Here is a 202,030-nt window from a genome sequence, read left to right as displayed (position 1 = left end):
GAATATAAAAAGATAAACTCTATTCCATGAATTGATAGGGGATTCAAACTGCATGCATTCAGATGTTTCAATGCAACATATTTGTGCTTTCTAAATTTCAAGTTATAAGTAAGATTTCACAATTGGGTATTTACTAGCCTATTCAATTCCAATAAGTCATACTTGACTCCATATACATGCAGCATTTTTGCTTTCTGTTTAATTGACTTTATTTCATGCTATTCTGTTATGCATTGTTTTCTTACTGTAGAGTCCAAAAGTTTTTTTCCAAAAATAAATGTCCTATTGATTTGAAGGAATGGTATTGTGCTCTAATATCCATGTCTTAGGGTTCAGTGTGATCCCAGTCCTTTGACTCTAAACAAATGGTCACATGGCTTTTAAATCCATTTTAAGCTGGTGGTGTTAAGTGCAACAGAAGATGAAACCAGAGAAGGGGGGTGGTTCAGACTGGCCTGACCCCTTGTACTGATGACAGTAATTCTCTAATGAGGATATTTTGGTCAGAACCAACCATATGAACGTTGCTATTAACATTAGCATTAATGTTCAGGGATTTGTTGCATTAACTTTGCATATTCTTTTTTTAACTCTTTAGTTCGCTTGCCTACTCAAATTGTCTTCTGTTTAAGACAACAGATAGTAAAACATAGAATTTACTCAATTTAAAAAACATTGCCTTTGTGCATGTACAATTTATGTTTTTCACTCTATTGTATTTTAAACAGAAAAACATTAAAACGATCTTGTCACAGGGGAGATGAAAACAAGAGAACAGCTAGAATTACAGAGAGAGAGAGAGAGAGAGAGAGAGAGAGAGAGAGAGAGAGAGAGAGAGAGAGAGAGAGAGACTAAATGGATTATCATGTTCAAGAGAATATCTCTGTTATCCCATTGCCGGCCGTCGTCAAAGAAGGCTCAATGTTTCTCCACAGGGTAACACGATTATTTGCTCTTAGTTGTGACTGTTACTGTATCCAACCAAGACAACTGCCTTTTTTTTACTTACCAGTGGACTACTTGAATTTTAACTAAAGACTGCAAGAATACAGGCTGCCTGACTGGGTACTGAAGCCATGATTAAAAGATTTGACGTACAGGGCTTTTGGTTCAAGGCGAAGTGTCACAAGGAAATGGAGACTAACTTTTCAACAACTTGTAACTTGTCGAAATTCTCTGGCTTGTTATTTGGAAATGCCAATCCTTATTGGAAATGCACCTCTTGATTTTTATTAACTCACTTTCACTTTTCAGACTGAAGACAGATTGAGCACATGAACAAACCTTCTCCAATGACATTGTCTTGTGGAGTTCTAGATCTCCTTTAACTGGATGGTATCCTGAGAAGTTTTATCTGAAAATGTTGGAGGATTAGCATGAGTGATGATGCTATGCCTCCCCTGTGATCTCCAGTGAACCGTTTGTCTTGGAAAACCTGACTGAGACGAAAACAGTTGTCGGTCTATAACCTTGCAGCAATCAATATTCTATCGGGTAGGTGAAGACAACTTTTTCATCAGGCCAATGGACATGAACTCTAGGTTGTCAGCCCTAGAATTAAAGGTGTGTTGGGGCCGAGTAGGTTTTAAATGGTGTTAATAACCGAGGAAATTAGTGAAGGTTCAAAGATTCGGGAGAATGGAGTTTCCAGAGGCATCGGACTTGGGGAGATTCCGTTCAGGACTGCTAAAGTGGCTATGGATATACCGTCAATGTCCATCACCACTATTGACAAAAACGAGGAAGAGAGTGATGTGTCAGAGGAGGACTATAACGAGGAGCCTGTAGCGGATTATACGCGAAACTATTGGGAGGATGACGATGATGTCTACCAGGAGTTTGAGGAGTTGGACTTTGATTCCCTTCCGGATCACTCAGACACACACAGCGTTGCCTCAGACGATTCTTTCTATCCTCCAGACAATCCATTTGTGACTGACTTTTGCCGCCCCCCGAGCCCTGACAGTCCCGAGCCCATTTCATTCTTTAAGGCATGTTGCAACAGCAACTCCATCATTGTCAAGATTATGATCAGACAAGGAGTGACCGAAGAGGAAGTTAAAGAGACGGATCAGAACAAAAGAGTAGGTCCTTGGGTATCAATGTATTTTAATGAAAAGCTTGGTTTTCAGGCCTTTCTGGTTTTCTATTGTTTCAATGAATTATACATCCTAACAGACAGACATTGGTTTCCATTCACTTTCTAATATTATAGGGGTTAGGGGAATACTATGCTTTGAAACTATAATACAAGTTTTGGCAGACTTCACTAAAATAGATAACATGTATCAGCCAGATCATTTTCATACCAAAATAATGGTCAAATCCTGAAGAAGGCTTCATAGCAGTTGGTTAAGCTTCAGGTGACAGATGGGGAGTGCGAAGTTCAAAAAGCAACGACAATGTAGAGGAGCTGCTTGCCATGAGGGCTCAGCTTTTAAAGGGCTTGAGAAATTGACCTGAGCTACTGCATGCTTACAGGGCTGGAGATAGAAGCATTGCCCTGGAGAACTGCCACAGTAATGTCTTTCAGAAAACCTTGACGTTTTTCAACACAGCATTATGCTGACATAGAAATCATTATCAAGGTTAGACCTCATTTTACCAACCAACTGCCCTGTTGAGTTACTTGCTGTCACTGTTGGGAAACTTTCAATTGATTCAGATCCCTGTTGACTCAATCCACTCACTGTTTGTAGTGTGATTCAACAAAAAAACATTAACAGTAGATAACTGCAAAACCAGGTGTTATCTCTAATATTTGTTAGGCTACATCAGAACCAGGCTGACTACGCTTTGTATCAGTCTTGGCATTCATCTACAAACTTATTTGTCACCCTAAGGACAAAGCTTGAAAGATATTTCTTGAATTACGCCTGGAAATTATGTTCTTGTCATATCCTACAAAGGTATAATTTGTCAAACAACTCTTTAGCTGTATCTAATGAGACTCTTTATTAACACCCAGAAGGCATCATTTGTTATAACTTTTTTGTTTGCAATTCAGAGATGCCACAGTGAAGCTCCCTACAAAAGGATATTTTGGTTTGGCACAGACAACGCTGTTGTATCCGAGCCAACATACCCATTTTACAATAAAACATTTTAAAAAGTACCTTGCAAAAGATAGGAGATGCTGGTCTACCACAGCCTGGACAAGTTAATTTGATTGTTATTCAGATAAAGAATGAAGGCCTAAAAATAGCAGAGCCTGGTTGCTCATTACTCCACTATCAAGATTCTCACATTTCTGTCAAGGAGCGAACTCTGTGGCATGAACCCAAATGCACAACTCGGACACAGGAGGTTTTCAAAAATAAAGTATTTTACTGAAAACAACACAGTAAAACTTATCAACACACAATCACTCAATAGAGGAAAACTAAACTAGATAACAAAAACAAAATCAGTCTTACGAGGATAACTAGGAACAGATCAAGGCGCTGGAAAAGGCTATAACGCCATGTGGATACGCCATGGTGTCTGCATCAAACAGATAGGACGAACTGACACAGGACAGTGGAAGACAAGGACAATATATACACACGAAAGTAAGGGGACACAGGTGGAAACAATCAGGGTGGGGCAGACAATCACAAACGCAGGAGACACACAGGGGCAGGGAGCACAGCGACCTGAAACGAAAGGGCAAATTACTTTTCAAAATGAGACAAGGCACAAGACAACAAAAAGGACGGGACAAAAGCTCAATTAAATAATACAATTTAAATCATCTTTCGGGACATGACAATTTTATAGATTTGACCCTTTTACACAAGAGCCAACCGGATAGTAGACATTTTCGACAATTCTTGGCTTGACAAGTGACCACTCCATTTGGAAACCCATGTTTACCCAGAACTAACAGTCTTTTATAGACTCACTATTTGTCTTTTTCACACTGAAAAAACTGCCTTTGGTTTAAGGCAGCTCGACTGCTGATCTTATTTATTTTTATGAAAATCACTACAATGATTTTGTCTTGTAAGGAACATGGCTATGAATGCATATATAAGCTAGTCCGTAGCCCCAGGAAACCAATTTGAAGTTAAACAAATCATAGACAAAGAGAGAAGAAGAGACTCAAGCTTTTTTTTGTGTTTCAGTCTGGTCTGATTGTTGCGTGCTACCATGGCTACTTGGATATTGTCATCGCCCTCTCGCAGTGTCCATATCTGGACGTTAACTGGCAGGACAACGAGGGCAACACTGCTCTCATTACTGCAGCACAAGCAGGTAAACACTATCGAGGATATTATCATCCTCCCTATGTTCAGATGCGTTCTGTGATCTATTCCCCGACTACTTTAGAGTGGAACATTTTTTACTTAAGCAAATTTACTATAGATTGGGGACATAATGGTCCAAATTAAGGCACAGATCATGTTATGAGGTCCGTTGCTTTCAACTGCCATAATCTCATTTTTTTGTGATGCAGCCATATGTATCAGACACAGCGGCCCAGGGTCTCAGCTGCTAACGATGATGAATGGCTCTTTCTGTCCTGTGATGAATAGCTGCAAAATCCTCTTCATTTTCTGCTTCATTAAAAGAAGTATCGATCTTCCTTCATGATAGAGTACTCTGCAACACCTCAGGGGAACAGGTGAACAAGACTGTGAGCCCAGGCTGCACTGGAGTGGTCAATGAGGAGCAGAGCTTTCTTTTGCCAAAAGCCTTCAAAAACAGTAGAAAGTGTACAGACGTGTAATGGTAATAAATGTAGTTCCTCAGATGTTATCTCCAAGTATCAAGAGTACTTGAATTTCATCATTTTAGGGGCAAGGCCTTAGGGGTTTTTGTAAGGGAAGATTCACAAATCAATCAAATAAAACAATTATATTTAGTGCATTGATATAATTGATTTTACTTTAGACTTAAGGATGGTTTTAGGGGCATGCGCTCAACTGTGCTCTATCAAACACACACTAGAAGTGTATCTTAGGTTAAGGGGAGAGACACTTCTCGGTCTGATTAAAAGTTATACAAGGTTATATAGTATGCCATAAAAAAGTCATAAATAATGGCAAAGTTATAAAGAAAATGTTTTATAGTATATTATGTCATAGAACAATTTGTTTCAAGGCAACTTTCCATAAAACATACATTGTAGCTTCACATGTGAATCAACAATATTCTTGAGGGGACAAGTCTAATGAATGTGATGATGTCAGAACGAATAAGTACAGTATACTGAAACATGACTGCTGGCCTACCACTAGGTGCTCCCCAACACTTGAATGTGGGCCCCCTGGTGGCCAGGGGGCAGCCGCTTAGTTTGCTTATTTATGCCTTAGGCCGGCCCTGAATAGTTTCTTCACGTCTTAAAGCTGCTGAGTCATGTGTTGCAGCTCAAAGAACAAATTATGGTTCCTTTACTTATTCTACAGAAAAAAGGACAGTAAAAAAAACAATGTAATTCAGAAGTCACAGTTTCAGTGTAAGCCTGCTGCCTGCCACTCGTCCACCAGCAGACCCACCGGACATCCATCCCCTATTTATTCGGAACTCTGTGAAATGAAAGCAGTCTATGCTGTCTAATGGTCTATATGACACGTTTTGTTGACCAGCAATATTGTTTTCTGGAATCAAATTTCACTGGGAAAATCTGCATTTTGGTATGAGGGCGCACGGCGAAAGTAAGAGGGCACAGCGCTCCTGTTACCCGGTTCAGACACAACACTGATGACTGAAAAAAAAAGTAGAAGTGTCAAAATTCGTACACTATATGGATGATACATCAGAAAAATCTTTGCCATTGCCAAGCTGTTTAACACAAGTCTGTGTTTCTCTCCGGTCTGCAGGTTACTGGTACATCACAAAATACCTACTCAATTACTTTCCAGGGATGGACATTGAGAGGAGGAACTGTCACGGTTTCACAGCGCTGATGAAGGCTGCCATGCAGGGCCGGGCCGAGTGTGTCAGGGCTCTCATGCTGTCTGGTAAAGCACACACTATGATCTATTATCATAGTCAATGGAATGCCACACCATTTATAGCACAGCTCTACTGCCAGATTCTCCCTTGGGCTGAGCACTTGTATATCTCCTTATGTTTCCAGGAGGCGATATTCAGGCTCGGGACAATGGCCGCCACTTGACACCCAGGGAGTGGGCTCTCTTCACCGGTCGATATGAGACGGCCTATCTGATGCAGCGACTGATGGCAAGGCCCTGTGCTGAGCAGTTCTGTGACTCCTTCTCCCTGGAGTGGCCCATGTTGGAGGTCAATAAATCCATCATGACTACACTCATACTATTGAATGCACCTTGTAATGCTTTAAGCTGATGATTTCTGTAACGTTTGATCTTGTTCAGGAGCTGGTGGCCAAGGCCGAGGAGCCGAAGTCCTGCATGAGGCGTTTAGTGGACTTCTTTTCGTGCTGCCCTTATAGGTTTTACATAACTAATAAGGTAGACCCTGTCGATGATGGAGTTCTTGAGCACATGGTCCAGGTCACCACCTGTATTTGCTCTCCGATCATGGCCACAGCTTGCCGCACGGTGTGTCCAGGCAGCCCCCCGTGTCTCGGGAAGCGCCGTCAGGCCGTGCAGGAGATCCTGCGGAGGCAACGGGTTTCTGAGCTGAAGCGCATGGGCCCGGAACGACTGAACAACTACAAGAGATTTTTCCAGAACTCGCGGGTCCTTCTTATTCCCAAAGTGATGGATCGGAGGGCCAGCCTGCAGCCTCTGCTAACTGAAGTGGCCACGGTGGCCATGAGACGAGCGAGTCTCCTACCTCTGCATCTGCTGAGGAGGAACAGTGTGCGGCCAGGCATGGTTGTGCCAAAAGTGAGGCTCTGCAAAGCCCCGTCTGCAAGCTACTTACCAGAAAAACTCAAACGGAGAAGTAACATCAACCAGCTCCAGATCCCCAAGTGGAACTACAAGATGAAGAAAATAGAGAGGAGGCAGGAGGAGGAGAGGCAAACACTGTTACCTCAGATAAGGAGGAGATGAGGGGATATGGGAGTTCTGGCGTCTTGTTCGAAAGCCCTGACAAAACTTTACGCAGTTATAGAAGACTTGAATGAAGAAATGACTCCATTGATGTGAATATAACTGCAAATGTTCTATAATGTTTGCCATTATGGGATTTGTTGCCTTGTTTCTTATTTAGTTCCAACTATGTATTACATTTTGGTGCTATGTGGGAGATACAGGATTTCAGGGGGAGAATAATCCACATGCAGTATAGTATTTGTTATTTTTGACAGCGTGTTAGGGCCATTATAGGCACTATACAGAGCTGGGGAAGGGGGGTCAAGTGAAAATGTGGTTGCTTGACAAGAATCCCAACAAATTAAGATTTCTTTTTTTTTATGTCTGAGTTTTTCTTCCCTCATCACTGGCTCTGTAGTTTTTTGTAGCTACAATGTCCCTAATACGTCGTTATTGTAGATGCTGCTAGGGTTCTAACTAGCTAATACATCTGGTAAATTGAGCAAGACGTGACAAAATTACAAAAGGTTAAGTTTGCTTTAAAGGAAGAGAAGTAAGGATACAACAAGAAAGAGTAATGGCAGATATTACTAATGGCATGTCACTGCATGGCAGGGCTCTCATGGACCTCACTCACTTTTGGTAAAAGGTGCTTTCTCTATTTGGTTTTCCGCTGCCGATACTACTCCCTCAGTGTAGGCTGGTTGATTAGCTGTTTTCCTCGGCAACACGCCTTTAGGAAGGAAAGGAAAACCTTCCGAAGATGTGCATCTTTCCTGAACCTCCAATATTAAAAAGTTAAATGGGAGTGCTGTCCTAGTATTCCTTCCTAGGATTTAGCACCCAGTCTTCATGGTCTAATCTATAGTTGATCATGTTGTATCTTTATTACTAAAGCCAACTTTTGCTAATGGAAAATCAAAATTAAGCGAGTCCAGTTTAGTAAATCTGAGCTGTATCATGCAGTGAAAAACACGGCTTAAGAGAAGCAAAGGGGTTTTAAGTAGAGAAAGACAAGAAACAGCAACAGGACAAGATGTCATGATAGCTAAATTAAGGATAAACAACTCTAGGATATAAGTTGTTGAACAAAGTGAACTTTGACGACAAAACATTTCCCGGAGAGAAGGGGGGAAATGGGGCTAGAAAAGGCAGGAAGGTGACAACCAGTAGTGGGATTTTACAGGATGGAGAGAAGAGCTCCGACACGGCAGAATGAAGATTATTGGCTGGGTGTCACAGCAGATTGCCACAGGAAGGGATCACTGAGCCTACGGGAGGAAGCCAAGAAGCCATTTTGCACTGATACATATACAACAGGTGAGCGGCATTTGACAGCTGAGCTAAGGAGCCAGCTCACACAGGCTTTGTTACGGCTTTGTGGAGAAGTACGGAGGCACAGCCAAAAATAAAAAGCTTAGTGCTAGACTATGACTTATTGACTTCCAAAATAATCACAAGAAAGTCGACTGCTACACTGGTACCGTAGGTATCTCCTGCTCTGTGAGAAGTGGAGGTCCACTATTAGTTATTCATTATTGAATCCATGTGTATTTGAAGTCTACATTCCAATGTTTTTTACAAAAGTATAATAATGCAAAACAATGTCAGTAAGTGAAATATATTACATTTTTGTATGTTAATATCTGTACTTTTTGTTTGGGACTATTTGCAGAATAATCAACTAGGTGTCTATAGTGACATTTCGGGGAAAGGTGTCAATGCAAGAATTTGTGGCCAATTTGCCATTACTGCTGCATTCAACAAAGATGACCAAAATTAAGAATTCAAATATGGCATACTAGGGAACGTGAGAAAATATATCTCAGAGCCATAAACCAATGCAGTAAGTCAGAAAATTGAGGTGACATCAGGTATTAAGGCTGGAGCTAGACAATGAGGGGGAGATAGATTTTGTTTAGGAACAGAATGTATATCCATTCCTCTGGTGCTCGCAGTTGCATCCATAGCATTTTTCCTAATTCATTGTCCATGGAGACATAATAATGGATAATATGGCAACTTTCGGTTTCGAATTGAAACTGTTGAATGGTCGCTGATTTTCATTTAAACACCATAGTATGATTTTGTATGAAGTGCAAAACTGTAGCTTTTTATGAGCTGTTGAGCCCTTGGAGGCTAATAAAATGGAATTTAGGAGAGCCCTACTTTCCATTTTCAACTTAAAAAGACCCTCTCAATATCTACAATCCGTAATAAAAACCTTTTTAATGTTTTGAGGTTACCCAAGTGAAAATGACCTTTCTGCCTTTACTTTCCAAACTGCAATGGTGAAATGCAGATCAACACCCATTAAAACTCACCATCCTCTTTCTGTTTCAGCTAATGAATTTGGTTCCAGCTCCATATTATTTCGTTGATCAATAGCACCTGTTTGATGACTTGCCCTGATAAGGTAGTGTAACGTTGTTACTGTCTGTCTTTAACTGCATACAAGACAGGAATATTTCACAATTTGAAAAACCTATTTCAAACAAGAAACATTTTTTATTGACACACCTGCTTAAGATATAAAATGACTGTAAGACAATTTAGCCACTACAAAGAAGCATTGACAGTGGAAGAAACGGCAATGTTGAATGTTAAATGCATAATTGAAACACAGTCACAGTTAATCTGAAATGTGAGTTTTGGTAGGAAAACTGTACAGAAAGTTCAAAGTGAACTGACAAAGGATTAAAATAATGAAATTCTTGAGGGAGTTATGTGTAGTACTGAATCTAAGTAGGAAGTCAAACGTGTTATTTTGGGTGATGCCAACACTTTTAGAATTAACTGTCCTGGGAACCATTAAATACATTTGGTGGATGGAACACTGCAGATCAAAATCATTTGCTTCCTTACCTCAGCAGGGATGATATGCCCTGCAAGGAAAAAGTGATTTACCTTAGATGTGAAAAAATAGATGCACACCAGCCTTCCCTCTTTTCTGGAGCTGTGACTTGACGCCTCGTCCGTGATTTGTTCTGCACTCCAACAGTGCATGTGTAATGAAAAATATGTGCGCTATCTTTTGGCTTTCAAAGATAAAGTCTGTGCCTGTGGTGTGGTGATCTATCTACAGAGAGCAATGCAGAAGAGGCCTCAGAGACTAAAATGGCTGCCACCCTGACATGTGGTGCAGCTTCTCTAATGACCACTAGAGAGCACTCATGAGCCTTTATATAGATGTTCTCTTTTGCCCAAAAAATAATTGCTTATGGTCTTCTCATGAAATACTGGAAAGCTTTCTGTGTCTGAGGAAGCACTTAATCTCCAGACCATGTTCATACAGTGTCAATTATTTTCCCTTAAGTATAATAATGGAGTATAAAGAGCAATTTACTAAGTTTCAAAAGCGCTTCTATTAACTTGGTATTCAAGAATTTGTCCTGGTTTTTGTCCCCTACAAATCTAGTTTGATTTGTTTTTGTTTTCCTTTCCTTCCAAGCATCTCTAGCTGGTCTCGTAGCACAATGGTATGATTTTCCGCTGTGCAACAGTACGCATTCTTTCATTCAGTAATTTACAAGGTAAGTTTATCCGAAGGAAACTTCTTAATTTGTGTAGTTTTATGCAGGAATGTAACTTGTAACATTAGCCAAGATTACCATTTTGGAAATGTTTAAGAATTCTATTGTTCCTGCCCCTGTCTCATTTCCTGTTTCACATTTTGTTCTCTCTGGCCCATTTTAATCTTTTTTCTCACATATAGCCAAACATTGGTTCCTCCCTAGAACTACAGAGACTACTTCAAGTCTTGGTTAATGTGCATATTGTACTAAGAAGAGGAATTCAAAGGCTGCAAAAATAACTAGGAACTCATAGTTGCTGCTATGCTTTAGGAAAACTGCATACTCTACATCCGTACATTATGCATAGTTAATGATGAAACATAGAGGACCACACACAACATTACTGTATAGACTCTTCTTGGCAACAGAACAAACAACTCCCAGAATCAGAGGTTCTTCGATGGTCCGTTTATATTTTTTGGAGCAGTTGCAATCTGTTTGAGGCAATAGAAAGATTCACAATTCTCTTTTTAAAACACGTTTGGTCTAGCAACAAAAAGGTTACCGACGTTATATCTCCATACAGGTCTTATAGTAAGGTTCTTCTGCCTAAGGATCACAAGGACATACATAACATTGTCAGTTTCCAGATGCTCACTCACAAGTACAATACATCTGTTGTTCATCCAGTGTTTTTGTGGGGGACTGTTGCATTGAGTCCCTTTTCAAGCATCAGAAGACGACCTATATGATCTCTAAAACGCAGTGGGTAGGGAGAACCAGGGTCTGTTGTCACGTATAACAATTGAGCCTTTCTCACTTTAAAAAAAAATCCCCATTTAGTTTCAGATTTACCAACAACAAATACTCATGCACTCATGGGTGAACTTTAAGCTATTTAGCATAATTAGACTAATTAATCAGAACTTAGTGTATTCATGCATGGGAAATACAAGAATCAGACTTGTGATTGTTTTCCTTTTTGTGGCCGATAATCAATGGTTTTCAATGGGGAACATACATTTTGTGCACATTAAAATACAGACATGTTGGAAATACTCGGACGTAGCACCTTTTTGGACTGCTTCAGTGACAACGTGGATCCCTGGGCCCTGGTCTACTCTACTCCACATAGCAACAACATTACTACACAAAGTCGACAATTTAGTGTGTTGACCAGGAAATAAAAAATGTGAACAAAATTCCTACATGTAGCTGTTTTTTTTTTCTTTTTACAAGTCTTTTTTCCATAATGTTGCTGCTATAAGTGACATCCACATCTGCACATAAAAAGTATATATTTATATTTATATAATATATATCCGTACTCTATTAACAGTTTCGTCTACCATGAAGTGAGAATTGCCGCCCATCTCTCAGAAAAGTTTTTTTTGTACTTCAAACATTGATTATTTTCCAACACAGAACTCAACTAATTTTTTACAACTTTGGAGGAAGCATTGCTCCAACCCCGTCACAGTCCCTCCGTGATGTTCTTTTTTTTGTCGTTTTTTTTTTCCTTTTTATGTTTTCTTTCCAGTCCTGGTGCAGTTAGGCAGGTTTCATCCCAGTAAAACACAGTTTAGAAAAACCAAAGCATTTACAAACTGGCATTGTTAGAACCGCAAGGATGTTCAGCTGAACTTGGACCCTTTAACACGCCCCTAACCTTCCCCCTTCTACAGATGAGGGGAAGCAACCTTTGTTTGGCACGGTTATATACACAATGAGCACAGTTCACTCAAAGGAGGGGCTCATGGGAACAAAACGAGGATTTAAGGGGTTTAAATGTGAAGAGATAGCCGCCGATAAACGAAAGCTAGCCTGTTGTCACGGAAAAAGCTGCTTACATCTTAAAGGTCAACAATTATGTGAAATCCATCCATAGGGCAGTTAAAAGAGCACCATGACCCATCAGAATTGATGCCTTTATACCCAATTCATATCTAATATTTTACATGTTGTCATCCATCTGTTGCTGTGATATGAATTTTGAGAGTGCAGATATTGTGTGTGTATTTTTCTTTGTGTTTAAGGGGGAGAGTTAGTGAGGAAGTGAAGGTTGACCAAATAGCGAAAAGGCCTGACATGACACAGAAAAAAGTGCAATGTACAGTACACAATGCATCTCCATAAATGTACAGTGTACGTCAAATACTATACAACCAGAATTAAAAAAGTAGAAACACAACAAAAGAAAATTAAAAACCTGTTACAAATGACAAAGTCCAGAGGCGTTCTTTGCCCAGAGGAGGATACATCACGCCGAAGCCATAGAAACAAAGGTGTGTGTGACAGACTTCCTACATGTCCTACAGCTCTGCTTCTTGTGCTTCACATTACTAAAAGCCATGATGCTATACCACATATATACAGCTTTCTCCTGGGTTATCTTTCACACGTTCCATTCGCAATCCAAAAACGTCCATTCTTGAGTCCTCTGATTCATTTTTTTCTTCCATTGTCCTTCTTCATCTCCACATATTCCCCCCGTCTTCCTTCTCTCTCTCTTTCCTCAAATTCTTCCCTCTTACATTCTGTATCCAGAGGCCTACAGGTGCAGGAGGTCTTTCTGTCTGCTGAACCGTCTAGCAGTAGTTAATCGCAAACTAAACACAGAAAGAAAATGTGTCCGTCAGTTTGTTGGTGGTGTACATGCACATGCATGGCCGCTCCTCCGTTTTGCTTCTGGTCCTCCTTTGTCCCCTTCCCCTCTTCCCTCTGAAAGGAATCTCTCAGTTTTTCACTTTTCCTGCACTCCATCCTCCCCTTCCGTTGTCCTGCTATCTATGATGCTACTCAGGAACTAATGGGGAGGATGGGAATGGAGGGAAACTGTCCTGTCATTTTCTCCTCTATTTAAACTCCCCCCCTTCACCATACATCCATCCTCTCCTCTCCTCCTAACCCTCCACCCTCATCTCCCCTTAGACCCAGGAGTCTGGTGAGGCCGGATAGTGGCTGGTCTCATAGTTGAGCTCGCTGTAGGGCCGCGAGGCGGAGTAGAAGTCTACATAGTTGCCGGTGGACTTGAGGCCCTGCAGGTGCATGTTGAGGTCACCCTGTGGGGGGCGCCCTCCAGCGAGAACCTGGTTCTCGTAGAAGGCCTGGTCCTCGTAGTTGACGCTGTCGGGTGGGGGAGGGTTTTGGAATGGAGGGTAGGGCTCTGAAGGCAAGCCTTGAGAAGAGATCTGTCAAAAGAAAAAGGCAAAGATCATCAGTGACAGAAAGCTATGATGCAGATTAGGGTTGGGAGACATCTTAACATGATTCCTAATCAACGCTACATTCAACAATTAAGATGTGAAAATATCCCTGAGCACAGTTTTTACTAGCGTAAAATACTCAAAGGCAAATGGCGATGAACCAAGTAAGACCTCCTATAGCCGATTAATTGATTCAATCGACCAACACTAAAGGCTTGGTCCAAACCATCATGACATGAGGATATGTACAAGACTTCTAAACTTACCCTGCTTTCTGAAAATTTGGATCAGTTGAAAATAATGCATCCAAGTAATTAACATTTTTAAATCCCACCACATGTTGATATGTATCCGTTAGCTATAGCTAGCTAGTATGACACAGGAAATTCCAGTGATTAATGGCAACTAATGACAGACAAAAGGCGCAACCAGACTAGAGGTGCTTGGACCCATGTCTTTTGAACTAGCCCCTACTAAAGCCTACTGGTTTCGCTAAATTTGAGACGCAGACTTGACCCAAACCTGATAATACACACGTCCCAGACCAAACTTTTATCTCAAGTTGGATAAGCGCTGCTGTGAGAATGCCCAGTCATACATACATAGATAAAAGCAAATCAGATATGTCTGCTCAGGGGAGTGATTAGCAATATAAAAGGCTTTAACAACAATTGGAAACATTTTAGAATCAAATGTCACACCTTGGGAGCAATTTTCTATAGTATTCCTAAAATCTATATATGAGACATTAATAGTTTATATTCATGACTCTTCTCATCCTCTTAAATTCCCATAGGTGGAGTACCTGATTATACTTCAGGTCATCAGTAGGTGACACATATGCTCCTCTGTGCAGCGTGGACGACCCACCGGGGATTTGACCTGCAGGGACAGAGAAGATGAAGACTTCAGAGGGATGCTTGCTCTGAACCAATTCAGTATGTAATTAAGAATAAGAAGTCAAATGACAATGAATGATGAATATTTGGGACAACTAAGCATAACTGCTGTCAGGCTGAAAAATATTCCATTATTGCACAATGAAATGACAAACCTTCTCAGAAAACCATGACAAAAACAGCATTGAATGAGTGTTTTAATCATCAATATCCCACTTTTACAGTTTTCAGAATAACGAGAAACACAATGCATATTCAGTCGATGTTTTTCAGATAGTAAAATCTGACCTTTAGCGAGCTGTAACTGGCTGTCTCAACAGCGTATTTCTTTCCGATTTACACTGATAATTTGTAGAACTTGTTATTGCTGCTTGTACAGACAGTCGATAAGTGTGGTATTGATTTTTCCATTCAACACTTTGCAAGAAATAACAACCAAAATGTGTTCCTCAAATATTATAGAATTTCACAGTAACATGTGATGGTTTTTTTGTGTCAGACATGCATTATGGCGTTCCTACCCATCATGGCGTCTTTCCGGGATGTGTGCTCGCCCTTGTTGCCATGGTAACTAGCATTGCCAGTCGACTCGTAGTCTGCCTTCCTCTCCTTCAATGCCATCATCTCTCTTGGGGAAGTAGGGGCGCTCGCTACACAAAACACCACACACAAACACACGGGGGATATCTTTAACCTTCAATCCATCATGAACACATTATCAACACACTTGAGGCCACAGTCTCTCCACAGCAGGAATGCCAGAGTGATTTGTACTCTACAAAGCATCTCAGGGTTTTGTATTTACCTCCACAAAGGCACAGCACTCTTTGTGTATTCCTCTAACCATCACCCTGATATGAGTCATAAACGGGGGCCCTGGTTGCGGCTAGTGTTGCGACTCTGTGGTTACCGAAGCAGTCTTCACAAGTCTGGCTTCTTGACCGGGGTGTGATTTTCTAAGAGGTAAATATTGAGTCATCCCTCCTCCTTGAATCTGATTTACTCGTGCTTCTCTTGGTTGTTTTGTTTTTTTCAGTCTGTGTGACTGCAGGCCACTCTTTCTCCACCAGTATTTACAACAAGTACATATTTCCATCTCCTACTGACCTATGAATCTCTGTCTTGGCACAATTTAGCTAAAAATCCACAAATTGAAAAAGTATAGCCAGAAGAAAAAAGAGAATAATAGATGTCGACTGACAGGGGGTACAGTGTGAAATACAATTAGTAAGATCTGGTTAGCCATGTTGGAGGAAACCTGGCTATGATTCAGCACCATATGTTTCAGTAGCATTCCCTATGATACTCAAATCATTATCAACAGCCTTTCACAAAGAAGCTGCTGGCTATGATGGAGCCTGCTGGCCTGTTTTGTGTGGATGCCTCTTTTCTTTTACCATTGATCCATATCCTCTGCTAATATCACCAGTCTATTGTAATATCCGCAACTAGATGGCCAATCACCTTTGATGCTGCTGCGGTAAACGACTGCTGTATGAACGTAACCATTTCAAAAGCGTATTTTTGTATGTTTGTCTAATCTACGCAGGCCGACAGATGCAAACAGGCCGAAAACACTTTTCAAAACAAGATAAACACTGTTAATGTTTTCTTAATGCCGTGCATGTGTTGACAAGTTGGTGATAATGGCATAATTCTGAACTTAGAAACAATACATTTTTTTGAAGTAGGCTTCCAATGAAAGTATTAACTAAGTACCACTATCAGTTGACGGTGTAATAGTTCAGATGAAGTGTGGTCCAATGGAAAGTGTGGTATCACGTTTGAATTATATTTCACACATGAGCATGCATGTAGAATGGATTATTGATTGTAGTTTACTGGACATTGTTATTGTCCCACAGTCTGTTTTAGAACCTTTTAGATCAAGCACAGAATTAAGATCATGGGGTAAACACTTATTACATTTTATATTCCAATTTTTTAAGATCAGAAGATGTTGTCATGAGTCCAACAATACAGAAGCCAGGAAAGCTCGTATTAGTCAAACCCTAATTTTGACAACTCAAGGGCAGAACGTTTTTTTAGGAGATACCGCACAAGGATTTTATTTGACAGCAGAATAATTGGTCAATGCCCGTCGTAGTGTGAAGGTGAATGCAGATTTAAGCCAGTTTGAAGGAGTTTATTTAACTTGACTGTTGGAAAGATTGATAGAGGACAAAAGGGAAGACAAGAGAGTGAAGAGTGGGTGGACTCACCTGATCGATTGTTTGGTGAAGTCCGTACAGGAGAGATGGACGGAGTACGAGAGGAAGAATAAGGTCGCTGTCTGTCTCTCTCTATCGTGGAAGAAGAGCCGACAAAATGATACTGGGCATAGCCATCCTGAAGAGGGAAGGAGAGGTTGCAAGAGGATAAGAAAGATATGAGGCCAATTAAAATAAATAATGCATCTTCACAACTTTCAATTGTATCATCATAACTCTGTTTTCAGTCTAAATACAGCCACAGCACGCTCAAACTTTACCTTTTTGTAGAGGCTGCGGAGGTCTCTGTATTGCCACATGCTGTTCAGGACTTGGGATGCTGCTTTTACCACTTTAGGACTATGTCTGGGAATTCAGCAGAGGAAAAAACACATACAGTATAAAGCTTGACTGTCTTTCATTTTGTTTTGTGCTACCAGGAGCTATAAAAACATTACCATGCAGAATAACAAAAACATAAAGCAGGGATACTAAACCAGTAAAGCATATCTCACTGCTATGCACTTAATAAGAAAGGTATAAAGGTGCAAAATGAAAATGCATTTTTCATCTCCTAAAATATGGCACATAAATTGTACTGAGGCCAAGTTGCATTGCTTGATTGAATGATTGGCCAATATTTCATTTTGTGTCCTCCAGGGTTTCACTCAGCTGACTAATGGCTGTGGGTTTAATTGGCTCATATGGCCTTATCAGCGCCTAACAAATTGAATTTATTTCTTCAAGTCATTTTGGGAAATGTTATTATTTTATTTTTGGGTTTGATTCTTCGAATATTAACAGAAATTGGTTTTATCCTATGATTATTCACAGAGTGCAAATAAATTTGCCGCCCACTATACTGCATCACAATGGCAACACACGTCATACTTAGTCAAAATTCATTCCTCAACCTCAACCAATTACAAAAATGTATATGTTTTACTTCATAGAGCGTGCCATAGAAATGTGTGTCAATTTCTGTCAAAGCAGATTTAAAAATGTGCAAACTACACAAGGAAGCTATAGCAAATAGCAAAGAAGCTATCAAATGAAGATAGCTGGTGAGAAAGCAAGATATAACTAATAATTTTTTGATAGTTATCTGTAGATTAAAAATGTCACAGCACATTAGTAAGTATCCAAAATGAGGCGTTAATATATCCTACAATGCCAGAGAAAACACCCTTACTAAACTGCTGCTAAAACTAACTAGCTTGAAAGGCTAGATGTCAGTAGCTTAAAGCTAGCTTTAAATCAGCATGTTTAATAAATAAAGGCAGGTATGTGGGTATGAAGGTAAGCAGATAGATACTAGCCATCTTTCTTTTGGACCTTATTTTCTGCTGAGTGTTTTGTTGACTCATAGCTCTAAAACAAGTACACATCCTCTCTTAACCTTTACTGTCAACCACCTCCTACCTCACCTCTTTCTTTGCTGCATGATATCTCTTTCTACCACAGTCACGCTACCTTCAAAACCTCTTCTGTTACTCTGATAGTCCAGTGGGCTGATATTCATTTTATTTACATACATTATTTTCTTTACATTTATGTATTTTGGGGGCTTTTGGCGATGGAGTAATTCCCTTTGTGTTGTTTCTAATATCAGATTTAAACTATTTTTAATGCTGTTGCATCTTCTATCAAACTTTAAGAATATTGCCCCATGATGGTATTTCTTGTACTTCTTTAGGCTACTCCCTTTTTCTTTCTTTATATGTGTCCCATTCCACCTGACATCTTCTTTCCATTCGGCTTACTTGTCTCCTTTGCTCCTGGCGACGGCGATAAGCTTCTCTATGCCGCCAGCGTCCCTCAGGGCCTTGGTATTCTCCATGTTTTTGGTGATAACCTCGTGCAGTGCGCAGCAGATAGCGGTTATGGTGTCATCGGACATGGTCTTCCCTGCCAGGACACTGCTGTTGCTGCTTCCTCCACCTCCACCTCCACTGCCGCTAGTGTTGTTGTTGTTGCTGCCTCCGGGCAAACGGTGCACCAGGTCCCTCATGGCATATTTACCTGTGGGCACGATGGGTAAGAGTGAAAGGGTGAGTGGGGTTGAGGTAGAATCATTTTGATTGAAGGATTTGGAGCTGAAGAGGAGTCGACAGGGTGGAAATGGGGATGAAAATACACATTTTTGAGCATTTGTGATGCAATCTTTGACCAATATTGTAGTGTGTTTGACAATACATTGTATTACAGAATATAACAGATAGCAAGAATAGAAAGTTAATGGACATTTCTCTGTTCCCCACCAGAAAGTTAGGCAATCCTCCCTCGCTAAATCAACATTGTCAGCTCTCTGCTTTCATTTTTACCTTAAAGAACTATGGTAGTTTATCCAGCTAAGACTAAGGAAATGCTGCCTGACTGTGGGGCTGTCAGACCATACGACTTGACCACATGATCTAACACCGAATGACTACATTTCCCATGACATCTCAGTAGTGCTGTCAGCCAATCTTGTCCACTCTGACCTCTGCCCCTCACTCTGATTGGTTGATCCCCATGGGTGGTGGGGGTGGGGGCACATCATGACCAACTGACAGTTCACATCCACAGTATACGTATGTCTAGAAATCCTGCTGGTGTCTGTAGCATATATACTGCAGATTATTTTAATTTGTAGGCCTATAAAACAAAAACTCAAATCAAATATGATGATGTACAGAATATATATCTGTAACTTATACTACGTATTTCTTTATCTGTTGCACGTGCGCCCTGCTGAAGAGAAGTTTTGTAGCACAGGTTGCAAGAAAGTAATATATATAGTGTGCAATGCAAAAGGGACATTTCTGAACAAAAGACAGGACTTATTAGTACCTTAACACAGTACACCAAAGATGTTTCACAGTGTGGTTTGTAGCATTCTGCAAAGGGGTCGGTAAAACCTTTTCAGATTCATTATTTCAAATTATCATGATATAAAATCAGATTATTTTTTATATTTTTTCTTATTTCTCAGATAATATTTTAACTTTTTTAATCTTAAATAGTACTGAGTTACGTTTTAAACTTAGTTACTTAATTTTGAAATACATTCCAAATTAGTGCTGGGACTAGAGAATAATTCTAAGGAATGTATGGGCAATATAAAAAATGTCCAAGTGACAAACATGAGGTGGTCCCGCTATGTTCTCTATCTTGTTAGGAGTCCTTTACTGAAAAACAATTAAGAACCTCTAGAGTAATCTACAAAGCTAAAACAAGACCATTCGTCCTAAACACACAATTTTAACGATTAAAAAACAAACAATTTGAAAAATAACATATTCATATAAAGTGGGTTCTGGTGCGATATATTATTTGTGACATTGCAGCAATAAATAAACTGTTGGCTCACAGCGGACACATTTTTGGTGGCCCTATTGATAAACTGATGAAAGCTCTGAGGATGCAACTACACAATATGTTAAGTAGCTCGGTAATTTCATCATGTCAACAAAATGAATGAGGGCAGGAACATGTGTCCCATCAAAATATACATGCATGCCTTGTGTCATTACAACCTGCATACACAGTACACATGAATAGCGGTCACAAACTACACCACACACACAGACAAGCTCAGCTCAGAGCCTCAAGCATCAGACAGAGCAAGAAGAAGGAGGCAGTTGTTGCTATGGGGACCAGCAGAAAGACAAGAGTTCATTACAGACATCAGTTGGTCTCCATAGGAAAATTAAGCTTCAAACAATCAGTCAAAAGAAAACTACCACCGTCTAGAATAAAGGTAATATGGGAACAACTCCAGAGAAATACAATAAAATGTGTCTTTATTATTAAATATGAGATCAGTCAAACATTCCTAACAGCAATAACCCTCTACAACATTGACATTTAACAGCGTCTTAAAATATAACAGACACTCAAACATGTCTACTTACATAAACAACCACATATGCATTATTTAAATAAGTGACTAGTTCTGTAAGTGGGTCAAGATAACTGCACTTGTTTTCACTGCCAGTATATTCAATTAAGGCACTCAACTCTTGAATAAAGATGGCTTGCTTTGGAAGTTTTGCATTTACCCAATGACTACTACTTTCCGTGTCACGTGTGTTACTTCACTCTTTCTATGCTGTAAATGGGCAACTCACCGATGAGCTCCTTGTTCCTGACATCCAGAGCCATGTTTCTCAGCGCAGTGGCCACGGCACACACCACCCGGTCGTTGTCTATCCTCAGTAACTCCACCAGGATAGGGAGGCCCTTCTCCTTACGCACCGCAGCCCGGATATACACCGACCACTGGGTAGGACAGAGGGAAGGAAGGGTTGGAGGTAGATGGAGAGAGGTTTATTTCAAGTGTCCTTTGATTTGATTTAAAATGTTGTTTATAAGGTAGTTATAAATACTTCAACCATTGAGGCAAGAAAACAACATTTGAAATTTAGTAGTAATCAAACACATCATCTGGATATTACGTTTTAAGGTCATAAATGTGTTGATTACAGAGGGTGGTGTACCAAATGGTTGGTACTCATGCATGAGGAGTTTTTTAGAGTCCAGTAAATAAGGCTGACTATCCCAAAGCACAAAATGGCTAGAATATGTGGGCAGTTGAAGAGATTTCTAATTATTCAGAACACTTTGGCACCCATGGAATGTCACTAGACTTCTGCAGATGCCCTTTAGGATCACAGTGGTGAAGGCACAGTCCCTACCTTCCAGCTGCCAGCAGCCAGGTTCTGCAGAGCCCCAGCTGCTCCCTCCAGGGTGTCTGGGTTTGAGCACTCAGACAGCAGCGTGAGGTAGGGCTTCACGATGGTGGGGTGCCATAACATCTGGATGCCTTTCGGGGGCTCCGCCAAGTCTGGGAATGGGCCGACGCCATCCCACTATAGGAAGACGAGAATTCAGAATAGAAAACGGAAAAAAGCACTTTGAATTCTCTGTGAGGCGCAGGGTTTGACAGTGGTTGGGTGCCAGCATGGACCCTCTGGCAAGAACAGGGGATGAGAACGGGAGAGGGAAGATTTGCTAATTATAAACAATGATATGAATCTTGTGGCTTTCATCTAATGGCAATGTGTTTTTCTTTCTCCTCTCTTATTGAAATCTGTTATTGAAATTTCCTCTGTTTTCCACAGCACATAAAACAAATAACTGCCTGAGGTGTTAATGAAAGGTGCAAGGACAAAATAATTTGCAGCAAAAACTTAGTGTGTGTGAGCTTCATCAGCAAAATGCACTTAAATTATTAATTGTGCAGTAAAACAAACAGTGTCTGACAGTGTTTAACAAATATATAATATGTTTTGGGAATGATATTACTGCTGCTTTTTTCGGGTTTTCACTTTCAGTTTCTGTGCATGTAAATGGTCTGTAAAGGCTGAAATCCCTGCCTGAAATGCCACAACTGGACTCCTTTGTTTACTTCCATAACATAGTGAGGTAACTATGTTACACTCACGATACTATAGTGCTCCAACACATTGTACTTGATAGGCTAAGCAGGGTATCTAAGCAGTTAACCAATCACAACAGAGCTGAACAGTTAACCAATCAGATCAGACTGGTTTTAGACAGAGGGTGAAAAGAGGTGCTGCAGCACAGGCAGTATGAGAAAAATAAAGACCTTTTGAACATTCAAGCATGGAAACATGTCACAGTAGGCCCTAAATACAAATATGAATCCTAACAATGAGCATCATAGGGCACCTCTAAGTTCCTGCTTATTTGAACTCCTTTATATACTAGGGTATTAAATCCATAGCCATCAGATAATCATAAACTGTCCCATAAGAACCAAGTGCTTTTTCCTCAAAACAAAAAGGAACTCTTCTGTTAAAAAAAACCCTTCAAAACCAACACACAGTTAGCTTGACAAGGAGGGCATAAAAAATCTGTTATTTCTTTCTTTTTTACTAAATATATTTCAGAAAAGAGGGAACAATATCTTTCACAGATTTTTTATAATTATACATTTGCAGAAAATAAGTAAAGCAAAGTCAACTCCTACTTGAGTGAGGTAGTTCCACCATGGGTTATACCGACTGTTGTTATTTATTATTTACGTGAATCGGAATTGTAGATGTACTATAGTGAAAAATACGATGTCCTGTATGTTTCCTACTGTCATATTGTAACATCAGTCGACACATTTTATTTGTAGAAAATAAAATCTTCCTCCTTCCATCTGCAATGACGTAATCCCACACGACATCTGATAAGGCTCACTGCCAACAGACTGCACTGCTGTCTGCCTTCACTTCCTTTTCTGTCTTTGACCTTATTATTCTACTACTTCCTCTTCCCCCCTCTCTCCTCTCTCCTCCTTTTGTATCGCCTAGCCCCCCTGTTAACCCTAGCTTCCTTTACTCTCCCCTCCCTACCGTCGTATCCTCTCCTCCTCTCCTCACCCCTCATCTCTCCTGTAATTACTCTACAGTTGATAGAGTTTCGCCCTCTCCAACAAGCTCCCCGATCGCTACTTCATGGTAATCACCCACAGCTGCACTGGAGTGGAGACAGACAGATAGAGGGAAAGGATTGGGGGGGGGTTATTATCATTATGGAGAGGTTATGATTTGTCCCTTTACAATCTGATCCCTGGTTGGAATCTGATCCCTGGTTGGTTACAAGTTCTCCCTGGTTCTGCCTTGATGTGAACAAATGTGTCGAGGGTTCACTCGGTAAATGGTAGTTGAAGGTCTAACATATTAAGTAAATAAAAAATCTCCTTTTTCTGTATTTTCTCGAAATGAAAGCAGAGGGAAAAACATGCAGGGCTAATGAGCAATTCACCCACTCTGATCCACCGGAAGTGTTGGTTTTTCAATCCCAGCAGCTTCAGTAGAAGTTTTAAAAAGATGTCTTCCACTCAACCAGAATGTGATGTTGATTGCTTATTAGCATGACAAGAGGGTTCGAGCCTGCTCCAAGGCAGCAGTTTGGTTTCTGCCAACTACACATCTGAAAGAGCAATATTTTTTATCTAACTGGAGGATTAAACTCTTCCTGCTGGCAGCAGATGGACAGCCCAAGGAAATCCAGAGCGAACAAGTAAAAAAATAAATACTAGTTTTTTTATACTAAATATTGGTAGTCGATGCATGTAAGCTAAAATAGCTAATTTCCCAATCTGGCTGTTGGAAAACCTTAGAGCATGTGTTGATATTGCATAAATACAGGGGGAGGAAACAGTCTCTACTAACGTGTAAACATACTCTTACAAATTAAAATCCTGTGTTCAATAATTTAATGTTTGCAAAGGTGGACTTCATTCAACAACTAAAAAAACTAAATAATTATTCTTAATTATACTTCGTTTATAGATGGATTTATATGTTGAATTATAAGTAATTGTGGAAGATATTCAAGAATAATACACATATTTTAAATATGTCTTTAAGCTTGTGAAAATGTACTTAGTTATATTCCACCACAACTTACGACAATACAAAATGTTAAGACTATAAGATGCCTATTAGTATCACATCATCAAACTCTTCTGTTAATATGAGTCACATTATATTCGTGACCGTAAATAATTCAGGTGGTAGGGGAAGATCACGTGGAAAAACAAACTCAAACATCATGAATATCAAAGAAATCTGTGGTGCATTCATAAATATTCATCTGTACGCAAGATAGTGTGAGCCAAGGGTGAACTGAGCAAATGTTACTGAACCAGAAACAGCATCGAGCTGCATCACAAAAGGAGATACTGAATAGTGAAACGTATAACGGTAGGGTTATTGTCTTATAAAATACACACAAGATGACAACATCTCTCTTTACAGCTGTTGTTTCGTCTTTTTGTTTAACTTTAATTATCCCGGTGTTGACACCTGACAGGGAATACCAAGCAATTAAGTCACGGCTTTAAATAAACAAGAGAAAATTCCTCATGCATTATGTACTCCGTATGTAAATGTAGATTTTTATGTGGGCATTAAAATTCCATAAGAGAATATATTACCATGATGTAAGAGGGAAAGTGAAGGGAAGCAGCAGGACAGTAGAGAGCCAAGAACTACAAAGACTTATAAAATACATACCGTTACATCCCATAAGAGCGGCAATAACTTTATATCACGTTTATTTAGCCACAAAAGCATAGTTAATTTCACTCCAGTTAGGAGTTTTCGCTATGGTTCTTTAATGTAAATAATGAGGGAATGAAGAGACTTCATTAAACACCAACTGTGATGCTGTCACTGAAGGCAAAATATGAGACTAAAATGTAGTTTAAACTATAAAAACATTTATAATAATAATAATAATCTCTCTTTATTATTGTTCCCTCCACATACTCTCATTCATTTACTCTTTAACTTGTATTTTTCATCAAATAATGATAATCTTATGTGAATACAATTGGACTAAAATTACAAAATGATTGGTTTTTGGTCGAGAATAACTGAAGTGTTCAATACAAACTGAGTATGTGTGTGTGTGTGTGTGTGTGTGTGTGTGTGTGTGTGTGTGTGTGTGTGTGTGTGTGTGTGTGTGTGTGTGTGTGTCTCCAAAGATAACACTTGAATGACCCTACATATTTCAGAGAAACCGGGCTATGCTATGCACAAGTAAGTAGAGTGCAACATCATTTAACTAAGACCCGACACAGTCCATTAGTTTGCCTGGATACTCATTAAAGGACTTTTTAGACTTGTAATAGGCATTAAAACACTATGAATAATAATAATAATAATAATAATAATAATAAATAAAAACATATCAATATTAGTATTTACCCCCATAATCTATTATATTATTAACTGCATGGATTTGCACCCTGCCCCCCCAAAACGCAACCTGGGGCAACTCACCATGCTACATGATATGAAGCAAAGCTAATAAGCAGTTTTCCAGAAATAAAGTACTCAGAATTTCCATTTTCCCCACCTGGTCATGTCCCTTCTTTTTCTTCTTTTTCTTGCCCCAGCATCCAGAGCTCTCTGCGTCCTTTCCACCAGTGTCACATAGCAGACCGTCAAGCTCCTCCGACCCCCCCTGCTGGCTGTGGGAGGTCTCTGCAGCAAGACGATACGACAAGTTCCTCAGGATGCACACACAGTTCTCCACGGTCTGTTGGTGGAGGGAGTGTGGAGAGAGAAGAAGAGACAGACATGAAGGAAGACAGATGGCAATCAGGCGAAACCAAGACTGTAGAGTCATATTTACACAGGCACACACTCTTATATGAACATAATGTGCAGTGCTAGCTGTGTAAAATAGACATGCAACACAGACACATGCTGTGTGGATAATGTAGACACACACACACACACACACACACACACACACACACACACACACACACACACACACACACACACACACACACACACACACACACACACTAATCCCATTGTTGTGAGTGGCTGTGCAGTCAACAGTCACAGACTTTGATCTTGTGAAGGATTTCTAAGGATTAAAAACTTCATATCTCCTTGTGAGCCATCACACACACACACACACACACACACACACACACACACACACACACACACACACACACACACACACACACACACACACACACACACACACCACACACACACACACACACACACACACACACACACACACACACACACACCGCTGTATGTGGCACGTATGCAAGGCCATACATATATACAGATACACATGGTTGCTCAAAGGCTCACATGAAAAATCACACACACACACAAACACACACACACACACTCACAGTGATGTTTCTGTGTCACTGACCATCTGGGTTGGGTAATATATGGTGCACTGAAAAAAATCAGAAACCCTCTAAGTGTGGGTACTCTATACTGGATAGTTGTGTATTGGCTTCTTTGCTTTAAGAATATATCCCCCCCTTCAAAAAAAAAGAAAAAGAAATTGGATGATTATGGCTTGTGGTTTCAACATATCATTAATTGATAACCAATAGGTTCTTGATGCAAGTCTTGGGGATTTCTATTAATCAACAGACTCATATCTGTCACAGCAGACAGACATTTTTTACAGTGTGTATGTTGTGGCCTGCTAGCTTGGGACACTAACATACAACCCATATATTTATATATTCATAAATAACCCAGGGAGACAAACATGTTAGAATGAATATGCATATACAGTGTATGGCTATGGTCTGCATATACAGATTAAACACATTTGCATATAACTTGTGTTAGTTCATGTAAATAATTGACAATCTGTACAGTAATCAGCAGGAAACACATGTTTACAAAGCATACTTGTATCTGAATCCTTGGACAGTGTGTACACATGCATACACATTTCAGCAACATCATTTTCTACCATGCCTCCATTTTTTATTCACGTCTGATTTAGTTGGTTGGTTGTATGCGTGTGAGGGAGAGGGGTACCTTGCTGTCAATCTCACTGCTCCCAAGAGCAGTCTGGATGACGTAAAGCAGAGCGTCTGTTAGGCCCTCACACTCCCTCATCCTTCTCCGGGCCTCCTCGCCTGCAGAACTCACATTCCTGTAAAGCAAACACACACCTTATCAATGAACAACTGAAGTCTGACTATGAAGTGAATCTTCAGAATATCCTGCAAAGTAACACCCACAACTTGAATATTCAAGTAATTTCACACAGGTTTAATCTTTGCATGGTGAAGCATCTGTGTATGAGTTTCTGCATACATATGCCTGTGTGGGATGAAGGAGAGAGATTCTATAAGAGTGTAATGCCCTTTAAATGTCAGACTGTTAAAGCTATCGAGGAGATGTGTATGCCCCTCAGTGTCAGTGAGAAATGGCACCAACTTTTAAAACTCCATTAGCCACACTAGTTTTCCCAGGTCCTTAAAAAAAACACACGATTGTAGCCCCCAAAAATATATGTTATAAAGACACACGGTGCATTACATATACAGCGATTGAATGTGACACCTTCATGACCAAATATTGCTTTATTAAATAATTCATATTAATTTGAACCATTGAGAACTAAACTACATTTGGCCCTCTGTGTTCATTCAAGTGCATTATGTCAAGGATAATAATGTGAGCAGTTCTTATTCATGTACTTGTTACCATAGCATACTCCCCCTCGCTTATTCACTGAAGCATTTATTATATTACGCCAGCTCTGAATGGCCTGGCAGTGATTATGCATGCATCAGGACCCTCCATCTTTAAATGTGGCTGACCCGGGGTTGCTCACCATTCAATAACCTCTTACCTCACTTCAGTGGACAAGGCCGACTAGCTACACTGTGAACATATCGGAGCAGAAATCTTAGCCTTGAGGCGCTAGTTCCTGGAAATGCTATGTGCTCGAGTAAAGATTCAGACAGAGCCTACATCTTGTTTGTTCTGCGTGTGTTGAACTTTAACCTTTAGAAGGGAAATGGCACTTTTCCCTTCTTTTAGTGAGAGCATAGATTGCTGCTAAGGCCAATGGTGCATTTGTATGCTCCTTGGATGCTCCCGTCATCAAAGTTGGGAAGTTGTTCTAACAACTTTGATGTGCCCATGATCTTAACCAATATGGACACCGCAACTAAGATGTGTATTTCTTGTTACGTTGATAGGTGGTTGACTATCCTCTATCTCGATTCCTAGCCGAGAACACGTTTTTCTGATTATTCCGACATCGCAGCACAATATCGCAATGTTAAGGGAAAGTTAATATGTGTATCTATCTACACCAGGATTGAAATCCAAATTCGAATGAGTTCTTCCTTGGCCCATGCCACAACCTTCCACAAAGTTTCATAAAGAACCAGAACGTTTTTTCCCTAATCGTGCTGACAGTCAGACAGACAAACCTAGCCAAAAACATAACCTAATGGTGAGTTCATACAAAATGTAAGTATTAACAAGAAGAAGACATACAAATCAAGCAAAATAAAGACTAATAAAGAATCAATCCGAATTAAGGCCATTATTATGCCATTTTCACACATTTTCATTTAATTGGTGTAAACTAAGTGACTGGATTGCTGCGCTCTCTCACCCACGCAGATCACTCAAACATTTTTACTGAGGATGGATCTGATAAATAAAAATCAGTTGTCACATAATACGACAACAGGTGCCTTATTATGTGACAGATAGAGTTGACATAGCAGGTGCTGCTTTCTTACAGATTTTAGTGAGATGGGGAGAAAAAAATGCCTGAATTGAATGTAATTTGAGCTTTCACTAAAACAGGTTGTATCCTTGTAGGTAGAATTCATACTGATGTCGCTTAATGGAATAAAAATGACTTACGGTTTTGGAGAGAGAGATGCATTTACTTCTTTTTAATGTTTTGTTTTATTAGTTTGTGAGTACAGTTAGTAATACACCTTTATTAGTAGCTGTCATATGTGTGCTACATCTGCAAGAGATTCTTATTCAGCTTTCTGGCAGTACAAGTATCAGTACTTCCTGATGGTTGGCACAGCAGCATATGTACACTCGGGCAGTGGAATCAGCCGTGAGTAAGCAAAGAAAAAATGTGTGTGTGAAAGTGAGAGACAGCATGGCAGAGACTCTGCGATACAGAAGAAGAAAAGGAAAAAAATGAGGGATAATATGATGGAGAGAGAAGAAATGGAGTAATAAAATGAGATGGTAACAGAGCAAGAAAGGGGGAATGAGAAAACAAGGAGGATAATGAGTGAAAGACAGACAGAGCAGGTGGCCGGCGATATACCAAACCCGGCATGAAATATTCAATCTTTAATCAGACTCCCAGCATTTCTTAACGAGGCGTGAGAAAGATGAATTAGCCCTTCGAGTTTAGAGAGCTGATCTACACAAAGCTATCTCATGCAACACACACACACACACACACACACACACACACAACCAGACCCTAAAATACACACAGTAACCAGATGTGTGCTTTTTCACTCATGTACAGTATTACAGGCGACCCGAGCAACCAAATGTGTAGCTTATTTTCACTGATCGCAGTTCATTAGATACATTATGGATGATATTGATGGACCACCCATGAAGAAAACGTACATAAATCAGTCTAGGTTGTCATTATTATGTCTGAAATATATATATTTTCTTTTATTGCTGGAGTGTTTAATGGAGGGGAACCAGTAGCACATAAAATAAACGTCAGCCGGCATGTCTCTGTTTGAAATATCTATGAGCAGAAATTTCATCATGCAGTCCTGAAAGGTTTGGAAAGCATCTCACCAATACAAATTCCATGTGTATAAATATCTTATGGAACTCTATATCTACTATTAAGCTACTAAAAAGTGGGTTTCTCTTTTAATTATTATTATTATTTTATGATTGAGTGAAAAGCCATTTGGTTTAACTTATTTCAATTAGCTGGAGTGTTTTAATGGACACATTGTTGTTGTTGTTATTAACTAACCAATCAGTCGTAACTTTTAGCTTCTCCGACATATCCATCCCGCAGACACCATTTTCAATCCAACAAAGCTTGTTTAAGGTTTCATACTCTAATGAAATATTCCCATGTGACTTTTATTGCATTTAGCAGGAGGGCGATCACAGGAGGTCTGAAATGAAGACAAGTTGTTCCTTTACACAACTTGTGTCTTTATATGTTTCAGTTGAGATACAATGAATCCAAACAATATTATGATGGTTTCGGTAAAATGAAATGCTATAAAGCATATAGAAAATATAACATTTTTTGTGCTGCCCCTACATGCAATCATGTCACCAATTGTTTGAACTCATGTCATTTCTAGTCTCACCTTTTTCAACTTCCCCAAATAACATTTCAAAAACTAAATCAAATCATAACATTAACACCTTCCGTTTTATAGTCACGGTTTTGCTTTTTAAATATCCAACGTGCTGGAGTATGGCGTCATAACAACAACAACAACAAATACAGTATGTGTCATAGTCCTACTACTTCCAGACTGCGCTGTATGTCTAGCATCATGTCTCAAGAGAAAACAAAAAGCCACACTAGCTCTAAAGCCAAGAGCTGAGTCATATTTACAGCTAAGTCCATCAGTTCTCTATGTGTTATAAAAACATCACGTAATACTGACTAAAAATAGACTTATTTCACTGTTTGAATGGGGTTAATAATACCAGCTTGTAGACAATAAAACATCACAGTAAAAGATTGAATATGTCCTGACAACAAATAAATAAATCAAGGTACAGACACCGGTGAGTGGCACAGTAAACACAAAGATGGCTTGGCAGGCGACCTTTATCACAATCCCAAACACCCGCCTCTGGCAAGAAACCACGTTCAGAGGAAAAAAAAAGAGGTGATATAAAAATAACAAGAGTAGACATTGGTGTGGCTTTCAGATGCTGCATACAGCTGTTGGTGACTAAAAATCATTCCAAATTGCATAAACTTTTTTGATGGAGCTGATTTCTTGCTTATAATATTTTGGTCTTGCAAAAACGTGAAGAATATCGTATAACATTTTTATGCGTGTGATCTTGTCCTGCTGTTTCCTAGTAGTTGACTTTTATCAGATTGTAGATCAACTAAAAAAACAACAACGATATGTTCGCACATTCTATCCACTTGTTTTTACTATTTTAAGATGAGGCAAGATTGGAAGCAACACAATTTTCAAAAGTATCATTGTCGCAAGCACGAGGCAAGGCATTACAAATTGACCTTATACCTTGAATGTATTTGCCATATGATAAGAAAAAACAATTCTCTCTTCCTAAAGTTTGGTTATAAATAAAGACATTAGAGAAAGAGATAGTGACACTGACCGGAGGCAGCCGGTGGCGTTGCGGAGGACCTGGGAGGAGTGGAGGTGCAACTTGCGGTCCTCCTGTGTGTGGGGGGAGGTGTCCCAGCCCGAGTGGGGGATGATCACAGCGTTGGTCAGCACGGCGAGGGCATCCTGGATAATGGGCATCTTTAGGGCGTCACATGATGACAGGTTCCACAAAACACCTGAGGAGGACAGCAGGGAGACAGGCGGTGAAAAACGGTCAAAAAAAAAAAGAAAAACAGAGGAAAGCATAGACCACTGCAGGACAGAACGCCTTGAAATATTTAGTAGGTTTTGGTGAGCAGTTTGATAGAACACACTAAACAGCACAGAGAGTTAGTGCAGTCTGGACTTACTTTCTTTATAACAGTCTAACAAGCCTGCTTTCAAACACATGTGTCAAAACCAGTACAATGGCCCTTTCTCATGGAGGACATTTTGACATGTCAGAGTAGGAAAATAACTTCTTAGGATTATACAATTAATGATAACTCAATTTAATTTGGCTGCTTGGGTTTTAGACTGCTTGTATTGTGCATGTGGCTCACTGTCATTGCTTACTGGGCTAACTTAAATAGAATGAAGGCATTGTGTAATTAGAAAAATATAGACTGAATTATTAACCCAGCAAAGTGGGCCACCACTACAGGGCCCTGAAAACCCTGGGTGTCAACTAAATGTGGGATGGGATAAGTGGAAAAAGGAAAAGAGGAGAGAAATCAGGATGTTTTAGGTATACAAAAAATATTTTTTTAAAACAGGTGAAGAATATGTTCCAAAGAAATTCAAGTTTTTCTTTTTTTGTGCTCAGTCCAATTGTTCATAGTTGACCACAGTGGCTCAGTCAGTAGGGGCTTGACTGGGAATCGTAGGTTGCCAGTTCAAGTCCCCGAACCGACCTGAAACATGGAAGTGGACTGCTACTTGGAGAGGTCCCAGTTCACCTCCTAGGCCCTGCTGTGGTGCCCTTGAGCAAGGCACCGGACACCTCCAATCCCCCCTCCCCATTGCTTCCCGGGCGCTGCACAATAGCTGCCCACTGCTCCTAGTACTAGGATGGGTTAAATGCAGAGGACCATTTTCACTGTGTGTGCTCTGCTGTGTGCATGTATGTGACAATAAAGAGGGTTTCATCCTCCGATTCTATCTATCTACAGTGCCATCTTACTTGAGGAATGGTAAAGGGTCTGCACTTATAGGGTTAGATCTTTCCTAGTTGTTGCAATCCCTCAGTGCTTTTAAATATATATCACCATTGACCCATTCACAGATACTCATACAGAGTGCATAACTAAGGCACCACCAACTCTGGGAAACTAACATTCACAAACCCTTGGCTATACCATCGGGAGTCAATTGAAGTATCTTGCCCAAGGATACTTAGACATGTTAACTACAGGGCTGGGGATAGAGCCACAGACCTTCTGATTGTTGGAAAACCACACTTTGTGCATATGAACCTAAAAAATATAATATACCTAAATGACGAGAGGACCGACCTCCTGGTTCCTATTGGCAGGCTCCTCGAAAGACTGATCTCTGAGCATCTTGTTAACAACCCTCAATTGACAAACTGTACCTTAATCTACACATTAGTGATGCAATTCAAAATTTAAATAATATTCCAAAACATGACCTTTGAATGAACTGCAATTAATTGAGAATGTAAAAGAATTGAGGAGTTCGGAAGGCGGGAAATCACTTATTCACTTTTCCACTGCACCTCTCTGCTGCTCTTAATCCTCACCTGAATTCAACAAGCAGTGACCAGTCAACCAAGAAAGTGGAGTGAGTTTTCTCCTTCCTACCAATTACTGTTCACTGTTTTTGACACACACACACACACACACGCACACACACGCACACACACACACACACACACACACACACACACACACACACACACACACACACACACACACACACACACACACACACACACACACACACACACACACACATGTATTTATGTGATATACCAGGACATATGAAAAACACACACACACACACGCACGCACGCACGCACACACACACACACACAAACACACACACACACACACACACACACACACACACACACACACACACACACACACACACACACACACACACACACACACACACACACACACACACACACACACACACACACACACACACACATCTGTTCGAGCCTTTTAAGAAAACGACAGAGGGCAAGAGGCAAATCATCACATTTATCTGGAAAACCCTTATTTCTTCAGTGGTTTTAGACATACATAAACACAAAATTGGGATAACCTTGAGGATCAATGCAACGCATAATTGTGGTCGACCTTCGTCTCGCAAAGCGTCTATGTCCTAATCTATGTAGCTACTTAATTATATGTGTGCATTTGAGAGTGTCCACCTCTAGTCATATCTGCACTTATCTACCCTTCTCCTTTATGCTTGTAATTATAGCTGTAATGGTGGTAAAACATCCTATCCTTGGATCTGTGTTTGGAATGAGGCGTCCTCTCCTAAGTGCCGTGTTGTTCACCCTCGCCTGAACAGCGACTGTGTAATTACAGCTTCTGTTATCTGTCTTTGTGGGTTTGTATGAATGTGTTCTTCTCTGTGTGTGTATGGTATTGTGTGCGTGTGCATCTAAGCCCCCTCGACAAATCAGTCTTGATGCTGTCAACCATTCGGACTCGGTGCGTTTATGCGGGGTGTTAAGTCTGTTTGTGGTCAGGAGGAGTTTCTAAATGACTAGCTTCTGGCTTCATGGCGCTAATTAGCTGTCACGTTAGCAAAGTGTCTCCTCTCTGTCTCATCTTATCTGCTGCTCAAGAGGGCAAAGAAGGCGGCACTGAGTCTGTGATAACCTTGACATTCAATGTGATGCATTATAATTCTAGCTGACCTTGATTTACACATCTGTGAGTCAGCGGATGTGTCTGTGAAAGACTTCTCATACTGTTTCCCCCCACTCTGTCTCTTCAATATGCCGTTAACTTACTTTGGCCAGTGTTGTGCATAAACGACTGTTTTTCAATTAGCGTTCAAATTAACATATCTGTATGTAACATTACGGTGGAAATTCCATACTTTAATCACCTTCTGGTAAGAAATTAACAAATCTACACGCTTCAAACCAAAGTTGTGGTATTTAAAAAAGAGTTTAAAGCATTTAACAGAATCAATTTTATTACCAGCTGGAAGGCGAGATAACCCTGCACCAATGTGTGCTAAAGAACAAATGACAAGACTCTCAAAGGGAAGAAAAAACAAAGATAGGAAGGGGAACAGTCAATCAAATTATACACTACAGTTTTGATATGTTAAGTACAACCGATGATAATTTGCCTGACAATGGTCACAGTGACCCCTTTCTGTCTGTCGAATGCCAGAGAACAGAAGGTTGCAGTTATTCTATTATTATATTGCGATTGTCACAATAAATGTGTGTATTAATTGAAAACATTTATATATATAAATGGTTTATTCTTGATAGGTACACCATGGCAGCTACCTTGGGAAAAACAGGAATTTCATTCAGCAAAATCAAAATAAATCAACTGAATATAAACCATTTGGGCAAATTATGCAGCATAGTATCTGAAAAGCCATTGTTATGAATCTCTTGTTTATATATTAGCTATACCCTGTGAATATGCATGCTAACGTAACCCTTTCCAAATCATCACAATCTGATTAATTAAATTGATGAAACATTCATGGGTTTTGCAGACAAATAACCTAATTATCCTTTTTACTCCACTGTAACGTGTGAAGTGTAAAGTGGCATCTAAAAAAAACACATTTTGTTGTTGTTTATTCTGTGGTACTCCCCAGAGTGAACTTGCTCTAAGGAAAGTAAAATATGTACGTAATTAACCAGCATAATTCTTATAATAATAACAAGAAATCTCCCACTAAGAGGATGTGCATTTTGTGAGTTGGGTGCATTTATTTTATGACTAAAAGCACAGAGAGTTGTGATTACAAAACAGAACGTGTGGAGGGAAGACCCAGAAACAGAAGTAAAATGTGTGATAACTCGAAAAAAAGATTGTTTCATTTAAGTAAAGAAATCTCAGTTAAACTAAATCAATATGAAAGCAATATCCAAAAATTCCACACTGAACTGAAGGGTGAACTATCTCAAAAGGTGTGGCAGGTAAAAAGAGCTATATAAAAGATGGGGAAGTGCTATGAGTGTATGTAAGAAGGAAAACAAGATATGTTTGAAAAAGTTCTCAGAATCATTTACTTGTATACCAGTTTGAGATGCTGAAGAGAAGGAATTTACTACCTGATGGGAAGTGTTGATTTATCTTTCTTTTTTGTTCCAGTTTGTGCTTTGTTCGTAATAGTAATTACCATATATTATTCTAATAATTACGTAATCATAATTTATAACATGATGCTGATAAATGGAATAAATGCAATGATGTCATGCTGCAGCTGCAAGAAAAGGATGTCTTTTTGTTTTTCTATCATTGTGAGCAAAGTCAGCTGTTTGCCACAGTCACTTCCTGCTGTGCAAATAATGACATCATCTCCCTGAGGTGACAGATTTATCTTTTTAACTTTGATCAGAAACACACACACACACACACACACACACACGAGTGTATGACAGATGAAGGAGGTTAATTGCCTCAGCATTACATCATGAGTGGCAGCATGAGGTTATGAATGCACGGTTATGGAGGGAGGGGAAATGAATATGTTGGCCATCTCTCTTTGTCTCTGAAGCAATTTCCCATCTCTCATTTGCACCGTATCACTGTGTCGTATTTCTCTCTCCTTCAATATTGCAACACATTTCTTATTCACCTCTTGATATAGTTTTCTCTTTGTTTTCCAATTCTCCTGATGTATTCTTGCACATGTTTTGTGGACTGACTCTTGTGCTTGAGTATTTTAGACCAATAGTATATTTCTACAGCTTGAGTGTTCTTTTACTAATATGCCCATTCAAACGTGTGAGATTTAGGTGTGGTTGGGGGTGAATGATCAATGGAGTCACCAGAGGGTTTTTGAAAACTAAAACTAACAGTATGTTAGAAAAGGGATGGAATAGCAGTTCTCTGGTAATGCATTTCTACAAGTGCAAACACAAACACACCAATGTGACCATTTTACCGTTTTAATATTTACATGTAAAAAAGTAGGGAGTTGCTTAGCTGTACCAAACCATGACATGGAAACACTTTTAATTTGCATCTTTTTTGTTGTTGCCTATTGAATTGAAATACTGCCGATGAAAGTTGGACCTTGAAGACATCAGGGAGCTTTAGTCATAAGAGAGAGAAAGGCAGCGTGTACAAAACCTGACACTTGAATGGGTCTGTAGAAGGCTGATGATTCATTTGAAAAACTCAAAGAATGAGTCACACTTCACCTTTTTTTATATGCTGTCAGCTTTATTCTTTTTGGTCTTAGACGTTATGGAAGTAGCGTTCAAAATCAGATTCAAAGGCATGCATCATACACATTTTTATAAAAGGATTTCATATTTTTTCAAACCTATGTTTTGGTTTAGTATTTGTAAAAAACTTGAACAAATTCAGTATTAGATGCCTGTGTATATAATATTATTTCCTTCTTTCTTTCCAGTGTCTTTAATGTATTTTTAATGTATAAATGATAAGTAATTATGACCATGTATCAGTGTAATGTAGTCTAGCACATTTAATAAGTTTGCAGTCTTCTGAGAGGAAAAGCATTATTTAGCAACTATCAATTTTTGCACACATTTATTGTACTCTAACAAGAAGCCTGGCCTCTTTGTTTTCATAATGAGGTGAACATCGATCATTGTTAATCACTTTGTCCACACAGGCCTACAGCTTTGTGTTAATGAGCCTCAGCCATGGACTGGAATCATGTTGACTCAGTTTGGGTCCTTTAATGACATTGTCATTACAAACAGGAAACAGTGTAGCTAAGCACTATACTGCAGATCACATCAAAGTCAACCTGGGTTGGTATGCAAAGACAAAAAAGCTCTTTACCTCTGCTAAGTTTGGCTTTTTTGTTAATTTATGTGACAGAAGCTGAATTATGTGACACGCACTGTTACCATTTAGCTTTGAAGCCTGCTACTGGTGTGGTAAGTGGACATTTATTCACTATTCTTATCTTATCTTGTTGCAAGTATTTTGCATAAGCAGAAAAAGGGAAAGCAGACAAAAAGGCAGACACAATAATGAAGGTAATATCACATGTTTCAATGAGTTTCAGTCTGGTGTTAATGGATACAAATTGTATTTATCTCTTAATATAAAACAGGTCCATCCATCCATCCATCCATCCATCTTCTCCCGCTTTTCCGTCAGGGTCGCGGAGGTAACAGCTCCAGCAGAGAGCCCCAAACTTTCCTTTCCCTGGCCACATCAACCAGCTCTGACTGGGGGATTCCAAGGCGCTCCCAGGCCAGCGAAGAGATATAATCCCTCCACCTGGTCCTAGGTCTACCCCTTGGTCTCTTCCCAGCTGGACGTGCCTGGAACACCTCCCTAGGGAGGCGCCCAGGTGGGATCCTCACTAGGTGCCCGAACCACCTCAACTGGCTCCTTTCAACGCGAAGGAGCAGCGGTTCTACTCCGAGTCCCTCCCGGATGACTGAACTTCTCACCTTATCCCTAAGGGAGATGCCAGCCACCCTGCGGAGAAATCCCATTTCGGCCGCTTGTATCCGCGATCTCGTTCTTTCGGTCATGACCAATCCTTCATGACCATAGGTGAGGGTAGGAACGAAGATGGCCCGGTAGACAGAGAGCTTTGCCTTCTGGCTCAGCTCTCTTTTTGTCACAACGGTGCGGTAAAGCAACTGCAGTACCGCAGCTCCGATTCTCCGGCCCATCTCACTCTCCATTGTTCCCTCACTCGAGAACAAGACCCCGAGATACTTGAACTCCTTCACTTGGGGCAAGGCTTCATTCCCTACCTGGAGTGGACAGTCCATCGGTTTCCTGCTGAGAACCATGGCCTCAGATTTGGAGGTGCTGATCCTCATCCCAGCCGCTTCACACTCGGCCGGGAACCGATCCAGTGAGTGCTGAAGGTCACAGACCGATGAAGCCATTAGGACCACATCATCTGCAAAAAGCAGTGGTGCAATCCTTAGCCCACCGAACTGCAAACCCCCTCCCCCACGACTACGCCTCGAAATCCTGTCCATGAATATCACAAACAGGATTGGTGACAAAGCGCAGGCCCTGGCGGAGGCCAACCCTCACCGGAAATCGGTCCGACGTGCTGCCGAGGACCCGGACACAGCTCTCGCTTTGAGAGTACAGAGATTGGATGGCCCTGAGCAGAGACCCCCTCACCCCATACTCCCGCAGCACCTCCCACAGTATCTCCTTGGGAACCCGGTCATATGCCTTCTCCAAATCCACAAAGCACATGTAGACCGGATGAGTGTACTCCCAGGCCCCCTCCAGGATCCTTGCGAGAGTGAAAAGCTGGTCCGTCGCTCTACGACCAGGACGAAAACCGCATTGTTCCTCTTCAATCTGAGGTTCGACAATCGGCCGGACCCTCCTTTCCAGCACCTTAAGAGTAAACTTTCCCGGGGAGGCTGAGTAATGTGATGCCTCTGTAATTGGCACACACCCTCTGATCCCCCTTTTTAAAGAGAGGAACCACAACCCCGGTCTGCCACTCCTTCGGTACTGTTTCCGACTTCCATGCAATGTTGATGAGCTTCAGCATTTCTGGGCGGATCTCATCCACCCCCGGGGCTTTGCCACTGTGGAGTTGTTTGACTACCTCAGTGACTTCCCCCCGTGAGATTGGAATTGATCCCCCTTCATACTCCAGCTCCGCCTCTAACATAGAGGGCAGAGTTGTCGGATTCAGGAGTTCCTCAAAGTGTTCCTTCCACCGCCCTAACACACTATCAGTTGAGGTCAACAGCGCCCCATCCTTACTGTACACAGCTTGGATGGTACCCTGCTTCCCCCTCCTGAGGTGTCGGACGGTTTTCCAGAACAACTTTGGTGCCGACCGAAAGTCCTTCTCCATGGCTTCTCCGAACTTCTCCTCGGCCACGGCTGAGGCTGCTGCCCTTCGGGCCTGTCGTTACCTTGCAACTGCGTCAGGAGTACCCAGGGATAACATATCCCGGAAGGCCTCCTTCTTCAGTCGGACGGCTTCCCTGACCACCGGTGTCCACCACGAGGTTCGAGGGTTACCGCCCCTTGAGGCACCTAAGACCTTGAGACCACAGCTCCCTGCCGCAGCTTCGGCAATAGAGGCTTTGAACACCGCCCACTCTGGTTCAATGTCCCCAGCCTCCACAGGGATGCCTGAAAAGCTCCGCCAGAGGTGTGAGTTGAAGGCCTCCTGGACATGGGACTCCTCCAGACGTTCCCAGTTCACCCGCACTACACGTTTGGGCTTACCAGGTCTGTCCAGAGGCTTATGTAAAACAGGTGAGCCTTAAATCTTTGTTTACAATTTTAGGGGGTTTTCCGTTTACTGTAGTATGTTATATATTTTTGCGTGCATGTAAATGGTCTGCAAAGGCTAAAATCCCAAAGTTCCCTCCAAAGGGGATTTCTCTCTCTCACACTCCCTACCCCTTTCTGAAACGCCTCAATTGTAGTCCTTTGTTTAATTCTGTAACATAGTGACATCACTACGAAACACTTTATAGCTTGAATCCTTCACTGTATTAATTACAGTTATATTACAGTTTCCTCTGTAACTCTGCGTTTCCCTAACTTACTAACAATGTCGTTCTCCGTCTCTTCGCCCAGCCTAAACTGGATAAGCACTACGACTGGTTTGCCTACAGACTGCAGAGAGTTCCCATCACAGTTTGAGCCTGACAACTTCAATATCTGCTTCTAAAGTGCTGACACCAACGTGAGCAATCCAAACCTGTCACTGAAGATGATGGGTGCTGCTGTGAGTGGATGAAAATAGTTGCATTGTAATGACATGCTGAGCTGCGGCTTCTGATGACATGCAGATTTTAGAGAGGGAATAAAGAGGTTTAAGAGGATGCAGCGCTTTCTGAGTCAGAGAGGGAGTTGGGTTTTCTTGAGGATAAACTCATTTATCAACAGTTCATATATCAGTTCCTAGCCAGCCAGGCTGATACTGTAGGTTAAAGCTCAGACACACAAAGACAGGTCTGCTGTGAGTAAACCCCCTGCCTGCTGACATCAATGATTACTCTTTAAGTAATTGTTTTTTAAATTAATTTTTCCTGCTTAATAAAGCAATGGTGATGAAGCCTATACTCAAGTCCTGAAAAGCTTTTACATTTTCTCAGAGATGTGGTTTTTAAGTTGTTTGGGTTTTCTTTTCAGGAATACATGTCACACTGCTGCTTGCACAGTCACTGTCACATTTTTGGCATTTTAATACAACAAATGTAATGCTGAAGTGTAACTGGGAGCCAACAGGTCTGAACCGTGGTCTCAAATGCCTTCACAGACTGTACAAGAGCATAAAGGCTGGTAACATTGATTTAATTAAATTACGTATAGGAGATGTTGGATGAGCAGTGCTCTCCATCACTATCATCACTAGTTCTCTGAGCAATGTTTTTCAGATTGATATATGACAACCCACCTGCTTTATCAATCAGGCTTGACAGGACTACTCAAAAAGTACATGCTCACAAATTCACATGAATAAATCAGGCTGTTCTAATTCACAGATAATACTTGTACCTCAGACAAATGCATGGAAATGTGTAAATAACCCATGTTGTCCATCCGTATGTAACCAATCCTTGGAGGTGGTTCACCAAAGGACCCGCAGTACGAAATGATCGCAATATTTAAATCACAATACAATATAACATGTTGCGATTGCAGACGAGCCAGTATGTCAACATCTCTTCCTCTGTCCCCATTTTTGTTTTGAGCCATGTGCTGTCAATCCTGCTGATCTCACCGGAAAAAGGATGAGTTGGAAAAAAGCGAACACAAGCACACTGCATCTGCTGAGATAACATCTCTTCAAAAGCAGCTTTATTCTCTCCAAATAATCATCTTTGGGGAATGAAAAAAAGAACATTTTGAACCCCCCAAAAATATGGAGAAAGACTGAAGAGCAGCGGGCAGCAGCATTGTTTTTGTCAGATTTTGTGCCATCAATGAAACTGCAGCATGCAGGAGAAATAGTGTGTGTGGGTTTGTGTATGTAGCTGAATCTGTATCTAGCAATGCAGGCAGCTTGACTTCCCGCTGTGATCCTGATTCAAAATGCTCACCAGAGAGGAAAAAGGAGGGGAAGGCAGAGAGGGTATGAGATGTAGAAAGAGAGTGAAAAAGAGGAGACGGAGAAAGGCAAAGAGGACAGGAGAGACAGGAAGAGAAGGGGAGACCAATTACGAAAAACCCAACCACAGAGGGATAAGAGGGCGGGCGAGCGAGGCTGAGAAACAGGTGGAGAGAGAGAGAGCTATTTCCTCCGGGGTCTTTGAGAGAGAGAAAGAGAGCAGAGCACGGTCTGTCTGCGTCCGGTCGGTCGTTCAGCTGATTAATTTGTGACAGGAGGGATTTCTGTGCTCCGTGCTTTGAATTGCTGCTCTAATTTATATGGTAATCTTCTTTAAGACTCCGGCAGCCTACAAAAAACCTTTTATTTCCATCCCTACTAAGCCTAAACCCCTTTTCTACACTCACTACACATTCATAAATACATATATACATGTGAAGGCGTGGGTCATACTCGGCTCCAAACGTGATTGAATCTGGGAAAGGAGAGGACACCTACCAATTTCAAATCCCTGATAAGATCGCCCTGTGCAACTGTTCATATTTATAACTGTCTCTTACTGTATGCCCAGGAATAATGCTTAAAATGTTTGTCCCCCACAAGAGCCTCATGTCACCCCGATGTGAAGAACTGCTGTAGATAATTAGGAGAGTGGATAAAGGCTCAAGGGCAGCCTGTGGGACACTGTGACATTGTGGTTTAGGAGAGAGATGGTCACAAGAAATAAACTCTGCCCCTACTTTGATCCCTTAAAAAGCAGATCATATGACTGTTTAAATTCAGTTTCCATGCATGTGCTGGTGCAAACAGGAAGCTGATAGCCTATTCTGAGGTTGGTTGCTTAGTTGCTTAATATACTACAAAAACCACAGCAACAACATCTTCATTAATACATCAGCCTCACTTAAAACTGGCTCTCCATTTAAGGCTGATAAAGGCGCTCGAATAACAGCTCCCTCCTGCACGTTTAAGCAGGAGTAGCATTATAAAATGCAGATTTAACTGCAGCTGCTAGCATAAACAACAAGGCCAGAAAAGCCTGAAATCAATTATCCATGTTGACTTAACAACTTGCAGTCGAGGCAGTTTTTTTCTGGAAAAGGGTCACATGACAGGTGCGTGCAGAAACAGGGAAGGACCGGTTGTGATTTATAAGATTCAATCAGGAAGCTAACATTGGTTTCTGTGCCATTTTTTACCTAAAAACTATTTTCCTGCCTGTTCAGACTAAAACACAGTCCTGGAAGCTGCAAACAAAAAAGGGGTCGGAAGGGTTTCCAATGTTTTGAGTTCTATAACAACAACGACATGTTGCTGGGGATAAACGTAGCAACATTTAAAACATATACATGTGATAATGGTTCGTTATTAAGGATGGAATGTAATGATATAAAAGATTCCCATCTTTGCAACGCACAGGTGTTCACATGGTTGTAAAGTGAAAACTTTTGAATTATATAGAACTGGTCGTGTGAGGACTCAAGATTGTGTAAATGGAAAATGCTGCAATCTATCCATGCAATTCAGCTTAAATAAACTTGAATAATAGACAAGATCATCTCTAATGATCCGATGCTGTGCAGTAAAGCCCAAGAAATTAGATTACAAAATAAAATCTCACTCAGTAATACTCACAAATGTATCCTTTCCTGTTTGCGTGTTTGTTTGAATGGATAGTTAATACGGTTTGTCAGTAGCTGTTATCCTTTAATTTAATTTCACTTTTATGACTTTTAGAACTTGCTACTCGAAGATGAAAGGCCACTACTGAGCATGCAAGTCAAGATCCATCTCAATAAACTCCATCTGTTGATGACAACTTTCACTGTGTTTATGGTAAAACATTAATTTTCATGATTTAAATTGTTTTAAAACAGCAACTCGCCCAGAAAAGAGTCTAAATTGGTTTGATCTGTTGAAATGCTTAATAATAAATGTCATTGGTAGTGGCTCAAGGCCTCAGTTTTCCTAATTCTACCCTAAAACACAATGATTGAACTGTTCAACCAAGCACTCTTACTGTGGCTGTCAGTGTGAATGCCAATTAGAGAGGGGATTGCCAGGAAATATAAAGTAAAAGCTGTTAAAAGAAACACTAGTAGAGGCACTGCTCGTAATCCTATAATCCTTTTGGGGGTGAGTTGACAACTAAGACCTGGGAGGGTGTGGAAACTGAAATTAATCAATCCTGAATACACTTTCTACAATTTGGATGATATTTGTGTTTACCGAAAGAGAATGCAGGGCAGCCTTTACACAGAATCTCAGTTTGAGACGTCTACTCGATGAGTGCTGGGAAGCAGACAGATGGTAAACAATTCACACACACATTTCTGTATTTGTGCTCAAGTGTAGCTGTGTGGATACAGTACAGTGTGCTTTGTATGTTGTATAACTGGGTATTCAGTGAATGTTCCCTATCTGAGTGTACATAAGAGGCAACATATGCATGTGTATGTGAATGGATCATATGTACAGTATATGATCCACTCACTATATGCTTTTGCATTATGCTTGAGAGTTTTCATGTCATTTATAGATAAATACTTTACAGGAATATAGAACTCAAGATGATTTCTCACTTTGAATTAATTATGAACACATAACTGCATACTGTAATGTTATTTATTCTACTTTATTTTATACAAGCTTCTTTGATGAAGCACTCGGAAACCCATTACAACTTGTATGACAACTAAAAAAAAATCTGTCTGTTTTTGTCTATAATCATTATCAAATTACAGGAGTGTCAAAATTGTATTAATACACAATTTCATTTGTCTCTTAAGGTTGTGACATACCTATCTACAGTATTTATATACTATAGTTCTTGCCAAGAAAAGCTTTTATTATAGGTATTTTAGAGATGTGCTGTTTTGCAGTTCTCGCATTACCAGGAATGAGCCTTTAATGGAATATTACTACATCTTTCATTTGTTTTGCCTAAAAATAGTGCAATTGTTTGAAAATATAATACAATACAATATGCCTAAAAGATTTGTAAAACGATTGAAACTGTAATTCTCAATGTGTTGGGGTTTTCATTTACACATTTTGCACTATGCTTTATTCATTCGTAATATAACACATTTTGATAAGCAGCTGAGCTATAAGCTGCCACTTAAGTATGAGAAGTAATTGAAAGCAACTCTCACCCGAAACACTGATTACACAGACAAACTTTTTGCATAACAAGCTGCAGGGCAGTGTGAAAGAAAGACGTTTGAAAAAAACACTACGTTTTTACCTGTGAGCAGCTCTCTTATTTCCACATCTGTGGTCTTCCGCAGCAGTCGGACCAGAGCTGGTATGCCTCCGCAGTTCTTCAAGGCGATCTTGTTGTCGTCGTTGGCTTTGCCGTACACCAGGTTTCTCAGGGCTCCACAGGCGCTGCGGTGCACGTCCGTCATCCGGTGGTCCAACAAGTCCACCAGCAGCTGGATGCCACCTTGCCGCCGTATCTGAGGACAGAAGAGGGAGGACGGTATAAATGCAGTTGTGCCAATTTCCCTTACAATTTAACAAAACAATGTTCAATATCAGAAGACAACAGGGCTTGTTAAAGTCCACTTGAGAAAATCTTTTCACACTTTTGATGCCAGGGTTGTGAAAAATTATTTTATGTTAATATTAATTTCTCCTTTGTCACCACTTGTAAACAAAGTGCGCGGTGGCACTGATGCAAGATTTATTAAAATGCCATCCGCTGCACTTTCTGTCCCATCTCCCCTCTAAGTGTCTGCAGCCGTCCCTGCTCTCCCTGTCTAGACAAAGAGAAAATGTAGGGCAGACTGCCTGCTATAAAAACAAGACACATTGTGTCTCTTGTGATCTATATAAAGCGACAACAGCATGAAGTTTATCACAGATGATTCACTTTGGATGACAAAATCCAACTGGTAAAGGATTTTGTAGAGACAACATGTTAGATCTTTCGGCAACAAACTTGGTTATAGAAAAAAATCAAAAACACTGCAATTATATGTCAATCAAAACACAAAGACAGTACAATCAACAGGATAATCAATGCTCTACCTCGATTGAGAAGAAAAGCGAAAAATACGAAGTGCTGCAAATATTTAATATTTAAAACATCATTAATCTATGACCATTTATCATTGTGTTGGATTAATTGAAGTTTTGTCTATCTGAAAAATGCTCATCAAAAGGTCCAGTAGTCCAAGGGATTTGTCTTATAATTGCTTATTTTGTGTTGAAAACAGAGAGGGGAATAGTGATAAGCAATACAGAAAAAACAAAACGGACGTTTATTAAAACTGTGAAAAGGAAAGTTTTAATATAATAATCAAAATTATGCAAGGTAACTTTTCTTCAGTCTTCTCTTGCCTTAGACACAGAAGCAGGTGTAAGGACCAGTTTTACCCTAAATGCATCACTACAAAAACCTTGAGAACAAATCATTGTGATGCTATGGTGAAGCACGCCTGGCATGGGGTTTTCTGACACACCTAAGACATACATAGTCTAAAATTCAAAACAAATATTTTTAACTTTGCAGTCCAGGCTCAAAATCCTAACGAAAGTCAATGTCAAACGTAGCCAATGAAACAAAAAAAAATTAAGAAAGAGCAGGGTATACTTCCAACCCTTTCCAGTTCTGCTGCCTGTAAGGAGACCATTATATCAATATCTTGATGATGGAAGGCGCATTGTGAGCTAACAGTTCTTTAATGTAATTATTCTCACATTATCAGACCAAATGCACATGCAACTTTCCCCTCGAAAGCCTTTTTAGAAGCTTTCGTGGCTGTAGTGACACCTCTCCTTGTGATCGCTGCCGAATACAATAGATCAAGCACGCAATCCCACAACTTCATCTGCATCAGGTGCTGGGAGACTGATCAGGGAGTGGCCCGCATACATATCCCTCTGCATCCCATCTATTATTATTCAGGCATCTCTCTCAAGGACGAAAACAATCTGGCCTGTGGGTTGCATTCTGCCAGCCTTGCTCTTAAATACTACTATTTTTCTACGGCATTTCAACATCATTCTTCTATCTCATCCTTCTCTCTGTCTATCTTTATTGCCTGTTGGCCGACTATTGTTTGAAGAACTCTGTTTGCCCTCAAATCCATTGTCTCCATGCGGATTAATAAAGAGGAATTGAGCTGAATGGAGTTGACATTGAAGAGACAGACAGAACAGTTTTGTGAGTGATGACGGCTCTAAAGGACAGACGGATAGACTGCAGGAACAGCGCTGCATTCAGAGTTTGTTTAAGTGTGCGTAATGGTGCGTTTGGTGGAACTCAGAGAGCAGCTTGAGTTACCTCTCAATGAAGATGTGTCAAAACTTTCATTGTAGATGAAAGGGTTACTTACAACCTGCCTGCTCAATGTTTTGTCATTTACAATGTGTTAAAAGGGGCCCTCTTATGCTTTTGGGTCTATTTTCTTTCCTGTAATGTGTTGTATATATTGTAATGCATGTAAATGGCCAGCAAAGGCTAAAATCCCAAAGTCTGTGATGTAATGACATTATCAAGTAACACTCACACTTCTATTTTTTAGCGCAACAACACATTATACGTGAAGCTAAAGGGCATAAGGGCGGGGGCTTCTCTTAGCATCTGACCAATCACAACAGAACCCGCCAGCTAACCAATCAGAGCAGACTGAGCTACTGTATGGTTTCAGGCAGAGGGTGAAAAGAGGTGCTGCGGTACAGGCAGTATGAGACAAATAAAGCACTTTTGAACATTAAAGCATGTAAATATGTCACGGTAGAGGCACAAAATACAAATATGAACCAAAAAATGAGCAAAATACGGCCCTTTAAACTGTGTTGGTTATAGTCTGCATTAACAAAGACATTCAGAGAAAAGGACCTCTTGATCTCCCTAGCCAAATGAGTTAAATACTTTTTAAAACAACTTATGTGTGTATTTTTGACATTAATGGCAAAACATGCTCTCTATTGCTGGATTTTTGTCTGTTATGATATAATTGGGACTAGCTTGCGGCAAAAACACTGTGGAAAGGTAGCTTTACTCCTTCGTTGGTCTGTAGCACGACCATTAAAAACATTTTCAAGCGAGCGCACACTCACCCACTCGATTTTTGTCAAGAACTCTTGTCCCCTGGCATCTTGCCAGTTGTACTCAAAGTACTGGCAAATCCCACTTTTAAAAGCTCAACAGCAGCACCCTGTACATTTCCAGAAATGATCAGCTTTTAAAACTTCAGCAGAAAAATCTAACACTGCAGTGTTTGCATTCCAATCTGCATGTTAGAGAAAACAATGCGTATATGAATTAGATTAAACAGAAATGATTACCTCAGATTTGATCTTGTTGTCTCCAAAGCAGAGGTGCTGGAGGTAGGCAGCAGCGTTGGACTGGACTGATGGGAACTGATGCTGCAACATCTGAATCACCTCTGGAAGCTCTGGATCCCTCCAGCCAAACTCCCTGAAGAGACACAAGGAAAAAACAGAGTGTTGTGAAATGTGCAGAGATATATTTGCGGTTGTGTGTGTGTGTGTGTGTGTGTGTGTGTGTGTGTGTGTGTGTGTGTGTGTGTGTGTGTGTGTGTGTGTGTGTGTGTGTGTGTGTGTGTGTCTGTGTGTCTGTGTGTCTGTGTGTGTGTGTGTGTGTGTGTGTGTGTGTGTGTGTGTGTGTGTGTGTGTGTGTGTGTGTGTGTGTGTGTAGTTTAACCTGTTAGTAGGCAGAATTTCTCCCTATTGGATGCCTGCTTTAAAATGCTCACCAAAGAAAAAGACAGAAACAGAGAGACATTTCTGGTTGGAGTTGAGTCAAAATAATAAAAATAAATTCTTATTGAATACACAGACTGATATTACATTTTCACTTACTGCACCAAAGACATTATGGTCGATTGTCTTTCACACTGGCCGACATATTTGACCCTCGCATTACCACAGAATGCTCATATTACTCAATGCTTTGATTAGACAATACCAACAGCTGTGTTTGGGCCTTTTCCTGTTTGAACATGACAAAGTCGCCATAGGCAAAGCCTGCTCTATAGTAATGGTTTTCCACTAGTAGAGAAGTGCTGAATAACTTCCCTGCCCTGTCCTGATTTTAACCCTCATCCAACACCTTTGGGATGAAATGGAATGCTGACTGGGAGCCAGGCCTTATCATCCAACATCACTAATGCTCTTACCGGGGTAATAAAGCCTTTCCAGGAAAATAAGGACTGTTAAGCGAGCAAAGGAAACTGAAACAAGTTCTGTCCTACAAGTTAGAAAAACTCTTTGAAGATCTAATCGACATTTGTTAATACGCCAATAACTTAAAAAACAGCTTTGGCACACTTCATATGTTCCCATACATATTTTAAACAAATATAAAATGAATGTTTACGTCACAAGTCTGGTATAGCTGCCTTAAACAAATACAATTTCCCAAAAGCCCTTAAGGGTCACAGTTTTACTTTATATCCCATAGTTGGTATTGCAGTATTATTTCAAGTACAATCCCGGTCATATGCTTTATCATAGGAAGGTGTGTAACAACAGTAAGACGTTCCATCTGCTGGAAATAATCCTTTCTTTCTTCTGACTGCCCGAGTTTATTTAGTTTCAGCGTGTTACAAAGGTCAATCAGTGCTTTTGCCTAAAGGTATGCTTTGGGCACACACCTACATGTGTGTAAGAGTGTGTGTGAAGAAAGAAACTCAGTTGATTATCGTTGATTATTTGATTAGATGTGATGTGAGAGAGAAGTCAAGGTAAGGGATCAGAGAGAGGGAGAAGAGGGGGGTGGGGCTTATTGATGTAGATTATCTGTCGCCAACAGCAATGGTTTCTAAGGACCAACGAAAAGTGAAGCCGGATATTTCTTTCCCTTTTTTGTTTGGGGCAGAGTTTTATTCCCAGATGTCATTAACATCGTCTTCTATAAATCTGAAGATAGTGGGAGATGATACTTCCTAAATAACCTGACTAGGCATGAAAAACAAATCCAACTTTGAGACTCATTTTGACTTTGTATTCATCATTTTCATATTTCTATTTTGTGCCTTTACAGTAACATGTTTACATGCTTTAATGTTCAAAAAGTTCTTCATTTGTCTCCTACTGCCTATGCTGCAGCACCTCTTTTCTGGGCTCTGGTTTCTGTCTGAAACCAGAGCCCAGAAGCTCTCTTGAGATTGGTGAACACTTTAGAGATGTCCTGCCCTTAAACCCACATCCAATGTGTTGACGTGCTAGCCAATAAAGGCGCAAGTGTTATGTTGTGATGTCACTATGTTCCAACAGTAAATAAGGACAACAATCTAGGTGTTTCCGGAGGAAACGGAAAACCCAAGAAAGCATTATAAAAAACGCCTTTAAAATATGTTTTACTATTCTCTTTACTTTTGATTCTTTCGCTTCCATCTGTTTCCATATCTTTGCCCATTCTGTCAAATGTTCTGACAGATATACAGTAAGAGGTTTGTGCTGTATACAGAAACCATGCTTGCTCTTCTCTTATGTACAACCCAATTCTCTTTCATGTATCTCATTCTTAAGGCAGCAACAGCCTCACATCCCTGTGGAGATAATTCCAGTTCGTTCTAATCTAATATAAACACATGCACGCACAAAAAAAAAACAGGATTGCGCTGATACAAACACACACTTGCTCACCACTGAGCGCCGTAGGACTACTCAGTATGCAGCATCGTGCACACACACACAAGCACACTTATATAGGAGTCAAACACACACAAAAACACACTCATTGACTTGCAGTCAGCCATCAAAGGGAGTGCAGAAGAGCCAGGATTAGAAAGCTTTTGTCTCTGAGTTTCATAATGGGCCAATGGGATAAACCCAGTGTTTCAAAACATGCGGAAATTGAAGAGAGAATTATTTCAAAGGTTATTGTCTCTCTTTCTCTTTGAAATCCTCCCTCTCTTTAAGAATGTTTCAGTGTCTCTTGCTGTTTCTTTCCCCGCCTTGCTTCAGGCTAATTCCTACACCCATGCACGACCACAACATTAACATAGATAATGTTGTTATGCACATACAGTAGCAGGCGCTCTGATAAATATGATCGGAGATGACACAACCTTGTTTAGGGCACCCCGGGGGTTAATAGGCAGATAGGACATCTAACGTTACGGCTGAGCGAGCTGTCGGATGTGTGTGTTTACTTTTTTATTTATATATCTATATATTGTAATTAGAAAGTGGGACACCAGCGATAAGAAAGCCTCCAGACAAGAAGCTTAAGAAACCAGATGGCTTCACTTATCGGACAGATTCAACCGCTAATGTAATAACTATGGTTAATTGAAAGGGTTAAACTGATCAACATATAATTGTATAAAGAGAGAAAACAAGGCTTGAAAAAAATGCAACAAGACTTTTTACTTTGAATACTTTTGCTTCTTTCGCAATTAAATTCATTTTACAGCAAGTTCTTTTTTCACTTGCCTTGCATACAAAAAATAATTGTCTTAATGTTAGTAATTATCTGGCAAAAGTTTCATGTTGATAATTATTCACAATTTAGTTGTCTTTCCATAAAAGTTTAAAATTGAGGACATTTACTAAGATTTTGATGTTACTCCCATAACTGATTTTTTTACAGGAAATAATGACCATTATACTCAATCAAATTTAAAGATAAAACGCTTACAAGCAAGGAATAACAATAAACTAAGTATAACAATCAAACCTAATCTGACACACTTGATTTGTGGGTGGTTTTTTTACCCTTTGAAGCCTGCCTTTTATCAGTGTTGGCTCTGCAGAATCATGGAAAATTCCACTTTTAGTGAGACATTTACACTTTTAAAAGAGTGTATCTATGGTTGGAAAGCCAGCAGTCAGTTGAGGCCTTTACAGAGATGAGGGCACAACAGCAACAACAAAATAATTGTTTTCTGAAAAGAAAACATCCTACATTGTTCAATGTTCTAAACGAAGGCATGAAAGAAAGGCTTTTGAGTAATGACTATCCAGCACAGTGGAGGTTGTCTCTTATATTTATAACTAAAGGTGAACAATGGAGCTTGAGTGAAAACAGGGACATCCACTCCACTCATACTCTTTTACTAAAGTTCTGGCCAAAATGAATAAAGTGTAATGGCTGACAGGAAGCTTTCATACGAGTCCGTCAGCACCAATGTTGTCTGAACTGTTTCCTCATATCTCCTATTCTTTTTCTTGAGAGGTGCAACTACTGAAATGTTGAGTTGAGGTAAGGTGCTTTTCAGGTCTATTACCCATCAAAACAGCACACAGTGATGTTACCGGCGCATCAGTGGCAAAAGAATAAACTCCACCTGAAGGCCAAAACAGGAGTTTTGGCAGCACTCTACAATAAGTGTAAATGTAAAAGAAAAACTGTTTTATTGTCATTCATCACTTCTTCTATCTCTACGTCTCTGACGTTAGCTTTTTCTTAAAGTGCAACATCAAGGTGGGCACACACATGTTTTGTACACACCCAAACTAGAAAACACATACACACACATGTGGTGCTTCGTCCATATGATAGGATGAACCAATTAATATACCAATACCAATAAAGGGACAGTCTAATTGTTTTCAGCCTTAAGGCATTTAATATTTGACACACCCACACACAAACATACAAGTATACTTCGAAACACCAGGAACGGAAAAAACATCACGACGTACACACATTTAAAGATGATAGGAGCAGCGACTATATGAGATTAAAAACTAAACATAAAAGAAAAAGAGCACAAACACACACACACACACACACACACACACACACACACACACAAAACATACACAAAATAACAGCCAGGCTCTAGAATAGTTGCAGCCCTGGAGAGAGAGTGGCACATCACAGTGGATCAAACTCAACCGGAGGCCTAAGGGTTTAATGCTTTTCAGGGCACACACACACAGACACAGACACAGACACAGACACACGCACACACACACACACACACACACACACACACACACACACACACACACACACACACACACACACACACACACACACACACACGTTCAACAAAGATTGGATGCACAACTCCAACATGCTGAAAATACAGTTGACATGTCGTGCAATACCGTAAAACGGCAGTTAATAGCTCGGGATTTATTTGCCTCAATCTCTGAACCAACCGGCGTATATTTGAGACAGGCGTCTCTAAGGGACTCGCCTTTGACTCCTTTTATGCTCAAAATATGGAAAATATTATCAAGCAAGGTATAATTATTACGTGTATAAAAAATGAGACTATGCAATACCGTATTATTACCAAATCAAATATTTGATCCAGGACTGAGAAGGTTAACAAAACTGATACAACAAAATCCTGCATCAGGACACTTTTTCTTTATCCTCTTTGAGCCAACTTGCCAATTAACAAACCTTTTTGACATACCAAAAAGGTTTAAGAACTAGCCTAAAGAAAAGTGGGAACATGGTTGGTTATGGTTTCCATAAAATGATTGAAATGTGGTTAATCCACTATTCTCTGGGAGGAATAGCTATAGACAAAAGTTATTTGCTAACTAATAAGACATCAATTTCTTTGTCAACAAATCAGCCACATGTGGCGACTAAAAGGGGCTGTGCTTCAGCTTTTATTGACATTTTACATTATGTTATAGGATAATATTAAATGCAGACTAGAACTATAAAATAATTGTCCTACAGGCGCATTGGAACTTAATGAAATGCAGAGACAGTCTGTCTTCTCTGCTGTGTGCGTTCTGCCCCAGAAAGCTGTACTATAACGGTTCATTCATTCACTAACACTAGCCTGGAGCTGATCTACTTTTCACTCAGCATCTCACTCTCAGTGTGTGTGTGTGTGTGTTTGTCTCGTTCCAGAGAGAAATGAACACAGGAGGATATGCTGCTCTCAGTCCCAAACACTATGTGACAACATCACAGCAGGATGAGCAAATACCACTGAGCCATCTGTGAACTTCAGGCCAAAGTGTTCACTCAGGCAATGTTTGCACCGTGTTTAGTGTTGGAGTTAAGAAAACAATATGAAACATATTTAGATGACCCCGCTGATCTAGTTGGTGTTTAGATTGGATCCCTATAGCTAGGGTCAGCCTTTGCAAAGCTTATCATTAATGACATCATCTCTGCAAAGGTAACATATTTGAAGTCACTTGTAGAACAATGTAGATTACATTACTGCCAAAATGTGTTGAACTAGTCGTGTTTATTTATATCATCTTGCTCATCGATGTTTCCCAGTTTCACTTTTAACTTGATCTCTGGTATGTCTGCGATAATAGAAACAGTTTTTATTTTAACTGAAACATCTTTCTTTACCCTTATAGCCGTCAGGCAGCTCCAATCTTAACCAATCAAAATGTCACAAAGCACTTTTTTCCTTGACAAAATGCAATGGGATTTATCCATTGTTTTTTCTGGATAGAAAAAAACCCGTCTGTGGCAAATAAACGTTTATGCTGCTTACACATTTTTGCAAAATAATATACAATTCCACTCGGGTTTTATGCTTTTTGAAGATAAATTGCAGACAAATGCTAACGTCATGCCATAAGAAAACCACAGTTGCTTAACTTTAACGTCTATATCATAAAGTAGTTGAGTCTCTCCGCATTTGGCGGGATGCTGGTAAATGTCCTTGACAAGCTCTGAAGTCTACACTTGGGTCAAACACTTTATTGACGACACATAAAGGTCTCAAACCCAGTGGGGTATGTCCAAGAACCAAACATTACATCAAGGAACAAAATGTAAAAATCTCTTCAGCTTGATTTAACCACAGACAAGATGAGGGCATTTGAAAGTGCAAAAAATGCTGACTAGTTTCCTGGGTTTAAGTACTCAATCCTGTAGTGTGTAAGTGTCCACATGCCTGTGTGTGTTGCTCTTGTGTGTCTTCGAAATCCCCCAAGAGATCCTAATGTTTCATTTGGCGACTCAGTGGACTGGGACAAAGTACTGACACACTGTCAATCCACTCTTTGTTCCCAGGCAGCCAGGTGGGCTATCTCGCATCACCACTTGTCTAGGAGTGTGTGTGTGTTTGTGTTTGTGTGTGTGTGTGTGTGTGTGTGTGTGTGTGTGTGTGTGTGTGTGTGTGTGTGTGTGTGTGTGTGTGTGTGTGTGTGTGTGTGTGTGTGTGTGTGTGTGTGTGTGTGTGTGTGTTTCATCCTGTCGCCATCAATCAAAACATTTACACCACAATAGCAGATCCAGGCAAACCAACAATTAAACCCCGTACACAAATAAACTATCTATGAATTATGTATTGAGGAAGCGTGGCAAGGCGCTGTAATGTGTTGATCATGGCTTTATCAGGCTGAAAGGGTTTCCTATGAGTCAGGTTTTTTGGGGAATAGGGCAATTCGAAACCAGAGATTTAACTATCTGTTTCGTGTCGGGTATATTTGGTGTGTGTGTGTGTGTACTTTTGCACCGCTGTGGACTCTCGGGGGGGGGAATGGAGATGCGGTTGATGAGTCATTCCCAGAGACAGACAGGTAGGGTAAACCCGCAGAGTAGACTGACAGGAGAAGAAGAAAGGAGGCAGGAATAAAGGAAAGTAAATTAACAAGGGTGCTGACTCACTGCATTAACCTGTCTGCGGGAGATCCAACCACATTAGGGGGCTGATTAACAACTAAACATTACAGTCTATTTAAGGTAAATTAAAATGGAATACAATGCAAAAGACCCTAACAAGGGTCGTGTTTGTTAGTATCACAAAGAAAACTGATCTTACACCAGCAGCATTGGAGATCTGTTTAAAGTCCATCTGATGGATACCGTAATAAGCACAGTAGCTGATTAACGCTGTTTAAACTCAACGGTCTATGTAATTGTCCTCACAATAATGTTATGGCATGATTTCTCTCTCCCTCACTCACTCTGTGTCATCTGTTCAGTACTTACAGCAGCTTGTAAACTGATTTTTTCCTGTACAGTAAAAGTATGTATGCTCTGCTGTGATGTAGCTATGTAATGTATGTGGTGATAGCCAGATTAGAGGACATATCATGCTTGTTTTTAGGTTTATATTTGTATTTTTTGCCTCTACTGTGAAATGTTTAGACGCTTTAATGTTCAGAAAGTGCTTTTCTTCTCATACTGCCTGTGCTGCAGCACCTTTCTTCACCCTCTGCCTGAAACCACAGCCTAGTCTGCTGGCATAGTGGCGTCACTATGTTACGGAAGTAAACAAAGGAGTCAAATGGAGGCATTTCAGGCATGGGGGGGATTTTAACCTTTGCAGACCATTTACATGAAATAACACCTACGTATATAAACGCACTAAAAGGAAAGGGAAAACCTAAAAAAAGCACTTACTATTAATTGTGTTTTTATACTTCAAGTTCTTCTTTTTCTTAAAAAACGTAAATACTAAATCTCAAAAGGGTTTCTGTCATTAATCAAATATTGGTTGATACACTTTAGCCACTGCTGCTTGCTAATAATTTCCTGTTTATTTTGTTGCTTAAAACATGACTATATGAGTTATGTGATAAAGTTTTGCATGAACTACAGTTCATAAATTATGAAGTGTTGAACATTGCTATTTGGTTACTGAGGTTTTTCCATCTTATTCTAATGTCAATATTTACTTTGCATTTTCAGAGCAAGTCTTAGCTTTGTTCCTTTTGTAGACTTTTAATACTAAAGACTGCCTCAACAGAACAAAAGGTTGGCACGCTTGTATATTAAGCATTTTTACAGCATTTTACTTTTATCCCATAGAAAGTGAATTCCTTCTTTTACAGAACATGTAATTGCAGTGGAAAAAGACTTTTTTTTCAGTGAAATACTATGCATCCATGGCTTGGCAACTTTAATGAAAACCTTTTAATATGTTCATAGACAGAAACATAATACTAGTAACCCAATCAACACATGTAAAGCCAGACGCCTGATATGTTAAGTCCACCTGAGCCTCGATGTGGGAATCAGGTAGAAGTGCAAAAAGTAGTGAATGGAATGAGACTGAGGCAAAGGAAAATTGAAAGTAAGAAAAGGGAAAAGTGTGTTTGGTGTGTGTGTGTTATGGAATGGCTGACTGACTGGCCCACTGAGGCTGGTAGAGATGAACGAAAGGTCGGGAGATGTCAGGCAGAGCTAGGAAACACAGCACACGGAGTCCATCTCAACCCCGTGACTGAGTATGGATCAGAGGTTCTCGCTGTGCTTATGAACATGAAAATTAGGCATTTTATGATCGTGTCGGATCCAGTCGAGCACAAATCCTAGTTTGTGATGGCGAGGAACATTTCCAAAAATTATTGGCAGCCTGAAGGAGGAAATGCATTGGAGTGCATAAGTGTCTGTCTCCACAGTAAACGCGCCTTGATTTGACAGATTATGTGGTTTGACAAATCAGCTACATTATATTGTTTTTTTTACTCCATTACGTTATCATTTCTCTCAGTTTTTTCAAAATTGGCATACAGTACCAGCAAGCTCTTTAATTCAATATAGTCACTTTTCTTAAAAACAAATATACTGCTAAGCTTTCTGTTACCATGGGCTACATATCTGCTATTTTGTTTTTGTATTGACTTATTGTGTTATTAATAACGTGTGCCATTTCCCCCCCCTCCCTGCCAATATAAAGGATTTCTGATTGTGAATCTGATGTATAGAGAATATCCATTCCATTTAAATTCATCCGGAACATTTCACTGTTAGGTCACCGTGTGCTGGATTAGAAAAGCAGAGTAAATACAAAAAAAATGCAAAACGCCTTGATGTACTGAGATGTCGAAGACAGGATGGTTATGCTGGGCAATTTAAACAAAAATTGTATTTGATTTAAAAAAAAAATCAACCTTTCTTCGAAAAGACCCGCCCATGTCATTGTATGTTTGTCCTATTTAAACAGTAGCTTGTTCTCTGTGCCTTGCAAAAAAAAAAGCCATACATGTTTTACTGCAATGTAAGCTGTGGTAATTCCTTCTCCTTGCTTACACAGTTGTTTGATTCCTCCACTTTTTACACAGAAAATTGAAAATATATATTGTACAAGATAACATGATATTTGCATAAACATGTTCATTTTTTTGATTTCATTAATATTCAAAAATGTCCATAAGACGTGATCGATTTCTCTACCACTAAAATCAGACAGGAATCAGAAACAAAACAACAAGGACAAACTATACGAAAATATACATGTCCTTTTCGGAAACAATTCAGAACATCAATACCAAATACTCAAACACGGTGCCAAAATACACTGGGCAAGCGCCACGACTAACTCCACAAAGCACCTTCAGATATCACCAGGACAGACAGACAATGGAGACAAATGAATGACCAGAAAATCAAGATAGATAGATGGATGGAGGGATGGGTGGATAGCCAAAGGAGAGAATGAGGAATATTTATACTAAAACAAATTAGAAACCATGTTGCTATAAATGGAAAATAACAACTCTTATTAATTTTGTTTTATTTTTTAAAGAATGCAACTTGTTTCTTAGTGTTTTCATTTAAAGCATGTCATTTAATGTTATATATATATATATATTGATGTAATTAAATGCAATTTTTAAAGCCAGTAATCCAATTTAGAACTCTTTATAACGCCATGTAAAATGGGTGACGATACATATGGGAACTGTCATGAGGTTATTAACATCTGACATTGGTGATGTATAGAGAAGATGGAGAGATTCAGTGAATGAGACAGGCAAGATAGAGAGACAGAATGTATGTATATAAATAAATAGTTGGATTACTTTGTCATTCTTTGCTCGGCTTGATTTTGATTCCACACAAGGAATTCAGGGTCGTACCTATCAAGGGGGGACAGGCAGAGAGAAACAAGAGAGAGCAATATGTTGGCTGTCTGGCAAGAAATTATTCAATAACCGTCATAAAAGTAATTATCAGTAAATATAAATCAATATGTAGCCACTACACTATCTTTCTCTCTCAACATTTGGTTATCAGGCAATGGTGGAGGAGGTGGGCTGGGTGAGGCGCATGCATTTAGAGCGGGTGGTGAGGTGATGGTGGGTATGTTAGTTAAAGAGAGGTTCCAAGGATAAAAGCAGACCATTTTAGAGCCAATTATCAAAATACCTTTAGTGCTCTCAACGCTATTCTCTCATCCATGTCATCCTGGTTTGAGCAATACATCAAGTTAATGTGAGATTGGCATGTTTGTCAACCTTGCTGTTGACTATAGATGACACAATCTTTAAAGTGTATTTTATTTTAAAAATGTTTGTGTCATTGAACATGACTACCTTTATCTCAGAAAAGCAGGGCTGAATGACTAAGCCTGTAAGGTACATTTTAACAGGATATAACATATCTACATTTACTATAATTACTATAGTACTTTTTTGAACATCAAATGAGGTAATGGCAAATTATGTATTAATGGTAGGTTACCTGAACATGGTTAACTAAACATGCTACAGATAGCGTATTTCATACTCAGGTAATTTGTTGTTGTTGTTGTAAAAAAAACAAAGTTCAGCATTCCTAATCTGCTTGTAATAAAATCACACACTCTTAAATTAAGCATAGATGATGCCTAAGGCAGGCAGGTCACATAATCTCATATGAATGTGGTGTTGGCGTTTATAAAGTACATTGACCAATTGGTAAATATCTGTTTGTTTAGAGGTTGGTTATAGTCTCATTTTCTTGTTGTCACGGATGATATGAAAGGACCAAAACCTACAATGAAATGATTAAATTGCCAAGTATTATTTTTAGAACACAAGCTAATATAGCTTGTTACCACAACAGTGCAGAAGAGGTTTTGACTAATTTGCAGGGTGCTTATATTTCTCTCTTTCTGTCTGTCTGTGGACATAATTTGTCACGTTGATCCTACCATGGTCTGAGTTTGAAATGGGCATAGTCCAAGCATGGGGGATGAAGGGGACCATTGGCTGGCACTTAATGCCACTGGACCAATTTGGAGTTAAAAAACTTGACATGTGTAGTTGAGAGACAAATGAAAGACCAGTTTGAAGATGGGTAGTTCGAGCGAGGGCCTGGAATTAAAATGTACATTTTCCTGCTGCTTGAAATACCAATTAGTTCAATATTTTTGTTAAACGTCTGTCAATCATGTAGCCATGATAAACTATTTGTTTCCACCAAGGACCATCGCAAAACATTATTGATAGGAAAAAGGAGTATGTGTACGCCCGGTTGAGAGAGAATGGAATAGAGCCCCAAGTGTGCAATAACTTGCAAAGTAAAATAGTCCCCAAAGTATTACTATGATTGAGTAAAAACTCATGTAGGAACACATGGTATAGGGGCTGATACAGATATGTTAGGGTAGCCAGAATATTGAACGATAGACTGACATAACATCCTTAGTTTAGGTCTCTTCAAGGATTTCTTTTACACAAACGTTTAGAATACATGATAATTTATTGAGCTTGGAAACATTTTACCACTGCAGAATCCCAATATTCATGTATATATCACTTAATATGTTGTTTATCAATTTAATCTTGGGGGACCCTCCCTTCAACATAATGTGGACAAATAGCATTTTCTCATTCCTACAGTGCAAGCACTGCATGTTATGAAGGTAAAGCACAATGCCATGCATCAGAAATCAGTCCTTTGAATGTAGCAGTGCAGATGTGTTGATGTTGGAAGCTACACAACAATGATGCTGGAGCTCAAGATTGAACAAACAGACAATGTGGGTGCAATGTGCACAGATAAATAAACACTTGGACAATGGGTGAAGAAAAGAGTCATGGCAACAACAACAAAAGTTTCCTATCCTAATGACAGAGAAACATTTCCTTAATGCCTCCAAATGTAAACATATAATAAGCCGTTCAGCACAAAGTTACTTTTTCTTTTGAAATATGACATTTCAGCAAAAGAAATCTTTCCTACTTGCACCTGAGCTGAAATGTCACAAAGAGAGACACTTCAACTTTAATTAGGCTGCTTATATCTGTGACAGCATGTCTGTGCAGTCATAAGACAGAAAGACTAAGAAAGAAAAATCCATGACACAATTGGAATAGTATTTCAAACTTGATTTTAACTAGGACAAAAGAATGATAAAAAATCTATTAAACCGGCTCTATATTTGTGTCTCTTTTTCATCTATCTGTCACTGTCTCCCTTTCTTTCGCTTTCTCAAACAACCACTTTCGTTCTCTTGGTCCCAAAGCAGACTCCATACATTTCCCGCATTAACGGTGTCTATCTAATGCACAGAACGTTACTGATTGTCGCTGACACTGAGGCACTCCACTCCAAACTTTTAAATTGGACCAAGAGGTAAGCACAGGAATTTGTACGGCAGTGTGAACAAACCCTGACACCAGGCAGACTAGAGAAGACAGTGAAAGATGTGGCGTGATGTGTGCCTTATACTAAAGCCCAGATTCAACCAGCCTTTTACTGGAATGGAGCGTTAAATTCCGACAGTCAATTATCTATTGAAGTGCTACAAACTGCAGTCACCATGCTACAAATTGAAACTTTGACACTCTTTGGAAAATGACAATTAAGCTCTTTTCAATTATAAAGCTTAATGTGTATATAATTATGGTTAAACCGGTGAATCTGGCCCTCAGTAAGTTCATTGAAAGTGGAAAGGGAGCGGAACAAACGGGCTTCATCATCAAGTCAGAGCTGATTGAACATTTGTCTTTTTGTTCTCACCTTGGGTCCTTCTGGATGCTGTCCACAGATGGAGACCGGCCCAGGGCGGCCTCAGGGGGGAGGGCTGGGCCCGACTTGCTGTAAGGCGATTCAGTGGATGGGCAGAACTGCAGAGTGCGGTACGGGTTTCCATAGTCAGCCGCCCCGCCTCCTGCTGCAAAGCTTCCTCTCTGAAAGGTTCCTGCGGCGCTCTGGCTTCCTGTTCGCTGCAAGGGGATTGGGTCTACACCGGGGGAAGACGGGGCTAAAGCAGGAAGTGGAGAGTAGGGAAAGATCAGATAGTTGAGGACATCTTGGTACAATTGGTTCACCACTGGGTTTGATGTAGCGGAGGATGGGAGGGGTGAGGGGAAAAAGAAATGGGAACAACAAGTGCCACCACAAGATGCAAGTAAAAAAAGACACAATAAGAAAAAGCAATTAAAAGCTCAACAGGTGGGATCACTTTTAGTGAGGAGGAGAACTCACCAAACGGTTTTATTTTTCAATAGAAAAAATAATACAAACAAGATGGAAGCGGTCAAATAAATTAGACATGCAAAACATAGAATAGAATGAAGAAACCAAGATGAACAATTCACATCTTATCAGATAAAGGTGCAAAGAGTAGTAGTTGCGTAAATAAGCTGTGAGCCCCCTGATCTCTTATTATTTGCATTAATATTCTGCTTTAGTGGTGCCAAGAAACATATTTATACAGAATCAAATTACCTAAAAGTAATTAGCACATGGTGAGGGTTTGGGGCATCAGGGCAATGGCCCAGTTTGCCCAGGTGGTAGTCTAGTCAGATTCAGACAGAGAAAGGAATTGTCTTCTTGTTAAAAAGTGGCTCAGAAACCATTTGGGCATGATAGTAACACTGGCTTGCGCTGAGGGGGGTGACCTGGGTCAGTCTGTGTGTGTATCTGTGCGTATGTGCATTTTTGTGTTTCTTTGAGTGTATGTGTTTGTGTGTGTACGTATTAGGCCTGAGGAAATTCACCTGTGATGTGAAGTTGGGTGTAAAGTAAGTAAGTTTTCTGCTTGTCTCCAACCATGTTTATTGTCTTGAAAGAATTTGAATGACCTTGAAACACAGTCAGGCTTCAACAATGAGTTTTCGTGTAGAACAGATAAAATAACAACAGATCTAAGTCTAAAGAAAAAAAAAATGACAATCAGAGTGCCGCTGCCGTGACTTACATTCACTGCCACAAAGCTGGACATGGTTATTGAGTCATTTTGATGCATCAGTGTGCGTGGCGAGCCAGCATAACCTCAAATCCTTTAATCAATAGGACGAATCTCAATTTTTTGGAACCATACCTTGTTGTATGAGTGTTTTTTCTTTCATATTTTCCTCTCTCTTTATTTCTCTTTACAGCAACATACATTTTTCAGGCAACCAAACCTGCGGCACAGCATTGACAACATTTTAGGACACGGTTGATTTGCTTTGATTTCAAAGCACCCAAGCTAACGCCCATGGGATTAATTGAGATTAATTTTCAGCCTTGAAACTAATTAGTTAACAGACTGTGACTGAGAGACAAATTGCCATTGAGACCCCAATTGGATTTGCCTACCTGATCTGGTAAATAGCTCTACATGATCAGATGGGACGCGGAAATCTGTAATATACAGCAACCTTTAATATAACACCATTAAAATACACCTATGTCTCTTTATACCTCTCAGTATACTGTATAGTAATTATTTGATCCATCACTACTTCAATGTTTCATCTGATGTCTTCTTTTACTCTTATTATACTAAATTTAGAAGGGTCAGTGGGTGATTTACAGCTTTGCTATTTATAATTCTGGACTATTTGAAGCACATGTCTCTCTCTAATCTACTCTAAGCGTTTTAAAGGTTCCTCATTCACTCCTGTTCCTTCTACCTCTCCGAGTCCACCTACTGATAAAGAATCTTCATATAAATATGGAGTGAGCTGGTAGCTGGAGAGGTGCCAGTTCTCCTCCTAGGCCACTGCCGAGGTGCCCTTGAGCAAGGCACCTAACCTCTATCTGCTTCCTTGGCGCCGGGTACCTGGCTGCCTCTCTGCTCTGCCACCTCTCCTCTGCATGTGGTTGTGTGTGCATGTATTTCCTCTGTGTTTGTGCATGTATATCCTCTGTGTGTTTAATGTGTGTCAACACAACAGAGTAGAGAAAGCAATTTCCCTGTAAGGGATTAATAAAAGTATGTCTTCTTCATAAAGGATTCATACGTTACACTTTGTGGTTTCATTTATCAAAAGGTAATAAGGCATTTACTTATTCTTTATAGATTGGTTATGAGCATCAGCCAATTGAATTGGGGGGGGGGGTCAGTTTTTCTCAGCCTCCATATCCCTATCTCAGCATACCTTGTCCTCTAAGGTTGGGTTTAGTGTAGACTCGGTCTTCGTAGATGGGGTCGATGTGGTGTTCAGGAGACTGCAGGGGTCGGAGCTCAGAACCCAGGTGACTGAGCTGGCTGCTGTAGGAACCTCTGGAGCCTGAAAGGCACAGGAAACATAGCGGTTAGATATCATGAAAGGTGAATAAAAAATGGTGATCACTTAATTTAGAGCAAATCAATACTATTTTTCAAACCTATCCTTAAAACACATTTAATAAATAGCTTTAGTATCTTGAATACCATGTCATAGCCAGATTAATGAGCTTGGGGGCAAATCCATGCAGTGGCTATCCTCATTATTATAAGGGTTTTATGTCATGGTTAGCGTGAGTATGTACGAAGAGCGCTAAAGTCCATTGAGGCTGCGTAAAAGGGAGGGGTGAAGGATGGGTAAAACTGATACTCTATGTCACGTGAAAGAATGTGAATCACTTTGCATAAAAAAGAAACACATTTTCATGGAACAAAATTACAAATCCAAAATGTATTTGGGCATTAATGAAGAAGCTTATTTCATATCACTGATGTAATGTTGTTACTTTAAGGCAGGTGAGTAGAAGGAAATCTACATATATTTCAAATACTTTTTAACTGGAAAAGTTCTAAAAAAGGATATATGACAAATGGATTTCACACATCCACACATAAGAAAGTAATAATTAAATTTTCTTGACCTCTTCCTCCCAGGCTACCAGGCCTTTGCAGGGTTGCGTTGGCGTACAGCTCATGGGAAATCTTGTAGCCGTCTGGTCCGATGTGATGCAGCATGCGCTTGGTGGGTGAAAGGGTGGCGTAGCTGCCGACCACTGAGCTGAGCTGGTGGATGGGCGACGAGCTGTGGTTTCCCCCTGGGGAGGCTGCCATGGGGAGGGGGGAGGAGGAGCCAGCCGCACCCGATGCTACCATGTTGATGGGCGATGAAGTGCTGCAGGAAGAGAAAATGTAATTATTTGGTTGGCATTTTTATCAAAAAACTAAGAGCCATTTAAGACTATAGACTATCTAGAGGATAACTCAACAAAGGACTACCTCAAAATCTATTTCTGTTGTAGGGATATTTATTCAACCTGTGAAAACTGTCGTAGGTTATAATGAATTTTGCAGTTCTAAACTTTGTCAAACCTGTGAAAGTATAATGTTTTGGGCTTGAAGAGCATTTTTAAAAAGAAAGCATGAATTTATCTCGATATCTTTTAAAAGCAAAATTAATACAACTCAGAATGCCGCCTGAAATTCAATGGTTTGTATGTTTGGAGATGTTGGAATCCCTAGAATATTCAAATAAAGTCATATGTGTTTAAAAAACATTTGACTACACAGCAGTTACACTTCACAGCGACACTGGATGTCTTTTTCAATGTAAAGAGAATGGGATTAAGGAGCTTTTTTCCAAGATTTATGTTTTAATTTTTGCCTAGACTGCAGTAGTTTAGAAAAGTTACAGAACATACTGTTTTTGAAAGATTTTTAAGAAGACACCTAGAAGCGTTAGAGCCCAATGCATTCAGTCAAATTCCAAGGGTATATAAATATATTGTTACACATTTGACTTGATAGACAACCAGATTGTTTTAGTCATTGAAGCATGCTTTTAGTATTAGAATAACATTTGAAATACATCTGTAGTAATGCTCATTGCAACACTACTTGAATTGGTTTCGAACCATCTTCATATGGATGGATGACAATTTTTAAATTCCCTGAGTACTAGCACTATAAAATGAAAAATACAAGCTGGACGTTTCTTGTAAAACTGAATAAAATCTTTAATTTAATTCAAAATGACTTTATAAATCCCCTTAGGGGCAATTAGCTGCTTTTAGCTTTAGGGTTTTTCAAAGCTAGAAATCTCGGCACCAGGAGAAGTAATTGTTGAGTCATTGGTATCGATCAGAAGATGTATGCCTTTGTGCTTTGGGGCCAATAAAAAAGTCTTACATAACGGTCTGCTATTAAAGAGTCCTTATTAAATGAACCGGTCAGACAGAATTTTAAACCAACCTGTAAGACTTGGCTAGTCGGCTTGGTGACTGTTTCGGCGAGGACACCCTCTGTAGCGTGGCGTAGCTGGGCATGTCAGAGGACGCTGATCCCAGGCGCTGCAACTTGGTAGGGGATCCCATCGCCTGTAGAGGGGAGCTCACACGCTGTAATAGAGGAGGTGTACTTCATTAAAGAGCAATGTCACTCCCTTTAAATATTCATTTACTCTTCTTGTTCATATCAGTATTTTCAGAGAGATGAACATCTCCCCCCGGAGCTGGAAAACCAGGGAGCAGAGAGTGTAATCTGAGATAACGTCCTGATGAAGAGGATTGGAGTCATCAGACCAAACATGAAGGGACGACTCTGAACTTTTATAACCAAATTAGCACGAAATCTGATTGTGAGCAACGGGCCGCCAAATCAAGCGCCATAGAATTCCAAACGTACATTTTAATTGTATTCCAACTATTTGCCAGGTCGTACAGTTAAAAAACTAAAGGTACAATTTTAAGCACTCCATTGATTTAGATGGTCTAGACGTGCTGAAGTGGGGATGCTTAGTAAAAGAAGTGCCGGTAAATCTGCTGAAATTAATTTAAATACATTTTTAACAAAATGTTCTTAAAACGTCTAAACTCTCAGCTCCAAGGTAATCGCAGTGCAGGGGAGAAGCAATTCAAGTGTAAATCATCACTGAAGAGGCCAGGATGTAATACAGGTTAGGTGAATTGTTGCTGCACTGCTCACATTACAAGAATAACCACTACAGATATCATAGACCCATTACACTTGAGCCATTTCTTCAATGTTACCACAAAAACAGTAACGTTAAATAAGGAGGCGGCACAGTTTGGCTACCACATCAGTTACTGCTGAAGTATCATCATGTCTTTATTTTAATACAAAGCACTCATCTGTTACACATTTAACACTTTGTTGATGAAGCAGTTTGCAGAAAATGAAACAGGGGTAACATTTTCTGCAAGTCATGTCTGGGGGCAAAATCGATCTATTACTGAAAGATTGCAATGGATTTTTCTTACTTAAAAGGTGACATTGTAGTATTTTTAGAAGTGTAAGCCACCAAAACTCCATTAAAATGTCTGTCCCTTGAATTAGATTTACCAGCTCCTTTACATTTTCGCTCGAACGGACCATCTACGTTCCCTGGCATTCATGATTAATTTCATTTAAGAGTTACCGAGGGTAAATGAAGCAAGCATTCCAAGCTAACTGACTTTCTAACAGACAGTTAGCAAGCTAATTACGCAACTCAGTCCCAGCATACAGTTTGGGCGATAAAAATGTAAATCCTGATGTATCCGAAACTTGGTGTTGCTCTAGAGTCAAACAATGTGCAAAAGTGTGTCATACCACTTCTTCAGCTAAATGTAGTTATCTGGCTTTAACCGACAGTATGTCCTAATACAAATACATTACTTCAACTTCTCCAGTGTGTCTCTAAGCCCTTTGGAAAGTTGTGTTTTTAGCAATTCATTGGTGAATCGGCCCACAGCAGAGCAGCAGAGCAGAATATGGCAAGAAAAACATTCAAAAGCCTTTTTTCATGGTAACTCTTAAATCATTGGTTTAACTCGGTTAAAGCAGGGTTATACTGTAGTAGTGTAAAGTTTCAAGAATCTACCAATAGTGCTCTCCTGAGAGCAATAGAAAAACATATATAAGACATCAGACGCATCTAGTCAGATATTTGTACCTGTGCTGGCAAAGTGGCACAGGAGTAATACATGGGTGCTCCCGGCAGGTGAAGATCCGGCATCAGTGGGCATGTGGAAGGCGCTGCCATGGGCAAATGAGTCTCTCTGTGACTGGGAGGGAGAGTCAGTTCCAACTAAGTGGGCAGCTGCACGGCTGGATGTCACCTAGAAAGGACAAGAGTGTGGAGAAAGATGAGAAACAGCAGGAATATAGGGGGTTCAGTCAGTGAGTGTGGAGGAGAAAATGTAAAGGAAGGAAGGAGGTTAGAGAAAGAAATCAGGAGAATGGGCAAAGAGAGTACAAAGATGTGTAGGTATAGCAAAAGATGAAGAGGCATGAAGAAGAGGAGAAAGTGTTAATGGAGAGAGGAAGGACATAGAAGCAGAGGCGTGGAGAGGAGGGTAATAAAAGAGGGAGGTAGGAACATTTAAAATGGATAAAAAACACACAAGGGAATACATGTCTTTTTGATATGTGTAAAAAAAATAGGTGTACGTGTGTACCTGGTTGTAGCTGTGAACAGCCCCTCCAATCTGCCCGCCACGGCCCGTGACCGATTCCCCAAGTGCAAGACCGTGGTTACTATGGTAACCAGCTGCCGCATAGGCATCCTGGTGGTTGAGCTGCAAAGCGCTTTGGGACAGAAGTCCTTGTCCTGATGATGAAAAGAAGAGGAAGAGAAGAATTAATGAAACATTTGATCAAAATGTAGTTACATTTCAAAGTTTATGAAGATTTTGAAACACACTTTATGAGAAAGGCACCTTAAAAAGCATTTGTTGTGGACGACTTTTCCTTTTTTTAACAGTTGTGTAATGCTTCTTTCTGTCCATGGCCCTCAAAGCATTTGTAACCCAGTTTACATCCCACGTGTTATACAATGTGGCAATTAATGTGAATCCAACACATACAGTATACAATGCCTCAGTTTGCAACAGACCTTGAAAAGTAGCTGAGAATATAGAATAAAATAGAGGGCCTTGTCCTATTTTTTGAAACATCGATTTGCTTTTTACCCACTCCGTTATTCCAGCCTCTCTTCACCCTTTCTACTCCTGCTCTGTAAATCACACTCGGAACCTGACTTCCATTTCAAACACTCCTTGCTCCGTCTTCTTTTTTTCAATTGATGCCTCCTTCCTTTATCGCTCTCTATTCTCCGTCTTTATCTTTCTCAATTCCATATTTTGCTCTATAATTCATCAGGAGGAGTCACATTAATAAAGATGTACAAACTAAGACATCGATGTATTGAAATACTTTCTAATATTTTTTCTTTGGAGAGGGTATTTAATGCCCTTTGAAATATAAAGTGTTCTTTAGTTAAAAAAAAATGTGTATACTAAGCTTTCTTTCCCCTTGAGTAGAGCCTTTATCAATCCCTTACACCACACCAGGACGGTGAATTTTCTGTCTAAAGTGAATTACTTTCAATGGACTCACTGTAATTAATGATGCAGTGAATCATATTATAATCTATGATTGGTCATGGTTCAACGTCTAGTCTGCTATGTCTCTTGAACAGTAATGTATGAATGCATCATAACAATGTATGACAATGACCATCACAACACGCAAACACACTGTGTGATTCAATCGTACAAACCATTGGCTATTGGTCTGCTTACACCATTTCCGTGGTAAGATGTAGCCAACAGGATTTCTGATAACCAGCTTGGTCTCAGTCTCAGAGTGTCAAACACAGCCATTTTGTCACTTCCTTCAGTGTCTGATATTGACTCAAAAGGCACCATTTAGTATCTGTATGAGAAGCATCAGGCTTTTAAGTAATTACAATGTGGCAGCAATATTATTGGATTGGTTGGTTGGGTCAAACAAGCACATACTGTAGATGGTCACGGTTTCCAAGTGTCATCCGTTGAGTAATTTTACTTAAAGTTATAAATAAAATCCTGATTATTTTAACCCAAACTAAGATATTTTACCACACCTAAGTAAAGCAGTTTTGTTTGGATTCACTACGATAACTAGTGAATCAAAACTAGTTATGGATTACCATGATTTGATGCGCAGTGCTACCCAAAGTGTCAACAAATGTAGCCAAGAGGTCCAGACCAAGGATAAGGACTATCATGGCCAACACGTTCTTGATCATTGTTTTCTGAAACATTAACAAGTTGAGACGCAAAAATGTTGTAGTTGGATGTTGGCGATAACTTCGACTACATTGTTTCACAAATTGCTTGTGTACATTTAGGTTACGTGTTTGCGACAGAAAAAAAAAATCCTAACTTTCATTGGACAATAGTGAGTTTGCATTTCTGCCAAATTGTTCTACCTCTCCTCTGCCACATGGACCGCTTACTTGCAATACCAATATTAGACATCCAGTATGCTAATTTCCTTCCTCCACATACCTTTTTCCATAAAGATGTGTAAAACAGGCTTTTGGGTAAGTAGCAAAGAAAGTACAAGAAACCAACTATTCCTTAAAAGGTACTTTAATCTTTTCCTTTTTTATCATTTTGTGAAACATTACCAACTGAGCTTCCTGGCTCATTACACAGCCTCTACACTTTGTAATGTCTTGTTTCAATTAAAGTTTGAGAATCACTGATACTCCTGTGTAATACCTCACTGATGAGCTGCTTTTTATTAACCAAACTCTTACTCTACTATACCCACATTAAGGCTTTCATCCAAAATCTACAAGAGATCAGTTGGCAAGACTCCAGCTGGATAAACCTACAGTGAGCTGGTCAGCCATCAAATCAGTCACTATGTCCTTGGTAACTTTTTATTCTGTTCAAAAGTCTAACTTGCCTCAGGAGTATCAGCTTTAATGTCTGAAAAGGAATGTGATTGTTTTTGTCTTTGTTGCCATTACTGATTCACAGTAGCTTCACAGAAGAGGCTGACTATGATGACACATAGCCAATAGCAAAAGCATAAAGTGACAAAACGCTTCATTGCTAATTTCAGCTGCAGCCACATTCATGTTTCCGAGGCATCTGCAGTCTGGTGATTTGCTCACGGGTCCTTTAATTACTTGCGTCAACATGCAAACAGGCAAATGCTGTGACACATTACACAAGCATGCCTGTTTGTGTTATTTGTCAGAGCATGCTATGTGATTACAGCACATTCATAGAATACATGACGAAGCATTCAGAAAATGTTTTGTAGTGACGCCTGGATGTTCCCTAAAACTTGAAGTGAGCCAAATTAAATAGTTTGAGGTGGACAGGTGGGCCAAACTTCTCCCATCCCTCTTTTTGAGATCCTGTAAAAGGTTTGATACGGCGTTGATTAATTCAGTAATGGTGATGATAGCATTGATGTGCCTCATCTACACATTTAATTACAGTAAAATGTCCCTCGGTGAAACACTAGTGTACTTCAGCAACTTTCAAAGCATCGAAATCTGTTTGCCTTTCTGTCAAACAACTTACTGTGCTGGAAAAAAACTTTACAGCCTTACATCAGCTCTTAAATAGGACTATAAATTCCGTAGCGCTCAGTATTTGTACTCTCAAAGGAGTTCTTGAGCTGTCCTCCATCAACCGTGGCTGTCCCTTTAATCTCCACTGTATCCTCTTTTTGCCAGCATTTCAAGAATCAAACAGTGTACGAGACAAGCAGAAACAGCCCATCTTTGCGATGATTAAATAAGAAAGAATGAAAACTCATAGTGTGCCAGCGGTCAATATCAACGGCATTGGAGAGATAAAGTCAGAAGCTAACAGAAAATGGAGTCACTAAGGGCTTTGGAAAACAAAGCTTGAAGTGAAAAGTCACTTAAAAGTACAGAAAATGGATCCTGTAGGCAGTGTAGCTGGATATTTTTGCATTATTTAAAATGTGATATTAAGCCAAGGGGTGCTGGTGGCGCTGACGAGGTCAATGCCTCTTTGTCTGATATAGGTTTGTCTATATGGGTGTACAAAAAAAACTATGATGCAGTGGAGGAATTTGTAGTCCACGCCTTTTTTCAGATGGATTCACATGCACACAAACCCAGATGTGTGCACAAAGCCAGGGGATGTTTTCCAACGTTTTTGTTTGCCACTTTAGGTGTGTTTCATGTGGGTGCTTGGGCCTGTAGGGAGTAAAGCAGCCTCATAAATACATGATCACTCAGGTGGCAGAAACACTGAAGGCTCCACTGAATCCATCTGAGGTGGAAGAGTGAGAGAATGTGTGTGTATGTGTAGAACGTGCTGTATTACTGTAATGGAAGGAAAGTAATGGGGTGCCATAAGAGGGTCTCTGCCTGTGCATTTAAATATCTGTTCAAACTTCAGTCAACACATACACACACTATATCCCGCCCATTCCTGATCACACAGTGAACGTATGCATGGACACACGTCACATCTACATATACTATACTGTACCTGCATGCATGCAGTTTTGGATGGCCTAACGCTGATAGACCTGCTCATGCTCACTAATCTGCTATTCTGCAATTACATATACTCACCTCCCCCACACAGCCATACACACACACAAACCCACACTTTGGGTTGTTGAGTGTTTTATCTTTCTGCATGGTGACCAGGGTTCTCTATTGACACATTTTAATATTTCATCAGCAGCTATTTTTAGATACGGTATGGGAGCGGACTGTAACACACACACACACACACACACACACACACACACACACACACACACACACACACACACACACACACACACACACACACACACACACACACACACACACACACACACACACACACAAAATGGCATGCTCAGTCCCACATAGCTGCATGCAACATCGTCCCGTACACACAGATTAACATGCACACTGGAGAGCATCACCAGCATGAAGCATGAAGGCACTCTGTTGCAGTGTCGCACTAATCTGCTCAGCAGCTTGAGTGAAGAAGTGGATGCTGCTGCTGATGCGTTTGGTGTGTGCGTTTTACGTGTATGTGTGTAGTTATACATGGTATAAGCCTTCATTTCATGCTTGTCTGCATTTAGCTTTAAGCTAAGTAGGAAGTGTGCCAAACGAGTTTTTAACCTGACCGTTTGGCAGGTTTAGACCAATCGCTCAAAAATGGCAGTAATCTAAGCTAATTCTGATAGGTTGTGGTCACATTGATAATTACACACCAATAGATCATTGGTTTTAGACACACAGGAACAAGCTTCCTGATTCTAACCAACAAACATAATTCCTTCCAGCTTAATGACAACATTCACTAACAGATGTTGTCAGCTGTAGCTAGCAAGCTTATCAAGCTAACCGTAGCACCATGAGCGCTCTCCTGTTGACTTTTAATTTTTTCATTTGAATCATTCAGAAATGTCATGAATTCACTGAAAACAAACAATGACCACTTTTTACCACCATTTTAACAGTGATTATAATTCATAACATGTGCTATGATTATTCATATAAATCATTAAGAAAATTCATGAGTGCTTTAAGCAGATTCTAACACATTTCTTATACATGTATTATTCCTATGCTCTGATTGGATGATCGATGTAGATAGAATGGGCTTTGCAAAGACATTATTTGGGTAATTTTGCCCACTCTCTTTCTTGCCTGTTTATTTTCTTGCTTATTTGTCTATACCCCTCTATCTCTTGCAGGCATATTTGTTTTTCTATTATTTACTAGTCAGGTGGTTGGTTACATAACTGTTATTTAAACATTAAAAACATCAAACAACATCATTATTCCTAGATCTGCCTGGATGTATATGCAAGTGCTTAGCTTCAACAGCTGAGCTGTGCATGGGGGGCCTGTACACTTCTGGGATTTTCTTCATGCCTCATATGTAATTGTGCTTGTCTGTCTATGTATGCACATGTATGGCTTTATTTGCATGCATGCATGTGTGTGTGTGTGTGTGTGTGTGTGTGTGTGTGTGTGTGTGTGTGTGTGTGTGTGTGTGTGTGTGTGTGTGTGTGTGTGTGTGTGTGTGTGTGTGTGTGTGTGTGTGTGTGCGTGTGTGACTCCCCTCTCAGCACTGTGAACAGCAGGCCAGCTGACACCTCAGTGAGGGCGGATTAGCATATCAAACTACTGGCCCGACTCTGCATGTCTCCTGACAGCTACCTCTCTCCCATGGGGTTGCCTGTACAAGAGTCATGGGTATCATCCCAGGGACCAAATTAAAAAGATGAGGGTTCGGCAGAGAGTCATGCTGTTGCTCAAGATCTCACTTAGAGAACTTATAGCCAACTGCTTTGAACTCTTTTACCATCTTAGTCTAGAAACTGTGTTGTCGTTCAGCTCTTTGAGTTGGTTCTAATGCTCTAAACTTTTTTTTACTGTATTGGTTTACTCCTACCACTCCCATCAGTTTTGCTTTAATTCCCAGCAAGCGGCTGAAAACCTAAAGGCATTACGCAACCTGCCCGGCAACAAATGGCAGACAAAAGAGCAACTAGCATGTGCACCTAGAGTAGCATTTAGATGTTGAAGAGCGTAATAATTCCCTTAGATATTGGTGGAGACAGAGCAAAAATAAATACTGGTCTTTTTATTATTTGCTTTCAAGAATTATGGTGGCAGTAAATGCTAATGTTGCTGGATTTGTAAATCGACAACTTCTTTCTAACACATTTGCCATATACAGTATATTTATAAGATCATAACGCACCCTTGTGTTTAGAAATATTTGTGCTGCCCCCATAGAGGCTTAAAGTCTAATTTAGGTGCAGGTTTGCTTTAGCAAATGTTGCTTTAGCATTGCCGAGTACTGGTTCAATGCATGTCCTTATCAAAGCTGCATTTGTTCTTTTTAATACTTCATATCAAGTAACCATAACATGGGAAAAATATTGTGGGGCACAGTAAAAGAAAATGTAGTAATTTTTTTAAATTACATTTAGTAATTTATTAACTGGACTAATAAGCATTAGGTTATATTTAATCGAGGTGAACGGACAAAAAAACTGAAACAGAAAGTAATTTTCCATATTATAAATTCCAAGATAAGATGTAATTAAGCTGGACACACTAAAAGACAAATAGTTTAGAGAGCATCTGAATAACCACTTTATCCAGTAGTTGCATTTAAAATCATCAAATAACTCAAGCAGCACTTTTGGAAAATGTGATGAAATCCAATGAAAGACAACCTTTCGTTCAGCCTTTGGTCAGTATCTGCTAATCTTGCTCACTGGTGTGATGGTTCAGGCTTCCTTTGTGAACAGCTTTTTCTTTGTGAATTCTCACACATTCAACAGGTTAATCAGCACAAACATGGGGGCATACATCTCTGCAGAATATCCAACCCTACGGTCTCTGATTGCATTTTACCCATTCTATTTTAGGCAATTTTTCTCAACTGTCAAGAAGTAAAGAAAACTACTTTTTTCATTATCCCTTAAAGAAAGCCTTCTTAATCATAACATTTTCCTTACTGTCTCCAATAGCGTCCTGCGAATCCAAGATGCCTGATTCCTGGAGCGATCGGATACAGGAGTCCACCAGCTCCAAGCCTGTCGTCAGCTCCTCCTCTATATCCTTGTGTCCATCTACATGTGAGCACACAAGAAATGGAAAAAAAAACAAAAGTTCAAACAGAGATACCTTATTTTACAACCTTCAGATTGCACTGCAAGTCATGAGACTTAAGCTAGACTCTAGATAGATATGGGATCATGCCAAAATGGGACTTGTTCACACGTGAAACACAAGCAAATAACGACAGTTTATGGTGCAGGATAACCAAAAGGTAAGAACGGCAGAAATATGTGTGGGAGCTAACTCTGCTAACTGTCTACAGCACCAGTCTGTAAATGAAAAAAACAAAGCAATAATAACACTGTTTACTTAATATGATAAGTCAATTACAATAGGTACGTTTGTTTTACACTATAAATATATGTTAGCCAAAAGACGCTGAACACCTGTTTCTATTCATTCGTATACAGGTAGCTAATGTCAGCATTCAGGACAAAAATCCAAAAATAAATCAAGTTCCTTTTTTTCCAAAAAAAGAAAATCTGTCCCAGAATATCGATAGCACCACTGAAATTCCAAATTCAATTCTGACATGTGTAACCTACTTTGAGTCAAAACAATATTTCAAGTCACCCAAGACTTGATGACAACCAAGCAAGACAGCCAAAGGTTCTGAGAGTTCACTTTTAAGGTTATTATACCACACTTTAAACCTCTGATTCATTTAAGATCATTTTATACTCGGATGAGTCAGTAAAATCCAAATGTAATATAGTAAAAATACCTATAGGGAGTCTACCGGCATGTTTCCCTCCATACTGTTGAATATCCTTTTACACCTCACCCATCAAAGTTGAGCTGCACCATGCAAGTTCAAATTCATTGTTATTCAGGCTGATTAGCAATCTAAGAAGTGGCCTCACTCTTGTCTCATCAAAGAGTAATGCGTAAGGATGATTCTTGGATGAAGCGAAAAAACTTGACCGATAATCCAGTAACAAATCTTGTGGGATCTGGGTCTATGGGGCAAAGACTTGTACTTAGATACCAGGCCGTTTGTCTGTCAGAGCAAGGCTGACGCCCAAATTCACAAATGAGTCTGAGGAGAAGCGTTAATCTCTTTTTGGGAGAGAGGGATCGTAATAGTAGAGGACTGTTGAGTGGATTTAGGAGGCTGATTTCATTGACTTCGAATGACGCAACTGCAGACTGATGATGTTGATGAGGCTGGTGAAACATTTCCAATGCTGTCTGCATCATTGGGCTGGATTTACTCTCACCCTTACACCCACAAGTCAAAAGTCATTTTTAAACCTGCTTGATCCCGAGGTGATGGGTTTTTAATGAATCGAGATGACAAGATCAGAAAGTCTGATTGAAGTTCGGGAGGTTTTTCGTGGCAGAGTCAATTTAGCCTCTCTGATGCGCAGTGGTCAGGCTTATGTGCAGCAGACGGAGGAAAATTGCAGCAGCACTGAAAGCTTTCAGTTTGAAACATTCTGACCACAAACCTTTAGTCACCTCTTTGTTGCAGAGGTCACCAACCTTGCACTCAAACAATCAATCTACTCTCAACGGCCTATACATCTCAACATGACTGAAAAAGAGGAAGGGAGAGAGACCTCAGTGTCATGCATGGGCGGTGTTTTTCAACTAGAAATGCTGTCAAAGAAGTTGTCAGGCCCAGAGAGGTGTCTTCATTTGACTTGCAAATCACCTGAAAAGTCTAGCACTCATTGATTCTCGTTTTCTCTTTTTTGAAAACACTTCCCATATGGCTCTCCAAACAGGTTAAACTAAATACTGAGAATATTTGCAAATGCTGTTTGACCTTTACTTAGCTGTCAGATGAGGTGAGGGAATTTGAGAGACAGGAGGGAATAATTTTTTTAGAGCAAGGACTTTTTTTTATTTGGCTTTCATTGCAGTTGGAGTCCATGAGTCTATGCTGCAGCCACCATAGTTCTCATACAGAAATTACATCAATGTCTTGTTAGTGCGTGCTGGGGAACATTTACAATGGTCACCAATATAATGAAGCTCAGTCAGCAATGTTCAGCGAGAGCAGTGCAGGAATGCAAACAATAGAGGACCAGACAATATGTAGGATTTGAGAGGAAGTATTACCTTGGTTGTTCCAGCGAAATTTCTCATCTGCTGAGCTGCAAGAGACAAACAAAAGAAAGCAAACAGGGTTAGACATATAAGCAAAAATGACATGTTGTGCTTGTTTGTTGAAGCACTTGCAGGACAATTTTACAGTGTAACAGCATTTGAAACTGCCTAATACCCTAAAAGGTATCTATTTTTCACAACCAAATTTGCTTTAGTATTGTAAAATAACAGGCATACCATGGCAAACACTGATTTTAGTGTTATATCATTGTATATCCTGTGGTGAAATACCTATCTAGCCATTTGCAGTTTTTTCATGTCTAACTGTAAACTGAAGGATGAAAAAACAAGCTTTAGGAAAAAAGTATTAGTTACAGCAACCCTCAGGAAATCCAATAGGATACCCATCAACATATTTGGTTGTCAAGGTAAAACCAGGGTTTTAGAAGCTGGAGAAACAATTATTCCCAAAAACAACATGGCATTTGTTATAATAATAATAATGATTGCAAATTTGTATAACTACAATTTCAAAACAGTTCAACCAATAATAACCATACTTTACTATACTGACAGAAAGTCACAAAACTCCCCTTATAGCAATTGGCAGTTTACTTTTCTGTCATTTCCCACCTTGTTCAATTCTCAATGACTCATTCCTAATTTACAGTGATGTGGTCCATCTGGCTCAAAAGGCAAGACAGATATCTCAGGTACTTCAAATTAATTACCATTTATAGCTGCTGTTTGATTATATCATTGTTTACCATCTGATTCTTGCCTTCCTTGTTCCTTTCTACCTCTACCTATTGTCGGCAGCCAGCTCAACAAAATGCTAATCCCCGAGCTCTATATTGTGGACAGTTTGCTTTGAAATGTACCTGTTTTACTGTCTGGTCATCAAATTACACCGGGCTTATGATTCAAACATGAATCCAAAAACCATTGAGTTCCCAAAATTGTGCAGAAAACTACCTTAACTGTGGTATCTTTAACATTCTGGGATTAAAAAACTCATTAACAAACTGTAATAAATACTGCCAACTTTTAAAGTAGAATCGATTGCGCTACGGTGCATAATTATCTCCTGGGACTGCTGCCATATGCTGCAGTTTTCCACTTGTTCTTTGATAAACTGCGATGCTAGGGTGGGAGATAATGGAGACATCTGACCTTTAATGACCACTACAGAGCTGAGCAGGATTGTACAGTCATTAGCTCTCATTTAAGAAAAAGGAATATGAGGCAAGAATACAGAGTAGAGTAGATGTCAACGTTTCATAAGTAACAAATCTACACTGTGGAACAGAACTTCTCACAGCAAATTGTTTTATATTGAAGCGAAGGAGAAGAAGCTCCCAATGCGTAACCGTACATTGTTTTCCTCCAGTTGTAGCTCCCCTGACATTTGTTCAATACTGTTCTACAGACCCACATCCATATTGATTCTTGGGCAGCAGGGTTTACCCTTCACCCTGTGTACAGACGAGGAGTTGTCATTTGTCTCTCAGCTCATTTGTCAGACAATTGCACGGTTGTAAAAACAGCTTGATTGGGTTTTAGAGAAAGCTAACAGGCCAGTCAGTAAGCCCTGTAAAATCTTACTTCTATGTTCACTATAAATCCATCTCAGCAAGAGTGGTAAATGACAGTGAAAGCTATAAATAAAACATGCTGTCTGTGAGTTAGATGGCCAATTATCATCCACAAGGTTAACCATCAAACCCTATCTATGCTGTACACAATGCTGTATAGATAGCTCATCGTCCAGAAGGTATCACTACTTCATGCATTTTTTGAAAGCACCAAACATTAGCGTATATCATATTATTGAAATATTCCTAGAAACATTTCTTAAAAGCATCACCACTAAGTTGTATTTAGTGAATCTCTGATGAGCACATGTATTGACCTTTACTAAGAAGCAATGAATCATCTTTTGAAGCTTAGTGGGTCGAGTGCTGCATTCCATATCCACATCCACCGCTGGATAACCAATTAACCTTTGTTAATAAAATAGGTAAATACATTGATTATGTTTGATGAATATCCCTCCATCTACAGGCTGAAAGAAAATCTAGGCCTATTTTGTCTGTCCCAAAAGTGAAGGATAGAGCAATTCTTCATAGGGATAGTTTGACATTTTCAAAAATTCCCAAGAGTTAGATGAAAAATCACTTTAATGTCTATATGCAACGAGATTATACTTAATGTTTAGGCACAGGGAACGTTATTCAAAAAGTACCCAGTGTTAACTAGCAGCACTTCTAAAGCTCACTTATTTACACATTATGTCTTTTTTGTTGAACACATACTCAAACAGAAATGTGAAACCTGCACGATGTGTTTTTAATGGGCCTTTTTTGTTTTTCTGTACAAAGCCAAGCTAGCTAATTTGTATTTTTGTATGCCAACAGGCTGTTTCCATCTTTCTCTTTAACATACACATGACAGTGGTGTCAAACTTCTCATCTCTTTGCAGGAAAGCTTTCATATCCATTTCCAAAATATGAGACTATTCCTTAAAGCAAAAAATAAATAAATTGGTGGGTCAAAAAATAACATGTCACGCTATCCTCTCTGGTCAAAATTGTTGCTTGATTTAAAATGAAACATATGGTGGTGTGAAATCCTCCATATCTTTTACCCAAAAGCATCCACAGATAAATAAAGGGATGAATGCTATTCACTCCCTGTGGACACAGAACAGTTGCTATTAAATCATCCCATTGATTACCTCCATTCTCTGTGTGTATGTGGTGTGTGACAGATTGCAAAGGGGGAGCCAAGCGCTACGTGTTAATGGGACCCTCTGTCAGCAAAGCAGAGTCCTCATTCATCAGGCGTTATTATACCAAACAATAAACCCCCACACGTGCACACACACACACACACACACACACACACACACACACACACACACACACACACACACACACACACACACACACACACAGAGGAGGAAAATGCATAAGACAACGTAAGGGAGCAGAGAGAGACTGCACCCGCACGTCCAGGAGGATGGAGTGTGTTTATATCTGACACACACCTAGAATGGAGCAGGATGATGAGGATTATTATCACTCGTCTGGGTTCAGACAGCCAGTACTGATGACAGAGGCTGAGTCAATGTTTTTCCTAAAGCCCAGGAGGACAGACTTGTCTTCACATTATTTTCCTAGTGTGAAAATGTTTCATCTTGAAAATGCTCAAGTAAAGTGTGTTTTTGTGTTTTACCAATGCCCACGGTGTGACGCAAGTAAAACTAAATGCAGGCTGAGCGCTCACATACAGAAACCTCATTTGGAACTGTGAGGAAAGAGGCCAAGGCGTGTTAGCATCAAGTGGTTACATCAACAGGGGCTGGAGCTGGAATATAAAACAGCCGGCAGGGTCTCATATTTCTGTCTGAAATGGAGGTGCGGGGGGGGGGATTATGGGAACGTGCTCAAATTATCAGGGAGATCAAAACAGACCAGGAAAGACCAGACAAGACTAGATGAGATATGGGGGAAGCGAAAGTGGGAGAAGAAATTAAAATATATAACACCAAATCTACCAAAACAATAGGCTAAACTAAACTACACTATAGCACAACATCCTCCATCACAGTGGGATTGGATCATGAATCAGACTCATGGTGCGTTCACTTGGGAAAAGAAAACAGACAACCACATTTCTTTTGTCTACTACTCAGTTTTGTAAACTTACTAGCATATTGCTATACCTACTAGTACCAAAGCTGATTAGTCAAGTTGTCAAGAAACAAGCTTAACGTCTGAATGCTAACAGGTTTTACAATAAAAATGTAAAAAGTGACAGTTAGAGTAGGCTAGTAGACTACTGCTGGCACTGGTATAAATGTCATAAAGGATTAGATATTTTTTTGTACAGGAAAAATGTAAATGTTGATTTTATGATGGCGCTCGTGGAAACCCAAATGTAAATCGAAAGGTATTGTGTAAAAGTTAGGGGCTCACTAAAGAGAGTTGGATCCATCCACTCGGGACCTTGAATGTCTCTACAAAATGTCATGTATAACCGCAACAGGTGATATTTCAGTTGGGATTAAAGTGTTTGGCCAACTTCCTGAACTGACTGATTCCCCAATTTGCCATCCCTCACAATATTTTGATTCGTTTTCTTTTCATAGGATGGATATATTGATGTTCTGTGCAGATTTGGATGACCACCTGAGCTTCACCAGCCATCTCTGCCCAAATAAGCAGCCCTACTCCTCCTAGCCACAAATAAGACCTCAGTATCAGAAACAGCTCATTGACCTCTTGGAATAGGAAATACCAACAGTTCTTTCCAGTAGAATTTCTATGGCGCATCAATGGGATGTGACAGCATAATTAGTCGAGCGGGAGAGAACTAATTGACAGCGTGATCAACTCGCCTGCTGCGGGTCACGCCATGGCATTGGCACTTCATCACTGCTAATGATATAATGCTGTGTGCATGTGAGTGTAAACTTGGCTAGGTTTGTGTGTATAGACAACAGCCCATGGGGCTCGGGTGGCACAGGGATCGACACTGTTTTTGGTGTTTGAATGATAAAAAGGGTCAACTATTAAGTATGACCTGTGGCTGGAGAGTAGCAACATAGGGATTGGGATCATTAAGATAATTAAAATAGCTGTCGGTGCATGTAATAACATGTTATTGCAAATATTCGATGCTGCTTGTGGTATTCACAAAATCCAAACAGTTTCAACAATGCTGTGTAACATATTCCCAGGGTAAGGACAATGTTGTTTTCCACAAAATTCATCAACAATACTGCATTATCTACACATTTCTACAGACAGTGTTTTGAGTTGTGTTGTTTAATGCAGTTGATTTGTACTCTGGTTGGTACGATTTGTTTAGGCAGATTTGAGCAAAAGAAGTCGTATTGGAGAAAAAAAAGCATTTATTGTTCAGAGTAAGTGGTCTTTGTATGGTTTCAAACCAAGTCTGGACTGGATTTTCAAGTTTGGAACATCTTACCTAAATATGTTTACAAGACATACATGCCGAGTAGCAAATAACAGGTAATATCATTGGGTTTAGGTTCAATACTGATACTCAAATATCAAATTAACAAGAATAAGGTGGCTGTGTTTTTTCCAGGAACACCAACAACAGACCCAAATATTATACCAAGATTAAGACCCAGTGAAAAACACTGACTCTAAATACATGTATTATTGTAACCTGTAATGGCTCACCTAATGTTAATCCAGCAAAAATGGAGTAATAACCTAAAAGCCTATAATCATAATATGAAAAGAAAGTGTTGCCAATGTTCCTGGAGCTCCACCAAGTAGAGGTCTCTAAAATAAAAACCTGACACTACTTTACAAGAAATGGGATCCATTAGACTGTATGACATATTGGCCTCTTCCATTCTAGGTCTATAATAAAAATATATACCCCAATTGGGACAATTAATGTCAAGAAAAAAGTAAAACTTGAGCTATATAATTTAAAAAGCAAGTTCAGTAAAAGCTTGAGCCCAGTTATGCCAAGTTTAGTTAAAAGCACCACTTGATAAAGCTGTTATGTGGATGAAAGCACACATGTGAAGCGTAATGCTCTGTAATTTCAAATAATGACCAACTTCTGTTGTACATTCTGACCTGATATTTTCAGCTGCTTTGAAGAGCACATTAAAGCTATTTGATGCTTTCCTAGAGAAACACAACCAATGAAAATGCCCCCCTCAGACCACCTCATCCACCTGACTGGTCTGTCTGCTTGGAGAACAATAAAGACAGAGAAAATGAAACAGTGGGAATATAATATAAAGAGCGAGGGATAATAGTCGACAGAAAGAAAAGGGGAGAGCAGAGTCAGAATATGACAAGCAGAGAGGGAGCTCTGCAGAGGCGGGCTTAAAAGAGGGGATGCCAGAGATAGCAGTGAAAATCCTGTCATTTTATCCACCCAATAAACACATTCTGAACTCAGTCAATATAATCCATCTATTTCCAAGCCCTGCATATTATCTGTTATCTTGTCTGACCACAATGGCCAGCCCTCTTGTACACATAGCTGTTAGATAATGGAACCACCCATAAAGAAAAACAACACAAAGAAAGCAAAGCAAAGGCCATTTTGAAACCATCAAACTAAACCGCTGCCGTTTTAGTTTTAGACATATATATTTAATTCACACTCTCATCACAACTACTGACGCTGCACTTTTGAAAGCACATAGTCATCTAAATAAAGTTCAAATTAGCATTAAGATGTTTCACTTAAATGTGATTTCTTCCATTCAAAGAACAGTTAAAGTGGTTGATTCAAAAGAAGCCTCAGTGAAATGTTTTATTTTTATTTCACTTTACTTTGAACATCAATAACTGCCAGTTGAGTTTTCTTTACATTCAATTTTGCATTTCAGGAGTTATACCTCTTTATTGTCAACTCACACAACAATGTGAAACTAACATTCATTTGTTAACCAAGTGAGGTAGAACATCTACTTATTGCTGATGTGATCATTTATATAAAAGGAAAGGAAAAACCTGTATACAAAAAATGAGAAACATAACAAATGCATGTGTTGTAGAGTTGTGGTTTTTAAAATGTGGCTCTTTTTAGGTATTACCAAACAGAGAAAAGGCTTTATTTATAATTGATGATTTATCAAGGTTTAACCAGAGGCAGAAGTCTATTACAAGCTGATAACCATTGAGTTGCTTTGGCTAATGTGTTAGAGAATGATCTGTTAGCATACACATTTGGTCACAGAGTCCAAAAATCTTTCTTGTGCTCGCTAGCTTTGCTCTACAACAGAATACTAAAAATATAAATGGGACTTTAGTTGCTAAACCCTTCAATGTATTCAAAAGCTAGTACCTGAATGATGCTTAGTGAAAGTCCCAGAAGCGTGTTGAGCAAAGCAGCAGCAATAAGCATCCAATTACTTGTATATTATGTGTATTTCTTTGTTGATAAAATGTTATATTTGAACACCCTGAAGCATCAACAGCACATTTGACCTTCAAAGTGTGTCTCCCAATATCCATTACCTTCTGGATTACCAAACATCAAACTACCTATTATTTAGCTTCCGTGTTAAATTTGTAAAGTTCCGCATGGAAGCTATAAGCCACGTTACATTTGCAATAACCCAGATAAGCCAAAATGCTTTTTATAAGAAACATGAATAATATGAAGAACATGATCGCTAAAAAGCTGAGCTGCAACTTGAGACAGAAAAAAACATGTGGTATAAACTCTGTTGCTATGGTAATTTCCACAATATTCTGTTTATACAAGCGTAGATGTCAAACATGAACAAATACGACCTTAACTAAGCCAGGAGCTGCTGTATTCACTACCACATGAGTGAATGTTTACACAAGAAGCCATTTCTCTTCAGAGAGCCATGCATTGATCCTCTATTAGGAGTTTAGTGGTTGTAGCAGCCGTTCATTCTGTCAGTCAATTGGAACTGTAGAGGCATTTAGAGAAGGGCTGAGCATCAATCTTATGTCAATATAGAGATACAAGACAATATATATTGTCTTCTGTTGATATTATATTACTGCAAATGTGTCTTTTCTTGGCTTTAAAGGCTGCATAACAGTAAAGGTCATTTTCTAAATGTATTGATTTTATACATTGCTACAACAAAAAATGTTGATTCGTTAGTTCAACAAAGCTGCTTTATTATTGTGTCTGAGTAGTTTGTGCATTTTATCCTTAGTAAATTTCACCCAAACTTTAGTATACCTACCTTTTCCCAGAGAGCCTGAATTGAGAGGTACATTTTGTTTGTAGAATTGGATGTTGCTGGTGATGGAGTTAGTAATGGCGTTTCAGTGTTTGGTATTGAAGATATGAGACAATGCGATCCTGTTATGGCACAGGAAGCTAGTAGTTATTAATGAGACGTTCGGCCGGTATCTTAGTGTTGATTTAAGACCAGCTTCTAGACAAAAATGAGTCCATATGGTGCGTATGATATGTAAGGAGTGCCTTAAACAACACCTAGAAGCTAAATACTGTACAAGACCAGTGAGAGTTACAACACTAACTGGAAGATTTGGCATTGTAGATCATGAATGAGAATACAGATAAACACACGCTCCAGAGGAAGAATAACACAGAGCCAAAGGATGCTGATATTATTAAAATGGGACTCCGGCATTTATTTTGTGCCACATTGGTAACATTCAGACAGTCCCTCAGCCAGTTATTGGAAAAAGCTCAGGCACATCCCAGAACAGCTATTGTGGACCTTTAATTAAAGTTTGAGGCTGGAAGATGGAGGACCACGGCGTGCACTGTAACTATGTGCTTTATCTCGCCCGGTCACCTGAGTAATACCTAATTGCATATCATGTCAGAACAATAACCAACTGTTGATGCTTTGTGCAGGTAATATCTAACTCGGCTGTATCTCATATCTCAGGAGAGGAGATAATTCAACGGGTTGAAAATGTCAACAGCCTCAGGAGACTGTTGAACATGCTACCCAGAGAAGGGCCGTGTAGTGCATTACGCATGGCAGGATGGTGTTATTAGATGGTAGGAAAGCAAAGCAAAGGCATTTGTACAATGACATCTTTATAGCACTAAATACGGGATGTGGTTTCGGTACAAAGTTAGTTGTACCAAGCTCTGACATTTCACTCATTACCAAAGATCTACATTGGTTTCTTTTTAGGAATGACACATCTTCCGGCAAGAGCTTGTGTCTTCTAAACTCAACCAAACCTTAAAGGCACCAAAGCTGGCAAACAAAAAGTAAAATTTACATACATTTTCTTGAAAAATACACTGTCTATCATTGAGGTCTAACAAACATGTGGAACGAATTTTTCTTCATAAAACATCTGCAAAGTCAATTCTCAAAATATTGCATGGTGTACATCCACAAACGTCTTCCGCTTCTACGTCCGTGTTGGGGTTCTTCTATGGATCAGTTTGTGTCATACAAACCAAGCTGGGACACTCTCCCTCCATAGTGCTACTAGTTGTCAAAGATAGATAACATTCAGAGATAACATGACAACATGAATCTGCTTTTATATACAGTTTTGTCTCCTTTTTTACTCTTTTATGGATAATTGTAGTACTATATTAGTTTAAGAAGGCATTGACAAACAGTGTTATCTTAGTGATAAGGGCTTTAGATTAAAAATGTCATTTTGGATGGCAGGTATTGGACTTGCAAATAAGATTTGCAAGTCCAATAGTTTGTTTCCATTAAAAAGGATTTAACATCAGAGAAGATTTTGGTAGAGTTGATCATCAGACGAGATGGGAACCCATATGTGGTGAGAAGATCGTACATGACCTTTATGTGTATTATCATCAATGTCACCAAGTTAGATTTCTTGAACAAGAAAAGTATGTTAGAGCACATGCACAATCACTAAAGAGAGTGCAGGAAAAAAAAACAGTTTTGTCTAGTTGCAAATGCAAATAACATAATGCCAGTTGCCAGCAGTGCCTCAGCAGATTGCAATCACCAAAGAAGGTTAACACTAACTGAATGCAGAGCTCTGTGTCTGGCTGCAACCGATAATATTTCTTAGTGAAATTCTGTTGCTTTTTAATAAATAGCTCAGCATGAGCTGCCAAACTGGAGCGAGGACAGTGAAGGTGAAGGGAGATATGAGCTCTGTCTGGGTCTGATGTTCATGAATTCAGCAGAGGTAGAGTAGCGCTTCATTTTCCTCCCCTCTGCCATCCAGACAGAGAGAAAAGCACGAGACCCTTTGATGCGAGTGATTAAAGCACAGCAGGACGAGGCGCAGCTCGCCATTTCTGTTGGCCCGTCCAAATGCTCTAGACAAATGGTGAGAGAGAGAGGGAGGCAGAGTGAGAAGCAAAAGTCTCCTGTGACCCACTAAATTGGTCAGATTGACTGCCAGTGTGGGAGGCGGCCATTTTGACTTCGAGCCAGAAGTTAATGAGAGGCGAGGGGGAAGACATGTTGGTTCTCTGTGAGACACCAGGCAGTCTTTCCAGAACTGCCCAGAGACAGATAACATCTCTAGAGGTATTTCGTATTTCTCTCAGCAGATGAATAATCCATGTGTCAAAACTCTCCAACGCTGCCGATCAGGTGGATAGAAATATATCTCTGCAAACAGAATGTCAAAAATGATTGGCTGTGATACGTCTCTCTTATGGTGCTGTAAAAGGCTTTCAAGCCTTCCTTCGAAAGAAAATGAAAGAGATGTCTTTTGCATGACAAGAAAGAGCCTAAGACAGCACACTTCACACGGTGGAATGATCAGTCATGTTTTTCAAAAAAGCAAGTAAAAACATAAGCTGTGTGCTGACTTCAGTAGACCAACCCTTTCCACATCTCCTCCCATTTCTTCCAATTATCAAGGGCCGAAATATTGAGCCTCTCAAGAGCTACAAGTATGTGTTTCTGTCAATATACACAACATTTTGGGTAAATGCTCCGTGGCCATTTATTAAAAAGACAGCAGTGCTCTTCGTTTAGCAGTATGATGTTTGTTATACTCAAGCCCAACCTTCAACGTACATGGGTCCTGTGAATGCAGCTGCACCAGAATACACTGTATAGAGATTGATGTAGAGTGTGGGGGGGGGGGACGCTGCGCGGGTATATCTCATAGCCAGCTAAAACCTTGCCTAGGGCAGCAAATTGGTCAGAGCCTGCCCTGCAAGTCCTTCATATAGAGCAGACATACTCTTATATGATGGTTTCAGGAATAAAAAGGGCAACATTGAAGGAGCAAAACGCTTCCTTAGCTGAAGCACTAGAAGACTTTCTATTGGGAATGTGTGTCCCTGATACTGCTGTCTGGACAAGTTCTCCTCAGAACGTGATATGTGACACAGTCCCGGTGCCAAATCCCAGCTGTAAGGCTTGTAGTAGCAGTGTGTTGTCCCTTTTACACCCCACATCGACAATCCAGAGCTGTGGCCATTTACTCTCAAGCTAGCTAGATGTCAAATGAATTTACTGGCTTTGGACTTGGCCTGTTGTACCCACCTTCTGTACACACATACGAACACACACACACACATCAGAAGAGCTGTGCCAGGTCTCCTTATCATCATAGATTGGGTCCAGCCCAGTCACTTTAGTGGATGGCTGACGTCCAAAACGAAATTAAGTAAAACAACAGTTTGTGGCCAAAATGTCCAACGATCTGTTCTCAGTCCCTTTGTGCTGCTGCAGCAGACTCCCAGGCGTGAGCTTGGCTTTGAAACCGCCATAATTGCATTTAATGACATAAGTTAATTAAGTTAGGCTATCAACAGTTCATCTCATAGGGCTGCATGATTTTCTTTTTTTTTGCCCCGTTCCAATGTTGGACTGAGGCAGTTTGAATTGGCAGGAATAATTTATTGAACTATATTTTGCTTGCAAGGTTTTATTGATACAGTAGGCTAAAGATTAAAAATGTCTGTCTAATCTATTTTCTAAATGGTTATATCACAATTTAGCATTTGAAAGGAAGACAACCTTTACCACAACAACTCGGTTAGTGTGTGTGTGTGTGTGTGTGTGTGTGTGTGTGTGTGTGTGTGTGTGTGTGTGTGTGTGTGTGTGTGTGTGTGTGTGTGTGTGTGTGTGTGTGTGTGTTTGTGTGTGTGTGTGTGTGTGTGTGTATCCTATACTTTTAGTCTTTACTGTGCACCTTAGACACAGTGTTACCATAGCAACCTAAACCATGTGAATTTACAATAATGTTAAATAATGTTAAAGTGCGTCTTTTGTGTCTGTGTGCAAATCTCCCAGTGTGTTTGTAGTCTAAGAAGGTTTTCATCGGAGCTTATCTGTGACAGTTTTGTCGCCGTTCTGCATGCAGATCAATAATAGAGTCACAGATGACTGTACTTACACTGGGAGCCCGTAAGCACGTTCAGACAGACACACACACAAACACAGCGGAGTGTGTGAGTATGACAGACAGAGCCTGTCTGTGACTGTGGAGGATATTAGGCTTATTAAGAGTGTCTGGGTCTCTGGATGACTCATGCTAGCTCAGTGTGTGTTTGCATGGTAGCAGGTTAAAAGGGCTTACCATGAGAATGCATCTCCCCCCTGCCTTCCTTGCCTCCTGGCTAATTGTGTTATTCCCTCACTCGCTCCCTTCCTCCCTCCCTCTCTAAACTTCCCTTCTGGTCCCTGCTCTGTCCTCTTTTCAACCTCGTCCTCTTTTTTCTCGTCTTTCCTCCCACACGTTTTTGTTTAGTTTCTAACTCAAAAAGAAAAACCTCTCAAACTCTGATGATATGACAGCTTTGGAATGATTTTTGTTGTGTTTATACTCTTACTTTCTGTGGGGATATTGGTGTCAACAGGGGGACATCCTAATGTCCCAATATAAGTTAATAAAGAGGCCCTTTTGCGCATTTTGGGGTTTTCCCTTTCCTTTAGTGTGTTATAGGTTTGTTTGCATGTAAATGGTCTGGAAAAGCTTAAATTCCAAAGAGTTTCTGTGTAAAATAGGTCATTATATCGGTTTAACTTGCTCCGTGAAAGATATTGGCAAACAATTTGACACAAAGATGAGTTTGAGTTAGTTTTACTCTATGCTGTTATAAAGCAGCCAGCCAATCCATTTTGAACACATAGTGACTGTGCAGTCCACTGTCTCAATCACATGGCCTTTGCCTTTCAGGTCATCCCTTGAGGCCTCCTAACCTCAACAACAAATAACAGTAAGTAGCAACTATGAAAAATAGCTATAGAAAAATTGGGACAATCGTAGCAAAGCTAACCCCAGCTTAAGAGGCTGTCCTACAGTCAACGCTGGGAAATAACACCCGAAGAAATAATACGTTGTGAAACTCATCAATTTAAAAACTCAGAGTAACTGCGTACAGCTTCCCTGACAACTGAAAATTGAAGTCAGCGGGGCGGATAGGCCCCTCACAACAGTTTAATAAACCAATAGCATAAACCATCATACAATAACAAAATGTGGGCCTGGGTGGATGAATGGAAACATAAGATTATCATGCTCTTATTGACTTACTGACTGCACGGCTGATCCAACCTTGTGTGTCATAAAGTAACCTGCTTTTCTTTCATTAAAGACAAACTAAATAAATGTCTACTACTGAAGTGTGAAATATCATTGAGTGTAATCAATGTGAGGTAAAAGCTGGCGTCATGTCATCCTCAATAAGTCTGAAACAAACAGTATTGTGCAATACAAACCATGAAATAATGCTGTGTCCCCGCAACAAATCCTGCCTCACTCATTCACCTGTTAAGATTGCTGGCATTTTTATCTCTTTCTCTGCTCCCGTGTTTGCTTCACAGTCGCTCTATAAGATCAATACGCAGAGATCAGTAAGGACCACAACGAAAGCTAGAGTTTGAAATGTACCTTCCTTCCTTTTTCCTCTCAGTGTGAGATCAATACCAAGAACACACACAAGGATCTACCACTGTTTTCATCAAGCAGTCAGCCTTCTTTGGATAGATAGATAGAATCGGAGGATGAAACCCTCTTTATTTGTCACATGCATGCACACAGCAGAGCACACACAGTGAAATTAGTCCTCTGCATTTAACCCATCCTAGTACTAGGAGCAGTGGGCAGCTATCGTGCAGCGCCCGGGGATCAGTAAGGATTAAAAAATGAACATCCTCATCAAAACAGGCACTATTCTAATCATTATAGTCATTGGATAGTCCATATTTCTGAGCGAGTAAAGACATACGTACAGCTCCAGAAAAAAATTAAAAGACCACTCCAAATGTTTCTTGAATCTCAATCTCTACATGTATGGCAGCCATTCCAGTCTCTGTTGAATTTCAACACGGAGAAAAATGTTCAGTAGTTTATAGAATACAATAAAAGACATACCTATAAATAATAAAACCAGAGAAAATTATATAGCTGAAGTGGTCTCTTAATTATTTCTGCGGCTGTGTATAGAAGGTTGTGTTTCAATGTTGCCCTATAATGTCAAAGATAATTAAAGAAATTCTAACGATCACAGACTATTTGTTGACATACAAGTGCAATGCTCTGAGGGTTTGTTTTGCCAATAAAGATTTTCTTTATTATTCTTTAATTCAATGAAAGCCTTTTTATACTTAAAAATAAATGGTTTACCTTAGCTGTATTCAACATGCGGGGACATTGGCTGAGAGGTATTGGCCTTTAACTAAAACAAAAAAATGTGTGGGAGTTTTATCCAGGCAGAATGATGGCATAACCATTCCAAGCACTGGCATTTAGAAAGGAGAGTGCAATGTTATCCAAGATGATGTAGTTCAGGGATATGGTAGAGAGGAGTATTAAATACCCCACCATAAAAGAACCTTTGAAAAGGAAAGACCAAAAACTTCAAAAGACATCTCACATACAAACTAGTCATTGTGTGAGGTCTCACAGAACTCACACTGTCATATTTTTGATTAATTGATTTGAGTAAGCCCAGCTCAACTAGAGCTTAACAGAAAATCAAACAATTAAATGATTGTTAAAGTTATTTATCGTACTGACTGTCACACTTGTCTTTTGAAAACATCAGTGGCCTGACATGAAATGATATGGGAAAACTGCGTAGCATGTTTCCTCATTCGCAATATACAGTAGCTGCCATATTTACACAGTATATAACGTGGAGACAGATGTTTTTTCTCCCAAGTGCTAATTTTTCTGTATTCGGGGGACTAGAGGAATTAATGAACAAGGCTCTACGCGGGCTTGTGGCATTTAAAAGTCGATTTTGAGTCACATATGCCTCCAACACACTAGAATCCTTAATGAAGTTAAGATACTACCCTTTTGCTATAACAATTGTTTTGTTTGTTAAGAAATACCATTCAGCATTCTCATCAGACCCATGGGCAGACAAAGGGCAGATGCAGAAATAGAGAAAAAGCCAATTCTTGAAAAAGTTAAAACAAGCTGAAAAATGAGAGGAATAATAATGTGTCAATTCCCCATTGATTTGAGCTTCCCCTTACATTTACCTGAACCCAACCTCAGCCCAAACCCCAACCGATTGTTATCTGCAATGCATAAATTCATGCCAACCTTACCCAAGGCATCGCTGTGAGAAACACTATTCAAAGCGGAGAATCGCTTGACACAAGACTTGTTAACACATCCATCAGACCTGGCAGGATACAGTAGCACCTGAGGAGCTCCTGAATCCTGCCACAGGTGGTCCCACTCTCTATCTCTCTGCATCATCTTCTCTCTTTCCCTGTTGAGCGAGGTCGAGTGATGTTGAAAAGAGTCATTTGTATGCTGCCAGCATACCAAAGCAAACCAAATAACAGTTGACTTTATAAAATACACCTTGCGTGACATGATCAACAGGTGATTCTACTGCATAGATTGTTGCTATGGCGACTGGGAAATAAGAGAACCAGCAGCGAAAGGAAATCACACAGGATTGTGTTAGTCTCGTCGTAGGGCTATTCAGGGTTATTGTAATTGTCTACAGGGCTATAGCCTCATTATGCTGCCTATGGGAATGTGAATTATGTAATGTAATCTGTTGATGATGAGATGGGGCCAGTTTTTATAGGAAGTATTTTCTGCTCTTTTTTATTCCAATCTATTTATTAACTATCGATGGTCCTTTTTTAGGAATTTTGGCAAACAATGTTTAAAGTCTGCACAATGCACAAATCCTATAATAAATTAAACCTTGCACTTTATTCTGGCATCCTGTCTGCCAAAATGTAGGTGACATTTCTATCTAAACAAACACGCCTGTTAACATAATGGCATATAGAGGTCAGCAAAAAAGGTTAAGGTCATGTCCATATATTGTACAATAAATTAACAAAACAATGTAGTTAGAGAAAGATCAAGGCATGTCCATATATCGTCCACTCCTACTCACCAGAAAGACCTTGGATGTAGAACGCTCTCTCCAACAGACCTTACACTTTGACTCTTCACAGATCGTTCTTCAGATTGCCTCGCAGGCAGTTCTTCAAAACAACATTATTTAAGTTTCTTTGAAAATAGTTTTTCAATGTAATTAGAACAGCTGATAGTTCTTATGCATTGATACAGCAATCTGCACCCTTCTCCAAATATGTTGTTAGTTAAACTTGGTTGATGAAAAAAGCAGAGAGAGAACCACAGTGCTGCAAGTCTAAGCTGGCAGCAGAGTGCCCAGCCAGCTTCTGGGTAATGGGCCCTCAATAGACGGGTCGCGTCTTCCCGCCAGACAAGCAGCAGCGGGTCTCACTGGGTGCTGTGGTAACAGCCAATGCTTGTGCACACACACACACGTGCAGGCACACACGCAGGAACACACACACACACACACACACACACACACACACACACACACACACACACACACACACACACACACACACACACACACACACCCTCAACATTCAACAGCCAGACAAGCAGCCGGGCATCCGATTACTGGACAACTGTCGCAAATATGCAGAGCCAAAAATGGCAGATAAATAGCCCACCCTGGGAGGAGAAGACTACTCGGCCAGCAGAGTGAAGTGGCCTTCGCAGTGCCACCAGAGCTCGGCTATCTGTACCGGGTGTGTGCTCGCTGTCAGAGGTCCACTCGGATGATTAGATAGAGGGACTTTAGCCAGGGAGCAGGTAAACACTAGGCAGAGAGTGGGTAACACCAACACAGAAAGCAGAGAGAGATACATTCTCTGGGGTGTCACTTGTAATATTTATTGGTATCCCAAGGATGGGATACTAAGTTTATTTTAACTTGTTGGAGACTAACCCATGTAACTTTTGTGTGAGATCAAATTTAGCCAACTAGTGCAACCAAACGCAACAAAAACAGGAAACTTTGCAAGAGCTCAGATTAAGATAATAAAGATCATTTAAAACTGGTGACACAAAATGTAAAAAGAGTGAGAAAGCATACAAGAGATTACAAAAGGGACTGTTAAGGAAACTGAAAAACAAAAGGAGGACAAGTTGAGGGTGAAAGCCTCCCTAAAGGAAGGAAAATGCATTTTTTTTTCTCGGTTTTAGAAGGCAGGCAAGACAATAAGCTTGGCAAATGTCAAACAACAGTTTAGAAATGACGCATTTTAGCCATTCATTTTCACATCACATGGTTTTGGGGACTATTGCCCTGTGACAGAGAAGTATTTCCTCTCTTCTCAATATAGGGTACCCCTTGATAAGCTACAATACACAGTTACCTAATCCCGCTATATGTACCAAATGCTACCTTGACATTTGGGCCATGGTCCTTTAACTAACTAATTTAACTAATGAGGACATGTACATCACACTCCTTTCCCAACAGACAAAAACATTGTCTCAGCTTGACTGATAGAGCAACACACACAATCACACAGCGGATTTGTTGCTTTTTGAAGTGATAAAGCAACAGCATATGCCGTGGCAGACATTACAACCTGTGGTGACTGATTAAAACTGGAAACAAAGGCAGAGCTAAAGATCTCATTAGCACTTCTAAAAGTCTTTTTCCTTCACATGACAAAAGGCGCTGAATCCTGAACTGCCAGCAGTCAAACAGCTGCACTTAATACTCAACACTTAATTCAACTGTTGTAGTTTGACCTATCCGTCGATCTGGGAATAGAATTACTTTATTTCTGCAGTTTTTTAATAGAGCTGTCAAATCCAAGTTTTAAAGACAGACAAAGTGAAATAAAAGGACCTCTCACTTAAGAAAAAAGGGACAATTTGGTGGATGATTCACATATCAATTGGTTTTAGGGACTATTGCCCTGTGACAGAAAAGTATTTCCTCTCTTCTCAATATACGGGTACCCCTTGATAAGCTACAATACAGTTACCTAATCCCGCTATTCTTTTTTCTCTTTGGTGTTTTTAGCCAAGGTTACTGAAAACAACAAAGAATTCCTGGTCATCACAATAGTTATATTATATATACCCTGCAAAAGCGGTGAATCATCTGGGAGAAGTCTGACTCATTGGGTGTAAAATGGAGGTATAAGTACGCTATGAACAGAATATTTTAACACACCATTCTCTTTCCGTGTATGTTTCAGACAAGGATTGTTCTTTTCCCCTGTGGCAGAACGATAATGAGTGTAGCCAGACCTTTCTCCAGTGCTGACACAGCACCTTGCAGGATGGTCTGGCTATGTGAGACTACTTTGCGAGTAGAAACTACAGCTGCTCCTTTGGAAAAGCCAATAAGACTGTCTGTGAGGGAGTTTTTCAAAGAAACAATAATACATGCTTCCTGGATTCCAGGTAGTGATCCTCCAAATGATACATTGAATGGACGGTTTAATAGACTTTGGAGAGATAAGTGAATTACATTAAGTCTATCATTCTTAACCATTTGGATTATGAGCTTAAAATAAACAACCGCTATAGGCTTAAATACAATCCAGTCTCAGCTCAGAAAGAAAGCTAGTTAATTGAATGTGTTCAGATTTGATTAGAAAAACACTGTTTCCAACAACAGGTATAAACTGTCACGTACGGCTTTTGTCACGAAAGTACAGTAACTACGGTATTCCCTTTAACAAACAATACAGGATACTGGTGCGTTAGTTGACCGTATTTACCTTAAAGCATTTTTAAATGAAGTTGTTGCGAAACAATAAGATCATTATTTAGAAAACTATATTTTTCTGGAACCCTTACCTTTCGCCAACATTAATGCTGAACCACTGTCAACATGATCTTAATACAGTAAATGTGACACATAAAAGCATTGAATTAGAGGGAGAATTGAGAGCTAGCAGCAAGAAATGCTAATCTGGATGACACCAATATATAACTTTAGCTAGAGGTGAGAAAATGAGTCCTGCACTGTCCCAAACTGCAACAAGACAGCCTGGATTTAGAAGATGGTAAACCAGGCCACTCACAAAAAAAGAGAGCTTTTAGCATAACTTTGTTAAAGAAGAAAACAAAAGACTACACTGGCAAAACTGCATCTGGGCCATGCTAACAGACTTTATCTAACCTAGCTAAATGAAACGCAGGAAATAAAAACAATTTAGAAAAGCTATTCATTTTCTACATTGTTTGCTATTTCAGGAATATGGTTTTAAAATAAATGGGCTAAACCTGTTCCTGTAGTCATCTTTTACTTTAGTTTACTTTCCTCCTGGCAAAAGGCTGAACTGCTGAACTATAACTGCCAAAGTATATGGGCCTAGATGATTGGACTAAAAACAATAGGGGTGTTCTCAGGAATCACTTCAACCAGGTGCTTTAACCCTTCTTTGAGTAGAGCAATGTCTTCTCTCCCCTGCAATTTACTATTGACTGGCCAGCATGGGTATTTAATCCTGCAGTCGGTTAAGGAAGGCAGTGTCCAATGGGCAGAGATATTTTAAGAATTAATCTTAGGCTCTAGAGCAGCTCTGTAAATATTATATATGATTAACTATTGTGTCCCTTTCTCTGATTATGTTACCCAATGTAAACATTGTACATTATTTTGTATAAATATAACATATATATTTATCTTTATCTGCAATCTAAGTTTTACCCTCGTTTTTCACATCTAAAGACACATTTCCTGTAAATGTTTTTCTTGCTCCAGATAAATGGTGTCCCTTCTGTTTGCAGCAACAAGCAGCAATTACATTATTTAAAAAAGCAGCAATACTAATGTTTAAGAGGCAGTTGAAGAATAAATCCTACATGTATTACATACTTTTTGATTAGCCTTGTTGTAATTGTGTTTTGCCAAATCATTAATCCTTTTGGCAAATACATCCAAGCTGAGCAAAGTGGACTGTCTATAAAAAGCAAGGCAATACTGGAAATCACAAGACACTCTGCTGCTCACTTAATAATACAACCATTTAATCAAGTTAGCGTAAAGATGGCAGTCTTTATTCCATCTGTGTGCAGCTGGGTTATGAAGTGGGGAAAGGTTTTTTTTTTGGCTTCCACACCTCTTCCATCTTCCAAGTTGGATCTGTTTTAAATGGAGGCCCTCAATGCAGCCCTGTGACAGCATTGAGCAGCTAAATGCATTGCCAGTCAATTAGACACGTGAATGAATTGGTTTTAGAACTTCTTTGCTGCTCTTTGTTGGTCCACCCCTCAAATTGAAACGAGAATTACAATGCCGGCAGATTAGTAATTAGTTTGAGACGGACGAAATCCCCGCTCGCTTAATGGAATCAAAGAGGAGAAAAGATGATGGATTGTTTGTGTCTAGTGTCTGTGTGTGTGTGTGTGTGTGTGTGTGTGTGTGTGTGTGTGTGTGTGTGTGTGTGTGTGTGTGTGTGTGTGTGTGTGAGAGAGAGAGAGAGAGAGATGCTTTAATCAAGTTACATTGTCCTGAGAGGCAGGCTAAGTGTGTTACCACTATTGTGTCAGGAGTGCTGTTTTCACATTGGACTGGTATGGAATGTGTTCTTTGAGGTCGGAGCAGAGACGGCACCAGGGTCCAAACTCAATCAGCAGCAGATAATATGACGGTCACTTCACATTGTATACACTTTCCTCTCGCCCCCAAAAAACGGAAGGCCCTGAGCAGAACAATGGACTCCTGTGGCAGCTGCACATTGTTTGGTTCTTCCTAAGAAGCAATCGCTGTTTTTAATAGACAATTAATAGCGTGTCATGTTCGCAAAGCTGGGGATTTGCTTTGTGCCATTAGACCTGAGCCAACAATCAATTTGGACTACCAAAAGCAGTTGCTTTGATGCTCCTGGAGTGTTACACCGACAGGGATGGCATGATTTTGGCACCAGAAATGACATTCTGCTCTCCAGTGCTGCAAAAAAACAGTTCTGGGTCATGTTGTCACACCTGATTAAACCTGACAAATTAGGAAATTAAAGAGGTTTAAAGAGATTAGGTTCTATGTTAGTGTATCACATGGTATGTGTCGGGCCAATTCTACAAGCAAAAAACTAAGACCTATAAATACACAAGTACAGAATCTGGCTATAACACTCAGTAGTCTTAACAACAAAAGAAAAACATGGTGAAGCATAATATACTGTTTACGCGTAATGACTTGGTCACTAGCTTGTCACATGATCATGAAATCCAGAATAACTGTGTAGGAATCAAAGTCAGATTTCTTTCAAGTTCAAAGCCTTATGCTGCAAAGAGATATTGATTAATTCCTTATGCGTCTCTGAGCTTAAAGGTGCTTCGGTGTGTGTACTCAATGTGCAGGCAAGGTCTTTAAGATTGCAACTTGATCTTGTCAGTAAACCTCCACTGGGGTTTTTGTCAGATCTGTATCCTAGTTTGAAGCAAAGACACAAACAATCAGGTTTATAATAGGTATTAAGTTATCATTCTTGAGCTTTTGTTTTCAGCAGTTAATTATAAAGTGAATACAGCGCAATTGCCTCCCTTCACCTTCCCGTTGTCATTCAGCAACCTTAAAATGAGGACAAGAAAAAGAATAACATAGGGAGAACTGATAACAGCTTATATTTGTTCTTAAAATAAGGTCAGCTAAAGTGAATCAATTACTGGAATATAGTTACATACCAACTTGATAAGTAACGAGTAAAAGCTGTTCTTCCTTGTGTATTAGTTAAAGCTTGCTACTCTGGAGTTAACTGTTTTCTTTTTTATAAACATTACACCATCTTTGATGTTGCGTAGACACAAATGTACTCAACTAGCTTACATACAGTAGTTAGTAATATGCTAGCTTGGTGGACAACATTTCACAGCTGCACCAATCATACTGTATCACTTGTTAGTTGTGGGCTGGCCTGTCAAAGTACACTGAATTCAATTTGACTTGTTAATCAGTATATTTATATTGTATATTCAATAGAGATACTCTAGGTATACATATGTCACTGTTGATACTGTATGTACATATCTACTGTTCTGTTTTGTTTCTTTTTTACTGTTTACATGTTTGCTGTTTATGTTTATTTTGTATTTTACTTCATTTGTAATTAATGTAAAATGCTTGTCTAATTAAATCAGTCGTACACACAGTACATGTTTTTCAGGATTTTGTAAGCACAAAACACCATGCACAGTTGAAATTAACTGCCACTTTTAACAATGGCAAACTTTGCTAATCTATAATTTAGTTTGAAGTCCTGTTGTACTGGAACTCAAAGTGATGTGATGTCCAGCTCTTTGTCTCAAAATACTCAGTATACACGTATCTTGTTTGAATATTCAGGCAAAGAGAAATACATAGCTACCAGAACTATTCACTCTTCCCACAATCATGTGCTGATTGTGTGAATTACAAGAAAACTAAAATATTAACACATGTTGCATTTACTGTAGTAGCTGTGTGGGAAGGTAAGGAACACAAGCATGTGCACCAGAGGAATGAAGGAAGATCTATGTCTCGCTCTCTCTTGCCTCAAAACAAAATGTTGTTTTTGAACTGCAGATTCAATCGTCTAGATGATTTTGGACACAAATCAAGAGTGAACCATTAATGTGAACAGCTGTAAAGTCATTCACCTGCAAGAGCACAGCTGACACACACAGGTAGAGCGTTCAAAAGAGGATCTGACAGGTGTGAGACAAACACACAAACACACCTGATGCTAGTCATGCTTCCGGTCTCAGAGCCAAGCTTGCATCTCTCCAGCTGACTGGCAACGATCTGTCGCTCGGCTTCCAGCTCCCTGGTCAGACGTTCAAACTGCAACTCCTGGAGAGAAAGAGAAAATTACGGGTCAAAACATTCTGTCTGTTAATTAACTGTCACATTTACATTCTTCCTGAACATTATTTTGGCCATGTTGTCTCACACATATTTAATTGTTGTGAAATGGACTGCCGTCTGTGGTGGGAGAGCAGGCCAGATATCAGTGTGTCTGGCAGAGAATTTGTGAGAAAAGTCGCAGACAGTGACGCCACACTAACGCCATGACATACTGTATGGGACATCTGCTATTCTGCTACTAGCAAAGTTGGAAAATAGTAGCGGAATGACGATTTTTTTTTTTTTTTTAAGATATTTTTGGGGGGCTTTTTGCCTTTAATCGGGTAGGACAGTGGAGAGTGACAGGAAAGTGGGAGAGAGAGTCGGGGTAGGATCGGAAAGGACCACGGGTCGGGAATCGAACCCGGGTTCGCCGGCATACGGTGCAGGTGCCCAAGCCAGTTGCGCCACGGCTGGGGCCAGGAATGACGAATTTTGTTGTTGCTTTTAAAATAAAGTGTCAGTTTCACATGAATGCTTTAGTTTAAAGCTTGCCTGACAGTTACGCGGTATGGATTTGCACCCTGCTGTTACCACCTAGTGGATGATATGAAGGGAGGGATGAAAGAGGTTGTCAGTCACATCACCCCAGTTAAATACCCATTATGTAGATGCCATGTTGCGCAACCTAAATAAGCACTGCACCATAGTGCTGGATGTTGATGCTGTCTTAACTCTAAAGTATGCCCTTAGTAAAAAGACAATGTTCATAAAAACAGGTGGATATAATGCAACAATATTATTGTTTTGTTACCCTAAAACATTCCTACTGTTCTTGTTGAATATCTTTCGTACCAAGTCTGACAACATTTTTAATAAAAAGCCCAAAATATAAACTTAAAAACTTAAATGTGATACACAAAATGAAGCTTAAGGGTAAGTACAGTCATGAGGACTGGCTCTATATTCATTCACTCAGCTCATTCTAACACAATCTCCAGCAGCCAATCATCGTGCTTAAGGTCACACTTTAAATGTGTTCTCCTCTCTCCTGCAGTCAGCTGTGATTTCAAAGTCAAAGTCAACTTTTGATTGTGTGTAAAGACAGAGAGATCGAAATAATGTTTCAGACCCAGATTGAGCTAATCTAAAGACTTACAGATGCACTTCCCCCTTAAGATATACAATATCAGGATTTGGTAATCGCCAAAAACTATTAACATTTCTATCATATCGCACTTGTGTCAATAAATGTTCTTTAAAAGCATAATTAAGTGTTATCATTTTCCTAACGTCAACTAAAAAAATGTATTCAACATTGTGCCAAAAACACCCGAAAACAGTGGTAAACTGTCAGGGTTCTTTTTTAATGGAGATTAAAATTCTTAGGCAGACTAACTGTTCTAACACAACAAAATGGTCAAATCAACAATATCTGCTCCTAATATTGGATGGGTCGAATACAGAGACTACATTTAATTGTGTGTGTTGTATGTGTGTGACAATTAAAGAGAATTTTCTTTGAATCCTCCAGTTCCATTTTAAGTGCTCTTGAATCACTTTTGTATGTGTGAAAGAATGTGTTTTAATGAATGGTTCGTCCATCGTTTTCATTATGCTGTTCAATGTGTGATGAATCACTACCAATTAACTTACACGCAGCAAACAAACACACAAATAACTGATTATATAGTATGTGTGTCTGTTGCTACTGTCATTACAGCTGATTAAACGTAACCTGTGATTTCACCAACTTGTGTGAATAAAACCAGAAAACAAATCAATATTTGGATCGCAGAAGGTTTTAAATCAAGTGAAGGGCACTGCACACTGGAGCAATGGTCCTGATATTATGATTTAGATCTTAAATTGCTTGGACATTTTTCTGGTAGCTTTCCAGATAATAAAAGTGATGGAATTATAATAAATCAAATGTCAGAACTGGAGATATAATCTATTAATACTCCTCGGTCAGCATTTGAATACAAAGCAGCTACTCTGGAAGAGATGTGAGCTCATCTAAAAGTTATAAAATTCTAAATTTGAATCGGACCAATCTCTATAAATGTAATTTAATGTGATGATCAGTTGCTGATGTTTAAAGTGACGTCAGTAATGTGTGAGGATCTTTTTGGTGACACGAGCCCACATGTAGGACAAGTGTTACTTATTATAAGGTAAATAAGACACTTACTGCCCAAATTGTTTATCTGCAAAATAAATGTCCCGGGGCATTAAAAATACCAAATCCTTGTGGAGTTTCAAGCCTTATTAAGCTCCATAGTACATTTAGAAAGCAAATGCATGTCATTAGAAGTGAATAAAAATACTGCTCTGTTTGCACAGACAGTGCCAGAGAAAGATCTTCACTATGCTAGTTTAACACTGTAAATGCTCTTAAAATATCATTTTTTCCAAGTAGGAAGGAACATTAACTTTATTTATAATTATTACTCATGTGTATCTTCATCTTGAGAGTACTGATGGAAAGCAGAGTGGTGGTCTGTGGGAGATTAAATGCCCAATGATGCCTGAGGCAACTCCACGCTTCTCACCATAATGATACAATTTCATTAGAATGAATCATTGAACTAATAGGTACAAATCAGACTGCAAATGTCATTGTAATTATGCACTGGTTCAAGTACGGACACACATATAAAGAAACATGACCGGCATGCATTGATTTACAGCTTATTAGCATAAGAGAGCAGAACTTCTACAAATGATAGGAAGCTGCAGCTACATTAGGTTGATATGGCTCTTCTAAAGTGTCACGCTTGTAGGAAGTTTCCCATTGACTTCACGTCGCAGTTAAAGGAATACCTCAATAATAAAAGGACCATTTGTAAATCAATCACATGACCTTGTTTTTCTAGAATGTCTACAAAGAATAGAAAAACTGAACGAAGTCTTGATGTTGTGTTAAATGGGGCTCAACTACAGCAGAACTACTGTATATCAAAACATCTGTTTATCGAATGTTTACTACTTCCCAAACACACGCATTTCCACTAAATCCTTACTTTTCAATAAACACACAGACAAGAAGCAAATGTTTGAGAATGCAAAAATGACTCAAGCTTGTTAACTTGTGTTTTGATATCATTTTGCTGTTGCAGAAATACAGTATAGCCGCTAACACATTCAAATCTTCACGATTTTTGTTTGGCATACAAAATAAACAAATGATTTCTTCAAAAATTCAAGGTGAGATGAAGTTCCAGACTTCTGTCGGTTGAAAATGTTATAAATTCAGAACAGTCTGTTGTTGTTAACAGGCTGTAATGCAAACACACACACACACACACACACACACACACACACACACACACACACACACACACACACACACACACACACACACACACACACACACACACACACACACACACACACAGCTGAGAAATCTCCCAAGTGTAAATACTGTGAGAGCAACATGCAGACTCTCTATCCTAAACATGATGATAAATAGATAAATATAGCTGCTCAAGAGACACAGTTTTAAAATATCATCTGACTGAGTGTGTGCTGAGTATGCTGTATTTACTGACAATAAATAATTTAAAAAATGGATATAAATGTATCTGTGAGTGGCCATAACATCAATCATCACAATGTTAAAGTTTTAGCGTGGAGACAATCATGAACAAGAAACACATGGATGATTTAGGTGTCTATGATCTCACTGCTGAAGGCTCATTTGAAGTTAAAAGCAGTTCTCTTTTGATAAGTTGCCAACACAAACCAGCAACTTGCTACAAAGCTGCTCAAAAGATGCAAGAATAGCCGTCACACAGAGTTAAGAACTGCACTTTTGCATCTAAAACATTGCCGCCTGCAAGAAAACAACAAGATTGTCCCCGAGGGATTTCACTTTTTCAAATCAAATCAATCTAACCACCCTAATCAACTGATGTAGAGGCAAAAAAAGCAAGAAAAAACAACCTACTTCGAGGCATCTTCACCAGAGCAGATGAAGGAAAAGATGAAACGCCTGTGTATTGCTTTGTTTGTTGCTTGTTAGACACTGCTACAGCTGAGTGCATAGAACTGACTAACTAGCTGGATGGTGAGCCGTGAGAAGACTTTTTTTGAATCCAAACAAAAGCTCCCTCCTTTTCCTTCTTTGCCCCTCCGATCACTTCTCTCTCTGATTCAGGGCTGACAGGCAAACACCTGTTAGTGCAGAGGATCAGGCATGACGGGACGATTCAGAGAAATTGAGAAAAGGCGGCAAAAACAATAGAAAGAGAAATAAAACAAGAAGTGATTGCACATACCTTCACATGGACCATACTTCGCAGACAAAATCCCAAAGTATCCTGCTTTTTTTTTCTCCCTCCTGCTCAAAAAGCAACAACAACGCTCCCTCTCCCTCCTCCAAACACTCATCTGTCCCGGGTCAAACACAGCAAGTGATAAAGAGACTGAAAGACATAGAGAGACTCTGGTGACACTTGAGCTGACTGCAACTCTCTCTCTCTCTCTCTCTCTCTCTCTCTCCCTCTCTCTCTCTCCCTCCTTGGGGGCCACGAGACACACACACACACAGACACACACAGTGTTCACTCAGGCACAAAGGTCCCCATGGCAACGGAGCATTTAGAAGCCCTGTGGCATTATTTATGCAACGTTGCATCACAATGGGCCCTCCCACCGGCCGACCCTGCCAAAAAAGCCCGCCGCTCACCCGGTCACTCTCTGCCTCTCTCACCCTACCTCTCTCTCTGTCTTTCTCTCTCTATGACTAGACCATCTGCACTTCTCACTCCCCCCCCCCCCCCCCCCCCGGCTCCCCCCTAGTCACCATCACTGAAAAGCAAAGGGGGGATTTAAGGAGAAGGGGCCAGGAGACACATAAGATGGACGGGAGGCAAGACGAAGGGTGGTACACACACTCAAAATAGTACACGCATACCTATACACAAACACACATGCCTACACACACGCCATATACACGCGTGCGCTCTCACACATACTGTGTGTTCGGCCTCAGTGAAATTACATGGACTGAAATAGGATGGAAGGAGTGATGGAGGGGACAAAATAAGCACATTAGTTGCAGCAAGTTCATGCAAGCACAGAAAAAGCACACCATATCTACCCACAGCCATTGCTTATCTGCTGGCAGCTAATATTTGCATAATGCTTATAATGGGAAAGCATTTACTATGACATTGTCCAGAGTCAAGGTGTTGTGTTTTCTTATAACAACTTTAACCCTAGTGTGCTTTCAGTTAATGAAAGTTATAGCTTAAAATTGTATTATTTTGGTTTTATAAATAAAAGCAGAACATGAGCATACTGCTCCTTCCCTGCTAGCTTGGTGTACAGTGCTATGATGGCTAGCTAGCCAATCATCTGCTATAACGCATTTTCCTAACATGCTGTAGCCCACCAGCCACTAGCTTACTAGCTACAGTGGTTCGCAAGCTTGGTCTTTTCCTTTCTGAATCCAAACGTGTACAGAATCATCAAGGCAGAATTTAGTGAAGCTTCACTTAAAAAAACTAGCATGCACACCTATGTCTTACCCAAATGCAATCTGGCTCAAAATCTGAACCCATGGCTTCCGAACAGGTGCCACAGTCACGTCCAAAAGCAGAAAGAAGCCCAGTGAATAATTCCCAGCCCTTTTTCTAAAATCCTTTCTTTGTTCTTGCCTTCCTTTATCTGACGTGTCCTCTTCCCACTCCCTAGATGCCACAATCTCAACTAAACCAATCACGACATCCTTGCAAATACATGCTGCATATGCAAAGCTCCAGCCCTCAGTAATTTCTTTAACCAAATTTGGTTTGGGTTTGTTGGATGTTGAACTTCAGACTGGCTAAGCGCAGGTTTAATCATCAAGATAAATGGCCCATCCATCGAGTGTTTGGATAAAACTACAAAGATCAGCAGGATCAACTTACATTTTGGCCTGCAACTCTCTGAGCATGCTCATCATGAGTGTGTGTGTGTGTGTGTGTGTGTGTGTGTGTGTGTGTGTGTGTGTGTGTGTGTGTGTGTGTGTGTGTGTGTGTGTGTGTGTGTGTGTGTGTGTGTGTGTGTGTGTGTGTGTGTGTGTGTGTGTGTGTGTGTGTGTGTGTGTGTGGAACAAGGACTCCTGTGAAATCTATAAGGTGCATAATGTTTTCTGTGACTTGGTAAATGTTGTCAAGACTGGAAAAATAACCCGGATTATGTCATCATCTTCTATTTTTAAACTCGAGATCCACAAATGAGTGAAATATAGCCTGACTTTGGTGATGGCATTTGACAAATGTGGACATTAACCAGGGAATTTCCGTTGCATAAGGGTAAGTTAAGGATTAAGAACCATTAAAAAGTATATAATAGGGTTGTTGTTGTTGTTTTTTTTTACATATTTCAAAGCAGCAATTAATTTTCTTTGAATTCCATTTCAAGCCATCAAACCACATTATCCGACTTTTAATGCTTACATAATATTTCTACAGCTGTTTAAAGTATATTCCAGCAATTTACTGTTGGAATACCATTAAATTGAGGGATTCAAAAACATGAAAAGATACTAAGTGGCGGACACATTGTAGGTCACGCTGTATAAAACCCCCAATTTCTAATTCTGACTTAGTGTTACATATTTGATGTCATACAGAGATAATCATAATAACTTTCCCACGGGTTATTCTCTGATTTAGAACCACCTCTCTGGACCCAGAGAAGACCTTACGCAAGGGTCTGAGTAACTTTCACAAATGTGTAAAAAGAGAGAAGTTTCCATATAGGCGAAACTATATCTTTATTGTGATACGGTACTGTAGGAAAAATGACTAATATTGCTACCCAGATTGGGGTGCATGAATGTGTCTGTTTGAGTAATCATAGCTTGATAGGCAATAAAGTGCAAAGGACAACAATTATCTATGTCTTAATGAGCAGGTTCTACAATCAAGAGCTTGTCAACTGATTGTATTACTAAAGATTCTGCTCCAATCAGAGCTTGTTAAGGGAGACAGAGGGAAGACAGCCACTAGCCTACAGGAACCGGCTGCCCCCTGAAAACCCCATTAAAGCAATTAGTAGAGTAAAATAAATGACTGTAGGACAGTGGGGGGCTGCATGGGGAGCAACGTTACAGTGTGTGTGTGTTTGGTGTGTGTGTGTGTGTGTGTGTGTGTGTGTGTGTGTGTGTGTGTGTGTGTGTGTGTGTGTGTGTGTGTGTGTGTGTGTGTGTGTGTGTATGTGTGAAGTGTAAAGCGGTCTAATTGTGCCCCGTGGCGTCCGCCTGGCTTTTAGTTGTTTCAGAAGAGGCCCTGTTCAATGAGAAAATGTCACGGTGGCTGTATAGCTAAGACCACTGCTGTCTGGTGCTATTGTTTTTGGGCCGGAAAAAAAAAAATACTAGGTACACTCAGTTGAAAACAAAGTTGTCCCTGAGGCGGAGGAAAAACAAGCCGACAAGAGAAGCTGGGGAGTGATAGAGGGATGGCGACCAGGGGAGCAGGGAGCGAGAAGTGAAATGAGATACAGGAGAAGAAACTCGTGCTGACTGAAAAGCAGCAAGGGGGAATAGAGATTCAAGGAGATTTAGCGCTCTCTGGATACCAAAACTACTTAAATGTTCATCCCATACCAGACAGATCTGTCTTGTTGCCCGATAACTGCGGCTATAGATTGGGGGTTTAATTCCTCATCTCACCGCAGTATGTATTTCCAACCCCCATGTGCAACAGCTTGAAAACTGGTTTAGTAAAGACATGAATTATGAGCAGGTGTAAAATATTCAGAGCAATTCTTTGTTGTGCTCATTTAGCTGCAAAGTACAAAAAGACATTCATCAAGCTTCAAGGGAGACATCTTTTTTCAATCTGCAGGGCGAAGGAAAGTTTCGAGGTTGTTAAAAGCCCACGGTTGTGACATATGAGGTAACATCTAAAGGGTAACAGTTCTCCAGAGTCTTCTTGATGTCGTTGCTTTAATCACATTGGAACACCTTGTGGCCTTGTTATTTTTGTCTCAGGTTATTGCCTGTTGCTTGGAGGATTGCCAATTGACATTTTAATTCTCAAAAACCACATTGTGTCTGCAGGTGCTGTTTGGAAAAGAGGAAACATTTGCAACTTTGCCTGATAAAAGATTACTGTCCTCTGTGGAACACAGAAAACAAGTACAATACGAGGACAGAGTTCTAACTGCAGTACCTTAATGTACTTGTACTTATCTACTTATCAGTCACAGCCCAAGTAAACGGTTCCAAGTCCACCTCTCACCAAGTCGGGACAACGATGATATAGTTGATTCCTGATTGCTCGACGTGATGTAGCATTACCAGGTTAAATAACTACAGTGTGATTTAATTACATTTCAAATTATAATCCCATTTGATACTCGCATTAGCGCCCTACACTAATGGACTGTATCTCTTTGACTATACCAACAATTTACAACTTTTTGCCTCCTACATTACATTAGATTACATTACATTGTATTTAGCTGACACTTTTATCCAAAGCAACTTACAATAAGTGCAGTAAACCAGAAAGATTCACACTAAGGAGAACAAGAACAGTGCTGACATTTATCTACTATCATGATAAATGTAAGTGTTTGATTATTTGTCAAGGTATGAGCGTAACAAGGTTTAAAGGTTTCAAGGGTTTTATTTGTCACATGCACAGCATATACAATGTATATGTTGGCAATGAAAATCTTATATCCCATGCTCCTCCAACAACTCAACATAGACATGGCAAATAAGATAAATAAAATAGTGCAAAAACAGGTTGGTCTTTAAGTTTGCGATGAACATAAGCAGACTCTCCGCTATCCTAATATCAGTGGGAAGCTCGTTCCAACATTTTCGAGCCAGGATAGCAAAAAGGCGTGTCTTTGTTAAAGTGCACCTGGTTCCAATTAGCAGTGAGGGAGTAGCAAGCCGATTGGCCGATGCAGAGCAAAGTCCATGTGCTGGAGTGTATGGTTTGACTAAAATGATACAAATCTTTGCTATATTGTGTAACTGTCTTTGCAGAACAAGGCATGCTTAAACTTCAAAACTAAATGCTGCAGCTCTACCAGCGTATGTGCGCTCGTCTTTTTCTCAAAACGTCAAAGAAAATGAATCTGCCACAGAAGATACCCTTTGATCATGGATAGCTATTAATATGCACCCTTAGTAAATGTCTGAGTGATACGCTTTTACTTAAGACAATGTGAAATAAAAGAGGAGATGAGAAAAATACATAGACTGCATGAACATTCTACAGAACATGTGAGGTACCCTCACCCGGTTTGAACCCCATGGTTATCAGCCTCTGGTGTGGGTCAGGAGCAGATTGCTAAACCACCTGGTATATTGGTCCAAGAAGCAATGCCAAAACTTTAAAATATTAAAGAACTTCCAAAAGAAAGAAAAAACACATTTTGGAAAAATGCTGTTTGTGCTGCGGTTGAAGTTATCTGTTGTCTTGAGACCTTGTTATATGAAAAAGTTGAAGTTTTGAGGTTTCAATCCAACAACAATCTGTGTGTATTGCCTTGAGGAAACACCAAACAAAGCTCTGTATCTGTGGAAGGAGTAAAAGAGTGAAAAGCAATCCTCAGTGCTTACTTATACATGAGCTAAGATCTTGACTCGGGATACGTCGCAAATTCTGTATCATTTGACTGTTATAAAATATCAACCTCTATCACTTGCCTTATGCTGAACAAATACTGTATATGTGTATGGTATATGTTCCTTCTTAGTTGTGCTCAGCTGTCTGCCTGATATCCTCTAATCTCTGCAGAGCTGAACTCAGAGTCAAGGACTCAACTCTGCAACCAAAAGAAGCCCACACACACACACACACACACACACACACACACACACACACACACACACACACACACACACACACACACACAATCAGTCCAACTTGCCTGTCAATCCTCAGTCAACCCTCTTTTTTGTCCTTGCTGTGGTAGGTAGCAGAGAGAAAGTTGCCAAATATAAGAAACCGTTATCCCTTTACAAGTTTTACCACAATGCACTGCTTTTCCTTCCCTGTCACTGCGTTCCAGTTGGAGATTAGACAGCTAACAGCCATAAAAGGGACATTCTGAAAATGACTAACACAGACAACACACTTGTATGTAGGGCTTGGCAAAGTGGGGATATTTGATAGGAAATCCCTCCATAACAATATTGCAACAATTTAGCAGGGTTGACCGTTGGGCTTTTCCAAAATATGAATATACTGTAAAGACTAAGTGGGTAATAACTAATTTATTCATTTCAGAAAATTACATCACTTCACAGTAATGCAGCCTTTAAACCACACATATACAACAATTACGTCTTATTACGAAAATCCAAGTCGATATCTCGTTGCATATAACCATATCAATAGGATCAGTTCATTGCCCAGTCATAAATGAATGCAAGCAAATATGCATGCATTCGCAATGGAAATTAAAATTGATGGTAACTAAACTCCTCCTGTGAACTGTGACTGTAACTAGGCACGGTGGGCTTTGGTTTTTTCTACGCTATAAGTGTTGTACGGGATGGGGTTCTACTAGGAGCAGTACTCTGTATTTAAAGGGTATATCTTTTAAACTATTTTAAAACCGAAAATAAACGAGTTAGAGTGAGAAGAATGAATCAAACCATGTGCTAATCCAATGCAGAGGTTTTCCGAGTGGGAGTGTATTCTGATCACGTAAAATGCGTTGGAGCGCTAGCAAAAAGAAGTGCGAGTGTTGCATAGTGATATCATTATGTTACGGAAGTAAACAAAGAAGTCCAATGGAGGCTTTTCAGTCAGCTGGGGAAAGTATGGGAGAGAAACTCCCTCTGAAGGGAACTTTGGGTCTCAGACTTCAAAAGTCCTTATGTAATCTAATGTCTGGTTAACTAGCTTACAAATATGCCCACAGTAACTCAGTATTGTGTTACTTTCAAAGAGCGCTTCATGAAACGGCTAGATTAGTTTTTCCGAGTTTCACTAAAAAGTCTCCTTCATGACAAGTAGGCTTTCCTATACAGTGGGTAGTCATTTCTGTGTGTCACTGTGTGGAACGGCTCTGAATGCTCAGGGCACTGGAAAATTGCAACTGGAGCTATGCCAAGCGATCAACACAGAGTTTACACATATTCTATAAAGCCAATGACCTTAAATGTTGTAGTAATGATAAATAATCTTGGATTTCTTGTCATGCATTAATCCACAGAAGTTACTCATTATCTCCAAAACTTCACATCTTTCTGCAGCTTGACAGATAGTTGCTATTGCAGCCGGGTCACCGGAAAAACCTTTTCAGGTGTAAAAACAAAGATCAACAGATACAGTCAAACACAGCTGCATTACATAGCTAAAATAACACATTTCCTTCTTTATCTTTTTTTTTTATCTGGATTGGAGTCTTCCTTTAGCTGGAAATAACATAAAGTAAAAGCCTTTCTCAAATGCCATGGAAAGCAAGATAACAACAGAGGCTGGAAGACAAAGCAAGAGCACAATTCCTCATCCAATCACTCTCCCTCCCTGCATACTCTCTTGCATAAGAAGTCACACCAAAATAAGTATTTGATCCACTTCATATGAATTTCTAACTATGTTGTGTACTTGGAAGGGAACAGTACGTGGTAATTTAATGAGGTAGCCAATGCTATGCAAATCATAATGAATCCTTAATAAACAAATGAAGAGAGTATAGTGGCTAGGGGGGGAGGAAATGCTGATTTCTATCGCAGGGCTAAAGTAGGAAAGAACCAATAAAAGAACCTAATGAATCATCCTCATGAGCGAGTACAATTACCACAAGGCTGATTGATTTCAAAAAGCTATTAATACTTTTTTTGTAATCATCTCATATCATGCCATCAATCATAAACGGAGTTAGTGTTTAAGTATGCAAAGAAATTGTGTTTAATTAAAAGTATGATGCCGGTATTTATATATTGATGTGTTTGTAGGTGAAGGGACTAGCTTGAAGATGGGAACAGTAAGCTATACTTTCAGATTACATCAGAATAAACTATGTTCTGTTTGGATTCTTACAAGTTGTAGGTCAGACCTTAGAGAAGCTGTTTTCTGTTGTGCTGTCAATTAAAATTAACACATTTTTACAGAACACTACGATTCCCCGTAGAAATCAGGCTGCAGAAAAACCCCCATCAGATGTGATAATCATAACAAAGCCTCTCTGACAGATTTCAATTAACATGTTTGTTTTTTTTCTTCTGCGACATCGTGTCTCCGAGTTGCAGTTTTGCATCCATGCATTGTTTTCTTCTCTGATGAGACAGGGAATGCAACCAGATCTCTCTTCTTTCTGACATTTGACTCACATTGCACCAAAAAAAACAGCGTGAGGTTATGTTGCAAACATAATGGAAATGGAGTTTGAAGTAGTAATGTAATGTGCATTTCCCGTCTGGAGCAGACAGAGGAAGAACACATGGTTGCTCTTTCTAATGAGCGACACAATGAGCTTTTACCTTCATTGTGGGTTGTATTCTTGCAAATTGTTATTGTACGTTATGTTTGGCAGGGTGCAGTCTTGTGTTTGTGAAGTTAAACTCTCTAACTGGTAGATTTGAGCAGTGAGAGTCACAATAGGGGGTATTCACCAAGCCTACTGCAACATCTCTTAATTTAGCTGGGTCTTTACAAAAACCAGCAAGTCAATGAGCCAAATTGAAGCTCATGGGGTAATATCTGTGTTACATTAAAAACTGAGACAGTTTTAGTGACTACATGTTGTTTAGAAAAAGAGTCAGACATTTTGATACAGAGGTTTGTTACCAGGCAAGATTGGACTTATGTGAGCCATTTATAGTCAGAGCAAATCTTTTAAGCAGATGTCAACGAAGGAAGACAGAAGTTTACCAATAATGTTTGATAAATATGTCTTAGGTCTTCGGCAGTTTGTGTTGCTGAAAATTCAGTAGAAGATGATTTTTGGAGAACATTCAAAGATAAGTAGTGAGTTAATATTTATCTTTGTTATTGCCTCCAAATCCCCCACAAAAAAACCTAAACCTATAATGTGTGTGTCTGGTTTAAATACATACAACAAGATGGATGAATTATTTTTAAAATGGTCACAAATATGGAGTTTATCGCCAAGCAAGCAGTTCTGTGTGCCCTTCTGGATAGGTTTGGTGCTATATGCTAAAGCAATGCTTATAAACTGGTGCTACGCAGGTGTAATGTAAACCATGTGGGGCGGATTCATACTTGTGTTATGTTTTGGTTTTGTAGTGTAGGCTTTATGGCATCATTTGGCTACAGTAATCATTAGTGAGGTTAAATCACATGCATTGTCCATGTGTATGTATTTATATTCCCTCCTGCTGTATTTCAGTAAGACAACTCACGTGTTTCAAAGGTTTTATTTGTCATATGCACAGCAGATACAGCGTATATGTTGGCAATGAAAATCTTGTATCCCATGCTCCTCCAACAACTCAACATACATGGTGCAAATAAGATAAATAAAATAGTGCAAAAATTAGACAAGAATAAAATATATAATATATAGATATGTGTACTATAAACAGATGTGAGTAGACATTCACAGAGCTCAGGAGTTCAGCAGTCTTATAGCCTGTGGTATAAAACTGTCCCTGAGTCTGGTGGTCTTGGTCCGGATGCTGCAGTACCGTCTGCCAGACGGCAGCAGACAGAACAGATTGTTGCTGGGGTGATTGGCGGTCCTTTAATATCCTACCGGCCTTCTTCCTACACCGCTGGGTGTAGAGGTCCTCCATGGATGGCAGCTCTGTCCTGGTGATGTGCTGAGCAGTTTTCACCACCCTCTGTAGAGTCTTACGGTTGAGGGCGGTGCAACTGCCATACCAGGCCGTGATGCAGCCAGTCAGGATACTCTCTCGGAGGAAGAAGAGCCGCTGCCGAGCCGTCTTGGATATGACCCTGGTGTGATGTGTCCATGTCAGGTCCTCACTGATGTTTACCCCGAGGAACCTGAAGCTGCTGACTCTCTCCAGGAGTCCCGTCGATGGATAGGTGTGTGTGCCTCTCTCTGCCTCTTCCTGTAGTCCACAATCAGCTCCTTTGTTTTGCTGACATTGAGATGGAGGTTGTTGTCCTGGCACCAAGATGTCAGGGCTCTGACCTCCTCTCTGTACGCCGTCTCGTCGCCGTCTGTGATCAGGCCGATGACGGTCGTGTCATCAGCAAACTTGATGATGGTGTTGGAGCTGTGTGTGGCCACGCAGTCGTGCGTGAACCAGGAGTAGAGGAGAGGGCTGAGCACACAACCCTGAGGGGCTCCGGTGTTGAGGGTCAAGGTGAGGATGTGATGTTCCCCATCCGCACTGCCTGGGATCTGCCCGTCAGGAAGCTCATGATCCAATCAAAAAGGCGCTGTTGAGCCCAAGGTCCCTGAGCTTAATGATGAGCTTGGAGGGCACAATGGTGTTGAATGCTGAACTGTAGTCAATGAACAGCATTTTCACATAAGTGTTCCTCCGGTCCAGGTGGGAGAGGGCAGTGTGGAGGGTGAGGGAGATGGCATCATCCGTGGACCTGTTTGCCCTGTAGGCAAACTGCAGGGGGTCCAGTGAGTCAGGGAGGGAGGAGGTGATAAAAGTTTTGACTAACCGCTCAAAGCAATTCATGATGACGGAGGTGAGTGCAACTGGGCGGTAGTCATTAGGCAGATGGGTTTTGTCTTTTTGGGGACAGGGACAATGATGGACTCTTTAAAACATGTGGGGACTACAGACTGGAGCAGTGACCTATTGAAAATGTCTGTGAACACATCTGCCAGCTGAACTGCACACACCTTGAGAGCACGGCCAGGGATGCCATCAGGTCCAGGAGCCTGTGTGTGTTGATCCTTTTCAGAGGTCTACACACATCTGCACTGGTTAAAACCAGTGAGCAGGGATCCTGGGCCCTCTGTGCCTCCACAGCCGGGGGCCTCTCAAAGCGTGCATAAATGTGTTCAGTTCATCTGGGAGAGATGCAGACACTTCCTCAGCACCACTCGTTGTCCTTTTGTAGTCTGTTATTGCTTTTAGTCCAGACCACATATTTCTGGCGTTGGAGCCCTTGTAGTTCGACTCCACCTTGTCCCTGTATTGCCTTTTCGCACTGCTAATAGCTCTCCGGAGTGCATACCTGGAATTCCTGTACTCATCGAAATCACCGCCGCTGTGCGCGATGGCCCGTGCTTTAAGTTTAGCTCGGACCTCGCCGTTTATCCAGGGCTTCTCATTTGGGAATGTCCATACAGTAATCTGCAGCACGACGTCATCGATGCATTTGCCGATGTAGCAAATGACCGCGTCAGTGTGTGTGTTTATATCGTCTCCTCAAACACACACCACTCCGTGATGCCAAAGCAGTGGCGGAGAGCAGAGTCAGACTGCTCGAACCATACTGCACCGTCCTCGTCACAGGTCGGTCCCTCTTCAGTCTCTGCCGGTAAACGGGGAGCAGAAGAAGAGATATGTGGTCTGACTTGCTGAAGGGGGGGCGGGGGAGGGCTTTATATCCATGCTGGAAAGGACTGTAAACATGGTCCAGTGTATTTCCACCGCGCGTGGGGCAGCTGACGTGCTGATAGTATTTCGGCAGGACTTTCTTCATGTTGGCTCTGTTAAAATCCCCGGCCACAATAAATGCGGCCTCTGGCCGAGAAGTCTCTGTCCTGTCGATAATCCCATACAGCTCCTCCAGCGCTGTGTTGTTGTCAGCGTGCGGCGGAACATACACTGCTGTTAAAACAACAGATGTGAACTCCCTCGGCAGATAAAAAGGCCGGCATCCGATCATGATGTGCTCTAAACTGGGAGAACAGTCCGAAGGAATTATCTCCACATCTGAGCACCAGTTGTTGTTAATCATGAAGCATACCTCCTCCCTTGCTCTTCCCTGAGTTTATTGTCCGGTCCTGGCGATGAATGGAGAATCCGTGTAGAGTAATGGCGGCGTCCGGTATCGAGGGGTCGAGCCAAGTCTCCGTGAAAACCAAAACATTACAGGTCTTAACTTCCCGTTGAAATACCATCGTGCTACGGAGTTCGTCCAGCTTATTATCCAGGGACTGGACATTTGCCAGAAGTAAACTCGGTAGAGGAGGCCTGTTTTCACCTTTCCTCAGCCTGACCAGGACGCCGGCCCGGGATCCTCGCCGTCTTTTCCTCCTGCACTCCACAGGTAGAGCTCCAGCAGGTAAACACAGAGACTCTCCATTGTTTGCAGGTCGTGGTGGATTATTGATGTCCCCCAGCGACCTGATGTGTAAAAGTTGTTCTCTATCATATTGGATGATAGGGCTCGCTTGGGCGGTTTGCATGTTGCAAAAATAGTTAAAAACAACCAACAAAGTAAAACAATAAAAACACTCAAATATGGAGTTGGTGAGGAGCTTGAGACACAGCAGCCATCCTCGGCGCCATCGCTTGTCGCATTTATTAATGTGTTTATTAGAAACAGTATATAGTTTGAGTTTGGCGTCTAGGCTCGGGCCTCATCACTCCACATATTAACAAAGAACATTGAGTGATTATTAGATAACTAACCCTCAAGCCTACAGATGGAAGCTGGGGAGGAAGCATCGCCAACATGAACGCAGCAGCAGCAGCAGCAGCGAGGTGAACACATTAGCAGCGTGGAAACAGCAGTAGTAGCAGCAGCAGCATTAGGGAGGCAGAGGTAGGTGGATCCAACAGCTTAAATAGAGCGCCAGAATAGGAGACTGTTTGGTTGGTTGCAAGTGTGACGAGGGGCCGTTATGTACGAATGCATCGTTGCTGCTCGAGTTGACTGCCTGAACTAGCTTGCAGGCTTCGCCCTATTTGTGTCTCTAAATAAGAAAATATTGCATGATCCAGAAAATAGTTAGATGTCATTCTTTCATTTTACTGGCACAAACTTTGCTATAGTCCTTCATTAAATATTGTAATTGCAATATTTAGCTCTGAAAGGGATCAAATCACCAGGAAATATGTTTTCTAGATTAACATATAAAAATGAAATTAAAAATTGAATTTTAAATACTCTCTTCTGAAAGGATAAACCCTTATTAGAGGATTTTCACATTCAACATATTTATATTTAAAAACTGACTGGATTATGAAGTATTGCGTGGCTGTGAGTAAAAAGACATCTTATCAATACCCTGCGCTACTTTCACTTTATGAGTCATTCAACAAGACAATAATGTCAGATTTTTCAAACGGGCACATCTCACATTGGAATGAGACTCTTTCAGAGCTGGCACTTAAACTGTGCTCCAGCAATAGCAGATGTGTTGACAGCAGAGATGATGAATGATACGAGGACAAAAGCTGACAGATGTGATAAATACGACGTCGAATGGCTAATCAATCTCATGAGGGTGGAAGGAAATGGAGAAAAAATGGCAGCGGGGATCTCCTGGTGTGAGTCAGCAGAGGCAAAAGACTTTGATTGGCAGTGTGTACAGGATTGTGTGTGTGTCTGCAGACCTCATGTGGGCACATATGTGTGAGTGAAGCCTTTTCTTGTTCTTTCTCCTATGCATGTCCTTGAGAGAAAAACCATCCCCATCTCTGCTGCCTGGTTACAAACATTGGCAAAAGTCCAAGCATACTGAAAAAATTACACTCTGCAAAAAATAAGTATGAAAGAAAGTGACAAATGAACGGCTTAAAAAATAATAATAACTTCACCGTGTTGTTGGGGCATGAAATATAACCCCTCCAGGAGGAAGGGAATGTGGGAGAGAGAGTGAGCAACTACCCATTTGTCTTCACTTTCTTCAGATATATGACATTGCTTCCATTTCTGTCTACTTCTCTCCAACCTTTCTCTTTTTACACATTTCATCAGAAGGGCCATTACTGTGCCCTAGAATAGATCATCTGTGTCCTATCCCACATGACCTATTTAGAGTAGGAATGGACCTCCAGAACACTGTAGTAACTTGCAGCGTGGTTTTAGTCTAAAACACGCCAAATCCATTATTTTTCACTCTCAGCCTTTTCAGGGGCTATCTTTAGCATCTGCATTACAGAGTACTACTCAAGGACAGACACAGTGTTCACGGTATCAAGTACCCACTCAAACTGTGCACCCACTCACACACAGTCCACAGATCTAACAGTATACAGTATATAAAATTAAATCAATGAGGCAGAATCCGATATATTGTATTTATTAATCCTCACAATCTCCATTTAAAGCTCTTGAGCCTACATTACCCACAATGCAACTCAACAGTGAGGTTTTTATGTAGCCTCGAGCTGCTCCCCTAAACTAGTGATGAGGAGCAGGCTAAAGAAGTCTGTTGAATGCATGGATGTATAAAGAACATTTCATGCAGCATTGGAGGCAGGTCTCCGTTCATTGCTCAGTGTCTTAAGCCCAAATAACACCTACATGGAAAAAACTGAAACGTTAACATTAATTAAATGAATTATGTCAGTTAGTTGAAAGCAATAATATTAAGAATAAATAAAAAAAATATTAGGTTCAACTTAATAATACTGCTTTGAACTAGCCTAATACAGTTATGTGAAATTTATTGAGACAATAATTAAAGTCAAATTTTCAGTTTTTTCAGTGTAGTATAAAATTGCACAGACCTTCCAGTGATTGTCTGCATATTGGCCCTTTAAGCAAATGCATTACTGTTTCCTTATAAACAGGCGCTATACTTTGACTCATTCTTACAAACGTCAGCACAAGTCATTCTGTTTTCAGCTATTCATGCATTTTACATAATTGTTCGTGTAATGATTTAAATAAGAGCTATTCAATTGTTCACACTGAGGCGTTGATTTACCTTAAAATAGAGTATTTCAGGCCCGATGACATCACGTAGACTTATACAATGAGGAAGTGACAATCCCTCTGTTGCCACTATGTCAAACTTGCTTAGAATTTGGAGCTGTTCCTGGGTGTTAGGGTAAAGTCTTTTTTATGCCACATTTTCATTTTCAAACTGAAGTCTTTAGCAATGTCTCAATTGAGCGTGACAAATGGCTTTATACAACTTTTATTCACATAAACACTTTGATGTGTGAAACTGGTCCCTTTTAAGTCAAAGCCTGATGAGATGTGACCCTACAGTAACATCGTATTAAATCTGTTATCTGCTTGTCTGTTTTGTTGTACATTGATTGGTACTTAAATGGGAGAGTAAGCTGATTGGACGTTGTTTTGAATACACTGGTGGTGTTGCTCGGGGGGAGACCATGGCTATCCACAAGTCCATCTGTTCAACATTTTGGTACAGATTAATTTATGTGGACAATTTTGGGATGGATTCAAATTAAATTTGGCAGTGACATAAATGGTCCTCAGAGGTTAAACCCTAATGACTTTGGTGATCCCCTTCATTTTCTATCTTGCACCATCAGCAGCAGGTCAGAACTTCCCCTTTCAGGTCAACACCTCTAAAACTAATCCAATTCTCATCAGCAAAGTTTTCTCTCCATTTTGTATCCAATCTAACAGCTTTGTTTGAGCTTTGCCACAGGAAGGGGCTGCTATGAATTGCTGTAGACCTTTAGTCTTGTTAAATATTTGATTTGAGCAAACACGATATATTCATCTAAGTCCGACACTAAAAAATAATGTATCAGGGAGGATATTATCACTGTTCAACGGGAAAACGTTCACTTCTCAGTGTACTTTCAAATCTAGAACCATTGCTATAAGGTATTTGTCAATGCAGAGAATTTAACTTAATTAAAGGCAGTGGTCAAAAATGAAAGAGAAGACAAACAGATGGAAACATCAAGACCCATTATGGCAGAGTAATACATATTCTTAATTTCATGAATACATAATAAGCACAGTTCTTCATGTTGGCTTAATTTAAGAAAGGAGTCAATGCATAGGCTTTGTCTCTTCAGCTCTATGAACATTATCCGAATACAACTCAGATTTAGAGAAAATGAAGGGAAGTGATGCATCCCGCCACATTAGAGCAGTTTCAAAATTACACTGAGTGGCTGTAGCCTGAGGCTTCCTGCTAACAGATGAAAATGTGGTGACATATTTGTGACACATTAGCTCAGACTGAAATTCCATCATTTGTGTTTACTGTTTACTGTCACCATGGCTCACCCTGACAATACTGGAGGAATTATCCCCATTACTTCCTGGAATTCAAATTTCATTATTTGTGACAGCATGGAAAAATTAGAAGCACACACACACACACACACACACACACACATACACACACACACACACACACACACACACACAGTTCTAACCTGCTCCTTGACGGAGGCGAGGATGGCGGAGGTGGTTTCGGACTCGGATCCATCTCCGTTGGAGGCGTTGAGGACGGGGCTCAACATGGCTGCAGCACTGGCAATGTTAGATGCCACCTCAGGCACTGGCATACCTCCTGGGAAACAAGGGAACATGCAACAATTTTACTATTATTAAATACACCGTGACATTCCAGCATTTAGGCTGAGACTCCTCAGCCTAAATGTTGACATTTGTGTGAAGTCAGTGGTGCAGAGAGACACTATTCAAAGCAAACATTCAATTGACATGATGGGGTTATAGCTAAAAATTAAGATTGCTAATGAACCAAGCTAAATCTGATCCAGTCAGGTGTCCATTTGCAATGCATTTAAATGCATTTTGATTACAAGTTACCAATACTGCATTTCATTCCACTGTGTTTAGATGGTCATTCAAACTTAATTTTTTTCATTTTCTATCTAAATTATTCATGTTTAGGGTCATGATGAGCTGGTACTTATCTCAGCATGCATTTGGCAAGGGGCAGCGAACACACAGGTGCGCTAGTTTCTATGAATTAGGAAAATATAGGTCAGAGAAAAGAAAGTCTCTAGAATTCACTGATATCATGTGCAGAAGTCATTTGGTAGACTGGCAAAGAAAGTAAAAGCAGCAGTAGAACGAGTCATATGTAGCTTCGATGTGTGGTTGAATAGTAACATGACAAATACTTGGTTTGTGATCAGAGGTGTATATTTATCAAAAAAGGAACTCCAGTATCTGAATTCGATTTGCACAGAAAAGGTATACATCTGAAACATATTTGCAATCCATCAGAGAAATGCAGTTCTCGACTCTGGTGTTATTTTATACACATATACACACACACAGGCACTAATGGATACAATAGGTGGCAGAGCAAAGTGGCTGCCAGTGTTCCGGGACCCACGGGCTGAGCCGCTCTGTGCCCTGAACATAGCAGTGTACTTGTACCGGTTCACAAGTCACATACACACTGAGCTACTGCTGCCCCAATACTAGTGTTACTATTGTAGCTCTAGGGCTAATATGACTTGTTTTGCTTGTTGCCTAATGATGACATATTTTGGCACAAAACCTCAAATGTAAAGGATAACGTGAGCAATGTTCTATTATTTTGTTAATAGGTCTCCCTCGGGGCTTCATTTACAGCAGAGAAGCAATGGTAAAACAAAAAAGAAAAACCTTTATATCACAGTACAAAATGGTTTGTTTGTAGTTTTATGAATTAACTACACAAAAAATGACAAACTACATCACCATGCAACCAATTGAACTACCAGCAAAGTACGGCAAAATGCACAACTAGTTTTTTAAGATGTACCTCAATACTCCCCAACACTGATATCAGTAGTGGCAACTCTATTAGGACTTAATATTAAAATAGCCAAAAACCTAATGTCAAACACTAAGTATCATAGTCCAAACATCAGAGGGACTGGCATACACACAAAACCACACATACTTGCATGCCTGATGCCATGTGTCATCCTGTATTTGACCAGGCGTTGGAAGACACGGGCTTCACATGTGCCGTGTAATCCTGATGCAGCACAGAGCTGGTGTAACAGCTGCATCAGCCAGCTTTACGCACGATGAAAGGCTTGTCATGAGGAATCTGCCCCCCCCCCCACACACACACACACACACACACAAACACACACACACACACACAGGCTGTCGGCATGAGGCAGCACCTACCTGAAAAAATTAGAGTGGAGCCTGTGAGCAGAGTGGAAAAAAGAGAGCCGATGTAAAGGTGAAAGGAATAGAGGAGAGGAAACCGAGTGAAGAAAACAGAGGGGGGAGGAGGAAGTGAGTCGGAGAAATAAAGAAAAGACAGATACATGAGGAGTAGGAGGGCTAGGAAAAGAGAAGAGAGAAAAAACTATTCTTGCATGCTGCTAGGCAACAATCGTTGGTCACTGGAGGCTGCTAATATGGCTGACCTGGCTTCACATGTCTTCCATTTTGGAGAGTGTCCCTCTTCTCCTCCACCTATCCATCCCTTATCTCTGTTTCTGAACTTAAATGTTTTATAACCACTTTCCTTTCTACTTACATTACATGCTTGTTCTTCTCCTTTCCTCCTCACTATCCTCCCCCTATGAACTTTGTGTCTCCCTTTCGCTTTCTCCTGCCTACTTCTCTTCACTTGACCTATTTCAGTGTCTCATCTTTTCAGCGCATTTCCGCTGTATTAAGCAGCATGCCGTGAAGGGTGACAGGAGGAGGACGACTGGAAAGGTTGCTGTTTGGATTTGAACCTGCAACGCTGCACTGCACCTGAGCCCTCATAAACACTTGGCTGCTTATCTGGCCTCGTGACACCGCTACATGCTACACAGTCTTCACGCTGTCTCTTTTCTCTCCTCCTTTTTCTTTTACTCTGGCTCACAGCATTATCATGTGATGGCATGTGCCTTTCATCCTTTCTGTCAGCTCCCTGCCTACTTACCTTCCTTTGACTTATCCTTCCTTTCCCTCTTTGCTCTTCCTCTAACCACATCACACACACAATGTCATCACTCTCATCATAACCTCTACTCATTCTAATCTGTCTCAATTCCTCCTTTTCTCGACAGAATAATCCCCAAATCCCTCTCTTACACTCTTTTCCTTTTTACCTGGAGAGATTATGTAGCCAACCTGAGTTAGCATGTTCCTGGCTCACTAGTATATTAGCCATGAGCTTGTGGGGGCCACAGACTGTCTTGTTTAATACAGCATTTTTAAAGATTTGTTTAGATTCCCAGGTGCATGATGAAGAGTACATGGGGCTGAGTTATGAGCTGACATTGTTTCTTATATAATATTTTCACGACACAACACTTTTTTATGTAACTGCTACATAATCAATTATTACTAATGCTTAGTCAACTTAAATATTTACTTAGTTTATGTACTGGTTCAAGATTAGAGGACTTTTTTGTTAATGTGTCTGTCTCAGAATCCTTTCAACTCACCATTTTGAGTGTGTTAAATTCTGGTGTTAATAAGAGATATTTTACTTAAGAGAAAGCTGAAACAGCACATTTACAAGGGAAAGTACTGCCTAATGTCTAATATCACAGTCTAATATTTTCTTTAATAAGACTACAAAAGTACAAGGATTATAGTAAAGAAAGATGCAAAAAAAGGGTAAACATTGTTAAGTTAGCATTGTCATTGTGTGCATGTTAGCTTGAAATATTAGCATTCAGCCCCTCTAAAGCCTCACATAGCTGCAAGCATGGCTGTAAACTATTGTTTATAGATGTGTTCAGTTTTCTCCATCCCCCATTATATTTTACCATTTGCATTAGTCCATCAGTATTATCAGTGTTGCCACAGTTACCTTGAAAAAGTTATCTGATTATTCCTTTAAAAAATAACTAAATATATATACTAGATAAATTACTTTAATCTGATTACTGGTTTGGAAATAGTAACGCGTTAAGATTACTCGTTACTGAAAATAAGGGTCGGATTGGAGAAACGGTTACTAAGTACATCACTGAGTATTACAAATTCCTCTACACAGATGAGGTTCTTATCGTGTATGAATTCTCTGTTTGATTTGTGTGGGAATCTATGCATGAATTATGCACATATTCAAGCTTGAACTTGATTAGAGACCCGGATCAGATAGCGTAGTGGCCTGTGGCCTAATTTGCCTATAGAACAAAACAAGGGAAGCTCTGGTTTTGACTGTGCATACAGGGCAGGCAGCCAAATATAGGTCTACAAAAATAAGACTACAAAAGTACAAGGATTATAGTAAAGAAAGATGCAAAAAAAGGGTAAACATTGTTAAGTTAGCATTGTCATTGTGTGCACGTTAGCTTGAAATATTAGCATTCAGCCCCTCTAAAGCCTCACATAGCTGCAAGCATGGCTGTAGACTATTGTTTATAGATGTTTTCAGTTTTCTCCATCCCCCATTATATTTGACCATTTCCATCAGTATTATCAGTGTTGCCACAGTTACCTTGAAAAAGTTATCTGATTATTCCTTTAAAAAATAACTAAATTAGATTACAAGTTACTTTACTAGCAGCTGCCGACAACACCCCCCACTGCCTCAACATAAAAATTAGTCCAAAAAAATACTGCCCGACCAACTTCTTCAACTCTCCCCCACTTACTGGTTTTGCACCGAAGTCCAGCTTTTGTTGTTTGGGTGGTGGCCCACCACTGGTGGGACACCTCCTGCTTTAGTCGCAGCTCTCTGCTTCGCACCACCTGGTGGGACCTGCTCTGTAAGTTTGACTGTGCCGTGCTGCGACTCCCGAATGTTTCTTAATATTTAACGTAGTGGTTTTGAAGCTAGATAGCACTTTGTCTCCAGCACAGAGTGTACAACGAACCTTAATATTGTCATCTTTAGCTGACACAAACTCAAAATAGTGACTGTATTTCCAGCTAGAAAACGCCCATGTCTCTCCCCCCTCCATTGTTGTTTACGTTTGTGTCGCTACGTGAGTTGTCTTCATGCTGAAAACGTGAGACGCAAGAAGAAAGCAAAAATATATTTTTTTACCAAGGAAAATGACAAAAAAAAGTAACGCACAGTGACTTGGATAAATTACTTTAATCTGATTACTGGTTTGGAAATAGTAACGCGTTAAGATTACTCAAAATAAGGGTCGCATTGGAGAAACAGTTACTAAGTACATCACTGAGTATTACAAATTCCTCTACACAGATGAGGTTCTTATCGTGTATGAATTCTCTGTTTGATTTGTGTGGGAATCTATGCATGAATTATGCACATATTCAAGCTTGAACTTGATTAGAGACCCGGATCAGATAGCGTAGTGGCCTGTGGCCTAATTTGCCTATAGAACAAAACAAGGGAAGCTCTGGTTTTGACTGTGCATACAGGGCAGGCAGCCAAATATAGGTCAGCACAACAGACCATGTCAAAGCCCCCATCACACAACTGACCACTACAAAGCTGCTTTCCCCAATAACAGCCATCAGAACTAGGTTATACAGGCCCACAGCCCCGCTAGAGACAAGACTTTGAATATGGATTAGGCCTAAAGGCTTTATTTCACTGAAATATAATCTTCGATTTTTTTAGGTCTATATTTCAGCTCCGTAATGCAGGGGTATTTAGCCCTGCATTTCAAAGCAGTAATCTCTGATTTGCTGTTATATTGTAAATGCAGCTCATCATGCTATGATGAACATGGCTGACATGGGGAGTACTGAGTTTAATCTTTTGACCCTTTAAGCTCATCAGTCAGGTCTGAGACAGGCGTGTTTTGGTGAAGATGGAATTCATATCAGCAGCAAATCAGTTCCATGTCCATGTGGAAGTGTAATTTCCCTGTGGTACGGATTCTTGTGTGTGTTGTTTACTTGCATGCAGAACTGTGTTCTTGTTTATGTATACAAAGCTCTGGAGCAAACCTGTGTGTATATTATTTATGTGTGTATCCCTTCTGGGGTGTGAGTGTTTGTTATGGGTTTGACAGGCAGTCCCATGTCGCCTCATTAAAACTTGTTTTGTTTGGGCTTCACCAGTCAACTGTCCCTTTGTCTGGACCCTGTACCCACGACTCAGATTTCCAATTAACAAGAGTTTAACAGTTACATTAACAATGTAATTAACGCTGTATGTGTCTCATTGTGTATTTATGGGGTGGAGGTTTGTCTTTTATTTTTGGTTTTACCCTCAATACTGTGAGGCTGAATTTCCTTCAGAGTTGGTTTCTCAAACAGTGAATTAAACAAACTAAATTAAATGTGGTGTGCCGGGGATTGAAGATTGTATGTTAATCCTCTCATCCGTGTTCGCTATTGTCTGTTGAACACTAAAACATATTTCCGAGTACCAAGAACCAGTACCAAGCGTATAATAGTACCTTAAAAGAAGAAAGTTAAAATTGTTTTTATCATGTAGCAACCATTCTCCTGAGAAATATGTTGGCTATTAGTTTGCTTTCCAAATGAATACTGAATTAAGATGACTGGCATGGTTGTATCAATCCACTGTGGGATTTATACAACTATTGTGTCCTTCCTAAAGTCTTATTAAATTGTGGTGGTAAATAACCAACCCAAACAGAATTTCCAATGGACTCTGCAGCTTCTCTTGGCACCATGAAATGTTTTAGTTTTAGTACACTGTCACCGCTCTCATTAGCCATTTTCTTAGCAGGCTGCTGGTTTCAGCTTTGCCCAGTACCAAATTGCAGAGAGACACAAGTGAAGGTTATTGCAGCTGTTGTTCACATGAGATTGAATGCTTTATTTGCTAACAACTTAGCCATATAGATATTACTGTATGTCCTTGTTGCGTTTGTTCTGTTACACCCCACTTGCAAAAAAAAAACAAAAAACATTTTTAGTGCATGTCTATGATTTAGGGATAACGGCACAGCTCTCAACATGGAGATGTAAAGTGAAATCACCTGTGTGTTTCTATCATAAACATGATCTTTTAAAAATACTTTTCACTACAGAACTGTCACAAGCACACACTGGCAGATGGTCTTACAAGCATCATTGAGGGTTATGCACCCATCAGACAAATCTATCCATGGTAAACGTCCAGATGCTAATAGATATTTGTACTCTGCGGACACACTCAGACATATGCATACTTTACTTCTGCATCCCTCCGATTGGCAAAAATAAAAATCTATTATTTAATAAAAATGTATTATCAAAGGTATTAAAACACAAAGCCTGTTCAATTAGAAGGAAAACACTTGCCACAGCACTTCAGAGAGCTGCTGCTGAGATGTTATTTTACTGCCTGGATGCCTGGCTCACTGAATATAGATCACAATTCAATACAGCCTGAGTGATTGTGTTCTCATTTTCAAAAGGCTGTTTCTATTTTGAGCTTAAATGCTAATGATGCTCACTGATGTTGGTGTTGGTGTGCTGATTATATAATCACAATACCTTTAAGTTCCAAGGACAACTAGTAACTTCAGTACCAGCCATTGGGTGTTTCACTTTGATTTCAGTTTTTTCCCCCGGCACCTTCTGGCTTCACATACACATGGCTAATTACCCAGAAGGCAGGAAGACGATCAGTCAACCAATATAGTGAAAATATATAACAGAAGGCTCTGAAGAAAGAATGTCTCATAATAGAAGCTGAACAAGTAGTCAGAGCGCAATGCTATAGTAGTTCCAAAAAGAAAGACATAAGAAGGACATTCCCTAAAATCAATGTAGCATGATGGTCAGAACGAGGGCCATTAATATGCATACCAAAACCATTGCAACTGTTGGGATAACTTCCGTGTTAAATAAACCGACTTCACTAATTTTGTGTGATTAACAGACCAACCATTCCAAAGGGGAACTGAGGCTGTTATCTGTGTTGTCTTCGAAGCCACCAGACTCCTTATCCAAAAATCCAATTTTGCTTTGCAGAACATGTTAGTCGTTGGTCTACCACTGCCTTGTGTTATCATGTGACTGGTGAATCTGAACCCTTCAAAATGCCAAAGTAATATGATGTGTTCATAATACATTAGTGTTGTTTCATCTTAGTTTAAACCAATGTTCGTTGGACACTAAATGAGAGAAACATTTCCATAAATGAACATGGGTGATATATTTTGCCACCCCACTGTAATGTGCTGGAACATGACAACAAACAACAATGGTCATTTTCTTTGCACCTAGTCAAATGACCAGAGCAAATGTTAATTTTACTATCTAAGTTTTGAGCATTGATTATCTTACTTTATTTTCCATTTACAGCGAATTAAATCAAACACATTGCCTAGGCTACCATGAGTCTGTCATAATGTTGGACAGAGCACCTTTCAGTGCTGGACAGTCAACATTATCTCTGAATTCAGAAAATAACAAACACTGCTCCTAGCAATCGCTGCTGTGATCTGATAATCAAGCTTGAAATAGAAAATAAATCAAAGTAGAGGTTTCTGTAAGTCAAAAAAAGACATTGTGGCCAGTGGGGCATAAAAGCTTTGCAGCATCTGAAGAGTAAAGCAAGTCTTTTGCCTTTTACTTTAGTTGAGTTATGTAAAGTGGGTACAACGCCTTGTTTCCTCATCCAATGATTTAAATAAACTCTTTCAATCAATTTGCGGTATGTATTCTAGTGTAAACTTAAATATTACTGATTACAAATGGTTTGCAAAGGGAAGAAGCAGGATTAGTGGTGGTTCTGAGGGATTTGGAGGACCTATTTAAAAGCCAGACACACACTGTATAGACACTGGCATCATTACTAAATGACATTATTAGAGGGGCATAATCCAGACCCAGATATATGGAAGAAATACATTTCACTTTATTTCAAATGTCAGTTGTTCAAGTGAGTAGAAAAATAGTCGCACCAAAGATAAAAGAATCTAACAGAAATACAATCGTACTCCGAGGAATGCTGAAACAACACCACCACTTGGAGAGCTTACAGGATCAAAGTAGAAAAATGTAGAGACTGTTCAGCTGTGATTTCAGTGGCTTTCAACTGACTTTTCTGGAGCTAACCAATGACACGCACTCAGTCGAAAGATCCAGTCAGCATATGCATAGTAAGTGTTTTTATAGCGCACTGCTTTTAAGGTTTTTTCAAACATGTCCTTAGATCATTTCAACACAACATAGAATAGAACAGATACAGACTAAACAATTAAATATTTAATACCAAGATAACAAGATTTACTGTCCTACCTAAAATGAAGTCATGAAAAATGCCTGCTCTATGTCTCTACCTACAGCACAGACGTAAAACACATATCACAATGCCATGATACATTTTCTGTACTTAAAAATGGAGCCACTTGATTGAAACCAGTGAAATCTTTCTTCTGAGGTACATACATCGATACTCCCATTTCCCAAACCCCTTTTAATTTGATGGATATCCCTGAACTTTAGCTACAATTCCTAAAATGACACATATTCCCAAAAGAAACAGCACTAGTAGCAACTGTAACACTGAAGGCCAATATATGGTGCAACGTAGGGCTGAACAATTAATTGCATTTGCGATAATATCGCAATATGACAAATCGAGATTTTCCAACTATTAAGGCTGCGATTTGACTGGTCACGTGACTTGCGAGCGCGCCGAGCGCAGCCGAGCTAAGCCGAGCAGGCAGGGAAAGAAGTCAATGCTGCTCTTGAACCTGTTGCACAATGGCCTCAGGCTCGGCAGAAGAGTGCACGGCTGGAAGTTTGGTACCAAAGAGGGGCGGCACGTCAGTTGTATGGAATTATTTTGGCTTTAAAAAGGAAGATGCTGCGCAACGTCAGGTATTGTGCAGAGCGTGCCTCGCTACTGTTGCTACCTCACGAGGTTCACGATTGTAATCACGATTGATTTAATGCTTGTGTTTGTTGAAAAATACATGAGAAGAGGACCTTGAAAAAATAATCGCATATTAAATCGCAATTGCAATATTGAGGAAAAAAATCGCAATTAGATTATTTTCCCAAATCGTTCAACCTTAGTTCAACGTCGACGTAACCAAACCCATTGCGTAGTTGCGGGCCCTCCTTGCATCGTTGCGTGCACCTCCCACAAATTGTAACCTTGCGTTGAGGCGACGCAGCCGTAAGGTCTGTGATTTGTCCGTTACAACGACAGACGTCATTTAGCTTTCCCCCGGTTTTCAATTCCCACAATCCACTAAGACCGCCATAAAATTTTTTAAAAAAGGTTGGAATGGAGCCAGCAGAAGAACGTCTGATGAACGTCTGGTAAACAAATACAACGAGCGACGACGGTAGAGGTCAAAAGAATCTTGGTCAGCCTTTACAAAACACATTGCGCCCCCTACCGTTGTGGCGATGAATTGCATTGCGTCACGTAAACCCGACGTAGAACTATAAATGTTCACGTCAACGTTGAACCATAAATAAGCCTTAAGACTGCACAATGTTGACTCCTGCAGGTAATTAGATTTGATCTATGTGTCAAGCCTTCAAAAAAAGACAAGCCTATACTGTAAGCACAGAAGCACTCCCTTCACAAAAACCAAATTAAATGAAAATATGCTGGCACGATGATAAACACTTTCTTTGGTTTTATGAGCTGAAAGTGGGGCTTCCTTCCTGGGATATTGTACATTTAACACCAATTATTTTTGCAATTCATGCAGTTGTTGGCAAAAAAACAATGTCTAATGTTGATCTCCCATAAGCTGTAAGGGCTTCTTGATTGTTTTCTTCCCAAATTGTGTCATTAAAAAACCTCTAAATAACACTTCAGTTTATAAATCATATTATGATGATTATATTTTTGTATCACAGTCAAATTAAATGAAATGTATGAGGAAATTACATAATCAATTCCTCTCAAAGTAATTCCCCCAATTTAAGAGTAATTCCGTTATGCTGGCTTCTTTTGCTCCTCAGTATTACATAATGATTCAACATAAAGGTTACGCATCAAAACAGGCACACAGCGTACCATACAGAAAATCCACACACCATATGTTGCTCTGCCTTTGTGTCTGCCATCGTAGCCAAGGAAGCTGGCTATAATGGACTTGGCACATCGAGACAGACTGTTGGGTACTGACTCAAATTAAATCAGAAAACATCTTGTCAAAACAGTGCTGGAATGATTAATTTATCTGTGAGCAGGATTATAAAATGTTATATTAGACTACATCTTTACATTTCCTTTGGGATAATTAAAGAATATGGATACATTAAAACACTATGGCAGCTAGCAGTTAAGTGAATTACACAATGATGAATTGTGTAATGTTGAAATACATTAGTCCATCACTTCCTCTGCGAAGGATGGTATGTTTTCAGTATGTTTTTTCTGTTTGGCTTCAGGATTACGGATATTTACTGGCCTGATTTTAAATGGAGAACATGAAACTTAGTGGAAGCATGTAGAATAGCACAAGGAAGAACAAATTACATTTTGGTGCAGATCAGAATCAACATGGGCAAACACACAAAAAAATATGCTACATTGTCGTTAACATTGCATCTTCTCTGTAGCATCCATATGCTTCCACATTATGACTTGAAGCATGAACACACCGATGTCCGAAGAATCTACCTCCCAACTCATTTCCTAAATGCTGACATAAAGCAGAAACAAAGTCAATGCCTTCTATTTTGTTCCCTCAACATTTGCCTTTATTGCTAATTCTATCACACTCACACAGCATGCCTTTTGTTATTGTTGTTATACTGTGAGGACATGTTGTTTTTACACTTGGAATTCAAATTATAAAGCTTCTTTCATTTGGTGGAAGTTAAGTCATCAACCAACTCAAAGGTCAACATATTAAGAGTTTTGACATGAAGTCAAAAATGATGATCACACTGGCCTTATCTTGTGACATTGTCGAGAAAAATCTAAGTCGTTTTCAACCTGATGCCATCCCAATGCAAATTTCCACTGCAGGTTTATCCAAAGGATGTGTCTTGATCCTGGTCGGAGAGAGCTTCCGCATATTGATTAATCTTGGCATAATTTTTCAGAAACAGCTTTTTCAAGGTCATTATACAAGTGTGGGAAACTAGAAAAAGTTTGTATAATTCATTAGTGTCAGATCTAAACTAAGAAAATGAGACCTGGATGTTTAAGTTACAATCATACATATTACTGGCATGAATGAGCGTCATGAAGCATTTTCAGTTAATCTAATTATCACTTTCTATGTGCTTTCTTCATTTAGCTGATTAACAAAACCCATTACAGAATAGTTCAGGAGAATGCACATCATCAAGCGCTGACTGAAATAAATGAAATGAGCGTGCATGGACAATCAGAAGTTGGTAATGGATGCATGCACTCCTTGGCCAAAATGATGTGGACAAACATGCAGCAAAATCTAGGTCTGAAAAGTGAAGCCAAGACAGATGCACCTTGAACCTGCATTCTTTCTCAATTCCAACAGGCAGCAAGTGAGTGCACTGGAAGTCAAAGTGAGTCAGATTGTATAGAAGCCTATGAGAAAATTACCTTAATTCTCATTTGATTATTAACTCAATGAATATTTTTGTCAATAAAAAAGCAATATAGCAGTGTAGTCTTAGGGGGCGTGGCTACAATGTGATTGAGTGGACACTTCCACTTGGGTGTTGTCCCTGTTTTTGCCTTTCAGCAGTTCAAGAAAGTTTATCATAACACCTTAATAATAATAATTTTGTATAGAAATGTCCTTAGCTCCACTTTCAAAATGCCAAACTTCCATTACATTAGTCCACAAACCAATGGGAAACAGCATCTACTTCCTATGCACAGTCTATGTAGACAATGCATTAGTGTTTTGTTACTGGGTTGTTTTAAAGGCCTCTTAGTAACAATTAAGAGAATCATTATGCTACAGCACACAATAGTATTTTAATGAGACAATAGTGTCCTCCACCTATCTAGGAGGATCTAGAATACCAACTGTGAGCCAATCTTTATCACCTAACAACAGTTATCATCCTCCCCTACCGACAAAGTAAGACTATTGCTGCTTACTACTCTTTCACAGCTCTTTCTTCACTCAAACAGTGTGGATTAACCTCCTTCTCAAGCAGATCCTCTGAATGTGCCAATTCCATTGGAACCAACTGAAATTGTGCTCTCTTTATATCATGATGGGCCAAAGCCTATATAGTGCTTGCAGAGTCAGAGTTTGCTAATCCTTGAATCAATTGAGAAATAAAATGATATTCTTATTAGTTCACAGATCAGCATCAACATTGACACTGGCCCTGCTATGCGGTACTGCCTAACTCCCTTGTTCAGGAAATAAGTCATGGAAAAGAGCTTCACTGGGATTGGCTGAGAATGTTGAGAGTACCAGGAGACTCCTGCTGGCTAGTTGATGGGACAACAACAGGGAACACTTGGGATAACCTCAGGCCAAGGAAAGAGAAAGAGAGAGAGACCTTCACACCAGCTTCACAACTGACCTCCATATAGTGCAGGTCAACGCGGATGCGCTCTTATTGATGAACACACACAAAAGACACCTGAGAGGGAGGAAGCGATAGAGATAGGTCTCCAAGTTTCCCAATGTGTTTGATAAAATGCTGAAATTACATTCATTAAAAAGTACACACACACCCTTGTACCTTTCCTAGTTCCAAGGTCATCCCAAGCAAAGTGAATTGTTATGCAAGCACTGAGGGGACTTCTGATTAGTGCTCATAAAGATCTGCGCCCCATGACTAACACATCATATACTCAGTCAGTCTCCTCCAATTTAAGATCAAAGAAGGCACTTCTAGCTTTCTTATTTAAGTTATGCCACTTTAATGAGCAGGAAAATGTGGGCAATTCAGCGCTTAAGACATTACATTTTTTATGTAGTGTAATAGCAGCGAATGGAATGACACTGCTTTGAAGGAACTGCAGCGCTCAATGATTTAGCTCCAAAGAATAATGTGTAAAATAAGAATAAAGAATCTCATTAACTTGGCAGTGATGTTGATTGTCTTACTTACATACCTAAATTACAGAAATGGGAACCTGAGAGTGAGAAAAATCCTCCCATTGGGCAGCAGATGGAAGTTTAAAGAGGAGGAAAATAAACTGTTCACTCCAGAAGAAGACCTCCTCTTTATTACAAAGTAGCCCTTGTGTAACGCTTCATCTGTGCTTCCAAACAACAAGCCGTAGCAGCTAAAAATATCATCAACATCATGAATTATACATATTTTCCACAGATCCTCTGGGTGAGCTACGTTTCGCGAGCGGCTCCACCACATGGTATAATTACAGAGGTTACATCGGCAGTGATAAACACAGTGCAAAGACAAATTAAGACTTGCACTGCCCTCCTCCACCCACAAAGGAATTCAAATGGCTCCATGACAGAAGACTCCGCATCATGACAAAGCTGTTTGTGAACGAGAGGAATGAAAGTTACAGGCAGAGACACTTCAAAGTTAACCGCTTTGTACAAACCGTGGCATTTTGTCGGGGGAAAAAGCTGCCAGTGGGTTTATTTAGATCTCAACTCCTGAGGGTTTACATGCTCATCAGTGCAGTAAATAAGTGGGGCAGAGATGTATTTGCAAAGGGGGTTCCTTAACCACAGGTTCCTGAGTTTCAAGGATGATATTCCCGAGATACATCCCAGCATCAAAACTGAGAATGATACGCTCCACCAATAATGCCTGAGAGTGGTGAACATGTTTCTGCTTTAGTCAAACAGCATGCTACATCAAAACAGTCTTTGAATTGGCAGTATGTATTCATAGATAAAACCCTTCGTGGTGGATAACCATTTCACTATTTCCGATCTCCATTTTTATTTCTCACACCTTTATCTTTTTTTATCAATAATGCTTGTTAATTAAATAGTTGACTCATGTTGCTTGGCAGCAGGAATTGTCTAATGCTACGTATGCCTCCTGAACTCTGCAATAACTGTCAGCATAGAGTCCTATCTTTTCTTTATAAATGGCAGAGTATTGCTGCTACTGATTTTTTTTTTAAATGTTGCTCAGTGTTGTGTTGTCCAGCTCCAATAAGCCTATCACTTCTCTATCATTTATTGTCAGAACAAGTCTCAAAGTGTGACTGTACTTCAGTGCAGAGTAGTTACATGCTAACAAAGAAAAGGGTGCCATGTTGATGTTAAGCAAACAATGTTTTTTTTATGTTAGCATGGTTACATTGTATATGCAATTAGCACCAAAAGGTTAGGGTCAGTAGAAAGTTCAGCTGAGGAAAACTGAAATGTTTTTCTTATAGTTAGTCATAAACTAAAATGATGTTGTTTTTAATAAATGCTATTATTTTATGATCTTGACTTTTTGGCAAATAGATTGCCAATTGATTATAAAGTTGTTGCAAAAATTCCACAAGAAATCCTGTTTTTATGGCCCAAAACTGTAGAACAGCGTCTCATTGGATCATAGAACAACTCCATTGGAATTTTTCAAAAGTACATTTTAAGACCTATCTTTTTAATTTGGCTTTTAATTTGGGGTGATTTTAGTTGTATCACTGTTCATGTGTATTGTTTATGCTTCTGTGATATAACTCTTTCTGTTTGTTTATAACTTGTTTTTAATTGTGTTCCTCCATCTTAATTGTGTGTAAAGCATGTTGGGCTGCATCTTGAATGAAAGGTGCTATATAAATATAGTTTATTATCATCATTGGGAATGTTGTTGTGCAGTTATCCATTGACCATACAGCCTACGGTACAAAACTATCCCATTGCTATTCTCATCACTGCTAGCATCACTATCACCAGCCCAGAGCAATACTAACTCACCGGCTATCTACTGTAGAGACATGCATAAAACACCAGCCACTTTAAAGGGCTTTTCTCAGAAGAAATGACATCACTGGAAAAATTGCTTATTGAAGGCATCAAAAAGGTACAACTGCTTTGACCACAAGCAGCAGCATCAAACTGACTGTGGTTTTGGACAGTTAGTCAGGACACAATGATAATAAATGAAAGTGTTGAGACGCAAAGAGCTGTCCAAAAGCAATCAGCATCTGTTGAAATTGTCATTTTTATGTCTTAGTTCAACAAATTAAAAAGATGGATTTATTGTTGCGGTTAAAGTGGTACACCAGGCTATCTCTTTATCTGGCATTAGTCTTCCTGCAATTATGCAATCTTCTGATGCTTTTCTGGCATGATTCTGTATTCATTCATCTATACATAGTAACAGTCGACCTATTAATTTGAAATAGCAGTGTTTACCTATTTCGAATAAGAATTGAAATATGATTTCGAGCCTCTTTTGTGTTTAACTCATTGGTCAAAGCTTCATTTAAACATAATATGACATAACAGGAATGATTCCTGTTGTTGGCTTGTTTTCATCATTATCTTCAGCAGAACAGCACATGCTGTTGTGTTCCCAGCAGCACTAATACATTTTTCGCCATTTGCACAAAACAGAGGCTAGCTTCAGTTGGGTTTTCCATCATTACAAAGCAACAACACAAAGACACAACCAGTGGAAAACACTAAAGCATGTGTTGAGCTCTGAGAGTTAAAAAAAAAAAAAGATGGTATGAGACTTATTTAACTTCTCAGTGTAAAAAGAAAATGTTATATGCTCAAAAATAGATATTTCTGGCCTATGCCATTGCAGTGACATATGTTAACTCAGAAAATTGGGCACAATTCCTCTTTAGCGAATGAAAGAATGATGCTAACTGTGCCCTGAAGTGTATGCGGTGTTGCCGCTTTCTCCATCCTTCTCTTTCTTGCAGGGCTATAAATAGTGGAGAGTGCTGCTGTCTCTCATATTTCATGTGTCACTGGCTCTCTCAGTTACTGGTGAAGAAGGTTCGCTGCATACATGAAGCCTCTTCTTGCCTCCTTGTGCACTTGTATCCACTTCCTCACTCTCCTTACTGCTTCTAATACTCCTCTCCATGCTTTCACTTAAGAGGTCAGCTGTTTTAAGTGGAAGGGGACTAGACCTCTATATGTGGGATAATTTGAAAAAAAAAGGAGTCACGCATGTTCAGCCACATCAATTATTATCAGAATAGTACAGAAAAAACAATTATAACAGTGACCTTATATAAAGGGTATTGTGGATAGGGTAGATTGTACATAATAAACACAAATGCAGCCTCCTTGTTTAAGCTAGCAGGCTTAAACACTAACGCTTCATGATTTCACAGCATCAAATGGTAAATATCAGACTTTTGAAAATGAGGGTTTTTGAAGGAATGGCTTAGGAGAAGGGATGAAGAAAAAAAAGAAAGTAAAGAAGGTGGATCTGAGACATATTTGTATGAAAGACATGCAAAAAAAATGAATGAGAGTTAATTTAAAAGTAGCACAGGAGTCAATGGAGTATGTGTCTAGGATTGCAGAAAACAGAGGTCTTACTCGTACATGCTTGTATCAGCAACAAAACACAAAGTTGTGACACAAAATAAGGATTTGTAGCAACGCTGGTGGCAAGGCTCTTTATATGTTAATGACAGTTACTCATTTGGTCCACTACTTTTGTCAAAAATTAGATATCTGAACAACCATTTGGATTACGAGAAACTTTGTACAGAGAATCGTGGTGCCCAGAGGATGGATCAACAGACTTTTCTCCTGTTGACATTTGTCATTTAAGTGAAATGTCTCAACACATTATGGATGGATTGCCATCCATGTACTTTCAGGTGTACTTTGTGTTTGGTGCTAATGTTAGCATGTTTAAATGCTAAACTAACATGGTAATCCTTACATGTTGTCATTGTGTGCTTACTGACATTAGCACTTGAAAGCACTGCTGTGCCGACCTAAGACAAGCACATGAACGTGTGCAATCGAAATATAACTCTAAGTATAAATCATGGGTTGTTAGGCAATCAAATGTAATGAATATTAATGTAAGAGGCACAAAGACACACAAATACAAGTGTAAGTTGCACAAATAGCAAAGAGTAGGAGTCACATATATCCATAACGCACTGCAGATGAAGTGTTGCTACCCGACCAGAAATAATGTCCGGATTTGGCTTACTTGACATGATGAATATATAATGTAACAGTAATATATAAGTTCCTTTTAGGCATAATATGGTGTAAAATGTAGTGGTGCAACCATAATCGACCAGTACTTGCCTAGACGTGTCACTTATTTATTATAGTACTTCAAGAAGCCAACAGCCGGGAAGAGAAAATATACTAACTAAAAAATGTATATTTATTCATGTAGTTATTTAGTTACACATTATCTTTGTCTTTTGAAAACAACAAGATTATACCATCTGTTGTTAATTGATAGGGATACAAAAAATCACTCATAAATAAAAACAAGAATACCTGTAGGGGTTCGGGCCTCACGCTAATATACGTAGTCTACATCCAGCTTATCAGTGTCTGATCAATGTCTTTCATTAATGAAGCTGAAAGCGAGTTAACTGAGGACACAGTGTTATTTCACTACAACAAATCAATGAGATTCATTAACTTAGCCTGAAGGCTGAGATAAGTAAGGACACACTGTTATTTTACTACAGCAGCTGAGAGGAGTGCAAATAAGGAAATTCCCTGCTCTAAATCGAACACACGGAGTGCAGTATGTTAGCCGGCTGAGTGAAAATCTCTGCGGGATTTGACCCTTAGCCAATAAACAGCAAAGTCTCTTCATCTCTCAGTCAGACACAATGCTTAGTCATCAGTGAGTCGTTAAGCTCAACCTGACAAATCCTCATTAGTCAAAGTTTAAAGGTCTGAGAGAAAATATTTCCTTTGAGCTATGTTCAGAAGCTCATTCTGGGTTCCAGGCCTGTCTTCAAGGAGGCAGTGTGACATTTTCAATCAGCAGCTGCCGAAAGCTGGAGCGGTTAGTGCCTGACTGCGTCTGGAGATAAAACAACCCAAAAAAGTCCAACACAGCTGACAAAGAGTGTCCAATTGATGATTCACAACAGTTATAAAAAGTACAATCATCTTTGATTTCTTTTCATTTCCAACTTCAGTTCTATTTTCCAAGTGTAAATGTCCTGTTTTCTTTCTGATGTCAAAGCTGATTCAAATACTTCTAACTTTTTTATGTCCAGGATGAACTGATGAAAAAATTACTTCAACAAACACAAACTGTATTCTAATAAGATAACTCAATGCACAGGGTTTGATATAATCATTTGGTTTAACGGTAAACCAAGCAAAACATCACTGATATAAATTCACATTCATATGCTCATTCACCAAAAGCCATGTTTCAGGAGGGTTTCCATTGATTGCATCAGTATGTGTAGCCCCATTAAGGCAGATCAATGACTGCACTCCTTCAAAATCCCAAATCCATAACATTGTACAAACAGTAAGGGTGTGGCACAGACATTCATGTTTTGTTTCCCTGCATATTTAGCTTCTTAATGTCTAAAAAAACCTCTCCAGCTAATTAGTTTTGTTAATGTTTTGCAAATATGACTCATTTCCAGAACAACAAAAATTTTATCGAATGACTCATTTATTTTTTAAGCACAAAATGTACCAATGTGTGGAGACTCATAACCCCATTCTGGCTCTTCTGGTGACAGAGTAGGAATAAATAAGTTTTTGCTGTTCATGAGCTAAAGCTAAAAAATCCTAATGCTAATTTCCCTACAAGGGACGTCAACTAATTACATTTACAAGATTTAGACTAAATATAGACTGAATATATTTAGGCATCCTTATGCAAACGTAACTTGTCTGAAAATTCTACGTATGCTAGGAAAAGAATGTTGGAATTAAATCAACTTCGCTTAGACAACTAATGGGCATAGTAGGACAGTCAACAAGAAGTGCCACTTTCCTGCCTGAAATCTTTAAATGCAGTCTGAATGGGACGCCAAAGTGCTGAGCAAACTTTTAAGATAAAGAGGAGATTAGTTGTTGTCAGGGCCCTGGCTGGATGTGAGTACAGTGGATGAAAAGGCATTAAAGCCAGACAAAGCTGGGCTATGCTGGCCTTACGCCACTTCCTCTCCTCCACGCTTACACACACACTCAAACCCACTCATTCAAAACCTGCAAGTAAGCAAAGGCTTCCACAAGGTTAGAAATGAATGAGGGGGGCACTAAAAATGCCCTTTAAAGTTTGAAATATGCTTATGAAATAAAAACTGTTGAAGGTAAAAAGAAATATAGCATCCTCTCATCATTTACATTTTTTCATCTTGATTATATTTAAATGATTTAGCACTCGTTTCCTCACATGGATTGTCCGCTCTAGGTCATTTTTGTGTGTAAAAAAGTGATTTTGGTTAGAAAACAACCAAGGACATAACCTGAAGCAAATGATTACACTGACACCATGCTGTCTGCAACAGACTAAAACCACAATGTCAGCCAAAATGAAACAACCAATCCGGTAAAAAAAACAAAAAACAATAGCACCCATGAGAGTGGGGGGTTTTAGGGGAAAAGAAAGTAAAGCACTTATTTCTCTACCTGGAAAAATGTTAAACAAATATATGATTAGTAATTACAGCAATTAATTAAACATGTAGTAAAAACATATTATTTTACTCCATTGGACACACAATAGAGACCCAAGTTTGCCCTCAGCAAAACCATTTGTATCACACCAAGATGAAAATTCCCTTTATGCCTCCATCTGTGAAAACATTCATTCTTTGCCATAGCCGAATAACACAAGCAGTAAAATAAAACAGAGTGAGAATTGTTCTCATCAAGGTGATAAGTGATGAATGGGTGTTTGACCATCACAATCTGTCTGTCTACACATCTACACAGCTTCAAAAAGCTCTGCCGGACATAATGGCCATCTCTCAGCAGTATGAGAAATAATAACCTTATTTGTAATTATGTAAGGCCCACTTACACGTAAGGGTTCATAAACAATAAAGGCATGTGAGAACAAAGAGTGGCTGACAGGCAGCAGCCAATGCTCCAACACCCACCCAGTCTAAAACACACAAAGACACACACAAAGACACACACAAAGACACACACACACACACACACACACACACACACACACACACACACACACACACACACACACACACACACACACACACACACATACACACACACACTTCATTTGAGCATGCAAAATGAAAGTAGAACTGACTTGTTCAGTTAAATGCATTGAGCCAGTTCTTAAAGCTTTGGGAACTAATGTGTGTCCTGCTCAGTCCACTAAAATAAGGGGTAAATAAAGCACAGAGCATTCTCAGGTTTAGTAAATATTGCCTACTTCAAAACAAACAAGACTTTGATTGGAAAAAAATATAAGGTAGTTCTAATGATAGGAATGTTGATTCTGCAATACATTTAGATTCTTAAAAGAACACAAAGTTGATAATGGCTGAGGTATTAAATAGCCAAAGATAGTGTGTGTGTGTGTGTGTGTTATTAGTGCATATTAAGGAATAAACATTCTTGCGCCATCTATTACTGCTGGGAGAGCGTATGACTCCACCAAAGGCACTGCTTTTTTCTCAAAATGTTGCTAAAAGTGGATAATAAAAAATAAATCTGCCTTCTGTGGTTTGCTGCTAGACTGCTGACAAACATTCATACTGAACCAACCAAAACCAGAACGCTCTCGGGAGTGGAAAACTTAGTTTGGTGTCTCTGTTCATTGGACAGACTAAAGTTTCAGTTTGGTGCAGCCCTGATGTTCACACTGGTATCACGACATTTAGGAAATAGCTACTTAGTTTTGTCCAGATATCTAATGTTTGTTTCACCTGTGGATTTACCAGGTTCATGGATGGGATTTCTGGAGTGCGGTGTTAAGTCCCCAGAGGTAGCGTTAAGCTAGCTTTTGGTGGTCGACAAATGCCTAACTATCATTTTTTAAATGAATGCTAAATACAACATATACGATGTGTGGGTTTAAAGAGTTTAGAATTGTTTAAAAGGTACCTTTGACAGAGCTTTTCTAGAAACAGCAAAAATGCAGCCTAAAATAAATTCATTTGTCTTGAGTATTTAAAAAACAAGTATAATTTTGGTGATGAAACTCCGGTATCATAGTGACAATATTTGAGGGAAAACTCAACTTCAGCCAGTCATTAATAGTTTCCTAATTGTTAAATAATCATCAATTGCCTAATCAATAGGCTACATGTGCCAATACGATCTTCAGTTTCAAAGCTTCATAGGGGAAAACCTTTGTACCAAAAGTGTCTGTCTTTCTGCTAGCAGGCTGGAGAATGTAAAAAGATGACAGATGATAATTGATGGTCCTAATTTTTAGATCCACATTGTCAAAGTGAATGATGACTTTGTGTGACAGCAATAAAAAACTTGTAAGATTGTCTTTGTATTCATACACATGCTTAAGTGATGTGTCAAGTGCTCTCTCTCCTATGGGTTATTACAATAATAATCTTTAATCAACTGTGTTTCTATTATGTCATTTTCTAATGTCCTGATGTTTCGTTGAACAGATCCAGGACACCACAATTGTGTGTTTGTAATCTTAGTTACACCTGTTACATTTCTCCAAACACAAACATACAGTAACACACCAGGTGGAAAATGTTCCTGTCATCTCCCACCCACACACTCACCCTCTCCCTCACACACTCCAAGCTAATTGGGAGTCGCCCCTCGCTGACCTCCCCTCATACTCAGAGTCATCTTCGTGACAGCACAGTCTTGCTCATTATCCCCAACAAGGGTCGGCCTTGTTAGAACCCTAACCGCCGCACCGCACCTGGCTGACATCACAGCAAACCCTGAGTCCCTGCTGCCATGGAAACCACAACTTGGCAACCACAACTTGGCAATGTCCCACTCCACAGGGGATTGATTGGGTGAGCAATGCAGTGAGAGGTGGATTAGGAAGAGTATTATTGTCTCCCTGGGTGAAGAGAACCACGCAGGGTCTGATCTTGGCCAGAAACGGAGAGGACAGTGGACTTACTGGGACAATGATGACTGCCTTGGCCTGAAATCGGTCTAACACAAAGATTAAAGAAGCCTCTGATGTATCCTTTGCTCATTCATTTGCTAACATGCTGCAGTGATTTAAAAACTCTGTAGTGGGCTTTTTGCTGAGCCTTACTTGTGTATTTTAGACGCACTTGAAACTGTTTAATACACAACCATATACAGTAGGTGCAGTAGTAAATATAGTTGCAAAGCAATTTCGCAATGAGAGTTTTTTTCCGATGGCAAAGTGCACACTCAACCATTGACAGAAATGAACAAAACTCAAGTGACACAACGATGTGTCGGACAAACAACCATTACCCTCTCCATAGCTCCCGCTCTGCTCCTCTCTCCTCTTAGGGCAGCAGAGAAGAGGGAAAACCACTCACTGCCTGAGACAGGGAAGCAAAGTGCAGCTGCTATTTGTCATCATCCATTAGTGAACTGGCCAGACCCACAAGCTGCAGTGAGAGCAAATGGTTGGTGGTCACCTGATTTTTGCACCTGATCAGCGCTGTAGGTATTAATTTATTTTGTGTACAACGTGGGTCAACACTGGCTCCATAGGTGACTTCATTTATAAGCACTCAGAGACCTGGTTAGTCAGGTTACATGGTCTATCCTCATTGTTAATGCAGGAAGTAGTGTGCTCCTTATGTAACAAAGGTGGGGAGGTTTGATTGTTTGACAGGTGAGTGCATTTGATACAGACCAGACTTTGCTTCCTGTTACACACCTGCTCTTAATATTTGCCTTAACCCTAACCCTAACAGCAATCCTTTTCTTAACGTAACCACATTGTTTTAGTTGCTTAGCCTTACCTTAACTTTAACCATAGTTTGTGGGCCCTTACCAAGATCATTCCTTAACTTTGACCATAGTGTAGTTGTTAGCCAGATACTTCAGCAAGCAAACTTTTTCTTTTTTATAAAATCACTGCCATTGAACCAGATGGTTTTTCCAGAACTGAAAGTATGGACACTCTTGGCTATAGTGTTAGGTATGGAGGATGACATTATGAGAGAGTATACCAGGAAACATTGAATGTATGTGTTATAATCTAACCCAATGGTGGTGGCAGATGCACATCGAAAAGAGAAGGTTAGTTCCATAACCTACAATGAGCTTTGATGTGACTCTAAAGAAACCTGGAGGAGTATAATCAGTCAACCCTTTGAAACTTCATCTATTTTTCCTGTTTTTTTGTATTATTTTATGCACAGACAGAGAACTAGTTGCAACATGGCTTTGCTAAGCATGCCATTATGTTCAGGCTAAGTTTCTATGAAATTCTATTATTTGGTGTTTCAGTGGACTATTCACATTCTGCTGTTTGCCTGAATCATGTGCTCCTCATCCCTTTGGACTGTTGAGGCACTGGTCTTAGCTCTGACATTGGCTTTGGCACCTAGAGTCCCTTAACTCTTGAATTTACAAGCAAGCTGAAGACTAAATGTCAGCTGTAGAGCTGATTTATAGAGCTTAACTAATAGACAGGCAAAACAGTCCTTATTATAACCCGGTCAATCTGCAAATATGTGTAGATAGAACCGGAGGATGAAACCCTCTTTATTAGTCACATACATGCACACAGCAGAGCACACACAGTGAAATTAGTCCTCTGCATTTAACCCATCCTAGTACTAGGAGAGTACTAGGAGCAGTGGGCAGCTATTGTGCAGCGCCCGGGGAGCAAATGGAGGGGGGATTGGAGGTGTCCGGTGCCTTGCTCAAGGGCACCACAGCAGGGCCTAGGAGGTGAACTGGGACTTCTCCAAGTAGCAGTCCACTTTCCATATTTCAAGTCTGTTCGGGGACTTGAACCTGCAACCCTACGATTCCCAGTCCAAGCCCCTACTGACTGAGCCACTGCTGTGTCCATCTCCAATTGTGATAAATACATTTTTTAAATTCAAACACTTTAAAAACCGGAATTGAACACAAACCAAATCTTGAGAACTCCTGCATTAATACTTAAAAATAATGTGTATCAGCAGTAACCCCAAACTAAAACGCTACGCAATGAAATCCAACAGAAAAGCATTTACATATAAGACGAAAGAGAGATTGAACATATCGAAGGTCTTGAAGAGGTCAACACACAGAGTTGCACAAAGTTGATGGTTATCTGCATAATTCATTGCAGAAGCAGTGCAGTGACCTAGCTTTAAAACCCAGTGCAATACATTACACTGCTCTGAAATGACTTGAGGGAGAGGCCTTGAATTAGGTCTATATGTTAACAAGTCACTTAGAAATGTAAGACTAGGTATGACTATAACAAATTGCAACAGTAGATTCACTATTGGTTGCCAAATAGTTACTTTGTGGTTTATCATTGTTCAAGTACAAGACATTGATCTTTCGGTTTTACGCTAAATTGCTGCTGAACTGAATTTTTTTGGTCATGCTGTTTCTTTTGATTTCATTTTTTTACCAATGCAATTATTTTTATTTGAACTATATTACCCTGTTATACTTGTGCTCATCTTTTTTGGCAGCAAATTTCAATGCTGTTTCTTTTTATTTGTTTGACATAAGGCCTCACGAGTCAATGTTCTGCCATGATATTGGTAATCTTTGCTGGTATTTTTCATCTCCGACTGCTTTTTTGCTCTAAACAGTTCAAGGAATGAAGAGGTTGTTCACCAGGCAACCTATATTCCCCATGTTATCACTGAAGGAGGGGGGCACCACCTGGGATGTGAATCAGATGCAGTCATGATTGGAATACAATGACCTGGCAACACACAGTGTCTCTCTCTTTCTGAGCAAGGTTATCAGCAGAGATTATCAGCAGGACAACAGACAGCTGATTCACATAAGTAGTGAATGTTTTTAGAACAAAACGTACCTTGGCTTGTGATAGCATTTGGCTGCAATTTAGTAGTTGTACGAGAATATGTTGGGCCATGGAAATTATTATGCAACATATATAATATTATGAAATCTTATTTCATTTTTGCCTTAGTGTTAACATAATCCTAATAATTAGCAGTACTGCTTATTACGATCACCATCATTAACTCCCCGGTTGATTAAAGCCGCTTCTTACATCATCTTACATAGTCCACAGGGGGTATAGATAAATAAAAACACACACTTATATACAAATCATGAAATTAAATCTTGACTTTGAAGTATCTAAGGCATGCTAATGCTGCTATAAATGTGGGTCATATGATGCCTCACACTAATTAAGTATTTGTCAACCCCCACTATACTGTATACTTTGCACAGTAACTGTAATGGCCTCAAAGTGGAAGCTGTTTTTTTTTTAATCTTACTGCAGTTGGCTGTTATTTTTTTACAACAGTAATCCTTGCGGTAATGAATAATTTAGAAGTTTTTGGATTTATATGCCTACATTTTAGGCCTATATCACAGATGATCCAACAGCTGCACGTATACTGTACTGTTAGTTGTGAGTGCTCAGATGGTAAAACTGCTCATTGCCACATCTTGCTGATCAATGAAAAATGTTGCCAACTGTCATGAAACTAAGGACAGCTTGGGGTTTTTCATTATTTTTTTCCATTATTTGTATTGGTAATAATAGCACTGTTCACACAAATACAATTGCTGAGATCTGGGCAACATTGCAACAAAAGAACCCCAATGGAAAAGATGTTACCTCTAAATACATATGTACTTTCTTCTCACTGCTGATATGTTTAGCCCAGTTGAACTTTGCTGAAGCAATCTCACTACGTTCGCAAATGTAAGCAAATATTTTAGCGAGATGTCATCAAAACCAATGGGATCATGGCCAAACCAATGAACCAAAATTATAATAAACTCAATAAATCATTAAAATCTCCATATATCATTCAATGTTTTCATTATTCTTTCTATCGCCTCTGTATCATAGTCTTGTGAACTGAATTTAATACGTTGTCAGAATTAATTTCATTAGTGTACACCGCGGGACCAATAGATACATCATAGTTTGACTCTAGAGGTTGCGCAGGGGCAGTAAATCATGTCTCAGATATGTCTCAACAAGAGGTTATTAAGAGTTTGTCCACATCTCATGTATCATCTTCTTAATATAAAAACTTAATGAAGCCTGTTGAGGCTGCAGCAGCAGAGGCCAGGTCTTTGGAAAAAGGATGATAGCATGCTCTCTACACCTCTGGAGTGCACCACTTTTTGCACTTTTCACCAGGCATCTAACTAGGTTGACTCCACCATGCGCTATGAATCTTTAGCAATTAGGCAGAGGAATGGAAAATGGGGTAGGGGATTTGGATAAAGGTAGTTTACAATTATACCCCAGAGTAGCAGGTGCATGTACTGGGAAGACTTTCTTCTTCCTGTCTTGCTGTTAAGGGTTTTAAAGCAACGTATTCAGCAAGATTTTGATAGTGGTATATCAGTGGTACCCAACATAGAGGGGTTGCAAGAACAATCTGAGTGGTTGCACAATGTTTATATTAGGACATTTTTGTTTTTTGAAACACAGGCTGGTTATTCTTTTCTCAGTCTTTAAAATTATAACCTGGTTACTATCACCTGAGAATGTGATAGTAGTACCCAGCTCAGAATGAAGACATATTCATTATGTTGGGAGTGAAATGAAAAGGCTAAACCGCTAACAACCTTTTGGCACTTTAAATATGAAGCTGTCATCATGTTGATGTTGCCATAATAAACAAATCCAGGAAGTTTGTTCACACATCTTTGAAAAACTGGCACATTACCCCCTTGTTAACCAAAAACCTGCTGTTGTTGTACAATCAATATATCAAATGTTAGATATATATAATATGTGAGTGTCAGGGGTGATGTAAGGCCAATTCTTTTACATTTGCATGATCCAGACTAGTTGTCTTTATGCTAAGCTAGTCAAATTGGGTACTAGCTGTAGCAATATGTTTAGCATACAAACATGAGAGAAGTACCCACCTTCATCCCTTACTCTCAGCAAGAACATAAATACACACATTTCTGTAGATGTTGAACTATTACTTAAAAAGGTCACATGCCGAAGTGGTTCAAACACTAGAACCAAAGTCAACTGAGGGAAATTATATGTTTTGGTTCGTTCTAGATTTAATTAGGAGTTGCACAATTCTCCATCAGTTTAGTGGGCGGTTGCTTCCTTCACCCACAGGATATAGAGATTAAAAAGCAGAGGAAAAATAATCTGAATTCTCTAGGATACTCCAATAAATAAGAACACATTATAATTGCTACTGAGCAAGTTTTACACTGCCATTAATGCTGATCATTGCCATGTTTCTAATGATCCCAAACATCTGCTAAAACATACTGTACTTGCAATGTTCAATATGAAATGAACAGCCTGTTGATAACTGATTCAATAAGATGTTTCACTGCCACACACAGTGTGCTCAGCTGGCCTAATCAGAAGCATCTCTCTGGCTTCTCCCAACCCCCCCAATACCCATCACATTAAACTTCTTATTAAGGCCGGGTAGCTCCTCCATCTTGGGACTGATCTGTGATCTACAACACGATAGCCCTTAAGAGAAAACTCAGGAATTAACTTCAAATGAGGCATGATAAACTGCCAACCAGTGAGTGGAGATTTAAGGCTTTATGAAGGCTAATTCAGCGGGCACGAGCAGGCCCCGATTTTTGCCAGGTCACAGAGCAGAAGTCCACACACAATTAAACGAGAGTATAACATTATGATGCTCTCTGCTGAAACACAATCATCCTGGCAATGTGATGAATGAGAGGCATTACTCTACAGTGGGGAGGAGGGACAGCCTGGAGCTGATCAGGAACACACTGAGGGGTTTTTGGTCATCAACATGGAGCTATTAAAGCAGGCCCGGAGCTAGAGCACACACACAGCAAAGGTGCTCTGCATCCACTTCACATGCCTTGTGACGGCTGAGGGAAACAAATATTCTCATCGTCCAAGCATCGCGCTGCAAAAAGCGACACAAAGACGGCGCAGCCCGGCCACGATGAGCCGCTGCCACCTGTGATTATCGCACAAATATTGCTCACATTTAGGTCAATCTGAAAGTAATAGCGTTTTCTCATCAGCAATCCCCCGACACCACCCCCTACTCCGACCCCCACACACCATCGGAGGGAAGGATGGATGGATACATAGATTGATGGCGAGACTAGGTGAAATGGGGGGGTTTCCATTTTTAAGTCCACGATGAAAATGCAAGCGCACTACAGCCCTTTAGCGCATCATAGTAATACAAAAACACAATCAAAACCACGCGTCGGTATTAAAATAATATTGCAAAAACATCTGGCACACACTTCGAACAAAACAGAGCCATATTCCCAGCAGGCGCTCACATTGTAGCATGTTTCGAGCACAGATGGGAGGTGTGAGGCGAGCGGAATGAGGAAACTGGAATGACATTGCGCCTGCTTACTGTAAAATAATTCCCTCGGGGGATGGAGAGCCTCCCTTTTCCCTCTTGACTCCCCTCCTTTCCGACGTGCGATTTCCCCAAAATTCAGACCATGCAAAGCGGGTTGAGGGTCATTCCACCCTCCGAAGCATTTGGTCCGGCAGCGCGGTGTGCAAGAGGAGGAAGGCAAGAGCCAGCATCCGAGAGGAGAGAGCCAGCTGTGAGGAGGAAATGAGGAAGGAAGGAGCGGCCGGGCCGGAGAGCTGCGCACAGGAGAGGAGGCAGAGCAGAGGTGCTCTCTCTCTCTCTCTCTCTCTCTCTCTCTCTCTCTCTCTCTCCCTCTCTCTCTCTCTCTCTCTCCTCTCTCTCTCTCTCTCTCTCTCTCTCTCTCTCTCTCTCGCTCTCTCTCTCTCGCTCGCTCTCTCGCTCTCTCTCTCTAGTTCACAATACAACACCCCCCATCCCTGCCAGACAGACTAACATACGACTTGGGTACCAGTGTCAGCAGCGACACCCACTGGGGAGGTGAGGAACTTCAGTATGGGGGCTGAACAATGCCAAAGAGAGGCAGTAGCCGGAAAATGAAAGACACTTTGCAATTAGCCTATGCGTTAAGACCACGAACTGTATTATATATATAAGATAAAGTTATTAGTGTGCTTAATAGTTGGAAGATTAAGCATTAGAGTCCCAATTATGTTTCCCTTTCAGACACATGTTTTTGTAAACGCCACTTTTCAACACATGTTCAAAGAGAAAAAGGAAATAAAATATACATGAAAAGATACATTAAGCTGTGTCTTCAGTGTTAAAGGTTTGAAAACAATATTGATTCTCTTTGAGCCATGAATTAATATAACTATTAAAGATGCCCTATTATGCTTTGGGTGTGTTCCCTTTCCTATAGTGTGTTATATAGGTTTGATGCATGTAAAGGGTCTGCAAAAGCTAAAATCCCAACGTTCCCTCTGGAGGGAGTTTAATTCACACACATTCTCCCCCTGCCTGATAAACCTCCATTGGACTCCTTTGTTTACTTCCATAACATAGTGACATCACTATGTAACACTCATGCTAGGAGGATATTAAAGGACCCCCATCACCCCAGCAACAATCTGTTCTGTCTGCTGCCGTCTGGCAGACGGTACCACAGCATCCGGACCAAGACCACCAGACTCAGAGACAGTTTTATACCACAGGCTATAAGACTGCTGAACTCCTGAGCTCTGTGAATGTCTACTCACATCTGTTTATAGTACACACATACATATATATATATATATATATATATATATATATTATACACATCTGCAATACATATCTGTTTATAATACACATATCCAATATCTGCCATATACATCTGTTATACGTAATATATGCATCTGTCCATACCTCCTCATTCAACAGTGTAAAGTATTTAAATACTCTCAATGTATTCCACATATGTATATATCTCATATCCTTAAATCTTTATTGTTGTTATTGTAAATATTCTTCTCTCTTTTTGCACTATTTTATTTATCTTATTTGCACCATGTATGTTGAGTTGTTGGAGGAGCATGGGACATAAGATTTTCATTGCCAACATATACGTTGTATATGCTCTGCATATGACAAATAAAACCTTGAAACCTTGCTTCGAGGGAGATCTCTAAGTAGTTGACCAATAACAACAGAGCCGGCCAGCTCACCAATCAGAGCAGACTGGGCTCTTGTTTCAGACCGAGGGGGAAAAGAGGTGCTGACACACAGGCAGAAGAAAGAAAATAAAGACCTTTTTGATGATGTAAAGGTACAAATATAAACCTGAAAATAAGCATAATTTTACCATTGGAAAATCATTAAAATGTGACTTTTATTATACAGTTTGTTTGCATACAGTTCCATAGACTTTAAAAGGCATCTTTAAATTGAAGAGAGGGCTGAAAGAGGGCATTATCGTATTTTTGGCAACCACTGAAAATAAATTGTTTACCCCTAATGGCAGTTTCAGAAACCAAGTGGCCTACATTGTTTCCATAGTGAGCCATGCCATAACCTTTATTTTATGCCCCCTAAACATATTCCACCCCATACTGTTTCCTAACTAAAACCCTCCCCCTTTGTTGAGTAGACTATAATGGAATATACAATTTATGCAGAGACAGACACGCCAATGCAGGACAAAGACTTAACTAAGGGGCGTTAGTACACAAATGAACTCTGGATAAAAAAAGTTTATAACCCATTTTTATGGAGCCATGTCTATCTTCTGACTCTTTTCTGTTTCTGGCTTTATCTATATTTATCTCCCTCTCTTCCATCCTCTCTCTTTTATTTCCCTTCCTCTTTGTCTAACATTTCTTTGTTCAGCCAACTGTAAGCTATATCCAAATGCCACAGTCAGTAGCATCAATGGCAATCTAAATCTTGCACACATTGTTCTCACATGCACTGTTTGCTTCATTGCATAAGAAATGAATTTGGATGCTCAGATTATACACACACTGCAGCCAAAATGTCATACTCTTAACAGTGGAAAAATGAACAATTTGTTAAAAAAATCTTTAAATATGACTACAGGCATGTACTTATAAATGCTGAATTGTTATTTGTTAATCCGTGAGTGCTTATTTTGTTGCTATATCATCCATAGTATGCTCTCCTCACAGTATTTCTTGCAGTATACTCTATTTGAGCTATTCTTACCTGTAGCCTCTCCTTTGCTGTTCTAATGATCTGACATCTCCACAGGGATCATTAAAGTTTCATCTGACCTAATCTAATAATTGAATTCCCCTTAAGCAAGGCACTTGTCTGCTCCAGTGAAGCTGCTCAGCGTCCATCAGTGTGGCTGTACTGAGAAGCTGCTGGCAGGTGTGTGTGTATGTGTGTCACGCTGCAGGCTCATTTAAGTCTATGTGAACACAAAATAATATGTCACCGTGTGGATTGAAAGTGTTGATGCGACAGTGTGGAAATTATGTTGCAGTGGGGATTTGGTATTTGCACTGTGCCATGTTGCTTCTTGAACTTGTGATGAAAATACACACAGCTCCCACCTTCCACACTTGAGCACAGTGATGTCATGCAAGACCTAAAGACGATTAGTCACAGACTGAGTGACTCACTTTGCCCTCCATTTATCTATCAATCACCTATTCAACCATTTTATTGCAATTTTTCTCTAAAGACCCAATCTGTGATTTTTTTAACATATAAATAATCAGCCCAGGCTCATTTCCTGGGGCCTCAAATACAGATGTTTGTCACATCAGCATTTGATCCGTCAAACAAGACACCTCTTTGCATTTGTGTGGGCTGCACCAAGGTTTCAATTAACTACAATGTAAACCTATCAGCTGCAACATAAGATGCTCAGGGTGGCCTCCACCAATAAGAGGGTCAGTAGTTCATCACCAGCCTTTGCAGTAAAGTAGTGGCATGGGGGCGGCTGTGGCGCAGTGGGATGGTGCGCTGATCCTCAAATCAGGGGAGAACAGGTTCGAGCAGGTTTGAGCCCCACTGCAGTGAGCATGTCATTGTGTCCCTGGGCAAGGCATTGCACCCCAAATTGCTCCTGTGCGGATTACATACAGTATTAAATGAATGCAAGTCGCTTTGGACTTTACCTAGGAGACCTCTTTCTGTGTCTCTAAACATTAGTTAATTTAAGTTTTGTTATGAAACTTAGTTCAACCCAAGCAGTTCTCTTTTATTCAACCTTCCCAGGTTGATTTGTTGTCTGTGTTTACTGCAACCATAGTGAAGTAAAGTTTGACGCATAGGAGCTACCAAGTGAGTTAAAAAGATGTGCCGTATAGCTCACATGTTCATAAGGATCAATTGCACTTTAATTAAGGCACTGAATGTATTGTTTAAAGTGACGGTAAGAAGTCTTAACCAAGCGCCAATATATCACGTGTGTGTATCCTGGCATATTCCAGTATGTTTCTGTATATTTTCTGAAAGGTTGGCTTTTATGCCAGGGATTGTCATCTGAAACCTGATATGGTATCTGTCTTATGATCACAGGCCTTTGCATCTACCTGGTATTGATAAGGATACCTGCTATCTCATTTTGACTACATTGCGTTTGGATCATAAATGAATTAAGTGGAGCTGGTTAGTGTTAGAAAAGGAGATTATTCTGCTGCATGTGCCTTACTTATTCTGTCATTTTTAGCTATAATGGCAGCATGGTTCCATGGATGGCAATGAGGTCAGTCAGCCAAGGATACCACTAGTTTGTTGACTATTGTTTGGAAGTCTTGTCTTTGGCATTTTGCCATTCAACCTCTTGTGTTTTGTTTCTGGAACTAGAAGTGAGACAAAGATGTTGAGTGGAATACAAACAAACGCTTTTCAAGACATTATGTGGCGGCCAAAGGCTTACAACAAACATCTATAAAGTGAAAACACACTACGAAAAGGTAGTTTTAAGATACTTTCAATTTGCAAAGCTGGTACATCAGCGTGTTAGCATTGCATTTTGAGCATGAAATACATAAGTCCAGCTTTAAAAGACCGCTAGCATGGCTTAAGAAATTTGTTATTTTTCTAAAGAAATGTACTGACCGATTACATGTATATTTTTACAGACCACCTCCAGATTTGGTGTACCTGAATCAATAGCACCGTGAATTCACATTAACCTATTCCAACTTCATCATCCAAAATCCATATTAAAGTATCATGCTATAAAAAAGTACCGCTTTTGGTCCAATTTAAATGTAACAGTCAGGTTAATGCTGAAATGATGTCTTATCTCCAGCGCAGCTCCTGTAATGAATCAGTGTGTAGACCCAGGGCTGCTGACCACATCTTCTTTAGTGAATAAAAAAGAAAAAGAACCTCCACGTTAGAATCAAATACATAGGATGAAGCCATAGATACAAAAAAATCAATTGTCAACTAGAGAGTTAAAACACGAACGTATAGTGTCAAAACTGTGTTAGACAAGTGTTGTGAAAATCTCCAAACTGCCAAGAAGTCAATGAGCAGCAATGTAAACAACAAATTGCATAACAAGTAAGATTCCTGCATTCAAAATTCTACTTGCGTAAAGCTATCAGAGTCTTGCCAGTAAAGTTATCAATAGATTAACAGCACTGTAAGGGTACACAACCATCTGTATGTCATAAATGTTTGTTTTTGTGTTTGATTTACCTGGCTGTTGGGGGAGTTTCTTTCCTTGTGGAGCAAAAGGCGTGGCTGACAGCTAGGACCACTTATTACCTGAAAGCAATTGGGTCAAACCATTTGCTGCAATGTCAAGGGGGGTTTGCACTCAGTTGTCATTGTTTTCTTAGTCGATCTTCTTTATCCTTTGTGTGTTCTTTTTTTTTTGGCCCAAACATTATATATACTGTATATGTCCCCTCATGTGACTTTGTGGAGGCTAGGTTGTTAATCTGTTTAGTTGCTATTGTATTGGTTGAAGTTATGTTGTGTTGACCTTTTTTATAGAGCAAGTTAGTAGGATTCTTGGTTTCTAATGTTTTTTGGTTAAATAAAAACCCAGTTAATTGTAAAATATGACAATGGACTAGTCAAAACACTTGAGACTGCTTTTAAATAACCCATTGTGACATTAACTCTCTAACTGCAATGTGCTGTATATTATGATCAATTGTAGTTTACTTTCACAATTCTGCAAGTTTTCCAGACCAGTGGCCTGTCTGCTGATTGAGTGGAGCAGCCAATTGAGAAAATATCCATCACAGAAAAAAACAGGTGCTTCTGTGAAAGAGTAAAACAAGAATACAGAGAGATAAAGTGCAGCAGTGCAGAGAGCCAGTGAATAAGGGAGCTGTGCCTCTGTGGATCCTGTCACCAGCACAGATCTGAAGGTAAAGCTTTCAAAGACGGTGGGAGGGAGCTGATCTCAAGTCTTTGCCACTAAGCAGATTCTGTTTTAAAACTTCCCACATGTGTTCTGCAGAAAACCCTTTGCCACAAGTACGAAGAGGAGAAGATGTTTCCACAGCAACACATGCTAAGATGCTCATAGCCTTCCCTGTTTAAGCTAGAGTCATACATGTTTAAAGGTCAACACGTATTTGTATTTCTGTGTACTACACCTGTTGTTTTTGTATGTCTTCTTAGGGGTGGAAGCATAAATCAGTATTTTGTCTTCACAACACAGTTGAATAATCTGTGAACACTATTGTTTTAAATCAATTAAACTTTTAAAAACATTTTTGCCTCAATACCTTGTTGACGGAAACAAAAATGTGGATTTTTTTTTATCTGAGCTGATTACTGGTAGATTGCAGGTTGCTTTGTTCAAGATAAATGCTGACAGCAGCTCCATCCTGTGGTAAATCAAAGCATAACATACAATTATCTCCTGACATAATCTGGTTTACACATCCTCATACAAGAGCAACTCCACACCTATGATTCACTGAGCTCAAATCATCAGTTTGTGTGCATTTCAATTCAAGATGGGTTTTTATGAAGGGATATATATTCAATTACCTTTCAGCATCACAAGACACTGCAGTATGTCAGTCATCTGAACGAAAAAGTGCAGCAGTCTGTAAAACGAATCTAATATTAAAATAAGACCATGATACACAATTGTTACTTTAACTATTATGTTTGAACTGCTAGTAGAACAATATCCCATAATTTAACCAACAACATCATAGATTGATTGATAAATGGATGTTTTATTCATGTTGATGAGATTTACGAGGTGATCACGAATGCAGCATAGGCCTCGGTGCTGCTCAGAGCTCTCGCCTCTCATCCTTTTGTGTCTCCTCTCCAATCAGCGCTCAGATAAAGGTTCCTCATTTCTGATTGGTCAAGAAGGAGGAAGATGCGACGGCAATGGAGAATAGACTGGGGACTTTTCACAGCATCCTACTGATGCGATTCATATTGTTAGATGATTTCCATGTGTTGACTCGTCGCGGTATGTAGTGTAAGGAGTTGAAATTGTTACCTACTTGACGTGGGTTGTTTCCGGAATTTTTCTTTGGTTTTGTTAGTTTGTAGGCTCGTTTGACGCGATGTTGGGCCTGTCGAGGTGCTTATTCTAGGTGAAGTCACTCCCAAGAAATGTAGCTTGTGGTTACAGCACTGGTAGAGCTGTCACTTAAGGTAAGACATTTCCAAAACGGGACTTGGACTAATACAATGACGTAATGAGTTATTCTGGATATCTAATTTGACTTGCGGCAAATCTGATTCTTGTTGATTCTTTACTTGTGGGCCAAATTATGGACGGGCGACCTGGTTAGCATGATATAGCCTACTTCAAAATGTAAAGCTGTGAAAATAAATATAAAGCACATTAGGACAATAATTCAATTCTTAAACTAGTGGCTTAAAACGCGTGCTATATTACTGCATTCTTATCTTGTGTCCAACAGGGGTAATGTTAGAGTAAATAAGGAGGCCTTGTATCTCTCAAGCAGGCTACTTTTCTTAAAATGAACTATTAAAATGATGCACAGACACAATGCATACATATTATAATCTGGTGTAATAATATGGTTTCTTTACAGTTGTCTGCTTTTACTTTTGGTTCATTAATCATAGGGCTTTTTTGGACATTTGTACAGTGTGGTATTGCTACTTTAACTTAAGCAAAGATATAAATACTTCCTTCTCCTCTATAGATTAAGATGTAACATGATGATTATGCATATTTTATGTGTTATATTGTCGAGTCTTTCAAGAAACTGTGTGGAGAACTAACTGTTGAAAATTGTTGATGTTTATTTGCTCACTGATGAATAGAGCTGCTCCTCTTGTAGGTGTTGCTGTGTGAACGATGCATGAGCGATGTCTGATGTTGAGGCCACGTACGCAGACTTCATCGCCTCTGGCAGGACGGGACGCAGGAACGCCATGCACGACATTCTGCAGAGTCCCAGCGACCCTGATGGGAGAGAACTGCCCCTCACCCTGTCTCTGTCCCAGCTGCACATCAACGCAGGAGGAGGAGGTAAACCACCGTCTTATTCTGGAGGGGATTGTTTTGGATTTGTAATCTAAGTTTGTGTGTATAGGGTTATTTGTTTGTGTCAGGTTTAAATGATTTGCTTTGCTTAAGAGTTTCTTTTAATCTGTTTTATTGTCGACTAATGGCTTAATATTATGAAGTCTTGCATCTTTGAAAAGCTGAACTGCATTGAGAGGCTTAAAGTAACTTTTGTTAACCCCACATTGTATAAGATTTTCCAAATGTAAAGGTCATTCATCCCAATCTTTACACTTTCACTCCAAACCAAATTATCTTGATTTTATTTTGTTCCTTTTTTCTCTTAATATCTTCTCGCTGCCAAGTGCACACAAACAACAAGGATACAACACTGATTTATCGTCATTGTACAGCACAGGGTTGTGAAACAAAATGTAGTTATAATCCCATTCATTCATTGGTTATGCTCCTATTTTATAATGTCTATTAAAACATTTTCATTTTCCTATTTCTAGAAAAAATCCAGCATCTCGTCCTGTTTTTCGGAAAAAATGCCCATTTTTTTGTTAGGTAAAGTGGTGTATTTAAGTAAAACTTAAGTTCAATAATTTGATCTTTAAGCTTTAAAAAATCCAACCAAAACAGTCTTTCGGGGTTGTGTACCACTCATGAGTGACATTAAATTCAGAATTTCCCATGTATGATTAAAATGAATAGCAAAATGATCTGGGTTCTTCATTTGGTCAGAAGAAAAAGTATAAAAAAATCTGTTTTTGCGAAAGCCATAATTCTTTCCTGAACATTAAGGATGATTTGGACCTAGGACTATGGCCTGGGACATGCAAAATAAGTAATATAATCACATTATTATTTACGTCCTGTAAATCGTACTTCCTTTCCACATGTCACTGCAGATGGAGACGACACTGAGGACAGCCAGAGCTCTTCGTCCTCGGCACACAGGGAGATGGGGCAGAGGAACAGCTAACCTGTCACACTCTCTTGCCAGTGGACAGAGAGCTACGAGATGGATTCCAGTCGCCATTGTGACAAAAGCTTTTGTTCAAAGTGGGCTGGTAGCTGGAGGCTAGTCCACCACTGCTGAGGTGCCTAAAAGCAGGGCACTGAACCCCTCATCTTTATGTAGAGGCGCTGTGCTGCGATGTGACCACCCAGTGCTCTCATGTCCCTGTGGCTCTGCTGTGCACTAGAATAACAGACTGTTGGCAGGGCTGTATTTCAGAGTTGGAGTGAGCAGAGAGACAAATGTGTAGCTCATGTACAGCTGATTTTACTTTCAGTCTTAGTTACTAAACACGCAGGCTGGAGGAAGGAATGAAAAGAGACAATAGACAGAGATCTTATGTGTAGTTGTGCAAGCAATTTGTAAGACCACTGAGACGTGCTGATGTAATGGGTCACAGTGGGAGTAGCATGTTTGTAGTGATGCTGATAGAGATTATATTGCCAGTTAATGGCCTGTGCTTCCTCTGAATTGACAATACCATGGAGGGAATTGGACTACTTGGTTGGAGTAGTTGGGAAACACCATGTACAAAAACACTGGGGCTTACTTTATCTGTTGAAAATATGTTCACTGATTCTATTGTGTTTTATGAGACAAAATCCAGTAATATTCTGTATGTGAAATTGTTTTTTACTGTAGAAAGCCAAATATAGATGGTGGTGTGAAAGTGTTCTGTTAAACAACAATAATTAATATACATTTTAATTGACTACAGTATGAATGACGTGTTTTATTCAGACTCAGTGGTTAAAAATGATGATGATGCTGTACTATCTTTTAAGATGTTTATACTTTTTGTTACTTTTTTATGATGCCGTTATAATCAAAACCTTCAAAAAAGTTTGACATTTTTAGGAATATGCTTTTTCTGTTTCTTGCTGAGAGTAAGATAAGAGGATTGATGTTGGTCTTATAGGCTGAATGCTAGATATGTTGCTGCATTTAGCGGAAGGTTAGCTTGGCTAAGGATGCAAAGTGGACACGGAGAAACAGCTAGCCTATCTCTGTCCAGAGGATCAGTCAATAACTACCAGCCCCTCTCAAGTTTACTAACTCACATATCGTAATGTTATATCATGTTTTCATACCTGGTACAAAAACTGACGTGTCAAAACAAAAACCAGTTGCCAGGCTATCAGCAGAGACTCAAGGAAGTTAGCCGTGTTTTTTCACCTTGGATTTTGTACAGAATAAAAAAATGAAATAATATGTGTTATTAGTGAGCGTAAGAGGTGCTGGTAGGCAGACTGTGTAACCTTCAGACTGAGCAAGGCGAGCTGTTTCTACTTGTTCCCACGTGTCATGTTAGCTAAGCTGAAAGCTGTGGTATCAAAGTTTATGTCAATGTCTTTGGACCTTGAACTGTTACCTACTATATATACAGCTGTAGGAAAAAACCACTGCACATTTTTTCTACATGTATGGCAGCCATTCCAGTGTCTGTTGAATCCCAACACAGACAACAATTGTCAGTAGTTTATAGAATACAATCAAAAAAATACAAGTAATAATTTAACTCAAAGACTTACCTATAAATAATAAAACAGAAAGAGAAATGATAATGCTAAAGTGGTCTCTTAATCTGTTCCGCGGCTGTGTAACATTTTTAGAATGTTAGAGTCAGTTTTGGTTCGTTTGTTTGTGAAAATATGTGTTCTGTGACAGACTCTTGTTATTTAGTTGGCTACCTTAAGCTAACTCTTTATTGCTCTGGCTACATTTTTAGCATTCAGACATGAGAGAGGTATCTATCTTCTTGTCTTATTCCCAGCAGTAAGGTGAACACATTTTTCTCAAAATATTAAACTATTCGATAAATGTAGATATGCAATACTCAGTGGAGCTTCCAGTTAGTGTAACATGTTTGTGTGAAAGTTTCGATCTATGACATTGAGGCTGCCTACCGGCTTCTTTGTGTAATAATGGATGCATCCCATAATCATCATCTGTAAAGACCATCATGCATGCACTCTTAAAACTGTGTACTTTGTTATTTTTCTTGTATAATCTCACCGTAATACTGCAGCTTGACTGCGCCTCCTTCTTAGTCATGCTGAAGATCTTACAGCAAGTATAACTCTTTTTTAAATATTACTTATTCAATCAGGTTTTCAAGTTGTAAACTGCCATGTGACCATAGTGACTCCCACCCGCTTTGTCAACACTGTATAGCCTAACTGTTCATAACTCAGCATGTAGAGTTATAGCAGGTGCATGATTCTGTGTAGGTGTTTCTCGGACTGTCTATAACCATGTTTTCTACTCTGTGTCAAAACAAAATAAATAACTTATGACAGTAAAATGGAAAGTTCATTATCTTGTTGTTGTTCTCTTGTACTTCTGCAGTTTGGCCAAAAGGTTGCACTGTAGGAGAACTTATACAACCGACAGAAACTAAAGCATGACCCTCAAACTTTGGATATACATAAGCATTTTTTACACCTTTCAAAGTTTTTCATAAAAAAGGAAATTATATCCGATAAGATATATATCCTATGATAAGGATCCTATGTCAAAATCTTTAACAGGACATTGCAAAGGGATTCTTTTGTTTGCCTTTTATGATGTATTGTAAAATTATTCTCTACTTCAACATTATCCAGTATGATTTATCTGTATTTACAGACCATCAACGTGCTGTGCCCCACTGTCAGTGTGTGTAATCTTGGTGGGTGAGGGAGTGTGCGTTGCTGATTATTCAAATAATCATTAGACAATTGTACCAGGAAGTTTCAGTGAGAAAAAAAAATCCCCCACCAGTTCATCTAAGTTCCTCATTCTGGTGGCTGAATGTAACAGTCCATGTCGCCTGGCAGACACACAGCCACACACTCCACCAGCCTGTCAGTCAATCTGATGAAAAACACACAGAAGAAATTCTGAGGACTGAAAGACTTCTTAAATTGGATGAATTGTTTCGTGAACCAGGGATACACAGTAAGAGAGGTAAGCACACATGCATGTGAGGTGTGAATGACATCAGTCAGAGATGTGCCAGGTCAGTAAGAGCTGTTCATACTCACACACACAGAAAATAAAGAAGATACGATGTTATCGAGTTATATATATATATATATATATATATATGGATGTCGGCTTGAATCAAATGTGTATTGTATGAAGTTATTCTATAGTAAACACATTTTTTATTTAAGTTATTGTTGAGTTTTTATTGGAAGTCATGGACTGTTTCACTACCTTGGATATAGGAGGCAACAAATATGGTTTGTCATCATAAATGCTGTTTTGTAATAATACTTTATAAGTTGTATAAATCACTGGTGTATCTTAATTTGAGCAGCTCAGTACATGTGATCAGATTTGTCATTCAGTTACATACAATTCTCCGGAAGATTATGTCCCATACTTTCCTTTCATTTTTGCCTCCACTTCAGCCCTTTGCTCAGTCCAAGGAGGAAGTTTGTTTGTGGTCATAGCAGTGTGTGTGTGTGTGTGTGTGTGTGTGTGTGTGTGTGTGTGTGTGTGTGTGTGTGTGTGTGTGTGTGTGTGTGTGTGTGTGTGTGTGTGTGTGTGTGTGTGTGTGTGTGTGTGTGTGGGTTACTAATCGGTACAGACCCTTGGTTTCCTGCTGTTTGCTAAATGTCAAGTTAAAAATATAACAGAGGCACTGAACCAATAACGCACCAGTAACAAACTGCCATCCTTAACAACACTTTCTTTGATTCACTTATATAAAAACTTTTCTGTCATCTGGGTTACAGTAAAGTAAACAACACATTGTACTGAGTAGTGCTTGAAATCTTGATCAAACGGAAAGATTAAGGTCAACCCTTCACCATAATCTGATTGTCTTTTTAGACATAAAATACATTTGTTCCCATTCTTTATTGTTAACATAATTTAGGAGCTAAGAACTTTACTTAGGTTCAAGCACAGGCTTTTGTTGGAGGCAAAGGCCTTTTAAGGGTGCGACGGACCAGGCTAAAAACTAAGGGGGATCGTGCCTTTGAGGCGGTGGCTCCAAGGCTTTGGAACGAACTCCCCCAGGGAGCCGCTGTCTAAGTGGAAATGTTTAAGGTGCAGCTGAAGACTCACCTTTTCCGACAAGCTTTTGGGGTCTCGGGGGAGGTGAGTTTTACGCTGTCCCTACACTGGTGTTAATTTGTACTATTGTGTTTTGTTTGGTTTATTTTGCCTTTTATTGTATATTTTACAGCTGTAATTGTGTATTTGACTGTGTACTGCCTGTAAAGCACTTTGTATTGTAGGGTGCTATATAAATACAATTTTACTTACTTACTTACTTTTTATGTACATCAAAGTCCACTTTATTGTCAAAATCTCCACATGTGTTATACATACAGAAAATTGAAATACCGTTTCTTGCAGTACCACAGTGCGAATGTGAACATGAACATATAACATATAACATAAATGTACATTATGTCCATGGCTTTTTTAACTCTCTTTTACAGCTAAATATGTGTGTTGGGCCGCTTAGTTGGTCCAGACTGAATCTTCTCAACTGAGACTCATCTTCCCCTAAGAACTAATCTTACTAGTCATAGCTGCTAACATAACTATTGTTTGCATGGTCCGAGAAAGCTTATTGTTCAGCAAGAATTAACATTAAGGTCAAAGAAAAGCATTGTCCAAGTAATGTTGGTTACACCCTCAGCTAGCATGGCTATTGTTCACACATTAGTGGCGTAAATGCAACAGGATGCAAGACTTTTCTAAAGAAAGTGACAAAATATGATTCCAACTTTTCCTGCAACCCAACGACTGATCATATGCTTTTGCTCTTGTTCGAAAAACATATTCTTTCAGTCTCCCTATTATTAAACAATACAACTACAATAGCAACCATTAGAGCACACAACAGCAACTCTTGTATCAGTAGCTCTTGACACCTGACTCTCATTAAGATTGCATCACTATTGTTTTGCATGCTTTGACTCAAAGCTGTATGACCAATTTGATTTTCTTCGGGAACTAAAGTAGGCCAACAATTGTGTGGCAGGAAGGCAACGTTGTGCTAACAAATCTTCTTTCAGCTGTCTCTGAGGACGAAATAATAAAAAACTATATGGCTAGGGATTGAAGGAAAACAATATTTGGTTGTTCTTTTTTTATTGGTGATTCCGCTTAACCTTTGACATGTGACCTGCATTCTTTTCTGAAGGGGAAATCACTGTAAGATTTATTGTTCTCATGTAACTATTGTTCTCATGTAAGTTTAAATTATGTTATTTCCTGCTGTTTACAGAGAAGTCAGTGGCCTACAGGGCTTGGTACACTTCTGTTACCTAGAGAAGCAGTGACAGTTGTTAATCTCTTTTTTAGAATGTTGGTGTTTATACTGTATACGACCCACTTCTGCTGCTGATATGCTTGCATTTTGTCAATGCAGTTTCTTATCGGACATATTCCACTTTGGCCATGATATCATTGTAACTGTGATTTACCAGGTCAATAAGTTAGTACACATGCCAAACATCTTTTGTAACACAAAATCATGTATCAATTGTTTCTTTTATGTGATTAATGCAATCGAAGCAGCACTTTGAAGCAAAAAATGAGTTTAGAACTTTGCACTCGAGTACATTGAGTATTTACTACCCTAGCAACTATAAAACAGCAGGTGACATTTTGATTTAACGTAAAACATGGTTACAAAAACAAATGTCCACACCACCGTAAAGTCAGACACTGCAATCATCATGCTGTCAGCGTAAAAAACTGTCATTTCACATTTCAGAGTTACACACCATGACCTTTTATTATACTTGGTAATTACAACACCTTCTCTGAAATACCAGCCCTTTCTTCACACAGGAAGCATTTGTTGACATTTAGTGGTCATTTAGTCGTATAGTGAAGTACGTGTCAGATCTTTTGAACTTTGAGGAAATAGCTAAAAATCACAAATTCGAAAAAGTGATAATACAAACCTTTAAGTATGACACAAGAGGAAAGATCGAAGTAAAATCAAATCCTGTTTTTTAGGTAACTAAAAAGGTAGTCAAATCCATTTTGAAACGGGTTGTAGTTCTAAAATAAACACAACACCCCTGTCCTAAAACCACAAAAAAGACTCATCCTACTGTGTTGAAGAGGTGAAGTGAAACGTAGGGTCATTTTTTACAACCAGGACTGGATCTACTTGGTTAAAGAGGAATGCAAGTTCAAACACTTTCACTTTGGCCTTACCATTCAGACCTGTAGGTTGCTGCTTAGTTTCAATCCATATCTCAAGTTAGTCTGGATCAGAAGCGATTTTCAGCTTTCCTATAATATACTGATTTTGATTAATTCGGCATGATAGGCAATTAATGTGACATAGAGATTTAATCAGTTGTATGGTGCTGTAAAGAAAATTCCATTCATATTTGAGCATAGAATGTCCAACATTCTCTACACCTGCTGCTGCTGCTTTAGAGTTTATAGGTCCATTTCCTCTTTGACTTTATTTAAACACCAAATGAAAAACAAAGTACAAATTAACAAGTCACTGGTTAGGTTCCGTGTTATTTTCACATGCATAAGCCAAGGAATCACAGGTGTTTGGTAGCACACATTTAAAGTGTTGTTTGTTTCACCAGCTGTTAATGTGTAACAGTCCAATTCACTCTTCCCTTTTCTCACTTCCCCCCGCAGGCAATATGGGCTGTATGGAGTCCACGCTAAGTCCGAATAGGAAGATCCCTGATCAGCCTGTACGTACTGACAATACACACTATGTCAGAGACCCCACCTCCAGTACAGATAAAAACATAGTAAGTAGTCAGAAATCTGGGCAGAGCAAAAACTGAATTTAATTTCTATAAAATAAGATACTGATTCCTCTTGCATAACAATCTGAAAAGTATCGAAGAAAAACCATAGCATAATAATCATGTATGTTGTCTTTTTCAATGTACCCTGGTGAATTCAAAATGTAAGTGGAGAATTTCATGAAAGGGGAATTATTCAGTTCTCATGAGAGCATTACACTAAGACATTTTCTAATAGACAGAACTTCTCTGTTGCACACGATTAATTCTAGTTGGTGTAAGTCCGTAATAAAGAAGTGTTGACAGTGGTAGACCAGATATGTATCATATTTTCATTGTTTCTGATAAACTCTTTGCTCTGCATTTGCAGGACCTGTTACCTGGGCAGGTGTTACAACAGTTGGAAGGTATGCCGCATTCCTTCTTTCTTTATTGTTTTTTTCATTCTGTCGTTCTTACTCCCTTTTGTACAATTATGTAAAAACACAATTTCAGGAAGCTTTTGCACTTTGTGCAAAAACATTAAACATAATACTCATTGTAAAACTTAGCAAAGGTCAACGTGCTACGATTAAAGGGGCCCTATAATACTTTTAATGGTTTTCCCTTTCCTATAGTGTGTAATATAGGATTTGGTGCATTTAAATGTTTTGCAAAGGCTAAAATCCCAACGTTTCTACCAGAGGGAGTTTCTCTCCGACACTAACACCCAATACAGTAACTCCCGTGCTTCCTTTGTCTAGTGCTCCACACATTGTATGCGATAAGAGGTGGGGCATCCCTAAAACCAATCACAACAGAGCCAGTCTGTTTTGAACATTAAGCCATGTAAACATGGCACAGTAAATGCACAAAACACAAATATGACACCTCAAAATGAGCATTATAGAACCCCTTTAAAGAGTTTGGACTAATAACTGGTCTCAGTATAGTACAAACATGCTCATATTTTAATTGAAAGGCTTGACAAGTTTTCATCCTTTGGGAAAAAATGTTTTACAAGATAAGCTGAACCAATATGAGGCTTTACCAGTCGGAATTAGCCAAATGACTACACCTTATTGCACTTGATACAGGAACCAGTCCTAAATCCTATAAATAACTAAGCCTTTTTGCACTTCCAGTTCCCTAATCAGCTTGTCAGTGTTTGTTCAGTTTTTTTTAAATACCTCACACTACTCACTAATGATTAAAGTTCCTTAGCATAGTCACAAGTTTAGTAATAACGGCTGGATCCACTTGGAAGCATTTAATCATTTAGCATGATAGCCAGATCCAGAATTCACCTGTTTGTATCACATTAAATGCAAAACTTAATCACAGGTCAAATGTCCACTAAAGGGTCTTTGAGTGTGTTTCTCTTCAATAATTGTGATGTCTTGTTAAATGCTGGTTTTCCTTGTATCGTGTCCTACTATTTGTCCTTGTTTGATGTTACAAATGGAGCTGCTGTGATGCTAGTAATATTTTAGACTTGATCTGACAATAAATTATTATTATTGGTCATCAGTTTTATGTTAGAATTGGGTCACCAGCTCGGCTTACAATAACTAAAGGACGTGATTCCTCTTTTGAATGCATTATTTTGCAAATAAATTGGATAAATACATCTAAAGTCACATTAGAGTTGCTTGTAAAGAGCTCTTTCAGTCTGATCATTTATTCATTTTGTTGTCCAACATGTACTATATTTTCTGTTTCCTGTCTTAGAAAACAAGGAGGTTTGTCAAATTGTGATTGGCCTTTACCCATATGAAGCTACACATCCCGACGACTTAGGATTCAAGAAAGGAGAAAAGATGAAAGTCTTGGAGGCGTGAGTGTCTGATTTTGATGGTAGACTGATTCAACATGAAGTAATGTTATTCATCATTTAGGAAACATTTATAAAGAATTGGGGACCAAAGATGAATGCTTATCCTAGCTAAAAAACCCTGTTACCTTTTAAACCCTGAAAGACCCACTGGTCTAATATGCCATTGCAGACTCTAGCATCATGAAAGTGTTTAAACTCACAAAGCATTCTTTAAATTTGACTGAAGATCCAAAAGTTTAATTTGTACCAAACTATTTTTGAAGAAGTATTCATCTAAAAATGCTAAAGACATGAAACTGATTGACAAAGTGCATCCATAAAATAAACATTGGTCCTCTTAATGTTAGCTTCGTATAATTACAATGTGCAGATTTGTTTACTTGTTGAAAGCCACTTAACTTTATGACACCAAGGTCCAGAGGGTATACACAATAATCAAAGAAAACATAAACATGCTTAAATATATGTATTTTTCCTGCAGACATGGGGATTGGTGGAAAGCAGTGTCAATGGTAACCAACAAAGCAGGATTCATCCCGGGCAATTATGTGGCCCAAGCTGACACCATAGAAACAAAAGAGTGAGTAGCTCCAACCAAATAATTAGTTTCTTCTCAAATAGCAGCTTCTTCTTTTTTTATTAGAATTTGTCAACATCCTATGATCAAGCTAAATTAAAAAAAAAAGAAAACTCAACTATAGACCCAACCAAGGTGTGATTTGTATAATGGGCGGAGTCTACTTAGATAAAACGGTGTTTTTTCACATTCTTTACAGGTGGTTTTTCAAGGACATCACAAGAAAGGATGCAGAGAGGCAGCTGTTGGCACCTGCAAACAAACCAGGCTCTTATCTCATCAGGGAAAGTGAAACACAAAAAGGTATGGGAATCTATCAACATATTGATTTCCTCCTGCACCATTTCTACTAACTCTTTTACATGCTTACTTTTTCATAGGAAGTTACTCATTGTCCATCAGAGACTTTGATGCCAAAGGGACAGAATCAGTCAAACATTATAAGATTAGGATGCTGGATAACGGCGGTTACTACATCTCTCCTAAAATCTCCTTCAGTGACATCGGTGCAATGATCAAACACTACCATAGTGAGTATCCAAAGCTAGGGAATGGATCCATTTAAACTCCTTTATTCAAAAAACTCAACCAACTCTATCTTTGGTATTGTTGATTTTGATGTAAACACTTAAAAGAAACGTGTTTTAAGCTAATGTTTATTCAGAAATTAAACACTAAAGCAAGTTTACCATAGTCATGACTGTGTGCGTGTTTACCTTCCAGACAAAGCGGATGGCCTGTGTCGTAAACTGGACCGTGCATGTGTGAAACCCAAAGCTCAGAAACCTTGGGATAAAGATGCCTGGGAGATTTCTAAAGATTCTATTAGGATGATAAAAAAACTGGGAGCAGGACAGTTTGGAGAAGTCTGGATGGGTGAGTATGTCATTTTTGTCACACACACACGCACACACACACACACACACACACACACACACACACACACACACACACACACACACACACACACACACACACACACACACACACACGGGGTGCTGCAAAAGTGAACCATGCAGGAATGTTCCATTTCCCTTTAATTAAAACAAAAATGACTTCCTGCTTTTGTTACCCAATAGGTGCAGTACATAGTTTGGGTTAAAACTATTGACAATATATATATATAGATAGACAGTGTGTCTCCGCTTCTTCCCACTATACAAAACAAAGCCCAAATATCCTGGATACAGGCACTGCCACCTTGTGCTGGTGTTGTCATTTGGAGCCAGAGTCTGTCAAGTAGTGAATGAGGGTGAGGAGCCGACTGTCATGGTCTCATTCATCTGTTTAGACACAGTCTATGTATGTTTGAAACAGACACTAATGGCTATAACATTTTAAATGTATATCTCCTTTTTTAAATTCCACTCCAATGTCTTGGCATTAGGGTTGGGGTTAGGATTAGGCTTAGAAAAAGACCTACATTAGCAACCATCTTGGAGAATAATGGATTTGTCCTGTACTTTGACCTTTAAGTCTGTCCCATATCCCATCCACTAACATGGAATATCAACCAAAGCTATCCACAAAGGGATTAAGTGAGATGTTTTACTCTTGGGTAACTGCGATGGTCAGAACTGAGTAAATCTGCAGTTAATATGCTCAAAAGTGTTTTCATGTATGCACCTGAAGTAAAGCAAAGAGTGGTCATACAGTGGGGCAAAAAAGTATTTAGTCAGCCACCAATTGTGCAAGTTCTCCAATTTAAAAAGATGAGAGAGGCCTGTAATTTCTATCATAGGTATACCTCAACTATGAGAGACAGAATGAGAAAAGAAAATCCAGGAAATCACATTATAGGATTTTTAAAGAATTAATTGGTAAATTCCTCTGTAAAATTAGTATTTGGTCACCTACAAACAAGCAAGATTTCTGGCTCTCACAGACCTGTAACTTCTTCTTTAAGAGGCTCCTCTGTCCTCCACTCGTTACCTGTATTAATGGCACCTTTTTGAACTTGTTATCAGTATAAAAGACACCTGTCCACAACCTCAAACAGTCATACTCCAAACTCCACTATGGCCAAGACCAAAGAGCTGTCAAAGGAGACCAGAGACAAAATTGTAGACCTGCACCAGGCTGGGAAAACTGAATCTGCAATAGGTAAGCAGCTTGGTGTGAAGAAATCAACTGTGGGAGCAATTATTAGAAAATGGAAGACATACAAGACCACTGCTAATCTCCCTCCATCTGGGGCTCCACGCAAGATCTCACCCCGTGGGGTCAAAATGATCACAAGAACGGTGAGCAAAAATCCCAGAACCACACGGGGGGACCTAGTGAATGACCTGCAGAGAGCTGGGACCAAAGTAACAGAGGCTACCATCAGTAACACACTACGCCGCCAGGGACTTAAATCCTGCAGTTCCAGACGTGTCCCCCTGCTTAAGCCAGTACATGTCCAGGCCCGTCTGAAGTTTGCTAGAGGGCATTTGGATGATCCAGAAGAGGATTGGGAGAATGTCATATGGTCAGATGAAACCAAAATAGAACTTTTTGGTAAAAACTCAACTCGTCGTGTTTGGAGGAGAAAGAATGCAGAGTTGCATCCAAAGAACACCATACCTACTGTGAAGCATGGGGGTGGAAACATCATGCTTTGGGGCTGTTTTTCTGCAAAGGGACCAGGACGACTGATCCGTGTAAAGGAAAGAATGAATGGGGCCATGTATCGTGAGATTTTGAGTTAAAACCTCCTTCCATCAGCAAGGGCACTGAAGATGAAGCGTGGCTGGGTCTTTCAGCATGACAGTGATCCCAAACACACCGCCAGGGCAATGAAGGAGTGGCTTCGTAAGAAGCATTTCAAGGTCCTGGAGTGGCCTAGCCAGTCTCCAGATCTCAACCCCATAGAAAATCTTTGGAGGGAGTTGAAAGTCCGTGTTGCCCAGCGACAGCCCCAAAACATCACTGCTTTAGAGGAGATCTGCATGGAGGAATGGGCCAAAATACCAGCAACAGTGTGTGGAAACCTTGTGAAAACTTACAGAAAACGTTTGACCTCTGTCATTGCCAACAAAGGGTATATAACAAAGTATTGTGAGGAACTTTTGTTATTGACCAAATACTTATTTTCCACAATCATTTGAAAATAAATTCATTAAAAATCCTACAATGTGATTTTCTGGATTTTTATTTCTCATTCTGTCTCTCATAGTTGAGGTATACCTATGATAAAAATTACAGGCCTCTCTCATCTTTTTAAATGGGAGAACTTGCACAATTGGTGGCTGACTAAATACTTTTTTGCCCCACTGTATGTCCATAAGCTTTTTATCATCTGGTTAGGAAATCTTTTCAAGTTTAAAGGGGTTTGCATCTGGGGGTTGGAGGGGTAAAGAAAAACCAACATACACACACACACAAACAAAACACACAGTCACACACACACACACACACACACACACACACACACACACACACACACACACACACACACACACACACACACACACACACACCAGAAAGGGTTGTATAGAGTGGGACTTGTTTCATTGCAAAGTTTGTGTGTGAATATTGATACTTACTTTTGTTACAAAGACTTTGACTGGTTTCAATGTGTTTAGCTTCTTTGATGCACATTTTTTGAAACACAAGGGAAATGTGTACATTGGTGTTATCTCTGTGGGTGGGGAATGATGAGGAAGTATGTGGCTAATTCCAGGTATTTTATGAAATGCCTGGACCTTCGAATATAAGCAGATTAGATTGCCTTTATTAGTGTGACCTTAAGCAGATTTGCGATTGTATGTCCAAACTCTACCAACGTCTTGGCATAGTAGGCTAAAACCATCTATTACTAAGCTGATCAGTGCAGGGATTAAAAAAAAATGGACAAAAGTAAACAGCTAATGGGAAAAGCAATTTTGACAAAAGCAAATCATTTGGCATTTCAAATATTTGTTTTCATTTCAGAGACATCTTATTGCACTGTAACTGCAAAAAAAGATTTTCCACATATTGATAGTGTGCATTTTGTCACAGCAATTTCCATGGCAAATTCAGTAATGATTGGTTTATACAATTTAATCTTCCCTCTAAAAATGGTTTACTGGCTATATATGTCATTGGTCAATGCTTTTGAAATTTTGATTTTGTCCTAAGTTCATTGTAGCACAAACGCCACTGAGTCAATGATCATGTCCAGCTTCTGGTTTATTACTTTCACAAAAATATATTTTTGTATAATAATAATCTTCTTTCACTTTTTACAAATGCAGCTTGCTACAACAACTTAACAACTGTGGCGGTGAAGACCCTGAAGCCAGGCACCATGACGGTCGAAGCCTTCTTGGAAGAAGCCAATATCATGAAGACACTGCAGCACAACAGGCTGGTGCGGCTTTATGCTGTTGTCACTAAGATACAACCCATCTTAATCATCACAGAATTCCTGGCAAATGGTAAATGAGCTTTATTTTGAACACATGGAAGATTTTCATATGTGAAGAACATGTAGCATATTAATAATCAGAGACATGCATGCAGAACAGATATGCAAAAAGGCTGCATAACCTTTCCTAAGATTGTCGGTACAATACTTTTTTTGTTTCTCTCTGTGGTCATTTTGTGTCACTTCGTTACTCTTGTGTTCGTTATTTTTGTCCCCCTTTCTGTCATTTTGTGCCTCTTTGTAGTCAAGATGAATCATTTTGAAGTCATTTTCTGTCTATTTGTAGGTTTTTTTTAATCAATTTTCAGTCATTTGTTGTCATTTTGAGTCTGTTTTTAGTTTTTGTTGAGTCTCTTTGTTGTTGTTTTGAGTCTGCATGTGTTTTGTGTCACATTGTAATTGTGTTTGGTTACCAGGATTGACTTTTTTACTGTTTAGCCCTTTTTTTGTCAGCTAGCATCTTTTTGTAGTTGCTTCTTTTCTCTTTGTGGTTGTTTTGCCTATTTTCATGGCCATTTTGTATCATTTTTTGGGTCTATTTTTGCAACTCCTTGTAGTTGTTTTTGTCTCTTTGTAGTCTTATTGTACGTCTTTGTAGTGGTTTTATGTCACGCTATACTCCTCACGTTGACACATTGGCCCTTAGTTCTGTGCCGGCAGGTAGGCATAATTAGTAACCCATCCATGAGAATAAGCATCCAGTAATAAAAAGTGCAAATGTCAGCAGAATAGAATTTAGAATTGTGACATAAAAAGTCATGTGATCACAAATTGACCTTTGGCCGTATTTGACAAAGGAGGTTTGCTGGTAAGCAAAAAATAAAACTTTGAATTTCTTCTAAAAACCTGAAACTTTATATTTAGAAAAAGCAAACAAGGATACACATGTAAGTATACAGTGTACCACATGCATGGACACACAAAACACTAACATTGTAAATATTCTCTCTTGTTTTTAGGGAGCCTACTAGACTTCTTAAAGAGTGACGAAGGATGCAAACTGAATTTACCCAAGCTCATTGATTTCTCAGCGCAGGTGATTTGCACACTGATCACAATATGCTGCTTTTCCCTATTTTACTCTGCCTTGATTGTGAAACAGACATAACATCACTTTTTCCATTGCTGAACTGAAAGGAGGAACCATAATCACAAGCTACAAACGGACACTTCACCGATTAAGTTTCCAATAATGAATTGATAAAAGATGATTATTAACATCGATTCAAATGGAGCAGTTCCTTTAAATCAATTATTATTGAACTACTTGTATTTTTTTACATGAAAACTTCTAGAAAATAATTACATCATTACAAAATGGCAAAGTAAAGCTTTGCTGAGTGTTCTTCCTTTTTTGATAACTGCACACGTAAGCCTGTGTCATGATCCTTGTTTTGTGTCTGTTTCCTGCTTTTATTTTGAAATGTTTTCCCCTCTTGTGTCATGTTTAGCTTCACCTCCTGTCTGCGTTTCCCTCCTGTGCCTGATTGTGTCATTGTGTTCACCGGTTGCCCCTGTGGTTCTCCTCCCCTCTCCAGCTGGGTATTTTTCTTTGTTCCCCCTTTGTCTCTTGTCCGGTATACGTCCTTCATGTGTCAAGCTACATGTTTTCATGTCCTGTATTCCCCTAGCTTAGTATTTTCATTAACAGCTTTTTTAATAAAGCTCAATTTTAGTTCAAACCCCCATACCTGCCTCCCCTTATTTCTCTGCATTTGGATCCTTCAGCCAAAACCCTGACAGCCTGTGACAAAAGCTTAAATATTGATTTGATGAAGTTTGTAAAGCATGGATCAGATATCAAAAAATAAAAGTACGAAAAGAAAATATATGTTGGTTAGCAGATTTGTGCTTTCAGCATAAGTAAAACCAATACAAATAGCTGGAACTGTGATTAAGGTTGAGCCGGGAAGGTAGGACCTTAGTTGTCAGGATTGGGGGAAGGACCCAAGTGCAGAAGCCAATAGAGGAGGCCGGGGTACAAACGGATAACAAAAGGCAAGCTTTTATTTATGAAAAAGCAGATAACACAAATACATAAAAAGTCCAAGGCAAAGGTATCACAATAAAAAATGCAGACAAACCGGTGGAAAATGGAGGGCTAACTAGGGAGATCCAAATCTCTACAGGGAACAAGTAAACAACGACCACGACACGACAAAGAACACAAAGAAAAGCACAGACTAAATACAGAGGAGGGTAATCACAAGACAAGAAACAGCTGGGAAGGGGGAGGAGACACACAGGGACAACAGGTGAGCACGATCAGACAATCAGACAGGAGGGAAACGAAAGACAGGAAGTAAACTACACAAGACAGGAAGTGAACAAGCCAAGACAGGAAGAGACAAAACAAGAAACATTTCAAAATAAAACCGTAAACTATAAATACAGAAACTGAGATCCTGACATTAGTGCAGCATGGACAAAGGCTTAAACTGAGTATTGCCTTGATTCAAGGTTGCAAACATTAAACAGACCAAAGCCTCTCTCCCTTCTTAACTCAAAGAACCCACACACAACAACAGAAAACCAGAACTTAAATACATACAAGACCAATCAAGAAGATAAGACACAGCTGGGCAGCAAAACAGGAAACAAACAGATAGTGACAGATTATTTACTATAGTTTGGTTTCTATTTTATTATTTTCAGATGTAGAAAATAATGATGAATCAAATCCATATTTATGACTTTATGTTATTCTGAGGAACTGTTCGAAGCCACTATGATTAGTTCAAGGTGAAGTCCAGTACATCAGCAATTTACAAAGTATCTTTAAATCTACTGCTAGCAATTTATTGTTTCTACATTAGTTTGAACTGGAGTCTTAAATTGCTTGTGTCACCCATAGACTTGTCTGAAGTGGTTAATAGAATTGGGCACTTCACATGTTAGACCGTTTCTTTTCATGATTTGTCATTTCATCTGTAATACGATGGCATTGGTGCATACCATTTCTTTCTTTTGCTGTTGCAGATTGCAGAGGGCATGGCGTATATAGAGGTGAAGAAATATATCCACAGAGATCTGAGAGCGGCTAATGTCCTGGTGTCAGAGAGTCTGCTCTGCAAAATCGCTGACTTTGGACTGGCAAGAGTCATAGAGGATGACGAATACTCTGCCAGAGAGGGTAAACTTTTTCTGTTTGAATGCCCATTGTTGTTTTTCAGTATTTAGCTGAATACTTTTGAAACATAAAATAAACCCCCCCTTTTTAGAGCTAGAAGTAGCATTGATGACATATGTGTTTTTCACAAGCCAGACTTTTAGTTTCATTTGCCAGTTCCTCAACTTTTTGAAGCTAATGTCATTCACTCCCTTACTGAAATAACCAACACCATCCTTTCATACTAACACCAGTCTTGAATGCGAAACTGTATCTATGTGTCATACAACCTGATGGTTACTGAACTGGAACCAGGAAACACTGAAAGTTCCTTTATAGGAACATAAAAAAAATAAAGCAGGTAAAAAAATAGATTCTGACCTTCATTTACATATTCCCTTGACAGTATGGGTCATACGCATGGAAGTATAGAGTTTTTTACATGCAGCAGATTTATTTGTTTTGGATTTAGATACAAAATGAATGGTACATTTGTATCATTGAGAATTTTTTTACCATGTCATCCACAGGAGCCAAATTCCCCATTAAGTGGACGGCTCCAGAGGCTATCAACTACGGATCCTTCACCATCAAGTCTGACATGTGGTCCTTTGGAGTTCTGCTCTATGAGATTATAACCTACGGGAAAATCCCATACCCAGGTTAAAAAACAAATCAACCTAAGTAGCAGTATTGCACTACTTATATTATTTGTCAAATGAAAAATTAAACCTAAGTAAAACTACAGTGTTATAATCTTTGAATGACTAAATAGTGTTTTGTGTATAAACACAAAACACTATTTAGTAATTAGCGTGGCTGTGCCTTTTATTACTTAATGTTCTTTTAATATATATATATATAAAAACCTCAATGAAACATGTACTTATAGTGATCAATTTGACAAGGACAAACATGGTTACAACAGTACAAGAGGTTTCCACTATATGATATTGGAATCATTGTATTATGAAGATCTACCCCCCTCTACTGGTGAATATTTACTCAAGCTGGTGACTACGTGTGTATATGGAGTATGTGTGTTGTCCCTCTAAACACTGCTATATTCACATCTGCATGCCTGCCTGTGATCTCCTCAGGTATGACCAAAGGAGAGGTGATGTCTTCAGTGCAGCGTGGCTACAGGATGCCTCAACCTGACAACTGTCCCGAGGAGCTCTACGCCATCATGATGTCCTGCTGGAAGCACAAACCTGAAGACAGACCCACATTTGAGTACTTGCAGAGTGTCCTGGGCGACTTCTACACTGCCACAGAGGAACAATACCAGCAACAACCATAGAGAGGGACACCCCAGACATTACACTCCAGATTATAATTGGGGCTGTTTTCATTGTTGTAATACTTTGTATATACTGGACTAAAGCCCTCATGATCTTGATATTGTCTCCTGTACATACATGTTTACAATGCATTTCCTAAATTGCTGTAAAGAGCATTCCCCTGAATTTACTGTACTGTACAACTCAAAGTTCTTTGTGCATATTCGAGTACCAGATCATCTCAATGTCAATGTATCTTTGAAAGGGATTGAACAAACAGGGGACATTATACAAAAGAGTTTGCAATGCTAGGACACAAGGTTGTTATTGCTGTCCAAAAAGCTGCCTAAAAGAGAATGGTTGTGTAAATAATGTGCCAAAAATTGAAAAAGGGGCATGCTGCATTTAGGATTAGCTTTTTAACTTTTCATTTTATAGTGTTATATTGAAATTGACTTATTATTTAATAAGCTGCTCTAACAAGAAATCTTCAATCTCTAACAAAATATTCTTAAATATGTTTTTTTTTTTGGTATTTCTGTTTGTTTTTTCTCTTCCTTAAATATCCTTGCATTGATCATCTTTAATCCCACTTCATATTGAAGTTCTGTAGATTATATATTTTTTGTTTCTGTGGTGTGAATATTATCTGTATTATTTCAAATGTATATACAGCTCCTGAAACAATTAAGAGACCACCAGTTTTTCTTAAATCTCATCTCTATATGTGTGGTAGCCATTCCAGTCTCTGTTGAATTCCAACAGAGAAATGTTGTCAGTAGTTTATAGAATATCAATCAATCAATCAATCCATTTTTATCTAAAGTGCAGAATCACAATGAAGCATGGTCCCAATACACTTTACAGTTAAAAAGGAAAACATACAGCAATCAATTTACAATAATTAAAATTAAAAGAGAAACAACCACATTACAAAAACATAAATGCTAAAAGGTGATAAGCCCGGCTAAATTTTAGGGAAGGCAGTAATGTAATGAATAAAGGTTAGGTCTTTAAAGGTTCAAAGATTTCAACCGACCGTGCTTCTTTATACAATAAAAAAAACCTGAGGAACTGATAATGCTGCAGTGGTCTCTTAATTCTTTCCGGAGCTATATGTAAGGGGGCTCTCATATAATAAAATTAGTAATCTGGCTTTGAAGTATTGTGACTCTTGGTATATTTTGTTCATATTTAAACTTCACCTTAAATGTAGAGAGGAAGAATAACCTATATTTTTAAAGATTGGAACCACAAGCTTGTTATTAATTTAATGAGCACTTCAGTTTTATACTTGTTGATGTTAGAAATTATATTTTGGCTGAAATATACAGTAAATTACATTTAATTAAGATGTCTTTGTATATTTAACTGCAGACATGACGAATTATTAGAAAGTGAGAGACACATGTTTCTGTTATTAATTCATTAAAATAAACCCTAAATAAGGGGTGAGCTCAAATAGCTGATCAGATGGCTGCAGAAACTAATTAATTTATTATAAAACAGTGCACATGCTTAAAGTACACAGTAAAAGACCACATTGGACGACGTTTTAGAGGGCGTTGTTGGAAAAGTAAGGCTTTAAAGTCACTAGTGGAGCAGCTTGGTAATATTCGGACTTCAACAAATCAGCTTGCGGAGAAACTGACGGTGGTTGCAGAGGTTACCAAATTTCTATTAAAAATCACATTTCGTATATCTCATACTGTGATACTGAATGCACAAGTGGGAGGAAGTGGAGCTCTTTCTGTTTGCTGAAAGGCATCATCACAGTCAGTCAGGTTCATGTTAAAGAGTGCAAGCTCAGTCTTTCTCACAACTTGTGAAAACACCTGTGAGAAGAAGAGGTGAACAGAAACCCAGCTTTAATCTGCCAAGGCATACTATTTTTACACATATATCTTTTTGCATGTTTACTTAAAGATTATATTTACCAGTGTTTCTCTGGTCCTTGCTGATCCACTTAGATCCAACCATGGCAGTAGGATAACATCTGTTCAGGTTTCCTTATAGAGGCTGTAGGTGGAGGTTTGACCCCAGCTTTCTGTGGGAATCTGCAGCTGGAGCAAGTGTCTTCAGGCGGCTGGCAAAGGCTGCAGGTGGAAGTTTGGATGGCAGCTGTGTGCAAGAGGTTTAGGAGCTGGTTCAGGTTGCTGAAAAAAGCTAAGGAAGTTGAGCTGCAGTTGACTTCAAGCAATGTAGATGGAGGTGCAATATGTGGAGGATGAGGAAGCACCTCTTGTACAAAGCTGTTGTAGAAGGAATTGTCCTCCGGGCCCTGAATCAGCTCCTGGTAGATCTGGAAGTGTAAAGTGCTGCATTTAAGAAAGGTGTGAAGTAGTAGGCACACGTGCACTGGCAGAGGCTGTAGATGGAGAGGAGTTTGTAATCTCACAGGCTGTAGCGCAAGGCTGGTGTTTTGTCTTAAGTGGATGGTAGAAGTAACAGGTGGAGGCTGGATGGTGGAGCAGGTGTTCTTTCAGGGGATATTGGTTGCTGTTGAGGCTGAAGCTAGATTGAGAAGACTGTTTCCAGAGGAGCACGAACTGATTCAGAGAAAGACAATTCATTAGTGGTGGGATACATTCAAGATCAACGGAAGTAATCTTAACTCAAACTAAAAATGTACACTTAACATAAAATACTCAAGAATAAAACCGTACACTAAACAGGTAATACTTATACTTAAAACTAAATACGTAACACTTAATACTTTATACTTATTCCTAAAAACTTAAACTAAACACTTACATTTAACACTTAATACTTATGCTTAACACTATAAATCTAACACTTAACTTTACACTTATCAAACTTAAACTTAACTGCAATACTTAAAACTACTAAAATGAAACTTAAAATGACTAAAATAAACTTAAAGCACAGTATTATTTAGACATGTCATCTTATGTGAGTGTGTCATGATCCTTGTTTCGTATATGTCATGTCTGTGTGTTGTGTGTTTTATTTTGAAATGTTTTCCCCTCTTGTGTCATGTTAAGCTTCACTTCCTTTCAGCGGTTCCCTCCTGTGCCTGATTGTGTCATTGTGTTCACCTGTTGCCTCTGTGTTTCTCCTCCCCCTTCCAGCTGTCTCTTGTCTTGTGATTACCCATGTGTATTTAGTCCCTGTTTCCCTTTTGTCTGTTGTTCGGTCGTCGTCATTTCTTCCCTGATCTTGTCCAAGATACCTGCCTGTTCCTGTCGCCCTTCATTTCTGAAGCTAAGTGTTTTTCATGGCCTGTGTTCCCCTTGCTTCGTGTTTTCGTCAATAGCTTTTGAATACAGCTCGCTTTTTGTTTGGACCCTTACCTGCTTCCCCTTGATTTACTTCACTTGGGTCCTGTTTCCCCAACCCTGACAGAGTGTGTCTTAGTGCTTAGCCCTTTTTGCTGGTGGATGTTCGGGCTTTGGTTCGCCCGAAACATCCACGTTGTAGAGCGGAGGCTGGACTCCAGCACCATAGGACACGTCCATGTGGACCAGACCGTCTTCATCCACTGTCTCTGTGAACATCGGACGGTCCAGTCGCTCCCACAGCTGGTGCTTAATACGACGACCCAGACCCAAACTATATGGACGCAGGCGACCGTTCTGGAACCTGTGAGGAGCAAAGAAACACAAAATAAATCTTTATGATGAAGGAAAATAGAGAGATAGATTTATAAGAGATTGGACACTCTGTAAATGAACTGACTGATTTGTGACACAACGTACCTCAGCATGGCATCCACAACTCCATGGTAGATGGGCTGGAACTCTTCGACTGAGTGGTTGTGGATCCTTGGCGGGTCGTCGAGGTGGGGGGGCACATAGGAGACAGGTGACAGGCCAGTAAGTTTAGGAGAAGCAGCAGGTTTAGGAGGAGGAGCCTCGGAGGTCTGCTTCCTTTTCTTGGGAAGGTCTGCAGAAGCAGCAGGGTGCCGGCGCTTTGTATTTGATACCTGAAGAAGGTCAGAAAAACACAAGAGGATGTCAGACTCTAGTAAACTTCTTACTTTACAACATACTTTCATCATTTTGCAAGAGGAAACATTTACATCAGATGCACTGCAGAGGATTACTTGAAATGACTGTTCTGCCCTCACTAAAGAGTTCCCCTTCTTCAATTAGACAGACAGATGACTCCCATCACACACCGGTCAGATTTGGTAGATTTATTCAAACTGATAGCATGTAAAAGGTGTAAAACTAAAATGAAGAAAGAAAGAAAATACACAATCAGCATAAAATATGTAATAACTAAGATATCAGATACACATCCCCAAAGATAAGGCCTACAACAAGCCTAGAAAGTTACTACAGTGACTAGCTGGATATATGAAATCGCATGTCAAACATTAATTGCTCTTACTTCGCTGAAATTACAAAAATATGCAGAAATAAACACATCAAGTAATTACACTAACAATATCCTGCAAAGATACTCACAGACGATGCTCCTATAAAGTGAATTCAAAAGAGGATGGAATAAGATGTAGCTGCTGCTCACACTACCATGCCAAAACTGGTCTGATAAACAAAGCATTCCAGGTGACTTCCTGTAAGTGTCACATGACTATCATGAATTTCAATATGACTGCCCAAATGTAAAACCCAACCCCAAAGCAAAGACACCACCTAGTGGCAGGAGTAGGAAATGCACATTAATTACTTGTAAAATAAACCCAGTCCAGCACACTCCCCGCCTGGTATCTAAAAAGATGCCACCTTTAACAAGGGGAGCTAAGAACGGTAACTCTAATCAGTCTCTGGGGAGAGGAGTAGGACGACCTCTGAGACAGGTCGCAGAAAGGTCTTGCTTGACCCATCCCTCGCAGTCTTGATCTCCACCTTTCTTACCCTCCCGTCGGTGCCGGGGAAGGTCTTGACGATGACGCCCATGGGCCAGTCGTTTCTCTGCAACTGGTCGTTTTTCAGGAGGATGACGTCACCTTCTTTCAGATTGCGTTTCTCTTTTTCCCACTTCCTGCGTTTCTGCAGGGTGGGGAGGTACTCTGTCCTCCATCGATGCCAAAAGGTGTTGGCGAGGCTTTGGACCTGCCTCCACTGCTTGCCGTAGAGGTCCTTCTCGTCAAACTCACCCTTGGGAGGAGGAAGGGCACTGACCTTCTGTGTGAGAAGTGTCGCTGGTGTCAGGATGAATGGGGAGTCAGGGTCTGTGGACACAGGAACCAGTGGACGGGCGTTCAGGATCGCTGAGACCTCTGCCATGAATGTTGTCAGGACCTCATGCGTGAGCTTTGCTGGGCCGGCCTTCAACAGCATCGAGTCCAGGATACGCCTTGCCAGTCCAATTAGCCGCTCCCAACTGCCCCCCATGTGGGAAGAGTGTGGTGGGTTGAAGATCCACTTACACCCATTGTCACTGAGATATCCTTGCACCTCCTTGTCACTAGTCACAGAGTCCATCTGCAACTCCTTACAGGCCCCAACGAAGTTGGTGCCACAATCGCTTCTGATCTGTTTCGCTGGCCCCCTGACTGAGAAGAACCGCCGTAGAGCGTTGATGAAGCTTGAAGAGTCCATTGACTCCAGTACTTCTATATGTATGGCCCTGGTGCTCATACATGTAAAAAGCACAGCCCATATTTGCTGCTAGCAAGTCCTCCTCTGGTCCGCCGTGCCGTGACCATCCATGGTCCGAAGACGTCCACACCCACGAATGAGAAGGGAGGATCTGCGCTGAGGCGGTCCGCAGGTAAGTCAGCCATCTTTTGAGTCTCCATCTTCCTGCGTAGTCTTCTGCATGTGACGCAGTGATGAAGGATGCTGCTGATACGCCGTTTCCCACTGATAATCCACAGGCCTGCCGCTCTCACAGCACCCTCGGTGAGGTGCCGCCCTTGGTGCTGGACCTGCTCATGATAATGTCGGATGAGCAAGGTTGTGACGTGGCTCTGCCCAGGTAAGATTACAGGACTAACCTCTTTTCCATCCAGGTTTGCCTTGGACAGGCGTCCTCCAATCCTGAGAATGCCAGCACTGTCAAGGTAAGGACACAGGCTGAGGAGTGGGCTTTGCTTAGGAATGGCTATTCCTCCCCGGATGCAATCCAAAGTCTCCGCGAAGGCATCTTGTTGGACGGCCCGTATTATGATGTTTCTTGCTTCCTCCAAGTCTTCTGTGGGACAGAGCTCTTCATGGATGTGCCAACCCTTGCATCTGCTCCCCTGGTTGAAGGAGTGGGCAACATGCACAAGCCTAGCAACTGCTCGATTGAGTGACCGCCATCTGGAGAACCTCTCAAAACGCATAGGGTCAAGTTTGCCACTGGTAACCCTGTTGAGATGACAAGTGATCTGTGGGCGGACATCAGAGTCAGAGCTGGGGTCAACCAAGTTGAAGGAATTAGGTGCAGGTTCAGCTTCAGCTGATGTCAACAGGAATGGTGGTCCGCACAGCCATGAGGTGTGAGTTAGGCTGCCTGCTGGGACTGATCGTGAGCCGTGGTCTGCAGGGTTTTGGCTGGAGGGCACGTGCTTCCATTGTTTAGGGCTTGTTGACCTCCTGATGCGCTGCACCCTGTTGCTCACGTAGACGTAGAATCGTCTTGACTCATTGTGAATGTAGCCTAGGACCACCCTGCTGTCTGAGTAGAAGGTCACAGCGTCAAAGATGGTGTCCATCTCATCCACAATCACGTCTGCAATCTCTACAGCCAGGACCGCAGCGCACAGCTCGAGCCTTGGAATTGTCGTTTCTGGACGTGGAGCAAGCTTTGCCTTGCCAAACATGAAGCCAACCTCAACATTACTGCTTGCATCGGTTGTTCTCACGTAGGCGACAGCAGCTATAGCAATGGTGGAAGCGTCACAGAATACACACAGCTCCTTACTGCATGCTTGACGGAGAGAGATGGAGGTGTATTGGCGCGGAATCTTGAGCTGTTCAAGCTCCTTCAGAGAGTCCCTCCACAGCTTCCATTCTCTGTACTTTTCCTCAGGGAGAGGGGCGTCCCAGTCGCATGACTCTGTGGTGAGCTCCCTCAGTATGGACCTTCCTTGAACGCTTACAGGGGCAGCGAAACCTAGTGGGTCGAACAGACTGTTAACAGTTGACAGGACCCCACGTCTTGTGTAAGGCTTCTCTGCATCAGCAACTTGGAAGGTGAATACGTCTTCCGAAACATCCCAGCTCACCCCTAAACTTCTCTGCATGGGAATGGGGTCTGTGCTGAGATCCAGATCTTTCATCCCCTTAGCCAGATCTTCAGGAGGGAAGGCTCTCATCACAGCCACCCTGTTCGACAAGATCTTGTGAAGCCGGAGGTTGGAGAGGGCCAGCATACCTTGAGTGTTGTGAAGAAGAGTGATGGCTTCCTGTTCTGAAGGGACAGACAGAAGGCCATCGTCAACATAGAAGTTTCTCTCAACGAACAGCCTCGCCTCTACGCCGTACTCCCTCTCTCCCTCTGCAGCAGCTCTTCGGAGCCCGTATGTGGCTACGGACGGTGACGGGCTATTTCCGAAGACATGTACGCACATCCTGTACTCAATGACGTCGTCATCCAGGTCATTATTGCGATGCCAGAGGAAGCGCAGAAAGTTCCGATGGTCCTCACGTACGACAAAGCAATGGAACATCTGCTGGATGTCAGTCGTCACGGCCACTGGCTCCCTTCTGAAGCGCAGCAGTACCCCGAGCAAACTGTTGTTCATGTTTGGGCCTGTGAGGAGGACATCATTGAGGGACACCCCTTGGTGTTGTGCACTGGAGTCGAATACCACCCTCACCTGTCCAGGCTTCTGAGGGTGGTATACCCCAAAGAACGGTAGATACCAGCTCTCCTCATCTGGTGGTAAGGGTGGTGCCACTTCAGCATGTCCATTCTCGAAGAGCTTGCTCATGAACTCAGTGAAATGCTCTCTCCTCTCAGGGTGTTTCCTGAGTGTCTTGGTGACCATAGCGAGACGGGTCCTAGCCTGCTCACGGTTGTTTGGCAGACGCTGGCGTGGGCTTCGGAAGGGGAGTGGAGCCTGCCAGCTGTTGTCTTCACCCTGTTTCAGTTCCTTGTCCATAATCCTCAGGAAGGCAAGATCCTCCATAGAAGGTGCTGTCTTGTCGTCGTCCTTTGTGTGGCAGAAGATGGACTCCCCCATGAGTCGCGTTTTGTCACTTGGTAAGGACTGCCGCTCTGAGGCTGAAGGACTTTGGAACTGACAAGTGTGGTTGAGCTTTTCTTTGATTTCAATTTTGTTGAGGCAGGGACACAGAACGCTGGGACGCCCATTCTCATGAATGTAGGTTCTGTATGTGTTCACAGGTGAGGGTACGTGTGCACCGTTAATACACACATCCCCTACGATCACCCAGCCGAGGGCTAGCCGCTGGGCGAAAGGAGCGTGTGGGGGGCCATTGCGCTGTTCAAGGACCTTGTGGACCTGAATAATGTCTCTCCCTAAAAGAAGTAAGATCTCGGCCCTCGGGTCAAGGGGAGGTATCTTGGAGGTTAGGGATTTCAGGTGTGGATGGTACTTCACAGCAGCTGGCGTAGGAATCTCTGCCCTGTTATCAGGCAGTTGATCACACTCGATGAGTGTAGGCAGAGCTAGACTGGTCTTTTCATCAGCTGACTCCACTATGAACCCCCTTGCCCTGCGGCCTGCAGCCTCTGACACACCCGCACAGGTTTTGAGTGTGTAGGGAGAAGTGTTGTCAGCTATGCTGAACAGCTCAAAGAATGATGACCTGGCTAGTGACCTATTGCTCTGGTCATCTAGGATGGCGTATGCTCTTGTCTTCCTCTCGGGTTGGTTTTTAGGATACACATAGACGAGACAGATTTTGGCACAGGATTTGGTTGCCGCGCTGTCGCCACAGACCTCAGTGCAGATTGAGGTAGTGACTGAAGCCGGAGTAGATTCCTCTCCCTCCCCGCCATGCTCTTCAGAGGGGCCGCTAGCTGGCTTTGTTGTCCATGGTGCAGGGCCGGCATGAAGGGCTGCAATGTGCCTATCGCTGTTGCACTCAGAGCACTGGATGATAGCCTTGCAGTCCTTAGCTTGGTGGGAGGTTGAGGAACAACAACGGAAGCATATGCCATTCTCCTTAAGCAAGGCCTTACGTTCGTCCAGCAGTTTGGCTCGAAAGGCTCTACACTTAGGTAGGGGGTGGGGCTTTTTGTGTATGGGACACTCTTTCTTCGGGTTGTCTGAACCCTTGGTCTCATCACCCTTGGCAGGATTGTCAACCTCTGTTTTATGCACAGCTATAGGGGTTTTAGCTGATTTTGTTGGGAATTTCTCCCACTTAGGTGGCGTGTTGCTGGGCGTGTTGCTGGGCGCTGCAGCAGCGAAGCTTGGATCATTTCTCATCTTTGCTTCTGCACGAATGAAGTCGGCGAACACTGAGAAGGGTGGGAAGATGGTGTGGTGTCTTTCTTTATACCTTGTACCTTGCACCATCCACTTCTCCTGCAGGTTGAATGGCAATTTCTCCAGGATCGGATGAATGCCTCGCGCCGTGTCCAGATAAGCCAAACCAGGCAGGAACCCATCCTCCTTGCCTGCCTGTATCTCCAGGAGAAGATCACCTAGTTCACGTAGCCGCTTGGGTTCTTTATTGGAGAACTTGGGGAACCGTTCGAGCTTGTTAAAGAGTGCTGTCTCCATGGCCTCTGGCGATCCATAAACCTCCTCTAGTCTTCTCCAGACCATGCTGAGGGCCTCACCAGGGTAGTTGATTCGAACCGACCTCACTCTCCTTGCATGCTCTGCAGATTCCGGTCCAAGCCACTTAATCAGCAGGTCAAGTTCCTCACTAGGCTTCAGACCCAGATCTTCAGTAGCGTTAGAGAAGGCGGACCTCCAGGCCCAGTAGTTTTCGGGTTTGTCATTGAACTTCGTGAGTCCAGCTGTGAGTAGCTCACGGCGAGCTAAGAACCTTGCTAGCACTGATACATTAGAAGTGGATTCTCCTCCCCGTGGATAGCTGTAATCTGCTGTATCGTGTCTGGGTGTCCATTGGTTCCTTGGTTCAGATGCTGGTTGTGGTGCAATAAATTCACTTTCTCTTTTTGGTGTGAATTGCACTGGCGGCCGTTTTGAATGAGCAGCTGTTGCAGTTGGCATTGTGGCTGTCACAGATAAACGTTGCCTCTCACTTTGCCTAGGTAGCTCATGATGTCTCTGAGAATCATCATTAGAGTTGAGGTTAACAGCTGCTGAGGGAGTAAAATCAACCTTTTTATCCTGCTCTGGATCGTCTGTGTGCTCATTAGATTTCACATAGGCATACTGTTCTTGAACATATTTCTCTGTTCTCTCAACTGAATGATAGGATGAGCCTTGGTATTCATCATGAACAGTGAGCTCCCCTAAAGCTGCCAGATCCACTGCCGATTCCAATACATTAGCTTCAGCAAAAGCGGCGTTGGCATCCTTCTCTTGCTGTATGGCTTCCAATGTGGCATCAAGACGTGTCTCCTCCACTTTCAGCTGAGCCTTTTTTACTTTAACATCAATCTCCCTTTGTGCATGTAATGTTCTCGCCCGTGCACCTTCTGCCTTTGCGCGTGCTTCCAATGCAGCCTGCAAGCTAGCTGAAGATCTCACAGAGCGCTTTGATAATTTTGATGTGCGTGAGCACTCTGACCTTGTTTCATAGTTCTTTTCTTCTCTTAATGACATCTTGATACTGGTAGATGCAGAACAGGCTGGATATCTTACTCACTGCGGTAGAAATCACTGTTGAGTCCGTCTTTTTACTGTTCTGCCCTCACTAAAGAGTTCCCCTTCTTCAATTAGACAGACAGATGACTCCCATCACACACCGGTCAGATTTGGTAGATTTATTCAAACTGACAGCATGTAAAAGGTGTAAAACTAAAATGAAGAAAGAAAGAAAATACACAATCAGCATAAAATATGTAATAACTAAGATATCAGATACACATCCCCAAAGATAAGGCCTACAACAAGCCTAGAAAGTTACTACAGTGACTAGCTGGATATATGAAATCGCATGTCAAACATTAATTGCTCTTACTTCGCTGAAATTACAAAAATATGCAGAAATAAACACATCAAGTAATTACACTAACAATATCCTGCAAAGATACTCACAGACGATGCTCCTATAAAGTGAATTCAAAAGAGGATGGAATAAGATGTAGCTGCTGCTCACACTACCATGCCAAAACTGGTCTGATAAACAAAGCATTCCAGGTGACTTCCTGTAAGTGTCACATGACTATCATGAATTTCAATATGACTGCCCAAATGTAAAACCCAACCCCAAAGCAAAGCCACCACCTAGTGGCAGGAGTAGGAAATGCACATTAATTACTTGTAAAATAAACCCAGTCCAGCACAATGACAGTAATCAGTGCATTAGTCCTGTATAATGGACCTTGTCTGGTACCAAAACATTTAGTATTGACAATTTAGTTCCCCTATCTGTTTGCCTTTTTGCAAAACTGTCAAATACCTCAGCTCTTGAGCATTAAACAGCATACAACGTGAAGGAACAAAGTTGAGGATCAGATGTCTCACCTGGTCATCCCTGCAGCATGGACACTGTCTGCAGACTGCAGGCCTCCTCGCACGCCCTGACCGGCGTGCAGAGACTCTCGTTCCTGTCTGGTTGTCCTGAGGGGGGACGGGCCCTCGAACCTGAAACAACACCCTCATGTTAGGATGAAGCGTAACAAGCATGGACTTTTTTCAAATGTTTTGTCATGTCGTAGAATGAAAATCCCATTTGTTATTGCTATATGTGCTGGAAAAATACCTGGCGGGAAATGGATGTGGTCAGTGGTGGTTCTACATGGAATTACACCCCGGACGAGATCCCCTCAATTTGGGAGACCCAGAGGTGAACTGTCAACAGTGGCTGCGCCCCCTCCCCTTTCCCCTTCTCACAGCTTCTGTGCATTTCACCTTCTCAGCAAGCAGGGGCGCCTGCAGATGCAGGGGGCGCCAATTAGCCAATTCCCTACACAGTGATATGATAGATAGAAAACCGCTTTGCGGCCCAGATAACTTTTTTTTTTTTTTTAACTTCTCGCTCATGCCGCCCCCCACGGAATGCCGCCTCGGGCGGCTGCCTGCTTCGCCCATGCCCAAAACTGCTACTGGACGAGGTTGTTGGATAAAAAACATAAATGAAAGAACATGAAAAATGTAATCAAAGTCTGAAAACCTCTTCAAGGTGAGACAGGTACGGTAACAAAACAAGACCCACCTTTTGGCCCTCATGTCAGCTAATATTGTGTTTTACTGACACATATACTGTGTGTATAATATCATATATATTAAGCATATTTCTCTTTACTGTATGAACATATAATATTACACAGCTGATGGAAATAATGCTTGGTTAAAGTACTTCAGGGTGACTTTAATTTGCTACATTCAAGGTCAGGTTAATTTATTTCAGCTGGGAGCTGGGTGAAATAACCTACAAAGTTAATATAAATGATTTGTATTACATATTTACCACATGTATTTGTTAATATTGTCATATATGTCCTCGTTATGATTAATTCATGTGTATTTTTGGAATTTTTAAATGCATAAATTCATGAATTGGTCGGAGTAAAAAAATGTATCTAAAGTTTACAGTATGTAATGCTACTTATCGTTACAGTAGCATTACATGATTTGATAAACATCAGTAAACTGTGAGGTTTCTGAAAATGTTTACGGTAAATCTCGTTGAAAACAACGGGGACTTGGAACGTCATTACATCTTACATTTTCCATGATGAAAGTTGGTTTTCTCGCTGTAATAATTCCCAGGGAGTCTGTAACTCTTGTCAGGATGTACAAAGACTTGAGTAGAAGCGATGATTTGGAAGAAACGTCGAGTGAAAGCGGATCGTGACCGTCTTCAGGTTGTTTTCAGGTCGTTATTGTTTAAATAGGCTAACGCTACTCCTGCGGAGGAGGAGCTGTATAAATAGTAGTAGTAGTTGTAGTAACCGCCAAGTAGCCTAACCTTGGAATCCTTATGTCCATGTTTTGCATGCACTCACGTTTCACCTCATATATAAAGTTTATACTATCAGCCAGAGATAAAGTTAATACAAATGAATCTGTAGATTTAACTGGTATTAAACTGGAGATGTATTACACGCAGTGTTCAGTCATTTAGCTGCTAGATAAATCACAATAAAACAGCAGAGACAACTGTTATGCTATAAGAGTCATGCAGTCAGATTGCTATCCCTTTAAGAGAGAGAGGTGTGTGGCGCGTGGATGTGTGGGTGGGCATGGTATGAGCCAGTGTTGGTTGGTGATGTTGGAGAAGATAAAAAGGAAGCAGCAGAAAAAGTATGTCCATGAAGTGTTTTTCCTGTAAGTTAAGAACCTGAATAAATGCCACGGCCTCCCAAGAAAAGCTAGCCTCCCTGCCTTATTTTGCAAAGTGGGTTATTGAACCTCCACCCTGGAAGACTACAGAGTCTTCCCCTGTTCTCCTCGACTACGGTCTGGGACAGTGACAGCAAAGTTCAACATTGGCGACCGCGAAGGGACTTTCACATTCAACGTAAAGGCAGTGGTAAACACATAAACAGAGTAAATAAACCGTGAGATTTGCCGTGCTAATTAGCAAGTTATCCGGCTACAAGCTAAGCTAAAGGGCTGCCGCTAACGCAAACAAGCCGGAGGATTGCTGCGAGCCAACAAGCTATCTCAACCCGTTCATGAGTCTTAACTGCTACAGAGACACTGGTAGAACTTAAAATGGACAATGTTATCAACAGAAATAAAGGGTATGGACATCATAACCCTTTCATGTGACAATGAGCCCAGTCCAAGGTTTTCAAGCACAAACCCTTTTGCTGAGGCTAGCGGGCCCAGCTACGGCCTTCAAAACAGTGGAATACAAGGCCAAGTCCCATGCGACCACGTGTATAGCCCCTAAGCTCATGCCACGCCATCAAGGGTGCGGAACACGTGTATGACTGCTACTATTACAAACCCCTTTACCCCTGGATATATGGGGGATTCATACATAGCATGCCAGTCCTTTATCCTCCATGTCCCCCATGCCCAGGGCTGCACACCACTTGCTGTAACCCAACTTTAGTGGCTTGCTATAGGCTGTCACCAGAAGAAGAGCATAGTCAGACCATGCAATTAAAGCGCTATTCCCCCAAATATGAACTGCCAAAATCTAGTGCACGCCAGCCTCGCTGTGCACACTGCCAGGATTCTTCAGAGGGTGAGGAGGACTGCGAACAGAGAGAAAGAGTCCCAACACTGCACCCTGGCCAGTATGATGGCACAAGACCTTGGAAAGAGTTCCTGCACAGGTTTGAGAGCTGCGCTAAAGCTAACTGTTGGTCAGAAAAGACTATGGCTATCCAATTGAAGTTTTGCCTTGTGGGTGCAGCAGGGGCAATTGTCTACAGAAATCCCGGGTGAGGCTCTTCATGTTTTGAGAGATGACATTTATGGGAAAGTGTCTGTAGCCTACAGTAACAGGAATGAGACTGAACAGGACGTGATAGGCGTTGAAGTTTTCACTAATGCTGTAGGAGATGCAGAAATGGTACAAAAACTGTTGGAACAGCGGCCTCAGACACTAGCCCAAGCATATGACATTGCACGCCGCCATGAAACCACCAAGCAGGCTGCGCTTTATGTCACTAGCCGCATGCACCCAGGGGCACACAACATCACTGAACGGAGGCCCCGTGCTGCTGTCATCAGGGAAATAGCAGAGGAGGAGCCGATTGAGACTGCAGCCACATCCCCGGGACCCAGATGGAAGCTTGAGCCTGCTAACTCCAGCCCATATGCCCAACACACCTTCTCTAACCCAAAAGTCACACCCAACAAACAAAAAGGCCATAAAGACATCAACTGGGAGGAGATCCGTTGTCATAACCGTTCAGGATTATGTCACATGAGGAGGAATTGCCCCTCACCAAAGAAAACAACAAAAGCCCAAGTGTTTTAAGCATTTCCTGAAATTACTGACCCCACTGTGCTCCACCTTATAACACAGAATCAAGAAATTAGCATTCTCATGCTTATAAACGAACTGGAAGTGTGTGCTGTTTTGGACAGTGGTGCACGGAAAAGTGTGTTGGCTCTGCATCACTACGAAGCTATTCACCCAGAGGTCCGGCCTCTTCTCCAGCAATCCGTTGTTACGTCCGTTGTTGGTGTTGGTCTGGGTGACATACCTGTACTCGGTGAAGCTATCTTCCCTGTCCAGATAAACCAACGCCAAGTTAGCATTCACTTCCTGGTGGCTGACATAGCTTCAGATGAAGCCCTGCTAGGCCATCCATTCCTGGTCCAATCCAAAGCACGTCTTGATTATGGTACCAATCGTATGGTTCTGTTTGGTGAAGAGGTCCCATTCTTTAAGCCACAAAGTAAGCCACCATCACGTGCTGTGAGAGTATCCCGGACTGTTGTAGTGGAGCCTGGGGAGTACCTAGTACCAGGCTACATAAAGCTTCTAAAAAGTTTTTTTTTAAAAGTATTTTCAACATAGATGTAATGCATATTTTTGAGTCCAGAACAATGTGTTTAAACAAGTCTTATTTATTGAACAACTTTTTCTACCTGTTTTAACTCATTTTTTAACAGTATATTTAACTTCACGACAAAAAAATGTCAGGTGGCGCAACCAAATATTTATAAAACTTTATATACATTCGTAATCTTTATTTTAAGATTATTTCTTTGGCAACTACACCTAAGGGTGTCTACACTAGATAACACACTTAAGATTTTTGCATTCTGTAGGTCAGATTTTAAGTATCGTTAACATCCAATTTTACATTTAAAAACTGGAAAATAATTACACTAATTCATATATTCAGTATAATAACTACACACATTACATTTAGAAACCATTTGGTTTATTTAACCTATCATTTATTGGTTTAAATTGGTTGCACCATCTGACAACATTAGTTATGACATGAAATATGCTGAAAAAAGTGCATTTTCATTTCAAATAGTAACATGTTTTAGTCATCAGAAAAATTAAACAGAGACTTAAACCTAACCGTAGCCCATCAAAAACACTTCACGTAAGATTACATTCGATACAACACTACAACATTATAACACTACTCTAAATGGCAACAATGAAGTATCATTTAACAAACTTGGAACATTTTCAAATGATGGGTCAACATTGGTAGACAATATCTTGTCTCAGTTTTGTGTGTTTAAGTATTCCCAGTCTGAATGCAATCACTTTGAGCACTTCAGCTGCGTAGAAAAAAATTATGTCAGCACGATGGGGCCAAATGAATGCATTTTTTCCTCCCAGTTGCTGCATGCAGCTCACCTCCAATCTCTTTCCCAACTACTTGAAGGACCTGCCCCACAAATGGTGGACCTTCGTAATTCACCATGATAAACTTTCCATTTAGATCACTGCTCTCATGGGCGCTCTAATGGGCACTGGCCTGAGCACTGGCCTGGGCACTGGCTGCTTGGAGTTCGACCATTATGGGATTGTGGCACTGGCAGATATGTGGTCTGCTACAGAAGCAGGAGATCTCTCTGTGGATGACTTTCCCTGGTTCAGTGGAGATTATTTGGTGCAACGCCAAAGTTTCCTTTACAGGAAGCACAACCTCAGGGACCGCTTCATCAAGAAATAGAAGAAGACATACTTTTATTAATCCCTTACAGGGAAAATCAAATCTTCTGATGTCCTCCTCGGTCACCCAGAAGAACTTAACATCTGATTTCCTCTCTGTTAGGAGGTTGTAAAAATCTTCTGGGGTCTGGACATCCCCACCCCTTTGGACAGCAGAGTCAGCAGTGCGCTTCACAGCACCGCCAACTCCATCGGGGGCGCCTTTTCCATGGGACTTCCCTGAGAAGTTCCATGTCACCTGCCGGAAGCCTGAGAGGAAGGGAATGGTGCTGAGCAAATAAAAATGCTTTTTATTGTGGTATTGGGTGACTGGACCATCACATGTAGAATTGTAGGAGATGGATTGCAATTCTTCATCACATCCGTCAGCACTGGCTCCAAATGGACCCACACAGCTCTCTCATCATGCCGAAGAGATGCAGAGATGTTCGCATAGGACTGTGAGCCTGTTGCTGTATAAGCCACACATGTGTGGACTGTGGCCTGCTTCCGACTCCCTCCAAAATTAAAAGCCTGCACCTCACTATTAAGTTTGCAGGAGAAATTCTCTGAAAAGTCCACATGGAGGACAAATTCATCTTCTCTTAGGCTTTCTTTTAAAGCCCTGCACTCTTTGGCTTGGTGCAACCAGTTATAGTGGTGTTTGGCGAGGCTGTCGAGCTTCTGATTGAAGATGGTCAACAGTTCAGCACATGTTCCAGTTTGTGTTTCTTTTACAAAATTCATATATGTTTTTGGCCCCTCTGACACAGATTTTCTGATCCACTGATGCCATGTTATGGTCTCTTCTGCCTGTGGTGTTGGAATTTCAACCTCATTATAACAGCATTTGGGGCAGACTCTATACATGCATGTCTTGTTGTCTGGACTGCATACAATAGAAGACAACAGCTGAGACATGCTGTTAGTTTTCAGGAGACCTTTCTGGTGCAGTTTGTCAGTCAAGAGTTTGACATTCTCATGGTCTAAGCATGCACATGTATTCCTGTCTGATTACTTTGGCTGTGTTACAAAAAATGGACAATATCGAACAAACTGTCTGTAAGACAGCCTGTGAGACTTTTGCACTTCAGAATTATAATACAGGTGGAGTTCAGTGAGGGGTTTATCTAATACACATCTCTGTTGTTTGTTTTTGTTTTTTGTGACTGTGTCCTTTCTCCCTGGCAGTAAGCGACTGTTCTCATCTCGACAGAGGGAGTCTACAACTCGTTCTTTTCTCTGCATGGCCGCTGGACTTTATCTGTCTGCTTCTGTAGATTTAGCCTTTTGCTTCTCAGGCTTCATTTTCTTTAATCTTTCTATGCGTTTTCTTAACTTTTCACTTTTCACTCTCTTTTGGCAGCTTCCACTGCTCGTTTCATTTTTTGCATTTTCCTGTGCAACTTTGCTTTCTCTCTTTTCCATCTACTGCATGCTTCTCTTTGTGGTGTTGAGGATGCCTTAGGTGTATCTACACTGACAATATAATCCACGTTGGGAGGGTTAGGTTCAAGCTCTGCTGGGGGTTCTATTGACTCTGGTGTGAAATTCAAGATTTCCTCCATGGCCCTTTTCCTGTCCCTGTGCTTTCTCTGATCTTGCCTCCACTGTTGCCTCATATTTTTCTTTTCTTGCTTAGACAGTTGGCTGATGGGGGGCTTCACAATTTTTCCCTCTGTCTTCCTCCTCTCATAACTATAAAACACAAGAAGTAATAAATTGACAAATTCCCATTTAAGAATTTGAAAGTTGTAATATAATAATAATAACTGTAAAATGAACTGTTGTGTCTAGATGTATTACCTCTCTTTTCTTTTTGCAAGACATGCTTTGTGTAATATCTTTACATTTAAAAATAGTAAACATTTTGGAAGTATCATGGATCATCTTAGAGCTTTGAATAGCATTATATAGTGACATTCCTTGCAGTTGTGCCACCTGACGATCTGGTTGCACCACCACTATTGCAACTAATCACAAATTAAACAGGCTTATGTCTGGTTGCTAGCATTAGCCTCTACCCTGGTCATGAAGTTAAAAAACCACTTTTAAAAAAAAAACTAAATTCTAGTTTTACATTGGTTGTACCACCTGACATGGAAAGCATACCAGCCTACATATGAGTTGAAATGTGTTATTTTTATCAGTATTTGACAGAGATCTTACAAACCTTTTAGCTTAGTCCCAAGGATCTCTTGGGGTCCTCTGGCTGACGCAACATCCTGTTTACAGCTATTGTCTCTTCACTTCAAAATACAAGTCCAATGTTTATGGTTGCGCCACCCTGACATTTAGGAAATGCAAATTGCCGGACAAAAGTTTTGCAGTTATTTTAACAGCTTTAAAACTATTGATATCCAAAAAAAAAAAACATTATCCAAAAGACTTCAAACATAAAATAATTCTCCGCTGCTACTGAAAGTGTACTTTGCACAAAGTATTTTTTTGCACTAAAGAACTACTTGCAAAACTGTGTTGATTGTATCGAACATATGTATATATTACTTACGTTTTTTTTTTTGTATACCCCTTCTTACCCCCCCCCCCCCCCCTTTTTTTTTCTACGCTCTTATCTTTTTATGTTATATGTTCTTATTTATATTTGCACTGTGGGACTACTACAAGGCGCATCTGAATATTAGCCGCACAAGCTAAAATTAGGGGGAAATCCTGTTTTGTTCATTAGCCGCACCGGACTAAAAGCTGCAGGTGTTTTAATGTTTAATTACCATATGTAAGAGAATATGCATATATCTTTCTTAGTGTGAATTTGCGGAAGTTTGTTATTTTTTCCTTGTAGTCGGGAGGGAGTTGCTGACACACAGTCGTCCACGCCCTGATGGACAGTCCTTTTCGTTTCCTAAATCTGTGAAACCAGGATGGTCCACCTCTGAAATTGTTTATCTTCATTTCGGTGGCGACTGTTTTTGCTTTCAGTCGGATCTGCACAGTTGAAACACCTCGCCCGTTTGCTCTCTGTGTGTTCACCCAGTCTTCAATAAGTCTTCAAGTTTGGGCCATCTGCTTTTATTACCTCTGAAAGCTTTTTTCGTCTTTTTGGACTGAGCCAGTTCTTCACGCTGGCGTCTCCAACGTCTCACCATTGATTCGTTTATACCAAGGGTAAGTGCAGCAGCTCTATTTCCCTCGTTGAGAGCCAAATCGACTGCCTTTAATTTAAAAGCTGCATCATATGCATTTATTTTGTTTGCCATAATGAGGTTTTGTGGATGAAAGCTTCCTTTGCTCCTGTAATACTCGTTTTGCTCTTGCTAATCTAGTCTCTTTTTCGCGCTAATTCGTACTGCACTACTTTGCCTGGCGGACGGACATGTGACCAACATACCACTCTTTTCCCCCGGGCCATCTTCGTTCCTACCCTCACCTATGGTTGGGTCATGACCGAAAGAACGAGATCGCGGATACAAGCGGCCGAAATGGGATTTCTCCGCAGGGTGGCTGGCATCTCCTTAGGGATAAGGTGAGAAGTTCAGTCATCCGGAAGGGACTCGGAGTAGAACCGCTGCCCCTTCGCGTAGAAAGGAGTCAGTTGAGGTGGCTCGGGCACCTAGTGAGTATGCCACCTGGGCGCATCCCTAGGGAGGTGTTCCAGGCACGTCCAGCTGGGAAGAGACCAAGGGGTAGACCTAGGACCAGGTGGAGGAATTATATCTCTTCGCTGGCCTGGGAGCGTCTTGGAATCCCCCAGCAGTCCCGGCTCCAGCTCAGTACAGAGGGGGGGGCAGCTGAAAACCGAGGGGGGGCGGTGAGTCACAGCATCATGTGACATGTCACCGGCGGTGACATGTCACATGATGCTGCATAGAATGAGAAAACATAACAGAGCAACATCAAAACAGACTCCACAGATCAGAGGCGCTGATCTAACATATCCAACAACGTATGATCAATAACCACATTGCTAACAAACAGTAGCAACAATACAAATGATAAAATAACCAGCTCTTACCTTCAGTAGAGTTGCAGTCTCCTCTTTCCTGACGAGTGGAACCTCCTCAGCAGCATCTCCTTCCATTCATCTTTGAATTTCCTACTGAGGTCATTCTCAAAGGCCAGCTGGATGAGATGGGCTTTGCGTCGATGCAACATGCTGCGTCTGTGCTCACTAAATACATTCTTCAACGTGGAGAACGACTTTTCACATGTAGCAATTGATGCCCCGAATGTTAGTGCGTGTTTGAATGCTGTCATTACCGCTGGCATGGCACTTAATACCCTGGACTCCTTTGCAACAAGGTGACTCAAAGTCACTCTCACTTCTCCCTGGCCTGTGCACCGGCTTTTCAAAAACTCTCGCGCAACTGTGAACTGTGCCTCAACCATGTCTGTGTTTGTTAAATCCAGTAGTGGTTTCACTTTCTCAGCCTCCAGGAAATTCACACTGGCGGGGTCCAAAGCGTCCAAAGCTGACATATATTTCCCGTTACGCTCGCTGAAACGTGCAGCCATTTCACTCAGAATAGAGTCGATGATGCCAAAAAACTGGACTGCAGTGATTAGATCTGTTTCTTCGGCTTGCAGCATCCGATTGGCTGGGTCCATCAGCCCCAATAGTTTGTGCATCACACCGGTGAGAAATGTGAAGCTCCGTTCTGTAATGGCCTTGTGAAGTCCAACAGATTCAATTTTCACATCAGCACTTGCTCCCATGGTTCCGATCTCTTTCAGGAAGTCCACCAGTGCAGTGTGTGACTTCAGCACCACAGACACCGTGTCAAGGTGTCCGGTCCATCGCTGCTCTAACAGCCTTTTAAGCTTCTCTCCTTTGTACTGTGCGGCTACAGTGGGCTTTTTCATAAATTTATAAAGGGAATTGCACACTTCAAAAAAATCCCCAACTGCACTCTCTGAGGAAATAGCATGCACAATCACCAAATGTAATTGGTGGTTGAAACAATGGATGTAAGGCACTTCTCTGTTTAACTTATTTTGAATAAGCTTCTGCATGCCTCCCTCTCATCCCGACATGACGCTGGCTCCGTCATAACACTGACTAAGAATTTTGTTTGCGTCAAGGCCAGCATTTGACAGTTCATCAAGCACAACATTAGTGAGTGACTGGGCATCACATTTGTCCGTTGTCTGCATTGATAACAGCCTCTCTTGCATTTTGTAGTCCTTGTCCATATAACGCACAACTATAGATACATTTTCACTGCCTGTCGGGTCTTTAGTTCCATCCACCTTGAGTGTAAACCATGACTCCCCGACATCTTTAACAATTTGCTCTGTTACGATCGTGCTCATCAGTTCAATGATGTGATTTTGAATATCATGTGATGTGTAAGTTGCGTTTTTTGGAATTGTACTGCAAGCCTTTGCAAGCTCTTGGTTTTGCCTCAGCGTGTAACCAAACAGGGAGAGAAACATTCCGCTTCCCAGTTCATCTCTGCTATTGACTGAATCCACTTCACCCCTCAGTGGCAGTTCGTTTGAGACAAGAAATTCAATTATGTCAACAATTGCAGACACATACAGGCGGTTTCGCGCAAGCTGATGAGAGTTAACCATGGTTGAAATTTCACTGCCTGTGTTGCATCGCATTTCCTTCTCTTTCCAGCTACCATTGCATGCTTGATGCTCTTTGCTGTTACTGTGCCTGCTAAATCCCTTTGCCTTATCATTAGCATGCTTCCAATTAGTATATCCAGTTCTTGTGAAAACGGAGTCACTCCCTCCAAATTTCCTGCAGGGAAAACAAAAGGCTGCATCCAATTGCTGCGAATATTCAAGCCAGTCTCTCTCGTTGTACCAATTAGCCGAAAATGACCGTTTACAGTCATTATTATGCTGTTGCTTCTTTGGAAACTGCCTGAGATGAACCTGAGCTGGCTTGTCAACTCCGAGGTCCTCTGGTAGGCCTAAACCATGCTGTGAGTGCGACAGCGGGCTCTCCGGTCCCAGTGAACCCAGCTCACTCTCCTCACTGCGAGGCTGAACCCGCGGCTCCTCCCTCGGCAGGTGTTCCTCGTCCTCTCCGGTGCTCCTGCTGCTGCTGCTGCCAGGCGGCGGTGATGCCGCCGACGGTATGGTTGTTTCTGGCTTTTTCAGCCATTTGCGAATATCCATTCTGTCCATAGACAGAGATGTATAAAATATTCTGAATGTCCGCTTGAATTAAAATAACTGCTACGTTGCTTCGTTTGTTTTTGTTTTATGGCGGGAATCGGGATGACGCACTGACCGTCAGTAGGCTAACCGTCAATTTGACGTAGCCTAAACTGCATAAATTGCAAAGCTGTTTTTTTATTTACCCATGCTGTTCATTTTGGTTTGTCAGTGGAGTTTTCTGTTGTTTTGAACACATCATAAACTGTTGTAATAAAACTAAAAACAATAAAAAATACATTAAAAAAATACTATTTTGATTGAGGGGGCGGACAGTCCGCGTGAGGGGGCGACGCCCCCTCACGCCCCCCCGTGACGCCGGGACTGTCCCCCAGTCAGAGCTGGTTGATGTGGTCAGGGAAAGGAAAGTTTGGGGCTCTCTGCTGGAGCTGTTACCTCCGCGACCCTGACGGAAAAGCGGGAGAAGATGGATGGATGGATGGATGGATGGATGGATGGATGGAGAATTAAGTGATAGATGTCACTATTAGATTTAATTTTCTTTTTTTTAAATAATGGACTCGGACACAAAAGTATGCATGTCATGTCATTGTCATGTCATGAACATTGATCATGTTCATCGGCCTTGCATCATACTACAGGTGGTTTGTCAAAGACTTTGCCTCTGTGGCTGAGCCTCCAGCCCTGACAAAGAAATATGCCCGTTTTCACTGGAGTGAAGAATGCCAGGCGTCATTCAACGAGCTCAAGCGTCTGCTAACCACAGCACCGGTTTTGGGTTATCCACTCGACCAAGGCAGCATGATACTGGACACCAATGCAAGTGATGAGGGCATTTGCGCTGTCCTCTCTCAGGTTCAGCAAGGCAGAGAGCGTGTGCTGGCCTATGGGAGTCGCAAACTATCCAAAACTCAACAGAATTACTGCACTACACGACGTGAACTGCTGGCTGTGGTGGAGTTTACATCATACTTCAGGCAGTATCTCCTGGGCCGGCCCTTCACAGTGCGCACTGACCACAGCCGCCTTCGCTGGCTAACACGTATGAAAGAGCCTGAGGGACAGCTTGCCAGGTGAATACAACTTTGAGATTGTTCATCGGGCCGGCCTGCTACACAGCAACGCAGACAGCCTCTCAAGGAGACGCTGCCGGCAGTCTTGTCCATGTAAGCTGCCATGCCCCTCCCCTCAGCTGGTGAGTTTTTGTGATCAGGCGGTGCAGTGCCAGTTGGACTCTGACATCAACCAGGCGATGCTGAGCCCAGTGGGGGTAGAGAGACCCTCGGCTTCCACAGCAGTGTGTCCAGTGGGGGTTGACAATATAAATCCTGAAATAATCTACCGGACTACGACCAACAACATTACTGGGCTGTTCTGTGGCTGGAGCCCAGAGGAGCTGCAGAAGGTTCAGGAGGCTGACCCAGACATAGGCCCTATCAGAGCATGGATGGAGGCCAGCGACAAACGGCCACAATGGGTAACAGTCTCCCCGTACAGCACAGCTACAAAAACATATTGGAGCCAGTGGAAGCGGCTCTATTTCAAAGACGGAATTCTGGTTAGGCGGTTCTACTGCCTAGATGACACACAGTTTTATTCACAAGTTGTGCTGCCTCGAGTCTTCCGCCCTGATGTCATGGAACAAATGCATGACGGCCAAATAGGTGGACATTTTGGTGTGGAGGGCACAGTGGCCCGGTTGCAAACCCGATACTTCTGGTACAGAATGAGAGAAGATGTCGCCCTCTGGTGTAGCACCTGTACCAGCTGTGCATCCAAACCCAGGCCCCGTAAGACACCACAAGCTCCAATCGGCACCGTCAGGGTAGGAGCCCCCATGGAGCGCATCGCCTTGGACATCATGGGGCCCCTGAACGAGACAGACCGCAAAAACTGTTATGTGCTTGTGGTACAGGACTATTATACAAAGTGGGTGGAAGCTTACCCCCTTCCCAACCAGCAGGCTGTAAATGTGGCAGAAGTGCTGGCCTCAGAGTGGGTGTGTCGTTATGGAGCACCACAGACGCTGCACAGTGATCAAGGCCAAAACTTTGAATCCGAAGTGTTTCAGGAAATGTGTAAGTTGTTTGGCATTGAGAAAACACGCACAACACCTTTCAGACCTCAGTCTGATGGCCAAGTCGCACGATTTAATGCCACACTACAAAAGATACTGGCCACAACAGCTGAGCGCTGCCACTGGGACTGGGACCTCATGATTCCTTATGCTGTTATGGCCTAAAGAGCCACCAAGCACAGTGCCATTGGTTTCACCCCCAACTTCATGATGTTCGGCCGGGAAGTGAGCGAGCCGGTGGACCTGGTAGCTGGTCTACCCCAAGACTCTGGCACACTCCTTTCAGCCCCTGAATATGTCCAGCAGACCCGACAACGCCTAGAGCTGGCTCACCAAATCAACAGAGAGGCCCTTGGAGAGTCTGTAAGACATGCCAAGAGACAATACGACAAAAATTGCTGTTGCACACAGTACCAGATTGGTGATGCTGTGTGGTACCTGATTAAAGGGACACGGAGAGTCAAAAACAAAATCAGGAAGTTTCTCCCGTCGTACGAAGGACCATACTCCGTTCTGGGGCACTTGGATGATCTGGTGTATCGCATCCAGAAAGGCCCGAAGACTAAAGTGAAAGTGGTTCACCATGATCAGCTGAAACCCTACCGCTGCCGTGATCCACTGGACAATGCCTGGGTTATGGAGCATGCCCGCAGATGGACACCTACTGAGGTGTCGGCCCCTGCCTTGGACATGGATCCTGCAGATCCTACCCTGGGTCTATCTCAACTGTTCGCTGACACTGACGCCGCAGCTGAGGAAGGCTCAGGCTGCACCTCATCAGATCCAGGAGTGGACACTTTCGCTGCTGCCCTTTCAGTCCCCTCCACTCCTCCGGACTCTTCTGCCCCTGAGGACATTCAGGTTAGTGGGGGTAGTGTGGCAGAGCAGCGTGGTCGGAGCCATCCTGTTCCGGGGCCACGGATGGGCCGCAACAGAGGACCACCTGTCTGGTATGGTGAATGGGTGAGGCACTAAGCCCCACAGTTAAAGGACTGTTATGTTGTTTACTAATGTCCAAGCTAAATGTTACTGTTTCATACTGTGGCAGCCGGGTGTGGTTAGAGCGCCGGCTGCTGGGGTGAGGGGAGTGGCTCGGCCGGAGACCAGACAGCTGATCGGAATCAGGTAATCAGGCGTTTAATATAAGGCATGTTGGTAACCTGGTTCTGATCTGTCTTGCAGTAGGCTGGGTCCTGGGAAGACGACACACCCCGTCCTGGCCTTCCCCGCTCGGAAAGTACCGCGGAGCTGCCTGTTGTGGGCACAATTCTCAACCAATAAACGCATTGTTTTTGCCCAACGCCGAACGCTTCCGTCTCTTACCTGTTACCTGAGCCATCCCGCTCACAGTGGCGCCTGAACAGTGACGTGAACCCCTCAGATGACGGAAGGAGAAAGCCCGCTGGGCCAGGCCCTCCAGCGTCTCGCCCTCATGCAGGAGAGCACAACGGCCCTACAACGGCAGCAGAGCGAGGCTCTCCTCGTAATCGCCTCCAGCCAGCGGGAGGACCGTGCTCTCCTGCGGGAGCTGCTGCAGCGTCCGGCCGCCCGGGAGGCCGAGCCGGTGACCAACCCCGCCCGGCCGCCGCAGATTGCCCTCCAGAAGATGTCAGCCGACGACGACCCAGAGGCTTATCTGGACATATTCGAGGGCACTGCGGCGGCGTGCGGGTGGCCGGAGGAGGAGTGGGCTGTGCGGCTTCTTCCCCTGCTGGCCGGGGCAGCGCAGCTAGCCGCCCACAGCCTGCCAGCGTCCGATCGACATGAGTACAAGCAGTTGCGGAGGGCCATCCTGGACCGGCTCGGCAGCACACCAGAGGGACACCGCCGCCGGTTCAGGGCCCTTCCCTTCGAGGACGCTGGCCGCCCCTTCTCCTACGCGAAGCAGCTCCTCGATGCGGCGAGGCGCTGGCTTCAGCCGGGGATGCGCTCCGCCGAGGACGTCATGGAGCAGGTGGCACTGGAGCAGTTTGTCGCCGGGCTGCCATCGTCAACGGCGAATTGGGTCCAGTGTCACCGCCCTGCCAGCCTGGAGGCAGCCGTCGTCCTCGCGGAGGACCACCTTTCGCTCCCCCGGCGGAGCATGAAGGAGGAGCCCCGACAACCTGTCGTCCCCGCGGACCGACCCGTTCCAGCCCCAAGGAGGAGGTTCCCGACAGCAGCCGCTGCACCGCGTTCCCCTCAA

At 40.5% G+C, this 202,030-nt stretch overlaps 4 protein-coding genes across 5 annotated transcripts; 3 read left to right on the top strand and 1 right to left on the bottom strand.

The window, feature by feature from the left end:
* Window positions 1-911: 911 nt before the first annotated feature.
* Window positions 912-9,014, top strand: ankrd33bb (ankyrin repeat domain 33Bb). The gene is made up of 5 exons (XM_063886473.1): window positions 912-2,084; window positions 4,107-4,236; window positions 5,805-5,945; window positions 6,065-6,228; window positions 6,321-9,014. Exons 1-5 carry the CDS (start codon window positions 1,590-1,592, stop codon window positions 6,963-6,965), a joined length of 1,575 nt encoding a protein of 524 aa, XP_063742543.1. The 5' UTR covers window positions 912-1,589; the 3' UTR covers window positions 6,966-9,014.
* A 2,941-nt stretch (window positions 9,015-11,955) lies between these two features.
* ctnnd2b (catenin (cadherin-associated protein), delta 2b) lies at window positions 11,956-148,488 on the bottom strand. Its single transcript, XM_063886804.1, is given in 26 exon segments — window positions 11,956-13,653; window positions 14,474-14,550; window positions 15,089-15,217; window positions 16,790-16,916; window positions 17,059-17,152; window positions 18,541-18,799; window positions 20,890-21,040; window positions 21,457-21,630; window positions 25,643-25,825; window positions 27,103-27,220; window positions 31,426-31,612; window positions 44,896-45,109; window positions 47,949-48,081; window positions 58,329-58,385; window positions 61,255-61,498; window positions 63,606-63,737; window positions 64,315-64,565; window positions 65,642-65,787; window positions 67,344-67,379; window positions 67,381-67,509; window positions 67,849-68,000; window positions 74,699-74,812; window positions 76,869-76,903; window positions 99,289-99,401; window positions 119,593-119,729; window positions 148,272-148,488. Coding segments are annotated over 25 exon segments (3,651 nt in total). The 5' UTR covers window positions 119,725-119,729; window positions 148,272-148,488; the 3' UTR covers window positions 11,956-13,389.
* Window positions 148,489-155,067: 6,579 nt separating this feature from the next.
* Window positions 155,068-159,469, top strand: LOC134865665 (cAMP-dependent protein kinase inhibitor alpha-like). Its single transcript, XM_063885325.1, has 3 exons — window positions 155,068-155,342; window positions 156,002-156,192; window positions 157,083-159,469. Exons 2-3 carry the CDS (start codon window positions 156,030-156,032, stop codon window positions 157,154-157,156), a joined length of 237 nt encoding a protein of 78 aa, XP_063741395.1. The 5' UTR covers window positions 155,068-155,342; window positions 156,002-156,029; the 3' UTR covers window positions 157,157-159,469.
* Window positions 159,470-159,955: 486 nt separating this feature from the next.
* On the top strand, window positions 159,956-176,272 carry lyn (LYN proto-oncogene, Src family tyrosine kinase). Of its 2 annotated transcripts, none has more exons than XM_063885660.1 (13): window positions 159,956-160,141; window positions 163,817-163,875; window positions 164,303-164,339; window positions 165,643-165,748; window positions 166,230-166,328; window positions 166,525-166,628; window positions 166,706-166,855; window positions 167,049-167,201; window positions 170,546-170,728; window positions 171,678-171,754; window positions 173,698-173,851; window positions 174,358-174,489; window positions 174,928-176,272. In XM_063885660.1, exons 2-13 carry the CDS (start codon window positions 163,822-163,824, stop codon window positions 175,128-175,130), a joined length of 1,452 nt encoding a protein of 483 aa, XP_063741730.1. In that variant the 5' UTR covers window positions 159,956-160,141; window positions 163,817-163,821; the 3' UTR covers window positions 175,131-176,272. The 2 variants fall into 2 exon arrangements, with proteins under 2 accessions (XP_063741730.1, XP_063741731.1); XM_063885661.1 differs by having other exon boundaries at window positions 159,961-160,141; window positions 163,817-163,935.
* The last annotated feature ends 25,758 nt before the right edge of the window (window positions 176,273-202,030 follow it).

Source organism: Eleginops maclovinus, chromosome 6 (genome assembly GCF_036324505.1).
Source record: "Eleginops maclovinus isolate JMC-PN-2008 ecotype Puerto Natales chromosome 6, JC_Emac_rtc_rv5, whole genome shotgun sequence".
In the NCBI taxonomy this organism is placed as follows: Eukaryota; Metazoa; Chordata; class Actinopteri; order Perciformes; family Eleginopidae; genus Eleginops; species Eleginops maclovinus.
Note: the sequence above shows the minus strand (reverse complement) of the source record. Positions and strands in the feature narration are given on the sequence as shown.

What these genes read in the sequence shown, in the direction of transcription:
- ankrd33bb (XM_063886473.1), top strand. Translation starts at nt 1,590, where the DNA reads ATGGTGTTAATAACCGAGGAAATTAGTGAAGGTTCAAAGATTCGGGAG. An exon ending in CATTACTGCAGCACAAGCAG is followed by an intron (nt 4,237 to 5,804) that starts GTAAACACTATC and finishes TCCGGTCTGCAG; the next exon opens with GTTACTGGTACATCACAAAA. An exon ending in CAGGGCTCTCATGCTGTCTG is followed by an intron (nt 5,946 to 6,064) that starts GTAAAGCACACA and finishes TTATGTTTCCAG; the next exon opens with GAGGCGATATTCAGGCTCGG.
- LOC134865665 (XM_063885325.1), top strand. Translation starts at nt 156,030, where the DNA reads ATGTCTGATGTTGAGGCCACGTACGCAGACTTCATCGCCTCTGGCAGG. An exon ending in CATCAACGCAGGAGGAGGAG is followed by an intron (nt 156,193 to 157,082) that starts GTAAACCACCGT and finishes ATGTCACTGCAG; the next exon opens with ATGGAGACGACACTGAGGAC.
- lyn (XM_063885661.1), top strand. Translation starts at nt 163,822, where the DNA reads ATGGGCTGTATGGAGTCCACGCTAAGTCCGAATAGGAAGATCCCTGAT. An exon ending in CCAGTACAGATAAAAACATA is followed by an intron (nt 163,936 to 164,302) that starts GTAAGTAGTCAG and finishes CTGCATTTGCAG; the next exon opens with GACCTGTTACCTGGGCAGGT. An exon ending in TCATTGATTTCTCAGCGCAG is followed by an intron (nt 171,755 to 173,697) that starts GTGATTTGCACA and finishes TTGCTGTTGCAG; the next exon opens with ATTGCAGAGGGCATGGCGTA.